Source organism: Pinus tabuliformis, chromosome 6, assembly GCF_031772625.1.
Source record: "Pinus tabuliformis cultivar Carrire ecotype Pingquan chromosome 6, CPIR1, whole genome shotgun sequence".
In the NCBI taxonomy this organism is placed as follows: domain Eukaryota; kingdom Viridiplantae; phylum Streptophyta; class Pinopsida; order Pinales; family Pinaceae; genus Pinus; species Pinus tabuliformis.
In genome coordinates this window covers 1,080,517,254-1,080,805,611 of record NC_142292.1, presented here as the reverse complement: position 1 = coordinate 1,080,805,611, position 288,358 = coordinate 1,080,517,254, and the positions used below count along the sequence as shown (strand labels likewise).

The window sequence follows — 288,358 nt, the reverse complement described above, 5'->3', positions numbered from 1 at the left end:
TTGAGATTTTCTGCTAATTAAATTTGGAAAAAATCTCATGAATGTGACAACAATAGGATTTGTTGTTAAATTAGCTCCATTTATTCATGATGAGGAGTTATTGCATCTTATATTTGTTGTGAGTAAATTTATGATTCAGTTTTCTACTCTCACCTATAAAAATGTAAGCGCGTAAAGGATATGTGTGATGAGAAGGTGTGAGGAATTTTGTTGTTGTAATCTTCTATTTTGGTGGACTTAGCCCAGATTGATTGGGTGAACCATGTTAAAATCTCTGTATTTTTCATGATTGAATGTTGTGTGTCTTATTTGTTTTAAATTTCCGCTGTGTTATCTCTAACACTTGGTATCAGAGCACGTTGAGCTGCCTGTTGCAGTGATTCAATCTGACAGCGTTTTCAAAGATAGTCGATGGTGCAATCCAAGGGACTCTGAACGTTCTGAAATCGTGCAAGAGAGCACAAAGCGTGCGGCGTGTCGTGTTCACTTATTGATGAATCCTGCTGGACTTCACTGGACATCATCAGGCACACAAAGGACAATGGTCGGTTCTACGCAGAGGCAAAAACACTTGCAGAGAAAGCTGCGTTGCAGTTTGGAAATGAAAACCCTCCTCTTGCTGTGTTGAGCATTGTGCTGTCGATTGTTGCGGGTCCTTACATGACTAGCACAGCCCCTTTAAGCATACATATGGCGTTGTTGAGCATTGTGCTGTCGATTGTTGCGGGTCCTTACATGACTAGCACAGCCCCTTTAAGCATACATATGGCGTTGTGTATGATTACAAGCTGAAGTGAGATATGCGTATGGAAGACCAGAGTTATGAAATGCGGAGTTTGGAGAAGCTATTAATTGGTTTTGAAGACCAGAGTTATGAAATGCGGAGTTTGGAGAAGCTATTAATTGGTGTTGAACTAAAGCAGCGGTGAAAGGTGAACTGGACGGTGATTTCACGGTGATCTCTGGCTGGTTAAGGCTGCGTTAAAAGCAGCGTTGACTGATGAATTTGCAGCGGTGAAAGGTAGTTGCACGGTGTCTTCAATTTTTTTTTTCTTTTACATCGATTATTAAAATGCCGTTGAACCGTTGAAAACAAACGATATTTGATTTGGAACGTTTTGAAATGGGTCTTTAAAAAAAACTATTTCAAATGGGTCTTCAAAAAAAAAAAAATTCAAAAAAAGAAGGTCATTTGAAGTTTTTTATAAAGCTATTACGAAATGCCTTTTTCACAAAACAAAAAGAAACGATTTGTATTATATATGATATTATATTTATATCATATTTCATTTTTTAAATGGTAATATAAGGCAAAGGCATTTTATTGGTGAAGAGCATTTTTTAAATAAAAACCTCATTTATTAAAAGTTGTAATTGGAGATTTTGTGTGACACAACATGGCAAAAACTCAAAGTGCTTGATTTGAGATCGAGAAGTTCAATGGCAAAAACAACTTCGAGATCTGGAAAGTAAATATGTATGATCTACTCGTGCAACAGGGCGTGGCGAAGGTGCTATTGGGAAAAGCCAAACAGCCTTACACCATGACAGATGTGTTGGAAATAATACTGAGAGGGGGGGGTGAATCAGTATTATAAAATTAGATACTTTTCAATTTCATACCCAGATTCATATACGCGCTTCAGTTCAGTATACCAGCGTATATACGCGACTGTGTTAAATGCAACTAGCGTATATGCAGTAATCTTATGATTCAGTTAGCTTATCTTCAGTAAACTCATCAGAACATTATTAACCATAATAACCGTAATCAGGTGCAGTAAAACAGAACAGATCATCACACATAAGAAGCACACATGAACACAAGATATAAGGTGGAAACCCAATGTGGGTGAAAACCACCTGCTGCAATTCGTCTCTTTCTTCCTTTAATAAGAAACTTATTTTACAATGTACTGGTGAAGTCCTTTACCAGCACGCAGGCTTCAACCTCCAGAGGGCTACAACCCTCTTAGCTCTTGTACTAGCTAATATACTAGTACGTAGGTGCTGACCTACAGAAGGCTACAACCTTCTTTTCTTCAGGGACCACGTTTCATTAATTTTCAGACTAGATCCATGAGTACAAAACAATCACTGTTGCAATACAATCATCAACTTATACTTGCATCATAAAACTCTAAATCACCCAATACTGAATCACTGAAACCCTGTCATCAAAACACAGAACACATACCAGAGCCCAAAACTCTGCAACAACCACTAGAATCAACAGCAACCTGAAACACCAAATCTCAAAATGCATACGCTACTTGACTATATCAAAACCGCGTGTGTACGCGCTTTCACCAGAGACAACCCGCATACAGATCTAAAGATAATTACTTATACCTTCGCTGTCAGATCCAACCTTAGCCAAGCGTCACAAACAGATAACCAGCAATACTAGATCTTCCCACTTCTTCAGACATCCATTCCTTTCCACATATCCTTTGCTTAATGATCTTCTCCTTATATAGGTTAGGCTTCTTTCAATACCACGGTCCAAAACCATAATAAATCAATACCAAGAGCCCAATACTTGGGTTCAACACACTTGTCGAAATACCATGGTCCAAACCATAGGTTCAAATACCGAGGACTAACTACCACGGACCAAGTCATAAGTTTTCCCACCTGTACGCGCTTTTCCTTGCGTGAAAGTGCATGTATACGCATACGCGTCTTCGGCACGTCCTACCCGCGTGTATACGCTGATTTTTCACAATGAACCTGCGTATACTATATCTGCCATATGATTAAGTTGCCATCACCTGTATCATGCTTCTGAGTGAGTTGCCATCAAGGACAACACCTGTATCATAATGCCAACAATCTCCCCCTTTGGACTTGATGGCAACCACCACACCAAGTCACTCTCCCCCTTTGACATCAAGGGCAAAGGGCGGACCAAGATATTCTCTTCTTGATCTCCATCTGCTGTCCATACTCCCCCTGAGTACCTGCTGGAATCTCTGATTGAGCTCCCCCTTTGTACATGCCAAGATGTATCAATCCGTCCATGCTCCCCCTGATCACATGCCAGTTCTAAGACCAACAATCCATTCAAGACCATGACTATCATTCATTATATATGATCTGCACCATAAGCATCAGCATCCAAACCTGCAATACCATTCCTTTGATCAAACAACAAGATGTATCATTTAGCTTCATAGATTTTATCCACCACTGCTAACCATAATGCCAACAATGCATTATTTGAAGTATATGCTCCCCCTGAGCCTGAGCCAACCATGGCCGAACCATTTCCTGGGTCTGTTCTGCTGCCCTTTCTTCTGATCTCCATATACGCGACTCTGTAGCCTGAAACTCGCATATATACGCGACTTATCTTCATTATATCAGGGTATGCAAGATGGAATATTGAATTTCTTCACTTTCAGATTCCCCTGTGTCTGTTATGTCAGCTAACTGAGTTATGTCACACCTTTCTGTCTCTAATTCTGTCTTCTTCTTCAATTCCTGGAACTGTGATGATGTATGGTCCTCTTGTTTTGAATTTTTGAACTTTGCTCCTGCATTCCCTTGCTTTATGTCCAAGTTTGTTGCATGTATAACATCTTACATATTTCATGTTCCTTCTATTGCAATCAATTGCTTTGTGTCCATATGTATTGCAGGCAAAGCAATAACCTCTGAAATACCTGGGATGCGATGATCTTTTGTGATGGTCTTGAACCATTCTACTTCTACATCTGGCTGCAACATGTCCAAGATTATGACATACATAACATTCAACATTATTCAGTGGAGGAAATAATCGTCTATCACTTCCATAGTTAGGAGTAAAGGATTTTCCTTGAGGAATTTCTTTCCTTGGTTGTTCCTTGTTGAGCATTTCAGATTTCTCATTAGAGTTTCTTGCCTCACCTTGTGAGCTAGATTCACCTTCAACGGATTCATAAAAACCAAGACCAGTTTTGATAATAGGGGATCTTTGACTACCAAGAATGTCATCCAAAATCTTAGAACTATCTTGAAATTGCAACTATTTATCCTTTTCTTCTAATTTACCTTTTAAGATATTTACCTCAACCTGATGTTGTTCTTCCTTTTCCAGATACTGATTGCTTAGATCTTCTTCAGCTTTTCTTCCTTCTTCCACTTGTTGCTTTAATTTGATCACTTCATGTTCTTGATCTTCAAGAGCTTCTCTGTTCTGCTCTCTTGATTTTTCAAGATCTTCTTTTAGAGAGAGGATCTTTGATTCAAGTCTCTGAATTGTTATGCTCTGATCATTTACTATATCCTGCAATTTCTCCCTCACCCTGGTTACTGTCTCCAATTGTTCGTTTAATTTGGTAACTTCCTCAGTTTCTGCATTCTTCTTTTCATATGCCATGAGACTTCTAATGTCTTCACTACCATTGAAAGAGTCATTACTTTTAACATGGGTATAATAGCTTCTATTACCTTCTTCAGACATCTTTCCTTTATTATGAGGGCATCTAGCAGCATAGTGACCAACTCTACCACATGAAAAACATTTGAAAGGTAGCTTACCTTTGAACCGTCCAGTTCCCCGTTCAAGATTCTTGACAAAATTTACCTCATCTTCTTCCTCTGACATGTATCCTGATGCTTCAAATGCAGCTTCTGATGGTCCCCCTTTTCGCATTTCAAAAGCAGTTAAGATTCCATGAAGCTGTGACATGGTGATTTTCTGCAGATTCTCCTTTTCTTCTATGGCAGACACTTTGGAATCAAATTTAGCAGACAGAGATCTCAAAACCTTTTCAACTAAGACAGCTTCCTTAAATTCTTCACCCAGATCCCTCATACAATTTACAATTTCATCCATATGTAGGAAATAATTAGCTATGCTTTCATTACTATGCATCTTAAGATTTTCATACCGGATTCTGAGGGTTTGAAGCTTTGCTCTTTTTACCTGATCATCTCCTTCGTAGCTCAGAATGATTTTGTCCCATATTTCCTTAGCTGATTTGAAATGCATGACCTTCATAAATTCTGATTGTGTCAAACTTCCCAATAAGACAGTAACAGCTTTGGCATTGAGCTCATATTGCTTTTTCTCTGCTGCATCTGTAGGAGTTGCTGATGGGAATTTGTATCCTCCTTCTACGATTCCCCAAACTTCTGCTCCAAGAGATTGTAGATATGCAGTGGTTCTTATCTTCCAGTGGGTAAAATTGTTCCCGTCAAAGATTGGTGGCCTGATGTGTGCCTCTCTTTCTGGATTAGTCATTCTGATGGATCTTTTCCTTCAAGCGATCAAGCTACCTCTGAAGGACCTGCTCTGATACCAATTGTTGGAAATAATACTGAGAGGGGAGGGTGAATCAGTATTATCAAATCAGATACTTTTCAATTTCATACCCAGATTCATATACACGGCTTCAGTTCAGTATACCAGCGTATATACGCGACTGTGTTAAATGCAACTAGCGTATATGCAGTAATCTTATGATTCAGTTAGCTTATCTTCAGTAAACTCATCAGAACATTATTAACCATAATAACCGTAATCAGATGCAGTAAAATAGAACAGATCATCACACATAAGAAGCACACATGAACACAAGATATAAGGTGGAAACCCAATGTGGGTGAAAACCACCTGCTGCAATTCGTCTCTTTCTTCCTTTAATAAGAAACTTCTTTTACAATGTACTGGTGCAGTCCTTTACCAGCACGCAGGCTTCAACCTCCAGAGGGCTACAACCCTCTTAGCTCTTGTTCTAGCTAATATACTAGTACGTAGGTGCTAACCTACAGAAGGCTACAACCTTCTTTTCTTCAGGGACCACGTTTCATTAATTTTCAGACTGGATCCATGAGTACAAAACAATCATTGCTGCAATACAATCATCAACTTATACTTGCATCATAAAACTCTAAATCACCCAATACTGAATCACTGAAACCCTGTCATCAAAACACAGAACACAAACCAGAGCCCAGAACTCTGCAACAACCACTAGAATCAACAGCAACCTGAAACACCAAATCTCAAAATGCATACGCTACTTGACTATATCAAAACCGCGTGTGTACGCGCTTTCACCAGAGACAACCCGCGTACAGATCTAAAGATAATTACTTATACTTTCCCTGTCATATCCAACCTTAGCCAAGCATCACAAACAGATAACCAGCAATACTAGATCTTCCCACTTCTTCAGACATCCATTCCTTTCCACATATCCTTTGCTTAATGATCTTCTTCTTATATAGGTTAGGCTTCTTTCAATACCACGGTCCAAAACCATAATAAATCAATACCAAGAGCCCAATACTTGGGTTCAACACACTTGTCGAGATACCATGGTCCAAACCATAGGTTCAAATACCGAGGACTAACTACCACGGACCAAGTCATAAGTTTTCCCACCTATACGTGCTTTTCCTTGCGTGAAAGTGCGTGTATACGCATACGCGTCTTCGGCACGTCCTACCCGCGTGTATACGCTGATTTGTCACAATGAACCTGCGTATACTAGATCTGCCATCTGATGAAGTTGCCATCACCTGTATCATGCTTCTGAGTGAGTTGCCATCAAGGACAACACCTGTATCATAATGCCAACAAGATGATGAATGGAGTGACTTGGATGAAAGAGCACTGAGCGGCATTCGACTGTGTTTGGCGGATGATGTTTTGTTTAACATCGTGTCAGAAAAAACTGCTGCTGGTTTGTGGACAAAGCTTGAAAAGCTGTACATGACAAAATCCTTAACCAATAGGATTCTTCTGAAGCGACAGTTATACAGCTTGTGCATGAAGGAAGGTACGACGATAACTGATCATCTGAATACCTTTAATACTCTCCTGGTGCAGTTAGAAAGTATAGAAGTAAAATTTGAATCAGAAGATAAAGCTGTAACTTTATTATGCTCGTTGCCCGAGTCATGGGATCATTTTGTTACTTCTATAAGTCTTAGTTCATCAGAAACCCTTGAATTTGATGATGTTGTTGGAGCTCTGTTGTCCGAAGAAACAAGGAAGAGGTCAAATTCAGAAACCTCTACATCAGAAGCAATGATGGTCAGAGGTCGTTCTAAAGAAAGACGCTTCAGTAAGCACAACAACTCGCGTTCAAAATCGAAAGGGAAGAAGAGTAAGGTAAAGTGTTGGTTTTGTGGCAAATCGGGACATTTGAAGAAGGACTGTTGGAAGAGACAGCAAACATCCAAAGAAGACTCTTCGACAGAGAAGAAAGAAGCAAACACGACAGATACAGGTTTGGCATCCATTTCAGGTATGAGTGATGAAGTGTTATTAGTTAGTTTGTCTAATCATGATCAACATTGGCTATTAGATTCTGGTGCGTCAAATCACATGTGCATTCATAGAGAATGGTTTAAAACTTATAAATCAATCAATGATGGAGTAGTTTACATGGGAAATAATGTCACATGTAACATTGTGGGAATTGGTAGTATCCAGATTAAAATGTTTGATGGGACAAATAAAATTCTAACTGATGTAAGACATGTACCTAAACTAAGAAAAAACCTCATTTCACTAGGAGTACTAGACACTAATGGATATAAAACCTTTATTCAAGGTGGAGTAATGAAAGTTTATAAAGGAATTTTACTAGTAATGAAAGCAAAGAAGGTTGGAAATCTTTTTCAGTTAGAAGGAAGAACAGAATCAGATCATGCTTCTACAGTATCTGAAAACGACAATAATTCTATTCGTTTATGGCATCAAAGGTTGGGCCATATGAGCGAAAGAGGTTTAAATATTTTATCTGATCGTAAGTTACTTCCTAGTTTAAAGTCTGTTAAGTTAGATTTATGCAAACATTGTATATATGGGAAACAAAGCAAGAAGAAGTTTAAAACTGGAAAACATACTAGTAGGGAATCCTTGATTATATCCATTCTGAAGTTTGGGGTCCTTCTCCTACAACCTCATATGGAGGATCATCATATTTTGTATCTTTTATTGATGATTTCTCTAGAAAAGTGTGGGTCTACATGTTAAAGAAGAAGTTTGATGCATTCACAGTTTTCAAACAGTTTAGAGCATTAGTTGAAAACATCACTAGAAGAACCATTAAATGTTTAAGAATTGAAAATGGTGGTGAGTTTATTTCAAAATAATTTGATCATTATTGCAAGGACGCTGGGATCGAAAGACATAAAACCACTGTATATACTCCTCAGCAAAATGGAGTTGCTGAACGCATGAACAGGACTCTTTTAGAGAGAGCAAGAAGTATGCTTAGTAACGCCAATTTGCAGAAGGAATTGTGGACAGAAGCTGTTTCTACAGCTTTTTATTTGATAAATCGATCACCATCAATTGCAATAGGATGCAAAATTCTTCAAGAGGTATGGAAAGGTCATCCTTGTGATTATTCTAAACTAAAAATTTTTTGTTGTGATGCATATGCTCTAGTTCCGAAACATCAACGTTCTAAATTAGATCCTAAATCAAAAAGATATATCTTTGTTGGATATGGTGATGGGACTAAGGGATACAGATTGTGGGATCCTACTACTCACAAGATCATCATTAACAGAGATGTTAAATTTAATGAATCTTCACTTGAAAATCTAGATGTAGATGATAAATTGAAACAGGATAATGTATATAAACTTCAACATATTCAGTTTGAAACCAATTTAAATATTGATGATAGTCAAGATGAACAAGTTTCAGATGCAGATCATGAACATGTTTCAGATGCATATCATGAAGAAGTTCCTACAAATAATAATCAGCAAATTGTGGAAGTACCAGAAACATCTTTAAGGAGGTCCACAAGAATCAAACGTCCTCCTAAAAGGTATGATGATTATGTTACTTCAATTTCTTTAACCACTAATGATGATGAACCTGTGTGTTATCAGGAAGCTATAGAAGGTTCTAAAAGTGAAAAGTGGAAAGAAGCAATGAAGGACGAGATGATGGCATTAGTCAAGAATGCCACATGGGATCTGGTAGAACTTCCTAAAGACAGAAAAACTGTGGGATGTAAATGGGTTTACAAATTGAAAAGGGGTGTTGATGATACAGAGGACAGGTACAAAGCAACGCTGGTCACAAAAGGTTTTTCTCATAAAGCAGGCATTGATTTCCATGAGATATTTTCACCAGTTGTAAAAATTGTTTCAATTCAAATTGTGTTAGCATTAGTTGCTTTACTTGATTTAGAATTACAGCAACTAGATGTTAAAACTACATTTTTACATGGATATTTAGATGAGGAGATTTACATGGAACAACCGGAAGGGTTTGTTCAAAATCGCAACAAGAAATTTGTCTGCAAACTCAAGAAATCATTGTATGGTCTGAAGCAGTGGCCTCGACAATGGTACAAGAAATTTGATTCTTTCATGATGAGTCAAAACTATATAAGAAGTGAATATGATCCAGGTGGATGTTGGTGGCCACCCACCTATCCCATTTGGACCCCCACAACTGTCTCTTTCAGTTTTTCAGTTTCCTTAATTATAGCGCAGTTTACTATTTTTAGCAGTTTTTCGGGTCCTAAACTTCCGGAGTCGTTTTGAGGCCCTAAACGACGTTTTTTGGGAAATCTACCTTTCGCGATTTATAAAGCAAAATCGTCTTTTCCGTCGTAGTCCTCGGAGAGATCTTTCCAACGAGCTATCATGCGCGTCAAACGGAGATCGTATGTCAAAGTTACGACCCCGGGAAGTTGATGTACCAATTTACCTAAACGGGGCCTAAAGTTTGGCGTTTCATCTTCTAGGGTTAGGTTTTGGAATGTTAAGGGTTTTTCATTGTTTCTCAATAATAAATAGGCCTTCGAGCCTCATTGTAAACACAGTTCGGAAACAGTTCAGAGGCATGTAGCCGACACATCTCTTCTCAGAGATAAGCTACCATCACCCTAGCTGGGTTATTTCTATTTGTAAGCATATTTCAGTATTCTCCATTAATGAAATGAAGTATTATTTCCACTGCATCTCTGTTTTTATGGTTATCGCATCTATGTATTTATGGTTCTCTGTAATCTATTGCGTTCCTGCTTAAATCCGGATCAGAATATGATCATTGTTTTTACTTTAAGAAATTAAGTAATGGCATGTTTGTTATCTTAGTGTTGTATGTTGACGATATGCTTTTAGCAAGAAAAAGCATAACAAAGATCAACAGGTTAAAGGCTCAGATGGCTAGGACATTTGATATGAAAGATCTGGGAGCAGCAAGACAGATTTTGGGCATGGAGATTTTCAGAGACAGGAGCAATGGTAAGCTGTGGCTATCACAACAAAAGTATATTGAGAAAATACTCTTGAGGTTTGGTATGAACAATGTGAAGCCTGTTTCAGTCCCTTTAGCTTCCCATTTTAAGCTTTCTTCAAGTTTATGTCCTAATACAAATGAAGAAAAAGAATATATGTCTCAAATTCCATATGCCAATGTAGTAGGTTGTTTGATGTATGCGATGGTTTGTACTCGACCAGATATTTCACATGCAGTTGGGGTTGTCAGCAGGTATATGGCAAATCCAGGAAAAGAACATTGGTCAGCAGTGAAATGGGTGCTTCGGTATCTGAGAGACACAAGTGATTATTGTACCACTTATAATAGGAGTAGTGAATTTGTTTGCAGATACGTTGATTCCAATTTTACAGGTGATTTGGATAAGAGAAGGTCAACACCAGGGTATGTCTTTACTCTTGCAGGTGGAGCTATTAGCTGGATGTCAAAGCTACAAAACATTGTTGCTTTATCCACTACTGAAGCAGAATACATAGTTGCTTCACATGCTTGCAAAGAAGCGATTTGGTTGAAAGGTTTGTTTGGTGAGTTTGGTAGGTTACAGGACAACATCAAGTTATTTTGTGATAGTCAAAGTGCAATTCATTTGGCTAAGAATCCGGCCTATCATAGTAAATCAAAGCATATACCTATCAAGTACCATTTTGTAAGGCAGGTTATCACTGAAAGGGGATTCTCTCTTGAAAAAGTGCATACATAGGAAAACAGTGCAAACATGTTCACGAAACCAGTTTTGTTAGAGAAGCTACGTTGGTGTCTAGCTTCTCTTGGCTTGCAGAAAAGATAAAATAATAATGGAACAGAGTATCAGGGTAATTGTTGTCAAAGTGGAGATTGTTGAGATTTTCTGTTAATTAAATTTGGAAAAAATCTCATGAATGTGACAACAATAGGATTTGTTGCGAAATTAGCTCCATTTATTCCTAATGAGGAGTTATTGCATCTTATATTTGTTGTGAGTGAATTTATGATTCAATTTTCTACTCCCAGCTATAAAAATGTAAGCCCGTAGAGGATATGTGTGATGAAAAGGTGTGAGGAATCATGTTGTTGTAATCTCCTATTGAGTAATAAGATTGTCGATGCCTCTATTTGGTGGACGTAGCCTAGATTAGTTGGGTGAACCACATTAAAATCTTTGTGTTTTTCATGGTTGAATGTTGTGTGTCTTATTTGTTTTAAATTTCTGCGGTGTTATCTCTGACCTGAATTACTTCTCCGATCCTGCATACTAATACGCCAATAACGTAATGAATGTATCATGATTTTCATCTTTATTGTATATAACACCCTACATTTATCTAGGGTTTTAGCATATGTTTGGCATAGTACTTCAAAGTTATTGGTTGTCATTTTCATGACTTGTACTCCGAGTTCTGAATCATAATGTCGCGAACTATATAGAATTCTTTCGCCTCTTCACTCACCCGTTTTCAAGATTGTGTTTTGGCCTTTGGTCATGTTTATGGATAAAATTCCATTCCATGTCGACTAGACATCTTTAGTTACTTGGCACCTTATTGACGATTAAAATTTTAAAAATTATGTTGGGCTATGTCAAACTACATATTATTTATTATGGGATGTTAATAATATATGTATATATTAATGAAAACTAATAAGTGGTATTGATTTATTTTATACAATTCATTAAGAATATATATAACATCAATTTTGTAATTCCATTTATTTATATGAATGAGTTGATTTATTAAAAATGTTTATGTAATTTGAGAAATTGAATTTCTGTGGAGATAATAACCATGTTTAATTTTTATTAATTATATAAATTATTATAAATATTTTTAACACATTTGATATATAATAATTCTTATTATATATAATAAAATTTAATTGGAATAGCAATTAATTTTGTTTAAATAATTGTATTATTATATTAATCCTATAATTTAATAAAATTATATATAGAAAGTCAATATTTAAATTTATGTTTTTATAAAATCAATTTATTACTTTTAGAAATTTATTTTTGTGTATCAATAATATAAAATAGAGTATATATTCTTTAAATTATAACATATTATTCAAGTTGGTGTAACATTTAAGTAGTATTTATATTTTTGTAAAAACAAATATATATATATGTATAATTTTTTTATTATATATTATAGATATTTAATAGATTAATGAATAATTATTTTATAAGAAAATTTTAGGATTATATTTAATTAAATTTTTTGATAATATCAAATTTAGCAAAGTTTTTAATTTTAAAAAAAATAGATATTTATGAATAAATATGGGACACGAAACACGACAAAGTTCTATTTGAAATTTCAATTATTTACAACTTCTATTAACTTTTTTGCCTCCTATTTTTTGTATTTGAGTGCCTCATGGTCAAGGTATAACCTCAAAAAATGATAATTTAAGGGGGATTATGGTATTGAAGTGGAATAAGAGAATTTAAGTAATTCTCTAGGAAAAACACTATTTTCTCTTTTGTAAAATCGTTGCCACTTTTTCCTTTCGATGGTTTGTTGCAATATTTTCCCCATTGCAACTATTTATTAGCAATTGTAGTTTTAAACAATTAATTGAGGCATGCATTAATTGTATTGAAATAAACTATTGTACAAGAAGAAGAAAATCTTGAAACTCTAGTGCCCTAATAAATTCTAGGAAAACATTACTCTAGTCCATTCTTGTTGAAACTCTAATGCGTTAATAAATACTAGAAGCCTTCTTGGTTAGAAACATGGCATTTGTTGGGAATGTACAATGGGTTGATCAGAAACTGTCATTGATCAGAGGAATCTGAATTATTTTTAATATATTGTTGATTTCGTTCAATTATAGAATTGAGAGTTTGAAACCATGGTATAAAAAAAAATATCAGATGCATGATATGGATTTCACTTATTTCGATGAGCCTTCCACAACTATATAGCTTCAATTTAATATTTATTAGCCTTATAAGACTATCATTTACCGATATCATTATCTTTGAATTGTGATTTAACATTGCTATAGTCATTCATTATGTTGATATTTTAAATTCTTCTGTCTTTCTTTTTCTTCCTTTTTTATTTTTTCCAAAGACAGGGCTTGATTCTTTTCCTTTTGTTGTCGTTCAGTGTATACTATCCCTTGGCCTTGGAAGTCGTGTGATAGGGGATGTTTGATTCAAAACTAGACAAGGAGGCAATGAAGAGGGATTGGCTGGACTTATAAGAGGAAACAAATTCACATACACAACGATTTGTACGTGGAAAATTGAGGTTGGCGAGGTTAGCTTCTTTTCTCTATCTATGTTGGAATTTATGTAATTTTTTTCTAGGGGTATCTATCATTTTAGGTTTACATGCTAGCACTACTTGTTCTATTGATGAACTTTTCATAGCCATGTGATCTTTCTAGTTTAGTAATAAAATTAATTTTGCTATTTTGTCTTCAAAATAATATGTTATATTGAATTGATACATGGACTTTTGAAACTCATTTTAATTTTATTTCCTTTGCAATTTTGACATACCTTAATCTAATTTTGAAATAACTTTAATCTTCCATTGGAATTTGTTGTTGAATAGATGAAATTTTGTTTTCATGAAATTTTTCTATATACATTTTTTTAGTTGAACTATGATAGATGTCCCTATTAACAAATTTGTGGTAAGTGTGCAGATACCTGCTTCCAAATTCCTCCACTTGCACATTCTATAAGGAAAGTACAAAATCTTACTATCACCTCAATGTGCGAAATCTTCCTATCAACTCAATGTGGAATGCACATTGGAAACACATGATGGCGAAATAGACTGCATACTGAAAATGTCACAACTTCAAGAATATTGTCCAAAAATTGTTGAAACAAGTTTTCAACAATATCTTGAGAAAATTTCATCTATATTATTTTCCCTCATAAAGCTTTTTGTCTAAGGCATTTTCACCTTGACACTTGATAACATCATCCCTAGAATCAAGTCATTGTAAACAACCATTGCAACATCATCAATTGTTCCAGTTTATGTATTATCAATGTATTTGTCTTGATAAAACACTTTGTCTCATAGTACATTTTAATTTCTTGTAAAACATTTTGAAACACATTATTATTGCACTAAGATTACTTTTATTTCACTGGTATTTCTTTTGTTTCTTATTATCACATATTTTGTTCCAGTTACATGTGAGCATATTGTTTCAATTACACTTCAAGTCTATCAATCCAACTGCCAATGTTGTGCATATTTAGTATGCAATTTTGATTTTTGCAAAATCTTGTAGCTAATGTGCTTCTATTTATGAAAAAAACTTAAGCAATAAAAAATGCAACATTTAAAAAAGTTGCTAGTTTTTTTGTATAAGTTGAATAACACATACAATTTGGCTACATGTCTTTGCTTGTATTTTTTCTAATGAGTATGTCATTTTATTTTAGCAAAGCTGAACTTTGAACTCTTGTAATACCATAAATTTAAAAAACTATTAAGAAAAAGAATTTATTTTTCTATATGTCCTATGGCTTTTGCAAAAACAATATTTTTTTTCTTGGACTTAGCTCCACGTGTCTAGTGCTTGTGTAAATCAATATGTCAAGTTTGTTTGTTTGTTTTTTTGTTTGTTGTTGTTTTGTTTTTTGTGAAGTGTTATTGTCTAAATTCCATTAAATATACATAAAAATACAATCATAGAGTCTGATAGACTTCATGGAGGGCGACTGTGGTGCAACCAATCTCCCCTGTCTATATCAAAATCATATATCAAAACTAGTGCAGACCTTCCCAACAGAGGGAAATCAACTTTGCACCTTATAAAACTAGTATCAATGTTTTTACATTTGACAAAAACTATCTTGAAATTATTTATCAAAGTCCGATAATACTTAAAATTTATAACAAAATAATAGTGGAGACCAGTAAGAGAAGTCATAGCTTGTATTTCCACGATCCAAATGTTGAGGAGAAGACTCTTTCACTATCCAATAGCCGCAAGGTGACGGACGATCTGCCCAGGGGTCCACAATCTCGTCATCCTGCACAAATTTTGCCTCCCCTTCATCGTTTCCAATTTGATTGCTTGAAGAAGAGTCCTCAGGAATCTTAACAGGGTGACTTTCATATTTGAAGGAAATGGCGCTATTTCGTTCTACATAACAAGTGGATTTGCGCTTTTTGGATTTGGGCTCCACAATCTCCCCAATTTCCTCTCTCGACCTTTTCACATAAATGGGCACGGTGGTTGGTCTGATGATGTCCGCTTCTAGCCGAACCCCAAAAAGGAGAGCCATCTCACAGTCATGAAAAATGTCATCCATGGTCTCTCGGGCCAGGTGAAGCCCATGGTATCCTCTTAGAATTAAGAGGTTCAACTGCTTTGTCACTTGTTGATGTCAAGCGAAAGAATTCTTCATTAACTAGTATCGATTGACTACAGTATCATGGAGAACCCTAGAGGAATGAGGGCTTCATTCTCCAAATTGTCCACATATTGTCTAATGTGGACAAGGATGCTCTCATCAAAATCTCTAATTTCTTTAGCCACCACTTTGCTATTCCTGAAATCTTCACGATTGTCGCTAGCGCCCCTGGCACTACGCTCGATTCCGAGACTTCTTTGATTCTCCCTTGGCATCTTGTAGACAATAGACCAAATTCTGAAGCAAAACCCCCACTTACCTAAGAAAAATTGTTGGTCCATCTGAAGAATGACATGAAAACAACAATGAGGACGAATTTTTAACCTCCAAGGCTCCTAGTGGGGGTCGGCAAGTCTCCTCAAAGAACCAGTATGCACATTAACTCCCTTTCCCATCCCAACTATGGTTCCTGTACCTTGCAAAGTAGCCATTTTTCTCCTCCCCAAGTTGGTGCACTGGTGGAATGTGGTTGGCCTTGTCAATTTAAGATCCATTAAATTCCAGATGATGTGTGTTTGTCGACATGGGATCCTTTTCCAGGTGGCTGGCATCGACCTCCCTCTCTCTCTTTATCACCCACATCCGAGTTGGAGTATGTCAAGTTTCTTTACTTATTACTATTTTTATCATTTTATAATTTAATGATATTCATTTTACAAGTGAATCAATAATAGATATTAAATTTATATATTTATTAATTTCATTGTAGTATTTATTGCAACATTGTACAAAAAGAACAAGGGCAATGACATTCCCACCACGTGGCTCGTGTTTTAAAAATTCCATGAGAAATTGGATAGTGAAGCTCATCAAATTTGAGAGTAATAAGTTTCATAAATTTCACAATAATAGTAACTACTCAAAGGATACAACAAATCCAACACAAAAATTGAATATGAAAACATTTAAAGTATGATGAATGCTAATTTTGAAATGGAGTTGTTAGCTTTGAAACTCCAATGTAAAAGGAAGTAAGTAGATATGTAGGAAAATATTTCATTATTTATCACCCACTTCCATGGTAGCATAGCTATTGCACCTTACAAACTACTTAATTATGTGACAACATTGGGATTCAAAAATAGCATCCAAACTCATACAAAGAGGGTAGGAAATTTTGTTCTCAAGCAATTATCGATCTAACTTTCTAAACCATTAGACAACTTCAACTATTTAACTAACGAAGAAAGAGAGCTTGCTTCAGTCTAGACTATGATAGGTGCAATTTTTGTTCACTTATATATCGTAGAAATGGAGGATTTGTTCTACCCTAGACCCACATTCTTGTCAGTGCCCTATTCTAGTATTGGGGTGGGGGGCTAGATAATTGTATCACAAGTAGGGACTGAGGTCAATTGATGGAATTCCTATGAAGGATGAGAGGAAAACTTGCATGAAAAAATTAATATAATTTTATGAAAATTATTAACCAGCACAAATACTTTCAAGTTGCTATGTCACCCTTTCCTAGAGAGGGTTAGAGAGAGTTTAGTCGTATTTGACAGGAAAAATACTTTTAAAGCTAATGGAAGGAGCTAGAAGCTATGCAGATTCAGATCCATCCCCGAACAAAGTTATTATCCTCACTGCATCTATCTAGGATATATGCATGCACTTAACCATTGTTTCCCTCCATCTTCCACCTGAACCAACTCGCAAGATAATGAGTGAACGAATAGCCAATACAAATAATGGGTGACACATAGATCCACTGCATCTTCTACTTGAAACTTCCTTGTAGGATAATGGGTGAAGGGATAGTTACTACAAATCACAAGTGACATGTACAAGACAGGTACCTAGGGGATTAATCCATGAAAAATTGTTCCGATAAATTTTATAATCCGTGAATGACTTGTAAATCACCAGTTACCTGGATCAGTAATGACAAAATCTCATATGTTGGATGCGGTTGAGATGATGAAAATAACTTGACATCCTTAATCATGTTTGCACAATCATGATTATTAATTAAAAAGTAAAATGACGAGAATTTATTGGCATTTATTAACCCTACCTGAACAATCATGATGTTTGATTAAAAGTAAGATGAATAGAATGCATGTCAATAGATCCCCTACTTGAGTAATTAAGGTGTATGTGCAATAATAATTATTTAAACTAATAATACAATCGGTTGCCTAATAGAGTAGCTTTTTTTTCAGAGAGAAAATCAACATGGATTATATTAAGAGAATATAAAGTTTTGAATACACTAATAGAGTAGCTTTATCATCGTCGACAACGAACAAATAAATGTCTTGTGAAATATTGATTAGATGTGAATGCAATTCATGATTCTAACATCGATTTATAATCTTCACCATAACTCTAGCTTTCCACAAAATAAATGCTGACATAGGTTAGGATGTGATAGATGACGACACTGCAATACCAACATGTGTCAAATCAAATTGGATACTTAATTCTTTCGTACACTTGGTAATGTGAGTAATTTTTTTAAAACAATTTTTATTTATGACAATTTAATTTAAAACCACGTAAAATTAACACATTCAAATACATCCACCAATCAAAAATAAAAAAATTTAAAATGATAAATTTAATATTAAATTTTAGTTTATAAATTGTTTTTAAAAATTAAATGACCATAAATAAAAACAAGATACCAACCCATTTTCATATATTACAACGTTGTGATTGGAAAAGTGCATGTAACTACCACGACGCAGGACACACAACTTCATAATTAGCAAAGATCGCCTCATGCGTTTTAATTGGGATTATAACGTATCAATGTGATTCACGTGCATATGCCATGTCTAAGGTTGGTTATGAATACATAATTATGTAACTTATATATGAATTGAGTTGTGCTATGCATTGTAATGTTTAAACATTACATATATTTTTATATTTAGTTTTGATTAATAAACGTGAATTCAAAAGGTCACATTTTGTAATGTGTATATTGTTTATATAAATTTATGTTTATTTGTTTATATGGAGTGGTTGTTTATATATGCTACTCTTATATGTTTGGGTTTATATATATATGATAGGATTTACATATATATTTGAGTTTATGTATATAAAACGTTTATATATATAGGATAGGATTTACATATATATATTTGAGTGTATGTATATTGTTTTATATTATATAGATGTTTATTTATATTATGTTTAAATAATTGTGTTTATATATTTATTTATATAATATATTTACATATTTGTTTAAGGATATAGTTTATATATATATAATAAGTTTTATCTCACAAGACTGTTGATTCACTAAACAACCTCATTTAGAAAGGAAAAGAGAGACTACCTAAGAGCCAAATGGAATACTAGTATTAGCATGGTTAACAATAATAATATAGTTTTTTTTTTAAACAATACTTTTAATCGGGATCTCGAACCAATGAAATACTTACATCGTCAGGGGAGCTCTCTTATCGAGTTGAGCCAATGGTTACATTAATCTCTAATTTCACAATTTTTTCAAAAAAAGGTATTTCTATAAATCGTCACTTTTATAGAGATGGAGAAATTGTCAACAAACATCAATATCATCATCCACATCCTATAATAAATTTAAGAGCATGGTAGGAAGTGTTACAAAATATCCCTACCTTATCCCCAATTTCTTTTAGAATTTATTCCTCCCAAAAATCCATCAAAAGCCCAGGCAGAATAACCGAAACCTTTTTTTTTTCAATGACTCTCAAGCCAAGTTGAAATGAACTGATCACGCTAGGATGATAAGACATTAAGGTCCCATGGATCATTGCTTCTCAAGTATTTGCAATACATCTTTCAAGTGATTCATCATAAAAGCATCCATCCTCAAGATAAAAGATGGAAAGAGGAAGAATAACCCAAAAGAGGCTCCCAATTATCATTCAACCACCCTACAATATAATCAACACCATCCACCTTCCCACAAAAGCACCCCACCAGTGTCTTCTCTATGTAAACTAGGATTTCTTCTAGCGATATACCATCATCGACCATGAGTTTTCCTTTTGGTTTTGTTGTTTGATCCCTATCTTATTTCCAAGTTGTCTAGTTTTTGTTCAAGATTGTAAGTTTTAACCTTGTGTGAATAATACTTGCAAACTAATTCTTAAAAATAACAACAAATATACAATGAAAATCACATAAAATACACAGAGATTTTGTCTTGGAACCCAAAACAGGTAAAACTTAATTGATTTTTCATTATGTTCCTTTACAATGTTAGAAATCATTATATACATGTTGCAACATTCATAAACCCCCAACCCATTAAACTTATATTAGAATATAATTGTAGTTCCTTTAACCAGATATACAAAACCATGGGAAAAACCACCATGTGGTTGAAAAACACTAACAATGAAAATCGTTTGTCATAAACAACCGAAAATGAATGCAAAAAATAGTCCTACAAAGAATATAACACACACCAAAGATTCTCTCACTTATCGTTTTCTTTGCACATAGGGGGTCGTAGGAGTACACAATCACCAATATAGGGTAGTAACACCCATTGTTTCTCTACACCAAGAGAACTTCTCAGTGCTCACAGACTTTTTCAATGCATCTGCAACATTTTTTAAAGTGTCTATCTTTACCAACAACACCTTTTTGTCTTCAACCAATCTTTCACAAAGTGATACTTAACATCAATATGTTATATCTTTGAATGATAAGTAGGGTTATTTTGTTGAAAATGTAGCAAGGAATGGCTTCTTTGACTTGTGCCTTAGTCAAATATGCTAATTCGAATTCAGTCTCAAAAATATTTGAGTCACCTGTCAGTTAACATCTTTGATGTGGTCTATCACTGAGTTATTTTCAGTTAATTCAAGTTATATGGCTCTCATTGAGTTGTGTACTAGTTGATAGCTAAAATTTAGCTATCTAGTGGAGTTAAACTACTAGTGTATGTCAATTAACTGATCTCTAGTTCTAGAATAGAGATATACTTGAGTTCTTGAGTTTAGTTTAGTTTATACTCGAGTCCTATTGAGACTGGATGGAGGCACATATCTATTTATTCATTGTTTTCTTTCTGTAGAATTTTGCTAGAGAAATCTTGTGTCTTTTGTTATCAATTTGATCTCGTTAGAAGTTGCGATGTTTCAAGGATTTTCTACATGGTATCAAAGTAGAAAACAAGATAGATACCAAGTTCCTTAATCATATTCAAAGTGAGTTGAAGAGGAGATCAGTTTGTGCGGGAATTCTACAAGTGTGGCAATCATGTCATCCTTGGTTTGGGGACAGTGCATGCACTGGAAGGGACTTCGAATTTCTATGAATGGGTTTTGGAATACAAGAAGGTTGGTATTCCAAAGCATCCTGCATCATATGCACAAAAACTAACTCATGGAGGAAGGATACTGCCAAAGATATACATCAAGATTGATATTCCTAAACCTCCTACATCAGATGCACAACAACTAACTCAATGGAGCAAGGATACTACCAAAGTGAGGAGGATGATCCTAGAAGGAGTTAGAGACCATATTAATCAAAAGTTGCATGGAAATGACATACCATTCCATATCTGGAAGGCCCTTATTGATATATTTGAAAGCAATAGTGATGCCATAAAAATTGCTTTGATGAACGAATTGAGGATGCAAGGCAAAGGGTATGATGCAGTATTCAGCAATGGGAAGGCCTACCTCAAGCATTTTGCTTCAATTCAGGTCAAGCAGATTGGTGTCAAGATTGAGAGCCTCTACAAATTGGAGTTAGATGCATGTGCAACCTTGAGGAGCAAGGCAAATATTTCTCAGAGTAGAGATGTGGTGGTTGAGTGAGAGCAAGATAAATTTCTCAAGATGGAGCCTCATCGAGTATCTTAGTTTCAGTCTAAGCTAGTCAGTAGTTGGGATGACCGACATGATGATGATGAGGACCAGTCAAAGGCTTCCAGTATAAGGAGATCTTGATCCAAGTGGGAAGATGATTTGGTTAAGGGAGATCAAAAGAGAGTTGAGTTTCCCAGCATCAAGAAGCAGATACTTAGGTACACAGAGTACATGGCACTTTCTAGTTCAGAGGGAGAAACTACAGCATCATAGAAATTGGGAGAGTTGAAGACACATCCAAATGGACGAGGTTCTTCCAAGAATCCCTTCCTTACTAAGAAGGAGTGTTGAAATTGTAGCAAGAAATGGCTTCTTTGACTTGTGCCTTAATCTAAGATGCTAATCCAAATTCAGTCTCATAGATATTTGAGTTAGCTTTCAGTTAACATGTGTGATGTGACCTATCAATGAGTCATTGTCAGTTAATTCGAGTTAGATGGATTTTGTTAGCACTTAGGATTGTACCTTAAGGCTGAGAAAAGGCAATCCCAAGGTAACCACAGACCAGACTTTCGATCTGGCATCTAGCCCTGCCAGACCAGAGAGGGCTCTCTCTTTGCCAACGAAGGGTGGCTGCAATAAATGAATCTTAGGCTAGCTATGAAGTGTGGGGATTTGTTTGAAATTTTTGGGTCGAAAATAGCAAGAGAAAGGACCATTGGGCTATGGATTCGATGCCGGTTTCTGCCAACAAACTTGGGGCAAAGTAGGCACAATGCTCAACCAGATAAAAGATGTAAATGAGAGAAGAAAAGAGGACAAATCCCACTACCCTGCATGCATCAATCAGGGGATGGATCTACAGTGGCAGCATTAGAAGAAAGAGAAACATAGGGTTACTCAACAGAGCATCTAATAGAGGATGGATTCTGCAAAGATAACCACTACATTTAACAACAAAATCATTGCGAAAGGAGCATCATGCGTGGATGGATTCCTAACACTTCCCTTAGATAATGTTGTAACAAGAATTAGTAGAAAAAACAAAGTATGTAAGTGATTTTACAAGGAACACATGTTGGACATTAAACATCATGATGGATCCCAATTATAAAGGGCAGAAACTGCTCCATTAAAAATAATATTAAGAAGCTTTACACCGTCCAAAGCAGCCTCACTCTGCTGCAAAAACCGAACCCTTACATCTTCAAAAATTTTCCTACATATACCCAATTACATCTTAATTTTGATTTCCTAAACATAGGAATCAAAATAATTAAAATAGAAAAAACAAACAACTAAATATGTTTTTATGCGATCAAATAAAATAAATAAAACTTATAACTAAGGAATTAAATCACATCAAAACAGAACAATAGGTTTGCTACCACAAGTTGTCATCGCTGGAAATCTGGGATTTTTTGAGATGCTGATTGATCATCTTCCACCTGCACCCTATAGATGCCTTGGATTCCTGAAATATTTTCCATTTGTTCGTTGAATGTTTTGAACATTGCCACCTCTCCTTCAAAAACTCAATGTTGTTGATTTCATGGCTAAAATACTTGCCATCGGTTCCTAGAAGTCTTGGAAGGAGCATCCTTGATTGCAAAGCCAAACTTTAATGTCTTTCGTTGATCCTGCACTGCAAGAGATGTTGCAGTTCTTACTGTGGCAGAGGTTGGGACAGAACGAGAGTCCTCTTGCTGTTGTTGTGACCTTTGGGCATTCGCAATCTGAACAAATTTAACCATTTCCCTTTCCATCCCATTTTCTGCAATAGCCTGAATCCAATATTTAAGGATGTTAACTATGTGTCTACAGATGCCTGCTCCAAATTGTCAATATCTATATTTTCAATCTCTTGAATTAAGAGCAGAGGAAGAAAGAAGGAACAGCAAGAAACAGAATGAGAGAAGACCAAAGACCAAGAAAGATAAACTGAATATGTGAATCTGTTTTATTCGATGATCAATATCCTCTACATGACATTCGATATATTCATGTATTTACCGTTACATAACTAAAAACTATTCGTTACAAAGAAAACTGTACATAACTAAAAAACTAAACTACGTTTGAAGTTCGTTGTCAAACTAACAAACTCCACCTTGACAACAACTTTCCCATTCATCATCTTTCCTGCAAGCCAAGAGAAGTTAAACACCACCGCAACTTCTCTACTGTAACTGGCTTTGTGAATATGTCTGCACAATTTTCTCGTGTGTGGACCTTTTTAAGAGCTACTTTTCCACCATCGATCACATGTCTCAGAAAATGATATCTCACATCAATGTGCTTGGTTCTGCTGTGATAGGCAGGGTTTGTGGCCAAGTGAATAGCACTTTGACTGTCACAAAGCACACTCACTTTCTCCTGCGTTCTTCCAATTTCATCGAGCAAACCCTTTAACCAGATTGCTTCTTTACTGGGATCTGAAGCAGCTATATATTCAGCTTCAGTAGTGGACAATGCAACCGTGTCTTGAAGCTTTGACATCCAACTAATTGCTCCACCTGCAAGAGTAAAGACGTAACCTGTAGTAGATCTTCTTTTGTCCAAATCACCAACATAGTCAGCATCTACATATCCACAGACTGATCCTTCACTACCATCAAAGATGATGCAATGATCTCTTGTGCCTCTTAGATATCGAAGCACCCATTTCACTGCTTGCCAATGTTCTTTACCTGGATTTGCCATGAATCTGCTGACAACTCCAACTGCATGTGAAATGTCAGGTCTTGTAGATACCATCGCATACATTAAGTTGCCTACCGCATTTGCATATGGTACATGAGACATATACTGCTTTTCTTCATCAGCTCTAGGACTCAAAACCGAAGAAAGCTTAAAATGGGAAGCTAAAGGAACATTAACAGGTTTCACATTATTCATAGAGAACTTTTCAAGTACCTTCTCCACATACTTCTGCTGTGATAACCAAAGCTTACCATTTTTCCTGTCTCTGTGTATCTCCATGCCCAAGATATGTTTTGCTGCTCCAAGATCCTTCATATCAAACGCCCTAGAGAGTTGAGCCTTTAACCTGTTGATCTCTTCCATGCTTTTGCTTGCAATAAGCATATCGTCAACATACAAAGCTAAGATAATGAATATGCCATTGAAACTTTTGAAGTACACACAATGATCATACTCACTTCTTATAAAGTTCTGGCTCACCATGAAGGAATCAAACTTCTTGTACCATTGTCTGGGAGACTGCCTCAGACCATACAATGATTTCCTGAGCTTGCAAACTAATCTTCTGCTGCGACCTCGTACAAAACCTTCTGGTTGTTCCATATATATCTCTTCGTTCAAATCACCATGTAGAAAAGTTGTTTTGACATCTAACTGTTCTAACTCAAGATTAAGCAACGCAGTTAGTGCCAACACAGTACGTATAGAAACAAGTTTTACAACTGGAGAAAAAATCTCATGAAAGTCTATACCTTCAACCTGAGAATACCCTTTTGCTACCAGTCTCGCCTTATATCTCTCAATACTACCATCAACTTTCCGTTTCAGCTTGAAGACCCATTTACATCCAACAACACTTCTCCCTTCAGGAAGCTCTACAAGATCCCAGGTATTGTTCTTGGCTAAGGAGTCCATTTCTTCTTCCATAGCCTTTTTCCATTTCTCGCTATCTGTATCATCTATCGCTTCCTGATAACAAGACGGTTCCCCATCTTCAGTAACCAAAGCAAAAGATGAAGCAGCAGAATCTTCATACCTTTTGGGAGTTTTCATTTCCCTTGTAGACCTTCTCAGAGCGACTGGTTGCTGAACTGGCTCAGAAACTTGCTCTGGTTCAGAAGCTTCAACGGCTTCCTTTGTGTCTTCAACACCTTTATCTCCAGAAGTCTCTCCTTCCTTTCGACTACCACCGAAAGATCTAGCATCCAACTGAACTCGTTGACTCGGCGATACCTGTTCCTGTTCAATTCTTTCAACATTTGATTTTAACAAAGATGATTCATCAAATGTTACATCTCTACTAATAACTATCTTCCGCAATGTAGGATCCCACAACCTATATCCTTTCACTGCATAGTCATACCCAACAAAGACATAACATTTCGACTTTGGATCTAACTTTGAACGCTGATTTTTCGGAATCAGAGAATAAGCATCACAGCCAAATATCCTCAAATGAGAATAGTCACAAGACTGACCTGTCCAGACTTCTTCAGGAATTTTACAATCAATTGCTACTGAGGGTGATCTGTTAACTAAATAACAAGCAGTAGATACTGCTTCTGCCCACAACTCCTTTTGCAAGTTAGCATTGCTAATCATGCTTCTGGCTCTTTCCATAAGAGTCCGATTCATACGCTCAGCAACACCATTTTGCTGAGGAGTATAAACAGCAGTTTTGTGTCTAACAATGCCCTCATCCTTACAGTATTGTTCAAATTCAACAGAAGTGAACTCACCACCATTGTCAGTTCTTAGACATTTAATAGATTTGCCTGTTCTTTTCTCTACCATTACTTTAAATTGTTTAAACACATTGAATACATCAGCTTTCCTTTTTAGCAGATAGACCCAAACTTTACGAGAATAATCATCAATGAACGTTAAAAAATACAATGCACCTCCATATGACATAACAGGGGAAGGCCCCCATAGATTAGAATGAATGTAGTCTAAAACATCTTTACTATTATGATTGCCAACTTTAAATCTCTGTTTACACTGCTTCCCATATACACAATGTTTACAGAAATCTAAATTCAAGGATTTCAGACCGGGAAGAGATTTACGTTTCATCAGTATGTGAAGACCTTTCTCGCTCATATGACCCAAACACTGATGCCACAGACGAGTACCTGCTTCTTCCTTTTCTGACGCAACCGCTGCTTCACCGACCTGAGTACTTCCTTTTAACCTGTAAAGATTCCCGACCTTCTCTACCTTCATAACCACAAGGGAACCTTTGAAGACTTTCAAAACGCCATCCTGACCTGTAAACTTATAACCATCTGAATCCAACACTCCCAAAGAGATTAAATTTTTCTTCAAATCAGGCACATGTCTAACACTAGTTAATGTCCTAACTGTGTTATCATACATCTTAATCCTGATATCTCCCATCCCAACAGTCTAACATGACATATTGTTACCCATAAACACAGAACTACCGTTTACATTTTCATACGAAGTAAACTAGTTTCTATGTGGGCACATATGATGCGAAGCACCAGAGTCTAACAGCCAGCTATCAAAACTCTGAGAGACATTACATTCAGGTGAAGTTTCATCTACCGTACACAAATCTTCAGCAGATAAAACTTCGTCTACAATACCTGAATCAGCCTAATTCGCTTCGTTCTTCAGGTTTTCGGATTCCTTCCGTTTCCAACAGTCCTTCCTCAAGTGTCCAACTTTACCGCAGCTCCAACATTTTGCCTTACACTTTTTGCCCTTCGATTTCGACCTGGAAGTTCCCCTTGGTTTGTCTCCTCTTTCCTTTGAGCGTCCTCTAGCAACCATAGCTTCTGATGCAGTTGTATCAGTGCTGGATTTCCTTCGTACCTCTTCAGACAGAAGAGCTCCCACGACTAATTCAAACTTCAAAGAATCAGCAGAGCTGAAGCTGATCGAGGTTATGAAGTGATCCCATGATTCAGGCAGAGAACACAGCAAGGTTATGGCTTTATCTTCTTCCTGTATTTTTACTTCCATATATGTTAATTGACAAATTAGTGTATTAAAGACATTCAAATGTTCTGCAACGCTTGAACCTTCTTTCATTCGAAGACTGTATAATTGTCGTTTCAGATAAATTCTGTTAGTTAATGATTTTGTCATATAAAGGTTTTTAAGTTTTTCCCACAAACCTGACGTCGTAGTCTCTTCAACGAAGAGAACTTCATCCGCTAGACATAGCCGGATGGTACTGAGAGCTCGGGCATCCAAATCCTCCCAGTCTGAAGTAGTCATGGTTGTGGGTTTCTTAGTAACCCCATCCAATGCCTTATGCAACCCTTGTTGCACAAGCAGATCCTTAACCTTCAGTTTCCAAAGAGCAAAATTGCTCTTTCCGGTGAATTTCTCCACCTCGAATCTTGCATTCGACATCTTGGCCATTTTCCCTCCTTCCTAGGATTTCAGGCTTTTAAAAAAAAATAACTTCCCCTTTGCAAACCCTTTTGTTTTTCTAGTTTCACAACCTTCGTGCAAAACCCTTGCAAACTTGTTCTTCTAATATTTAAAAAAAACTACAACACCCTTTTTAATCTCAGCTGTGCTATCTTTAAAAACTGAACAACCTCTGCTGCTATTTTAAAAAATTCAGCTCTGCTGCTATCCTAAAAAAAAATAATTCTGCAAACAAATTCTGCTCTGCTGCTATCTTAAAAAACAAATTCTGCAAACCCTTCTTTTTTTTCTCAATAATTTTATTAAAAAACCACAACAATAACCTTTTTTTCTGCAATCAACAACCTCTGCTATCTTTACAAATTCTGCAAACCCTTCTTTTTTCTTTAAAAAAAAAAAAAAAAAATCTGCAAAAAAAAACGATACCCGGATTCAGGGATCGATTCTGCTACCGTTTGCAGAAGATCATGTTGTCACGCTGCCTACCGGATTCTTCAAGCCAAAACACATACAGCCAAAAAATTATGCCGCGGATTCTTCAAGCAGTCACACCGCCCACGATTCTGCTACCATCCACAGGTTTACACGTCCACAGGTTTACACGCTGCACACAGGGATCCGCCTTCAGCTACAGCCAAAAAATTATGCCGCGGATTCTTCAAGCAGTCACACCGCCCACGATTCTGCTACCGTCCACAGGTTTACACGTCCACAGGTTTACACGCTGCACACAGGGATCCGCCTTCAGCGTATTCTTCAAGCCTCACAACGCTCCACAGGGCCGTCCACGCTGTCCACAGGTTTTAGCTCCAGCCGTCCTCAGGAATAAATCACGGGTTTGATCACAGGATTTTTGTCCAGACTTTGATACCACTTCTTGAATTAAGAGCAGAGGAAGAAAGAAGGAACAGCAAGAAACAGAATGAGAATGAGAGAAGACCAAAGACCAAGAAAGATAAACTGAATATGTGAATCTGTTTTATTCGATGATCAATATCCTCTACATGAAATTCGATATATTCATATATTTACCGTTACATAACTAAAAACTATTCGTTACAAAGAAAACTGTACATAACTAGTTGTCAAACTAACACAATCGGTCTACGATTGATAGGAAAACGGAAATCTTCACCCAGATCCTCAACAAGAGATGCTTCATATGCCTCTTCATGCTTTCGCTAACGTTTTTCCCGAGCACTCATTCCATTTTGACTATTATACCACTAGTTCTCCTTTTTGACAAATCAACTTTGCTACACGACTCTTCTCATCAAGATCTCCATGTTTTCTTTTTGGTTATCCTTCACATGTAGCTGCTAAATGATCAATCTGACCATAAAGGAAGCATTTGTCTTGTTTCCCAGGTGTAAACACAATCTCTCTCAAAATATAATGGCTTTCACTGTAATGTCTCTTACACTGTAATGGGTTTCATAGGATGTCTTTGGCACACTGTAATGGCTCTTGCTCATTGTAAAGACTCTCACATCATGGAAATGATTCTCACAGATGATGGTCACATAAGCATTGCCCCAAGACTAGCTCCACAAGGACAAATTCCTCCAATTAATATTGAGAAAATGGGTTGCATATACCAAGCTTGCTCTAGAATTTGCCTGGGTATTTTATTGGTCTTCACTGGATCCTCAACTGCAGGTTTCGTGTAGCCAAAAGCACTAACAAGGACCAATAGCACAGAAATTCCAAACCATAAAAGGACCAAGGCAAACATACTCCCAAAAGGAACTGCACCAGATGATTTCTCACCCTATATCAGTGCATTGAGTATATAAAAAAAATGCAAAAGGTAATGCCTGGAAACGAAAATGTTGTCTTCAGTGTGTTGTTCCTCCATTCTGTGCCCATAATATATAGACATGACGAAGCATATGCATACCTAGAAAACAAACCCATAAACACCCATTGCAAAAAGAACAGAAAGTCTCAGTCCAAGTTGCTTTATTAAGTATCCTTTTCTGAGGAAGTATGCAAATGGAACTGCAAAGACAACACCTAGTCCCCTTCTCCACATGCAGTGAGCATAATCCATCCAATAGATAAATTGAAATATTCAAGGTTTATACCCTTGTTTACATGTTCTCACTGATCTTGTTTACTCTACACGTTCTCACTGATCTTATTTACTCGACTTCCCACTGATCTTTTGCAGATTACCTATGAATTAATCAGTCATTGATAAGCCAGACCTTGTAAGGTGCGTTAACCCACCAAGCATTACCATACTGAATACCTAAGCTCCAGAACCAAATAGCCATGCTGCTATCTTCATCCGTGCCGCTTTATCTCTTACAGCAATCAAACCCGATGCTGCAAATCTTGTAGCCATAAGCTTGTTTGCTAATGACAAAGCCACACTGGTTGACATATGCTGCAATGTACAAAAAGTATAGCCCATATTCAATAGACTGTGGTAAAACAAATAGCATTGGGGCCGAAACCCTTCAAAGGCACCCTATAGCTCGTTTCTGCAATTGCAACCTCGGTCCAATTCCAGCTTAAATGATTCAAGGGTCTCCAGAGAGCGCGACAGAGTCTTAGTGTTGATAAGAAGTGGATCATAATACATTCTATTGCGACAAATATCCATCCATCTTAGTCAAAACATTTACATGGGGCAATTCAAGTTGCATCATTGCAGAAAGAGATGCCATACAACCATTGAGGTATTTAGTTATATCTGACACAGACGGGGATCAAGCAAATACACAACACAAACATTATAATTCCAACGCCGGAGTTGGTCAACAAATGTTCGGAGTAGAGCTTTATCTGACTCAGGCAATAAAAAACAAGATAGTTTTTATCCAAATAATCCTCTAATTGTTCTGCAAGCCTTAAATTCCTCTGTAGCCGGATCAAGTTTCACAATATGAACAAAACGACCAATACTCTCATAGTGTTGTTGCAATTTGTAGCAGTACCACTGCTTGCATTATGGTAAATGTGTGCTTCTCGTCTCTCCACAGGCGTATCTCAGCAACTCTTCCAGCTCCGGGAAATTTGTAAACCTTGGATGTTTCATCACTGTCTTCACACATTACACCAAGCGCTCCAGATATTAAATGTTGGAAAGACTCAAGTGTCAACCTAATACCTTCCTTGAGAGATACTACAGGCGAATAATTGATATAGTTTTGGGCTCTTGAACAATTGAACGTTCTTTTATAAGAAAGCAATCTGATCATTGAACGTGTCGACCTTGGCACTACCATCCCATATGAAGCCAACTTTTTTATAGTCTAAACCTTTTCTATCTGATTAGACACACTTTCTTATCCTAACCTTGCAAGAGTTAAGGGACCTTTGTGAGCATCATGCAGACCAAGGAAACTAATGGAATGAATGTTTGCAACTTTTGGGAAGTGTTTTCAGGTGATTCTTCGTGTACAAAAAGAAACCCCCAAAAAAAATTGTGCAAACTCTTCAAATAAAATGGTAGTGCAGTACTTTACAAAGTGACTAATGCGATTATCAACACTCCAAGCCACAAATAGAAAAAATCACTTGCACTGCAGCAACTATACCAGCTGATTGTTATCCATTTAGTAGCAAAGAGAAGACACTGCTCCTTCATTTTTCCAGTCACACTACTCATTATTTCTTGATGAGATAAAAAATGTTTATGATAGCCTTTATGATTGATAAACATTCAAATGTTGTGCAACATAATTACTTTCATTAAATTGACATAATTCTCATCCACTGGTAACCCTGCAACACTGAAGCAACCTTGATCATCTTCTTTGCACCGCAAGCCCTTCTATATACAGTTTCAAAAGCATTTCTAGGCGAGATGTTATCACTGCAGACAAGTACTTTGTTGCTGCCCAATTTAAACAACAGCTGGTTGGGACAGCAGTCGTCCCATCAAACGAGCAACAATCTTCATTTGACCATATCTTCTGATCTGGGAGTCGGTTTTGGGAGTGTGATATACCATTGGAAATCTCTTTCCGAGCTTCTTCTGATGGACATGTTTATGTAACGTTTTGCACTGAAGATCATGTACAAAACATCTAACAAAACCAAACATATTAAGAGGCCCATTTTGATCACTGAAGGAAGGCCAAAGGACTGACTCTAACAGATTTCAATGAGTTGTGTACTAGTTGATAGCTAAAATTTATCTATCTAGTGGAGTTAAAATACTAGTGTCTGTCAATGAATTGATCTCTAGTTATAGAATAGAGATAAACTTGTTCTTGAGTTTAGTTGAGTAGTTTGAATTTTTTTAACTCAACTAACTCTCAATTAACTAGTTGCAAATACTAAATTTATCCCTAGTAGGTCATGCAATTTGAATTGCCTATTGAGACTGTATGAAGGCACAAATCTATTTATTCATTGTACATAGGTTTTTGTGCGAGGAAATTGAGAAACAAGCAAAGCAAGAGAGCTTGAGAAGAAAGAAGAGAAATTTTCTTGGGAATTATGCAAGGAAATAGGAGAAATTCCTATTTTTTATGGAGGATTTGCACTAGACAATAGGAGCTCCTAGTAAGCCTTATTTGCCTAAGTGTTGGGTAAGTCTTGTGAGGAGTTGATCAATATTGCAAGGGCTTCAAGCTTGAAGTAGATTCTTAATAGATCAGATTTCTCAGTTGATAATACAAGCAAGAAGGGGGTTTTCCCAGTTGGGTTCCCCAGATATATTATGTGATCTATGTGTGATTATGTTTCTATTCATTGTTTTATTTCCACAAAATTTTGGTAGAGAAATCTTGTGTATTTTCTTATCAGTTTGATCTCATTAGGTGTTGCAAGGTTTAAATGATTTTCTACATCTTTTCCAAGAAAATTTCACTTTGGTGATACAATCTATCCTTATACCTTGTTGTACAACCCCATACTTGAACACAGTCTTTGTAACCAAACTACCTCCTTTGCTTGCATGAGCATTTGGCATATATTTAGCTACTCGTAGTTGAAAGTGCCACTACAAATTGTATCTTACTCATGTAACTTATTTATCTTCTAAATATGTTAAATACATACCCACTTCTAGATCTTCGGTGATCTAAATCGTTATCCCAATCTACATCAAAAAATTCGCATATGTCCAACACTCTATCCAATTCTAATCTTCCTTGGTAGCATAAACCATAATCACTAGTGCCACACAGATACCTAAAAACTCTCTTTATTGTTGTCCAATGATACTTCCTTGTTTTGACATACGCCTGTTCAATAATCCCATTAGATATGCAATGTGTGGTCTGGTATAGACCATTGCATACATGAAACTTCCAACTGCAACCACATTCAAAACATGAGACATATCCTTTTCATCTTCCTATGTCTTGGGACACTATTTTACAGATAAATTTACACCTACAAGAATAGGAACCTTCAATTCTTTTATCCTTGCGCATGGAGTTAGTCATGCAAAAAATATAACACATGCCCAACAATGGGTAACTTGCCATGTGCCACATGCTAATTGGTCCACTTGTCCTTCTACATCATTTGATCATACTACCACATGGCACCCCTGCCGACTTTTTCCCCGCCTCCCAAAAAATTTAGAACATGATAATTTCTTCATATAGACTTTGTTCAACATGTTCAAGTAGTTGGAAAGCTCTCGCCGAGCTCTTTGACATGGCACAAATGCAATGAGTTTTCAAACCTTTGAATTTTGAGGTAATCTGTATTCTTCCAGATCAGGTGGGAATTCCACATCTTGATTTTGTTGGTAGCAGGTCTCCCTACTACTCCATATTTACATTTACATTTTTATGAATTCCATGTAATCATGTTATGCATCATGCAAGACACTAAAGGGTACCTTTAGGTATGCCTTGTATACTTTCCTGCACACACACACACACACATGTGCATCACTTTACCCATGATTATTTCAACTCAAATTTCAAAGATAACCTAATCTATAGGACTTTACCTTCCTGCTCATCGATCCTTGGCCATACTTTTCAACAATATGACTCTCTTTTACCACGATATTATTCTCTTTAACACTTATTTCTATTAGCACTACGTGTCACGTAGCCTCCCACTGAAGCACAAGGAAGTGTTAGATTTTCCCTAAATCAAGTCAAGTAAACCTTATGCTTTACTTATTAGTTCAGATGATGAATTCATTCATCCTAACGCAATTCAATTATCTTAAACAAGCACACCCCTTGTTCATCAACACACTTCATAATCCATGCTCTACATCATCCCTTATCTTTTCTATTCAAGACACCAATCCTTATCTATCCAATTCACTTATCCTAGAACTAAAATCAAGGCCTTCTAACTCGAGACTTTCCATCTTGTAAATCTCATGCAAGGACTATTTGTCATCCCTAGCATAACCAACTTTAGCCAATTAGGCCCTTTTACCATTTACCAAACATCCCATCCTCCAAGGAATATTTATCATAGCTACATCATCCATCCAAGGATGTGATCTTTCAAGGATATTCAGGCATGGCTAATGCCACCCCATTGTCTCATAGAAATATATTCCTTAACCATTTTAAGGCATCCACAATATTCGAAATAATATTGATAGGAAATATCCACATTGCCTAAGATTCCTCCAAGTCATAACTCTCGCTCATTTAACTAAAACATCCCAAATGGGATCTATTCATGCATAACTACATCTCAACAATCCATTTCATTATTGTTTAAATCATTTCTTCAAATCATGGCAATATACCTTCTAGCAATGTACTTCCAACATTGATTTCAATAAGATCCTAACTCTTGCATACACGCATATTCATATGTGTTTATCATGTATGCAAGTGTACTCGCTACACATTTTCATGATTTTATTCTTCCTTTCTTATTACATTATTAGTACCAATCACAAGAGGCATACCCTTTTACACTACATTCCTTAAGGCACCACTTCCAAAACATGACTCTCCTTTCCAAGGAAGCACACTTTTACACATAGTTGTTCCATTCTGAGCAACATATGCCTCTATCCAATGTTAACTCCAAACAATACTACTACTGCGAAACATAACCAACAAGCTCTTAGTTTTGCTTCAAAATCATCTATGTGGTGTATATCTAACCCTCCAGGCCTAGTGTTTGAACCACAACTCTAACACAAATTTGAAACTCACTCATATATTAAGATTTAAAATTTTATAAAAATGACCAAATATATAATGAGGAATGGTAATCAACAAAACTTGATGTGTACTTTTATGATAATGTATCATTGTTTTGTTTAAATTCCATCCCTTTAATCTACTATAAGAAGATGCGTTATAAAAATTTCTCTTATTCCAATCACTTTAAACATCCTAACTGATATAACCATCATATTCTACTCATATAAATCTTTCCAACGTTGTCAATTTCATCAAAATATGGGTTTTGGACACAAGTTATGGCCCTCAAAAGTTTCATTGAATTATGTTGTGTTAGCAATTGACATGTGGTTGACATGTGACGATTGTCGAAGTGTCACCACCACATCTTCCCATCATCTTCCCATGCCACATGATATGTGCTTGAAACATGGTGTTCCTTCATCTGTGTATCTTAACCGCACTTTTCCACCACCCAAGGTGGATAACCACACTTGAATCTGCAAAAACCCCAAAAGGCCTCTTCTTGAGAAAGATGGATCTATGGATTAACAACAAAAGGTAGATTTGATTTCCAAAAAAACGACTAGAATATCTGATAGAATGGAAATTAAAATATATGGTTCCGAGAAAAATATAATGACACAATTCTTCAAAAAAGGTCATATTTTCAATTTGATGGAAATTGGATATGATTTGAAATAAATGACTAGAATTATTAAATGATAACTGTATTTAGCATAGCTACATCATCCATCCAAGGATGTGATATTTCAAGGATATTCAGGCATGGCTAATGCCACACCATTGTCTCATGGAAATATATTCCTTAACCATTCTAAGGCATCCACAATATTCGAAATAATGTTGATAGGAAATATCCACATTGCCTAAGATTCCTACAAGTCATAACTCTCGCTCCTTTAACTAAAACATCCCAAATGGGATCTATTCATGCATAACTACATCTCAACGATGCATTTCATTATTGTTTAAATAATTTCTTCAAATGATGGCAATATACCTTCTAGCAATGTGCTTCCAACATTGATTTCAATAAGATCCTAACTCTTGCATACACACATATTCATATGTGTTTATCATGTATGCAAGTGTCCTCGCTACACGTTTTCATGATTTTATTCTTCCTTTGTTATTACATTATTAGTATCAATCACAAGAGTCATACCCTTTTACACTACATTCCTTAAGGCACCACTTCCAAAACATGACTCTCCTTTCCAAGGAAGCACACTTTTACACATAGTTGTTCCATTCTGAGCAACATATCCCTCTATCCAATATTAACTCCAGACATTACTACTACTATGAAACATAACCAACAAGCTCTTTGTTTTGCTTCAAAATCATCTATGTGGTGTATATCTAACCCTCCAGACCTAGTGTTTGAACCACAACTCTAACACAAATTTGCAACTCACTCATATTTTAAGATTTAAAATTTTATAAAAATGACCAAATATATAACGAGGAATGGTAATCAACAAAACTTGATATGTACTTTTATGATAATGTATCATTGTTTTGTTTAAATTCCATCCCTTTAATCTACTATAAGAAGATGTGTTATAAAAAATTCTCTTATTCCAATCACTTTAAACTTCCTAATTGATATAACCATCATATTCTACTCATAGAAATCTTTCCAACGATGTCAATTTCATCAAAATATGGGTTTTGGACACAAGTTATGGCCCTCAAAAGTTTCATTGAATTATGTCGTGTTAGCAATTGACATGTGGCTGACATGTGACGATTGTCGAAGTGTCACCACCACATCTTCCCATCATCTTCCCATGCCACATGATATGTGCTTGAAACATGGTGTTCCTTCATCTGTGTATCTTAACCACACTTTTCCACCACCCAAGGTGGATAACCACATTTGAATCTGCAAAAACCCCAAAAAGGCCTCTTCTTGAGAAAGATGGATCTATGGATTAACAACAAAAGGTAGATTTGATTTCCAAAAAAACGACTAGAATATCTGATAGAATGGAAATTAACATATATGGTTCCGAGAAAAATCTAATGACACGATTCTTCAAAAAAAGGTCATTTTTTCAATTTGATGGAAATTGGATATGATTTCAAATAAATGACGAGAATTATTAAACGATAACTATATTTAGCGTAGCTACATCATCCATCAAAGGATGCGATCTTTCAAGGATATTCAGGCATGGCTAATGCTACACCATTGTCTCATAGAAATATATTCCTTAACCATTCTAAGGCATCCACAATATTCGAAATAATGTTGATAGGAAATATCCACATTGCCTAAGATTCCTACAAGTCATAACTCTCGCTCCTTTAACTAAAACATCCCAAATGGGATCTATTCATGCATAACTACATCTCAATGATACATTTCATTATTGTTTAAATAATTTCTTCAAATCATGGCAATATACCTTCTAGCAATGTACTTCCAACATTGATTTCAATAAGATCCTAACTCTTGCATACACCCATATTCATATGTGTTTATCATGTATGCAAGTGTACTCGCTACATGTTTTCATGATTTTATTCTTCCTTTATTATTACATTATTAGTATCAATCACAAGAGTCATACCCTTTTACACTACATTCCTTAAGGCACCACTTCCAAAACATGATAGTTGTTCCATTCTAAGAAACATATCCCTCTATCCAATATTAACTCCAGACAATACTACTACTGCGAAACATAACCAACAAGCTATTTGTTTTGCTTCAAAATCATCTATATGGTGTATATCTAACCCTCCAGGCCTAGTGTTTGAACCACAACTCTAACACAAATTTGCAACTCATATATTAAGATTTTAAATTTTATAAAAATGACCAAATATATAACAAGGAATGGTAATCAACAAAACTTGATATGTACTTTTATGATAATGTATCATTGTTTTGTTTAAATTCCATCCCTTTAATCTACTATAAGAAGATGCGTTGTAAAAAATTCTCTTATTCCAATCACTTTAAACTTCCTAATTGATATAACCATCATATTCTACTCATAGAAATCTTTCCAACGATGTCAATTTCATCAAAATATGGGCTTTGGACACAAGTTACGGCCCTCAAAAGTTTCATTGAATTATGTCATGTTAGCAATTGACATGTGGCTGACATGTGATGATTGTCGAATTGTCACCACCACATCTTCCATCATCTTCCCATGCCACATGATATGTGCTTGAAACATGGTGTTCCTTCATCTGTGTATCTTAACCGCACTTTTCCACCACCCAAGGTGGATCCACATTTGAATCTGCAAAAACCCAAAAAAGGCCTCTTCTTGAGAAAGATGGATCTATGGATTAACAACAAAAGGTAGATTTGATTTCCAAAAAAATGACTAGAATATCTGATAGAATGGAAATTAACATATATGGTTCCGAGAAAAATCTAATGACACGATTCTTCAAAAAAAGGTCCATTTTTCAATTTGATGGAAATTGGATACGATTTCAAATAAATGACAAGAATTATTAAATGATAATTGTATTTAGCATAGCTACATAATCCACCCAAGGATGCGATCTTTCAAGGATATTCAGGCATGGCTAATGCCACACCATTGTCTCATAGAAATATATTCCTTAACCATTCTAAGGCATCCACAATCTTCGAAATAATGTTGGTAGGAAATATCCACATTGCCTAAGATTCCTACAAGTCATAACTCTCGCTTCTTTAACTAAAACATCCCAAATGGGATCTATTCATGCATAACTACATCTCAACGATGCATTTCATTATTGTTTAAATCATTTCTTCAAATCATGGCAATATACCTTCTAGCAATGTACTTCCAACATTTATTTCAATAAGATCCTAACTCTTGCATACACCCATATTCATATGTGTTTATCATGTATGCAAGTGTACTTGTTACACATTTTCATGATTTTATTCTTCCTTCCTTATTGCATTATTATTATCAATCACAAGAGTCATACCCTTTTACACAACATCCCTTAAGTCACGACTTCCAAAACATGACTCTCCTTTCCAAGGAAGCACACTTATACACATAGTTGTTCCATTCTGAGCAACATATCCCTCTATCCAATATTAACTCCAGACAATACTACTACTGCAAAACATAACCAACAAGCTCTTTGTTTTGCTTCAAAATCATCTATGTGGTGTATATCTAACCCTCTAGGCCTAGTGTTTGAAGCACAACTCTAACACAAATTTGCAACTCACTCATATATTAAGATTTAAAATTTTATAAAAATGACCAAATATATAACGAGGAATGGTAATCAACAAAACTTGATATGTACTTTTATGATAATGTATCATTGTTTTGTTTAAATTCCATCCCTTTAATCTACTATAAGAAGATGCGTTATAAAAAAATATCTTATTCCAATCACTTTAAACTTCCTAATTGATATAACCATCATATTCTACTCTTAGAAATCTTTCTGACGATGTCAATTTCATCAAACTATGGGTTTTGGACACAAGTTACAGCTCTCAAAAGTTTCATTGAATTATGTCATGTTAGCAATTGACATGTGGCTGGCATGTAACGATTGTTGAAGTCTCACCACCACATCTTCCCTTCATCTTCCCATGCCACATGGTATGTGCTTGAAACATGGTGTTCCTTCATCTGTGTATCTTAACCGAACTTTTCCACCACCACAAGGTGGATAACCACATTTGAATCTGCAAAACCCCCAAAAAGGCCTCTTCTTGATAAAGATGGATCTATGGATTAACAACAAAAGAATAGATTTGATTTCCAAAAAAATGACTAGAATATCTGATGGAATGGAAATTAACATATATAGTTCCGAGAAAAATCTAATGACACGATTCTTCAAAAAAAAAAGCCATTTTTTCAATTTGATGGAAATCGCATATGATTTCAAATAAATGACGAGAATTATTAAACGATAACTGTAGTTTGTCTACAAAATCTGATCTGGATACTCTCAAAGACATCCAGATTCAGGAAAATAGTTAAAGGGGCACTTTTTGGAAAAGCCAAATTTCCAAATTCTGAATTTTTTTAGAAGACGAGAACCATTCATGGTAATGGAAATTAATAGAATCTGATCCAGATTCAGTCAAACACATCCGGATCCAAGGACATCCAAAAAGTCAAATTTCCAGATTCCACTTTATCAATTTCATGTCATATCCAACATGTAGGATCAATATTATCTTCTTGTTTATTAAGTTCATGACAGGTATCTGATATCTCATAGCACATTATCGGCAAATTCATGGCGCACAATACCAAGGAAAACCAAACTCCAATATCTGATATTGGGCGGTGCTAAGGTATTGACCCCACCCTGCACAACCTAGAATCCATGATCCCTCCTCCCTTACTCTCCTTTTTCCATTCAAGGGGTCTTTTTACCTGGGATAAGCTCATTCTCACTTGGTCCTCACAGGAGCCTATATGGGAAAACGACCTCCAATTGGCCTTACCCCCCCCCCCCCCCTCCGCCCCCTATGGCTCTCTTTTACCACCCGATTCACTCACAGCGGGATCACTCAAATGGGGACAATGGATGCATTGATTTGGTCTTTTGGGAAATCAATCCACCCCATCTCTGTCAGGTACCTCTACTCAGCCCTATCCCCCCTCTCTCCGCCTTCCTCCCCTACCTTCCCAGCCAAGCTTTGGAAAGCCCACTGCCCTCTCAAGTCCATCCTTTTCTCATGGCTTCTTTTCTCCAACAAGAACCTCACCTGGGAGGTCCTACAAAAAAAAGGTTGGCACGGTCCTAGCAGGTGTCAGCTTTGCTCAGCCGCGGCAGAATCAAATTATCATATGTTCTTCGACTGTACCGCCTCCACTGCAATCTGGTATGAACTCTCTATGACTTATGGTTTTCCTCACCGATCTTTTGCTTCTGTACAGGATGGTTTTTTATGGTGGAGCGCCCAATGTCCCTCCTGGCATGCTCTCTTCATACTCTCCTGCTGGCATCTCTGGAAGTGGCGGAATGGTCGTATTTTCCAAGGCTGCTCTCTGCCTCTTAACTCCATCCTGACTGTTATTTCTGGGTTCATGCCTTCGGACTAGTGGGCTCTCCCATAAGCTCTATCATCTTTTTATGTTTCAGCAATGCGCTCCAATATGTAAAATCTTTGCGCTCTATCTGAACGAGCTCCCACAGTTCTTTATATGTCGTTACATCTCTGGACAATTTTTCTACAGTTTTCTACAGAACCTATTAGTGGGAATCAGTTATTCCCTCTTCAAAATGTTTTGTCTAATATGGCCGAGGTTTTTGCGGGAATCAGTTATTCCCTCTGCAAAATGTTTTGTCTATTATGGCTGAGATTTTGAACTCATATGTATATCCTGATCTTTATATATCCTTAATATAATCTATACTGCTTTTTCTCTCTGAAAAAAAGGTCTTCGTCATATGTTGTAAACATAATCGATAATGAGACTCGGGTAATTTGACGGGAATGCAATATCGGTATCAGGCTTGTGATTTATAAATTGTGTGGAAAACAAAGCCCTATATACAATATAATGCAAAAGGGGAATTCAAGGTTTTGTTTTGTAAGGGAAAATGAAAATGAATATAAACGCATTTATTTTTGGGGTTCTACTTAAAATAATATTAATTTTGAAAAAAAAAATTATACAATAGGAAAACTATATTAAAAATTTAAATGAAAGGGGTTGTCAATGTTTAGTCCATATTTACAATAATAAGGAATTGTCGTCACACCACAACATACGTCAACATGCCACTTTGGCACACCATGAAAACATGTCATGTCACCTTGCTCTATCCTTTGTGCCATGTCATTATAATATATCACCATGCCACATCATACTACAAATTATGTGGCTTCACATGTCTCTGCATGTTATGCCCCGCTAGCATCCAAATCTAATTTTTTTGTAAAAACATAGTTTAAATAATTTTCGAACCTTAAAATTCTAAATTTGTCCACCAGCAATCTCTGATTATCTAAACCCTATGAATAAACATTATTGTTAATCGACCATCGACCACCAGGCTACATGATACACCACTTTTCTAATTAAATCTTGTATGATTAACAGTCTCTAACTAATGAAAATAGGAATAACCTCTTTAAATTTATGGATTTGTTGATCAAGCCACCAAGGAAAAAAACTTGGGGCCACCGAGGTAACCAAAAAAATAAACTTTGTACCTTTAACGAGTTCAATTGATGGACTTCAATTGACATGAATTGAAAAAGAAATCGTCAACTGATGGTTTTTTTAACTGGCCACCAGCCACCAAGGAAAACAAGGAATTGTGTTTGCTAAGTTAACGATAGTCCAGTTAAGAACTTCTACATTTAAGTCCCTTGTGCATAAGCTCTTGGCCAAATCCCACCAACCCACGTGGCTTGAGCTAAACACCTCCAATTCCTGAACTTTTTAAAGTTAATTTATAGACTATGAAAAACATATATTCATCCAACTTGACATGGTTCTAAGGGCTTTGAGTGTACATATTTATGAAAATCTTTCCACATTTAGAGCTTTGGATTGAAAAGAAAAGGCTTAAATTTATTCAAGAGTGTACTCATACAGGGACAAAGTCCACCAAGAACTTATATTCAATACATTTCTAAATAGAAAATTAACTACACAAAATAACATAAACCCAAAATATATTGTTAGTGTAACTATCCCATGGTGCTATGCAACATATGTGATTCCTATGTGAGGCATAGTGACCAGTCTGATCGTGTCATCGGAACCTTCATGGGATCTATCTTTGTGGATGGCACCATGGGCATTCACAATTCCTACTCTATTTCTTACAATGAGTCCTCTAATCAGGAAGATCAATTGGAGGGGAAATTAAATTTGAAACCCTCATCTCTAGTGGTAGTCGTTTCAGCCTCTAGAATTCACACACAACACTGGCCACTAGCATTCTCAAGGGTTCTCAAGCTAAGTGGATTTATCATTCTTCAAAACCATAATTTTGAGAATCATGATGTTAAAAAAATCCTTGCATCCCTATACCGTGATATTATGTTAGTGGAGTCTGTAATTTCATAGGGCATTGTTGGCAATATTAATTAGCCCACTAGTGATGAAGGCTCAAAAACCTGTGTGGGAGACTGGATCTTCGTTTAAGCTTAATAAAAATTTCATGGAGAAGATGGCTAAGGTTCAATTAGGGGATTCCCTCAACAATCTCATCAATGAGGACAATTTTCTTACAGAGGAGGATTTGAAGTAATTTGACCCATTTTCCCCATCGCAGGGTTCTTCCTGCATTCAAGTTGAGGTCATCGCCCCATATCTTGGGAACTTTACGGTCTTTTTGAGGCCAATCCCAGGGCTTATTTTTGTATGTAGTTCAAAGAAATAGATCATGTCTCTTCACTCACAGCCAAAATTCAAGATCAAACAAGAATCCCCTCTAGCTATATTCAACTCCTACATGGAGGTAGAAAACTTCAAGGATGGAATTTACATAGAAAATATGGCATAGCCAAGGATGCCTCAATCTATTTAGTCTCAAGATTAAATAGTGGAGCTAAAGGTTGGGGTGTGTCCTCCTCCTCCTAGTCCAAATCCTTTAAGGATGCCCTAAAGCCAAGGATTTCACTCTCAAATCCTAAAGATCACTCAAGACCGACATTTGTTGTGGATCAAACAATCACGTTCCATCTCTTAAAGCGGATACTATTGTATCCAACATGGCTTACACATAATTATGCATGATAGGAAATTATCTATAGTTTTAATGGATTATAGTCATCAACATCTGCACTTCAGGAATGGGTACATCAGAATTGGTCCTTGAATATGCATCTAGTTTCTTCTTGAAATGGTTCTTCGTGGTTCTCTTCAAAAAATTAAAGGACTGCCAAATGGTATTTAATCAGGGACCCTAGTTTTGGGGTCAATCTAGTCTCTCATTTCAACCATGGTTTCATGATTCTAATCTTCTTTCCATGACGTCTCTAGCCACTCCAATCTGAGTAAGGCTTCCTAACTTTCCCATTCATTTGATACACCCAACCATATTAGCCAATGTGGAAAAATTACTATGCCACTTCATTAAAATAGACAATGAGAGGCTTGAGAAGGGTATTGCCACATTTTCTCGTATATGTGTTGAAATATTTCTAAGCAAAGAGCTACCAGATAAAATCCTCCTCGAGTGGGTGTGAAAAAATTATTTGCAACTAGTGGAATATAAAAACATTTCTTTCAACTATAGGAGATGCCAACAACCTGATCATCTTTAGAATGCCTACCCTTTTTCTCAAGGACCCTATCCCCACCCAGATGATATGAAAAAGAGTCATGGACGGAAAAAACCAAAAATACAAAAGGATCTAAGAATTCTTCGGCTCGCAAGTTGGACAAAATGCAACAATAGAAAACTCCTGCCACCACATCAACTCCTTCAGACTAGTCACATGTAGATTCATCTCATCCCTCAGCTAAGGGGGTCCATCACTCAACTAAAATGAAAGAGACTTAGCTATAATCTCAACTTCGTCAATGAGTGGGCATAAATGATTCCATGAATTATATCACTCAAATACTAACAAGGAAACATCAAATATTGCAGAACCCCAGTAATGGAACTGTCTCAAAGAAATGCAATCATTGTCTCCTATATATATGTTCTTGATAACTCCTTGGAATGGATTGATGTCCGGAAGAAAACAAGAAAAATCCATTATCAATCCTAGGCTCTAAGACCAAGATTGTAATAAATGTATTGTGATCATTTGTGATGGATGAAATGATGTAATTTTTTATTTGGAGATAACACATTAACCTACAAGAAAAAACACAAACCCAAAATATGCATTATACAATATTTGTTGATTATTCGAAGGGAAACATATATAAGTTAATGATAGATTTATAAATAAAAATAACATTAACATAATTTCATATTAGAATTGTAGCAATTACACAAACATCATTTAAACTTCAAAAACTTAGAATTATTTTTTCATCAACTAGAAAATACCATAAACAAATGTAAATAAATAATAAGTTTGCAAAACATAAATAAAAAACTATTTGAGGACACAATAGATGAATAGACAAAACCAATGTACCGAGTGATTTTCACCCAACTGTAGGTAGTTCAGTGAAGAACTCTACCTCCTAGCCAGGATATGGTACCACCAACACGAAGTAGGAATAATGGCTCTAGGTCCAGTTTATAGGAAATTCAATTGAGATAACTTCCATTGCTAAGTTTTACAAAGGAAATTCAACTAAAAATGCCCACCTTATTTGCCTCTCGCAGCACATGAAAACTTCATTCTCTGCTTCTCAATCCCTCAGAAGTTTATGTATCTTGTACTTTTCAGAGAAGGCATAGAAAGTTCCAGGTGATGTCACAAAATTTGTATATTTTCCTAGTTTTCTAGCTCTTTCCACAAGTATATCCACTTATTTTTATGGTTGGTCTGGTCTATATGTTCATCGCATTTTATTTTTTCTCTCCTCTCTAGAATTTCTCCTTCCTTCCTTTTGTTTCCCAATGAATTCTATCCCATTCAAATTCCCCATGCATAGTTTATTGACGATAATTTTTCCCCACTACTTATGGTTCCAATGTGTAGGGGAGATGCCTTGCTAAAGTATAGGAGCAATGACTTAACTCTAGGAATTATTTTTCTTCACTACTCATAGTTTAAATAAAGTGAAACTGATAGGTAGGATAGGTAGAGGAATACTGAAGAAACCTGTTAGACCCCCTTACATTTCCCCACTTACAGTATCATATCCCCTTTAGTCGCTTATAGTCTGCTAGTTTTGGTCATCATAATTTTATTAACTACAAAAGTAAAGATATTTACAATGTTTACAATATCATGGTATATCTAAACCATGGTAATTAGTATAGTAGAAAATAAAAATGATCCAAGCATAGTTTTAAATAAGTTTAATTACATTTTTTTTCTAATGGGATAAATTGGGATGTCACATCATATACCTTGCACAAGTTCATATACCCATGTGAGAAAGAACTTATCTGCAATTATGCAATGTAAAGAAAATAAGACTATTAGAATAAAAACCTATAATAAAGTGCTAGTGAAAGATAGAAACAAATACAAAAGAAAAGAGGAGGAAACACAAAATAAATCCAAAAAATATAGGATTGAATTTGAGACCCCAAGCTCACATAAAATGTATAGTGGTATATCCCCATCCCCCCATGCTAGTGGATTCTCACATGTATTCGAGGCATAAAACAATATTAAATTTCCTTGATTAAGGTTATAGGGATGATGTGCATGCAAAAGTGTCTAAGATTCTTTGTGCATATGACATACCATTCAACATTCTTTGTTCACCCTATTGGCATGAAATGGTATAAGGCATCAACAATGTCCACCAAGGATATGGAGCCCTAGGTATAAAAAAGACCCATGTGGCTTGATAAGAAAAGAGCCAAAATACATAATGCTATAGGATAATTTACAGATTATTGGACCAAGTGTGGGGTATCCATTATATTTGATGCATGGACAAATGTTAAAGGCATTACACTAACAAATATTGTTGGTGTGTATGCTAGTAGTGTGGCCTTCCTTATTGTTGGAATTATGGCTAATGTGTTGGCCTTGATGTAAACCTACATGTTGACTTGTCAACTTGGATGTCAAATTGTCACATCATATCATCATGATTTTGTCACACTATGACATTGTGGTTAAGTATGAATATTTGATGTTCCTAGCTAGGTCATGGATGGATGATGCATTTTCATGATTGCAGAGAAATTGCAGAAGTCTTGATGGTTGCACAGGAGGTGCAAAAGGTTGCACAAGGTCTGGAGCAGTCGCAGGAGGATGGACAAGCTTTTTCTAGGCAAACAATTGAGGATACATATGTGATTGATTGAAGAAGGTATACTAAGGTTGCTAAGGTGATATTTGAGCCTTATCAAGGCTTGACAAGTCCCATAAGTGTTGAAGAAGGCATGTTATAAGTTGGAGGAAGTTTGAGTGAAGTTTGACTGAGGGTTGACTAGGTTTTTGGCCTATATACATGGTAACACATGTTTGTTGTGCAGGAGGAGTGTTATCGCCTAGGGTAATGAAAATACCTAGTTTGGGAGGTGTGTTATAATGCTCTTCCTAGAAGGAGAGGCAATGTTACCACCTGTAATTGTTGAAAATTAAAAATATTCCAGTTAAACCATGGATTTTCCCATGGTATTTGTGTGCGGAAGGTCCAGTAACATCTATTTTATTATATCAAAGTTTCTCATCAACATATCCAACAGATTTTCCTATGGTATTGGCAAGGAACAGAGGTTATAAAAGGACAAGGAGATGGATCAATTTGGGTTGCATATGATGAGCTATTCATTGTGGTTTGTTTTGGAGTAGGTGTACGCTAGGGTGCAATGAGGAGGCTTAGATCTATCTATCATCGACAAATCTGAAAGTATGGAGCTAATGTAAGAGGGTACATTGGTAGATTTACTTGTATTCTAACTGGTTTAATTGTAAGTTATGTGAATGCCTAGATCTAATTCAATAAAATTGATTTAATAATAGAGAAGTAGTGTAGGGTAGAACTTGTATGATGACTTGTATTTTTGTAGTGATTAATGAATGAGTTGCAGGTGCCAGAGATATGATCTAGTGTAGGGCAAAGAATTATGTCATTTGGATTAAATGGGAGATTTTCTATAGATTATAGGTGCATTGTGATATGCTTTGAGAATATTTGTTCTTAATGTTTGTAGATATGATACATAAGTTACACATAAGTGTTGAATATAACGAGGGTTTATGTAGAATTTATTGATTATGTTATTGATCCTGATAACTTGTCTAATTGCACCTATATTTGAGAAGGATCTATATTATCCCAGGGGTTCATTGTCTGATATTATGATTTTATTTAGGGTATTGCAGATATAATCATATACACTTGCTTGCTATAGTGACAGAGAGATCCATTTACATGTTTGGGTTTGTTTTCTTGATGACAACCACTTAGTTTTCTAAGCATAGTAAATAAATGAATATGTTAGCAGTGACTCGAATGGTATATGCAAAGTCCAGTGCACAGAGACCTATGGTAGATATTGTATGTAGGAGTTGAATGACATTGACTTGTTGTAGAAGGTGAATATGCATGGATGATTTTTTATTGCTTAATGACATTATGAATGTTAATATCTATATGCAATGGTCCTATGACTAAGTGTGCTTGACTTTTCGGGACTTGTATGTTGGATTGATGTTTGTGATTCTTATTGTGATAGAGGTTTGGCAGTAGTATGCAAAGATGAATGATATGGGTTATTGAGTAGCTTAAATCGTTGTTGTTTGTTGATGCAATGAACAAATTTTTTTTTACGGTTTGGATTATAAGACTTATATCTGATTTATTCTCATTGAAGTAGAAACTTAGCATTGAAATGAAGATAGAATTTTGAGTATGAAAAAGGTTGTATGCAAGATGTAGGGTAGAGGAAAAAGACTTATAATGTTGTTGCTTGTATTTTATGTAACCTTGTTGCTTGTCTTTTATGAGAATTTTTTCATGGTATCCTGTTATAGAGATCAAGATTTGTTAGTATTGTAAATACCTTTAATGATGAGTTAGCTACTTATATGAATAATGATCTATTATGAGAAAGGCTTGATGATATTGTATATTATTTTGTGATTAAGAATAGTATTGTGATGGTTGCATTAAGTTAATTGTAGAGTTATGAGAGATCTTCATAAAAGGTTTTGATATTACTGCGAGTTGAATGGCTTGATGAGTATGATGATGATAGATTTGTATTGGCTTGGTTTTTTACAATGCTTTTGAAAAAAGGGTTTTGACTTGTTCAATGTTGTTGAGATTTCGATTGGTATTGACAATGATGATAAGAAAAGAGATTGACTTGGTATTTGATAGGATTGATGAATTTGGTTTGATGGTATATTGATTATATTTGGTTGATCAGTTATTTGTTTCAGAAAGGTTATTGGTATTCAATTATTTAGTGATTGAGCATAATGGTTGATGTGGGTCTAGTTTTAAAATTGGATGAAACATGGCTTGTAAGTTTTGTGTTGTGCTTGGGTTAGGTGGATCTAGTGTGAAATATTCTGAAACGTGGTCCAAAAAGGTATTGAGGGTTGAAGTCTTCAAAGAGGGAGTGGTAGATTCCTTCTGGTAGGAGCTGAAAATCTTGAAAAGAGAGTAACAAATTCCTTCCAATCAAAGTTGGGGAAAAGAGGAGGTGGTAGCCTCTGACAGGCACGACTCTGTGCACTCATAAGATTTTGTGCCAGCGCAAGCTGTAATGAAATATTTTCTTTATAAAAAGAAAGAAGACAAAGACGACAAAATTGGTGGTTTTGTCCCAACTAGGTTTTCACCCAAAAAACAATGTCCCTATGTGTTGATTTCTTGATGATGTGTTGTATTATTATGATTTACACGATTTGCATTATTATGTTTAATATGCTCTGATATATAACACATTATTCTACTAATAAAGTTATGGATTAGATAAATATGAAAATAAAAGCATAAACTAGGCAAAAAAAAATTGGGCATGAAATACTAATTCACCCCCCCCCCTTCCCCCACCCCCTTCAGTTTTTCTAACGATTATAATCAAAGCCAAATTTCTCCATTAAAGCCTAACCAGCTTGAGAGTAGATCAAGGACCATGTGAAGGAAGCACAAGAAAAAGGAAGTTAAAAGGAAGAATTATGTTCAAGAAAAATGTGACAATGATAGCAATATATCACTTGTAGTAGTAGTATATGAAATTATCGATCAAGGACAATAAGTAACAGAACAAGCCAAGTTAGAAACCATGGATAATAAAGGTATGTGCATACTTAATTATGCTAATAATCGGGATTGGAGAGAAAGGATGAATTCTAAGTTAATGGCTCTTGGATCTGATGTTTGGCATTTAGTATGTAATGGTTGCACTAAAAACTCCCCATCAAGACAAGAATTGAAAAATAATGGTCAAACATGAAATTAGATCTATGGTAGCCTATCCAAGTCAAAATTTGAGAAATTTATGCTCTATGAAACCGCAAATGAGGTATGGGATAATCTGCATGCCATCCATGAAGGAAAGGGAAAAATAGTAATGAAGGAAGTTTGTTCATCAAGTAAACCAATAGGTAATCTTGTTTCTAAAACATTAACGAGTCTGAAGGAAATTGTAGTCTATCAGAAGATGAGTGTGACCATGAAACAACCTTTACCATATCAAATGGAGTTATTGATTCAGAAGAAGAGAGGTTAGAGGAAGTATTTAAACTTAGAAGAAAACTTATTTATGCTTTGAAAAGGATTAACCGTCTTGAAATTAAGTTGCATGGATATGAAAACAGAGACCATGATGAATTTGTAACCATTGCAGTAGTAACAGAACAACTTAACAAAAAGAAACAATATTGTGAAGGACTTGAAGTGAAGATCATCTCTCTCAAATCTGATATGGAAAAGTCAAACAAATGAAATGAGGAGTTACTTCAAGTATTTGAAGAATAAGAAAATGGGCTTAAAGAAGAAATTATTGAGTTAAGAACACAATTGGAAGAGACAAAAAGAGAAAAGGAGGATGAGATAAGCATATTAAAAGGTAAATTAGTAGAAAAGGACAAACATTTGAGATTTCAAGATAGTACCAAGATATTAGATAACCTTCTTAACAGTAAAAGGTATCCCTCCATCAAATCAAGCCTTGGTTTTCATGAAATTGTGAAGGGAGAATCTAACTCACAAGCTTGTGTAGGAAATTTTGAGGATAACAAAGCAAATATTGAAATCTTGGTAAAGAATTAAGAAGTCAACCAAACCAGCAACCAAGAAAAGTGAATTTTCAAAGGAAATCATTTGCTCCCAATAATATGAATCGCAATCCATTCTCCCCTTTGATCAATGATATTAAGTTTTTTATTTGTCATTGCATAAGCAGATTGTTCAGACCTCAAGCAAACAATCTCTCCATAGGAAGATCATCATTTCTCAAGTACTCAAGTTTCTTTAAATGGTATTATTTTACATGCAATTTATTTGGTCATAAAGATATTGATTGTAGAAAAGCGAAGAAGAAATATTATGATTCTCTTTCCCCCTTATATGGTCACATAAGGTGTTATAAATACAATAAATTCATACATGTAACAAAAGAATGCAGGACCAAGTCAATGAATTCATTTAGAAATTTCAGACAACAAGTAGAACATATCCAAAACAAGCAACCAGACACGAATAGAATTATTGAAAGACCGAAAGAAAACGGATCCATCAACATCCCTCATATCAAGAAATAGGAAGAACAACAAGTGAAGTGTGGCCTTGCTTTATGCGCAATAGGAAAATAAAATCATCGGTACATAGAAAGTGGATGCTCCCATCACATTTCTACAAATAATAGTATATGTATGTCTCTCAATAAATCAAAAGGTAATGCAGTAATTCTTCGAAATAGTGCACTAGCAAAGGTACTCAGGAAAGGTAGATTTGATCCTTATGTTAAAAATACAAGAGCAAATAATGTATTGTTGGTGGATAGGCTAAAGTAGAATATTCTAAGCGTAGGTCAAATGACTAATAAAGGGCATGTAGTCATATTTACCTCAACATGGTGCAAAGCTATAGAAGAAGACACTGGAAAGGTAATCACAAAAGGAATCGAAAATGCAAATAAAGAATATGTACTAAAGAAAAATCCGAGCATAAATAAGAGGTCAATCTCCTCTTTTTTAGATCCAGAGTAAGGGAATATAGTCCCCATTGCATTCTATTATACCTGATACATATTTCTAAAAGGACTACAGAAGCGCACGTGGAACAGATGATCTCAGGGGGAGCTATGCATGTGTTTTATTTCACTAGTTCAACTTTCATGATGACCCCCATATTATTCTTTTGATGCAGATGATTTATGGTACTAATGTTACATCTAATGAAGTTATTGTGATCAGGATTAGTGATGAAGGGTTCACACAGGTTCAAGGGGGGCATCTTATATGCTTCTAATAGTTCATTGTTGGCATTATGGTTCCTTGGCTTATTGCATAATGTTGATGATGCCTACATAGTGTTTGGGATTTTATGAGAGTGTGTTGATCTATGATGAATTCATATTGTTGATTTAATTTTATAGATCAATCTTCTTACATTGCTTCTTAGATGCATTGCTTGATTAGCATATTCATTAATGAGGAGGATATACATATACTACTATCACTATGCTACACTATTTGGGTTTCTCCTATGGAGTGTTCATTGTTGGTGTTGGTTGGTATGTGACATGTTGCTGATCGGTCTTATTTTTCTGCTATACTTAATGGCTTGAGATGTTGCAAAAGGTCTTCATTGAGATTACATCTATATGTTGATGAGAGCTACACATATGTTGTTGCTGAAATTCTTGTTTATGGTTGGGGTGTTATCATGTATTGTACTTCTATTGTTGATGGATGTCATGTATTTGTTACAATTTAGTATATTGATCATATGTAAAGGAGAACACGTGTGTGTACTTGAACAACCATTGTCTCATTTATTAGTGCATTGGTCATGAAGAGACCCATGATTCAGTGATGTATGGGTTATTAGATGTCAAAGTCATGTATTGCCATGTATATCACTGATATAGCCCTATTGTTTTGGGTAATTGATATAAAATTCACTTCATAGAGTCATTAGTTGGTGATGGCCATTCTTATAGGAGAAGTCATATGCGCTTATGTATATCCATGTATTGGCTACATAAAGCCTTGTAGTTGTATTACATATCTCTAGGATGTCCAGTGTATGCTCGGGGGCGGGCATGGTTAGTATAAGAGGTTATGAAGTTCCTTCTTTGACATCAACTTCTATCAAAAGATCAAATTTATAGTATTGTTCATTTCATGGGGAGTACTTCTCTCAACTTGGTTTTTCCCTTTTTTTCCTTGATATCATAAGGGTAGAGAAAGACTTAGTGTTTTACAGGAGGTTGACATCAAGTCCAAAGGGGGAGATTGTTGGAATTATGGCTAATGTGTTGGCCTTGATGTCAACCTGGATGCCAAATTGTCACATCATATCATCAAGGTTTTCACACTATGACATTGTTGGTAAGTGTACAAATTTGATGTTCCTAGCTAGGTCATGGATGGATGATGACTTTTCATGATTGCAGAGAAGTTGTAGACGCCTTGATGGTTGCATAGGAGGTGCAAAAGTTTGCATAGGGTCTAGATCAGTTACAGAATAATGGATAAGGTTTTTATGGGCAGACAATTGAGGAGACACTGGTGATTGATTGAAAACGGCTTACTGATGTTGTTGAGGTGTTATTGAAGCCTTGTCAAGGCTTAACAACACCTATAGGTATTGAAGAAGGAATTTTAGAAGTTGGAGGAAGTTTGAGTGGAGTTTGATTGATGATTGAATGGGTTTTTGGCCTGTAGACAGGGTAACACAGGTTTATTGTGCAGGGGGAGTGTTAGTGCCTAGGGTAACACATGTTCCTAGTTCAGGAGGTGGGTTATAACACTCTTCTCAAAAGGAGAGGCAACATTATTGCTTGTAAGTCTTGAAAATTAAAAATCCTTTGGTTAAACCATGGATTTTGCCATGATATTTGTGTGCAGAAGGTCCAGTAACTTCTATTTGATTCCGTCAAAGTTTCCCATCGACATATCCAAGGGGTTTTCCTTTGTTATTGGCAAGGCACAGAGGTTATAAAAGAACAAGGAGATGGATCAATTTGGTGTGCATTTGATGAGCTATTCATTGTGATTTGTTTTAGAATAGGTGCGCACCAGGGCATAATGAGGAGGCTCATATTTGTCCATCATCGAGAGATCTGGAAGTATGGAGATGACACAAGAGGGTACGTTGGTAGATTTACTTGTATGTTAACTGGTTTAATTGCAGGTTGTGTGAATGCCTAGATCTGATGCAGATCGAATTGATTTAAGAATAGAGAAGTAGTGCAAGGTAGAGCTTGTATGAAGACTTGTATTTTTGCAGTGATTAATGAATGAGTTGCAGGTGCCAGAGATATGATTTAGTGCAGAGCATCGACTTATGTGATTTGGATTGGGAGAATGTTTATAGATCATAGGTGCATTGTTATATTCTTTGAGAAGATTTGTTCTTAATGTTTGCATATATGATGCAAACGTTATGCACAAACGTTGAATATAATGAGGGTTTATGTAGAATTTATTGACTATGTTATTGATCTTGATAACTTGTCTCATTGCACCTATATTAGAGAAGGATCTAAATTGTTTCGGGGGTTCATTGTCTTGTATTGTGATTGTCTTGAGGGTATTGGAGAGATCTTCATATACACTTTCTATAGTGACAGAGAGATCCATTTACATGTTTGGGATTGTTTGTTTGATGATTACTAGTTAGTTTTTTTAGCACAGTAAATGAATGAATATGTTAGCAGTGACTTGAATGGTGTATGCAAAGACCTATGGTAGATGTTGTATGCAGGATTTGATTGACATTGACTTGTTGCAAAAGTTGAGTATGCAAGGTTGAGTTTTTATTGCTTGATCACATTATGAACGTTGAGATCTATATGCAAAGCTCCTATGACTAAGTTTTCCTGTCCCTTCAGGGCTTGTATGTTGGATTATGTTTGTGATTCTTATTGTGACAGAGGTTTGGCAGTAATGTGCAGAGATGAATGATATGGGTTATTAAGTAACTTAACTTCTTGTTGTTTGTTGATGCAATGAGCAAATGTTTTGGCTAGTTTGGATTATAAGACTTATATCCGATTTATTCTCACTAAAGTAGATACTTAGTATTGAAATGAAGACAAAATTTTGAATATGGAAAAGGTTGTATGCAGGATCCAGGATAGAGGAAAGAAACTTATAATGTTGTTTCTTGTCTTTTATTTAACCCCATTGCTTGTCCTTTGAGATTGTTTTCATGGTAGCCTGTTACAGAGATCGAGAGTTGTCAGTGTTGTAAATGCCTTTGATGATGAGTTAGCTACTTGTATGAATATTGATCTATTATGAGAAAGGCTTGATGATGTTTCATATTGTTTTGTGATTGAGAATAATATCATGATGGTTGCATTAAATTAATTGCAAAATTATGAGGGATCTTCAGAGAAGGTTTTGAGTTTGAATGGCTTGATGAGTATGATGATGATAAATGTGTATTGGCTTGGTTTTTTATAGTTCTTTTGAGCAAAGAGTTTTGACTTGTTCAGTGTTGTTGATATTTGGCTTGGTATTGGCAGTGTTGATAAGCAAAGAGATTGACTTGATATTTGATAGGATTTAGGAACTTGGTTTAATGGTATATTGAGTATATTTGATTGATCAGTGGTTTGTTTTAGAAAGGTTATTGGTATTCATTTATCCAGTGATTGAGCATAATGGTTAATGTGGGTCCAATTTGAAAATTGGATGAAACGTGGCCTGCAGGTTTTGTGTTGTGGTTGAGTCAGGTGGATCCAGTGTGAAAGATTCTAAAACATGGTCCACAAAGTTACTAAGCGTTGGAGCCTTCAAAGAGGGAGTGGTAGCTTCTAGGAGTTGGTAAACTTGATCAGGGAATAGTAGCTTCCTTCTAGTCGAAGTTTGAGAAAAGAGGTGGTAGCCTCTAGTAGGTAGGAGCCTACGCATTGGTAAGAGTCTGCACCAGTGTTAGATGTAATGAATATTTTCTTTATAATAAGAAAGAAGGCAAAGACGACAACAATGGTGGTTTTCTCCCAATTGGGTTTCCACCTAAAAAGTTGGTGGCCCTATGTGTTGTTGCACTGATGATGTGTTGCACTATTATTATTTACATTTTCTTATGTTTAATATGCTCAGATCGATAACACATTGTCCTACTAATAAAATTATGGATCAGATAAATCTGAAAATGAAAGCATAAACTAAATAAAAAATTTATTGGGCATGAAATAAGATTCATCCCCTCCCCCACCGAACCCCCCAATATTTTTAAAACTTCCTTTCAATCCACAACTCCTCAAATCATTACACACCAATATAAATAGCATAGAACTCTTAATTAAATCCACTCAGGAGATTGGGTTGTACAATGTCATTTAGCTCATCACTTTTAATGTTGCTAATTGTAAGGCAATGGGAGTACTCATTAAGTATATGTACCATAACATATCTTGGTCAAGGTGTTTTGTTCACATTGAACCTCTTGATACATAATACTATTAGGATGAAGGACCATAATTATAAATGGATTTGTGCATTGTACAAAAAAGGGAAGAGAATGATCAAATTTATCAGCAGTCATAGGTTCCATACCCACTACATTGTCCACAATCACTCTATGTTGGAGCTACCTAAGATTCCAAAGGTCAAATTTGTTAGATATTACCGCACCTTAGTTACCTTTTGAAGGTAAGGGAGGCGTTGACTAGTATGATCTATGTTAATTTTTGTAGCATCGGATGTGTTTTAGCGATGAAATTTTGTGGAGAGGCTAGAATACAGGAGATCTCCAAAACCCAAAAATCGTTTTTGGAAATTCCGCCTAGAAGTGACTTAATTAGATAATTAGTTGGTTTTTAAATATTTCCTAGGTCTAAACTTAGGGAATATGGTTAATTATTCAAAATTAATTAAGTCTTGGCGTGAATGATCTAGAAATTCACACGCACTGACTTCGAGTTAATCGTAGCCATTGATTAAGATTTAATCTTAGCCGTTGGAGTCCCAACAAAAGGATTATAAGAAGAAGTTGAAGGGCACTTAGAGAACACACTTGAACAATTTGAGTTATGAGCAGATCAATTTTGAGAGTAGCACCAATTAGTTGCCGGAGAGAGAGCTAAATATCAAAGCAGTAAGTGAGGGGCAGAAATAGTGAAGACAAAGGAAGGATTCCAGATCCAGTGAGTGCATTTGCAGAGAGGCAGAAGAACCATAGAGAAGTTGACGTTGGGGCAGCGTAGTAGTCTCTAGAGGAAGTTTCGATTTTGCTGGGGAAAGACGAATTTTAGTGCCAGAAGCTGGATAGAGGTTCCGGAGGCTAGGAGAGACATTTTCCCAGACAACAACAGACCAAACGGTTTGAGGAGAAGTTGGTTCGAACTGAGTGCAGAAAGGATTGCACTAGCGTGATGCAGTAGCTACGGAGAGCTAGTTTGGACGACTCACCTGGAGCTGAGGTCAGAGCCCAATTTTGCCTGTGGAGTGAGGAAATTTCCTCACTAGATTTTTACTAGTATTTCTCTTTAGGATTTCCAATTTTGGCATCTAGTTGTACTCAGATTATTTCATTGTTGCTTAATATTAAAACCCTCAACTGCTACACCGGTTTTCCCAAGTTGGGTTTTTCCGGGGACTTTTGTCCAAATATAATTGTGTTATTTTATGTGTGTGCTAGAATTTCTTCTAGATTTTATTCTTTCGCAACTTTATTTGTGTAGGTTTCAATGTGATTTATTCAATATTTGTTGTAGCAAACAACAAAAAATTGTTAAATTAAATTAACAATTAGGATAATAATTTTCAGTTGTTGCAATAGGATTTCGGTTGTGGCATTTTCACATGGTATCATAGCGTAGTTGATCAGTGGAACATCTCAGTAGCGAAAACAGGGGTTTCGTTGTTCAATGTGGACAGCAAATCGAAACCCCAAAAGAAACATAGTCACTTTGCCGAGAGACCGAGTTTCTTGAAGTGAGGGACAGAAAAATTTGATCTCTCCAAATCGAGGGATTCTAAAGGCAAATGGAGCAACCTAGTATTTTTGCAGAGCATATCTCTAACTGGACATAGTAGTTTTGCAATAGTTTTCTAGAGCAAAGCTAGCGTCGAGTGGAAGAAAGAAGAGCACATACTGAGGGAAAAATTTGCTCAGGGAACTTCTAGTCTTAAGAAGTTCGATTTCCCTTGCAGCTTAGCAATCGTTGTGAGCTGAGTTTCTCACTCCAGAAGGGAGTGCAAATAACCTAGCAGAAGTTGAGCAAAAGGGAAGAGGAGATTTTCGACATTTGTTGAGATGACCACTGCTAGACTTCGTGATCAGGATAGGTTAGATGGTGTTTCCAACTATGTCATCTGGAAGGCGAGGATATCCTTCCTTCTGGATGAATACGGCCTGAACCCATATATTGATGCAGTGGTAGAAGTGCCCCAGGCTGTAGATCCTAGATGGACTCTGGGATCACATTGTTTCACATATAGTTGGCAAAGGAACTACCAGAGAGATGTGGGAGACTCCCTCCACATTGTATCAGGGCACTTCCGAGAAGTAGAAGATGTACTTAGAAGAGAAGCTTAGATGCAGCAGGATGCAAAAGGGGAAAGGCATAGACCCCTTCCTCACCAAGATTCAGGAGGTCTGAGACCAATTGTTAGTTGTTGGGGTGGCATCTCAACCCACAAAGCTAGTTTGATTGACACTAAATAGTGTCTCTAAAGTGGCAGGGATTCGTCCAAAGTATTTTGGGCAGAGATACCTTGCCAATTTGGGACAGGATGTGGGCCCATTTGCGGTGGGGGGAGTTGAGGCGAGCTCTTTTAAAGAGCTGCATCAGTGGCAGTAGTAGTGGACAAAAACAGGTGAAGGAGGAAGAAAATGTGGCCCTCGCATCGAAGGGTCCCAGTCAGGGACAGGGAAACAACGGAAGAAGAAGAAGGACATGTCAAAGGTCAAGTGCTTCAAGGGTGGCGAGTTTCGTCACTACATTACTCGATGTACTCTCAAGAAGAAGGACAAAGAGGAGAAGCAAGACCAAGCAACAACTCATGCTGAAATTGATAGGTTGTCCTTCGGGTTGGAGGAAGACTTCGCTATGATCATCGATATACCTCTAGGAGTGAGGTAGGGTGATTTGAGTTGTAGCCCCAAAGCGCTACAAATGGGCAGGATCCTTGAGGAGTCCACCTCATGGATCAATGCCTTGCTACAGGGGTCCACAATTTTCAGTAGTAGGATGGATAAGTGGTAGTTGATGCAATCAGATGTCAGAGTGACAATTGCAAGACTAGTAGCAGTCAGACGCTGGGGAGCACAGTGTAGAGTAAAAAACAATGCAGATTCTTTAGTGATTATGCAGATGCTAGTAGCAGTCAGAGACTCGGGAGACAGGTGCATCATACTTATCATAGTTGATTCAATATTTAAGATGCTTCTCAATTGCAATTGTTGAAATTGCAGCAACAACAAATGAGAGGGAGTTGCAATGTAGATGCAGTGTTGGCAATAGTATAGCAGGGTCAACAACAACACAATGCAACAGATATCAGCGTTGCGCAGTGGTTGGTGGGCAGCGGCGGCCAGACATCAACAACGTGACAAGAGATGATGCAAAGACAAGGTGTTGCTATAGGATGGGCAGTAGAGCACTAGAACACATTCCTCGCTAAAAGGGAGTGTTATTTTTTATAGCATCAAATGTGTTCTAGCCATGAAATTTTGTGGAGAGGCTAGAATACACGAGATTTCGAAAACCTAGAAATTGTTTATGGAAATTATGGCTAGAAGTCACTTAATTAGATAGTTATCCAATTTTTAAATATTTCCTAAGTCTAAACTTAAGGAATATGGTTAATTAATCATAATTAATTAAGTCAATGCATGAATGATCTAGAAACTCACACGGATCGACTTTAAGTTAACCCTAGCCATCGATTAAGATGTAATCTTGGCTGTTGGAGTCCCAACAGAGGATTATAAGAAGTAGTCGACGGGCACTTGGAGAACACACTTGAGCAATTCAATTTCTGAGCATATCGATTTCCAAAGTAGTAGCAATCAGTTGCCAGAGGGAAAGCTAGAGATCGAAGCAATAAGTGGGGCAAAGACAGTGAAGTCGGAGGAAGGATTTCAGATCCGGTGAGTCATTTGCAAAGAGGCAAAAGAACCACAGAGAGGTTGATGTTAGGGCAGTGCAGTAGCCTCTAGAGGCAATTTTGATTCTGTTGGGAAAAGACGAGTTTCAGTGCCAGAAGTTGGACAGAGATTCCAGAGGCCAGGGGAGACATTTTCCCAGGTAGCAATAGACCAGACGGCTTGAGGAGAATCTAGTTCGAACCGAGTGCAGAAAGGATTCTGCTAGTGTGATGCAGTAGCTGCATAGAGCCAGTTTGGATGACTCACCTGGAGCTGAGGTCAGAGCTCGGATTTGCCTGTGGAGTGAGGAAATTTCCACGCTAGATTTTTGCCAATATTTCTCCGTAGGATTGCCAGTTTCGACATCCAGTTGTACTCAGATTATTTCACTGCTGCTTAATATTAAAACCCTCAATTGTTGCACTGGTTTTCCCAAGTTGGGTTTTTCCATGGATTTTTGTCCAAAAATAACTGTGTTATTTTGTGTGTATGTGCTAGCATTTCTTCCAGCATTTATTCTTCCACAGTTTTATTTGTGTAGGTTGGAGTGTGATTTATTTAGTATTTGTTGTAGAAAACAGTAAATAAATTGTTAAATTAAATTAACAATTAGAAGAATAATGTCCAAGTGTTGCAATAGGATTTCGGTCGTGGAATTTTCGCAGTCTCTAGTGAATCATGGGAGAGTTTGAAAAACAAGGCTACATCTACATTTGATAGACATGAATTTCAAAAGGTGGGGAATTACCCTTTTGTATGGCTTATTTTGGACACAAGTTAGGTATGTTCTACAATTCACCAAATTCATTTATAATATGATTCAATTTACACATATAGATCAACTAGTGATAAGGGAGGTGTATGAGTAGATGAACAATGAAATTGTTGAGCCAAGAGATGTGATATTATATGATCATATTCAAAAATATGTTGTTAAAAGGTGAAATAATTTGAATGTTCCACTCCATGCATTGACATATGTCCTTACAAGCAAATATTATTCTCCATCTTGGTTGGCCCAACCAACGCAAAAACCATACAATCCAAAGTTAAAAGTGGCTATATGCATGCATTAAACAAGCTAGTCCCTAGTGAAGAGGAGTGTACTTAAGTACAAAGCAAATTAAGCAAGTACATTGGTGAACATGAAGCATTTGTTAGTCTATATGCAACTAAATCTTGATAGAGGTTGCACCCTATCAAATATGGCTTCTCTATCACACACATGTTTTAATGGCAATCTACAACTTGAATTTGTCGACCCATTATTGTGAAGAGGAAGAATAACAAAACATATACAACTTGGAACAACAATCTAGATGAGGCTAATTTGGAGGATGGAGCCATAGTTTTAGAGCACTTAGACATTGAACTTTTGGGTGATCATGCAACCAAGATACCACACCCATCTATTGTTAAGTTTCTAGATGTAAAAGCTTTTCCTTTTGCTTCACAACCTCTGGCATAGTGTGGTGGCTATGTAACTCTTGGTCATGTTCTGTAATCATTTCCACCTAATCCTACTTTGGTTCATAGATCACAAGAAAGAAATTATAATTTTTTTGTGGCAAGAGGAAAACTTGGTAGATATTAGATTTATTTGCCTTTTTCCTATTTAGATTTAGTTTCTAGAACTTCCTTTGTTGATATCATGGCCTATTTAGTAAAAATTATATGATAGTTTAAGTTTGAAATTTGAACCTATCTTTGCATTGTTTGTTGTATTGTACAACCCATTTGTGATGCATATAATGCTCTCTTTCGTTTCATGGTTGATGTTATATGTCATGGTTTGTTCATAACAAATGTTGTATGTTGAAACTTGAATATTGATGTTATGATTGACAATTAATCATTTGATGACAATGTTACAAGTTATGACTACCATGTTGAATATGTGTCATAATTTTTGCATGACTAACTAGTCCACACGTTATTCATGTGTTGGATTCAGTGGGTTCATATGGGGGTTGCAAGGAAGGCTAGTAAGGCCCCACCTATTTGGAGGTTCAAGTGCAGAGTTCCTTGCACAAATTTATAGTCCACAATTTTCTAATTTTGATTAAAGAATTAAGGTTGTAATCTAATCTAAATCAACATATTATAGTTTGGATAACCATGGGATCCAATGTATTGGATTCTAAATGATGATGAAAGTTAGAGGTGTGGCTCTAAACCTTTTGCCATTTTTCCTAGTTATTGTTTACTTTTCTATTTATAAAGAATCTATGTATACATTACTCACTATAAAAATTTAAAACTTCCACATTAAATTAATTTTGTATGTGTACTAAATGGTTGATGCTTTAATAATATATATATATATATATATATATATATATATGGGATGATATTCTCCAAAAATTTACCAATTTTAATAGTAAATTACATGTTTTTCTATACATTCTATACATATGATTTTTCAAAATAGAATAGTCTCCTACAACTACAACTATATATGAAAAAATTATTATATCCTTAAAAAATACCTGCTTCTAGCTCTTGCACTTGCTCCCAGTAATGTGGGTTCTAACCAATAAACAAACTAGTGATTCTTTGAGTATCATAAAAATAAGGGAGATAGACAAGATGTTGGCTCCAACAGATGAAACAAGGACTGATTGGGTAACAGCCGAGAACCAACAAGTTTCTTAGCGAGGAATATGCATCAACCACGGATTTTCTTTTCATTATTGTGTTTATATTCAGACTCTAAAGCTCAAAGCGACTCGCGCAGCCTAGGCGACATCGAGAGATAAAAATATTCAACAAAGAAACTGAAGTGTCCTACCAAGACTCTCGTAACCAAAACCAGATAGCATCCATAGGTTAAATGGCTGATGGGTATTTGTGTGGTGTGATGCTAGTTAATATTGCAAGCAATCAAATGTAGAATGGCGAGTCAAAAATAAAGAATATGCAGTAAGAACATATGCTCAGGTAATTATCGAAACAAACTACAGATTATCATGGACAACCTTTAAGATTTTCTCTTTTTAATTCAGCAAGAGAGACTGCCGCTGTTATATGGCTTTCACCCACACTTCCTAAAGGTGGAGCTCACTACTTATCAACACAGTGTCTACAATTTCTTACACCAATTACAATTAAAATAGTCACGAGTAAGATCCATGCAGACTACTACAAGCTGATATAAATTTATAAATAATCACATGATTCAGGGATATCCATTCTCCTGTATGCGAGATCGAGCTGTCTCTGGGAAGGACACGTGGCAAAATTAGCACTTAAACGAAATCAACCCATACTGTCACTGTTTACAGATTACAATCCTAGAACACACTATCTGTAGCTCCATGATGTATGTGATATTCAATATGTTTCTGCTTTCATTATTTGACTGCCATGTCAACAACTGCCAATAGTCGCACTTTTAAAAGTTGTTTCTCTCGTGCACCAGGACTTGCAGAAAGTTAGTGGAAAAGTCATTGGACCTTTAGAACATGATTCATCTTCGAATCAACTGATAATTGGAACCCCGAGGAAGCAGCAATTAAGTTACACTCCTCATCAGTCCAGCCCTCAAAACGATAGCGTATCTTTGTTTCTATCGCATAGTCAAACACCTCGTTACCTTTATCAAGTTGGGAGTATGTTAACCGCACTTCAGCTATCAGATTAATAAAGACCGTGAGAACAATTTACACTACACTCAACAGAAAACAATGCCAAAGAAAGCTTTTCACTTCTGGAGCACAACATCATCTCCGACTGATCATGCAACATTTACACAACTGGCCAAAAAGTTGTCTATAAACTAAGAAAAATAATAAGAGCACATATATGCCTTTGTTAAACAGAGAGAGAATTGTATCATATTGCTTCGCACACATGCTAAACTAGTGTCAAATTACACTGTGCATTCTAAACACTCAAAAGTTTCTTCAAGGACAAGTTAAGTTACTCTGGTGCACCTGCACCAAAATGCTGTTCCTCCACCCCTCCCTTGAGCGACGGCAATCTCTTCATCAATGTAAAACCAAATGAAGAATGGATCTTTGGTCGTCGGTGTTCGACCCTTGTCTTTATCTTTTGCCAGATTAATTTTCAGAGGACCAAGTGGACCAATTTTTAACTTCATGTATTCAAAAATAAAGGCCAATATTCGTTTTTTCCAGGTAAGCCTTCCCTCAAACGTTAAGTATCCTATTGGGCCCAGGTATATTCCGTTTTCAATCCTCATTGCCTGCAAATCACATCAAATATATTATTTTGGAATGCTGCAAGATTTCAGAAAGACCTGTCAAATCTGTAAATCATAACATGCAAGTCATAATGAAATAATGTTCAGCTGATTATATGCAGTTTTGCAGAGGGCAATATTTATAGCATGTCTGTGATGAACTTTTCTTAAAACCAAATTCATCAACAACATACATAGGTTCAATGCTCATTAGCCCCAGGGGTTAGCTCTGTCTAGAGCCAGATGTGAAGTTCTTTGATATTGTTGCTCATCACGGGTTCGACTCTCTTTGATTCCCTTGGGGCAAGACTTCGTAATCAGGGCTGACGGTTTACCCAGTTTACCATCTACAAAATACGGAAGCACTCGGGAATTTACAGTGCTTTCATTTCAAGTAAAAAACCAATAATTTCAAGTAAAAAACAAAAAAAGTCTGATGCTCATTAGCACAACCACCATTTATAATTACAATACTGCCTTATAGATTTCAAAACAACGAGCATGGCATCAGACACTGGTATGCAAGTTTAACCATTCGGATAGATATGGATATTTCAAGAGAGTTGTATTTTACATCATTCGCCTCACCAACACCAGACATTAGTATGCAAGTTTAACCATTCGGATAGATATGGATATTTCAAGAGAGTTGTATTTTACATCATTCGCCTCACCAACACCACTCGCACATGCACCAATTGTTATGAAATAGTGGTATTAGGATTAAGAGCTCATCCAAATGGGAAATTTTGCATGCAATGACTGGGCTTACTTCGAAATATTATAAATGGAGAATGCTTGCCTATTGCAATATTTTGTAATTTTTCTATTTAGTGCAGGAATTTATATTTCCCAATTAAAAGGAAGAGTTCGAAACCATATCTGCCATTCAAAACATAGACTAGGTCACATGGAAAGGCAGGTACTTGACAACAGTTGGATTCTAATATCTTGTCTGATGCATTTACAACAACAGAATAGAGTTCCTTTTCACGTCATAAACTGCCTGAAAAGAAGAGAAGCAAAGTAAGTGAAAGGTTATCGCCCACCACTATGAACTTTCGTAAAACACCATGTGGCAGCAGTAAATATTGTCACAGATATTGATAGGAAATACATGGATTTAGTCATATGAAAGAAGAGAAGCAAAGCAAGTGAAAGCTTATGGTCCACCACTGGAGCTTTGGTAAAACACCAAGTGGCAGCAGTAAATATTGTCACAGGTAATGTTAGGAAATACATGGATTTAGTCATATGATCAGAAATGAACAATAATAGCTTAGCTATTGAGGTAGCCTGCAAAAACCACTTTGGTTCATGCTTTTGTATAATTTTTCTAAAAATTATCTTATAAAAGTAACTAAATAGAAATTTGTTCACATAACACAAGAATGAGATGGTTCAACTTGGTCTAATGCGTATATTAGGTAAAAGCATGTCTTTTAGTGTGTTTCTTTAGTGTACATTAGTATGCTTTTGTAGTTATGTAATCTCATTGGTACGGTCTAGATAGAGTAATTCAATAGCTCATATTCTCCTCTATACTAATGGCTATTGATCTCTAGCTTAACACTTGACTGATCCATGATCTTTATTTAAAAAACATAAGAGGACCATTTGTTTAAGATCAATTGTGAGAAGCACCCTTATATACAAATTTTCCTTTTGCATTAGTTGTTAAAATTAATCACTAAAGAGACACAAAATATTTACCAAGAAAAACATTAACACGACAACAAAACTCAAACATGCAAACATAACACCATATTTACCTTGGGAAAACCCCAACTCCGGGGAAAAACCCAGCTAACTGAATTCCATTAGATCCTTGGCCAAATCCCCAGCCAAGTGAGCCTTACATCCCCTAGCTGTTAGGATACTCCGACACAGGAAATAGTTAAGTATAACTTGGTCTAGTATAGAGTTAGGTAAAGTGTGTTTCTTTACTATGTACATTTTGTAACTTACAATCCGACAGTCACGATATGTAGTGATCTGACGGTTCATTCTCTCCTCGGTATTACCGACACTTGATCCGTGACTTAACACCCGATTGGTCCATGATCTCTATTTAAAGAGGATGGAGGGTCATTTGTAGGTTAATCGTCCATGAGAGAAGCTTATGTAAATTTTCATTCTTTTATTAATAAATTGCCTGAAGTGGCCGTGTTGGCTCAGGCCGTGGACTGTTTCCCTCTTTGAGGGTTTTAACCACGTCAAAAGTACTGGTGTATTGATCTGTGATCTGTTTGTGAGCGGTATCCTTTGGTGTTCTGTCTGAGGAACTTACCCTGTAAATTCCTACATGGTATCAGAGCTATTTGAGGGCCGCGTCCGTTGGTAATCCAAATCTGAAGCCGGTAGAACTGCATTCGACTACTGTTTCCTAGATCTACTGTTTCTGACTGCTTTCGGGCCGAGAGGACTGCTCTGTTGTGTTGGGAGCATCTGTTCCAGTGAGGAACCCCTTTCGTTTCACGCGAAAAGGTTTCCAGTAACCCTAGCTGCATCATTTTTAAGATCTGGAGGTATACAGTGTTTATTTGCAGCTTACAGTTATTTTCTCTCTGTTTATTTCGATTTCAGTTTATTTAGTTTTTTTTTTATTACCGAATCTATACCTTTCATTTCTGCGTATGCTCTTTGCCCCGCGACTCTGTGCAATCTGGGCAAATCAGAAACAGAGAGGAATGATTTTTCTCATGCTTATGCTCTTTTCCGTTGCGCCTTAGTGTGATCTTGGAAAATCAGAAACATTGAGGAAAATATTTAGTTTCCGGCTAAAGCTAACTTCGAGCCGTAAGGTTCGTTTTTTTTTTTGTATGTCTGTGTTGGGTTTTGTGTTTTTTGTTTTGTAGGGAAAAAAAACTTTCTCAAAGCAAGCATGCAACCCAAAGCTTCAACCCCCCCCTCTCTTTCTCTCTCTCTCAAACTTTTTGTATAGCTCACTTGGTCCAAAGCTAATTTATGAGAGTAGAGGTCTTGAGTTCAAGTCTCCTTTTTGTGGGGGCGGATTTTTCATTTCCGCACATTCCCGCACTTCGTCGGCGACTTCATCAAATTTTCTTCAAAAAACCATAACTTCTTCATTCGGAAACCGTTTTCAGAACCGTTTTTTTTTAAACAGCCTAATTTTTCGAGATCTTTCCATTGGAACACTTAGTTTCAGCATCTACAGCTTCAGTTTCTGTTAAAATGGAAAGTCCATGCCAAGTTATTCTTGACAGCACCAACTACTTCCAATGGTGGTCCTACATTGTGGATTTACTTAGAAGTAAAGATCTCTACAAAATAGCCACAGGCCAAGAAACCAAACCGAAAGATGAAGATAAGGCAGCTAAATGGGAAAATAGGCAAGATCAAGCACGTGGGTTGATAGGGATCTCTATTTCTCCAGATCTTAGATTCCATATTGCAGAACTTGATACTCCTGATGAAGCATTGAAACAAATTACTAAAGTTTTTGGAATAAAAAATGAAGTTAGAGCCCATCAACTTGAAAATGAGTTGCTTACATTGGACCCCAATAATTTTTCTTGCATTGAAGATTTTTTGTCCAAGTTCAAGACCCTTAGACTTCTCTTGGAAGGTGTTAAGGTTAAGAAAGAAGATAGTAACCTTATCTATTCCATTCTTACTAAGTTGGGACCAGCCTACTCTGTGTTTGTTTCCACCTTCCATTCTACAAGAGAAGCCTTCATTTCTCAAGGACAAGACTACAAGTCCCCTTCCTTTGATTCTTTTTGTGATTCTTTAATAAGAGAACAAGAAAAACTATTACACCTTGGTCTTCTTAATCTTGGAAACTCTTCTAAGAAAGCGTTAGCCGCCCAGCAGCAACCAAATCCAAAGAATCCTAAGAAGTTGTATCCTAAAAGGAATGGTCCTAAACCAAACAAGGGTCCTAAGCAATCTCAGCCTCAAAATGAAAAATCATTTCAACAAAATGATAAGACAAATAAAAACAAAGGGAAGAAGACTGATAGACATTGCAACTTTTGTAATCGAGATGGCCACTTAGAATCCAAATGCTTTAAGAAGATGGAAGCCTTGGACGTAGCAATGAAGAAGCATAACATCCATTTGGAGCACTCTTCAACTTCAACTTCATCTCCAGGAATGGCACTTTCTGCATGTGGTTGTCAAGCATCTCGGTCTGGCTATGCACTAAATGTATCTTCTTCTTCTCATTCTCATGAGTGGCTCATTGATTCTGGAGCTTCTTATCACATGGCCAAAAACAAAGCCATGTTTTCTTCTTTAAATGATTGTAACACCAAAAATATATATGTTGGTGATGATAGATCTCTTAGTGTTGTAGGGACTGGAACTGTTCATATAGACAATGGTCAGTTTAATGATGTATTATGTGTTCCAACCTTATCCTGCAACCTTCTATCTGTATATCAAATAACTCATTCAGGGGAAGGTAAAATCGTTGAATTTTCACCTCACGATGTTGTAATTAAAGACCTAAGAGATCCTAGACAAGTTTTAGCTACTGGCATTGATGATGATTCTACAAGGTTGTATAAGTTTCACAACTTTGGGTCATCAAATCTTCCCTCTGTATTTGTTGCTCATAACGATGAAGTGAGCAAACTTTGGCATGAGCGATTTGGTCACTTAAACTATCGCTCTCTTCAGAATCTATGTAAAGAAAATATGGTGACAGGTCTTTCAATGGTATCTTGCAGAGATGGTGTTTGTTTCGGATGTGTACTCGGAAAACATCATCGGGACAGTTTTGAAAAATGTGCCCTTGGCACGCATCAGCCCCTTTACAGCTCGTGCATAGTGATTTATGTGGTCCACTGCCAGTTGTTTCATTCTCTGGCTGCAAGTATTTCTTAACTTTCATTAATGATTTCTCCAGACGCACTTGGGTATACTTCCTAAAACTCAAGGGTGAAGTATTTAACATGTTCTTGGCCTTTAAGGCCTTTGTTGAAAAACAATCTGGACATCAAATTCTTAAGCTAAGATCTGATAATGGCGGAGAATATGTTAACAACAAATTCATCAACTTTTGCACTGAGAATGGAAATCAAATGCAACATACTGTTCCATATACTCCACAACAAAATGGTGTAGCTGAAAGGAAGAATCGCACCTTAAAGGAAATGGCTAATTGTATGCTTCAATTTAAAGGACTTAGTCTTCATTATTGGGCAGAAGCAATTAACTGTGCAAATTACATAATAAATCGCACTCCTACTAAGGTTTTAAAGAATATCACTCCAGAAGAAGCATGGAGCTCAATTAAACCAGATGTAAGTCACTTTCGTGTTTTTGGAAGTGAAGCATGGGCCCATATTCTAGATGAGAAACATAAAGCTTTAGAACCTAAGAGTGAAAAATGTATTTTTGTTGGATATTCTGAAGATGTCAAAGGATATAGACTTATTCCACTTAAGTCCAAAAATGTTATCATTCGAAGAGATGTAAAGTTTGCTGAAAATATATCGGCCTACGAGCCTAGTTCGGCGGATGTGCCAACTCTCCCTATCTCTTCTACTTTTGAAAATATTTCTTCTTCAGATGATGAAAGCGAGGATGAAAATCCTCCCCCACCTTCTCAGGATCCTCCTTCAGCTCAGCTTCCAAAATGGGTCCGTGCTACTCGGGATGCAGCAGGTGATCTTGCCGGTGATCCTACAGAGCAGCAACGTACACGTTCTCAGTTTGATAGAGCCTCTTCTTTACTGGCTCAAGCTTCAGTGAATTATGATCCTGACACCTTTGCAGAAGCTTCAGGCCATCCAGATTGGGAAGCAGCTATGAATGAAGAATATCATTCATTATTGGCAAATGATACATGGGATCTTGTTCCTCTACCAAAGGGAAGAAAACTTGTTAGATGCAAATGGGTTTACAGAACCAAGTATGGACCAGAGGGGAAAGTTGATAAACAAAAAGCTCGTCTTGTTGCTAAGGGTTTTTCAAAAGTTGAAGGCATTGACTACACTGAAACCTTCTCCCCTGTTGCCATAATGAACTCTATCCGCCTTGTTCTTTCCCTTGCTGCCTCTTTCAAATGGGAAGTCCATCAGATGGATGTTAAATCCGCCTTCTTGCATGGGGACTTGCATGAAGAAATCTATATGGAACAACCTATTGGCTTTATACAAACAGACTCCAGCCTTGTATGTCGGCTTAAGAAATCCCTTTATGGTCTCAAGCAAGCTCCTCGAGCTTGGTATGCCAAAATGGATAACTTTCTTTTAGAAAATGGCTTTTCTAGGTGTCATTCTGACAATACTGTCTACACCAAGAAAGTGGGCAAGTCTCTTTCGTTCTTGTTCTTTATGTTGATGATCTTATCCTGACTGGTAGTGATCCCAACCTTATAAACCATGTGAAGACTAGCCTTAAAAGGAAGTTTGAAATGACAGACTTAGGACACTTACATTATTTTCTTGGTCTTCAAGTCTTGCAATCCAAGGAAGGTATTTCCCATTCCCAGTCCAAGTATGCCTGTGATATTCTACGCCATTTTCACATGGAAGACTGTAAGCCAGCCCCTTCTCCCTTTCAGTCTGGAGTCAAACTTTCAGTCACTTGTACTTCTCCTGAAGTTGATGCTACCTTATACCGTCAACTTGTAGGAAAACTTTTGTATCTAACCCATACTCATCCTGACCTTTCATTTGTTGTTGGCCTTGTTGCTCGATTTATGCAAAACCCACGTGAAAGTCATTGGAAAGCAGCTAAAAGAATACTTCGTTATGTTCGAGGTACAGTTCAGTTTGGGATTCATTACAGTGCCGAAGCATCTCCTCTATTGGTTGGTTTCACTGATTCCGATTGGGCTAGTGACCCTGATGATCGGAAGTCTACTACAGGTTATGTGTTCACTCTTGGTTCAGGACCTATTACATGGGCTTGCAAGAAACAAGGTGCCATTTCTCTTTCTTCAGCAAAAGCAGAGTATCGTGGTGCTGTAGAAGCCAGTAAGGAAGCCTTGTGGCTTCGTCAGATCCTATCAGAGTTTGGCTTTCAGCAGCAGCATCCGACTACACTTTGGTGTGATAATCAAAGTGCCATTCAACTATGCAAAGATCCAGTCCAACATCAGCGCAGCAAACACATTGAACTGCACATGCACTTCATCGGAAAGCTCATCCACGACCATGTTCTTGAAATGCAATATTGTTCAACAGATGATCAAGTTGCAGACATCTTTACAAAGGCTCTCACAGGGGCGAAGTTCACTAAACTTCGATTTATGGTTGGAGTTCAGGAAGTTGTCACTAAGGGGGAATAGGCTCTAGTGCCTCCTTCCTTCTCCTATTGTGTCATATTTGTAAATCCTTCAATCCTATCCCAAGTTGTTCTTAACGGGGGATGTTAGGATATTCCGACACATAGGAAATAGTTAAGTATAACTTGGTCTAGTATAGAGTTAGGTAAAGTGTGTTTCTTTACTATGTACATTTTGTAACTTACAATCCGACGGTCACGATATGTAGTGATCCGACGATTCATTCTCTCCTCGGTATTACCAACACTTAATCCGTGGCTTAACACCCGATTGGTCCATGATCTCTATTTAAAGAGGATGGAGGGTCATTTGTAGGTTAAACGTCCATGAGAGAAGCTTATGTAAATTTTCATTTTTTTATTAATAAATTGCCTGAAGTGGCCACGTTGGCTCAGGCCGTGGACTGTTTCCCTCTTTGAGGGTTTTAACCACGTCAAAAGTACTAGTGTATTGATCTGTGATCTGTTTGTGAGCGGTGTCCTTTGGTGTTCTGTCTGAGGAACTTACCCTATAAATTCCTACACTAGCCCATTACAATAGAGTTCCTCCCAGCCTTTTTTTAAAGGCTCCGTTACTAGTCAAACTGGCAGGGGACCTAAAGGGCAAATTTTAGACCAAGGGAAACAAATGGAGACTTAGCCCACTGTCACCTTAGCTAAGGCGTCCTACTCTTTATGGACTTTCAACGATGGAAAGAGACCTGATATATTATGGAGTCACCAATGAAGGATAAATCAATAATGGATACAGAGTGCCCCAGATAATCCTTTTCCAGAAGAATTTGAAGGATAGAATGTTGATTTGGGGTAGCATTGGATGTGCTCTAGCCATGAAAATTGGTGGAGGGTAAAGCACATGAAATCTCCAAGACCCAAAAATGTTTTGGGCAGATTCTAACCGGTTTGGGAGATATTAAAATAATTAATATTCTTAATAGAGTTCCTAAGTCTAAACTTAGGAAAAATAAAATATTAATGGGCATTAATATAAAATTGTTTTAGAAGGGTCCCAAAGTCATGGATCAAGCCAAATCTAATCTTAGTCGTTGATTAGAGATTTAATCTCAGTGGTTGATGGACCAATGAGAAAAGTATAAGAAGAGGTTTGAGGGTCAGTTGGACAACACACCAAGAGAGATCAAGAATTCGATTTTCTGGGGTAGGGTTGCTGAGGAAATTGAGTGAGTGATCTGAGTTGCAGCTGAGGGGCAGTGAATACATAGCAGAGAGGCAGATTTGGTACCAGAGAAGCAGCGCAAAGCCCAATGAGGTTGACGCAGAGGCAGTTGGAGGCTACGCAGAGGCAGCCAGGAGCTACGCAGAGCTAGAGAGGCCAGCGTGTGAGATGCAAAGGGTCTAGGGGCTGACGCAGAGGCTCCAAAAGCTGACGTAGAGGCTAGCAGAGTTGACGCAGTGCCTAGAGCTGGAAGATTTCGTGGGACAGACTGGGCGCTGGTGAGCCAGATAGGGTAACGTACTCCCTATTAGAATGATGCAAAGCCGCAGAAGCTGCAAGTGTTGTTGTGGGATCGTTCATCCAGTGATTAGCCAGCCAGAATATCTGTCTCGGAGGAGAGGTACTACTGCCGAGGGCATTCTCTCTTGGGTGAACCATTTCTGACACCCTAGTTGTATTCTGAAAACTGCATAATAATAAAACTCTCCGAATAGCTGCACCGGTTTTCCCACATTGGGTTTTTTCGGGGACATTGGTCCAAAAATAACGATGTCAATTATGTGCATGTTTACTTTCAGTTGATGATCTGTAGATTTTGATATTGTACTTGTATTTATTTTCAGTATTTACATAGTAAATAACTTGTTAAGTAATTGAACAAGTAGGAAGAAATAAATCAGATAGTACATGGAGAATTTCTAACGGGTTAAACTTAGAAATTCCAACATGGTATCAGAGTGTGGTTGCAGATCACAGATAACTGAAGGCATCAGTCGAGCAGAGTAGTAGCAGCAGAAACAACTATCCGAAGTGACAGAAGTTGTTCCTAGCAGAAAGAAGCAGGGAAGGGGTGATGTAGAGGGTCTGCGTCATCAGTTCGAGCCAGGAGGAGGATTAGCGTAAAGGCAGAGAGGAGCAGACCTAACATACGCAGTGCCCATCATCTTTCTCCGTTAGGAAGGATCGACGTTGGGGCCAGGAGGTGCAGATTTTGCCGGTGCCGGGATTGCGGAGAGCCTAGAGGCTTAGTCCTTCAAGTTGTTGGGGTATAGGAGGCTGCATATAATTTGCGGAGCGACGCTGGTGTGGTCAAAGCAGTACCTAACAGGGAAAAACCGAGGAGGGATTTCCGAAAGGGAAATCGAGACTCAAAGGGAGTTGAACCGAGGACTTCCAGGAGGGAAGTAGAGAGACTTGGAGGAGTCGAAAGAAGAGCAACATAATGGTCGTGAATGGACTAAGAAATCAGGATAGGTTAGACGAAGCATCCAACTTCGTGGTCTGGAAGGCCAAGATCTTGTCCATTCTAGACAGATATTGCATCAAGGACTTCGCCTTGAAAACAATAGCGATCCCAGTTGACCTAGCTAAAAATGAGAAGTACGAGGAGGCAATCGCCAAGGCGAAGTGCATCATCCCTGATGGGGTCAAGGATCATGTAGTGTTGCATATTGCTGAGAAGGACACGGCAAATGAGATGTTAGATGCCCTAAAGAAATTGTACCAGCATACTTCCATGCAGAGGAAGATGTTACTTAAAAATCAGCTACGATCATACCAGATGCAAAAGGGAGAGCAGATAGATGTCTTCCTCGGTGGATTGAAGGAGATCCGTGACCAGTTAACTTCCATAGGGGCCACGCTGGAACAAGAACTGATGGTGAGGACTGCATTGAACACAGTCTCAGAGGATTGGGAAGTATTTGTCCAAAGCATATTGGGCAGGTCGAGCCTTCCAGATTGGGAGGAACTGTGGGCAGCGCTTCGTCAAGAAGAGATCAGACGGGTGACCAAGGCGGGGAGTAGCGGAAAAAGGGTCAGAATCAAGAAGGAGGTAGAAGAAGATGCGGCTCTCGCATCTGCGGGAAAGCAGGAGAAGAGAAAGAATAAGGACCTCTCCAAGGTCAAGTGCTTCCATTGTGGGGAACTAGGTCATTTTGCGAACCAGTGTCCTAGGAAGAAGAGCAAGGGAGAGGCTTCTGAGATCAAGGCAGTGCCAGCTAGGGCAGAAAAAAAAAGTCTAGGATGACGACGACTATGCCATGAGTGCTCATGCGCCACTTGAGAGGAAGTGGGGTGACATCGAGTTGTAGTCAGACGAACTACAGGCGATGTGGGGCAGGATTCATGAGGTACCCAACCTCTTGGATTATACCTTACTACAGGAGCTCCGAAGAGTAGCAGGACTAGCAAATGTTGAGAGAGACGGATGCGGATGGAGTGACAGAGAGTGCTATAGTGCAGGAGTCCCGGGATAGCACGCTGCAATAGTAAGAGAAGCACAGGAGTGTTGCACCAGTGCAGGATGGCACAAAGAAGTGTGCAATGGTGCGAGATGCATGGAGTTGCTGCAGCTGCACAGAAGTCAATACAGGGAGCACTTGTTAGCGGCAGAGAGAACTTCAGCATTAGGAATTTCTCTAGCCTGATAGGGATGTCAGAGTTGGGTGGATCAGTTACTTACTTCTCGGTAACTGAGTTGCAGTGCAGTAGTTAGCAATGGCAGTGCTATGGGCAGCACGATGCAGTGTGAGAAGAAGGGGATGCAATGCAGATGTAGTGTTGGGTATATGGACCAACAGCAGCACAGATGCAGAGGGAGCTGCCGTACAGATGCAGCAATGGCAATGGCAGGTCCATGGGCAGCAGTATAGGATGCAGCAGTGCAGAAGATGTTGGGCTTGGAGGCCCACATCAGCACAGGGACCGATGTTGGATGATCAAGGTGATACTCAGTGAGGAGTATTACTAGAGCAAAGTCCTCGCTAAGAGGGAGTGTTGATTTAGAGTAGCATCGAATGTGCTCTAGCCATGAAAATTGGTGGAGAGGCTAAAGCACATGAGATCTCCAAGACCCAGAAATGGTTTGGATAGATTCTAACTGGTTTGGGAGATACTAAAATAATTAATATTTTTAATGCAGTTTCTAAATCTAAACTTGGGAAAAATAAAATATTAATGGGTGTTAATATAAAACTAGGTTAGAAGGATCCAAAAGTCATGGATCAAGCCAAATCTAATCTTAGCCGTTGATTAGAGATTTAATCTCGGTCATTGATGGACCAACGAGAAAAGTATAAGAAGAGGCTTGAGGGTCAGTTGGAGAACACACCAGGAGAGATCAAGAATTCTATTTTCTGGGGCAGGGTTTGCTGAGGAAATCGAGTGAGTGATCTGAGTTGCAGCTGAGGACCAGTGAATACATAGCAGAGAGGCAAAGTTGGTACCAGAGAGGCAGTGCAGAGCCCAGTGAGATTGACGCAGAGGCAGCCAAGAGCTGCGCGGAGCCAAAGAGGTCAGCGTGTGAGACGCAGAGGGTCTAGGGGCCGACACAGAGGCTCCAGAAGCTGACGCAGAGGCTAGCAGAGCTGATGCAAGGCCTAGAGGCAGTGCTGGAGGATTTCGTGGGACAGACTGGGAGCTGGTGAGCCAGATAGGGTGATGCAGTCCCTATCAGAGTGACACAAAGCAACAAAAGTTGCAAGTGTTGTTGTAAGATCGTTTATCCGTTGATTAATCAGCCAGAATATCTGTGTCAGAGGAGAGGTACTACTGCCGAGGGCATGCTCTTTTGGGTGAGCCATTTCTGGCACCCTAGTTGTATTTTGAAAACTGCATAATAATAAAACCCTCTAAATAGTTGCACCGGTTTTCTTGCATTGGGTTTTTCTGGGGACATTGGTCTAAAAATAACGGTGTCACTTGTGTGCTTGTTTACTTTCAGTGGATGATCTGTAGATGTTGATATTGTATTTGTATTTATTTTCAGTATTTACATAGTAAATAACTTGTTAAGTAATTGAACAAGTAGGAAGCAATCAATCCAATAGTACAAGAAGAAATTTTAACGGGTTAAACTTAGAAATTCCAACATAGAACTTGTTTGCTTCCTAAGCAAGGTACAATGTCTTCTAGGAGAAGGATGGGAGGATTTGAGGGTTAAGTTTAGGGAATATGACTTGTGAAAGAGTTTCACAATTCCTAAAATCCTTGTTGAAATTGGTATCCCAGATGGTTCTTGAAGAATTGTCTTTTCAAAGGAATGGGACCTCATCGGACCAAGTGGACCCAACATAGGTTAAGAGGTAGGAGTGTAGCAACCAATGATGATCTTAACCCAAACAAAGAAGGGAAAAGGATCAAAGAAAGAATATTCACTTAAAGGTGTTGAATTGATCCTATGAGGCACCAGCCTTGGGAATACTAGGGCAAAGTTTGATCTTGGAGCTAGGGCTTGGCTTTTCTCACAACTCCACCATTGGAATTGCTTCAAAATTGGAGGCCTTGAGGAGACACCAGCGCAGGAGAGGTTAGGAGATCGAACTTTTTCGAGGGCAAATTCATCGGGAAAATGATGCCCTAGGTGACCCAACTTGGCTAGACCAAAGAAAAGGTGAATTGATTTTATGTGACCACCTCTTGGTAGATCAATGCCTTAGTCTTGGGAGAATGGAGTCTATGATAAATATGAATGGGGACCTTTGGTTCTTAGTCAAAGAGGCCTCAAGAGTACTTCGCTAGCCTTCTAGGTCAAAAAGAAGTAATCTTGCAACTTTTATACTTCGATGTGCAAAAGGTGATGGCTTATCAAGATGAATTCGTTGATAGAATTATCCATAGGAGATTTCATTCAAATTACATGGCCCATACATTGAGAGATGCTATATAAAGACAAAATTCCACAATTTAAGCAGTAAATGCATGCAGCAATTAGCCCTAAAAATAGCGAAAATCCCAATCCAATGTATATGACAAAGTAAAACAAGAATAGCATTAAAAGCATGTAATTACATGTAATAGAACATATCCAACCATCCACAATTTGACCATAGAGAAGCTCCAAGATAAGATAAACCAAATCCACACATCAAAATTCATCTATAAAACTCCAATTCATCTTCCAAGAAAAAGTGTGAAATTCTCAAGAGAGAGAAGAGATTCAATCTAAAGTGATGATGAGAAAATGAACTCATCTCACTTGTATTTATAGTTATACACTAATGATAAGTTCGAATTAGTCTCTTTGGCCTACATAAGCCCCAAAAATAAAATAATGTGCTAATATTCTAACTTATGGTGGCAAACCCACCAAACTAGCTCACAAATGAAAGAATATGCTTCTTAAGAGGTCAAATGATGAATAATACATGTCGTAGAGCCCTCTAAGAGGCCTAATGAGGTCTATGGGCGCCATAATGAAAAGTAGGACCCTCGAAAATAATGGACAAGGGTTGGCCCCTTGTTCTCCAAACAATAAACCTATGGTGCTCCTAATGGGTGTGGGGGCACTATAATAACCTCATGGGTCTCCAAATGGGTCTAAGATCCCTGTAGATCGTCTGCAAGGGCTCTGATGATGGTGTAGAGGATGCCACATCGTCCTACAAATCCTGGGTCATCTGCCAAGTGCATGGTACATTTGTGGGGCCGACTGGGCAAAGGTGAAGCAAGTGCATCTTCCTCATCCAATGAGAGTATCTCGCACATATGTGACCATCCTCGGGGATCCATGGAAATATATCTACTGCTATGGAGGACCATGGCTCTCAACACACACCCTACATGTGCCAATGTAGCCCTCTGGAGGATTAGGACCCCATATAGGGAAACCAAACCCAAAATGGAGACCATCTGCAATCTTGCATAAGATCCAATGCGTCCACTACCCTTCCAGTACAACAAGCCATTCGAGAAATAGAGTAAATGAGCTTACCAACCATGGGCCACAGGTGGTGAATTCATAATGGTCTTCCCTTCCATAATGGTCTTCAAGATGTGCCAATGTCTCCTAACTCCAAATGGGGTTAACCAAGTATCCTATTAGGTGATTTCTACTTCTAAAGGGGATAATATGTTCAAGGTACATCTTTCAAAAAGTGGTGCCATGTGACAGGTAGTTGAATGAAGTAGGGGATGAGAAGGGGGATTCCTGGGCCACATGCTGGGGTACAAGGATAGTGAATAAAAGGGAAGCCCACACTTGGGTTTATAATGTATAGGAGGGAGCAATCATAATACATGAGGTGCCCCGACCTTGATTTTTCCACCCTTCTTTATATGTCTTTTTCATTTTTATGATTTTCTTTAATTAACTGCTCGAGGTCAAGGGATAAGAGCATGGTGTATAAGATATAAAAGTGAATACCCGCTTTTAAAGTAGGACGGTTCATTGCCCAACAAGGGTTGGGACAATCATGGGTTCCTATATGATGAAGGATACTCATAGAACTTGTAGGAACCAAGGTGATGGCCATGATGATGGGGTAGAGCTCATGTATTGGATTTTCCCCACATGCTAAATGTGTTTGTCCAGGCCATTTTTTTGCATTTTGTGGTACATTTTCTTGTTGAATATGGTCAAATATGCATTTGTCTTTGTCTTTAGCTGCATCAACCTCCAAGCATCATTCTAGGCTTGACCCAAGGTGTGGGCAAGGGGAAGGGGCGAGCTAACCCTATGTGGACCCAAGGGGGAGAAATGATGAATGGGGTAATAATGCGTGGAAAGGGGGTAATATAAGCAGATAAGGGAGCAAGATCACACAACCAAAATCGGGGTTTTCCATGAAATAACATTCTTTAAGCCAAACGGTCAGTAAAAGAGATCCCACGGGACTAGAAGCTAAGGTTTATATCCAAAAAGGGTCTAAGGAACAAGAGAACAAACCTAACCCATTCTTTCTGCCGAATCCCCCCATTAATCCATGCCCAGAAGTGTCCATGATAAATAAACTACAATACTCAATTACCAAATGACAAGGCATACCTTTAGGTTCAGGAAGCCCACCTTCAAACATATGATCATGGCAGATGGGCGAGGGACCACATGGCTAGCTCAGGTGACAGAGAAATGACACAATGAGCTAGCTAGTGGCTTCAAGGGAGTGTTAGCTGCTGGCTAACGACCATCTTGGAGAAAAAAAATTCTCCTAGGGATATCACCCACAAAATGGTGGGTAACATCTAGCTCCAACTGGGATGTGATCTCTCGAATAAGTGGGTGAAGCTACTCGAACGGGAGGTCATGAGAACTCCAACAATCTCTTGGTTACCGTAGACCTGTTATCTGCCAATATCATAGATGGAAAAACACAGGGCAACATGCTCTCGTGGCGTCTCATGATCGCACATGCTATATGTTAGGCCATAAAATCAACAAAAAATAAAATATGCAAAGATGCATCTATCTACCATGAGAAATATCATATGACATTAACTCTAATGCAAAAATGAGAATGCAAAACATCCTACCCTAACATGCATATGACGAAGCTATTATTAAGTGTAATCATAAAGCTAGTGCAACCAACATATCATCAAGTCAATATAAATATGTCTGCCATATCACTTCCACCATTGTCTTTATTATTTACATAATGGATTATGGCCTTCATCAGGTTATGATTAGTAGGAAAGGGAGGTTGACGAGATGGACAAACACAAGTAGGTTGCACATGATGATTACACTAGAGAGGGGAGACTATGGAATGATCAAAACGTTGAGGGTGCATCCAAGGAGGAAGAGTATAACAAATTAAGGGCTTTTCCTTAACACTAGGGGGGAGGGCTCATAGTTACTTGAGATCATATGACCAGGGGTGAGGGAATCAGTGGATGAAGACTCAAGATAATGACCAATACGAAAAAGGGAGGAAGAAGTATTGTATTCAACAGGTTTTGCTTTCCCAAAATCATAATCTAAAGGATCAAGTGATTTGAACACAAAATCATACTCAGGGGAAGTGGGAGCCTTATCAATTTCCTTAGTATCAAATGTTGGGTCTCTCCTAAGAGGAAAATTGATCACTTCCAACTACCCCTCTTTATGCAAAGGAAAATGAAGATTCTCCTTCCCAAGATTATCAATGGGTACATCATCATAAATAACACCTGAGGGGAAGGGAGGACCAATCTCATCCTCATCCTCCTTGTCAATGTCGTAAATGAGAGCACAGTAAAATTAAGGATCAACAATTTCTCATTTCTCCTTTTCAATGTGGAAATAATCTTCAATGTCACCTTTCAAGGGGTTAATGGGGTCAACTTCCTCAAGGTTCTCAAAAGGAAAATCATTAGAAGTAATATCTTTGAGAAAGGTAAGGTTAGTCTCAACTTCACCTTCCATAGAATCATTCGTCCCAACACGTGTTCTCAAAATCATTCTTCTCATCATGTGGACTTGACGATGACTCATCTTCCTGCTCATTAATTAGATTCTCAATGTCTTGATGATGCTCGATGAAGACTTCCTCATGGATGCTTAATGCAGGGTATACTTGAAAGTGACTAAGAAAGCCATAAACGAACTCCTCAATAAATGAGATGTTTTTAGGTTCATGATCATGCAGCCATGAGTTATGACTGCCGAGAGATCCCATGAATAATAACATAAGGACATCTTGGTGAACCACTTTCTCCTTTGAAGTATGTGCATTGAATCTTTCTACATGGTCAATTGCAGGGAGTGGATCACCATCATGTTAGAAAATAAAAAAAGCAGAAAGATTTTCTTATACTTGATAATTACTTGTGAGATTCTTATGTTCTTCTTTTATCTTAGTTCATCAAGCAATTACAAAAACAATAGCACAAAGATCAAGGACACCAGATGTAGGCAGACAACCAGGGAAAAACCCAAATCTTGGGGAAAACCTAGTCAGCAACTCTTCCTTCAATAGTTCTCCTGAGATAATCCAAGACTCTTGACTTAGACACAGACTTCCTCCACACCAAGTTAGACCTTTCCTTTTTCAGTAGATGATCACTTTCCAATACTGTCTTCGACCTAGATGCAACAGTAGCAGCACTTCGATGCAGTAGTATCCTTAACCTAGCAATTTCAATCTTAATGCAACAACTTCGACCTTGAAGCAACACTTCTACCTTGAAGCATTTCGACGTTGATGTCGTACTTTGACCTTAATACCGTACTAGAACTTATTGATGCCATAACAAAACTTCTTGATGTTGTAGCCCAGAAAGTCACACATTTGAGAGAGAGAGAGAGAACCCAAAACCTTTGATCCTGCAATTCTCCTTCTTTCACTGCAACTTCGCACTTTTCCACAGCTTCTAGGAGATCGAACTTGTGTGAGTGATTGTCCTCCAAATGAATCGAACTGCTTCAATATATAGGCTTCTCGTACCCTTCTTGACGCTGACTTGCTGTGGAGGTGACAAAATTCATTTTTGACTCAAAACTAATTCTTTTTACATGATTCAAAAGCCCAAGAAGGGTCTTATTAAATGTACAGTGACTTTAATGACTCAGTATAAATCCTAGAAGTCTCCAATCGGAACTTTGACCTAAAACTTGATGACCCAAGCATGAAACCCATGCTTTAATAAGTCATAATAATAATAATAAAATTTTATTTTCATTCTTTTTCATAAGTAAATTACATAATGACTCAAATACATTTATGAAGACCGAACCTAGTTAAATTCTTCAACACTCCCTCTTAACTAGGGAGGTATTCATAACAAGTACAAGTAAGATCTCAAACTATATGAACTATTAAGAGTTTAGGCACCACAATGCCATGGGCTAGATTCCTGACCACGGCAATCTATCCAAGGTCCAACAGTTTAGGCACTCGCAGTGCCACGGACTAGATTCCTAACCAGGGCAATCTATCTGAGTGGGACTAAGATGGACTAGAGCTTTCAGCCTCTCTAGGTACCATCAGGGTTACTTGCTAACCATCAACCGATGGATCTAGGTGTGTATTCGAGGTCAGAGCTCTATGACCAACGTCACCTATCTTACTTCAAGATCTAGACATCAACAACAAAGTGTCAGCCAGATGTCCTCCCAGGTAATGTGTATTACCCACAAAGCCTCCAATTATTTCAATTGGTAGCAAATCCTCCCCAATCAAACAAATCAGCAACAAATCTCTCCCGATCAAAGTGATCGGTAACCATCATGTAAAACATGCTATCAAACCTCTGAGAGATTTACTTGTACAAACACAACCCCAACCAATAACAAACTTTCACATGTACATAAGTAAACACAAACCTTTGGGGTTTTTTAAACAACTAGATGTTGCTTCTCAATTTATTACAGTAGGACTTTCAAACAAATATTGACAGAAGATTCCTCAATCATTCAACTTCCTTTCCTACTTCAAAATCAGCTTTCCTTCTGTTAGTAACACCTTAATATGTTTTCCCCAATTACTTCAAGGTATCCGTCATGACTATAGTATGCCATCCCTCTCAACTCGAGACTTCAAGTGATGTGTCCTTCTCTCACTTATGGCCTTCACTAAGATTTACGGCTGTTAGTCCTAGTCTAGTGCATAACACATGAAGCAAAGAACCATATCCATCACTCCTTAACCAAGGAGGATCTAATCATTCCTACACAAGGAATATACCCAAGCTCCCTCTTAACCCAGGGAGATCAACTTCTTTTCTACTACATCAGAGAATCTTTCATGGCTTCCATCCTTCTTATCAGAGTTATCATGACCATCATCATCCATATAATTTTCTTCATCATGCTTATCAAATGAACATCTTCACTATCTTGAAGATTATGTACCTGCATAACTTAGATAGCAAGTACAACCAAATCTATAGAAGCATGAAGTTAACCATTTCATAATCATATAATAATGGAAGCATTAGACTTTATAAACATGATCAACAAGAGACTTTACTTCTATACTTCAACTTCTTGCCCAGGTTTTGTTACAAACCCTAAATCACATCAACAACTCAATCAAGTTATCAATCTCATTATATCAAAAGCTTCAATATTTCTTTCAAAGATAAGACAAACTCTTTTATAACATATAGAAAACCCTCGAATCAATTCAAACAAGTATAATTTCAACAAAGTATCTAACAACTTTCAGAATTCATATGTTAGACTTCCTACTAGGATTTTGTGCAAACCCTAGATTTCAAACATGAGCCATTAAGCTTCAACAATCAAAACCAATCACAACTCAATTTCAAATTTCAACAATCTTTCATAAATCTCAGATTGTCACATTAGTCATCACATATTAGAGAATTGAGCTTCTACTAAGGTTTAGTTACAAAACCCTAGAATTCACAAATACTATCATCCTAGAGAATCAAACTTCGACTAGGGCTTAGTTCCAAACCCTAGGACTCATGACCATCAATAATTAGGTCAACTCATATATCTAGGATTTTATCATCATGCACAAGCATATAATAACATGTGTTAGTCAAACCCAATGACACAAATATCAATATATTAAAGTTAGACATATAACAAACTTGATCAGACTAGGGTTTGATTGGACAAACACACATATACCAAGGATTTCATTTCTAGGACATTATAAGGGTCTTGCTTATACACCCTACTAAACCTAATGATCTAGGGTTTCAATACAAAACATAACAAACCTTAATTTACCAATACTTCAAAAGTTTGGGATTTCAAACATCACCATTCAACCCTAACAAGTTAGGGTTTTTCATAACCATACCAAAACCCAAACATGACATCATCAAAGCATCAAACATTTCTTTAGACTTCATCAATAACCCTAAGTAGGCTAGGGTTTCACAAACTATCATCGACATACCCTTAAGTTAGGGTTTTTACAAAGAACCTTTCTAGGGTTCCACAAGAATAATCAAAGATATAAGGAGGGTAGATTTATCTAATGATGAATCACCCAATCAAAAATCTTTATGATTCAAGAGTGCTAAACACAACAATGTTAGTAATGAAGAATAGATTACCAAAAAGAATGAATATACCTTTATCATGAAGATAACAAAGCTTATGGTCTAAGGCATACCATTGTTTCTTAACAAACCTTGTAATCCCAATGCTTTGTCTTGTGAGGCCTTCTTTCATAATCCTTGAGTATTCAATAAGCCTTTCCTAAACAAGTAAAATATGAATAGAAATGTGATTAGTATTTAATATAAACAGACTTAGATAAGTAAGGGAAACCAAATATAAGAGATAATACAAGGAGTACGATACCTATCTTTGGAAAGTGGTGAGGGCTCCCTCTTAATCCAAACTTGAGGGATAAGTAAGGGATAGAGTCCCTAACAAATAGGTATTTGACTTCAGATCCTTCCATCTTGTTCTTCTTTGGTGAAACTTCTTCGGCAAAGTTTGCTTGATCCTTGCTCCTCCTTTTATTCCCTGGATTCTCAGGACAATCCCTTTTATAGTGACACATCTTGTGACAACTGTAGCATTGGCCCTTTGGACTTCTTGAAGGTTCCTTTATTCTTGTGATGAGCAGAATAGTCATTCGAATTTTTCTCTTCTTCACTCTCCTTGTTGATTACTAAAGATATTCTGACTCCTTGACTAGATGCATTCCATCCATTATTAGGCTCATGGCCAAAATCTTTATTTTTCTAAACTTTGCTTTCTTTGCTTCACTTGATTTATCTATAGGCTTCTTTACTTTTCCTTTGACTAGATCAAAACTTTATTCTTTTTGAGGATTAGATCTATCCTCTTTTTCCATGATCTGTAATTTGATTCTCCTTCTAATTGTTCTCTCCCATTAAGCAGTTAGACATTGTCCTTGAAGGTAGTAAACTTCTTTCCTTGTAAGGTCCCCTTATATGATCCCTTGTTCAACTTCTTGAGATTCCTTAGTCTTCTTTCAATAGATCTTCAACCTGCATTTTTCTTTCTTCATCACCTTAGCTCCAACACCATGTTAGAAAATCTGAAAGGAAAAAAGATTTTCTTATACTTGATAATTACTTGTGAGATTCTTGTGTTCTTATTAATTTTCTTATGTTCTTCTTTTATCTTAGTTCATCAAGCAATTACCAAAACAATAGCACAAAAATCAAGGACACCAGATGTAGGCGGACAGCCAGAGCAAAATCCCAATCTTCAGGAAAACCCAGTCAACAACTATTCCTTCAATAGTTTTCCTGAGATAATCCAAGACTCTTGACTTAGACACAGACTTCCTCCACACCAAGTTAGCCCTTTCCTCTTTCAGCAGATGATCACTTTCCAATACTATCTTCGACCTAGATGTAGCAGTAGCAACAACAACACTTTGATGCAGTAGTATATTTTACTCAACAACTTCGATCTTAATGCAACAACTTCAACCTTGAAGCAACACTTCTACCTTGAAGCATTTCGACCTTGATGACATACTTTGACCTTGATGTCGCACTTCAACCTGATACCATACTAGAACTTCTTGATGTCGTAACAAAACTTCTTGATGTTGTAGCAAAACTTTTTGATGTCGTAACAGAGCTTCTTGATGTTGTAGCCCAGAAAGTCACACGTTTGAGAGAGAGAGAGAACCAAAAACCTTTGATCCTGCAATTCTCCTTCTTCCACTGCAACTTCGCACTTTTTCACAACTTTTTCTAGGAGATCGAACTTGTGTGAGTGATTGTGCTCCAAATGAATTGAACTTCTTCAATATATAGGCTTCTGGTGAGATCAAATTACCCTTCTTGAGGTCGTCTTGATCTTCTTGAGGTCGTCTTGATCTTCTTGAGGCCGACTTGGTGTGGAGGTGACAAAATTCATTTTTGACTCAACTAATTATTTTTACATGATTCAAAAGCCCAAGAAGGATCTTATTAAATATACAATGACTCTAATGACTGAGTATAAATCCTAGAAGTCCTCAATGGGGACTTTGACCTAAAAAATGACGACCCAAGCATGAAACCCATGGTTTAATAAGTCATAATAATAATAATAATAATAGAATTTTATTTTCATTCTTTTTCATAAGTACATTACATAATGACACAAATACATTTATGAACACTGAACCTAGTTACATTCTTCAACACATCAAACATGGGCACCCCACATACCATCCTTCCCGTGACATGATTAGGATTCCCATGGATGCTAGCAATGTCCAAAGCAGGAAATTTATCAAAGAAAGACAACCTATTTGAGATATGCATGAAAAATATGTAGGAGTCGCCACGGTGAATTTAAAGATGCCTAGACAAATGCTTGCTTCACCCTACAAGCATTGACCTTAAAGTTCAATGAAGAACTACGGTTTCGTTCTTCCAATGTCATCGCCAATAATGATATGTCAATGTATCGTATGGGGAACCAAACACACATTTCGTGTCCCTAACAACAACGCCAAAATGTTACCACCCAAACTAGCACGAGACCTAAAGGGCATATGCTAGACCAAGGGCAACAAACAGAGACTTAGCCCACTATCACCTCAGTGAAGGCTCCCTACTCTTTACAGACCTTCACCGATGGGAGGAGACCTGGAATATTATGGAGTCACCAATGAAGGATAAATCAATAAATGGATATGGAGTGACCAAATAATCCCTTTTCAGAAGAGTTTGAAGGATAGAACTTGCTTGCTTACTAAGCAAGGTAAAATGTCTTCTAGGAGAAGGATGAGAGGATTTGAGGGTTAGGTTTAGGGAATATGACTTGTGAAAGAGTTTCCCAATCCCTAAAATCCTTGTTGAAATTGGTAGCCCAGATGGTTCTTGAAGAAATTGTTTTTTCAAAGGAATGGGACCAAGTGGAAACCCAGACAACGAAGGGGAAAGGATCAAAGAAAGAATATTCACTTAAAGGTGTTGAATTGATCCTATGAGGCACTAGCCTTGGAGATACTAGGGCAAAGTTTGATCTCGGAGCTAGGTCTTGGCTTTTCTCACAGCTCTGACGTCAGAATGGCATCAAAATTGGAGGAGGCCTTAAGGAGACACCAGCGCAGGAGAGGCTAGGAGATCAAACATTTTGGAGGGCTCATTCGTCGATAAAATGATTTCCTAGGTGATCCAACTTGGCTAGACCTAGGAAAAGGTGAAAAAGAGTTTGATTTTAGGTGACCACATCTTGGTAGATCAGTGCTTTAGTCTTGGGAGAATCAAGTCTATGACAAATATGAATGAGGACCTTTGGTTCTTAGTCAAGGAGGCCTCAAGCCTACTTCGCTAGCCTTCTAGGTCAAAGAGAGGCAATCTTGCAGCTTTTATACTTCGATGTGAAAAAGGTGATGGCTTATCAAGATGAATTTGTTCATGGAATTATCCATAGGAGATTTCATTCAAATTACATGGCCCATACATTGAGAGATGTTATATAGAGAAAAAATTCCACAATTTAAGTAGAGTAAACACATGCAGCAATTACCCTAAAAATAGCGAAAATCCCAATCCAATGTATATGACAAAGTAAAACAAGAATAACATTAAAAGCATGTACTTACATGTAATAGAACATATCCAGTCGTCAACAATTTGACAATCCAAAGGCTCCAAGATAAGATCAACTAAATCCACACATCAAAATTCATCTATAAAGCTCCAATTCATCCTCCAAGAAAAAGTGTGAAATTCTCAAGAGAGAGAAGAGATCCAATCCAGAGTGATGATGAGAAAATGAACTCATCTCACTTGTATTTATACACTACTGAGGAGTTTGAATTAATCTCCTTCGCCTACATAAGCCTCAAAAATAAAATAATGTGCTAATATTCTAACTTTTTATGACAAGCCCACCAAACTACCTCACAAATGAAAGAATATGCCTCTTAAGAGGTCAAATGATGAATAATACATGTCGTAGAGCCCTCTAGGAGGCCTGATGAGGTCCATGTGCGCCAAAATGAAGAATAAGACCCTCAAAAGTAATGGGCAAGGGGTTGGCCCTTTGTTCTCCAAACAATAAACCGGTGATGCTCCCAGTGGGTGTGGGGGTACAACAATAACCTCATGGGTCTCCAAATGGGTCGAAGATGCCTGTAGATCGTCTGCAAGGCCTTTGACGATGGTGTAGGGGATGCCACATCGTCCTACAAGTCCTAGGTCATCTACAAAGTGCATGGTACATCTATGGGGTCAGTTGGGCAAAGATGAATCAGGTGCATCTTTCTCGTCCAATGGGAGTATCTCGCACATATCTAACCATCCTCGGGGATCCATGGAAATATGTTTACTGTTGTGAAGGCCCATGGCTCTCAACACACACCCTACATGTGCCAATGTAGCCCTCTGGAGGATTAGGACCCCGTATAGGGAGACCATACCCAAGATGGACACCATCTGCAATCCTACATAAGATCCAATGCGTCCCCTAGCCTTCTTGTACAACAAGTCATTAGAGAAATCAAGTAAATGAGCTTACCAACCATGAACCACAGGTGGGGACTTGATAATGGCATGCCCTTCCATAACGGGCTTCGGGACGTGCCAATGTCTCCTAACTCCAAATGGGGTCAACCAAGTATCCTATTAGGTGGTTTCTACTTCTAAAGGGGATAATATGTTCAAGGTACATCCTTCAAAAGGTGGTGGCATGTGACAGATAGGTGAATGAAGTAGGGAATGAGAAGGGGCATCCCTGGGCCACATGCTAAGGTACAAGGGTAGCTAATAAAAGGGAAGCCTACACTTGGGTTTATAATGTATAGAAGGGAGAAATCATGGTACATGAGGTGCCCCGGCCTTGATTTTTCCACCCTTCTTTATATACTTTTTGCCTTTTTATGATTTTCTTTGCTTAACTGCTCGGGGCTCAAGTGGTAAGAGCATGATGCATAAGATATAGCAGTGAATACCTCCTTTTAAGGTAGGGCAGTTCATTGCCCACCAGGGGTTCGGACAATCATGGGTTCCTATATGATGAAGGATGCTCATAGAACCTGTAGGAACTAGGGTGATGGCCAATATGATGGGGTAGAGGTCATGTATTGGTTTTTGCCCACGTGCTAAATGTGTTTGTCCTGGCCATCTTTTTGCATTTTGTGCTATATTTTCCTGTTGAATGTGGCCAAATATGCTTTTGTCTTTCTTTTTAGCTACATCAACCTCTAGTCATCATTCCAAATCTGACCCAAGGAGTGCGCAAGGAGAAGGGGCAAGCTAACAATATGTCGATCCAGTGGAGGAACGTGGACCCAAGGAGGAGAAATAATGAATGGGTTAATAATGCGTGGAAAGGGGGGTAATATAAGCGGATAAGGGAGCGAGACCATGCAACCAAAATTGGGGTTTTCCATGAAATACCATCACTAAAGCCAAATGGTCAGTAAAATAGATCCCATGGGACTAGAATCCAAGTTTAATATCCAAAAGGGGTCTAGGGTACAAGAGCACAGGCCTAAGCCATTCCTTCTGTTGAATCCCCCCATTAATCCATGCCCAGAAGTGTCCATGATAAGCAAACTACAATACTCAATTACCAAATGACAAGGCATACCTTTAGGTTCGGGAGGCCCACCTTCAAACATACGACCATGGCAGATGGGCGAAGGACCACATGGCTGGTCAGGGGGCGGAGAAATGGCACAATGAGCTAGCTAGTGGTTGCAAGGGGTTACTGACTGTCAGATGATGACCATCTTGATGAAAAACAATTCTCCTAGGGATATCACCCACAAAATGGTAGGTAACAGGGTCCATTACATGAATTCCACGAGCACAAAGCCATAGGCCCAAAACCACTATTGTTGACACGGTCAACTTTGACTCTTTCCCCGAGTCAAGTTTACCTAACATTAATAAATAGCCTCAAGTGGCCACATTCACTGGGGCAATGAACTATTTTCCTCTTAGAAGGTTTTAACCACGTAAAAACATTAGCGTTATGATCTTTGATCTAGTTGTCTAAGTGGTTATTTAAAGCATTCATCCTATGTGAAATACAATACTTTGTTTTCCCAAGCATTGTATCAAAGCCCATTTGAAGAAATACTCCCATTGTTGATCAAGATCTTGAGCTCATGGTGCCACATTTTTGGGATCTATTATTCTGTGCATGTTGGGCTTTTGCAAACTTTCTCATTGCATCTAGAGCACTCCAATTAGAGACATTTTTCCTTTCACTCAAAAAGGTTCTCATTTGTCGAAGAAACAACCTTTTTTCCATATCTGGATATATACAATTTCAATATGCCTTTAAAAAAAACTTACACGGTTAATATTTTTATTTTCTATTTTTATTCCTAGTTGCTACTCTTTCTGATCTACATACACTCTTTGTTGTGCGCCCTGTGCAATCTCAACCAATCAAAAACATAGTAGAAAATGTTTTTTTTCCTTCATATGCTCTTTGCCATGTGTTCTATGCAATCTCAACAAATCAAAAACAGAGAGAAAACATGCAGTTTCCAAGTAAACCAACTGAGATCTAACCCCATTATTGTTGAGATTCAAAAAATTTATTTTCGAAATTTCATTTATTTCTGTATGCGGCCATGTTGAAGTTTTTTGCAAGGAAAAACAAGGGACTTTGAGATAAATACACAAAACAAATAGTTAAATAATGATAATAATAAATAAGTAAATAAATAAAGAGCCTGTCAATTGGATTTATTCGGGTGCTTGGGAGGAATGATTGGGATCCTCCCCACACAAGTTCAATTCTCGCATGTGACATGATGAGCTTTGATATAATGGCTTTGAGCCTTGCATTAGCAAACTTGGTCAAAAGTTACTTTGTTTATTAAAGGGCCTTGAGTTCAAGTCTCTCTTTTTTCAATTATCTTTTGAAAAAGTTTATACAATCTTGAGTTATATCATAACTTTATTGAAAATTTTGTTTCACTTAAATTATAAAAGTGAATCACTATAAAGTGACGTTAACATTCTTTTTTTAAATTAATTTTTGCATGCAACTTTAATTTATAAAGTAACTTTATCATAAAACTAATTCTTGCTTATTCTATAAAAGTGGATCACTTCACAAGTAATTTATTTGCAAAAGTGAACTTTACTCACAATGTGGACAAACCTCTCCATGCGACATTGTGCTTTGGTCACATTTTATGCCTCCTTAAAAAAGGGCATAACTTTCATGTCCAAAGTCCATTTTCAGTGCCATTTTCTTCTTAAACATCATGTTTTCTTCGAAGATTTTCCATCCAAATAGTTAGTTTTAGCTTTTAGTTCATATTATCTACATATTTTAATATGACTACTCCCAACAATCTTTCTCTTGCTAGTGCCAACTACTTATGGAAATCCCATATGGATTGTAATTTCTCTTACTAAGAGGGATTGTACTGGATTACCTTGGGAAAAGAAAAAGCCCCCACTAACATTGAAAAGAAAACCAAATGGGATAATAAGAATGATGAAACATGTTGATTAATTAGAATGTCGATTTCCCTTGATATATGGTTTCATCTTCAAGGAATAGATGACAGATGAAACCTAAGTAAAGCTAAATAAAGTATTTGATCAACAAAATGTAATTCCTGCCCATCGACTTGAAAATCGAATAATGGCTTTAAGTCCTAAACTTCCATTGCATTAATAATTCCCATTGCATTGAAAATTATATATCCAAGTTCAAAACACTTCAACTTTTAGTTTAAAGATTGTAAATCAATATGGAAGATGACTGAAGGATATATGTTATTCTTGCTAAGCTTGGTATTGCATATTATGATTTTGTATTTATCTTTTATACCACTAGAAAAGCTCTAGAGGCTACATATGAAGATCCCACTCTTGAATCTTTTTGTGATTCTTTCATTAGAATGCAAGAAAAGATCTCCCATATTGGAATGATCAATTCATTAGGTACATCCAACAAAGCCTTAGTGGCCCGACAAAAATATAAAACCAAGCATCCCAAGGGACAACATCCTCGCACAACAAGTAAAACAAGGGTCTCAAACTCTTTTAGCCAACTATTATTCCCAATAGTGACAAATGATCGAAATGAAAGAGTAAGAAAAGTGATAGGTGTTGCAATTTTTGTGTTCAAGAAGGTCATCTAGAGTCTAAATTTTTAAAAAGTTGGAGCCCTTAGAAGCAACAATGAAGACATACAACTTCGATCTCGATTCTTCTTCTTCTAACACCTACATTCTAAGGGTAGGGGAATGGGCTAGGGATGTCCCCTACTATCCACAAAACATAAGGGGCACCTTGGGGATATCCTGAATTGTCCATTGTACAAAGTTGATGCCCTCTATCATAGGACATGTCATGATATCCCTCAACCTCAACAAGGGATGTCTACATATCTCATATGACAAAGATGGTATAGAAAAGAAATAGTGAAAGCATCCCTGTTTTCCCATTTTAATTTCTATTAAGGGGCCTCACTAGTCATTCTAAAGCTCCTATGTCATTTTTGTATTTTTGAAAGTTGTTGCAAGAACAATGCTCTGAGGCTGACAATTACACTACATAACATGGACTTTTGTTGGCTTGCAATTATGAGGGAAAATTATCCCACCAAATCGTTTTGGTATTTGCATCTAACCTTATCCCTTTTTTGAGACATACCATTTGGGTGGGGTTTGTTGTCGCCCGGATTGTATAGAGACTGCGACAACCGCTTAGGGCGGGGGCTGTCACTTTGATCCCTGCGCACTCTGTTCAAACCATCTGCCAATAGTAAGCTAGCGGGGGTAGTCCCTATGGAATGAGGTGAAGAAAACCAAGTTGGGAAACACGGATGAGTGGCCTAGTTACTTGGTTAAATATAACAAGATTAATGATTAGATTAGATTTTAAGTATTGAGACCAGTGCTTTAATGGATCACGATTATTGCTTATGATATATTAAAACCAAATGACCGGGTGGACACCCGCTGCTTGAATGATTGACTAACCTATATGATGTGCAAGTCCTAGGATCCATGTGAGATGCAATGATTTTGGTATATTTTAATTATATGTCTAGTCTAAGTATGGTCTTCCCTTAACTATTTTGAAATTGGGTCCAAGGTAGGTTGTGGGAAGGAGGCCAACAGGAAACGGGCTAGGGCTTGATTAACAATACCTTATGTTGTGCTCCTATCACCCGATGCCTCTGGCGCTGCAGAGACTGTGGCTCTGACGACTGCAAGGTCACCGTGTTAACCACTGAAGAGTTGCCAAGCCCCTCAAGCTAGGTGAGAAGGGTTGCCCTAGATTTCTATCAACCTAACTTATGCTAGGAGGTAAGTTTTAATGCAAGCTAGATCTAGGATGCTTATGCAAGAGATTATGAGTGAGATTATCTTGAGTTAAGATTGTTTAAGATACTTAAGAACTTAGTGTGAATTAGCTTATAGCGAGAGTACTTAAAAAATGATGAGATGACAACCTTGAACAAAATAAATTGCCTTAGAGACACAAGTGAAAAACTTCAACAAATTCTCACAAGATGTAAAATGCCAATTTTTCAACAATGTTTGGTACCACTTTAAGATAAACCAATCACCATTCAAGATAGCCAAATGAAAACTTAGATGTCAAGACTTAGAGTGATTACCAAATATAAAGATGCCAATTAGATTCCAATTTATCACAAGATCAGATCTAGAGCTTAAATGTAGGAGCGATTCTAGGTGCCAAATTCCGGGAAATTTACAAACTTAGAGTAAACCACACAAGTGTTAGATCTCAACAGTCAAATCAGCAGCAGTACTTCAGAAAATTTTCAGCGTTTATTAGTGTTATGACAGCAGTAGAAAAATCACTCTAAATTATAAAATCTGCCCAACACATGAAATACAAAACTTTCCATGACCAGCAGAAATAAATTTATGTGTCTAGGTTAGTTTATGATAATGTATTCAATAATATTTCAGATCTGTAATAAGTTATTACAGCAGTAAATTGACCCACAGATCAACAAGCTAAGGATGTCAGAACCAATGCCCAATGTACCCAAAAAATAGTAAAATTCACCCAACTTGAAAAAATCAATTTTTACAATTTTTAGGGGGTGTGATTCTGAAAATTTCAGATCTGGTCTATTTACTACAACAATGAATAATTGACAGACCAGCAAGCTAATGAAACTATAATCAATGCTCAAAATGCTCAAAAATAGCAAGAATTTACTGAAACTGAAAAATTTTAGTTTTTTATCCAATTTAGGTGTATGCTTCAGAAATTTCAGATCTGAAAACTTCAGTTATGTAGTAAATTCCAACAAGCATAAAATTAGATCTAGGCTAGATCTAAGGTGGCCAAGTGGCCAAAATTCAAGAAAATGAAAATTTTGCAATTTTAAACAATTTTGACCATGTAGCATGTGATTTTAGGGGTTAATTGTTGTTGATTTAACTATTGTAATAAAACATAGATAAAACTAGGGTTTAGAGGTCAAACTCTAGGCCTCAAGCCTTGTAGAAGCAGTTGCCCAAGTGGCCCAAATTTTTTGGATGAAGATGTCACTTGAAAATTAGAATTTTGGAGACCTTAACCTGCAAAACCACCAAGAAATCAGTCCTAAAAAATGCAGATGAGGGTTTAGGGCAAATTAGGGCAGAAAGACCAAGGAAGAGCAACGCTAGGCCAAGGAAGGCCAGTGTTGGGGGATAAAAAGGCTAGAGCCTAGGAAGGCAAATCGGGGGCTGAAACGACTAGAGGAGGCTCAAAAGGGCTAACGCTGGAGGAGGACAAGGCCCAAGGGCTTGACATTGAGGCAAAGGAGGCACAACAAGGAGGACGTTGAGGGTTTAAGGGGCTAAAATCCCACGGGAAGCCTAGAAGGCTGCCGTATAGGGTGAAGGAGGCAGGGCGAGGCCTCTTAGGCCCATGACAAGGCCTAAAAATGCCTAATACCCTTGACGCAGGGCCAAATAGGGAAGGTCGAGGCCCCTAAAGGCCACAGCCAGCCGTAGAAATATGAAGTTGGGGGCTCTAGGGTTGACGTTGGCCAAGAGAAGGTTGACGCTGGGCTTGGAGGGGATGGATCTAGTCCCGGGGAGGCCAAAAACTGAAACCCTTGTATCAAAAAATCTTCTTCTTCTTTGGATCTGAATTTTGCCGCAAAATCTTTAGTGAACAACCCTACAAAATTGTCTAGAGACTAGATCATACCCTCAAGGGCCTAGATCTAGCTCTTCTTCCACTTGATCCCTTGATCCAACCTGCAAAAATGAAAATAAAACACCCAAACCCCAAATAGATATACAAAATACTAAATATCCCCAAAACCCAACTTAGAAAAAATAATTTACAAGTTAGATCTACGAAATTATTTACAAGATTTACAAATATACAAGGGTTTTGAAAATTTTAAAATTTTGAAAAAATATTTTTATGGAGTTTTTTTTTAAGAATGGCTAAAAATACTTTAGAAACCCCAATGTATACTATAGCCTTAGCGAAGATTTAATCCACCATATAAATATTTGGAATCCAAGCAACATTGATTCTTGCCCAAGATTGTGAACTGGGAGGCCAAGAACTGAAGTACCTGCAAACAGTATGAATTTATCTCAAAAATAATTTGTTAGATCACATGGGCAATCAAACCACGTGAGATTAGCCCAAAACTATCAATAGTATGGTTTTATCTCCATCTAATGAAAAAACAAATCTTACCAATATTCAGCGCAACATAGAGATGTCTATAGTCAGCGCATACCACAAATCAATAAGAATGAACACTTTGAATTGCACCCCAAAGTCTTTATTATGATTGAAAAAATAGTTCTCAACGGGACAATAGTTACAAAGTTGCTTTAGCAACAATTTTCTAGACAGAGATCAAAATGCTAGAGACTTAAATGACTCTCTAATTTATAGATTTATCCTCCAAGTGGAAAAATAATGGCTAGTTTCTTTGATCCTTGTCAAAATGATCTTGGTCATTGATAAACACTTCAAGATCTTTTAATCTTAGCCCTTTATTTTTTACTTTTGAGGAATTTTCGAATTTATCATTTAATTCCATTTTTATTAGCTCAAAATTAATTATTTTGAGTTAATTTACTCAAAACTTTGACTTTGACTTAACTACCAAGGTCTAAGGGTCCAAATTTTCTTGAAATATACAATATTCCTTTGGTGGAGGACTTCCTATAAGACCCACGAATTTTTCCACTTGGAGCATTATTTTTCCTAAGACAATTTAATTTTTACTCTATAAATTAATTTTCTGGCTTAGGATTTTATTTTATTTTACTAAAAAATTTAATTAGTTTACATATGAGGGGATTTAATTATTTTTTAACTCTCTAATACATAAGATTTTACATTTACAACCCTCAAAGGAAGAATACACATTTGACTTAGACCCTCAAGACACATAACTCATCTACGACACAATATGATCTAGTAGACCAAGTGATTTGTAATAAAATAATTAAGCCAACTAGCCTAAATTATGTGGAAAAATGTAATTAGGTTCGGTCTTCATTATTGTACTTGAGTCAAATGTAATATATTTGTCAAAAGAAAGTGAAAAGAATTTATATTATTAATTTGATTTGACTTATTAAAGCCTAGGTCTCATGCTTGGGTCAAATGTATACGTCAAGCCTCCATTGTAGGCTTTAGGTTATTGTCAAAATAAATTCGTAAAGACTCCTCCATCCATCTAAGTCTCCTTGTTGTTGAAAGTGTTGATTTCTAGTAGCATCAGATGTGCTTTAAGCATCAAAATTTGCAGGGAGGCTAGGACACATGTATTCCAGAATAACCAAAAATCGTTTTGGGAAATTCCACCCAGAGACAGTTTTATTAAAATAATTAATTATTTTTAATGGATGCCTAAGTATAAACTTAGGAAATTAAAATAATTAAAGAGTATTAATAAAACTGGGTGTGAATCTTCTAGAAGAAGATAGAGATTGAGAAAATATGATCTGAGTCATTGATTAGAATTTAATTTGGATCATTGATTACTCAACGATAAGATTATAAGAAGGACTTCGATGGGCATTTGGAAGACACATCGAGTGGGATCAAGAGATCGATTTCTCAAGAAAGCAACGCAAAGCAGCTGGAGAGATCATTGAGGAGATTCTTGCAGTGAGGGGCTGGGATAGTCTTCTAGAGGAAGTTTTTCTGATCCAGAGAGTGCAAGGTAGAGAGGGCAGAGAGTAGTCTGGAGAGGCAATGCAGTGCCACACAGAGCTACGTTTTCGCAGTGCAGAGCTTCAGAGGGAGTCCGTATTTATGTTGGGGAACAGTCTGGATCTAGTGCCAAAGTTGGGGTGTGAGACTGGGAGGCCAAAGGACCGAAGTTTCCTGCTAGCAGGAGATCAAGAGGAGGTGCAACGCAGTCCCAATAGCAATGACGCAATAACTACGTAGGTGTGACGCAGTATTGAGCAGAGACAACATAGAGGTTCGAGGTGCAGCGCAGTCCCAGCAACAGTGACGCATTAACTGCGTAGGTGTGACACAGTGCTGCACAGAGACAGTGCAAAGGCTCATCTCCAGTGCAGATCAGTGCCAGATTTTCCAGTGACAGGGTGAGATCATCTCACTATCTTTTGTCCAATTAGATCTTTGTATAGGATTGCCAATTTGGGCATCCGAAGAATTGTATTCAGAAACTACTACATAATAATACAAACCCTCAATTGCTGCACCGATTTTCTGGCATTGGGTTTTTTCGAGGGCATTTGTCCAAAAACAACAGTGTCACTTGTGAGTGTTTTATTTCTTCTTGCTCAATTCTTGTTTCCCCATATAATTTAATTAGTGAAGGTTTCAGTCGTATTCACTTCAATATTTACAGTGTAACACAGTAAATAACTTGCATGAATTAGCAAGTAGGAGAAGTAATATCAGTTTGTTGCAGTAGGGGATTTGGGTCTCCAAATTCTCACATGGTTTCAGAGCGCAGGTGAAGCAAGAGAGCAGACCAGAAGAGCCCAACATTGAAGAGAAGGCAGGAAATAGAAGTGTTGCATAGGCAGCAGATCGAACCCCCAGAGGGATTGTGTAGTCCAAGCCAGGAGGGCAAGATTCTTGAGTGAGTTGACAGAGAGGTAAGATTTCCAATTCATGATTTGTTTGTGGCAGAGGGAGCAGCATAGCAGCATATTCAGCGCAGAGCAGTCTTCAAGTGGGATGCCGTTTTCTGTAGCGTTTGTTGGGTCAAAAAAGCGGCAAAAGAAGGAAGAAGACACTTTTTGAGGGAATTTATTCCTAAGTGAATTATGGCCAAGGAATTATATTTCGCAGTCGTTGAGCAACAGTAGTGAGGAGAAGATCTACTAACTCCAGCAAGGAGTGTGTAGGCCAGCCTAGCAACTGCACAAAGGAGAGAGAGAGTAGTTCGACTTTTTGTTGGCAGAGATGGCAACTAATGGGCTGAGAGATCAAGATCGATTGGACGGAGCATCCAACTATGTGATCTGGAAGGCTACGATTTCCAGCCTTCTAAATGAGCATTATCTCAAATCCTATGTCGATAGTGTGGTAGTTGTACCCGTTGACGCAGATCTTCTCAAGAAGTACAACGCTGAGATGGCGAAGGCTAATCGCCAAGCGGTTGATCCTCGACGGAGTGAGGGATCACATTGTTGGCAAAGGGACAGCGAAAGAGATGTGGGATGCCTTGGCTACGTTGTATCAAGGATCTTCCAAGCAGCGGAAGATGTGCTTGGAGGAGAAAATGAGATCCGCGAGGATGCAGAAGGGGGAAAGCATTGATTTGTTCCTATTGAAGCTTCAGGAAGTCTGAGATTAGTTGGCAGTTGTAGGATCATCACCTCGGCCTACAAAGATGGTGAGGTTGGCCCTGAATTCAGTCTTAGAAGAATGGCAAGTATTTGTCCAAAGTATCTTCAGCAGAGAGAAATTGCCAAATTGAGAAGGGATGTGGGCCGCTCTTCAACGAGAAGAGATGAGGCAAGACTTAGTCAAGCGCAAAGTTGATGGCAGCAACAGCAGTGGGACGAAGCCCAAGGAGGAGGAGGAGAATACAGCCCTTACATCAAAGGTACAGCAGGAGCAGTGGAGGAAGGACGTTTCTAAGATCAAATGTTTCCAGTGTGGTGAATTTGGTCACTACGCTACGCAGTGTCCTCTCAAGAAGAAGGACAAGGATGAGAAACATGATCCGCAAGCTGCAACTGCAAGGATCGAGGAGGAGTTTGCCATGATTACCTAGATGCCTCCAAGGGAGAGGTGGGGTGATCTAGTACTATAGTTCGAAAGAACTGCAGATGCGCAGGATCCATTGAGGAGTCCACCTAATGGATCAATACCTTGTTACGAGAGTCCATATCAGAAGTAGCAGGATGGACCAGAGTTAGCAGCAACGTAGAGACTTCAAAGGGTCAGCCCAGAGACTAGTAGCAGTCAAAACTCCAGCAACTGATGCATCACGCTGAACACCTTTGGTTCAGTATTTTGGATGTTTTTTTGTTGCAACAGCAGCAGAGTTGCAGTGCAAATGCAATTGGTAGCAACATGCAAAGTCAGCAGTAGCACAGATGCAGCGTTTGCACAGTAGTTGGTGGTCAGTGATGTCAGACATCGACAGCACAGAGGGAGATGTTACAGAGTTAGGGTGATGCTTCAGCATGTTGCATTACTAAAGCAAATTCCTCGCTAAGAGAGAGTGTTGATTTCTGGTAGCATGATATGTGCTCTAAGTCTCAAAATTTGCACGGAGGATAGGACACATGTATTCCAGAATACCCAGAAATCGTTTTGGGAAATTCCACACGAAGACAGTTTTATTAAAATAATTAATTATTTTTAATGGGGATGCCTAAGTATAAACTTAGGAGATTAAAATAATTAAGGGTATTAATAAAACTGGGTGTCAATCTTCTAGAAGAAGATGAAGGTCGAATAAATATGATCTGAGCCATTGATTAGAATTTAATCTGGGTCGTTGATTACTCAATGAGAAGATTATAAGAAGGACTTCGATGGGCATTTGGAAGACACATCGAGTGGGACCAAGAGATCGATTTCTCAAGAGAGAAACGCAGAGAAGCCGGAGAGATCATCGAGGAGATTCTTGCAGTGAGGGGTAGAGATAGTTTTCCAGAGGAAGTTTTTCTAATCCAGAGAGTGCAGGGCAGAGACAGCAGAGATTAGTCTGGAGAGGCAGCGCAGAGCTATGTTGTGGCAACGCAGAGCTATGCTATGGCAACGCAGAGCTTTAGAGGGAATTCGTACTTTTGTTGGGGAACAACCGGGATCTAGTGCCAAAGCCGTGGTGTGAGACCGAGAGGCTAGAGGGCCGAAGTTTCCAGCTAGCAGGGGATCAAGAGGAGGTGCAACGCAGTCCCAACAACTGTGATGCAGGAACTACGTAGGTGTGACGCAAAGATAGTGCAGAGGCTCGAGGTGCAACGCAATCCTATACTAGTGACGCAGTAACTGCGTAGGTGTGACACAGTGTTGCGCAGAGACAGTGCAGAGGCTCATCTCCAGTGCAGATCAGTGCCAGATTTTCCAGTGACAGGGTGAGATCATCTCACTATCTTTTGTCCAGTTAGATCTCTATATAGGATTGCTAGTTTGGGCATCCGAAGAATTGTATTCAGAAATTACTACATAATAATACAAACCCTCAGTTGTTGCACCGGTTTTCCCGCATTGGGTTTTTCCAGGGACATTTGTCCAAAAACAATAGTGTCACTTGTGTGTGTGTTATTTCTTCTTTCTCAGTTCTTGTTTCCGCATATAATTTAATTAGTGAAGGTTGCAGTCGTATTTACTTCGATATTTACAGTGTAACACAGTAAATATCTTGCATGAATTAAAAAGTAGGAGAAGTAATATCAATTTGCTGCAGTAGGGCATTTGGGTCTCCAAATTTTCACAAAAAGAATCTCCATCAAGTCGAATTTCATAAGGAGATCACATATCGGTCGACACAAATAAAAGAATATGCATGTCGTCTCAATAATTAAGATTCACTACTCACAATGTTATGTCGGCATATTTACATGGGGGCAACCACTATATATACCCGCTTGGGATCTTCGCATAACACCAATCTCAGAGCTCGCAAATTTTCAAAGATACATTTTCGATGATCACACAGAAGCTCGCATAGAATCATAAATTACAAGTTCGGATTTCAGAAGGGTTTCTATTCAATGATCACAAAGAAGTTCATATGAATGTTTCTAGGTCTTTGCAGAGAGAAGTTCGGATATCACAATCTGTTGTGTTCGGAGGACTTCAAGGAAAAGATCTCGGTACCATTGCTAAAGAAAGAGGTTCATTGTCATCTCAGACGAACTCTCATTACAAGATTCAGAGTTATCACGATGATATCATCTCAGTGCTCAGTGCTTGGATTGGTTGGATTGCTTAAAGTGGTATTACAGTAATACATGAAGGAGCTCGGATTGATTGCAGAAGGTGATCTCTTCGAGGTCAAGTATGAAGAAGATTGATTGCTAAAGGAGCAATGGAATTGAAGCATAACAAAGTTCACTTGATGGATGGAAGTTGTCTCAAGTCTAAGTTGTGAGGGTCTTGGTCATCTCATCTTGAATCTAATGAAGGCAGAATTTGTGACTGGGTTTTCCCCTCGAGGGGGGTTTTTCCCTGGCAACGTGCCTATATCTTGTGTTCTTCTATTTGCTGCTTGGCATTAATCTTGATGATAATTAAAAGACATAACACTAATAATGAAAAACATTACAAGTTAAAGTCGTGGACAAGGAAAATCATTTAACTGCCATCTATATCAATTTTCCAACATGGAATCAGAGTTATGGTCATTGTCAAGGCAGTTTGAAGAAGGGCAATTCTAGGCTAATAAGATTACAGTGAGCATATTAAAGAATGAAGGAGAAAGAAGTTGGATCATTTTCTGAGAATACTCAAAGGAGTGACTTCACTATAAACTGTATATAAGTAACAATGAAAAACAAGAGAGACAGTTTCGATGATATAACAAGTTCAGATCTTTTCAGAATGGATTCGTAGCATTTTCGTTGAAGACAGTCTTGAAGGATCAATATTGACATTTTAGTGAAGTCACAATAAAGATATAACTTCACTATGTATTTCAGAAATGGCTTAGGTAATACCACAGTGACAGGATCTCGGTATAGTAACACAGTCTCAATGCATTCACTACTTCGGTACAATCACATGATAAAGGGTTCATCACTGTAAGAAGATCTCGGTGCTACTTCAGAAAGAAGATCTCAGTGATACACCTCAGTAAGGAAGTTCGGTGCTTGTGCAAAGTGCTTGGTGACAAAACATCTTCAAAGATAGGGTGAAGTCACAATCATGAAGAAGAATTCAAGCTCATTATGGTTGAAACATGATAATATTGAAGCAGTGATATATACAGTGAAGTAGTTCATCCGATCTACAATTCATTGAAGAAAAGGGGTCTCAGAATAGCTGCCTTTGGAAATCCACCAATGATATAAGGTATCTACAAGAAGTATTCAATTTGAAGGGAATCTGAAGTCTGTCCTATAAAGAGCACAAGGTACCAACTTAAGAAAATCAAGTACCTCGTACTCAACAAGATACACCTGTAACAAGTCTAATAAAATCAGAGGTATGTAAACACAAGGTACGTATGCTCATGAGTTCTTAGATTTTCAATATATCTAATGATTAATGGTTCATATAATCCTTGTTGATATCTAGTCTAGGCTAAAGAGTGTACTCTCTAGATAACATATTAGAATCTCAGTCCTCTCCCTCTAGGATCTACAAGTAATCTAGGATTCCAAGCAAAAATCCTTGATTAAAAGAAGGAATAACTTTTCATAAGATTTTGTCCTCCATGGTTACGTAAGAGATCTAACTTGAGAAATGAAGTCATGTTCTTGGTATCACATGTTTTGCTTGAAAGCATGCATTACAAGTATAGAGGATCATGGCTTACACTTCAAGAAATACCTACAAGGTTTGTCAAGAAACATCTCCAAGTATGTCTATATATCTTATAAAATTCTCTTTATCTTATTTTTGAAGTTTGCATTACATTACTAACATCATTATGTCTAGCTATCTTGAATCATAGAGATTTTTGTTTAGGGTGATTCATCTCTCGATAAGTCTACCCCCCCTCATATTCTTAATCGAACCCTAGGCTGGTTCTCTGGAAAACCCTAACCTAAGGGTATGCTGACAATGTGTGAAACCCTAGCCCGCTTAGGGTTATTGTGAAATGCTATTTGAAGTCCTTGTTGATGATGTCATGTTTGGCATTTCGGTATGATCATGAAATCTTAACTTGTTAAGGTTGGATGATGTTTGTCTGAGATTTCGAACCTTTGAAGTTTTGGTATTGTAGAGTTTGCTTTGCTATGTTATGAAACCCTAGATTCTTAGGGTTTGGCTGGGTCTATAAGAAAAACCCTTGTTATAGAGTCCTAAGAATGAAACCCTAGGTATGTGTCCATTTGGTTAAAATCCTAGACAGTTCTAGGACAAGATATGTCTAATATATTAATGTTGTCTGACATATGATGTACCTACGCACGATGATGAAGTCCTAGATGTATGAGTTGACGTTTTTGTCGGTGGTCATGATTCCTAGGGTTTGGAACTAAACCCTAGTCAAAGTTTGTCTTTCTGGGATGATAGTATTCTAGGGTTTTGGAGTTAAACCTTAGTAAAAGTAAAAGTTTCTAATATTTTGAGATTTGTATCTGAGTTTTGGTTGGGATTGATGTTTGATTGAAAAATCTAGGGTTTGCAACTAACCCTAGTGGAAGCTGGTCATGTTAATGACTAAGTTGTGATTGGTTTTGATTGATTCTTTTGTATGAAATCTAGGATTTGTATGAAACCCTAGTGAGAAGTCTTACATATGAATTTGAAAGGTTGTTAGATGTTGTGTAGATCTATATTTTGAATTGTTTCTAGGGTTTGCTATATGTTGTATTAAGGTATGTCATACCTTTGGAAGAAACATTGAAACCCTAGAAGTAATGAAAGTTGTTATGATGTAGTCTAGGGTTTATGACAAAGTCCCTACCAAGATGTTGAAGAGTATATGTCTCTTGGTTATAATTAAGTTTGGGTATCTGATATATATAAAGTCTAAATGCTTCCGTTGTTATAAGTTTTTGATATGGCTAACTTCATGCTCCTATAATTTTTTGTTGTACTTGCTATCTAAGTTTTGCAGGTACATCATCTTCAAGTTGGTAAAGATGATCGTAAGTAAAATTGATGTAATAAGCATGATATATGAATGACTCTGATAAGAATGATGGAAGCAATGAAAGATTCTCTAATGACATAAAGAAGAAGTAAATCTCCCTAAAAGTTAAGAGGGAGTTTGGATGAATTCACCCTAGGATAAGGTTGAGAATATTCTTTGTATAGGAATGATTTGATCCTCTCTGATTAAGAGGGAGTGACAGACACAGTTCTCTACTTCATGTGGCATGTACTAGACTAGGACTAACAGTCGTAAGAGTGAAGGCCATGATTAGGAGAAGGAAATTGGAGAATGCATTTTTGAGGTGCTGCTGAAAGAAGGAAAACGAGATCCGATTGAAGAATATGTTGTTGCATATGAAGTAGGAAAGAAAAGTGTATGATTAAGGAATCTTCTGTCAAAGATTCGGTTGGTAGTCCTACCATGGAAAGTTGAGAAGCAACATCAAGTTGTCTCGAAGACCCCAAAGGTTTGTATTTGATTATGTACATGTGAAAATATATAATTGATTGGGTTTGTGTTTGTACAGGTGAATCTCTCAAAGGTTTTGATAGCATGTTGGTTACTGATTAGTTTGATCAGGAGAGATTTGTTATCCTTGATCTGTTTGATCAAGGGGTGTTGAGACTTTGTGAGTGAAGCATTGCCTAGGAGGACATCTAGTCAGCACTTTGTGTTGATGTCTCGGTGCCAAAGTTGGAAAGATGACGTTGGTCATTGGGCTCTGACACACACCTAGATTTCTGGGTTGATGGTTAGCAAACCTGATGGTACCTAGAGAGGCTAAAAGCTTGAGTCCATCTTATTCCCACCCAGATAGATTTCCCTAGTCAGGAATCTAGTTCGTGGCATTGCGGTGCCTAAATTGTTGAAAGACCAAAGGATAGATTGCAATGGTAAGGAATCTAGTCCATGGCATTGCGGTGCCTAAACTTCTACATAGATGATGTGTTGAGATCTTCCATTATATGTAAATATGAATACCTCCCTAGTTAAGAGGGAGTGTTGGAAAATGTAACTAGGTTCGGTCTTCATTATTGTACTTGAGTCAAATGTAATATATTTGTCAAAAGAAAGTGAAAAGAATTTTTATTATTAATTTGATTTGACTTATTAAAGCATGGGTTTCATGCTTGGGTCAAATGTATAGGTCAAGCCTCCATTGTAGGCTTTAGGTTATTGTCAAAATAAATTTGTAAAGACTCCTCCATCCATCGAAGTCTCCTTGCTATTGAAAGAATCTCCATCAAGTCGAATTTCATAAGGAGATCACATGTCAGCCTACACAAATAAAAGAATATGCATGTCGGCTCAATAATTAAGACGCAATTGTTCACAATGTTATGTCGGCCTATTTACATGGGGAAACCACTATATATACCCGCTTGGGATCTTGGCATAACACCAATCGAGCTCGCAAAATTTTAGAGATACATTTTCGATGATCACATAGATGCTCACATAGAATCACAGATTACTGTTAGTTTTTGGTAGCATCGGAAGTGCTCTAGCCTTGAAAATTGGTGGAGAGGTTAAGGCACATGAGTTCTAAAGAACCCAGAAACCGTTTGGTGAAATTCCACCCGGATTGTATTTTATTAAAATAATTAATATTTTTAATGGGGTTCTAAGTCTAAACTTAGGGAAATTAAAATATTAATGGGTTTTAATCAAAATATGGGTGAGAATGATCTAGAAGGCAGATAAAGTCATGTTTTAATCTTAGCCGTTGGTTAGAGACTTAATCTCGATCTTTGAAGACTCAACAAGAAAAGTATAAAATGGAGGCTTGGGGTTCATTTGGAAAGACACACAGAGGGAGAGAATTGATCTGGAGTTTGATTTTTGGGGCTAGGCAGCTGAGAAATTTGAACTAAGTGATCATTCTGCAGTAGAGGGGCAATGAGAATCCGGGAGAAGGGCTTTCCGGAGAATACCGATAGAGAGGCGGAGAGAGCTTTCAGAGAGGCAGCACAGTAGCCGGGAGAGCTGACGCAGAAAAGTTGCCTGTCACGCAGGATCCAGAACTACCGAAATAGTCGGGAAAGTTGACGTAGAGGGCAAAAGCCGAAACTGCCGGGACTGCCAAAATAGCCAGGAGAACTGACGCAGAGCCAGCACAGAAATAGTCGAGGTTAGCTAGTCTTGTGCCGGATCAGCCAAAATTCCGCCGAGTGAAGGCAAAACTCACTCAGATTTTCCACCAGTATTTTCTCTATAAAGGATTGCTAGATGAGCATCCTAGATTTGTATTCAGATATTTCTCCTGCATAATAATAAAATCCTTAGAGTTACTGCACTGGTTTTCCCGCGTTGGGTTTTTCCAGGGACTACTGTGTCCAAAAATAAGTGTCCCCTATGTATCTTGTTCATTGCTTTGTTTTCTGTTTCATGAGATCAAATATTTAATTAGTGTAGGCTGCAGAAGTAATTTGCTTCAGTATTAAGAAGAATAACTTGATGAATGCAACTTAAAAATCAAGTAGGTGTAGTAGATTCAGATTTGTTGCAGTAGGGGTTCCTAGAGTCTAGGAATTTTCACATGGTATCAAGCGTTGATTTTGAAACAGGAAGAGCAGATCCAGTGCTGAGCAGTGAGGCTGAAAGCTGCATTTAGCAACAATTCGAATCCCCTTGAAGGAATTGTGCAGTCCTTGCCAGGAAGCAAATCCGAGGAAATCTCTCTCAGAGTGAGACGACAGAGAGGTATGATTTCCAATTCATGAGTTTGCAGAGGCAGAGGGAGTGACGCAGAGCCTCAGTGCAGTGCTTGAAGGGCGCAGTTTCTACCGGAGCAAAAATCCGCTCGAAAAGAACGATGACACGTAGAAGGGGAATTTTCTCCTCGGAGAACTTTCCGCCTGAAAGTTCGAATTTCTCACTTGCTGAGCAGCTGAGCAGTGCTAAGCAGTGACTAGAGGGGTCAGTTCGACAGTTGGGTGAGATGGCATCGCATTGGCTCAGAGGTCAGGACAAGTTGGACAGAGCCTCCAACTATGTCATATGGAAGACCAAAATCTTAGCTGTTCTGGAGGAATATGATCTCGAGGCCTACGTCAAAACTGTTGTAGTTGTTCCTGTTGACAACGATCAAAAGAAGAAGTACAAGGCCGAGCAGGGGAAGGCAAAGAGGCTCATTCTCGATGGAGTTCAAGATCATATGGTCTCACACTTGCACAACACAAATATAGCCTGAGAGATGTGGGAAGCTTTGTCTTCTCTGTATGAAGGCTCTTCCGAACAGCAAAAGATGTACCTAGAATAGAAGTTGCAGCAGATATTGATGCAGAAGGGAGGAGTGAACCTCTATCTTTAGCGTCTTCAGGACACTAGAGACCAGCTTGCTGCAGTGGGGTCCACTCCTCAGCCAATCGCGATGATGAGGATAGCCCTGAATGGAGTCTCGGATGAATGGCAAGTTTTCGTCCAAAGCATATTGGGCAAAGAAAAACTACCTTCATGGGAGGAGATGTGGGCGGCTCTTCAACAAGAGGAGTTAAGGAGGGAGCTAGTAAAGGTCAACCTGAGTGGCAGCAGTGGGAGTAGCTCAAAGATGAAGGAGAAGGAGGAAAATGCAGCTCTAGCATCGAAGGGACAGCAGAAGTTGAAGCGAAAGGACATTTCGAAGGTGAAATGTTTCAGTTGTGGCGAGTTGGGCCACTATGCATCTCAGTGTCCTATGAAGAAAAAAGACAAGGACGACAAACATGATCCTGAGGCTGCTTCAGCAAATATTGATGAGGATGAGTTTGTCACGAGTGCCCACGTATCTCCAGGAGGGAGATGGGGCAATATTGAGCTGTAGTCGAGAAGACTACATGTGGGCAAGATCCTTGAGGAGTCCACCTCTTGGATCAATTCCTTGCTACGGGAGCCCAAGATTTAGCAGTAGCGAGATGGACTTAGTGTCAGATAATGCAGTGGAGTATTTGGAGGACAGATGTAGTAGCTTGAGACCAAAGACTGATCAGCGCAGAGCAAGGTTGCCAGCAGTGCAGCTGGCACAGTGCAAAAGTCAGCAATAGCGCAAAAGATTCAGAGGGTCAAAGACTAGTAGCAGTCAGATTCCAACATTCATTGTATTATGTTGAACACAGTTAAGTTCAACTAATTTTGGATGTTTTTCAGTTACTTCTCTCAACAACTGAGTTGTAGTACGGATGCAGTGTTAGCAGTGGCAGTGCTAGCAGCATAGTAGATGCAGTGTTTGAGAGGAGTTGTAGTACAGATGCAGCAATGGCAGTGTCATGGGCAGCAGTACAATAGCAGCAGCAGCACAATGTTGGTGGCAACAACAGTGCGGAAAGAGATGCTTTAGAGACAGAGCAGCATGCAGTTGGACATTGTTGCTAGAGCACTTTCCTCGCTAAGAGGGAGTGTTAGTTTTTGGTAGCATCAGAAGTTCTCTTGCCTTGAAAATTGGTGGAGAGGCTAAGGCACATGAGTTCTAAAGAACCCAGAAACCATTTGGTGAAATTCCACCCAAATTGTATTTTATTAAAATAATTAATATTTTTAATGGGGTTCCTAAAGTCTAAACTTATGGAAATTAAAATATTAATGGGTTTTAATCAAAATATGGTGAGAATGATCTAGAAGGCAGATCAAGTCATGTTTTAATCTTAGCCGTTGATTAGAGACTTAATCTCGGTCATTGAAGACTCAATAGGAAAAGTATAAAATGGAGGCTTGGGGTTCATTTGGAAAGACACACAGAGGGAGAGAATTGATCTGGAGTTTGATTTCTGGGGCTAAGAAGCTGAGAAATTCAAACTAAGTGATCATTTTGCAGCAAAGGGGCAGTGAGAATCCGGAGGGCTTTCTAGAGAATACTGACAGAGAGGCGGAGAGAGCTTGCCGAGAGGAGTGTAATAGTCGGGAGAGTTGGCGTAGAAACGTTGCCTGTCACGCAGAATCCAGAACTACCGGAACAGCTGACGCAGAGGGCGAAAGCCAAAATTGTTGGGAACTGCTAGAATTGTCAGGAACTTCCAAGAGAGCTGACGCAGAGCGAGCGTAGAAATCGTCGGGGTTAGCCAGTCTTGTGCCAAATCAACCAGAATTCTGCCGGGTGAAGTAAGGCAAAACTCACTCAGATTTTCCACCGGTATTTTCTCTGTGAAGGATTGCTAGATGAGCACCCTAGATTTGTATTCAGATATTCTACTGCATAATAATAAAATCCTCAGAGCTGTTGCACCGGTTTTCCAGCATTGGGGTTTTCCGGGGACTATTGTGTCCAAAAATAAGTGTCCTATGTATCTTGTTCTTTGCTCTATTTTTTGTTTCATGAGATCAAATATTTAATTAGTGTAGGCTGCGGAAGTAATTTGCTTTAGTATTTAGAAGAATAACTAGATGAATGTAACTTAAAAAGCAAGTAGATGAAGTAGATTCAAATTTGTTGCAGTAGGGGTTCCTAGAGTCTAGGAATTTTCACAAATACAAGTTCAAATTTCAGAAGGGTTTCTATTCAGTGATTACAAAGAAGTTCGGATGAATGTTTCTGGGTCTTTGCAGAGAGAAGTTCGAATATCACAATCTGTTGTGTTCAAAAGACTTCAAGGAAAAGATCTCGGTGCCATTGCAAAAGAAAAAGGTTCGTTTTCATCTCAGATGAACTCGCACTACAGGATTCAGAGTTATCACAGTGATATCATCTCAGTGCTCGGTGCTCGGATTGGTTGGATTGGTTACAGTGGTATCACAGTTATACATGAAGGAACTCGGATTGATTGCAGAAGGTGATCTCTCTAAGGTCAAGTATGAAGAAGATTGACTGCTACAAGAGCAATGGAATTGAAGCATAACAAAGTTGACTTGATGGATGGAGGTTGTCTTGAGTCTGAGTTGTAAAGGTCTTGGTCATTTCATCTTGAATTTAATGAAGGAAGAATTTGTGACTGAGTTTTTCCCTCGAGGGGGGTTTTGCCCTGACAGCATGCCTATATCTTGTGTTCTTCTATTTGTTGCTTGGCATTAACATTGATGATAATTAAAAGACATAACACTAATAATGAAAAACATCACAAGTTAATGTCGTGGATAAGGAAAATCATTTAACTGCCATCTATATTGATTTTCCAACAAATTATTCCCAAATCACTTTTACATTAGAATCGACTAAAAACACTAGGACTCACCTAACCATTCGACAATAAATTTCCCCCTAGATTTGGGGTTTAAGCTGAAGGGAAAAAAAGTATTATGATTAGTCGTGTCTAGAAACACAGGTAATAAGCGAGGTTAAAAACCTTCTAGGATGAAATTCGTCATCAAAATCGTAGATTTACCTAGGTTGTTACATATATCAAGGTCTTACTAGGATCATTTACATTACATAACTTGCGAAATGGATTTACAATGACATGTAAACTGCTGGTAGATAACCCGACCCTGTTGAAAAAGTGTGGCACTTCTGCGTCCCACTTTGGCACTTTGACAAATTGTTTGCAACATATGGCTCCATATGGGGACACGTTGCTTCATTAAAGTAACGTGAGAACCCCAGAATCCTGCATCAAGGAAAACAGAAGTCCATAAAATTGATATCCATTCAAAATCGAAATCATCATGGATACATAATATACTCACTGGAATAGAAAAATCTACTTTAACAAACTGAAATATAAGAGATATAACATAATGTGTAAAAAAGAACTATTCAAAGACATGAAATAGAGGGGAATAGGGTTAGAGATACTATACAAAACGATGCCATATGGCATCAGATGGCTTCAACATAGTGCATACTGAACATCTGCCGACTTTCCACCATGTGGGCTGCGTCTCGGATGTGCCATGCTGAATTCCAAAAATGCTTGGACTTTGACTCATCCGAATATTGAGCTGCAATCTGCCATCAAATGCATCAAATTTCTTTCTTCTTTTCTTTTGCTTTTTACGCTTGCTTTCGGCAAGATGCGATGTTGATGTTGATGCAATCGGTGTGCAACTTTCTACTTGATTTGGACAATGCTTGTCCAGGAGATTTGGAATTTCCATGATTTTTATAACCTCTTTTTTAATTTTCATGACCCTGCTTTGTCGAAACCACTGGATCAGTGTTGCAAACATTGATCTGATTCCCTTCAGTTTTCGTCCTGCTTAGATCATCTTTGTTCAACCATTTCTCAATGGAATCAATGACTTCTTCATAATAAGATGAAGGTTACTTTGGCAAGCTGGGAGGTTCTTGTACTGGATCCTTCAGTCTTGGCTGGAGTTCCGGAACTTGTGATTTTTCCATCTTTTGTAGCTTACTTTGAAGAGTGATTTGTTCCATTCTTATGGCATTCATTTCGTCAGCATGTATCGATTCCATAATTTTCATTTGTTGTATGTGATCAACCTCTATGTTCTTAATCAAGCTCTGCAGCCTATCCTCAATGGCATTCATTTGGTCGGAATGTTCATCCTTAATAGCACTGATTTCCCTGGCATGATTTTTCTCCATGGCGATCATTTGATTAGAATGATTAGTCTCTATGTCTTTTATCATTCTATTATGATTTTCTTGAATAGAATTTATTTCTTTCTCAAGATTTGCTTTTATGGAACTTAGCTCCTCAAGATGTTCTTCTTCTATGGTATCCATCATGCTCTGAAAGTTGATCTTTTGGTTATACTGAGTAACTTCCATTTCCTGCAACTTGTTCTTCATGGAACTCATTTCTCTAGCGTGATCTACTATTAATTTTGTTTGGCTAGACTACATGTCTTTGATCATCTGAGTTAATTCCTTAACAAGATGCTTATCATTTTCCTTTTCATCGTCCAAATGATTAACCTAGTTATTGGTCCCTGCCTTTCCACTATCGCGGATTCTTCTTGCAACCACACAAGTGGATTCATCATGAAACTGGTCACAAGATCTACAATATGGTGCTTCTTGATCACTGTAATGTTGTAACTCATTCTCTAGCAGCTTCTTTATGTAATTTTGCATATCATTGAATTGATTTCTTTGCTCATCATGCGTAGTTTTAATGATTTCTATTAATTCTTTAACCCCATATTCATCTTCTAGAAATAAATGAGGATAACCTTGAGTGTTAGTAAAACGACAAGGGGTGGATAAGTCATCCATGATGACTTGCTTAAGGGGAAAGGGAAGCTAATGGATGTCAGAGAGATATCCTTGTTCAAGACAATCAAGAAATCCACAAGAAGCGAGCCTCTAGCAGGAATTCTTGTAAAAAATGAAAGAAGTGGAGTTGCCACTTGAACATGAATCTATCTCCAAAATCCAAAAGGAAAAAACCGAAAAGTTAGTTAAGGAGAAGCAGGTGGATATCAAGGAAGGCTTCCTGTCTGAGAAAATTGAATACTTACTAGAATGTAATTTGTTTAACCGAGCTCAGAGAGCGGGGTTAACCAAGCTACCAGTAAGCTTTTATGAATGGATGAATCAGTGGAGTCGCCACCCAAACAGGAAACTAACCCAAATGTCCAGGTGTTAAAGTGCAAACAAAAGAGTGAACAAGGCGATAAGAAGATTAGTGAGATATCAAAGCGCCAGCAAACGTGGTGTTTGACAGATCAAGAAGATGAAAATGGATTAGAGGATTATGAAGATTAACGAGAATGTCGTCAATGCCAAGGTCCAATAAAATGGTCCCTGGCAACGGCGCCAAAAATGTTGTCACTCGAATTGTACAAGCCAGTGTTTTAAAAACTGGCCGGCTTGAACTAAAACAAGTCAAACCTGTCGGTTCACTAGCCAATCGGTCAAACCGGCAGAAAAACCCAGTTGGACCCCTCCCTTCGCCCAAAATTTATAAAAACTAGTCCTAACCGACCGGTTTAGGACGGAACCGGCTAGTTTGTGGTCAAACCGATCGGTTAGCTACCAAGACCAATGCAAGTTAGAAATGCAATTAGAGAAATAAACACTTTTTTATTAATGATATTACCCTCTAGACAAAGGAGGAAGGCTCATTTTCAAGGAACTTCTCTACAAAGTGATAACCTGTCAAAAATAGATCCACTTAAGATGGTCCAAAACTGCTTCAAGGGTCAGACTATGAATGACTTACAACCTTCCAGCGAGATGATGACAGCAGGAAATTTCTTGGCCTAAGGAGCAAGATCTTCAAATGCAACAAACGATAAGAATGTCAGCTCTTCGCTGCAAGAGGAGCTTGAAATCCAGGGATGAAAGTGATGCAATTAAAGCTAGACAGTCACCTTATACCAGTGATTGGAATGCCAACGGATTTTCTGAGTGGAAAAATGCAACAGACCAACAATTCTCCTCCAAAGGTTCTGCTCAAAAGTATTAGTAGTTTAATTCTGCAAGATGATGAAATCACAATTCTGGGAACAAAATAGATCACTCTAATAGGCAAATGAGCAATGTTGAATGACTTGTACTTGCAACACGGGATAGGTCACTGAAACATTACAAGATCATGTACCTTTGGCTAAAGTATTCTTTTACTCTAGGAAACAATGTCTAGGAACCAGTGAGATAACTCAAATAATTGAAATTTGCTAACAAGGAAGAAATGAATACCACCACTCAGATTAGCCAATTGTACCCACTTATTTCATTTTTTTGGACTTTATAGGCCATTTAGAGCCTCATTGCTTTATGTATTTTTTCGATGATATGTATTGCACACAATGCCATTTTGATACATTCACCTTTACATGGTATATAAATGAGCAAATTTTGCATATTTATCTCTATTGGCTTGGAATCATAGTTTTAAATCTTAAAAATAGTTTTTTTTCATTAAAATTTAATTATTTAATGTATTTTTTTTAATCGGTTCATTTAGACATGCCCAATCTCGGTTTGACTGGTTCCGATTTGAAACCCGATTTATTAGGTGGACTGGTCCGGTCACCAGTTCCCGTTTTTAAAACTATGGTACAGGCACCACGACAACCGCTCGAGGCAGGGGCTGTCCCTTTGATCCCCGCCCAGTCCATTCTAGTTGTCTCCCAACAACAGGGTATGGTGGATAGTCCCTATGGAATGAGGTGAAGGAAAACAAGCAGGGAACCAACTTGTTTGGGAGACACGCATGAGTGACCTAATTACTTGGTTAAATATAGCAAGATTGATGATTAGATTTTAAGTATTGAGACTAGTGCCTTAATGGAGTCACGATTCTTGCTTATGATATATTAAAACTAAGGCGTTGGAGCAATGAAAGCATCTTTCTGGCTGTCTGTACCACCTTTCAGAGCTATTTAAGTCACTTGGACGTCGTATATTTTGCTGTTGAGGTCTTAATTTATGGATTCGACCTTGGAGACAAGTGTACTACATATTTTGAGGTATGATGGTGATCCCGAGGAGTTTTTGTTTCATTGACACATCACCTCCTAGAGCGCCCTCTCTTGGCACCCGGATGGACACCCGTTGCTTGAATGATTGACTAACTTATATGATGTGCAAGTCTTAAGATCTATGTGAGATGCAGTGATCTTGGTTTATTTTAATTATATGCCTAGTCTAAGTATGGCCTTCCCTTAACTATTTCGAAGTTGTACTCTAAGGTAGGTTGTCGAAAGGAGGCCAACAAGAAGCAGGCTAGGACCTGATTAGCGATACCTTCTGTTTGCTCCTATCACCCGATGTTTCCGACGTTGCAGAGACTATGGCTCTAACAACTGCAAGGTCACCGTGTTAACCACCGAAGAGTTGCCAACCCCTCAAGCTAGGTGAGAAGGGTTGCCCTAGATTTCTATCAACCTAGTTTATGCTAGGAGGTAAGTTTTAATACAAGCTAAATCTAGGACGCTTATGCAAGAGATTGTAAGTGAGATTATTTTGAGTTAGGTGTAGGAATTTACAGGGTAAGTTCCTTAAACAAAACACCAAAGGACACCGCTCACACACAGATCACAGATCAATACACCAGTTTTTTGACGTGGTTAAAACCCTCAAAGAGGGAAACAGTCCATGGCCTGAGCCAACGCGGCCACTTCAGGCAATTTATTAATAAAAGAATGAAAATTTACATAAGCTTCTCTCATGGACGGTTAACCTACAAATGACCCTCCATCCTCTTTAAATAGAGATCATGGACCAATCGGGTGTTAAGCCACGGATCAAGTGTCGGTAACACCGAGGAGAGAATGAACCGTCGGATTGTAAGTTACAAAATGTACATAGTAAAGAAACACACTTTACCTAACTCTATACTAGACCAAGTTATACTTAACTATTTCCTATGTGTCGGAATATCCTAACATCCCCCCTTAAGAACAACTTGGGATAGGATTGAAGGATTTACAAATATGACACAATAGGAGAAGGAAGGAGGCACTAGAGCCTATCCCCCCTTAGTGACAACTTCCTGAACTCCAACCATAAATCGAAGTTTAGTGAACTTCGCCTCTGTGAGAGCCTTTGTAAAGATGTTTACAACTTGATCATCTGTTGAACAATATTTCACTTCAAGAACATGGTCGTGAATGAGCTTTCTGATAAAGTGCATGTGCAGTTCAATGTGTTTGTTGCGCTGATGTTGGACTGGATCTTTGCATAGTTGAGTGGCACTTTGATTATCACACCAAAGTGTAGTCGGATGTTGCTGCTGAAAGCCAAACTCTGACAGGATCTGATGAAGCCACAAGGCTTCCTTACTAGCTTCTACGGCACCACGATACTCTGCTTCTGCTGAAGAAAGAGAGATGGCACCTTGTTTCTTGCAAGCCCATGTAATAGCTCCTGAACCAAGAGTGAACACATAACCTGCAGTAGACTTCCGATCATCAGGGTCACCAGCCCAATCGGAATCAGTGAAACCAACCAATAGAGGAGCTGCTTCGGCATTGTAATGAATCCCAAACTGAACTGTACCTCGAACATAACGAAGTATTCTTTTAGCTGCTTTCCAATGACTTTCACGTGGGTTTTGCATAAACCAAGCAACAAGGCCAACAGCAAAGGAAAGGTCAGGACGAGTATGGGTTAGATATAAAAAATTCCTACAAGATGACGGTATAAGGTAGCATCAACTTCAGGAGAAGTACAAGTGGCTGAAAGTTTGACTCCAGACTGAGAGGGAGAAGGGGCTGGCTTACAGTCTTCCATGTGAAAATGGTGTAGAATATCACAGGCATACTTGGACTGGGAAAGGGAAATACCTTCCTTGGATTGCAAGACTTAAAGACCAAGAAAATAATATAAGTGTCCTAAGTCTGTCATTTCAAACTTCCTTTTAAAGCTAGACTTCACATGGTTTATAAGGTTTGGATCACTACCAGTCAGGATAAGATCATCAACATAAAGAACAAGAATGATAAGAGACTTGCCCACTTTCTTGGTGTAGACAGTATTTTCAGAATGACACCTAGAAAAGCCATTTTCTAGAAGAAATTTATCCATTTTGGCATACCAAGCTCAAGGAGCTTGCTTGAGACCATAAAGGGATTTCTTAAGCGAACATACAAGGCTGGAGTCTGTTTGTATAAAGCCAATAGGTTGTTCCATATAGATTTCTTCATGCAAGTCCCCAAGCAAGAAGGCAGATTTAACATCCATCTGATGGACTTCCCATTTGAAAGAGGCAGCAAGGGAAAGAACAGGGTGGATAGAGTTCATTTTGGCAACAGGGGAGAAGGTTTCAGTGTAGTCAATGCCTTCAACTTGTGAAAAAACCCTTAGCAACAAGACGAGCTTTATGTTTATCAACTTTCCCATCTGGTCCAGTTCTGTAAACCCATTTGCATCTAACAAGTTTTCGTCCCTTTGGTAGAGGAACAAGATCCCATGTATCATTTGCCAATAATGAATGATATTCTTCATTCACAACTGCTTCCCAATCTGGATGACCTGAAGCTTCTGCAAAGGTGTCAGGATCATAATTCACTGAAGCTTGAGCCAGTAAAGAAGAGGCTCTATCGAATTGAGAACGTGTACGTCGCTGATCTGTAGGATCACCGGCAAGATCACCTGCTGCATCCCGAGTAGCACGGACCCATTTTGGAAGCTGAGGAGCTGAAGGACGATCTTGAGAAGGTGGGGAAGGATTTTCATCCTCGCTTTCATCATATGAAGAAGAAATATTTTCAAAAGTAGAAGAGATAGGGAGAGGTGGCACATTCGCCGAACTAGGCTCGTAGGCCAATATATTTTCAACAAACTTTACATCTCTTCTAATGATAACATTTTTGGACTTAAGTGGAATAAGTCTATATCCTTTGACATCTTCAGAATATCCAACAAAAATACATTTTTCACTCTTAGGTTCTAAAGCTTTATGTTTCTCATCTGGAATATGGGCCCATGCTTCACTTCCAAAAACACGAAAGTGACTTACATCTGGTTTAATTGAGCTCCATGCTTCTTCTGGAATGATATTCTTTAAAACCTTAGTAGGAGTGCGATTTATTATGTAATTTTCACAGTTAATTGCTTTTGCCCAATAATTAAGACTAAGTCCTTTAGATTGAAGCATACAATTAGCCATTTCCTTTAAGGTGCGATTCTTCCTTTCAGCTACACCATTTTGTTGTGGAGTATATGGAACAGTATGTTGCATTTGAATTCCATTCTCAGTGCAAAAGTTGATGAATTTGTTGTTAACATATTCTCCGCCATTATCAGATCTTAGCTTAAGAATTTGATGTCCAGATTGTTTTTCAACAAAGGCCTTAAAGGCCAAGAACATGTTAAATATTTCACTCTTGAGTTCTAAGAAGTATACCCAAGTGTGTCTGGAGAAATCATCAATGAAAGTTAAGAAATACTTGTAGCCAGAGAATGAAACAACTGGAAGTGGACCACATAAATCACTATGCACAAGCTGTAAAGGGGCTGAGGCGTGCCAAGAGGCACGTTTTTCAAAACTGTCCCAATGATGTTTTCCGAGTACACATCCGGAACAAACACCATCTCTGCAAGATACCATTGGAAGACCTGTCACCATATTTTCTTTAAATAGATTCTGAAGAGAGCGATAGTTTAAGTGACCAAATCGCTCATGCCAAAGTTTGCTCACTTCATCATTATGAGCAACAAATACCGAGGGAAGATTTGATGACCCAAAGTTGTGAAACTTATACAACCTTGTAGAATCATCAACAATGCCAGTAGCTAAAATCTGTCTAGGATCTCTTAAGTCCTTAATTACAACATCGTGAGGTGAAAATTCAACGATTTTACCTTCACCTGAATGAGTTATCTGATATACAGATAGAAGGTTACAGGATAAGGTTGGAACACATAATACATCATTAAATTGACCATTGTCTATATGAACAGTTCCAGTCCCTACAACACTAAGAGATCTATCATCACCAACATATATATTTTTGGTGTTACAATCATTTAAAGAAGAAAACATGGCTTTGTTTTTTGCCATGTGATAAGAAGCTCCAGAATCAATGAGCCACTCATGAGAATGAGAAGAAGAAGATACATTTAGTGCATAGCCAGACCGAGATGCTTGACAACCACATGCAGAAAGTGCCATTCCTGAAGATGAAGTTGAAGTTGAAGAGTGCTCCAAATGGATATTATGCTTCTTCATTGCTGCTTCCAAGGCTTCCATCTTCTTAAAGCATTTGGATTCTAAGTGGCCATCTCGATTACAAAAGTTGCAATGTCTATCAATCTTCTTCCCTTTGTTTTTATTTGTCTTATCATCTTGTTGAAATGATTTTTCATTTTGAGGCTGAAATTGCTTAAGACCCTTGTTTGGTTTAGGACCATTCCTTTTAAGATACAACTTCTTAGGATTCTTTGAATTTGGTTGCTGCTGGGCGGGCAACGCTTTCTTAGAAGAGTTTCCAAGATGAAGAAGACCAAGGTGTAAGAGTTTTTCTTGTTCTCTTATTAAAGAATCACAAAAGGAATCAAAGGAAGGGGACTTGTAGGCTTGTCCTTGAGAAATGAAGGCTTCTCTTGTAGAATGGAAGGTGGAAACAAACACAGAATAGGTTGGTCCCAACTTAGTAAGAATGGAGTAGATAAGGCTACTATCTTCCTTCTTAACCTTAACACCTTCCAAGAGAAGTCTAAGGGTCTTGAACTTGGACAAAAAATCTTCAATGTAAGAAAAATTATTGGAGTCCAATGTAAGAAACTCATTTTCAAGTTGATGGGCTTTAAGTTCATTTTTAATTCCAAAAACTTTAGTGATCTGTTTCATTGCTTCTTCAGGAGTATCAAGTTCTGCAATATGGAATCTAAGATCTGGTGAAATAGACATCCCTATCAACCCACGTGCTTGATCTTGCCTATTTTCCCATTCCGCTGCCTTATCTTCATCTTTCGGTTTGGTTTTTTGGCCTGAGGCTATTCTGTAGAGACCTTTACTTCTAAGTAAATCCACAATGTAGGACCACCATTGGATGTAGTTGCTGCTGTCAAGAATAACTTGGCATAGACTTTCCATTTTAACAGAAACTAAAGCTATAGATGTTGAAACTAAGTGTTCCAATGGAAAGATCTCGAAAAATTAGGCTGGTTCAAAAAAAACAGCTCTGAAAACGGCTTCCGGATGAAGAAGTTATGGCTTTTTGAAGAAAATTTGATGAAGATGTCGACGAAATGCGGGAATGAAAAATCCGCCCCCACAAAAAGGAGACTTGAACTCAAGACCTCTACTCTCATAAATTAGCTTTGGACCAAGTGAGCTAAACAAAAAGTTTGAGAGAGAGAGAGGGGGGCTGAAGCTTTGGGTTGTGTGCTTGCTTTGAGAAAGCTCTTTTTCCCTACAAAACAAAAAACACAAAACCCAACATGGACATACAAAAAAAACGAACCTTATGGCTTGTTAGCTTTAGCCGGAAACTAAATATTTTCCTCAATGTTTCTGATTTTCCGAAATCACACTAAGGCGCAGCGGAAAAGAGCATACGCATGAGAAAAATCCTTCCTTTCTGTTTCTGATTTGCCCAGATCGCACAGAGTCGCGGGGCAAAGAGCATACACAGAAATGAAAGGTATAGATCTGGTAATAAAAAAGGCTAAATAAACCGAAACCGAAATAAACAGAGAGAAAATAACTGTAAACTGCAAATAAACACTGTATACCTCCAGATCTTAAAAATGACGTAGCTAGGGCTACCGGAAACCTTTTCGCATGAAACAAAAGGGGTTCCTCACTGGAACAGATGCTCCCAACACAACAGAGCAGTCCTCTCGGCCCGAAAGTAGTCAGAAACAGTAGATCTAGGAAACGACAGTCGGATGCAGTTCTACCGGCTACAGATTTGGATCACCAACGGACGCGGCCCTCAAATAGCTCTGATACCATGTAGGAATTTACAGGGTAAGTTCTTCAGACAGAACACCAAAGGACACCGCTCACACACAGATCACAGATCAGTACACCAGTATTTTGACGTGGTTAAAACCCTCAAAGAGCGAAACAGTCCACGGCCTGAGCCAACACAGCCACTTCAGGCAATTTATTAATAAAAGAATGAAAATTTACATAAGCTTCTCTCATGGACGGTTAACCTACAAATGACCCTCCATGCTCTTTAAATAGAGATCATGGACTAATCGGGTGTTAAGCCACGGATCAAGTGTCGGTAATACCAATGAGAGAATGAACCATCGGATCACTACATATCGTGACCATCGGATTGTAAGTTACAAAATGTACATAGTAAAGAAACACACTTTACCTAACTCTATACTAAACCAAGTTATACTTAACTATTTCCTATGTGTCGTTATATCCTAACAAGCAGAACGAATAGTTAGTTTTTTCCCAGTTCGCAAATCTGAAGCAGAACGAATAGTTAGTTTTTTCCCAGTTCGCAAATCTGAAGCAGTAACTTCATTTCTAGTTATTGGACCTATTTGTCGGAGGAAGTGTGAATAGCTTCAGAGGACAGAGGGAGACAGTATATTCACCGAAACGAATTTCGAGAAGCATTTCTCAGTTGCCGGTACAAGTAGCAGGATCCAATGCGAGCTACAACATCTAGTGCGAGTCTATAGAGGAAACTTAGTGTTTCTAGGTTGATTTCCAGTTGGAGGAGTGAGAGGTTCTCCAGAGTATTGAGTTTCGCAAAATTTTCCAGAAATGGCCACAGCAGGATTGAAAGATCAGGACAGGTTGGATGGAGCCTCAAACTTTGGCATTTGGAAGGCCAAGAGGTTGTTCCTTTCCAATGAGCACGACCTGAAGAAGTTTGCTATCGCAGTGATAGCTATACCAATAGATCCCATCTAGTTCCATGGATACAAGAGGGATAATGCCAAGGCGAAGAGGATGATCCTCGATGGTGTTCAAGATCATATAGTTTTGCACATCACAGAAAAGACTACAGCGAAGGAGATGTGGGATGCCATAGTCAAGTTGTACCAAGATCCTTCCGAGAATCGGAAGATGATTCTCAAGGAGAAGTTGAGGGCGGTCAAAATGAACAAGGGAGAGAACATAACGTCCTATCTCACCAAGATTCAGGGTGTGAAAAATGAACTTGAAGCAGTTAGAGAGAAGCCAGTAGATGATGAGCTTGTGTGGATAGATCTCAACGAGTTTTTCGAGGAATGGCGAAAGTTTGTCTAGTGATCTCTTGACCTGACAAGCTTCCATATTGGGAATGTTTGTGCAGTGACTTCCCTCAGGAGGAGTTGAGGCACAGCCTTGTCAATGGTACTACCAGCAACAGTAGCAAGGGACCAAAGGTATAGAAGGAAGAGGAAAATGTCACTCTCGTAGGGAAGGAAAAAGCGAAGAAGGGTCCTAGCCAAGGTCAAGACTCTAAATGAGAGAAGAAGAAGAAATATATGTTGAAGTTCAAGTGCTTTGGATGTGGTGAGCTTGGTCACTATGTCACCCAATATCCAAAGAGGAAAAAGGACAAGATTTGACCGTAGAAATTATAGTTGTGTTTTCTCTCCTTTGACTAGTTTGACCGATCTGTTTGGGCTAACTTTGACACTCTTGGAAGGTCAAATTTATCTGTTGTTGACTGAGTTGCTTGGAGGACATTTTGGAGCTGCTTTGACAACCGTTGACTTTTTGGTTAGGGTTGTAGTTGACTCCTATTGGCTGTTGATTTGATAGGATTGTTTTGGGCAAGCTAATTTGATATTTGTACTCTCTCTGCTGAACTATTGAAGAATAATAAGAAAATTTGATCAAAGGTTTTCCCCACATTAGGGTTTGTCCCTGGCATCCGCCATATCTTGTGTCCTCTTGTCTTGTCTTGTCTTCTACACATGTTTTTATGTTCTATTTGCATTTACTATGAATGTGTTTAAGTTAATGTGATTGTTACTGGAAATAATTGGAAATTATCATTGGGCTGATAAGGAACATTGAAGTAAATTGTGCTAAAACATAGAACATACCAATGTTACCTAAAATTAACATGGTATCAAAGCTCAGGGGAAGACAAAGCCCAAGCAAGAGTGAGGAAAAGCAATCACTAAGGGAAGTTGTTGGACAAGGACTTGGAACTAGTCCCAATGACGACTACATCTTACTTCAAATCTGAGGACAAGCTTAAGGACAAATCTGAATCTCATGCATGGAAGATGTCTTTAGATCTAACAATGGAAGAAAATGATGTTATGGACTACGTCAAAGGAAGAGTAGCAGAGCCTCCTTCAAATGCATCCACAGCTACACAAATGAAGTACAAGAAAGGTGAGGTTAAAGCTAAGAAAATTATTGTTGATTCTATTCACAAGCCTTTGGTTGCCTACAATTTTGATTTGGAAACATCTAAGGAGATGTATGACAAGCTAGTTGGGATGTTCAAAGTAAATAATGCAAATCAAGTTATCTTTCTCAAGAACAAGTTGAAAGACATCAAGATGGATAGAGGAAAATCCATCCAATCCTACTTCATGAGGATTACCAAGATCAAGAATGATCTCCTATCTATTGGAGAAGTCATTGGTTACAAGGAGCTTACTCTTATTGCTCTTGGAGGCCTTACAAGAGAATGGGATGTGTTCAACACTACCATCCTCAACAATGACAGGATTTCGCGATTTGATGAATTAGTGGCTAGATGCACTCAAGAAGATACAAGGATGATGGAAAGATACAAGCCCTCAAACAGAAACAATCCTACCGCCTTCTTCGCTCATTCTAAGAGGAGGAACAATGTTGGTCCAAGAAGACAAGGTCAAGGGGTCAAGTCGGGATTCAAAGAAGGAATAAAAGGAAGATGCTTCAATTGTAACAAGTTTAGCCACTTCGCTAGAGAGTGTCCTCACAAGAAGGATACTCCAAGAGATGATGACAACCATAACAACAACTTCAAGGGAAATGGCAATCAAAAGAACAATAGGTTCAACAACAAACGAAAGAGGATGCTCCCATTGCTCAAAATGGAAATGGTCGTCCTCACAAGAAGTCAAGAAACTCCAGGTATAAAGAAGTTAATGTTGTAAAGCAAAAATAATTTTATCTTATGTCTGCCCCCACCACTGCCTCTTCTCTAGATACATTAGATCATTGGCTGATTTATAGTGGTGCCTCAAGGCACTTCACTGGGTACAAAGGAGCACTCTCTAACTTGATTGAAAAGAAGACGAATATGGAGATTATACTTGGGGATAATACCACTTATCCCATGAAAGGAATTGGGATTGTTACTCTTCACTTAAATCAATGTCAAACTCTTCATTTACAAGAAGTATTATAGTCCCTGATCTGAAAAAGAACTTGGTCTCTATTTTTTCCATGGAAGACAAAGGTTTCAAGGTGACATTCACTGATGGGAAGGTTCATGTTTGGCATATGAACCCAAGAGATACATTCACTCTTGGATTCGGGGTTGAAGGTCTTTATCAAGTTGGAGGAAGTCCTTTGGGAGCAATGACTTGTGATACTTCTCTCCAATCTGAATTATGGCACCAGAGATTTTCTCACCTTCATTTCAAAGCCTTACCTGATGTAAGGAAGATGGTCATAGGTATGCCCGAATTAAACTTAGATCATGAAGGTGTTTGTCAAGGTTGTGAAGCTGGAAAACATACAAGGGGACCATTCCCCTAAAGTGAAACTCAAACCACCGATTTTCTTCAATTGGTCCATTCTGATCTATCAAGTATGTTGCCCGTAACATCTTTGGGTGGATATTTGTACTATGCTATTTTTGTGGATGATTTCTCTCGCAAAACATGGATCTATTTCTTAAAGAAGAAGGACAAAGTGTTCAAATGGTTCCGCTCTTTCAAAGCCTTGGTCGAGAATCAAACAGGGAAGAAGATCAAAATATTGAGGACCAATAATGGGACCGAATATGAGTCAAATGAATTCATTGACTATTGTAGAGAAGTTGGGATTAAGAGGGAGACCACTACTATATATACTCCCGAGCAAAATGGAGTTGTTTGAAGATTTCTGTGGTGAGAATGTTGAGAATGATTATTCGAAATATTAACCACAGTAGTCATTTTTATGTCGACGTTTCAAGTCTATAACAAGACTCATCGTCAGGACAAATCCACGGAGAAGAGAGAGGGAGAAGGAAAAAGGAGAGATGAGAAGAGAGAAAAATGGCCGACCAGAAAGAACCCTAATTAATTAATTAATAAAACAGAAAAGGTGTTTTTTTTTAGGAAATAGTTAGAAATGGACATATTTAATAATAAGTATTAATAAAGCTTATAATGGTGAATTAATAAAGATAGGAATAAATGATTATTGAGAGAATTAATTAAAATTCATTAATGGTAATAATTATTACTTAATAATGAAGTTTGATTAATAATATAATAATTACATCACTAACTAGATAAAGCTTCATCTTAATTTGGGCCTCTATTACTAATAATTATTAAGTTATGAATTATGAATATTAATAATATAATAAGTATATTAATGATTATTAAGTTATGAATTATGAATATTGATAATATAATAATTATATTAACTAGATTAATAAAATATTTTCTTGATTTCAGCCTGTATTAATAATAATTATTAAGTTATGAATTATAAATATTAATGATAATGATTTTTAGAGTGATGAGAGAGGCTAATAATTATTAGGGGAAGTTATTAAAGGAATAGAGTTAATAGTTAAAATTAAGATTAAGAAAATAATGTAATCTTTAATCAGGAATTAGTATATTATAATCAGGGGGCTTGCTAGTTTTTTATATAAGATAGGAAAATAGGAATGGAAGGATGAGGGAAGGGAGGTACAGTAAAGAGAAAGGTGGGGAAGGGAGGTACGGTAACCACGAAATCAAGCAATGGAGACAAGAATACAAACCTAGCCCACTCTTTCCATCGAATCCCCCCACCATTTCATGCCCAAAAGTGCCCATAACAAGTAAGGAAAACTACTCAACTATACCAATGAAAAGTCATACCTTTGGGGTCGGGAGGCCCACCTTCAAACATACATTCATAACGAATGGGCAAGAGACCACATGGTTGGCTCGGGTGGTGGAGAAAATGGCACATCGAGCTATCTAGGGGCTGCAAGGGACTGTTGGCTGCCAGCTAAGGACCATCTAGGAGAAACAAATTCTCCCATGCATACTACCCACGGGTGATGAGTAACAGGTACCATCAAGGTACAACCCTGGTATCAATCCAACTGGATATAGACACCATATAGGCCTTCATGCCAAGACACCAACCCTCACAAGGATCTAGGTATCATCAAGGTCAAACACTAAAATGGAACTCCATAAGACCAAGATCCCCTCCCACTCCAGGATCTAGACATCATCAAGGCCAAATTATAACTGAGTTCTCAACACCAACCACGCCAAGATGTCCTCCCAAATACCATCATATGGGCAGGTTAGGGTACTCATCTCTCCCTCTCAACCAAATCAGAGATATCCACCAATCCAAGCATGCTTCTAAAATATACAAACTTCTCAGGGAGAGATCAACACATCAACTACTTGTTCATCCATTTGAACATATTGTAGCCTCACAACCCCAATCACTTCCAATATATTGGTTCTTATTATCGATATGCTAGCACAATCTCCAGGGTCCTCAACCATTCTAATGTTGCTTAGGTCATCACAATATCCAAACAAATCTCGACGACAACTTCCTTCTCCAACTTTACCAGCAATACCAAACTCGGCTTCAATACTTCTTAAAACAACTAAATCTTATTCTCAACACATCAATACCAACAGTGCCTTAGCTATTCTCCGATCTCATTTTCTCCTTACTATACATATCGCTGATACATGTCGTCCCTCTCAATTATGGAGGATATACACTTTCCTTCATCCAAGCTCTTTCTTAACTTGGGGAGATCAACAACTTTATTCTTCCAGCTACACAGGCTCTTTCTTTTGCATCATCATATCATCGGAGAACTTCAACCTTCCAAAACTTCATTCCTTCATATGGCAACAAGGTCATCATTCAATCATTAATGTAAACTTCAAAGTCATCAAGGTTCTTGTAGCTCCCTCTTTCCATCATGCTCATCATCATCATAAGGTCATCATCAAGTATGAGGTAGGCATACCTCTTTACAACTTCTTGCAAACTATGTGCCTACAAATCTCAACAACAAGTACAACCAGGCACACAAATATATATGTACAAGAGCATGAAATTAACTTTATCAATAGCATGTTATCACAATGAGAGCATCTAGGGTTATCAAAACTTCAAACAAGAAAATAAACCTTAGATATTCAAAACCTAAACCTTGTTAGGGTTTCAATTTTACGAAAGCATTTACACCTAGGGTTACACTTTTATGCCCTAGACTTTTACAACAACCTTTGCTAGGGTTTTGTCACGAACTTTAGATATTATTATCAAAACTTAGATAACCAATAATTAAATCATGTTAGGATTTCAACCATAGTAGAAGCATCTAGCATTTCTCTTTTAAATCCTAGAAACTTATTTCAACTATTACTAGGATTTTCATCATAAACCCTCGATAATATCATCAAACCCTAAAAAGATTGGGTTTTATCACGTGCCCTAGATACCAGCGACAAACCCTAAAAGTCAAAAGGCTAAGGTTTCACCAAAGTGAATAAATAGCAAAAGATAGTTATTACAAGGGTTGATTTAATCTAGAGATCAAACACCCTATCAATATAAGAATCTTTATGATTCTATGGCAAAACCTTCGAGATGAAAGAGTCATTACCATAGATAGATTTTAAAGACAAAAAGATCATACATGCTCATATGATGGGGACCTGCTACAAATCTTAGAATTTTAAACATACCTTGAGTTGCTTCTTCTACAAACTTTGAAAGGGCTCCCCCTTGAAGGGCTTACTCTTATCATGATAACATCATCATGGTCCATCTCCATGAGTCTCCTTTTATCAGAGTGCCCAAGGATTTAATTTGATTGCCAAGTTACTATTCTCTTCATTCATTATGCTTTTCATGGCATAAGATCAACATTTCTTTTTATGTACCTGCAACATTCACTAACAAGTACCACCAAAAGTATACAAGTACAAGAGCATGATTTCCACAATCTATGGAATTCATGGAATCTTTAGAGAGGGAGAATTCCTAGATCCAAACCCTAAGTTTCTTGATGTTACCTTTCAAAACATCAACCCTAGGGTTTGAATTGCAAATCTAATTCTACCATCACTAGGGCTAGAAATTTCTCCCTAGACTATCTACAAACCAAAAGCGAGGTTTTCTACGAGGGAACAAAATAGAATAGCGTTAGTGTTTCTTTACCAACTAGGGATTACAAGAATTTTGATGCCAATAACCTCCAACAATATGAAGGCTACAAACTCTAGAACCAAAAAGGAGATCTAGAACCCCTAATTCAATTTGAGTTAGACCTTATATAAATGAAAATAATTATACGTACCTCAAGAACTACCTACCAAGAAGTCTACTACAAAGGTCATGATCTTCTTGTTGCTTTCAAGAATGAACACTCAAAGATGTTGAGGCTAAGGATTGCCTTTAAAGTACTTGACTTCAAGGTGCTTGACATTCTTCTTAAAGAGTTGCCTTCAAACAATGTCAAATAGGACTGTTCTTCCAAGATGCTTCTTTCTACTTAAATTTCATCCTTGAGGTATTTGTTCCAATCTTGACTTTGATAAGATTTTCAAGGCTCCTTCCACACGTTGGTTCAAGGCGCTTAATGCTTCTATCACTATTTTTAGTAGTGATAAAATTACAAGCTCTTCTTACTGTTGATGATTAGTTCTTCTTTTGAGATAGAGATAATAGGCTTGCTCAACGATAGACTATGGACAAAGAACTTCTTTCAGTATCTTTGAGATTCTTGTAGTCTTCTTTTACAAACTCGTCCCTTAAACTAGGGCTTCCAATAAGCACAAAAGTTGTTTCTTACACAAATCTAGTTCTCCTTCGATAGATTCAAACTAGATTTTCCTTCAAGGTGACACAACTCGTGTGATGGAGAAGGTTGTTACAAGTCTTGTCAAAGACTACTATATAATTTTGAGATTACTGTAACTCTAGATTAGATTCCTCAAATAGGGTTAACATGCCTTTTATCTATTTCGGTCTTGGGTATTTTAATAAATAAATTCTTGGCAGGTTATTAGGGCTATCTCTAGTCCACAAAAGACACTTTATGATTATGATTCAGTCACCCTCACAGAACCTTAATAATTTCAAATCTCTGAGATGATTTTAGACGCTAAGTTTTATGCACAAAACTTTGAGCTTCCTTTCAAGATTCTCGGCCTTATCTAGGCTTATAGTCTAACCTTTTGGATCTCTCAAAAAGATGCTTCTCGGTGCCTTCAACTTCTTCATCCTACCAACCCAAACAAAGGTTCAAAATCCTTTCTTCAATCCTTCTTAGAGAGTAGATGATCTTCAAGATGCCTTTTTCTCTTCTTCACCTTAGCTTTGATACCATGTTAGAAAATCATAAAGGCAAAAAGATTTTCTTATCTTGATAATTACTTGTGATATATAGTTATCTTCTTAAGGTCTTCTTTAATTTCTTTATGTCTTCTTTTGTCTTCTTATCATCAAGCAACTACCAAAACATGAACATGAAGATCAAGGACACAGGATGTAGGCTCTCAACCAGGGAAAAACCCCTCTCCTAGGGGAAAACCCAAAATTCTCTTCTCTTCCTTTAGAACCAAATCAAATGAGACAACCAAGACCCTTTGACCAAGACAAAGACCTCCTCCAATCCACCAAGTCAACCTCCCAACTATTCTTTCTTAATCAAGATGAAGATGCCCAAATCAACAAGCCTTTTAGCCATGCAAAGTCAACACAAGTCAAGGTAATTCTGCTTCAAAACAAAGTCTCGACCTTCTTTGCAACATTTGAAATCTCAGCCTGCACCTTCGCACTTCTACTTCAGATCAATTCGCACGTGTGACAGAAAATGAGCAGATTTCGGTCTTTCTTTTCTTGATTAGCCTTCTCCTCTTCATACAATGGATAGCCCTTTTTTTAAGCTTCTTCACCCCTTCTTTATCAATGGAAATCGCAAATGTATGTATGTATCCACGATAGGTCAAATGTTGGCCTATATATAGTCTCCCAGTGAGGTTGAATCTCTTCATTAACGCAGACATGAAGGATGGACAGGCTGACTTGATGGTGGAGGAGTACATGACCAAACTACATCAAAATAATTTTATTTCTTCGACATAATAAGCCCAAGAAATTTATTTTACATGATGACTATGACAATGACCCATAACTCAACCCTATAAGCACACAATGGGTGCTTAGACCTAGAAACAAAATAAATAAAGCATGAAACCCATGCTTATAAATATTTTTCTTTGACAATAATTCTTCTTTTTCTTTTCTTTTTAACAAATACATCATATCGTGAGCTAGACAATAATTATGAAAACCGATGCTAGTTACATTTTCAACATAAGGAACGATCTGCAAGCCGTTACCCCGGCTATGGGGTATGTGGTGAGTGAAAAACCTAGAAAATTATTTGTCGCTAAAAAGTGAGAATAATTAACCAAGTAAAAAAAAACACTCCAAGGTGTACTCGCTTGTTGATCAAGTCTCAACATCCTAGGTCTGTTAAGCTTTATTCATCATGTTAGTATCATGTTTACAATATCCCCGTAGGGCTACGAAATCTAAGTACAATGAAGAAAGAGAGAAGAAAGGCACTTAGAATCCTTGATCACATCTGGAACTCTGAAAGGTCTGATAGTGCAGGAATGTTCTTAAATATCCTTGGGCATGGAGTCTTAAAAAAAATTCACGTGCAACTTCAGTGGTCAATAGGTAGGAGAAAAAATTTCTCTTATGGGGTCGCCCACTTTTGGTGGGTAACAGGAGGCAAAGATTGATGTTGCACGTCCATGGCAATCCATACTTAACACTTTCCATCACTCCCTCATATCCATGTCCTATCTTTGGATTGATTGTTCTTTGTCACCAATATTGGTTCCCTAGCTTCCTTATCCTTGAGTAGGGGCCTGAAAATTTTTCCTTAAGAGGTTGATGCGACAGAAAGAAAAGAAAGAACACGAGCCATAATGATTAAATGAAAAAGATTGGTTGAGATATAATAAAGTGTGTGGACAAAAGCCTAGCTTGAGCTCAACCCGCCTCATTTCCCTCACCCAATTCCTACCTAACGCATGAGTTATCAAAATGAAAGGAACTGTGAAATCCCAACCCTGATTAACAATAAAGTTATAAACCACTTCATCTCTAAGGGGTCAATGATGCATAAATGAAAGCTTGTAACCCAAGCTATGCAAGAAAAAGAAAATCGATGAAGAAAAAGACGCACAAAAGTGCTAAAAATAGGTTGATGAAAGGGGTAACTCAAGTCCCATGATTTCTCCCTCTTTGCATTATAACACTCAAGGATCATAGAATTTCATAGCTAGTACAAAGACTTTGGCATCCTCCGTGAAGTAAACCCTTACCATATCACCAACCATTTGCACCTCTTGATTGATGGGTTGGCCCAAGAATTGTTCCTCCGCTTAGGGTTGGAAACACCTAATAGGGCTTTTTGATAATCCTCCCATATCTAGGAAAAGTAACCTATTTACCAATCATAAGCTAGGAAGACATTTGAAGATGATACTTGTGTGAAGTACTTTGACTTCTTTTGCATTAGATATGGCCAACTATGATACTCGTATGGTTATTTTACCTATGATGATGGTCTCACATGATTTTGAGGGTATGTTTTAGGTGCTTACTCCCAAGTACAGTCGTTGTCCCTTTAGGGTTGTATGAGGCTTCTTCAACACTTCAAAAAGGGCATCCAACCCTATTTCATGACCATTCTAAGCACCAAAGTAAGGACGTTGACCACCTATTGAGGAGCATTGACCTTGGGATGTATCAAGCAATGACAATGACTTTCTCTTCTCCCTCTAGAACCTAAAATGTTGTACAATTGAGCCAAGATGTTACCCAGAGAGTTGATGTACCCCAGAGACAACAAGATGACCCCAAGCTAGTATCATACCTTCCTGATGGGCGTTGCCTTGAATCTGAGTTGATATAACGATGATGATGACTTAAGACCCCCCTAGAGGGGATGGTACACTTCTCTAGATGATGACATCATGCCCTAGCCTTGGGACGTGCCATTCATGTAGCTTGGAGTGATGGTGTGGGCTTGGTTGATGATGACGTACCAATGAGGATGGTTTTTCTAGATAATTGGACACCTTATTGATGAGGAGATGAGCTATTGAGTGATGAGCACCTTTCTAACACGTCCATAGCATATTTTGATGGAGACATGCATTTTGACAGGATGACATCACCCATGGAGGCATTTTTTCTCACGTGTGGGTTAAAATGAGGGTTATTCTTATGTTTTACCATTGAGTTAGTTATCTTTGAGGTGAGCTTGTAACCTGCTGAACTTGTAATCAAATATTTTATATTTTTAGGGCTTTTACTTTTTACTCGAATTTAAAGCTAAATTGATTTGGTTGCCCTCCTATAAATAGAGAGAAATCAATTTAGCACAGGGTCATTATAACAAATCCATTCATTCATTAAAGAGTGTGCACTAGTGTCTCTTTTCTCTTGGACGCAATGGAGCATTGATTAAGAAAATTGTCTTGAGCAGGATATTATGATTGGAAGGAATTTTCTCTTGAATGATAAAGTGATTCAAAGGTGATTTTGTGCAAGTTTATTATGAGTATATTCTCCCATTTTGTAAGTGTTGTAGAATTAAGGTTTCACTAAAATTTTCATCAAAAGTGTTGAATCTTTTATGGGTCTAACATCTTTTACAAAAAAACCATCGATTTTCCATCAAGGAACCTTATAATAGCTTCCTTGCCCTTTTATATCCAATTGATTGAAATTTGTTATGGTTTTGATGGAAAGAGAAACCTCATTGAAGCATTTTCTCTCTCATAACCCTTGCTCCATAGGTCCTCTGCCATAGACCTCACCTTTGACTCCATTGGCCTAGGATTATGAAAGGCACTAGTCTATTAGTGTGTCAATCCTATTAAAAAATTAAAACCCTAATTTTTTATTCTTTATGTTTTCAAGGGAAAATTAAGGTTAGGTTACAACAAAATCTACATTTCATAGCATAAAATACCTTGGACATTGTAGTCCTATGGTTAGGATTTGCATATACTAAATTGGAATATATCAGCCACTTTTTAGGGCTGACGTCTAGGGTTTTATTATTGTTTTATGTGTTTTCAGCCAATAAAAAATTGTTGCAACATATTTCTTAGTTTACTCATTAAATAGCATTTGTTTATTTCTTGCTTATCATCAATTTTAGGCTATTTTGTTATTGTTGTCATAAATTTTGCATGTTGTAAATTGTGTTGCTTAAAAACCCTAATTTATAACAACAATTGGTAATTTAAAGGTAGCATGTGTTTGGGAACCTATTTGAGCCTCTCCAATACTAATTAAGCCCTCTAGTTTTAGCCATCTTTTGAACTTGTTACTTTGGAATTACATCTCATCTCACCCAAAGCCCTACTTTATTGAACATTATCCTTGGGCATTTTATTTAGTGGAACACTTTGAGATTATTCAACATGCGAGTACTTGGGTTATCTAATCTCCAAGATCTATTAGGAAAGCCTCCCTTATGGGTGTTAAAAATGTAAATAGGTTTGGTCTTCATAGTTATCATTGTACTTGTATCAATATTTATTTCATGTCAAAGCAAAAAAAAAATATTAGTCTTATTTTTCATTAGTTAAAGCATGTTCTTCATGCTTGTAGGGATATTTGAGTCAAAAGAAAATTTGTCACGAGTAAAACAAATGTAATTGAGTCAGAGTCCCATTTGGACTATTTGTAAGAAAAAAATCATTTTATTTGAGTCAAAAAGTCAAGTTTTGTCACCACAAGACCAAGTCGGCCCTAGGGACAGCCATTCGAGCTCCTGGATGTGTATATATAGAGAGCAATTCGACCTCATTTGATCACTCACACACACACACTTCGATTTTTGTGCAAGAATAAAGAGAATTTCAGCATAAGTCAAAGGAGAGAGAGAGGAAAGTCAAAGGAAAGAGAAATTTGGAGTTTTACGCCCTAGCTCTGCTCACACGTGCCAATTTTTCCAAAGAATTGCAGGCCCAAAATTTCTGGAGGGCCGAAATTACAAGGGCGAAATTTCAGGAGGTGACGAGATTTCAAATGTTTGACCAGTGTTGAGTTTGTTGACTTCGACTTGGTGGAGAAGCTTTGAAGGAGGGTTGACTTGGGTTTGTGTCACAGTGTTTGATTTGGTCTTGGGTCTTGTATATCTCACTTTGATCTAATTCTATAAGAAGAGAATTTATTTGGGCTTTCCCCCTTATGGAGTTTTGCCCTGGCTTGGAGCCTAATTTCTTGTGTTCTTTGTCCCTTGTGATCTTCATGATTTGTATTTTGGTAATTGCTTGATGAAGAAGAAAAACATAAAATTTAATAAAAAGCCAACAACATTCACAAGTAATTATCAAGTATGAGAAATCTACTCTAATCTACAAGCCTATTGATTTCTCAACATGGTATCAGAGCTAAGGTGAATGAAAGGCAGCCTGAAGATCACAACTTGTTGGCATACCTGACATTTCTAATGCAACAATTATCTCTTCCTCCATCGAAACAATAACAAGCAAACTTGAAGATCATCTTCATAACAACTATTGTTCTCTAAAGAACATTACTAAAAGTTCTCCCTCTTTGAAAAACTCCTAAAGCAGATGTACAAATCATCTTGAGGCATATATACTAGTTCTCTAAGATACTATTGATGGCACACATCCGATTTTTTGTGAACCATTTGTCCTATAATTACAAGCTACCTAAGACATCATCAAAATCCAGGTGTGACACGGAAATCTAGACCAAGGCCTATAATACAATTCGTTAGGCAGTGACAAACCACTTATGACATGAAACACTCTATGTATGTGTTATAGGCCATTTTGTCACATCTGGTCAATAGGCCTGAAAACCGGATCAATCAACAACCGTGAACACGTTGTCATCATCCCTTCACAAAGTCCTAAGCATGACCTTTCCAAAAAGTCTAAGTTTCTAGGATTAATTGCTCAAAATCAATGTTTTTATCCCGAGCGCACCCAGTCCCTTTAGCCACCTGCATTCACCATTGGTTACTCCCTTTTGCACCAGCGTCGGTCAGCACTGGTTGTTCCCTTCAACGAGTGCATTGATTCTAGAAATTCGGTAAAATTAAAAATAATTCCAAAGCTTCCTCTTTCAGAAGCTTCTAAGGGTTGTTTTAGCCATTTACCATGGATAAAAAGCTTGAATCCTATCTGATCCTCCTTTGGAAACTTCACCTCTTATCCCTTGAGCTCATCCTCCCGTCATAAGTGGATCTCAAGCTCATTATGGTAAATCCTAAACTACCATCCCTCTCCTATAAATCCACTGCCATCCATAACATCAAGGTTGTCTTTTGGAGATTGATAGTGCCCTTATGTTGCTACCTTGAACCTAATGGAGTCATCATCTTCATGCATTAGGGTTGATATTGAGGTGTGCTTTGTGACAAGGAAGGACAAGTCAACTTGGGGAGATATCTACAAGATCAGCTACTATTTATGGTTGTAAACTCTCTCCTATTTCTATTAATACAAAGAGTATCTTGTTTTCCTATATTTGTTGTGTCATGTTTGCACTCATGTATTTCAATGACTTGCTGGTTCATTGAATAGAGATGCTAGATTATTCTACTTGGTTGTTGTGGATCCTTTGCTTGTTTTAGTCGTGTGCGCATGTTTTAATTATAGCACTTGGAGCTACAATTGGAGCTTACAAGCGAGGAGGAAAAGAAAGCTTGCTACAGATTCGAGGTAGGCATCTTTCCCATTCTCTAACTTCTCTAAGGAAAACTCTATGCTTTTTGTCTTCTATTGTTCTAGACCATTCCACTCGGTCTAAGGAATTAACCTTTGTCCACAATCGTGAATTCCGCATAATAAATTGGCGACCATATTGGGGATTGTTTTTTCCCTTAGTGGTTTCCTTGACCAACCGACCTTAATTGATTCACTCAAATCTTGATTGACCCTAGGAAAACCCTTCTCTGAGCTTATTTTCATTTTTTGTGTCGTATTTTCGCTGAATCTGCCTCAGCACACCCACTGGTCTAGAGACGGAGCGCTTCAGTGCACCCTCTCCTTCTCTCCACCTGTGTTGATCCCTATAAGATGCAAAAAATTGCATTCCCCTACCTTGTTCTCTGATTTGCTTTGGTCCAGCGAGTTTTCCTTGTGTCTTAGAGTTTGTCTTTACCTCTAAAAAGCCAATCCCTTGTATGAAATTGCTTATTTTTGCTTGTATTTTTGCGAAAAAAATCCCCCTTAATCGGGCTAAAACTGTGTATGAGTGTTAATCACCTCCGATTGTCATCACCTTTTTGATAAGATTTTGTTTCATTCTTTCTTTCTTCTTTTCAATTCGGATTTGTATGCATAGATTGATTGTTGAATTTGAAAAATAACTTTTACATTACAGTGAAAGTCTATGTGGTTTCTTTTCGTTAACGATCCAGTTTCATTCATATGTTTCTTTGCATTTGAAACACTAAAAGAAAAGAAAAGAAAAATAATTATTTACATTGAATATAGGCCTTTGAATTTGATTGGAATAGTGAAATTGAGGAGATCGATTGTTGCATTGTTGATTGATTTCTTCTTCCCCTACTTAGTTAGTCCTTTCATTGTTAAAAGAAAAATGAAAAGAGTTCTTTTTGTCATCTTAGTTGCATCATAGGTGTGTTTAGGTGACATCGAGTTTTGAGCCCTGAAATCAAAACATAATTCAAGATAAACTTATAAAATTCACTCAATCAATCTTAAGGAGCATTTAAAACATTAACACAAACACATAGAGGTCTAGTCCGACATCTTTAAAAGTAGGAACTATCGCTCTTTGTCAGCGTTACATTCCGAGGGTGATATCCCATTCCACGTACGTAAGTGTATCAAATCGTTCTCCATGTACCTTCGGGTATATCGGATGGCGCTCCACACATGATATGTATTTGGGAATGCTCTCATCTAATGGTTACGCATTAGACAACACTACTACGGACTGCGCTTCCACATAGTTAAGGGTATATTTTGGAGGTCCCCACTAGGTTGCTATCCTCACCTTAGGTAACCGAGTCGATCGCATTATACACTGTGATACACCGAACACAACATTCGAGAAGATTGCCTGCCCATACGTAAATCCTTGATTTCCAAGGTGGTATATTGCAGTTCAAAGTTGCTTGGTAAACCCTTTTGCCTAGTTACCCCTTTGTTTTATTTTGTGTCTTTAATTTCTAAAATCAATTAATTGACCATGGAACAACATCCTCAATGTGAAACAACTCCTTAGTGGATCTTAGGTTGCGAATAATGGCGACAGCTCCCGAGTCTACCAGTGAAGGAAACCCCTATGATGGGAATCCTGGTCCTTTTCCTTCTTTTGAAAATATTGGTACTCCTTATATGGTGACGTTGTCCCTTCCCGGATTTACCATTGGTTTGCCAATTTGGTTGTTTTTGACCTCCTTGATTCCGAATGTCCAAACTGCTCCTCAACCAAGTTCTCCTCCACCTGAACAACATCAACCTCAAGTTGATCCTAAAGTTGACACTTTGCCTTCTTCACCTGTTGTTTCTTCATCCCTTTCTTCCTCCTCACCTGGTGAAAGTCTTGATTCTAGTAACCAAAAAGCTAAGAAGAAGAAAAAAAGGATGAAGAAGAAGAAGCAACAAAATAAGCAAGGGGGCAACAAAGCAAACATCGCTATGGATGCAACTAGTATGGAGAAACCTTCCAATCCGTCCCGCAAAGTTAAATTCCCTTGCAACTTATGTAAAGGTGATCACCTTTTTAGAGATTTCCCTGGTATTCCACAGGTATTAGAAGTGTGGTCCACAAGCTCACATCAACCCTTATCATCAACCTCTGGAGATCATGTTGGTGATAAACCATCAACTACTGATAGTAAGGTCTACAGGAAAAAGGGTAAAGTTAAGTTTCCATGTAGGTTATATGAAGGGAATCATCATGTTCATCGTTTTCCTTATATGGATGAAGCCTCAAAAGTGTTGTATAAACTTACAGCTTCTCAGCCTCATCTTCCGGCTGGTTATCAAAAGCTTTCCCCTAATCCTCCACTAGTTGATGAGTGTTGATCAGAATCCATCTCCAGTCAATCCCACTCTCTCTGAACATGAATCCCATGAGTTCGTTCCCGACCAACCATTGGTTAAGAAAATGGTTGACTCGATTCCACCTTCCATTGATCGTACTTTTCCAGTAGAGAGTGGGTCTCATATCGCTCAGGTTCTTCTCGTTTCTTCAGATTCCAATGAATAAGGGGCGATCCCCCCGTTCCCACAACCGAAGGGAGCAGTTCTCCCATTCCAACGGCACAAAGGGGCAGTTCTCCCATTCCCACGGCATAGGAGGGTAATCCTCTCGTTCTCACGGCACAGGGGGGTAATCCTCCTGTTACAATAGCACAAGGGAGCAGTTCTCCTATTCCCATAGCGCAAGGGGGCATTTCTCTTATTCCCACAGCACCCCCTCCAAATAGTATGGTCGCTTCCTTTGATTAGATTCGACTGACAGGATATTGTCTTCCTCCTTATGTGCCCTTCCAGATCATAGTACATGCTTATAATATGGTCATACGCAACACAATTATAGACGAAGGCGCGTCTGTTAGTATTTTATCCTCAACTGCTTAGCAAGCTTTAGGTTCTCCGCAGCTTGTGCCCTTTACCTAGAATCTGTAGGCTTTTAATAAAGGAACCAGTCAACCGTTAGGGATCCTTCCTCAGTTGCCTATTACATTGGGAGGAAAGACTGTCTATATCAATGTGATGGTATTCCAAGGCCCATTGGATTTTGATTTACTCCTTGGGAGTGACTATGTTTATGACATGGGAGCTCTTGCCTCTTCACTCTTTCATGTGATGTGTTTCCCGCATGAAGGAAGAATCGTGACCACTGACCTGCTTTCATTCATTGGTCCTAATTTGACTCCCAATCAACCTGCTTCCCTAAATGGTCCTTATATGCAAGTGGTATCCCCCCCCATAGATTAATTATGTGGCAACCTGTGGTATATAGATTAATTATGTGGCAACCTGTGGTATCCCCCCCCCCCCATGCCCGTGTCTACTGATGATCCAGTAGGTGATGTACTGCATCATGTACTAGGAGCACTGGCATCTGATCTTTCCCTTGGATCCTTTGATATGTATTCCTTCTAGAACATTCTTCTCCCATCTGATGAGAGCTTGGAAGCCATGGTCTCTAGGGAGCCATGATTAATATAACCAGAGGTCCCGGAGCAGAGTTCCTTTTCTTGTGTCAAGCTCCTTAAAAAATGAAACAAGGTTCCCAGAGCAAAGTTCCTTTTCTTGTGTCAAGCTCCTTAAAAAATGAAACAAGGTCCCATGAGCAGAGTTCCTTTTCCTGTGTTAAGCTTGTTAAAAGACGGAACAGATCCCCTTCCAATTCGAGTCATTGATTAGATCTCGCAAATTCTCAATCAAGTCTTTCACTTGATCTCGTAAATGAACCTTCATTCCATCTGCCTATTAGTAACTATTAGTCTACTTAGGTGAATGAAATGAAGCTTGAGGGGCATGTGCCTAGAATTGAGTCATTACGCTAGGGGCATGCAAACTTATTTCAAACATACCTTTTCTCTGTTTCAAGCTTGTGTAAAAATGAAACCACTCTCAAGCATAGTTTCCCATGTTTCAAGCTTGAGTAAAAATGAAACCATTCTCATCCTATTGTCGTGATTGCCATTTTTATCAGCCTGTTTTTACTAAATGAGCCTTGGTTTTCTCACTCCATCGTCGCCATTTGCTTGATCAATCATACGCTTTCATTAGGAACCATTGCAATGAGTGGTCTTATTAGCCAGCGTCTTGACCTCTACGTGTTTTGAGCAGTTCCATCATGACCGGAACCACTTGCTACCCTTTATACCACTCGTTACTCCAGGAGGAGTCCTCTTTTAGCTCTTTTCAAACTCCCTAAACATGAAAAGATTGTCGAGCACTTGCCTTTTCGAACTCATTAAAGTAAATGAAAATACATCTACTCAGTATAAGTTTAACCCTTTTCCGGATTGAGATAGACTATTTACGAAAAAGGAATACCTTAGTCGAACATGGCTAAGAGGTTCTCCTGAGTATCGTTTTCTGCCTTTTCGAACTCGAGATTATTTACGAAAACTAACCTTTGGAGTATTCTTTTTTACCTCTTTTTAAAACCCGCTGAACATGAAAAAGGAGCCGAGTTAGACCCTCACTGGACTCGTAAAAACCTCAAACAGCGATGGACTCGTCAAACATGACAGGACCGAACCACTCCTTCTCAAGATTTGTTAAAAATACTCAGAGCGATTCATCCGAAGAATGAACTTACAAATCAAGCATATGTTATCCTCCTCAAGCTTGTCAAAAATAAAGAGGTACTAGCCAAAAATGGTTGGGGAAATTGGGAAAACAGGGTACTTGACCTATTTAAGGCAATGAATCGCTATTGAACATGACACTCTTTCACTTCATCTCCATGACTGTTGGGTTGGGAAATCTGCTTGTCCCTTTGGTTCATCACACCATATAAAAAGCCTCCATAATTGGTTTTGGGTCAATGTTGCCAACCCCATAAAGTGTCATTGATATGTTCAAGAGACGTCCTTTAGTTAATATCTACTACGATACTCTTAAGCCTTCATTTCATGTTTGTCGTTCTTGAATCAATTCCACATCAACATCATTCTATCTCAAATCTTGATACTCATTTCGTGTCGTTGACGGGGGATACATCAAGGGCCTCCTGCAATGGTTTGTTTCCTATCGACATCAACTCATTATCCAGGAAGTTAACTTAGAAACTCCCTTTCGTACCTTGGGGCTTGCATACATCAATGGCAAGTTTCCTCACTCTCGGCGACAGGTTTCATCATTGGCCTTCGACCGAAAGATTCTGTGTGGTGTTCGACTTCAACTCATTCATTCACACCATACGGATTGTACTATGGTACCTTGAGAGCCATTAACATCATTATGTCAAAATTTCATCTATTGCAGCAACTGGATATTATTCTCCTAACTGTAAATTTAATTATGCAGTTTATTTGCTATGGCAAACAATGAATAAAATCACAACTGCAATTTTCACCATAAAAATACTGCGAAAAGTAAACCACTAGAAATGGAGAAATTCTAGCACACACAAGACTTGTGACACCGTTATTTTTGGACAATTGTCCCCAAAAAAACCCAATGTGGGAAAACCGATGCAGTAGTTGAGGGTTTTATTATTTATGCAGCAGCAGAAATTCCGAGTACAATAAAATGATAACAAAATTGTGTTTCTATCTGAGAAAAAGTAATAGCAAAAATATCTGAGGGAATTTACCTTCCTCCTTAAGCAATCCCACAACAAACTAAGCCTCAGAACCGGCTCTGGAACTCCCTGCATCAGCGTTCTGCGTTGCTTTTGCGCAGGCCCACTCATATTGCCCAGAAACTGCTTCTGATGTGACATCTAACCCGTTGTTGCCCCTGGAAGCGATTATTTCAGCCTCCTATAACTTTTCCTAGCCTTTGGAAGCTAAATCGACCCTCCTCCTTACTTAATAGAGTTGCCTATCTTGAGGCACTGCGTAGTCCCTGTGTTGCCTCCTAAGGAATATTTTCAGCCTTCTCTTTTGACTCTTTCGAAACTGGAGACTCCTTTGGAAATCTGCTACTCTACCCCTCTACCACCCGCAACTTGACCTCTGACTCGATTTCTTCTGCTGAATCACCTGCACTGGAAAATCGAACTGTCTAGATCACTAAGTATCTACCTGGTGTATTCTCCATCTACCCATCGACTTCTTCTTATATCCTTTGTTGGAGCACCAACGGCCAAGATTAGATCTTAATCAAAGGCCCAGAATAATCTTTTGTAGATCCATGTGTGTTTCTAGAGAATTCTCACCTTGACTGATTAATTACTTGTTTTCCTAAGTTTAGACTTAAGAAACAAACAAAAAAAGGTTAATAATCTAATTAAGTCATCTCTAGGTGGAATTTCCAGAAACGATATCTGGGTTTTGGAGATCTCATGGATTCTAGCCTCTCCACCAAGTTTCATGACTAGAACACATCTAATGCTACAAAAACTAACACGCCCTCTTAGCGAGGACTGTGTTCTAGTACTGCACACCCTGCTACAACACTGTCTCTGTATCATTCTTTGTCACATTGTTGATGTCTTGCTGCTGCTACGTATCAACTATTGCGTAACTCTGATGTTGCATCTGTGTTGCTGCTAACACTGCCATACTGCTGCGAACTTTGCATCTGCACTGCGACTCCCTCTCATTTGGCTTTGTTGCAACTGTAACTACAGCAACAGAGAAGCATCCAAAATAATTTGCCCCCGCTACTGAAACAGGTTCTCCACCATACCCATTTGTTCTCTAAAATAGACGAACTTAGCTCTCCCTAGAGCTTTCATGAGTATATCTGCAACCTGCTCTTCTGTGGGAACATACTGTAGTTGGACTGCTCCACGCTACACACAATCTCTAATGAAATGACACCTAATATCTATGTGTTTCGACCTGTCATGAAACACTGGATTCTCAGAGCTTGATGCAACTCTGATTATCATAGTAGACACTTGTTGCCTCCATCCTCTGCCTGAACAAGCTTACCAACAGCTTTTGAAGCCATATAGCTTCACACGTAGTTGTGCTTGCTGCCATACACTCTACTTCTGTAGAGATCAGTGCTACTAACTTCTGCTTCCTTCTACACCAAGAAACCATAACTGATCCAACACTGAAGCAGTACCTAGAGGTACTTTTCCTATCCACTGAACTGCCTGCCCAATTTGCATCTGTGAATTTGTTACCGCTCAAACTAGCAGGGGGCATAAAAGGGGCTCCTAAAGGGAAACTGCTAGATCAAAGGGCAACAATGGAGGTTTAGCCCACTGTCACCTCAGCTAAGACTCCCTACTATTTACGGACTTTCACCGATGGGCAACAACCCTATATATAGAAGGTCACTTGTGAACGATGAATCAATCAATGGATGTGAAGTGACCCTAATAATCGTCTTCATAGAAGGGTTTTAAGAATAGAGCTTACTTGGTTGTTAAGCAAGCTACAAAGATTTCTAGGATAAGGAGGTGAGGATTTGAGGGTTAGATTAGAAGAATATGCCTTATGAAGGGGTTTCCCAATCCTAAAATCTTTATTGGACTTGAATTCCTGAATGGTTCTTGAAGATTTGACTTTTCACAGGTGTGGGACCACATGGGACCAAGTGGACCCAACCTAGGTTAAGGAGGAAGAATCTAGCAACCAATGATGTTCTTAACCCAGACAAGGAGGGGGAAAGGATCAAAGCAATAATTTTCACTTAAAGGTGTCAAATTGATCCTATGAGGTACTAGCCTTGGAAACACTAGGGCAAAGTTTGATCTCGGAGCTAGGGCTTGGGTTATCTCACAACTCCATAGTCAGAATTACTTCAAAATTGGAGGAGACCTTCTGGACACACCAGCGCAGGAGAGGCTAGGAGATCAAACTTTTTCTTGGGCTATTGTGCCGGAAAAAGATGCCCTAGGTGACCCAACTTGGCTAGACCTAGAAGAGAGAGGGAAAGGTGAAGAAAAGTATTTGTTAAGTGACCACCTATTGGATCATCAGTGCCTTGATCCTTGGGGAGAATGGAGTCTAGGATACTGATGAGAAAGGATGTTGTATTTCGGTCAAGGAGGCCTTAAGGACTTCTTCGTTCGACCTTTAGGGCAAGAGGAAGAGACCTCAAAACTTTTATACTTCGCTTGGCAATGGAGATGGCTTATCAAGATCAATTCCCCGATGGAATTATCCCTAGGAGATTTCATTCAAATACATGGCCCAAACATTGAGAGATGTTATATAGAAACAATAATTCCACAAATTTGCAATTATGCAATACAGCAATTAGCCCTATTATAGCGAAAATCCCATTCAATGCAATAGCATTAAAAGTGTGTACTTAGATGTAATAGAACATATCCAACCATCAACATTTGACAATAAAGAAGCTCCAAGATAAAACTACTCCAATCCAAACATCAAAATTCATCCATTCTCCAATTCTTCATCCCAGAAAAAAGTGTGAAATTTTCTAAAGGGAAGAGAGATCCAACCCAAAGTGATGATGAGCAAATGAACTCATCTCACTTGCATTTATACGCTAATGAGGAGTTTGAATTAGTCTACTAGGCCTACATCAACCCCAAAAATAAAATAATGTGCTAATAACCTAACTTTTGGTGACAAACCCACCAAACTAGCTCACAAATGAAATAATAAGCCTCTTAAGAGGTCAAATGATGAATAATACATGTCTTAGGGCCCTCCAAGAGGCCTGATGAAGTCCATATATGCCATAATGAAGAATAGGACCCTCAAAAGTGATGGACAAGGGGTTGGCCCCTTGTTCTCCACAAAATAAACCTGTTGTGCTCCTAGTGTGTGTGGGGGCACAATAATAACCTCATAGGTCTCCAAATGAGTCGAAGATGACTGTAGATTATCTGCAAGGGCTCTGATGATGGTGTAGGTGATGCCACATCATCCTACAAGTCTTGGGTCAGCTTGCCAAGTGCATCGTACATCTGTGGGTCCATCTAGGCAAAGGTGAACCAGGTGCATCTTCCTCGTCCAATAGGTGAATCTCGGGCAATCTATGAACATCCTCGAGGATCCATGGAGTATTGTCTACTGTTGTGGAGGCTCTTAACTCTCAATACACACCCTACATGTGCCAATATAGCCCTCTAGAGGAATAGGACCCCGTATAGGGAGACCAAACCCAAGATGGAGACCATCTGCAATCCTACATAAGATCCAATGTTTCCCTATCCTTCCAGCACAAGTCATTAGAGAAATAGAGTAAATGAGCTTACCAACCATGGACCACAGATGGGGACTTCAAGTTCATAATGGTCTGCCCATCCATAATGGGCTTCGAGATGTGCCAATGTCTCCCAAACTCCAAATGGGGTTAACCAAGTATCATATTAGGTTGTTTCTACTTCTAAAGGGGATAATATGTTCAAGGTACATCCTTTAAAAGGTGGTGGTATGTGATAGATAGGTGAATGAAGTAGGGGGTGAGAAGGGGCAGCCCTAGGCCACATGCTAGGGTGCAAAGGTAGCTAATAAAAGGGAAGCCCACACTAGAGTACATAATGTATAGGAGGGAGCAATCGTGGTACATGAGGTGCTCCGACCTTGATTTTTCCACCCTTTTTTATATGCCTTTTTCCTTTTTATGATTTTTCTTTAATTAACCGCTCGAGGCTCAAAGGGTAAGAGCATGATGTGTGAGATATAGCAGTGGATACCCGCTTTAAAGGTAGGGCGGTTCATTGCCCACCAGGGGTTGAGACAATCATGGGTTCCTATATGATGAAGAACATTCATAAAACCTGTAGGAACCAAGGTGATGTCCATGATGACAGGGTAGAGCTCATGTATTGGCTTTTTCCCATGTGCTAAATGTGTTTGTCCTAGCCATCCTTTGCATTTTGTGGTACAATTTCATGTTGAATGTGGCCAATTAGGCTTTTACTTTTCTTTTTCGCTGCATCAACCTCCGGAGCATCGTTCCAGGCCTGATTCAAGGTGTGGGCAAGAGGAAGAGGAGAACTAGCCCTATGTGGACCCAATGGAGGAATGTGGACCCAGTTGGGAGAAATGATGAATGGGATAATAATGAGTGGAGAGGGGGGTAATATATGCAGATGAGAGAGCGGGAGCACACAACCAAAATCAGGGTTTCTCATGAAATATCATCCCTAAAGCCAAATGGTCAGTAAAAGAGATCCCATAAGACTAGAATCCAAGGTTAATATCGGAAAGGGTTCTACGGGAGAAGAGCACAGACCTAACCCATTATTTTCGCTGAATACCCCCATTAATCCATGCCCAAAAGTGTCCATGATAAGCAAACTATAATACTCAATTACCAAATGACAAGGCATACCTTTAGGTTCGGGAGGCCCACCTTCAAACATACGATCATGGAAAATGGGTGAGGGGCCACATTGTTGCCTTAGGTCTCGAAGAAATGGCACAATGAGCTAGTTGGTGGTTGCAAGGGGCTGCTGGATGCCAGTTGAGGACCATCTTGGAGAAAAACATTTCTCCTAGGGATATCACCCACAAAATGGTGGGTAACATCTGGCTCCAATTGGGATATGATCCCTCAAAGAAGTGGACGACGCTACTCAAACAGGAGGACACAAGAATTCCAGCAATCTTTTGGTTACCGTAGACCTGTTACTTGCACATATGATAGAAGAAGAGTACAGGGCAGCATGCTTTCAAGGTGTCTCATGATCGTACATGCCTAATATTAGGCCATAAAATCAATTGAAAGTAAATACAATGCAAATTTAATCTAAATGCATCTAATCTACCATGAGAAATATCATATGATGTTAGTTCTAATAAGAAAAGGGGCATGCAATGCGTCCTATCCTAGCATGCATATAGTAAGGTAATACTAAGTGTAATCATAAAGCCAATGCAACCAACATATCATCACATCAATATACATATGCCTGCTAATATGATTACTCATGTAGCAACTCCCAAATCGAATGTGGACATAGTCACATGGCGGATGCAGTGGGTGGGAGGCGGAAAAATATGATCTCCTTCTGAGTTAAAGGGAGTCCTAGGAGAAATAAAATAGGTCAATCTAGAGGTCTCGAGCTTTCCTTCTAAGTACACTATGGTGGAATGAAAGATCACTCTCAAGAACTCCTCATCACAATCACTACATGTAATATCATGCTTTGAGGATGTCACACGGTTGTGATGAGAGGGAAACGAAGGGTGAGAGAAAGGAGTGCAACAATGGGTTGCTCAATGTGATGGTCACATCGAAGAGGGGAGGTGATGGAGTGATCAAAACCCAGCAGGTGAGTCAAAGGAGGTAAAGTATAATCAATGAGGGGCTCTTCCTTGACACTATACTCAGGCTCATGGCTACTTCAGGTCATATGGCAAGGGGCGAGGAGATCACTTGATGAAGACTCAAGATGATGAACAATAGAAAAGTGCAAAGAGGAATGTGAAGTCTCAACGAGATCCTTTTCCTGAAATCCAACTCTAGAGGCTCAAGTGATTTGAATTATACTCCCAGAATCATACGGAAGGTAGGTATGAGCAAGGGCCTTATCAATCCTATAATTGTTGGTACCAAAGATAGGGTCTTCCCAAAAAATCAATCATCCCCAATTGCTCCTTTTCATGCAAGGGAAAATGATAATTCTCCTTCCCAAAGGTATCGATGGATATGTCCTCATAAATAATGCCTGGGAGAAAGGGAGGATCAATCTCAACCTCATCCTCCTTGCCGCTGTCATAAACGGGAGCACGGGGAAATTGAGGACCGACAATTTCCCACTTCCCTTTTTCAATATGGAAATGATCTTCAATGTCATCCTCTAAGGGGCTAATGGGACCACATTCCTCAAGGTTCTCAAAAGGAGAATCATCAAGAGTATTATCCTTGAGACAGGTAAGGGTAGTCTCAACTTCACTTTCCATAGACTCATTTTTCTCGACACACATGTTCTCAAAGTCATTCGGTTCGTCATGTGGACCTGACGAAGATTGATCATCACCTAGATTACCAAAGCTTTCACCAACCCCCCTTTCCAAGGTCTTGTCACATGTAACGGGAGGAGGGTTCTCTTTAGACACTAAAGGGGAACCCAAGGCGTCTTCCACACCTTTACCAAAACTCTTTTCAAGATTATTCCTTTCATCACGTAACTTTGCCTCAAAGGGGTATCTATGAGCCATCCATTCTTCATGAGGGGTGTTACAGATCCATTTGGGCACATCAACCCCGACTTACAGATCAGTACTATTAGGGCCCATCAAACCCTAATTCAGTTGTTACACTCCCTAATGAAGTCAACCATCAGAATGCCTCCTTCCCAAGAGATTCCATGATTGAAATCATCCAAAAACTGCCTCTAAGAAGATCAACGCAGGCAGGCCTTTATCAAGGTGCACTGCAGTGCAACCTAATACACTGCCAGGGTGCATTGCAGCGCACTTGAGCCCTCTTTGGCCTGCGCTGGATGAATTTGAGCGAAATATGCATTGGAGTTTGGAAAATTCTTATCCATAGGATGCTTCTAGAAGTTTCCCAAGGCTATCCACTCCTTTGGGCTCGAAATTGGATGAGGGAGGAAGTTAAGGAACATCAATCCCTTTATCTCTTCCTCCATGGAACTAAATCCTAAGTTTGGGAGGGCATTCATTGTCACCATTTGTGGCATAACTTCCTTCATTCACCTATAAAAAGACCACTCATCTAAGTGATCAAGGGCTGGAAATCATTGAATTATAGGGAGATGTTGTTAGTATGAAACTTGAGTCGGTTTCAAGTGTTGTAATGATGTCAAAATGTCTTGCTTGTTATGAGGAGAGGATGAGATTGAACTGGAGGAGTGACACTAAATCAAGCAAATTGGGTTGTAACTCTTCTTTTTACTAATAAAGTGTTCAAAGCTTTTTCCATATGTTTGTATTGTTTATTGATGCTTTCATATGTGTATTATGTACTTGATTCCATTTTATGTTTAATCAATAGATCATTATCATATGTTTTGATCAGTTTTTGTCTTCTGTCTGTGTGCAGGTACTTTTCAAGCGGATTAAGTACGGGAAGGAGCGACAGAATTGGTCAAGGGAGATAAGAAGTAAGCGAAAGCTTCAGGTAGGCTTCTTTACTGTCTTATTTAATCTATTGGTTATAGAAAAAGTAGAGAATGCTTTGCACTGTTGTTCTAGACTTAGCTACTAGTCTATGGGTTTAGGCATTTATCCAAAGACACTAAAACTTCCCAAAAAAAATTGGCGACTCCGCTGGGGATCGATTATCCATCTTAGTAGCTTATCAGCCTCTTAAGACATTTTTACATACTGTACTTGTGGTCATTGATTGAATTTCAGTCTTATTTCATTGAAAATTGAGTCAAAACTGTGTCAAATTGCCTTCAAAAATGGCTTACTGTCACCAGCGCAACCCAGTGAAGGACACAGTGCGCTGCAATGCACTTCCCGCATAGAGCCAGTGCACTGAAGCGCACTGTCTCTCACTGCAGCCTGCGCTAATCCCTTGAGGGTCAGTTTCCCATCTAGGAGCTGAAGTTTTTTGCCAATTTTCTCCTGTTTGAATGATTTGTTGAATGTCAATGATGTCTTGTCTCTGAAAATAGTTTTTCATCTCCTTAACTGGCCTACTTAGACTAGGATTGATAAATGTTTCTTATGTATTTACTTTGTCATTTTCAATCTATAGTCGAAAGTTAGTTTTTTGGTCGATTGATCTTTGTCGAAAGAAAGTGTCGTAAAATCGTCTTTTCCTTCGAAAATTGAATTGTCGTAAAGTCTTCATTCATGAAAGATCGATTGATTGATGTGTGCATATGATTAGTCTTTTCATTGAAAGTGTCGTAATTCCTCATTTCTTTGAAAACGAAAGTGTCGTAAAGTCTTCCTTTCCTTGAAAAGAAATTGTCGCAAAATCATCATTTTTATGAAAAAAGTTTATTGATCGATTGTGCATTAGTTTTCCTTTTTGTTCATTCACATTAAGGGAAATCGAAAAGAAATACATGCATGTTGCATTGAAAAAGTTTGTGAATGCTTGAAAGGAATAGCTAGGGAAATTGCATTAGATGTGCTCTTTGCTCTTTGTCAAAAATCTGATTGCTCTATCCCTACTAGCTAAGGATTTTCATTGTTAAATTGAATGGAAATAATGCTTATCATATTAGTTGCATTTTAGGAATTGCAAAAATACATCACGTGGTGAACCTTGAAAGGCAAATTCTAAAGAAGATCAACTTAAAACTTATCTGAATTTATCTAATGGAGCATTGTCATCTAACGAAAAATATTTAGAGGTCTAGGCTAGAGACGTGTTCCGGCGTCGTAAAACAAAGCAGCTGTCGCTAACTTGTCTACAATACATCCCGAATGTGATACCTTATTCCACATACGTGAGTATATCGTAGCTCGTCCACGTACCTTCGAGTATATAGGGCAGTGTTACAGTACGTAAAGTATATAGGAATGCTCTCACTGTGGGAGGACAACTCTAGGTTGCTATCCATCCTTAGGTAACTGAGTCAGCCACCTTGTACACTGTGATACACCGAACACAGCATTCGGGGTGATTGTCTACCCATACTTCTTGGTTCGCCAGGGGGTATTATGCAGTTCACAGTTACTTGGTAATCATTTTGCCTAGATCATCCCTCTTTTGTTTTTGTTATGTTACTTTGATTAAAATAAAATTAATTGACTGCGGATAACATCCTCCACGCTCGCTCCGTAGTTGATCTTAGGTTGAAACATATGGCGACGAATCCGGAATCCACTGATCAAGGAATTTCTTTTGATGGGAATCCTAGTCCTTTTCCTTATTTTGGAAATATTGGTGCTCCTTATATGGCTACATTGTCCCTTCCAGGATTTACCATTGGCTTGCCAATACGGTTGTTTTCAACCTCCTTGGTTCAAAATGTCGTGATTTCTCCGCAATCGACTACACCTCCAACTAGACAAAATCAACCACCATTTGGTCCAAAAGTTGACCCTTTGCCTTCTTCCTCGGTTGTTTCTTCCTCCCCTTCTTCCTCTTCGCCTGGTGAAAGTATTGGTACTAGTAACCAGGTGGCTAAGAAGAAAAAGAAAGGGAAGAAGAAGAAGAAGAAGCAAATTCAGCAGAGGGGCAACCAAGCAACCATTTCTTTGAATGCAACATATGATGAGAAACCATCCATCAAGCCTCACAAAGTTCGATATCCATGCAAACTTTGTGCGGGAGACCATCTTCTTCGAAATTGTCTTGATATTCCTCGGATCTCAGAAGAATGGTCTTCTTGTTCACATCATCCCGTGTCATCAACTTCTGGAGATCATGCTGGTGACACACCATCAACTAGTGGTAGTAAAGTTCATGGAACCAAGGGTAAAGTTAAGTTTCCCTGTAGGTTATGTGAAGGGAATCACCCCATTCACCTTTGTCCCTATCTGGATGAAGCCCAAAGAGTGTTGGATAACATCCTGCTTCACCGCGGCGACTTCCATCTAGTTAAAGGGAACTCTCCCTAAATCCTTCACTAGTTGATGAATTGACTAACCAAAATCAACCGTCGGTCAAACCCACTCTCTTTGAAAGTGAATCCTATGAGTATACCTGACCCAAATCAACAGGTCGAGGTAACAGTTGACCTGATTTCACCTTCAGCGAATCGTACCTTTCCCGAAGAGAGTGAATATGATACCACTCGAGTTCTTTTTGTTTCTTCAAATTCTAATGAGCTTGTAGGCAGTCCTCCTGTTCCATCAAGACAGGAGGAAAATCCTCCCACTCCCGTAACTCAAGGGGTTAATTCTCTCGTTTCTACGGTACCCCCTCCAAGTAGTCGGGTCACTTCCTTTGATTGGAATTGACTAGCAGGATTTCGTCTTCCTTCTTATGTGCCCTTCCAGATCATAGTACAGGTTTGTAATATGATTGTATCTGGCACTATTATAGATGAAGGTGCATCTGTGAGTATCATTTCCTCAAATGCTTGGCAAGCGCTCGGTTCATAGCCACTTGTGCCAGTTACCCAGAATCTGTTGGCTTTTAACAGAGGAACCAGTGGACCATTAGGGATCCTCCCTCAGTTACCTATTACTTTAGGAGGAAAAATCGTTTATCTGAAAATGATGGTAGTCCCAGTCCCTTTAGATTACAATTTACTTCTTGGGCACAACTATGTTTATAACATGGGAGCTATTGTTTCAACACTCTTTCGAGTGATTTGTTTCCCGCATGAAGGTAGAATTGTCACCGTTGACCAGCTTTCATTTCCCGGTCCAAATATGGCTTCCAGTGAACCATCTTCCCTAAATGGTCCTTTTGTACCAATGGTATCATCCCCGCCACGGGTTAATTATGTGGCAACCCGTTCCATACCTACATCAACTGACGATCAATTCAGTGATGTTGTACATCATGTACTGGGGGCATTGGAACCAGATCTCTCCTTCATGACCACTTATGAGATGTGATCGAAGGATATGAGGATAGTTCTTTGTCTTGTGTCAACCTCGTTAAAAAATGAAACAGGCCCATGAGGATAATTCCTTGTCTTGTGTCAACCTCGTTAAAAAATGAAACAGGCCCATGAGGATAGTTCCTTGTCTTGTGTCAACCTCATTTAAAAATGAAACCAAGGAATATGAGGAAGCTCCTGGTCTTGTGTCAACCTCGTTAACAAATGAAACAAGGAATCTGAGCAGAGTTCTTTGTCTTGTGTCAAGCTCATTAAAAAATGAAACAAACTCCCCTGGAGCAAAGTTCCAAGTCGAGTCTTCGAGTAGATCTCATAAAATCCCAATCGAGTCTTTCACTTGATCTCGTAAACGAACCTTCATTCCATCCACCTAATAGCCACGAGTAGTCTACTTAGGTGAATGTAATGAAGCTTGGGGGGCATGCACCTAATGGTAAAGTTAAGTAATGGTAAAGTTAAGCTTCCCTATAGGTTATGTGAAGGGAATCACCCCATTCACCTTTGTCCCTATCTGGACGAAGCCAAAAAGGTGTTGGATAACCGTCCTACTTCACCGCAGTGACTTCCATCTGGTTACAGGAGACTCTCCCTTTCCCCATGCTGGGGGCATGTAAACTAAATCCAAGCATAGTTTTTTCGTTTCGAGCTTGTGTAAACATGAAACTGAATTCAAGCATAGTTCTTCGTTTCAAGCTTGTCTAAAAATGAAATTGGATCCAAGCATAGTTCCCTATGGTTAAAGCTTGTGTAAAAATGAACCCATTTCCATTTTTAACCCTCGTGATTTCCATTCTATCAGCGTTTTTCATCATCAGATGAGCCTTGGTTGTTTTCATCCCATTGCCACCATCCCCTTGGCCGATCATATGCTTTCACTTGGTTGTTTTATCCTTTTTTGAGGAACAGTTGCAATGAGTGGTCTTATTAGCCAGCCTCTTCACATAAATCAATATGTTTTGAGAAGTTCCAACATCAACGGAACCAGTTGCTACCCTAGACACCACTCGTTCCTCAAAGTGGAGTCCTCTTTAAGCTATTTTCAGACTCTCTAAATATGAAAAGATTGTCGAGCGCTTATCCTTTCCAGCTCGTTAACGGATTGGAATTGATATCTCTCGTATTGTTTTATGCTTTTTTCGGACTTAAGAGACAAATCTACGAAAAAGAACTTTTGGAGTTTCCTTTTCGTCCCTTTTCAAACTCTCTAAACATGAAAAGGACCGAGTTATCTTTGTCGTTAAACTCGTTAAAAACATCAAATAGCGACAAACTTGTCCATCTAGACAAGACCGAGTTTCACCTTCGCTAGACTCGTTAAAGCATCAAATAGCGATGGATTCACCCGAAGGGTGGAATTATACAACAAGCATATGTTATCCTCCTCAAGCTTGATAAAAATAAAGAGGTATTGGTCAGCAATGACTGGGGAAAATGGGAAAAAGGGGAGAACACTTTATGGTAGCAAGTCGCTCTTGAACATGACACTTTCACCTCATCACCGTGACTATGTGGGTTGGGTCATTCAGCTTGATGGTTATCACACCATTGGTCTATCATACCATCCATTACTTTGTTTTGGGTCAATGATACCAATTCATTTTAGTGTCGCCGACATGTTCAAGAGAAGTCATTCAGTTCAAACTTCATCCTTTGCAATACCGTAAACCTTCATTTTCCTGACCACATTCCTGGACTTTCTGTGGTCAATCGATTTTCATCTCCAAAATCATTTACCTCGTTTCGTGTCGTTGATGTGAGAGACATCAAGGCCCTCCTGCGACGAGTCGCTTCTTGTCGACATCAACACATTATCCAAGAAGTTGACTTAGAAACACCCCTTCAGTACCTTGAGGCTTGCATACATCAATGGCAGGTTTCTCGCTTTCGGCGATAGGTTGACATCGCTGGCCTTCGACCGAAAGACTTTGTATGGTGTTCAACATCAAATCATTTATTCACACCACGCGAAATGTACTATAGTACCTTGAGGGTCATTATCATTATCGGTGATTCCTCTCGCGTCTGTTAACAGCTTACATCATCGGCTGGTAATCAGGCGATGTCTTCCCATGTTCAAGTTCAGATCATCTATTCACATGGTTAGACTTGTACTTGAGCGAAAGATTGAATGAGATTGAAGACCCCGTATCTAGTTTCATCCATCCGGGCTGCGATATTTTCAGGAGTACTAAATCAAATGTACAATGGTCTTACATTCATGGTCATCCATTCATGGGTCTATATCTGTAGACAACTATATTTGTACATGTAATGAAAGTTTATAAGTTGAGCATGGGTATGCCTTCCCTCAGCAAGTTCATGAGAAAAAATCAAATTATCATGATATATGTATTGTAATTGATGCAGGTCACCTTCCACTTCGAAACCTCCTCTCCACATAGTAAAGTATTTCACTCGACATACATATTTACGACTTCATGCTTTAGGGGGAAACTATTACAGATCCATTTGGGCACATCAACCCCGACTTACAGATCAGTACTATTAGGGCCCATCAAACCCTAATTCAGTTGTTACATGCCCTAATGAAGTCAACCATCAAAATGCCTCCTTCCCAAGAGATTCCATGATTGAAATCATCCAAAAACTGCCTCTAAGAAGATCAGCGCAGGCAGGCCTTTATCAAGGTGCACTACAGTGCAGCCCAGTACACTACCAGGGTGCATTGCAACACACTTGAGCCCTCTTTGGCCTGTGCTGGGCAAATTTGAGTGAAATATGCATTGGGGTTTGGAATATTCTTATCCATAGGATGCTTCTAGAAGTTTCCCAAGGCTATCCACTCCTTTGGGCTCGAAATTGGATGAGGGAGGAAGTTAAGGAACATCAATCCCTTTATCCCTTCTTCCATGGAACTAAATCCTAAGTTTGGGAAGGCATTCATTGTCACCATTTATGGCATAACTTTCTTCATTCACCTATAAAAAACCACTCATCTAAGTGATCAGGGGTTGGAAATCATTGAATTATAGGGAGATGTTGTTAGTATGAGACTTGAGTTGGTTTCAAGTATTGTAATGATGTCAAAATGTCTTGCTTGTTATGAGGAGAGGATGGGATTGAACTGGAGGAGTGACACTAAATCAAGCAAATTGGGTTGTAACTCTTCCTTTTACTAATAAAGTGTTCAAAGCTTTTTCCATATGTTTGTATTGTTTATTAACGCTTTCATATGTGTATTATGTACTTGATTCCATTTTATGGTTAATCGATAGATCATTATGTTAATCAATAGATCATTATCATATGCTTTAATCGGTTTTTGTCTTCTGTCCGTGTGAAGGTACTTTTCAAGCGGATTAAGTACAGGAAGTAGCGACATAATTGGTCAAGGGAGATAAGGAATACGCGAAAGCTTCATCTAGGCTTCTTTACTGTCTTATTTAATCTATTGGTTATAGAAAAAGTAGAGAATGCTTTGCACTGTTGTTCTAGACTTAGCTATTAGTCTAGGGGTTTAGGCGTTTATCCAAAGACACTAAAACTTCCCAAAACAAGGGGTGCCACCCAATCTTTCTAAGAAAACATCTTCAAAATATTCATAATCAATGGCAATCGCATGGGGGAGGCTATTATACCAATCTTTAACTTGGCCGACAAATGATATGGCCAACAATCTCATGATTGTGTCCTCATTTTCAATCCCTGTCAGGGCTAAAGCCCAAGAGAATGCGTCCAAATGGACATCGGGATCTTGATTATAACTTCCTTTCAATTTAGGCATCCAACCTCTCACCCATTTCTTTATTTCAGGGTGCTCTAAAGTTTCTTCAGGACTAAGGTCATCATAGAGAGAAGGAGGGAGATTGAAATGGTCCATTTCTCAGGATTTTTACACATTAGAATTGAAAATGGAGTCACCAGGGTGAATGTAGGTGCCTTGATAGATGCTTGCTTCACCCTACAAGCATTAACTTTGAAGTTGAATGAAGAACTAGGGCTTCATTCTTCCAATGGAGTTGCCAATAATAATATGTCAATATGTGTATGGGAAACAAAACACACGTTTCGTGTCCTCGACAACAGCACCAAAATGTTACCATTCAAACTAGCAGGGAGCATAAAAGGGGCTCATAAAGGGAAACTACTAGATTAAAGGGAAACTACTAGATTAAAGGGCAACGATTGAGGTTGAGCCCACTGTCACCTTGTTGACCACTACGTTTCAACGACCCATAGCAGTACACCCCCTTTTTCGCAAAAGGGATAGCGCCTGATTGACGTGTTCTTGCGATCCAGCTATCATTGTCAGCCTGAGGATCAACTTATAATGTAAACCCAGTCTGCATGTGTATAATGTAAATAATTTCAGCAGATCTGTGTCGTGTATGTAATCACCTAGGTAAACCTAGTTTTCTAGTAACGATCTACATTCCGAGAGGTTTTTTGTCTCACCGATCCATTCTCGGATGGTCAGCAGAGTTTTCCTTCAGCCTACCCCAAAGCCGGAATGGATTTTGTCACTAGAATCTTAGGGGAGTCCTAGTGTTCTAGATCGAGTCTATGTAAAAGTGATTTGGGAATAGGATTTGGTTAGGTTATTTTATTACAAATTGCTTGATCTGCTATATTATATTTGTGTCGCAGAACTGGGTTTTCTGTGAGGGTCCTTTTCAAATGGGTTTTACCCCCTTAAGATGTAAAAATCTGAAGTGTCTTGAGGGTTAGAAAAATAATTTATCCCCTCATAGGTCCTAGGTCCTAGGTAAATTTAGGTTTTCTAGAGGTAAAATTCGTGGATCCTTTAAAAAATTAAATCTTAACGGGTCCAGGGACTAAGGTTAATGGATTATTTTGATAAATTTTATGCCTTGGGTCCTTGGGGTTAAGTCAAAGTCAAAATTTTGAAGAAATAAATGCAAAATTTTAATTTTTGAATTTATTAAAATGCATTTAATTGAAAAATTCGAAATTTCCTCAATATTTAAAATTTCGACGGATGAGATTAAAAGAAATTTTGATCCTCATCAACGGTCGAGATCACTTTGACAAGGATCACTCGAACTAGCTATTGGAGGATTTATCTTTAAATAGGAGGTCACTTGTCAGTCAGTATCATCCGATCTTTTGATCGTGTACTAAGCGAAAAGCTCTCTTGTAATCCTTTTTATGAGCAATAAAGAAAGACTTTGGGGTTAATTTCTGCTGGTGTTACTCTTCATGGAAACGCTATAAGATGTATTATTTTCATGCGTAATTTCTTTTTTGCCATTAATAATAGCTTCTGAAGAGCGATTTGAGTACAGGTATCTTGCTCAGTCGCTGGGGTTTGAATAATAATTTAAGTTTTGAATATAATAGCAGGTATCTCTATTAGATCTGAATTTTATTATTGTTTTCTCGCTCTATGTTGACAGCCAAATTGAGTTTTGCAGGAAAATCCTTGATTATTAGATCATAGGGCATTCGGGGAAGTTCTCGGCTGAACCAGCCAACTCCCGATCCATGTTTTCTGAAGAGCCCAGTTTGAATTTGATCTCGGGCTTATCATAAGATTTTTATGGGTGATGCATGAGGGTTTTGAACTTAGTACCTCCTCTAAAATTCAAAAAAAATTAATTTTTCTATGCTAAATCGTTAGATCTGGCTGTTAAGAGCCTCAGATCATTAGATCTGGGAGCGGAGTCGAACTCACACTCCCTAGATCTGATAGATCTGCCATTTATGTAAATAGATCTTTAATTAATTTTAGTTTTTTGACTTTGGTTTTCAGGGTTTTAGTGTTTTTTGGGTCATTATGTATATCGGCTGGGTGTTTTTTGTTGTATTGCAACTACATATCTGAAGCTGAAAGCTGTACAGAGTCCAGATCTAGGCCCTGGAGGGTCTGGATCTCTTGAGGTCCATCATCATAATTCTGCAGGGAGATTATTTAATTAATTTTACAGTCTAAGGGTTTCAAGAGCTTCAAATTTGAAAAATTTTATAAGATCTGGGAATTCCGTAGCATGTGAATTCAAAATTTTATGAAGTTTCCAAAAAGACTTCAAAGGGTTTCTGGGATTTGTTCCCTAGTTCTTTGGGTTTCATTGTGCAAATTTGAAAATTTTTTAAAACCCTCTCAGCCATTGAACTCCTGTCTGCTTTATCTCTTGGTTATTTGTTGGCCATTCACGCTATCTACTCCATTTCTTTGCTAACTCTTCTCATTGTTTTTCGCCGCTGCCCAAAAGCGACCTCACGCTTCTCCCTCATACAGATCTCTCCTCACGCGCAGCTTTTCCTCTTCCTCCGTCCAAACCTGCAACAAACCCTCGCTCCTTTTCTCCATTGCTCTCACCAACCTATCCATCTTCCCTTCCACGCTGCCCACCATTAAACTTTCCGCTACATCCTCCTTTTCTGTTCATATACACTCCCTGCAGCTATCCTTTCCTTCCTTCGAAATACACAGCGATCGCCTCTCAAATCCGCTACCACCTGCGTGCTGCCCTTTGCATCTACGTGAAGCCTTCAACGAAGTCCGTTGTTTGTCGCCTTTCCGAGCTTCCCCGTTGTCCTGTAAAACCCTTCCACGCAGCCTTCCCTTCTCCTGCTTTGCGCGCTGCCTCCAGAACCCTCTCACGTGATTTCTCATCCTGTTGGACCTGCGTTGAAACCCTCTCCCCTCCGCGCAGCTGTATCCACCCTCTCATCGCAGCCTCCTTCCTTGTCGACCTGCACACCTGCACTACAAGCAACAAACATAATACGCACAAGATTTTTTCATTTCATTTGCATTTTTGAATAGTTAGGGTTAGCGTATTATTTCTGACTTGGTGCGTTTTTGTCTTTTTATTATTTGTTTGTTTCATTTTTTTTTTGTTACATATTGTTATGAATTAGATTTATCTTTTAATTTTTTTTTAGTTTGGTTAGATTTCATTTCATTTTTATTTAATTTTTGTTAAAAATCCTAAAAACATCTAAAATATTTAAAATCCTAAACGTTAAAAAAATTTCTATCTAAAAAAAATATAAAATTTCAAAGGTCTAAAAACATCTAAAATATTTAAAACCCAAAAACATTTAAAAAATATAAAATTAAAAGACTTTAAATCATAAATATAAATTTGGTGACTAAGGATTTAAAATAAAATTCAAGGGTTTTTATTTCGCTTAAACTCTAGAATTTTTAATGTGGCCTATGGCCCATTAAAAATTTTGATTTTTTAACCCTTCGATTAAATTAAATTCCTAAGGAATAATTTAAAAAATTTAACCTAAAGTTCCTTAGTGTCATTTGGTCATTAAATGCATTTTTTATGATTTTCATATGGTCAAAGTGCGATAAATATTTTTAGTCATATTTGGCTGTTGAAGAAAATTTATTAAATCTAGATTTGGGCAGTTAATGAAACCATTCAAAATCTAGAATATCTTGCGTGATAAAGTGTTTGGCATTTATATGGATTATTTATGATTGTCACTTTTCGTCACATATTGAAAATCGTTCTAGGTAACTTGTTTTATTGATGGTTAATTCAAATATCAAAGGCACTAGTCTATAATTGTTTCTATCTTGTGGTCGTGTCTTGTTTACGTTGGCATTTAATCTATCAATCTAATTTAATCATTTAGATTCATCAAGTTGTCCATCATTAAAATCTCCTAGAGCCCATGATCCACAGGCTTTCTCATCCATTTACCTTAGGGACTACCCCCCTTGACTTGCCTAGAAGAGAGTCTAAACGGAGTAAGGATTAAGAGTGACAGCCCTTACTCTGAGCGTTGTCGCGCTGCCTAGACACTTTGTGCGACAACATTTTTTGGCGTCGTTGCCGAGGATCATTTTATTCTCGGCGTTTCAACGACATTTCCTCATCGTTTTTAATCATCTCATTTTTTCCGCCATTCATTAGCCTATCAAGCGGCACAGCTTTTCCTGGCATCATTTGATCTTTTCATTGCCCTATCTTTCGCCATCTCGTTAATCGTTTCATCTGCACCTTTAGCACCTGGACATCTCGGTTCGTTTCTTGTTTGGGTGGCAACTCCATTTATTTTCATTTATTTTTTCTCAGACAAGAAGCCCTCCCTTATATTCGGTTGTTTGTTGTCGTTTGGATCCTAGAGTTAGATTCATGTTCAAATGGCGACTCCACTTCTTTCATTTCTACAAGAATTTCTACTCGAAGCTCGCTTCTTATGGATCTCTTGATTTTCTTGAGCAGAGGTCTCTCTCTATCATCCATTTGGTCCCTCATTATTCATCATGGATTATTTGTTCACCCCGTGTCATTTTACTGATGTTCTCCATGACATTCCGAAAGTGGTCATTCATAAATTGTCTTTGTTCTCGGGTGGTGATTCAATCGCTGTTAGAAAGCATGTATGCAGGTTTTCTCGTATAATGCTCATATATTGTAGTTCTCCCCAGTATGATCATGAATATGTCAAAATACGTCTATTTGCCTTTTCTTTAGAAGGTGATGCTTTGAATTGGTTTAATAATTGTCCTGAAGATTCTTTCGCTTCTTTACAAGACATCGTCAATGCTTTAAAAGATAGATATGGTTATCAAGATAGCTCGCCTTGTGCCCCTAAAATTATGCAACAAAAGGAAAGTGATCTTGTGAATGATCGAGTTGTCGATGAAAGATTTCAAGACAATTCTCCATATCAGAATGTGTCATCCACCTGTACCATTGCAGATCAAATCCATGATAGTGGAAAAGCGGGAAAAAGTTATCAAATCATTGTCGACAATGAAAGGGATAATGAGAAGCAAATTATAGAAGAACTAATGCGGCTGGTAAAAAATATGGAGCTTAATCAAGAAAAATTTGTAACTGATTACGTCAAGGATATGAGAACTTTATACACCCACCTGGACAAGCGAGATAAGGAGATGGAAACCATGAAAGCTAATCATCACAGGGAAATTAATTCTATGCAAAACAAGTTATTAACTATGGATGAAGAAATGACCATCATGACATTCGATTATAATAATCAGTTGGCTACCATGCAAGCAAATCATAAGAAAGAGATAAACCATATGCAAAATTGTTTCATGGGCATGAAAGCAAAGAATGACAAAGCAATAAAAGATATGGAAGCTAGTCAGATATGTCTTCAGAATAAGTTATTGAGCCTGGAGGAAGACTATGCCAAGGAAGTCAGTGCTATAAAGGTTGAACACTCTAGCCAGATTGATGCCATAACAATACAGGTATAGAAATTTCAACAGCGGTCAGAGAATGAAAGAGATAAGGAGACGTCGACAAATCAGAAGCCTCCTTATCTGCTGCAACAAGCTCCATCTTATTATGAGGAGGTCATTTGTTCCATTGAAAAGTGGTTAATTGAAGGTGACCCGGATAAAATTGAAAACGATAAAAATCAGATGCAAAATGAAGAAAGACATGTCACGCATATCTTACATACTTCATCTGAGAGTTTTGAAGCAGAATGTTCCACGTCATCAGTGATACAGCCTGCCACAAAGAAAAAACGCAAGAGAAAGAGAATGAGAAAGCAATTTGATGCATCAGATGGCCATAAGCAGCTTGATTTTCGGATAGGAAAAAGTCCTACTATATGCATTGGACATGACACATCCGAGAAACAACAGACAGATTTGCCTGAAAGCAAGCAAATGCTCATTATGCACTATATTGAACGCATCTGATGCCATGGGGCATCTTTGTATTGTATTTCTAACCTTATGCCCTGTTATTTCAGTGTTACATTTTGTAGTTAGATTTGGTTTTTCATGTTGTTAGACTAGTTAATAAATGAAGAGCTTATATATTTCTTGTGCTTAACGTTATATGATGATTTTTGGATGGACGCTACTTATGTTTTGTTGTGTTGCTTGGATGCAGATTCTGGATTCTCACATTCCTCCAGTGCAGCAACGTGTCCCCAAGTAGAGCCAGATGTTGACCACTACGTGTCAACGACCCATAGCAGTACACCCCCTTTTTCGCAAAAGGGATAGCGCTTGATCGACATGTTCCTGCCATCCAGCTATCATTGTCAGCCTGAGGATCATCTTATAATGTAAACCTAGTCTGCATGTGTATAATGTAAATAATCTCAGCGAATCCGTGTCGTGTATGTAATCACCTAGGCAAACCTAGTTTTCGGGTAACGATCTACATTCCGGGAAGTTTTTTGTCTCACTGATCCATTCTCGGATGGTCGACAGAGTTTTCCTTCAGCCTACCCCAAAGCCGGAATGGATTTTGTCACTGGAATTGTTATCACCCCAAAAAACTCTCCTAGGTTGTATCTCGGAGATGCTCGGGAACATTACAAACTCAACAAAATGTTGGAAATGGATGAATGGAAGGAATGATGCTTGTCCAAGTCAGATAACCACTTCTACTATGCTTAACTCCAGACATGGGTGAACACCCCCAAACTAAAAGACTTTAGACCACCAATTACTCACAGTTTGAGGATTCGGTGAACATGGAGAATACTGACCACACCAGCAGATGCACAAGACCATGTGATGGTTGGCTACAACCAGTAAAGAGGTCTGCAAATCTATTTCCTAATGCACAGACAGGATGACAGCTCTTTGGCACTAAATAAACAGAAACCTGCATAACACATTCAATGATACATACTAGACTTCAACACAGAGGTGGAATGACAGCCCCTCTAATGCTAAATATCAAGAGCACATGAACAAATGCATAACAGGCACAGCCTAGAACAGAGTAGAAATGGAAAGTGTGCAATTCACAGCAAAAGAAGCTTGTATTAGCTGAAAATGAAGACCAGACGCTACAAGTATCAAAGTCGTTACAGTCTCCAAAAGTTGAACCTTACATCAAAACAACAACCATCAACCCATTTCCCATATTACATCTGTTTTATGGGTATATATAGAGTTTCTTTACAAAATGTTCTGCTATTCTAAGCGGGGAGGGGTCATAACGGACCACCAACCGCTTTAACTCTCTGATGGCGTCTCTGCTACAATCTGCTTGCTTTAATGAATGAATTTGATCTTTTTTGTTGCTCGGTTGTCCTTCTTGAGCGGGTGGAGTGTTGTATGAAAGAAGCCCCATAACTGATAAATGCTCTGATCTGCTCGAGGTTGGTCCTTCTCGTTCTCGGCCATTCTATTTCTTGAATGCAGTGGTTGGAGATGAAATGAGTCGAGTACTAACACTGGCCCCCTTTGTCCTTCGGAAGCATGATACAGGTCGAGGACACGAAGACTACATGGCGGACAAATGAGCACGACGGGAACAAATATCAGCCGCTGGATCAAGTGAATGGACGGCAGCGATCTCTTGGCGGGAGGAATCGGGCGGAAGTGGGAGCAAACAAACATGAGCCGTTGGATCTCGGGCGGACAGATCCAACGGTCGTCGGGCGGAGAAGATACACAGAAGATAACGAGCGGGGACGGGTGAGTGGGCGGTAAACGGTATGTATCGCACCGCTTTTGGAGGGTGAGTGGTAATCATTCAAGGGCGAGCGATGCGAGTTATCGGGCAACGCATGGCGGATGTGACGGGAGGAAAACCGCTATGATCGCGAGTTAACGCACGGGTGGCTTGCAGAAGTGGGAGGAGCGAATATAGTTGGATCGAATGAATGGACGGCGGAGATCTGTTGGCAGGAGGTATCGGGAGATTTGCGATAGCGATATGGGCGTGGGCCGTTGGATCTTGTCGGGACTGATCGGACGGCGGAGGAGCGATCGCAATATCACATCGGCAGAAGTCAGGGGCGTAGCCTTTATACACATGCGATTTGCGATAGCGATTAGATCGCATCGGTGGAATTCAAGGGAGAAGCCTTTATACACATGCGATTTGCGATAGCGATTAGAACCGGACCCAATAAAGGAATTAGTTGTTTTTTTAAGACTGATAAAGGGAGACAGGTGGGCATGTTATTTGCGGCGGGGACCGTTGGATCGGAACGATCAACGGCTGCTATCGAAGGACGACGACGGGTTACGGAAGCGCGGGGTTTTAAGAACAGAGGTTTATGCCGGGTATGAAGGAAAAAGCGGAGGCAACAGGGTGAAAGGGAGTAAGCGAGGTGAAGGAGAAGGAGGACAATAACCGGTGCAGACCTCTTCTGAGCAAGAAACCAAGGACCGAGCTTACTTCCACTCTTTGAAAATCAGAAACATGTAGCAGAGCTAACACTGGCTCCTTCTGGGGATGATATCCTCCCTATGAGGTCTCAAGAACTACAGAGCAATGCCTTCAGACAAAACAAGCTTAAAAACATTGCCTAGTATTCCATTATGCATGGAGTCTAGTTAAGTCTACGCTAAAACCTGTTAAAGAACATGCTTACAATCATTAAGGCTCGAAAACCTTAAACAACATAATTCTTCAAAAACTGGCCATCTACTGGACCATCAAAACTGTTTCTCCTCCTCTCGGCCAGCCTATCAGCCGGCTCATCAAAGATTTGCAAAATTGGGTTGACTTGATCCTCTACCTCAAAGAGTTTAAAGCATTTGATCTTATCAACTAGAGAGTTTATACTTCAACCCCTCTTTGTGTGTTCTCATCTGGACTGTGTGGGATGCTATCTTTGGACTAAGATCCAAATGGGAACTAAACGAATAAGGAGCTTTATGAATCTCTGCAGCTGATTCTTCACTAGCAGTCCTAGGTCGTATATCTTCAAATTGTATATTCTCAACTATAACCTTCTCTTGCAGAGATTCATAAGACTTCTTGGGCTTACCTGATCCTGATGCTCCTTTCTGCGATGTTTTCTTCGATTTAACAATCTTCTCAGGGTCAGGCACTGGGTCAGCTGGTGATTTCTAAGGATTTCTTCGAGTATGCCTCACAAACTGAGCCAGGACTGCGATGTGGAGTCGCCAAAGGTTGGTCTTCCTCCAGTGGAGTCGCCAGATAGATGATTACAACCAGAAATGTGTCCAGACCTTGTCTATCATCAAAATCTAGAACTGTGTCGTCTCCCAGGGAGGCTGAGCTTCAATCTCCTCTCCCCGGCAACGGCGCCAATTAATGTTATCACCCCAAGAAACTCTCCTAGGTTGTATCTCGGAGATGCTCAGGAACATTACAAACTCAACAAAATGTTGGAAATGGATGAATGGAAGGAATGATGCTTGTCCAAGCCAGATAACCACTTCTACTATGCTTAACTCCAGACATGGGTGAACAACCCCAGACTATAAGGCTTTAGACCACCAATTACTCATAGTTTGAGGATTAGGTGTACATGGAGAATACTGACCACACCAGCAAAGATGCACAAGACCATGTGATGGTCAGCTGCAACCAGTAAAGAGGTCTGCAAATCTATTTCCTAATGCACAGACAGGATGACAACTATTTGGCACTAAGTAAACAGAAACCTGCATAACACATTCAATGATACATACTAGACTTCAACACAGAGGTGGGATGACAGCCCCTCTAATGCTAAATATCAAAAGCACATGAACAAATGCATAACAGGCACAGCCTAGAACAGAGTAGAAATGGAAAGTGAGCAATTAACAGCAAATGAAGCTTGTATTAGCTGAAAATTAAGACCAGACGCTGCAAGTATCAAAGTAGTTACAATCTCCAGAAGTTGAACCTTACATCAAAACAACAACCATCCACCCATTTCCCATATTACATCTGTTTTCTAGGTATATATAGAGTTTCTTTAAAAAATGTTCTGCTATTCTAAGCGGGGAGGGGTCATAACGGACCACCAACCGCTTTAACTCTCTGATGGCATCTCTGCTACAATCTGCTTGCTTTAATGAATGAATTTGATCTTTTCTGCTGCTCGGTTGTCCTTCTTGAGCGGGTGGAGTGTTGTATGAAAGAAGCCCCATAACTGATAAATGCTCTGATCTACTCGAGGCTGGTCCTTCTCGTTCTCAGCCATTCTGTTTCTTGAATGCAGTGGTTGGAGATGAAATGCGTCGGGTACTAACACTGGCCCCCTTTGTCCTTCGGAAGCATGATACAGGTCGAGGACACGAAGACTACATGGCGGACGAATGAGCACGACGGGAATAGATATCAGCTGCTGGATCAAGTGAATGGACGGCAGCGATCTCTTGGCGGGAGGAATCGGGCAAAAGCGGGAGCAAACAAACATAAGTTGTTGGATCTCAGGCGAACAGATCCAACGGTCGTCGGGCGGAGAAGATACACGGAAGATAACGAGCGGGGACGAGCGAGTGGGCGGTAAACGGTATGTATCGCACCGCTTTTGGAGGGTGAGCGGTAATCGTTCAAGGGTGAGCGATGCGAGTTATCAGGCGACGCGTGGCGGATGTGACGGGAGGAAAACCACTGTGATCGCGAGTTAACGCGCGGGCGGCTTGCGGAAGTGGGAGGAGCGAATATCGTTGGATCAAATGAATGGACGGCGAAGATCTGTCGGCAGGAGGTATCGGGAGATTTGCGATAGCGATATGGGCGTGGGCCGTTGGATCTTGTTGGGACTGATCGGACGGCGAAGGAGCGATCGCAATATCGCATCGGCAGAAGTTAGGGGCGTAGCCTTTATACACAATGCGATTTGCGATAGCGATTAGATCACATCGCAATATCTCATCGGCGGAAGTTAAGGGGGAAGCCTTTATACACATGCGATTTGCGATAGCGATTAGAACCGGACCCGATAAAGGAATTAGCTATTTTTTTAAGACTGATAAAGGGAGACAGGTGGGCATGTTATTTGCGGTGGGGACCATTGGATCGGAACGATCAACGGCTGTTATCGAAGAACAACGACGGGTTACGAATGCGCGGGGTTTTAAGAACAGAGGTTTATGCCGGGTATGAAGAAAAAAGCGGAGGCAGCAAGGTGAAAGGGAGTAAGCGAGGTGAAGGAGAAGGAGGACGGTAACCGGTGCAGACCTCTTCTGAGCAAGAAACCAAGAACCGAGCTTACTTCCACTCTTTGAAAAATCAGCAACATGTAGTAGAGCTAACAGGAATCTTAGGGGAGTCCTAGTGTTCTAGATCGAGTCTATGTAAAAGTGATTTGGAAATATTCCTAACTATTTGGTTAGGTTATTTTATTACAAATTGCTTGATCTGCTAGATTATATTTGTGTCACAGAACTAGGTAGTCTGTGAAGCTCTTTTTCAAATGGGGTTTTCCCCCTTAAGATGTAAAAATCATGATGTAAAATGTCTTGAGGGTTAGAAAAATAATTTATCCCCTCATAGGTCCTAGGTCCTAAGTAAATTTAAGTTTTCCAGGGGTAAAATTCGTGGATCCTTTAAAAAATTAAATCTTAACAGGTCCAGGGACTAAGGTTAATTGATTATTTTGCTAAATTTTATACCTTGGGTCCCTTGGGTTAAGTCAAAGTCAAAATTTTGAAGAAATAAATGCAAAATTCTAATTTTTGAATTTATTAAAATACATTTAATTGAACATTTTGAAATTTCCTCAATATTTAAAATTTCGACGAATGAGATTAAAAGAAATTTTGATCCTCATCAACGGTCGAGATCACTTTGACAAGGATCATTCGAACTAGTCGTTGGAGGCTTTATCTTTAAATAGGAGGTCATTTGTCAGTCAGTATCATCCAATCCTTTGATCATGTACTAAGCGAAAAGCTCTCTTGTAATCTTTTTTATGAGCAATAAATAAAGACTTTGGGGTTAATTTCTGCTGGTGTTACTCTTCATGGAAATGTTGTAAAATGTATTATTTTCATGCGTAATTTCCTTTTTGCCATTAATAATAGCTTATGAAGAGCGATTTGAGTACAGGTATCTTGCTCAGTCACTGGGGTTTGAATAATAATTTAAGTTTTGAATATAATAGCAAGTATCTCTATTAGACCTGAATTTTATTATTGTTTTCTCACTCTATGTTGACGGTTGAATTGAGTTTTGCAGAAAAATCCTTGATTATTAGATCATCAAGCGTTCGAGAAGTTCTCGGCTGAACCAGCCAACTCCCGATCCGTGTTTTCTGAAGAGCCTAGTTTGAATTTGATCTCGGGCTTATCATAAGATATTTTTATGGGTGATGCATGAGGGTTTTGAGCTTAGTACCTCTTCTACAATTCAAAAAAAAAAATTTCCTATGCTAAATCGTTAGATCTAGTTGTTAAGAGCCTCAGATCATCAGATCTGGGAGCGAAGTCGGACTCACACTCCCTAGATCTGATAGATTTGCCATTTATGTACATAGATCTGTAATTAATTTTAGTTTTTTGACTTTGGTTTTCAGGGTTTTAGTGTTTTTTGGGTCATTGTGTATATTGTCTGGGTGTTTTTTGTTGTATTGCAGCTGCAGATCTGAAGCTGAAAGCTGTACAGAGTCCAGATCTAGGCCTTGGAGGGTAAGATCTGGATCTTTGGAGGTCCATCAGCATAATTCTGCAGGGAGATTATTTAATTAATTTTACAGTGTAAGGGTTTCAAGAGCTTCAAATCTGAAAAAATTTACAAGATCTAGGAATTTCGTAGCAGGTGAATTCAAAATTTTATTAAGTTTCCAGAAAGACTTCAAAGGGTTTCTGGGATTTGTTCCCTGGTTCTTTGGGTTTCATTGTGCAAATTCAAAAAAAATTTAAAACCCTCTCAGCCATTGAACTCCTGTCTGCTTTATCTCTTGGCTATTCGCTGGCCATTTCACGCTATCTGCTCCATTTCTCTACTAACTCTTCTCACTGTTTTTCGCAGCTGCCCAAAAGCGACCTCATGCTTCTCCCTCATACAAATCTCTCTTCACGCGCAGCTTTTCCTCTTCCTTCGTCCAAACCTGCAACAAACCCTTGCTCCTTTTCTCCATTGCTCTCACCAACCTATCCATCTTCCCTTCCACGCTGCCCACCATTAAACTTTCCGCTACGTCCACCTTTTCTGTTCATATACACTCCCTGCGGCTATCCTTTTCTTCCTTCGAAATACACAGCCATCGCCTCTCAAATTCGCTACCACCTGCGTGCTGCCCTTTGCATCTACGTGAAGCCTTCAACGAAGTTCGTTGTTTGTCGCCTTTCCGAGCTTCCCCATTGTCCTGTAAACCCCTTCCACACAGCCTTCCCTTCTCCTGCTTTGCGTGCTGCCTCCAGAACCCTCTCACATGATTTCTCATCCTGTTGGACCTATGTTGAAACCCTCTCCCCTCCGCGCAGCTGTATCCACCCTCTCATCGCAGCCTCCTTCCTCATCGACCTGCACACCTGCACTACAAGCAACAAACATAATACGCACAAGACTTTTTCATTTCATTTGCATTTTTGAATAGTTAGGGTTAGCGTATTATTTCTGACTTAATGCGTTTTTATCTTTTTATTATTTGTTTGTTTCATTTTTTTTTGTTACATATTGCTATGAATTAGATTTATCTTTTATTTTTTTCTAGTTTGGTTAGATTTCATTTCATTTTGATTTAATTTTTGTTAAAAATCCTAAAAACATCTAAAAGATTTAATATCCTAAACATTAAAAAAAATTCTATCTAAAAAAAATATAAAATTTCAAAGGTCTAAAAACATCTAAAATATTTAAAACCCAAAAACATTTAAAAAATATAAAATTAAAAAACTTTAAATCATAAATCTAAATTTGGTGACTAAGGATTTAAAATAAAATTCAAGGTTTTTTTTTTTTTTTGCTTAATATTTTAACCCTTCGATTAAATTAAATTCCTAAGGCATAATTAAAAAATTTTAACCTAAAGTTCTTTAGTGTCATTTGGTCATTAAATGCATTTTTTATGATTTTCCTATGGTCAAAGTGCGATAAATATTTTTAATCATATTTGGCTGTTGAAGAAAATTTATTAAATCTAGATTTGGGCAGTGAATGAAAACCATTTAAAATCTAGAATATCTTGCATGATAAAGTGTTTGGTATTTATATGGATTATTTATGATTGTCACTTTTCGTCACATATTGAAAATCGTTCTAGGTAACTTGTTTTATTGATGGTTAATTCAAATATCAAAGGCACTGGTCTATAATTGTTTCTATCTTGTGGTCGTGTCTTGTTTACGTTCGCGTTTAATCTATCAATCTGATTTAATCATTTAGATTCATCAAGTTGTCCATCATTAAAATCTCCTAGAGCCCGTGATCCACAGGTTTTCCCATCCATTTACCTTAGGGAATACCCCCCTTGACTTGCCTAGGAGAGAGTCTAAACAGAGTGAGTAAGGATTAAGAGTGACAGCCCTTACTCTGAGCGTTGTCGCACTTCCTAAACACTTTGTGCGACAACACAAAGAATCCCTACTATTTACAGACTTTCACCGATGGGAGGAGACCCGATATATAGAAGGTCACTTGTGAAGGATGAATCAATCAATGGATGTGAAGTGACCCTAATAATCCTCTTCCTAGAAGGGTTTTAAGAATAGAGCTTATTTTCCTGTTAAGCAAGGTACAAAGATTTCTAAGATGAGGAGGTGACGATTTGAGGGTTAGGTTAGAGGAATATGCCTTATGATGGGGTTTCCCAATCCTAAAATCCTTATTGGACTTGACTTCCCGAATGGTTCTTGAAGATTTGACTTTTCAAAGGTGTGGGACCACACAAGACCAAGTGGACCCAGCCTAGGTTAAGGAGGAAGAATCTAGTAACCAATGATGTTCTTAACTCAGATAAGGAGGGGGAAAGGATCAAAGCAAAAATTCTCACTTAAAGGTGTCAAATTAATCCTGTGAAGTACCAACCTTGGGAACACTAGGGCAAAGTTTGATCTCAGAGCTAGGGCTTGGGTTATCTCACAACTCCACATTCAAAATTACTTCAAAATTGGAGGAGACATTGAGGACACACCAGCGCAGGAGAGGCTAGGAGATCGAACTTTTTCTTCGGCTATTGTGTCGAGAAAATGATGCCCTAAGTGACCCAACTTGGCTAGACCTAGAAGAGAGAGGAGAAGATGAAGAAAAGTATTTGTTAAGTGACCACCTATTAGATCATCAGTGCCTTAATCCTTGGGGAGAATGGAGTCTAGGATACTGATGAGAAAGGATGTTGTATTTTTGTATTTCGGTCAAGGAGGCTTTAAGGACTTCTTCGTTCAACCTTTAGGGCAAGAGGAAGAGACCTCAAAACTTTTATACTTCGCTTGGCAAAAGAGATGGCTTATATAGAAACAATAATTCCACAAATTTGCAATTATGTAATGCAACAATTAGCCCTATTATAGCGAAAATCCCATTCAATGCATATGACAAAAGTAAAACAAGAATAGCATTAAAAGTGTGTACTTAGATGTAAAGAACGTATCCAACCATCAACATTTGACAATAAAGAAGCTCCAAGATAAAAATACTCCAATCCAAACATCAAAATTCATCCATGCTCCAATTCTTCATCCCAAAAAAAGTGTGAAATTCTCTAAAGAGAGAGATCCAATCCAAAGTGATGATGAGAAAATGAACTCATCTCACTTGTATTTATACACTAATGAGGAGTTCGAATTAGTCTCCTAGGCCTACATAAGCCCCAAAAATAAAATAATGTGCTAATAACCTAACTTTTGGTGACAAGCCCACCAAACTAGCTCACAAATGAAATAATAAGCCTCTTAAGAGGTCAAATGATGAATAATACATGTCGTAGGGACCTCCATGAGGCCTGATGAGTTCCATAGGTGCCATAATAAAAAACAGGACCCTCAAAAGTGATGGACAAGGGGTTGGCCCCTTGTTCTCCAAACAATAAACCTGTGGTGCTCCCAGTGGGTGTGGGGGCACAATAATAACCTCATGGGTCTCCAAATGAGTCGAAGATGCCTGTAGATTATCTGCAAGGGCTCTGATGATGGTGTAGGTGATGTCACATCATCCTACAAGTCGTGGGTCAGCTTGCCAAGTGCATGGTACATTTGTGGGGCTAGATGGACAAAGGTGAACCAAGTGCATCTTCGTCGTCCAATAGGTGAATCTCGAGCAATCTTTGAACGCCCTCGGGGATCCATGGAGTGTTTTCTACTGCTGTGGAGGCCCTTGGCTCTCAACACACACCCTACATGTGCCAATATAGCCCTCTAGAGGATTAGAACCTCGTATAAGGAGACCAAACCCAAGATGGATACGATCTGCAATCCTGCATAAGATACAATGCGTCCCCTAGCCTTCCAACACAACAAGTCATTAGAGAAATCGAATAAATGAGCTTACCAACCATGGACCACAGATGGGGACTTCATAATGGCCTTCCCTTCCATAATGGGCTTCGAAATGTGCCAATGTCTCCCAAACTCCAAATGGGGTTAAACAAGTACCATATTAGGTGGTTTCTACTTCTAAAGAGGATAATATGTTCAAGGTACATCCTTTAAAAGGTGGTGGTATGTAATAGATACTTGAATGAAGTAGGGGATGAGAAGGGGCAGCCCTGGGCCACATGCTGGGGTGCAAGGGTAGCTAATAAAAGGGAAGCCCACACTTGAGTACATAATGTATAGCAGGGGGAAATCGTGATATATGAGGTGCCTCGACCTTGATTTTTCCACCCTTCTTTATATGTCTTTTGCCTTTTTATGATTTTTCTTTAATTCACTGCTTAGGGCTCAAAGGGTAAGAGCATGATGTGTGAGATATAGCAGCAGATACCCCCTTTTAAGGTAGGGTGGTTCATTGCCCACCAGGGGTTGGGACAATCATGGTTTCCTATATGATGAAAAAGGTTCATAGAACCTGTAAGAACCAAGGTGATGGCCATGATGACGGGATAGAGCTCATGTATTGGGTTTTGCCCACATGCTAAATGTGTTTGTCCCTGCCATCTTTTGCATTTTGTGGTACAATTTCCTGTTGAATGTGGCCAATTATGCTTTTACTTTTCTTTTTAGCTGCATCAACCTCCGGAGCATCATTCCAGGCTTGGTCCAAGGTGTGGGCAAGGGGAAGAGGAGAACTAGCCTATGTGGACCCAGTGGAGGAATGTGGACCCAGGTGGGAGAAACAATGAATGGGGTAATAATGAGTGGAGAGGGGCATAATATATGTGGATGAGGGAGAGGGACCATGCAACCAAAATCAAAGTTTCTCGTGAAATATCATCCTTAAAGCCAAATGGTCAGTAAAAGAGATCCCACAGGACTGGAACCCAAGGTTAATATCCAAAAGGGGTCTAGGGGACAAGAGCACAAACCTAATCCATTCTTTCCACTGAATCGCCCCATTAATCCATGCCCAGAAGTGTCCATGATAAGCAAACTACAATAACTCAATTACCAAATGACAAGGCATACCTTTAGGTTCGAGAGGGCCACCTTCAAACATACGATCATGGCAGATGGGTGAAGGACCACATCGCTAGCTTAGGTGGCCGAGAAATGGTACAATGAGCTAATTGGTGGCTACAAGAGGTTGTTGGCTGTCAGTTGAGGACCAACTTGGAGAAAAACATTTCTCCTAGGGATATCACCCACAAAATGGTGGGTAACATAAGCCACATAGTCTGACGTCATCCCCTCGGGTATATCTCAAGCCATACTCGATTGTGCCACGCACATACCTCAAAATATGTCTCTCTACTGCCCAATGTACCCTCTTTGGTTGTACCATAAACTAACTGATGATATTAACTGCAAAGCAGATATCTAGCCTAGTGTTGACTAGATACATGAGAGAATCAATAAGTTGTCTATACAAGGTGGGATCGACATGCTTGTCATCTGATGCATCTATCTTCTTCCAGTTGGTGATCATAGGCGTAGACATGGGTCTATAATCCTGTATTCTGAACCTCTTTAGAATATCTATAGCGTATCTTCCCTTCCCAAGGAATATCTCCCCATCCTTCTGTCGCACTTCCAATCCAAGTAAATAGTGCATCAACCCCAAATCCTTCATATCAAACTTTGCTGTCAGGTTCCTCTTACAGTCCTCTATGAGCCCTGATGATCCTGTCAAGAAGAGATCATCCACATACAATACTAGGATGAGTGGCTCACCCTCTACCATCAAATAGTAAAGGTTGGGATCTGCATCACTCTTGACAAATCCCATCTGCTGCAAATAGTTGTCAATCCGACCATACCATTGTTGGAAACATTGGGGGGGTGAATCAATATTCCTTAGCAATTAGCACTTTTAAATCTTTTCAAAGCATTAGTTAATCTTCAATTATTATTAATGTTTAAGCAGTAATAACAGTAAATAAAAGAACACAATAGACACAAGAATTTTAAGTGGAAAACCCCCTTCGGGTCAAAAACCACCAAACGTTTTTCTAATAAATTCTTTAATCTTCAACCCCAACTGAAATGAAAGCAACAACTTCCTAGAATTCTAGAAAAGCATTCTTCTCCAGCTCCCACTGGAAAGACGCCCCAACACCCTGGTTTCTTCAATAATCAACTAAATGGATGCCCCAACATCCTAGACCAACCTACCACCCTGAAGTGTTCACAAGATCCAATGTGTAGGCGACTTCATGCACCACCCTAGCACCTCCCTGCCACCCTATAATGACTGAAATGAGACAAGAGTGTGGATTCCCGTACCAGGGACAACGATCCATGATACAATATGATTTACAATGATTTTGACCGAACACCCAATCACACTATGACCTGCAACCCAACCATGACATCATCCCAACAGAGATTCCTATACCTCCCAGTAATGCCTTTTCGACTCTAGGCAGATTGACTCTTTGACAATAATGACTCGTCCAATGATGACACTTTTACAAATGACTCTTTTACAACTTTACAATGATGACTCTTGGCCTTGACACTTCTTCACAATATATGGATGGTTGTCATGTCTTCAAAGGATGTCCCGCTACAATGCTTCCTTTGATTTGATACTTACGCTCTTGAATTCTTGCTTGAAGTTGTACTTGAATCTTCTTCTACCTGCATGCAAAATTTGCCCGACGAAACCAATCCCAAAACAAAACAAAATACCCTTCAACTTACGTCTGCCTGCAAAACAAATGTAAGTGCATAATAATGAATAAATACAAATTAAAATTACAATGCGTACCTGAAGTGTGCTTGTCACTTTTGTTGTTTACTTGTTACAGCAGTAGACAAAGACTCCCACTCTTGATATGGGCCTGGACTCTATGCAAGACCATATCCAAAACTGACCTAAAGATATATACAATAAAAACTTATGACAAATCCTAGACTTGTGATGGACCAAGTTCTAAGTACAACAACAGAGACCATTGCATCAACTATGAAAAGACAAGTAACATGAACTTACAACATCATATAGATTTAGCAGACTTGGTGTAGCATCAAGAATATGTAGCATCAAATGTGTAGTATCAAGAATAGGACATCCGAAATGTGGTATCAAAACTAACTGTGACATATAGAGACATAGAGATATAACCGAGACCCTGTATATACTTACGTTGTCCTGCAAAAACATATGTCAAAGATGATACTCATATTTCAAATGTAAAAACTAATCATACATACCTTGTTGTAGGAAACTTACCCTTGACTGTTGATGTGTGGTCCTTACTGTAGTGATCCTTGAATGCATGCTTTTTCTTGCCTTCTAGGAGCTCGATATTGAATCTGTTGTATCTATGTAATTTCGGATCTCCAGGGTCTGAAATTTCGTCCTGTGGTAGCCCTCTAAGTCCTCTTTCCAACCCCACAAGTCTGATCAAGATTGGATTCTTCAAGAAAGAGTTATGCCCAATCTCCCACGATGACCTTATTATAGACTGCTTCAGTAGAGCGAACTTGTACTATGTGCCACGTGTCACTATTAAGACCTTCGACCCTAAAAACGCTACTCAACAAACTACAATCCGTCCTCTTTCTGTGACTATTTACGAAATTTGAATCCAATGCTCAAAGAGAAAGTTATGACGATTTTCCCAACATCACCTGTTTCACATGGAATTCGGGAACCTGCAAAAACCCTAACTTCCTTAGATCATATCTTCGAAAATATAGCAAACCAAGATTTGAAATTTGATCATGAGGTTCATCAATATTTCGACTCAAATGAGTTTTAATTTCAGCTTTTGAAGCTTCGCAGAAAAAAAAAGTTAGAGCGAAAATGCCACGATGACCTGTTTGAAGCCACAAAATCCCTACTAGAGGAGGATATGAGGGTCATTATTTATATGAATGTCTTGAGTTGAGAGGGTCCTCAACAAGTGAACGTTGGAGGGATTTTAGGAGCAAAAATAAATTTATTAATTACTGACTATTCAATGACCACAACCAATTATGAGTGCCATGCCACAACCCCATAGGGTTTTAGCCTACTAACTGGGGTTATTAACTTCAAACATGAATATCTCTCAAACCGTGAAGAATTACTTGGTGTGCCATATATCAATGGAAACATCTCGACGAATAGAATCCATCTAGAATATCCTTGACTCAGAATAGAGTAAGTTGTCAAGTCAAAATGCCCATGCAAGATCAGGGGAGCCCCTGGTACTGCTTGGGTTGACATCAATGACAAACCATTGATCAACAACCATGCCTTGGGAGCCTGCTTGAGCCCATATAGAGCTTTCTTTAGTCTGCACACATGAGTGGGGCTCTCATGAGTCTTGAAACCCTCTTGTTGTTCAATGTACACCTCTTCTTCTATCAACCCATTCAAGAATGTTGACTTGACATCCATCTGGTGAATCTTCCATCCCATATGAGCTGCTAGGGATATAACTAACCAAATAGAAGTGTATCTAGCAATTGGGGCGAAGGTCTCCTCATAATTTATCCCTTCTTTCTGTGCATACCCCTTTGCCACGAGCCTAGCCTTGTACTTCTCCACGTTGACGTCTGCAACATACTTGATCTTGTAGATCCATCGAGAACCTACAACTGACCTGTCTTCAGGCCTTTGCACTACCTCCCAAACATAGTTCGTCATGATAGAGTTGTATTCTTCTACCATGCCACCTACCCACACCTGATGTTGTGTGGCTTCCTGAAAGCTGGAAGGTTCCGCACCCTGAGCTACCAATGCTTGATATCTTTCAAGATGTTTGTGCTCTCTTGTTCGTCCTAGGAGCGCCAATAAACTCCTCTGCATCCCTCAATGTTTGACAAACCTCTCTGCTAGCTCGACCACTAGTAGTGGGAGGTTCAACCTGCTCCTCCTCAACCTACCTCTACTACTCTGTCTCTTGAGTTCTCACTAGATTCCTTGCTCCTAAGGAAACACTAGTACTAGTTACTATATTGGATCCCTGTGACTGTCCCACTGGTGGTCCTACTGGTTGCCCTTGTTGCTAGACCAATGGAGCTTCATCTAGCTGATTCTAATCACCTGCAGGCATCTCACAAGATCTCTTGAGAGCTCGATCTTCCATGAATTTTATGTCCCGTCTCACTACAATCTTCCTATTGCTAGGAATGTAGATCCTATATGCCTTGGAGGCCTCGCTATACCCAACAAGAAACCCCTTCTTTGTAGTCTAATCCAATTTGGTGCGCTTCTCATCTCACACGTGGCAATAAGCAAAATTGCCAAAGATTCTGAAGTGACTAACTGTGGGCTTCTTCCCTGTGAAGACCCCTTTCTGGCGTTTTCTTCCCTAATGCTCTATGAGGAGTCTTGTTTTGAATATATATTGTCATGTTACATGCCTCTGCCCATAGAAACCTAGGCAAATCCTGGTCATATAACATTGCTTTTGTAGCCCCAACTATGGTTCTGTTTTTTCCGCTCCGCTACCCCATTTTGTTGTGTATTATACAAAGTTGTCCACTCCCTTATGATGCCTTCCTTCACACAAAAACCTATGAAGTCTTTATCGATGTACTCTCCACCATTATCTGAGCGAAACAACCTGATCTTCTTTCTTGTCGTATTCTCCACAAGAGCCTTAAACTCCCTGAAACGATCAAAGACCTCATCCTTGGTATTCAAAAAGTAGATCCAGGTTTTCCTAGAATGGTCATCAATAAAGGTGACGAAGTATTCAGCACCACCGAAAGCTCTAGTGGACATCGGGCCACAAATATTTGAATGTATAAGTCCTAACACGCCATCTGCTCTGCTACCACTTTTCGAGAATGCTGCCTTAGCATACTTCCCAAGTACGCATCCTCTGCACACATCATCGTGTTCCATCCCAAGTTCTGGAACCCCAGTTATTGTTTCCCTAAGCATCTTGAGTGCTCCATGGTGCAGGTGTCCCATTCTCCTATGCCATAACTCGTTGAATTCCTTCCCACTACTACTGTCACTGCATATTAGTGCCATTGGAGAGTTGAGTTGCAACCTGTACAATCTGTTGCTTCGAACTCCAACTTGTCTTACCTTCTTCTAGCTTAAGTGTTTGACAAACATTTTCTTCCCTACGAAATGGATATCATATCCTTTATCCTGTAATTGGGATACTGAAATCAGGTTCATACCCAAACTTGGAACATGTAATACATCTGTAGCACTAGTGCTTGCTCCTGACTCCCTCTGAAAATCAATGGTACCTCTCCCTATTGGAGTACACTTCGTTCTGTTCCCCATCATAATCTGGAAGTCCATCTGCTCCTCCTTGTAGCTAGAGAAATACTCTCTAACCCCTATCATGTGAATTGATGCTCCACTATCTATATACTAGACACCCTGTGAAGTTGATCCTAACAAGCAAGCAAGTTCATTCTCTAACCTAGAAGACAAATCTAAGGCCCCCTGAATGTCAATTTTGTCCATGGTCATAGAAACGACAATTTTGTGTGTTATTCCTATTCCACCCGACGTTGATTTTGCAATCGAAAACTATTGCAAAACCCTCTACGTCCAACTAGAAATCTGCTCAGTGAAAATCTAAGTTGTTGCTGCTTCCTCTTACTGTTGGAATCACTCTTCTAGGCAAATCGACTTTTTTGCAACCCTGCAATTGAAAATCGAATTTTTGCCCAGCAATTCAACTTCCCTGTCAATGAACTACATAGCCTCTAGGAATTTCAACCTACTGCTCCCTTTGAATAGCGAAATTCTCACCTCTACTTATGAGCTTCTCGGCTAATCACTTAAGCTCTAATGCCATGTGAAAATTTCATCTATTGCAGCAACTGGAAATTATTCTCCTAACTTTAAATTTAATTATGCAGTTTATTTGCTACGACAAACAATGAATAAAATCACAACTGCAATTTTCACCATAAAAATACTGCAGAAAGTAAAATACTGGAAACTAAGAAATTCTCGCACACACACAAGAATTGTTACACCATTATTTTTGGACAATAGTCCCCCGAAAAACCCAATGTGGGAAACCTGGTGCAGCAGTTGGGGGTTTTATTATTTATGCAGCAGCAAAAATTCCGAGTACAATAAAATGATGCCAAACTTGCGTTTCTATCTGAGAAAAAGTACTAGCAAAAATATATGAGGGAATTTACCCTCCTTAAGCAATCTCGCAACAAACTGAGCCTCAGAACTGGCTTTGGAACCCCTTGCGTTAGCGTTCTACGCAAGCCCCACTCACACTGCCCAGACACTGCCTCTAATGTGACACCTAGCATGTTGCTGCCACTAGAAGTGATTTGTCTGGCCTCTTGGAAATTTTCCCGGCCTCTAGACGCTGAATCAACCCTCCTTGCTGAATCGAGCTGCCTATCTTGAGGCACTACGCAGTCCCTACGCTGCCTCCTGAGGAATATTTTCGGCCTTCTCTTCTGCTCTTTCGAAACTCGAGACTCCTCTGGAAATCTACTACTCTACCCCTTTGCCACCTGAAACTCAGCCTCTAACTCGATTTATCCTGTTGATTCACCTGCACTGGAAGATCGAACTGTCTAGATCACTGAGTATCTGTCTTGTGTATTCTCCATCTATCCATCGACTTCTTCTTATAATCCTCTGTTGAAGTACCAACGACCAAGATTAGAATTTAATCAAGGGCCCAAGTTAATCTTTTGTCGATCCATGTGAATTTCTACAGAATTCTCACCTTCACTTAATTAATTTTGATTAATTAACCAGTTTTCCTAAGTTTAGACTTAGGAAACAAACAAAAAATAGGTTAGTATCTAATTAAGTCATCTTTAGGTGGAATTTCCATAAACGATTTTTGGGTTTTGGAGATCTCATGTATTCTAGCCTCTCCACCAAGTCCCATGACTAGAACACATCCGATGCTACAAAAAATAACACATCGGAGGTTTCTCTCGCGTCTATTAATGGCTTACATCATTGGCCAGTAATTAGATGGTGTCTACCATGTCCGACTTCAGCTCATTTATTCGCATGGTTAGACTTGTACATTGAACGATCGAATGAACAAGATAGAAGACCCCAGATCTCGTTCCATCCATCCGGGTTGTGATTTCAGGATTAATACAAGATTACAACGTATGAGGGCTATGATCATACAGACAGTCATCCAAGCATGGGTCCACTCATTGTCATCAATGGACACGACTTCTTGATTATTGTACATGTAATGTTAGCTTATGTTTTGAGCATGAGTATGCCTCCCTCGACAAAGATATCATGATGAAAATGTATTGTAATAGATGATGATCTCAACCAGTTGTTCTTGATCCGGACTTGTCACAAAGTAAAGCACTTCAATCATCAGCTATCGTTTCAGGCTTTGTACTTTAGGGGGCAATCTGTTACAGCCATTTTGTCACATCTGGTCAATAGGCTTGAAAACCAGATCAACCAACATCTGTGAACATGTTGTCATCATCCCTTCACAAATTCCTAAGCATGACCTTTCCAAAAAGTCTGAGTTTCTGGGATTAATTGCTCAAAATCAATGATTTTAGCCCTAGAGCACCATGTCCCTTTAGCCCCTTACGTTCAACATTGGTTGCTCCCTTCTGCACCAACACTAGTCAGCATTGGTCACTCCCTTTAGCAGGTTCGTTGATTCTAGAAATTCGGGAAAATTAAAAATAATTTTGAAGCTTCCTCTTCCAGAAGCTTTTAAAGGTTGTTTTAACCATTTATCATGGATAAGAAGCTTGAATCCTATCTGATCCTACCTTGGAGACTTCACCTCTTATCCCTTGAGCTCATCCTCCCATCATAAGTGGATCTCAAGCTCATTATGGTAAATCCTAAACTACCATCCCTCTCCTATAAATTTACTGCCATCCATAGCATCAGGGTTGGCTTTTGGAGATTGATAGTGCCCTTATGTTGTTGCCTTGAACCTAAAGGAGTCATCATCTTCATGCATTAGGGTTGATATTGAGGTGTGCTTTGTGACAAGGAAGGACAAGTCAACTTGGGGAGACATCTACAAGATCAGCTACTATTTATGGTTGTAAACTCTCTCCTATTTCTATTAATACAAAGAGTATCTTGTTTTCCTATATTTGTTGTGTTATGTTTGCACTCATATATTTCAATGCCTTGTTGATTCATTGAATAGAGATGTTAGATTATGCTACTTGGTTGTTGTGGATCCTTTGCTTGTTTTAGTCGTGTGTGCAGGTTCTAATTATAGCACTTGGAGCTACAATTGGAGCTTACAAGTGAGGAGGAAAAGAAAGTTTTCTACAGATTCGAGGTAGGCCTCTTTCCCATTCTCTAACTTCTCTAAGGAAAACTCTATGTCTTTTGTCTTCTGTTGTTCTAGACTAGTCCACTAGGTCTAGGGAATTCACCTTTCTCCACAATCATAAATTCTGCATAACAGTATGAAACCTTGCAAAAGAACTACACCATATTGGATAGTCTATTAATAGGGACAAAGACCAAGGTATAGAAAGTTGAGAAGATTGAGAAAATCAATCCAAATTATGGAACATTTCTTATGGCACCTAGAACAAAGTACTATGCGAAATTTTGTGGCACTGTTGGAGATCAAGCGATCTACAAAACCTTAACCTTTGTGGTATTTGATCTTTGTTACATCCACTAGAAGACATTGTGAAGGAATATCATAATCCTGTAGCAGCTTTCAATGTATATCAAGATCACCTGTAAGATAGCGAAATTGTTGAAGAGCGTTCAAGTCACATGTCTAAGATCGAAATTCTAAGGGTACTTCAAAAAATTTCATAAGGCATCAAAAGGTATCAAAGTTATTAGATCAGTATAATCCAAGTCTATTAATGAATGGAAGTAATTGCTAAGCCAAATCCTAAAAGGAGTCTCAGTTAAATCCAAATCCATCTCTGTTCTGGAGATATATGTCTGTAAGGACTGAACTAATTCATCTCTGCAATTTACAAAACACAAGAAAGAATGAAGGCCGAAATCTAGAAGAAACGAAAATATATATCTCACTCAAACAAGAATAGAAGTGATGTAAGCCTTTGTGACACATCTACAGTAATCTGAGTATGTGTAGCATATCTCTTAACACTAATACAAATTCCAGTGGTACCTACCTCCATTAATAAGACATACTTCATTTGGCACGTACATCTTTGTGACGTATACACATAAACAGATTGGGTAATTGTCTCTGTAGACAAGTTCATAATACAAAACCATCAGAAGTCTATGCAAAATATTGGAGCTCGTATCTCTGAATCCAATCTTCTGTGGTGGCTCCCAAATCTTCTATGACACTATGGCTTGCAAAATTCATTGTGGCAACATTGTGGAAGAATGCGTATTATGTAACATGATATGCAAAGTCCTCAGGTCGTGAGAGACATTACAGAGTTTGTCATATTGTTGAACTGAGTTTATATGCGAAGGACAGTTGTGTAACACATGGAACAATAAAGGACTGCAATGAGAATATATTTAAGGATCATCTATGGGACATGAGTATATGAGAAGGACTGACTACAATACCAACCATTCTGAAGATTGTGAGGCATATAAAGTTGTTAAAATTGTGATGTTCTATGCTATAACAATTAGTTATTCCAAAACTTCTCTTTGCTGCAATATTAGTTAAACAATTGTCGATAGAACATAAACCAAATGCACAATTGAAGACAGCCAATAACAAGATAAGACACAAAGAATTTAGGTCCAATGACCAGGGGAAAACCCGACCAGATTCTTCTTCTATTAGATATCAATTGTTCAGCAGAGATACGAAGTACAATGAGAGAACAAGAGAATGAGTAAATTCACCCAAATCTGAACAAGTTGTAACATGAAGATCACTGGTAGCAGCCGCTGATGCAAACACTGAATCAACTTTCAAGTTCTGCTCTTACTCTCCAAGTCTCTCTCTCTCACAATCTTCTTCAAGTCTCTTTAACTCTCTCTCTCAAGTTCGGATCCTTCTTTCACAATGCACAAGTAGTAGTAAGGTGAAAAGACATGAGACACATATATAAGAGGAGCAACGAATTCTTGTCATAAAGGAGGAGAAATACATATGACTTGAAGAAGAGTAACATGTGCCATTTAGGGGAGTGTAACTCATGCCATTAAGGAGAGAAATTCATGCCTTAGTAACTTATGCCATTACAAGAGGAACGCGTGCCTTAGTAACTTATGCCATTAAGAGAGGAACACATGTCTTAGTTTAAAAGAGTGTAACATATGCATTAAAGAGAGTGTAACAAGAATATTTTATGACATGCCTTTAATGAGTGTAAGAGGAACATATTGTTAGTTTTTGTAGCATCATATGGTGTTCTAGTCTCGACAGTTGTCAAAGAGGCTAAGAAACACTAGGACTCCAAAACCCAAAAAAGGTTTCAGGAAAATCCCCCTAGAAACGTCTTAATTAAATTAATTAATCAGTAATTGAATTTTTCCTAAGTCTAACTTAGGAAAAATGATTAATTAACATGAATTAATTGAGGAAGGTGAGATTTCTCTAGAAACATGGATCGATTAGGAAATAATCTCAACCATTGATTAAGATTTAATCTTGGTCCTTGGAGTCCCATAGTGAGATTATAAAAAGTCGATGGGTAAATGGAGGAACACACTCATTGTGCGAATTCCTTGGCCCAAATTGAGCTACCCAGTTGCAAATATCAGGCAAGGGAGAGAAGTTCAAACCAGAAGGACACATGAGTGAAACACCAGATACAGATATTCAGTGAGCAAGGCAGATCGATTTTCCAGTTGCAGGTGATTCAGCAATGAGATCGAGCTACTGATCGAGTAGCAGGTGTCAGAGGGGTAGAGTAGCAGATTTTCGGAGGAGTTTCCAGTTCCGGAAGACTCAGGAGAGAGGAGGGTGAATATTTCTACAAAAATGGGCCACATTGGAGGAATTTGTGTGTGATTGTAGGAATTCACACGTGATTGCAGGAATTCGTGATTACAGGAATTCGTGTGTGACTGCAAGAATTCGCGCATGATCGCAAGAATTCACGATTACAGGAATTCACGCATGACTGCAGGAATTCACGCATGATCGCAGGAAATTTGTGATTATAGGAATTCGCAATTACATGAATTCGCGCATGATTACAAGAATTCCAAGTTACAGGAATTCGCTATAGATTTGCAGAAGGGAGAAAAATTCTCTAGACTATTTTTTGTCAGTATTTCTCTCAAATTGGATTGTCAGTTGGGCATCCATAGATTGTACTCAGAATTTCTATTGTTGCATAATAATAATAAAACCCTCATCTGCTGCATCGATTTTCCCATATTGGGTTTTTCCGACATTTGTCCAAAAATAAGTGTCAATTTTTATGTGTGGGTGCTAGCATTTCTCAATTCCTATTTTTAGCTTCCGCAATATTTTATTTGGTGGAGAAATTGCAATGTGAATAATTCGTTATTTTGCCACAAACAAAATAAACTGCATAATTAATTTTTCAGTTAGAAGAATTATTTCCAGTTACTGCATTTCAAGGAATTTTCAGATGGTTGCAGAGCATTGTTGATCAGATCAAAGGCTCAGAGACAAAGAGGGAGAAAATTTCGCAGTTCAGAGCGAGATCTAAGTGAATTTTTCCAAGATCTACGTGAAGTGCGAATTGTATAGGCAAGGATTCGACTTTCAGTTTGCAAGCAACACAAAATTCGATCAGCCTCAGTAGTGAGAGGGTTGCACTGCAGGGATTCATGCGTAATTGCAGGAATTCGCGTAATTGCAGGAATTCGCGCGTAATTGCAAGAATTCGCAATTACAATAATTCGTGATTATAGGAATTCACGCATAATTGCAGGAATTCGTAGTGTGATTGCAGGAACTCACAGGAATTTACAGTAGATTTTCTGGATAGAGGGTTCCGATGAGCAAATCAAAAATTTCATTGAGCAGATTTGGGCGCATTTGGTTTGCAGCTAGACCAACAATAGCAAATCAGCATTGAGGAAGAGAAATTACACACACACAGGGAGGAAACTTCCAGTTTCCTCAGAGGGTTTCCAGATCCATTTTTTGGGAGGGAATTCTAGATTTCTAGTTGCAGCAGGCCATACGATTTTGCCAGAGTAGCCAGTTTGAGTTGCAGAGATTGCATTTCGTGTGCCAGTGTCCGGAGAAGGACATCCGGAAGGTTGAGCGAGTAGTCTCAGTGAGCAGCTGAAGGAAATACATTGGTCGAAGAAGGACATCTAAAGGCAAACTGGAGTGGATCTGCACATTCCTCAAGGAGTGGGAGTAGCAGCAACAAGGCCGCAAGGAAGAGGGGGAGCTTCCTGTTTATTTCTCTAGTTATTTGAGTTTCCCAAATTTGCAGCTTTCTTGAGATGAACGTACGAGATTGTAAGAGGAGATCATATGAGTTAGCCAGAATGGAGAGCTGGGCAATAGATCGACTTCTAGACAAGTTATCTAATGCGAGTTTCAAAGTGAATAAGGGTCCTAGTAAGGGCCAAGGCTCGATAGGAGAAAGTGGGGCACCAAATCCGCGTGGAGAGTATGAGACTCCAGTGTGCCAAATGGGCAGGATCCAATGCAGAAGCAGCAAGGAGATCAGTGAGATCAGTGCTAGTTGTTGCAGCAAGATCATCACCCTTGCTATAGGGGCCCACAGTATTCAGTAACAGGATGGATCAGTGTCAGTGATGCAGTCAGATTCCAGAGTGACAGTTGCAGACTAGTTGCAATCAGGTGCTGAGGAGCACAGAAGCAGTGTTGACAGCAGAGTAGGAGGCTCAGTGGCAAAATCAGCAACAATGCAAATTCCCAATGGACAGTGCAGAGGCTGGTAGCAGTCATATGCTCAAGAGAAAGATGCAGCACAGAGACAGTTGATTTAGTATTTTGGATGCTCCTCAATTGCAGTAGCAGCAACGACATTTGAGAGGGAGTTACAGTGCAGATGCAAAGTTGGCAGTAGTACAGGTTGTACAATGCAGCGTCAACATCAACACAGATGAAGCATCAGAGTTGCGCAGTTGTTGGTGGGCAGTGGCAGGAAGTCACAGTGGCCAAACATCAACAATGTATGGAGGATGATGCAAGGACAGGGTGTTGGAGCAGTTCAGCACTAGAACACCTTCCTTGCTAAGCGAGAGTATTAGTTTTTGTAGCATCGGATGGTGTTCTAGTCTCAACAGTTGTCAGAGAGGCTAAGAAAATCTACGACTCCAAACCCAGAAAAGGTTTCAGGAAAACCCACCTAGAAATGCCTTAATTAAGTTGATAAATCAGTAATTAAATTTTTCCCCAAGTCTAACTTAGGAAAAATGATTAATTAACCGGGATTAAATGAGGAAGATGAGATTTCTCTAGAAACTCACACGGATCGACTAAGAAATAATCTTAGCCATTGATTAAGATTTAATCTTGGTCATTGGAGTCTCACAAAGAGATTATAAGAAGAAGTCAATGGGTAGATGGAGGAACACACTCAGTGTGTGAGTTCCTTGGCAGATTGGGCTACCCAATTTCAAATATCAACCAAGAGAGAGTAGTTCGAGCCAAAAGGACGCATGAGTGAGACACCATAAGCAGATACTCAATGATCAAGGCAGATTGATTTTCTAGTTGCAGGTGATTCAGTAGTGAGATCGAGTCAATGATCGAGTAACAAGTGTCAGAGGGGGGAGTAGCAAATTTCCGGAGGAGTTTCCAATTCCAAAAGAGTCAGGAGAGAGGAAGCTAAATATTTCTGCAGAAAAGGGACACACTGCAGGAATTCGCGCGTGACTGCAGGAATTCGCGCGTGACTGCAGGAATTCGCGATTACAGAATTCGCACGGGACTGTAGGAATTCGCGTGTGATCATAGGAATTCGCAGTTACAAGAATTCGCGCGTGATTACAGGAATTCACAATTATAGGAATTCATGTGGATTTGCAGAAGGGGGAAAAATTCTCTAGACTATTTTTGCCAGAATTTCTCTTAGATTGGATATTTAGTTGGGCATCCATAGATTGTACTCAGAATTCCTGTTGCATAATAATGATAATAAAATCCTGATCTGCTGCACCGGTTTTCCTACATTGGGTTTTTCCAGAGACATTTGTCCAAAAATAAGTGTCAATCTTTATGTGTGTGTGCTAGCATTTCTCGGTTCCTATTTTTAGCTTCCACAGTATTTTATTTGGTGAAGAAATTGCACTGTGAATAATTCCTTATTTTGCCGCAAACAAAATAAACTGCATAATTAATTTTTCAATTAGAAGAATTATTTCCAGTTGTTGCATTTCAAGGAATTTTCAAATATACCATGTCTTTGATGAATGCGTAAGAGAGAGAGTAAGCTATCATTAAGAGAGAGAGAGAGAGAGTTACGTAGTGCCCATGTGAGTCATCAAGGAGAGAAGTGCAAAGTGATTGAGGTGATGAAGGTAAGGTGACTTGTAATTCCTTTTAATAATAAAATCGTAGTATCACAAAGGATAATAATAATAAAATTATTAATATTAATAATATTGATGATTAAGTCAAGATTGAACTATTAGGATTGATTAATGATAAGTTAAGTGATTTTCCTTCAACTATACTTGATTACCAATTGATGCAAGATGATTTACTCTTTTTGGAAGGTCATACTTGAGATGCTAATCATGACTTTCTATTTTTAGAAAGTCACTCCAGAATTGTCAAAAATGAGATTTTATTTAAGGAAATTCATCCTTGAGCTTTCCATTTTCAACACTCCCTCTCAGCTAGGTAGGAATTTCTTTCTGCAACAAAGATCTTTGCTTTCTCTGCTCATCTTCGTTCATCTTTGTTCTAGAACAATGATGTCTCAATCTAATGAAGAAGAATCATCATAGGGGAGATTCATCTATCACCCTATATCCATTGATCTTCCCATCTTGACACAGGCTTGGGGGGATTACCACTTGTCAACACATGACAAGGATCATGCACAACCAAGTCTCACCTCTGCTTGGGGGGATTACCACTTGTCAACACATGACAAGGATCGCGCTCAACCAAGCTTTACCATAAGAGTCAAGTGGTAGAACACCTGCATCCACAGACTTTGGGGGGATTACCACTTGTCAACACATGACAAGGATCGCACACAACCAAGTCTCATCTCTGCTTGGGGGGATTACCACTTGACAAGGATCGCACACAACCAAGTCTCACCTCTGCTTGGGGGGATTACCACTTGTTAAGGATCACACACAACCAAGCTTTACCACACCCATTGGTCAGATGGGTGGTACTCCCGAGTCCCAACAAGCCCAACTTATGTGTAGGATGCATAATGGGGTATACTCTTAGCAAGTCCCAGACTTGATGGTAGGGGGCATTACCACTAGTGAACACAAGACAAGGATCGAGCACAACCTACAGTCAAGAGTTCCCTCAACCCCGAGAGCTCTCATGGCTCCATTCTCAACTTGGGAGCTCAAACAAGAGGGAAGAGCATAGCTCAGTGTTCTCAATCATCCATGACCGCCTCCACCCAGAAGAGTCACATCTATCAGTCCAAGTTGCTCTCTGAATACCAAGAACTTCCTTTTCGGCAAAGGCTTGGTAAGTATGTCAACTATCTGATCATCAGTTGCAATATGATGGAGTCTTACTACTCCTCTGCACCATGTCTCGGAAATAGTGATATTTAATCTCAATGTGCTTGGACTTGTCATGGAACACAGGATTTTCTACAAGTCGAATCTCACTCTTATTTTCACAGTAAATTATTGTTGTATCTAGTACATGCTCAAACAACTTTCCAAAGAGCTTCCTCAACCATATTGCCTCACAGCTAGCCATGCTAGCAGCAATGTACTCAGCTTCAGTCGTGTTAAGGGCTACAGACTTTTGTTTTCTGCTCATCCAATATATCATGGCAGATTCCAAGTTAAAGCAGCATCCAGATGTGCTCTTTCTGTCAGCGAAGTTACCAACGCAATCAGCATCAGAGTACCCATGTAGTCTCACATCTCCGACAATATATCTTAATCCAAGATTGATGGTCCCATACAAGTATCTCAGCACATGCTTTGCAACAATCCAGTGTGCATGTGATGGCTTAATCATATATTGGCTCGGAGTATTGACCGAAAAACATATGTCGGTCTAGTGTTTATTAAGAGCATTAGTGCCCCAATCAGTTGTCAATACTCAGAAGGATTTGTCAAATCAGGACCTATAGTTTCACCACATAACTTCTTGAAATTCATTTCCATTGGTGTATTCAAGGACTTACATTCCGTCATACCAAATCTTTCCAGTAGCTTGACAACATATTTTCCTTGAGAAAAAAAAACCTCACCGGGCCTTTGCCATACTTCTAGGCCTAGAAAGTAGTGCATCGAACGAAGATCTTTCATTTCAAACTCAAAAGCTAACTCCCTCTTATACTGGAGGATAAGAGGTTCTCCACCTGCCAAGAATAAGTCATCAACATATAATACCAAAATCAAAGGCATACCTTGGGTCGTTTTGTAGTAGAGATTTGGATTAACATTGCTTCTAGTAAAACCAAGCTTCATCAAAAAGTTATCAATGCGGGCATACCAAGCTCTTGGGGCTTGCTTCAATCCATAGAGAGCTTTCTTCAATCTACACATGAGTTTTCCTGTCATGCACTTCAAAGCCTTGTGGTTGCTCCACAAATACTTCTTCCTTGAGGAAGCCATGCAGAAAAACAGTTTTCACATCCATTTGGTGAAGAGTCCATCCTTGGCTAGCAGTTAGAGCCACAATGGATCGAATGGTAGAAGTGTTGATAATATCGATATCAGCAAAATATCGGCGAGGGTCCTGAAAACATCTTTTCGGCAATTATAGCGAAAATATCAACAAAATATCGGAAAATATCGGCAAACATAAAAAATGCATAATATATTATTTTTTTCAAATTTTTAAACATATAAAGAAACAACAACAAAAAATAAACACATTGGCACACAAATATGAAGAAAGCACTAATATATATGATGGAGTGGATGTCAAATAAAAATAATATATCAAAGGTGATACCAAACCCTGTTGATCCCTGATAATTGTCCAATCAAGGACTCAAATGTGGAGAGCCAATATAAAGTAACATCACATATATAATAGTATCTCATCATCATGAGTTATATGTAGCAAAACAAATAAAGCTAGCAACTACCTATCTCAGATCAGTGCCCCCTCCTCCTTTTATGGGAAAACATGATGGGTTGTTTGCCAGGCTTACCCCTAGCAGTGGAAGGCCCTGGCCCACACCTAATGTCAAATAATGATTGTTGGGTATGGAGTTGTGCTCTCCTATATCTATAGCAAATGGTGTTGACACTGATGCTCCCACTGTGTCCTCCTCCTCCTCCTCCTGTTGCTATTTGTTGATTTGGGGTAGCATCGGATGTGCTCTAGCCACGAAAATTGGTGGAGCAGCTAAGGCACATGAGATCTCCAATACCAGAAAGGGTTTGGGCAGATTCTAAACAGTTTGGGAGATATTAAAATAATTAATATTTTTAATAAAATCCCTAAGTCTAAACTTAGGGAAAATAAAATATTAACGTGAATTAATATAAAACTGTGTTAGAATGGTCCAAAAGTCATGGATCAAACCAGATCTAATCTTAGTCGTTGATTAGGGACTTAATCTCGGCCATTGATTTTTCAACGAGAAAAGTATAAAAGGACGCTTGAGGGAAACTTGGAGAACACACCAAGAGATCAAGATTTCAACTTTTTGGGGCTAGGTTAGCTGAGAAAGTTGAGGAGAGTGATCTGGAGTTGCAGCTGCGGGGCAGTGAATACAGAAGCAGAGAGGCACAGATAGTGTCGGGAGGATCAGTGCAGCAACCGAGAAAGCTAACACAGAGGGCAGAAGCCGAAACTGCCGGAACTGTCGGGAACTGCCAGAACTGTCGGGAACTGTGGGGAACTGCCGGAACAGTCGAGAAAGCTGACGTAGAGGGCAGAAGCCGAAACTGTCGAGAACAGCCGAGAACTACCGGAACAGCCGGGAAAGTTGACGCAAAGGGCAGAAGCCGGAACTGTCGAGAACTGCCGGGAAAGCTGACGCAGAGGGCAGAAGCCAGAACTGCCGAGAAAGCTGACGTAGAAGGCAGAAGCCAGAACTACCGGGAACAACCGAAACTGCCGGGAAAGCTAACGCAAAGGGCAAAAGAGGCTAACACAGTCCCTAGAGGCTGACGTTGGGGTTTTTCGTGGGGCAGATTGGAGCTGAGGAGCTACCGAAGTGTTTATCCAGGGTTTCAGCCGAGCATCTGTCTCCGAATGAGAGGTACTACTACCGAGATTTTTCTCTATTGGGTGAGTCGGATTTGGCACCCAGATTGTATTCTGAAACTGCTTAATAAATCAAACCCTCATATAGTTGCACCGTTTTTCCCGCATTGGGTTTTTCCGAGGACATTAGTCCAAAAATAACATTTGTGTGCTTGTTTTTGTTTCCTTAAGTTGATGATCTGTAATGTGTTGAGCATGTACTTGTGTTTATTTTCAATATTTACATGGTAAATAACTTGTTAATTAATCAAAACAAGTAGGAAGGAATAAATCAGAAAGTACATGGAGGGTTTCTAACGAATAGACTTAGAAATTCCAACACTACTCATCCCCTGAGTCCTCCTCCTCTTGTTGCCCATGTCTTAATGGCTCCTCCTCTAACCATGTAGGTGACTCCTCCATGATGGACACCTCAAACTCCACACTCCACTTAAACAATACATCAATATTGTCTAAGGAAATGGCATCCGAATCCATTGGTTTCTCTATTTGCTTCACTCGTAGTCAGAGATTGTAATGCACATACACTAAATCATTGAGGCGTGAGAAGTCCAACATATAAGAATGTCAAAAAAACTAATGAGTCTTGACACTTGAGGATCATAAATTACAATAAATGTAATTGCTCAGTTGAAGGTTGATGCTCAAAGTTATACTGTTGCACTTCTTTAAGTGTAGTTTCTCAAATACACTCCAATTGCGCTCACACCCTGAAGAGCCACAAGTTTGACTCAGGATTCCTATGGCCAATTTCTGCAAATTTGGTGCCCTTGCATAATAGCTCCACCAACAAACATCCATAACAAAATAAAGAACAACAAAAAAAAAAACTTAAAACACAATTAAACTTTCAAAGAAAACATAATTGAATTTAAAAAATCTAGAATTATAAATTATTAGATTGAAAATTCTAATGAGTCGTGACTTGTCACTTCCGTGGCATGAAGAGGGTCATTTCCCAAATAGCATCATCAAAGCCAAATAGGCCAACACATTCTTGATACAATTGTATCTTACAATTGATTTTGCTGCGAAGTTCGAGATCAGATACCATCCTATGAATACAAGAATGAAGCCCTTCCATCACCTTGCCATCAAAATCAAAGTCGCATTTATACGAAAATGCAGGGTTGAGGAAGAGTGTCGTTGCATGAATGGGTCAATGGAGCATCCCTGTCCACCAACTATAATCGCATCCCATAACATCATCTGTCTATTAAGCCCAGCGGAACCCTTGTCTACATAATAAGCACAAATGGTCTCCTTGGCCCTATCCATGGCCTCATACAAATAAGCCATTGCAGGCTTCTCTCCATCTACCAATCTCATAACCTTTACTATAGGTTCACTAATTGAGCACACTTTTTCTACTCCTTGCCAAAATGTGTCAGTGTACACCATTTTTGCAATGGCTCTCTCATCTTGTCTCTTGTTGTATCTACAGTCACGCCTCATCAAAAACAAGCATTTGTTTCAACTCAAACTGGCATTGAAGCAAAAGACTAAAGAGTAATAAAGTTGGTGGCAAAACGTGTGATTGCAGGACACCGCAACTCCCTGTTTCTAGTGTATCTCCTCATAAGGCTAAGAACAAAAGCATGGTTATATATAAACTTGGGGATGCTCCTAGCCATATCAATCACCTCCTTGATGAAGGAGAGTTTCCCCATATCCTCAAGCTCGATATAATGTGTTGCACATGGAGTCCAGAACAATGTGTGGTAGCTTTCCATAAGCATCCTGTCGACAGCCACATAATTAGTTGCATTATATATCATGATTGCAAGACGTCGCAACTCCCTGTTTCTAGTGTATCTTCTCATGAGGCTAAGAACAAAAGCATGGTTATATATAAACTTGGGGATGCTCCTAGCCATATCAATCACCTCCTTGATGAAGAAGAGTTTCCCCATATCCTCAAGCAGCAAATTGATACAATGTGTTGCACATGGAGTCCAGAACAATGTGCGGTGCCTCTCCATAAGCATCTTGTCGGCAACCACATAATTAGCTGCATTATCTATTATGACTTGCACCACATTCTACACACCAATCTCTCAAATGAACCCATCTAACAACTCACATATCAATGTTGCATCTGTTATATGTATTGATGTATCCACGGATTTAATAAACATGGTACCTTTAGGTCAATGTACCAAGAAATTTAGAAGGGTCCTACCCTTCCTATCTGTCCAACCATCAGACATCACTATGCATCCAGACACCTCCCATGTCTGCTTCAACTCCACCAATCTATAGTTGATGCCCTGCTTTTTTGCTTGAAGGATTGGCTCACACAACTCCTCATATGTAGCACTTTTGTACCCTGGGCCCACAATAGCAATAGCATAACATTGGCTACCAAAATGGATTGTTTTTGGTGATGATGAGAGGTAAGTCACTCCAAAAAAGACACCTCCCCATAACTCTATCTATTTCGTGCTTCTCTCTTTTTTTAACAACTGACTTTATGGAAGTTAGTGCTCTATGTCCGGTTCCTCGAACAAAAATGATGACCTCCCACCCCCAATAACATCAGCGGGTGATGTTGTGGAGCCCCTCCCACTACCCTCAGCCTCAAACTAGGAAGCAGATATCCTTGAAGATATGTTTGCACGTTCAGCCTTGTTTTTTTTTACCTCTTCTTTCTTTTTGTCTTTTTCATCAATTGCTTCAAGAGCTTTTTTTATAAGCTCCGCACTAGAAACCGTACAAAGCCCAACATCATGTCCAGGGAGTCTAGCCAGATGGTATTTCAATCATGTAACCCCTCCTGTCATCTTGGTCCCACACAATTTGCATGACAGATATGCCCTATTTGTCCCACCATCAGGTTCCCCATACTCCCAAAATGGGTCCAAGGGCTTTGGCATATTTGTAGTGGATTAATGGATAGCGTCAAAATTCAAACCTAGGGCACCAAAAAGACAAAAAAATGGCATTAAACCCCTATAGACAAAAAATAACAGTCACCTCATTTTAAAAAATCAATTTTTTACTACATTATTTGCAATGAAAAATGGCAATAAAAGGGTGCATAAGAAAGTTTGAAAAAAATAAAGTTTGTTGTCCAAAATTCTAAATATGGAGAAAACCCTCGAATTGGTTCATGGGCATGAAAATCATAGCAAATGACAAATAAACAAAGAAGCAAAATGTTGGTAGGCAAAGAGGCAAGCAAGCATAAGCCTAAATTTATGAAAAAAACCATTAACATAGGGGTTTTTAAGAACATACATGTTAGTGTAAGAAATTAAGTTTGTCTCACTAATCTTGAATCTTTGATCCACAAAAAAAATTTGGTTGGTGATGATAATGATTGTTTAACCCTCAATCCCTCCTTGAAAACCACCAGAAAGTTCTTCCCCTTCTTTCTCCAAGACCAACAAAGCAAAATGACCAAATAAAGGTCAAAAAATTGGTTTTGTAGTTGCAGCCCCATGCTCCTAGCAATATTTTAAGTCGTCCCGCGATTTTTTGTCGAAATATCAGAGGTATTTCGTAAATATCGCCAAGAAAATATCGCAAAACATTAGCGATATTATCAACATTGGATGGTAGTATATCAAGCAACATGTGCAAAAATCTCATCATAGTTCTCTCCCTCTTTCTGAGAAAAGCCTCTAGCCACAAATCTAGCTTTATATTTTTCAATACTACCATCCACACCAAGTTTGAGTTTATACAACCATTTATAAGTCACAACAGACTTACCATTGGGTCTTGGAACTACTTCCCATACATCATTATGTATGATGGACTCCTATTCTTCGAACATTGCATCTTTACATACTTGATCTTTCACTGCTTTTTCAAAAATGCACGATTCAACCTGACTAATGTTGTTCATGGCTACAATGTATCCCTCGAACCAGCATGGTTTCTTGCTTTCTCCGACGGTTCCTTTGGGGACAACATGTCTATCAGCATCTTTTAGCGTGTCACGAAGTCATAATGGTCTCTTTCTAGCAAAAGGATCACATGGAGGAGGATCCAAGGGGTTCATGGGCTTCATGGGTTCATCAACAAGATCAGGCTTAGGCTTAGGATCTTCTTGAATTTCAAAGGCATCATCTTGTCTATCAACATTAGCAAGAGGAAGAGGAGTGTCTCTTACCTTTCCAAGACTTGCATCTTCATCAAATGTTACATCCCTACTAAACTCTATAGTTCTTTGACCAAGTACGTATATTCTGTAAGCTTTAGAATTTTCACAATAACCAACAAACGTACCTTTCTTACCTGAAGCTTCTAGCTTGTTCCTCTTTTCCTTTGGCACATGAAAATAGACAGGGCAGCCAAAAATCCTCAAGTGCCCAACCTCGGGCTTTTCACCAGTGAAAACTTCTTCAGAAGTCTTGTTGTTTAAGGCTCGGTGTGGAGAACTATTTGGGACATAGACAATTGTGTTAGCAACTTCTCCCCATAGAAACTTTGTTAGTTTTTTATCATGCAACATAGCTTTGACTACTTCCATGATAGTTTTGTTCTTTCTTTCAGCCACACCATTTTGTTCTGGGTTATATGGTACGGTGGTCTCTTTCCTGATTCCAACTTCTTTGCAAAAGTCAATGAAATCATTTGAAGTGAACTCTCCTCCATTGTCAGATCTGAAGATTTTGATTTGCTTTCCAATTTGTTTTTCTACCAAAGCTTTGAAGTCTTTGAACATGTTAAATGTTTGACATTTGTTTTTTTCAAAAAGAAAATCCATGTCTTGCGAGAAAAATCATCCACAAAGATTATATAATACAAGTAGCCACCAAGAGAAGTTATAGGTCCACATAAATCAAAATGTATAAGATGAAGTACCTGACTGGTTTTGCTTTTGCTTGAAGGGAATGGTCCCTTTACATGCTTTCCACTTGCACACCCTTGGCAGACTCCATCATGATCCACTCTAATCTCTGGCATTCTAGAAACCATCTTTCTCACATGAGGCAATGCTTTATAGTGCAAATGAGTGAACCTTTGGTGCCAAAGTTCACATTGATGATTGTTGTCATGAATTAGCACATGGATTGGTCTTCCATTGACTTTATAAAGACCTTCAAATCTTGATCCAAGGCATCTCTGATGCTAGATCTCATTGGCCAAGTGAGAACTTTTCCATTTATGAAAGCAACTTTCATTCCTTTGTCTTCTAACGCAAATATAGATACAAGATTCTTTTTCAAACTAGATACATACAAAACTTCTTGAAGATAAATAGTTTTACCTTGATCCAGATGAAAAGAAATAGAACCAGATCCCTTTCATTAAAGAAATTTTGAGGTCTAAATTAGGCCTCCTAAGGAATATTATAAAATAACAGTGGAAATAACAAAATAAGATTAGATTACCTCATCAAGTTTTGGAGGGAAAAAAAAAAAAGAAAAAACTACTTTTCAACTCATATTTTCAACTATTGAAATTGGCAACTAGGGCCAAACTCCATGTGGGTCATCTTATTTATGGCAGTTGATATTTTTCTTGGATCCCTCTCATCGAGAGGTGTAGGATTGATCTAAAGATCATCTGGTTCCGATAAGTATTCATGGAGTTATGAATTTATTTGTGTTATAAGACAATTCGTCAAGGTCGGCCAGCAACCAAATAAACCCCACATGTGCTCAACGTTTTAGTATAAAAGGAGATGACTTGAGAGTCATTTCTACTCACACTTCTATCTTGATTTCTCTCCACTTGTCTTGGGTTTTTAGTGGAAGAGAAATCTAGGAGTGGAAGCCCTAGAGGCAAATGGAAGGCAGCCCTAGACACAGATAGAAGGCTGCCCTAACGCAGACCTAAAGGCTGCCCTAACACAATCCTAAAGGTTGCCCTAACGCAGAGCTAAAGGCTGCCCTAACACAGTCCTAAAGGCGCCCTAACACAAACCTAAAGGCTGCCCTAACACAGTCCTAAAGGTTTCCCTAACGCAGACCTAAAGCAACCCTAACGCAGGATGCCCTAACATAATCCTCAAGTACACTCTGAAATATAGTGCGAGTTTGGAGCAAGGAAGGCTGAGGCAGGTCCAAGATTGTGCACTGTTTTGGGTGCGGATTTTAGAGAACAAGAGTCACAGCTCTTAGCCATTGTAGGAGGTAAGAAGGATGGCTTGAGGTGACACGTTGGATCAGTCTTACCGTGCAAATCAGGCCGCAGACTAGAGGTGAGTTTCATGATTTTTTTTATGCATGATTTTGGGGCGCATATCTCTATTTATAGGGCCACAGTGAGGGACTATTACAGTGGTTGTTGGGAGATGAAGTTTAGGTGGCCAAGAGGCCTAGAAAGGACCTCCTAACTAGGCCGCAGTCATCTCTAAGGACAGCGAGGCAAAAAAGGGTATTCTCCCTATACGTTAGGCTTGTTGGTGTGCCCTAACCAGACTAGTACATGCACAAAACCATAGGCAGAAATCAGTAGTAGCATGCAACAGAATTGAGGTTTGTTTGAGGATTGATATATAGATGCATGGGACAGCAAGACAAGTAGTACAACGATGCTAATAAGTGGGACAACTGGGCTACATGGTGCTGCCAAGATGCATGGGACAGCAAGGCACATAGTGTTGTATAGATGCATGGGACAGCAAGGTACATAGTGCTGTATAGATACATGGGACAGTTGTGACATGGTAGCAAAGGCATATGGGACAGCAGCAAGCATGACGAATCATGGACAGCATGGTGCAGCATGGCAAGCATGGTGCAGGATGGCAAGCATGGATAGCATGGCAAAAATGGTGCAGCATGGCAAGCATGGACAACATGGATAGCAGTGGCAAGCATGGTGCTGCAAGCACATGAGACACGTTGTATGACAACATGGTTATGACACATGGGACAGCAGTGCAGCATAAGGTGTAGCAGTATGATGTGTACAGCATGGTCATAAGGTCCAGCATTGTGATGATGGGTGCAGCATGGCGCAGCACGGTGAGGTGCAACATGATGACGAGATGCAACACAATGATAGGTGAAGGAGTCACCTTGGAGAATCAGTTGAAGCAACATGGCTTCAACTGATCTCATGTATCATCTTCTTAGAGATGATCTATGCTCTTATCTAGATAAGTCAAAGTGTTGACTTCTATTTTAAATGTACTATCTCTCTCTCTCTCTCTCTCTCTCTCTCTCTCTCTCTCTTTGTTGAACTATTGAAGAACATATAAGAAGAATTGATCAAGGGTTTCCCCACATTGGGGTTTGTCCCTGGCTAGTGCCACATCTTGTGTCCTCTTGTCTTGGCTTGTCTTCTGCGATTTATGCTTATGTTCTATCTGTAGTTTATTTTAATGCTGATGTGATTCCTAATCTGAAAAGATATTGAGCTAACTGTGAAAATTGAAATAAATTGCTCTAAGCATAGAACATACCTAAAATTAACATGGTATCAGAGCTGAGGTGAAGACAAAGCCCAAGCAAGAGTGAAAGAGGAATCACCGAAGACAGTTGGGAAAGGATAAAAGGATCAGTGGATTCCTCATCCCTCTTCAAATTCACCAAGGGTGAAATCGAAGCAGAGAATATTATCAGAATGGTGCAGCGGAAGCTTCTGATGGCCTACCTAAAGACCACTTCATTGGGAAGTCCGGATCTAAGGGTGGAAAGAAAGGCAAATGCCTTGTTTGTAATAAGTTCAGCCATTATGCAAAGGAGTGTCTGAATGGTAGGGACACATCACTTTATGATGATAACAATTATTCCAGGGACATCTTCAATGATTAGAGGAATGACAGGTAACACATGTCATCAAGGAAACGACCAACTCTTCAAAGAAAGCAAGGAACCCCAGGTATGAAGAATCAAATGTTGGTTTTAGATAAGATAAAGAAGCGTTATCTTGTATTGGCCCTCTCCTTCATATTCTGTGGGAATCTGGCTTATTGATTATAGTGCTTCAAGGCACTTCATCGGATAGATGGGTGATCTCTCTAATTTAGTAGAGATGGAAACAATCGTGGTATTATACTTGGAGCCGATGCCACCTATCCCGGAAAGGGTGTAGGGAATATTACCCCTCAACTGAATGAGGGTAACCCGATTCATTTACAAAATCTCTTTTATGTACCTTATCGCAAGAAGAACTTGGTTTCCATTTCGGCAATGGAAGTCAAAGGTTTCAGGGTGGCATTCATCGATGAAAAGGTACATGTTTGAAAATAGAATTTTCTAAGATGCTTTTACTCATGGGTTCAGGGTTGGCAATTTGTATCAAGTTGCAGGATGGTCCATTGGGGACCATGTCAGTGGTCACATCTCATCTATAGCATTGGAGGTCAACTTATTATGGGGCCCTATCCGATGTGAGTCAGATAGTGACAGGGCTGCCTGAATTCAAGAAGAGCATGACGGTACATGTCCGAGATGTACCGAAAGAAAATCTTACAAGGGGACCATTCCCCTCATGTAGCAGGTCCACAGGCTCGGAACAAACCAAGGGGTTTGAGATTCATGATCGGGAATCTCATGTGCGCAAGTGGAAGAAAGCCCTCTATGGCTTCAAGCATATCTCCTCGGGCTTAGTATGAGAGGACTGATAGTTGTCTGATGAAGCTGAGATTCACTAGGAGTGAAGCCGATCCAAACCATAGCTTGAAGGTTGTGGATAATAGACCTCTCATACCGACACCTTCTGAGGACGACCTATTTCTGACAGGTGCATACCCTCTCATTTGCAGAAGTAAGAGGGAGTTGAATTCCGGATGTGGAATGATAAACTGCAAGCCCGTGACTACCTCAAGGATCTTAACTTTCAGAAGTTATATGGTAGTGATGTCGGACCAGATTTGGGAAATGCCTCTGAGTTTCATAAACTCATTCACGTTGATGTTCTTGGTGAACTTCCGTCCGGACATATGTTTTGCAGTTAGCATGATGAGCTCATATATAGTTGAGCCTCACTGGATTGGTGCCAAGAATATTCTGAGATATCTTCGAGGCACAATCTATCGTGAATTGAGATACACAGCCGGAAATGTGAAGCTGCATGATTATTCGAATGCTCACTGGGCAAGCAGTGTGGAGGATCGCAAGGGCACTTCTGAGTGCTGGTTCTCTTTGGATTTTTCTTCGATATCATGGATAAGCAGGAAGCAGAAGTCGGTTGCTATAAGCACCGCTGAGACCGAATACATAGCTACAAGTATGATATCGTGTGAAGCTGCCTAGTTGTGGAAGCTCTTCAACGAGCTGTTTGTACACATGATGGATACCATCGTGATCCTCTGTGTCAACCAGAGGGGGATTCGATTGTTGAGGAATCCTGTATTCTATGATTGCTCCAGCATATAGACATCAGATACTAACTTATCTGGGACATGGTACGTCGATGAGCGAGGAGGCTCCATCGCATTGAGACTGATGTACAGGTCACAAATATTCTGTCAAAGCCCCGGAGAGAGGTCAAATTTGTGACTTTCCTGAACGACTTGGAGTCATTGAGAGACCCTCTTATGAGGGTCCCACTTATTACATGCATTGAGCTCTGGGAGCTTAGAGGGGCTTGGGGTACTTACTAAAGCAACACGCGACCATAGGGTGACTCACCCTCCCCTAATGATGCGCTATGTACAGGGTGAATGGCTCAGCCTTCCCTTGTGATACCCCATGGCGACTTAGGGATAGGATGAGTGGTTCTCCTGTCGAGGCATTCTACCCATGCAGTCTGGGACTCATGGGAAGTACCTCTCATCTGGCCAATGTGCAGCAAAATGGGGTTAGGGACCATAGTAGTACTATCAATGGACGCATCGTTGTATCTACCGTACTCCCTATGCTAGAATGACCTCCATTGATCTAGGATCAATATGAGTGGTTTGAGACACTCTCATGTGATATTGATCTGGGATCAATAAAACTGACTTCGGGTCAGTAAAGAATGGTATGAGACATTCTCGATCAATTCTTCTTCATGGTTCAGCAGAGCAGTGCAGGGCACTGATGGTAGAGATAGTACAGTCAGACATATGGATCAGCAGATGGAGTTCTCCCTAGTTGAGAGGGAGTGTTGAAATTGGTAACTAAGGCCAAACTCCATGTGGGTCATCTTATTTATGGCAGCTGATATTTTTCTTGGATCCCTCTCATCAAGAGGTGTAGGATTGATCTAAAGATCATCCGATTCCGATAAGTATTCATGGAGTTATGAATTTATTTGTGTTATAAGACAATTCGTCAAAGTCGGCCAGCAACCAAATAAACCCCACATCTGCTCAATGTTTTAGTATAAAAGGAGATGACTTGAGAGTCATTTCTCACTCACACTTCTATCTTGATTTCTCTCCACTTGTCTTGGGTTTTTAGTGGAAGATAAACCTAGGAGTGGAAGCCCTAGACGCAGATGGAAGGCAGCCCTACACGCAGATAGAAGGTTGCCCTAACGTAGACCTAAAGGTTGCCCTAACGCAGTCCTAAAGGCTGCCCTAACACAATCCTAAAGGTTGCCCTAACGTAGACCTAAAGGCTTCCTTAACACAGACCTAAAGCAACCCTAACGCAGGATGCCCTAACGTAATCCTAAGGTACGCTCTGAAATATAGTGCGAGTTTGGAGCAAGGAAGGCTGAGGCAGGTCCGAGTTTGTGGATTGTTTTGGGTGCAAACTTTAGAGAAGAAGAGCAGCAGCTCTTAGCCATTGTAGGAGGTAAGAAGGATGGCTTGAGGTGACACGTTGGAGCAGTCTTACCATGCAAATCAAGCCGCAGACTAAAGGTGAGTTTCATGATTGTTTTATGCATGATTTTGGGGCGCATATCTCTGTTTATAGGGCCGCAGTGAGGGACTATTACAGCAGTTATTGGGAGATGAAGTTTAGGTGGCCAAGAGGCCTAGCAAGGACCTCCTAACTAGGCCGCAATCATCTCCAAGGACAGTGAGGCAAACAAGGGTATTCTCCCTATACGTTAGGCTTGTTGGTGTGCCCTAACCAAACTAGTACATGCACAGAACCCTAGGCAAAAATCAGCAGTAGCATGCAGCAGAATTGAGGGTTGTTTGTGGATTGATAGATAGATGCATGGGACAGCAAGACAACTAGTACAGCAGTGCTAATAAATGGGACAGTTGGACTACATGGTGTTGCCAAGATGCATGGGACAGCAAGGTACATAGTGTTGTATGGATACATAGGACAATTGTGACATGGCAACAAAGGCACATGTGACAGCAGCAAACATGATGAAGCATGGACAGCATGGCAAGCATGGTGCAGCATGGACAGCATGGATAGCAGTGGCAAGCATGGTGCTGCAAGCACATGAGACATGTTGTATGACAACATGGTTATGACACATGGGACAGTAGTGCAGCATAAGGTGCAGCAGTATGATGTGTACAGCGTGATCATAAGGTCCAGCGTTGTGATGATGGATGCATCATGGTGCAGCATGATGACGAGATGCAGCACAATGATAGGTGAAGAAGTCACCTTGGAGAATCAGTTGACGCAGCATGTCTTCAACTGATCTCGTGTATCATCTTCTTAGAGATGATCTATGCTCTTATCTAGGTAAGTCAAAGTGTTGACTTTTGTTGTAAATGTACTATCTCTCTCTCTCTCTGTTGAACTATTGAAGAACATATAAGATGAATTGATCAAAGGTTTCCCCACATTGGGGTTTGTCCCTAGCTAGCACCACATCTTGTGTCCTCTTGTCTTGGCTTGTCTTTTGCGATTTATGTTTATGTTCTATCTGCAGTTTATTTTAAAGTTGATGTGATTGCTAATCTGAAAAGATATTGAGCTAATTGTGAAAATTGAAATAAATTGCTCTAAGCATAGAACATACCTAAAATTAACATCAACTTATCTCCCTATGATTTTGCTCAAATTTCAAGCGAGGACACTCGTTGGACGCAGAATTTAATTTTGCATTCAAGAAGTACCCATGTTCCATACTTTTGATGTACCCTACTACATGAAAAAAACGTTTTTCATGTATTTCACATTTTTCATGTAGTAGGGTCCATCGAAAGTATGCAACATGGGTATTCCTTGGATGCAAATTGAAATTTTGCATCCAACGAGTGCTCCCACTCGAAATTTGAGTACAATTGTAGGGAGATAAGTTGAAAATACAAGTTTAAAAAGTAGTTTTTTTTTTTACCTTTTTACTCCAAAACTGGTGAATCATCCCCCCATGGTTGACATCATCATATTGAATCCTATTAGTTCTTGTAAAGTTGATTTTTGTTGTATATTTTTGTTTTGATGCCCATTTTAGACCTCAAAATTTCTCTAATGATAGGATATGTAGAGTTATCTCCAAGAATGATTTTTAGATCCCTCTCAACCAAATTTGAGAGAACTTCTTTATAGCCAGTCAAGTGTCTTGAGGCACCACTATCAACCAACCATCTATCACAAGAATCGATAGGAGAGCAACTAGAAAGAGCAGAAACAAGAAAGTACTCTAACTGTGTCTCAGTTGCATTATTATCATACCTTGGGTTCCTTGAAGTCTTGGAAGAACGGTGGCTTTTTTGACGAATGGCAAGAGCTTCTCCTCTTCTCCTATAATTAGATCTGAAGTTGTTGCTACAATTGTTGAAGTTGGATCTTAGTGCTCTTCTATTTTTAGGACAGTTATGGGCATAGTGGCCATGCTTATGGCAGTGGTAGCATTGAACTTCTGATAAGTCCTTATTCCATTTATAGGAAGTGTTGGATCTAGGAGCAGGTTTTCTTGAAACATGTTGACCTTTTTTTCCTTTCTACTTCTTGCCTTGCATAGTAAAGGCAGTAGGTTCTCCCTCTTCATGCCTGGGACTTCTTCCTCTGAAAATCATTCTGGCCTCTACTTGATTGCACCTTCCCAAGACCTCATCAAATGTGGGAAACTTATGATGGTAGTAATAAAATTTTCGCAAGTTGGAGAAAGACCTCCAAGCATAATCAGGACAAGCTCGTTATCAAATACAATTTCACCAATAGTTGACAGTTGATCCTTGATTTTTGATTTCCTCACGAGGTATGCTTGAATGGTCTCTCCTATATTCATATTAATGTCCTTGAGTTGATTCTTCAAAGCAAGGATTTGACTCAAGTTGTTTACTTGATATACTCCAATCAACTTGTTATACGTTTCCTTAGATTTCTTCAACTTGGAGACATAGGTGATGAGATGGTCTCAAAGAGAATCAAGGATAATCTTCTTGGCCTTGACTTCTCCCTTATTGAATCTGGCCTTGGCAATAGCATTCGAATTTTCTGGTGGTTTTGCTACCTCGCCTTCCACTTATTCCAGTACATCATGTTCTTCAAGAGTAATATCCAATCTTGTCTTCCATGGACCAAAATTCAAAGCATCATTCAGCTTCTCTTCATTCTTGAAGTAAGAAAAAGACATCTTGATCAAGTCAAACAAATTTCAACAGTAAGTAAGATCTCTTTGAAGTAACATTTTTGCAAAATGAGTGATAGCTCTCATCTTCTTGGGCTTGTCTTCACCAAAGCTCGGATGCCATGTTAAAATTATGATGTTCTATATTGTAACAATTACTTATTCCAAAACTTCTTTTTGTTGCAATATTAGTTAAGCAATTGTAGATAGAACATAAACCAAATGCACAATTAAAGACAGCCAAGAACAAGATAAGGCACAGAGAATTTAGGTCCAATAACTAGGGCAAAACCCACAAGGGGAAATCCAACCAAATTCTTCTTCTATTAGATATCAATTGTTCAGAAGCGATATAAAGTACAATGAGAGATCAAGAGAATGAATAAGTTCACCCAAATCTGAACAAGTCGTAGCATGAAGATCACCGGTAGCAGCAGTTGATGCAAACACTGAATCAACCTTCAAGTTTGTTCTTACTCTCCAAGTCTCTCTCTCTCACAATATTCTTCAATTCTCTCCAACTCTCTCTCTCTCAAGTTTGAATCCTTCTTTCATAATGCACAAGTAGTAGTAACATGAGAAAACATGAGACACATATATAGAAGGAGCAACAAATTCTTGTCATAAAGGAGGAGCAAGATGCATGCCTTGAGAAAGAGTAACATATGCCATTTAGGGGAGTGTAACTCATGCCATTAAGGAAATAAACGCATGCTTTAGTAACTTATGCCATTAAGGAGAGGTACGCATGCGTTAGTAACTTATGCCATTAAGAGAGGAACGTGTGCCTTAGTAACTTATGCCATTAAGATAGGAACGCATGCCTTAGTTAAGGAGTGTAAGATATGCATTAAAGAGAGCGTAAGAGGAATCTTTTATGACATGCCTTTAATGAGTGTAAGAGGAATATGCCATGTCTTTAATGAGTATGTACGAGAGAGTGTAATGTATCATTAAGAGAGAGAGAGAGAGAGACAGAGACAAAGTTGTGTAGTGCCATGTGAGTCATCAAGGAGAGAGGTGCGAAGTGATGAAGGTAAGGTGACCTTAATTCCTTTTAACAATAATATCATAGTATCATAAAGGATGATGATAATAATATTAATAATATTGATGATTAAGTGGAGATTGAACTATTAGGATTGATTAATGATAAGTTAAGTGATTTTCCTTCAACTATACATTATCTCCAATTGATGCAAGGTGATTTACTAGTCATACTTGAGAGGCTAGACATGACATTTTAATTTTAAAAAGGCATCCAAAATTATCATAAATGAGATTTTATTTAAGGAAATTCATCCATGAGCTGCCAATTTTCAACAAAGGCTTTGTTACACCAATATATATAGCAACTGTGCCAATGAAAACTATACCTGAAAGAAGGATGAAGTACAACATAAAGTTGACCTGTGTATGAACCTTAAAAGGAACTAGGACAAAGCTAGCAGCCCAAAGAAATATAGATCAAGATGTTGGAGATCTTTGGAAGAACTGTGACATTAACATTTGAATCCTATCCATGCGATATCAGTACATAAAGGAGTCTCGAATTACATCAACAAAACCGATTTGAACATTGATCTACAGTTTCTCTGTTAGAAGAAAAGGACACATGTCAAAGAGAAGGTCAAAGGATCAGATCTTTCCAAGGATGGTTGGGTAATGTTAATAAGAGGTACATATAATCTTTAATGACCTATGCTAACAATAGTACTAAGTCTTTAGGTCATGGTTAAAGCGAACAACTTCTCGAAAGATAAAGATGTTTTAGAATAAGGGTTGCATAGATTGTTGATATGTTAGCACACCAAATATTTGAAGACTAAGTCTTGTAATCAAGAAATGAAATGGATAAAAGGCATCATTAGGGTTTTGCAGCTAACCCGCTAGCATGCTTGAAGAGTCATGCAATTATTAAGTGACAAGTCCTGAAGACTTTGTCATCTAGGATTTGTAAACCCTAGCACAGTTTGAAATAAAAGGAACCCTAGGAACAAAAACCCTTTCTAATCATTTCTGTTGTAAGAGGAAGATATAACCCTTGATGATAATGACATTGTGAGAACGAGGTTGGTGAACAGGTCCAAGATTAAGAGGGACCTAACCTTCTTCAAAAGGATAAGTACCCTACATTTCCTTGATTACTACTATTGCTATTTTATCTTTGTACTTTGCCTTTTTGTTCTTTCATAGTTTTTCTAATAAAGGTTGCAGGTCAAGTCAAGATCTATCTAAGCTTGATCAACAGATGAAAGAATTGAGAGAATGTGGCAAAGCATGAAGATTAAGAAGGAGAAAAGAAAAGTCAATTAGATGGCAAGAAGTTCACCTACCTCAACTGGAAAGAGGAAAATTTGCTTTGTACAATTGACAGGTACTAATGCTACTAGAGATATTATTGATGTTTGGGAGCTAATATGTTGTGAAGCTAGATAATAAGAAGGAAGTAATATCAACTTCAGAGGGAACCAGAGGTAGTAATTGACTCTATAAGATCTTGGATGGATATAATATTGAAGATTGACAGAAAACCTAGAGAAACTTGTAATCAAAAGGAAAAGATGACAGATCATTGACAAGATCCTTTGGCAGGAAGTTAAAGAGTTTTGATATCATTGTACTGGCAATTGATTGCAATATATTGATTGAGTTGATAGTATTGATGTTGATAGAAATACCATTGATGATTGAAAGTCGATATGATTTTGTTAGAAAGAAAGAAGTGGTGAAGGCTTGTGCAATCAGTTGAGAAGAAGCTTGGCTCCATAAGATGCTTGATGAAGTACTTAATGACATGTTGAAGCTACGAGAAGATTGACAAAAATCCAGAAAGGTCGAAACTCATTATGATGTCATACAGATAGGAGCCAAGCAGCTGCAATAGATCTCCCATGAAGAACATGTAGCCAATGCTTTGATGAGTATTATGGTTGTTCCTCCCTGCTTGAGAAGGAGTGAGGATTACCTACCTAGTTGAGAGGGAGTGATGAGGGGCACTGTATTCTCCATGTGTCATACACTATGGCCAGGACTAACAGTCGTAAGTGTAGTGAAGGCACTAGTAGAGAGAATGGAGGATTGGATAAGCATCTGGGACCGATACTCCTTGAGGAATGGTATCCAAGATAGGAGTAGTCCTGAGGACCGATACTCTGAGGATTGGGAATCCAAAATAAGAGTAGTCTTGAGGATAGATCCTCTTTGAGGATAAGGGACATATCCAAGATAAGAATAGTCCTATAAGGACATACTTGGTGAACATTTGGATGGGGTATGTGCCTTGAGAGGCAGTGATGGTGTCCAAATATATGCCTCCCAGCATTGTGCTCTGATCTAGTGGAGAGATAAAGCTTGTCAAGTCAAGGCCTTGTTATTTTTGAAATTGACAATGCTAGTTATGATGATGCTTATCAATCTGAACTCTTCTTATCAGAATATTTCAATTTGAGAGTCTCCCTATATCCTGTTGTGTAGTTATGAATATCTCCCTAGTTAAGAGGGAGTGTTGAAAAATGTAATTAGGTTTGGTCTTCATAATTATCATTGTACTTGTATCAATATGTATTTCATGTAAAAGAAAGAAAAAGAAAACAATATATATATATATATATATATTTTTTTCATTAGTCAATGCATGTTCTTCATGCTTGTAGGGATATTTGAGTCAAAAGAAAATTTGTCATGAGTCAAACAAATGTACTCGAGTCAAAGTATTGTTACCCACCACTAGTCGATGACCCCATAGGAGAAATTTTCTCCTAGATTTGTCTTTAGCAGGCAGCCAGCAACCCCCTAATGGCCACCTAATAGCTTTGATGTGTTACTTCTCTCCGCCACTTCAGCCAGCCATTGTGTACCCTCACTCATCTGTCATGATCATATGTTTGAAGGTGGGCCATCCAATCCTAAAGGTATGATTTTTCATTATGTAATTGGGTGTTTATGCTTGTTTTTCTTGGGCACACTTGTGCATGGATTACTGGGAGACTTGGAAGAAGGAAGGGCTTTGACTATACTCTTGTTCCTTTACCTTAACTAGGGGGTTAAACCCAAATCCTAGTCCCGTGGGATCTCCTTTATGGGCTATTAGCTTTAGGAACAGCGCTACGTGGGAAACCTTGATTTTGGTTGCCTAGTCCCCTTTCCCAATACCATATATCTCACTCCCCTCTGCTCATTACAAACCCTTTTCACATTTTCCTATCTAGGTCCACATTTGTCCATTGGGTCCACAAGGTGTTAACATCCCCTTCCCCTTCGTCCACACCTTGGGTTGGGCCTGGAACAATGCCCCGAAGGTTGATGCAGCTAAAAAAGGATAAAAACATAATATGGCCACATAAAATAGGAAATGTACCACAAAATGCAAAAGATGGTCGGGACAATAAAATTTAGCACGTGGGAAAAAGCCAAACATGAGCTCTACCCCCTATCATTATGGCCATCACCCTGGTTCCTAGGGCCCCTATGAGTGCCCCCTGCATCATTAAGGAACCCATGAATGTCCCAACCCCTGGTGGGCAATGAACTGCCCCACCTTAAGGAGGTGATCATTGTTATATCTTACACATCATGCTCTCATCCCTTGAAGCCCCGAACAACAAAATAAAGAAAAATCAATAAAGGCAAAAGGAATATGAAGAAGGGTGGAAAAACAAAGGCCGAGGTGACTCATTTACCACGATTTCTCCCTCTTACATTCATATGCCCAAGGTGTGGGCACTCCTTATCATAGCTACCCCTGTACCATGGCATGTGGCTTACAGCCTCCCCTTTGTCCCCACTTTGTTCCATCATTATTTCACATGACACCTGCCATTTGAAGGATGTACCTTAGACCTATCATTCCCTTAAAGGTTGAAACCACCTAATAGGGTCCTTCATTAACCACCCCTACCCAGGGAGGTAACACTATTACATGTTCAAAGCCCCAAATTTGGAAGGGAAACCTAGTATGAAGTCTCACTTTTGCCCTTGATTAACAAGCTTATTTACTCAATTGTACTAATGAATCATTGTATTTGAAGGCGAGGAGACGCGTTGGATCTTATACAGGATTGCAAGTGGGTTTTCATCTTGGACTTAGCCTCCCTATACAGGATCCAAGCCCTCCAAGGAATCACAATGGCATTTGTAGGGTGAGCATTGAGAGACATGGACCTCCATTCATGTAGAGAACTGATTATCACACCATGGGCTTCTTCAGCACCACCATTTGCTTGTTCGTACCCTAGTTATTCGAGATGATGATACTCTTGGACCAAGATGCCCTAGTCGTCTACACATTGCACTTGACACTTGGCAGTTGATCTAAGGTCCAGAGGAGGTTATGTCTTTCCTGGGGAGACATGGGAGGGCATGCGTCATCTTGAAGCCCTCATTAATGGAGCATCGACTTGATTCTGAGCCGTTGGAGACCCATTTTGGATCCCCAAACCCAAAATAGGGGTCCCAGGGATGTTTTGCAACATATGGAGGGCATCACCCTCTTCTTCATGATTTTTGAGGCCCTCTCCCACATTTCTAGCACAAGAGGCCTTAACATTGCCTCTCTAAGCCTCCACGCATGCATGACATTAGCCTTGTGTGGGCTTAGAAGAGAGATAAAATATTTTTTAAAGCTATCATGGTTGGCTTGCAACCACAGGTGGGTTACTTAGGACATTAGACATGTAGAGGGTCTTTGTCATTTGTAATTTGAACTCATAGCACTTGTATCAATAGATGAGACCTATTCTCATCTCAAACCATCACATTTGGGATTTTTGCATACCTCTTTAGAGATTTCAGACCTACAATTTGGAGAGGATTTGGATGTTTATGGATGAATTTTGATGTTTGGATCATTTTCACTATCGCTCTTAGAGCCTCTAATGTCTTGTTGATGGATGGATATAATGAACATTGTCTTGTAAGTGCTCCTTAATGATGTATTTTTTATTTTCGCTAATGTCTAATGCATGGAATGTTGTCTCTTGATAACATTTTTGCCCTAATTATTGAATAATTGTTCTAGAATTGTAATCTTGAGAAATTTTGCCAACTCGAAGGACAATTTCATCAAATCGAAGTTCCCATGACTCCAACCTCCTAATGGTCTAGGCACTAGTCTTGTCCCTTGGGGATCACTCTTAAATTTTCTCCACAAATTCTCTTTCTTTTCTTCGTCCCTTCAAGGATAAGGAGGCTCATCTAGGGCTTGGTGTGAATTCCAATAGAGGAGGCATTTTTTAGTTTGGCTTGGATAGAAATCTTCCTTTGTGCCTCCTCTAAAGGTGCTCAAGTTTTGGTGGAATTCCCACAGTGGATTTTCCACAAACTTTGATGCCCTAGTTGTCACATCAAGAGGGAACCCTAAAGGCTAATTCTTCAACTTAGGGACTCTTTGAAGGCAATCCCTTTAGTACTTGGTGAAGTAAATCATTCATTACCTTTCTCTCTCCTACCTTGACCTTGGATGTACATATATATCATGTCAAATTTCAACTCTAGGTCTCGTGTAGTTTCTTTTCCAAGGGGTCTTCATGGAATGTCTTAGTAGCTCCTCCCAAAGCTTGCACTTCGTTGAACCTTTCCATTTTGAATGAGCTACCTTGCTTCACTTCAAGCTTATCATAGAGATATTTATCACAAGTGAGTAATATTGGGACTCCTCCCGTCAGTGAAAATCTGAGAAAAGTAGGGGACTTAGGTTGTGGTGACAGTGGGCCTCTGTTCTAAGTGTTGTTGTGCCCTCTAGCTTTTGCCTCTTACAAGGCCTGCTAGTTTGTGCAGCAACAAGTCTCATTTAGACTATTTGTAAGAAAAATAAAAATCATTTTATTTGAGTCAAAAAGTCAAGTTTTGTCACCACAAGACCAAGTCGACCCTAGGGGCATCCATTCAACCTCCTAGATGTGTATGTATAGAGAGCAATTTGACCTCGTTTGATCACTCACACACACTTCGATTTATGTGCAAGAAGAAAGAGAATTTTAGCGAAAGTCAAAGGACAGAGAGAGGAAAGTCAAAGGAAAAATAAATTTGGAGTTTTTTGCTCTCGATCTACTCACACGTGCGAATTTTTTTGAAGAATTGCATGCTCGAAATTTCAGGAGGTGACCAAATTTTAGATGTTTGACCAGTGTTGACTTTGACTTTGACTTGGTGGAGAAGCTTTGAAGGAGGGTTGACTTGGGTCTATGTGGCAGTCTTTGCTTTCGTCTTTGGTCTTGGATATCTCACTTTGATCTGATTCTATAAAAAGAGAATTTGTTTGGGTTTTCCCCCTTGTGGGGTTTTGCCCTAGCTTGGAGCCTAATTTCTTATGTTCTTTGTCTCTTGTGATTTTAATGATTTGAATTTTGGTAATTGCTTGATGAAGAAGAAAAACATAAAATTTATTAAGAAGCCAACAACATTCACAAGTAATTATCAAGTATGAGAAATCTACCCTAATCTACAAGCCTATTGATTTCTCAACAATGGGAATAGTATCCGACCAAAAAACAACAGGGGAGTAATCATTGATGTGACAATGGAAATTGATCCTATTGTTACCCTTAATCTAGAGTGCTTAGTGAGACTTTGAACAAAGGTACTAGATTTTGCAGTAACAAAGCCCTCCATGGCTTTTGATCTGTTTCTAAAATAGGTTGCTCCTGGACTTCTAAATTAAATTTTGAGGTATGATAAAAAAATATGATATGAAGAGCGTGTAAACGCATCTAGAAGACCAACCTTTGGAAGAGGCAAAAAGGGTGCAATTAGTTCCTCCTAGAGGATATGAAAGGGGCCTTCTTCAACCTTATCATCTGATTTTTCCCTGTTTCTTACATGTGTATCAGTTAGAAAAGAAACATAATCAATTTAGGAATGAAATGAGAGAAGATATGCAACCTGGAATGATGATCTGCCTCCCTAACCGCAACTATGGAACCATCTTCTACTTCTAAAACTATCACTAAATCCAAAGTGAACTCAACCTACTTGCTTATACCTAAGTGTGTAATCTGGTAGTTAGCGAGGAGATTCATGGAGAGCTTCAAAACATGTAACACATTTTGAAAGCTTCCATAATCAAGGTCCACACTCCCTTCTCCACACACTCTCATAAGTGTTTTGTCTCCCAACAACATCGGAGGTCTAGAGCAAGGTACCAAGAAAGAAAAACACTACTTCGATACAGACATATGATTAGAGGCACCTGAGTCTAAGACCCATCTATCAAATGATGAAGCAATAGTAGCCAAAACATGACCCTTACCTTGATTCTCTAGTGGCTTGTCTTTAGTATTCTTCTTGACACCGTTTGGTATGTAATCTGCAAGATTTCGTTGTTGAATTACTTGTGCCATAAGATGAATTGTCTTCACCATGCAAGAACTCTCTAAATGGAATCATGTGTTAAAGTAGCTACACTTTGTCCTCTCCTTCTCATACTTTCCTTCCTTGGAGTTTGAAGTCTGAATTCAATGCTCTCTCCATCTATATGATCAAGATCCTTTGATTTTTTCTTGTTCTTCTTACTATCATCCTGCACTACAAGAGCATGGGCCTTGGATGTCTTGATATCCCCAATGTAAATAAGCTTATCTTACTCATGATAAGTAAACCTATGAAGTCAACCATAAAGGGCACTTCCAAGTTTTTCCCATAGAAAGTATAGAAGTGTGGAAAGAAGAAACAAATATTAAATACTCAGGTCTTAGCTTTGAAAGAACAAGAAGAATAAGTTTTTCCCCCTTTCTATCAATGCCACAAGCTTTTATGTGATGAAGTAGCCTTGAACCTGGAGAAGAAGTCTCGTAGGGTCTCAAAGCTATGACCTCATTCTCTAGTTGATGTTCTCTCAACTCATCAATCTTGCCAAATAAACCCTCCAACTTGGTTTGTACTTCGTTGAGAGTTGTGCAAAGATCAAGATGAAAGTGTAAGTTTGGGAAATGGACAAGCACAAAATCCCATAGGCTTCATCAATTCTATTGAAGTACTTTTCCTTCTTTATGGCTAAATGGGGTTTAGTTTTATTCCCCATAGCGATTTTGTCAAGTCCCTTTCTATGTAATAGAAGTAGGCCATTGGGCTTCCAATTAAAGTAATTGAATGGAGTAAGAATTGCAGTAATAGCAAGTTGAACCATCCTCTTTTGTTGTTCAATCCTTGCTGACCTACAATTTATGAGTATATTCCTCACAAACTCCTTGAATGCTCTAATACCATGTTAGATTTTAGGCACAAGTACAAGATCTAGTTATGTCAAATAAACTACACTAGCCAATTGCAAGATAAAAGAGAAAAGAGAGAATAAAATAACACTCAAATAGACTAAGTAGCTAAAAGACCAATTTGAGTTCACTTATATTACTTTGCTTGACTTGAGCGCAATTAAATAAGACTCTCATAGAGAGGATCAATGCGCACACTATGTGGTTCCTTGAGCATGCACAACAGGTACATAGTGAACTCTCCCTTAGTTCCAAATTCCAATTAACTAGCCCAAAAATGGAGTTTTATCGTCTAAAATAGAGTTAGGGTCAATAATAAGGTTGGATAAGGATAGGCTGAGCCATAAATAAGTAAGAACTCACACAGGCAACTGATAACTCCAGATATATAGAGAAACTCCAATAATAGGATTAAAAGTCAAAGGATAAGGTTTCCTGCAATAGAGGGATAAGTGGATAAGGTCTTGTTGAAATTTCTAAGTCTATCCATTAGAAATTTAATCTGTATTCTTCTGGTTTATTTCTTCTATTTGTTAAATTCGAACAAGTTATTTAAAACATATAAATAATGAAATAAACACAATACAGTCTCAACATCTACAAATCATCAGCTGAAAGAAAACAAACACACGAGTGACACCGTTATTTTTGGACAAATGTCCCTGAAAAAACCCAATGCAAGAAAACCGATGCAACTATTCTGAGGGTTTATTATTATGTAGTATTTCCTTGAGTACAACTGGGTGCCAAACTAGCTCACCCGACAGAGAAAAAACAACCGGCAGTAATACCTCTCTATTTAGAAACAGGTATTCAGAAAACCTGTCCCACAAAACCCTCTCCAACAGCTCTAAAGCACTGCACTAGCCCTGCTGGCCTCTGTGTCAGCGTCAAACTCCTCTGCGTCAGCCCTCTGAGGCACTGCACAGCCTCTGGGACCCTCTGCATCACTCCAATTGCCCTCTGTGTGGAAGACGCAGTCCCTCTGACCTTTGCGTTATCTCTTATGGGCTCTGCATAGCCTGCTCTAGCCACTGCTTCTCCCTCTCTGCCTCTGCGTTGGTCTCTCGGCACTATCTCTACCTCTCTGCCCAGTACTCACTACCCCTCGTTGTTGATCACTAATTCGACTTTACTTAGCAAACCCCGCTCTAGTAAATCAAATGACTGATCACTCTAGTCTGTTCTCCAACTAACCCTCAAGCCTCCTCTTATACTTTTCCTGTTGGTCCTTCAATGGCCGAGATTAAATCTCTAATCAACGGCTAAAATTAAATTTGGCTTGATCCATGACTTTTGGAACCTTCTAACCCAATTTTATATTAATACCCATTAATATTTTATTTTTTCTAAGTTTAGACTTAGGAACTCCATTAAAAATATTTATTATTTTAATATCTCCCAAACCGGGTACAATCTGTCTAAACCATTTCTGGGTCTTGGAGATCTCATGTGCTTTAGCCTCTCCACCAATTTTCATGGCTAGAGCACATCCGATGCTACCCCAAATCAACACTCCCTCTTAACAAGGACTGTGCTCTAGTAATACTCCTCACTGAGCATCACTCTGATTATACGGCACCGGTACCTGTGCTGATGCTAGGCCTCCCTGCCCAACATCCTCTGCACTATTGCATCTTGTACTGTTGCCCATGGCCCTGCCACTGCCACTGCTGCATCTGTACATCTCCCTCTGCATCCGTGCTGCTGCTGGTCCTTTCTCCCAACACTGCATCTGCACTGCAACCCCCTATCATCATGCTGCATCGTGCTACTGCATACTGCTACTACACTGCAACTCAGTCACTGAAAAGTAAGTAACTGATCCACCCAACTTTTGACATCCTTGTCAGGCTAGAAACACTTCCGATGCTAAAGCTCTCTCTGCTGCTAACAAGTGCTCCCTCTACTGACCTTGGCGTTGTTGCAACAACTCCCTGCATCCCGCACCGTTGCACACCTCTTTATGTTATCCTGCACTGGTGAAACACTCTCCATGCCTCTCGCACTGTTGCAGCCTGCTAGCCTTGCGCTGCCTGGGGACTCCTGCACTGTAACACTCTCCGCCACTTCATCCGCATCCATCTCTACCAACATCCGCTAGTCCTGCTACTCACTCTTCGGGGCTCCCATAGCAAGGTATAATCCAAGAGGTTGGGTACCTCAAGGATCTTGCCCCTCATTGCATGTAGTCCTCCTGACTACAGCTCGATGTCTCCCCACCTCTTCTCTAGAGGTACATGAGCACTCGTGGCACAATCGTCATCCTCCTTGACTTCCTTCTTCGCCTTCACTGGCGTTGCCTTAGAGTCAGACGCCTCTCCCTTGTTCTTCTTCCTCGGACACTGGTTCGCATAATGACCCAGTTCCCCACAGTGGAATCACTTGACCTTAGAGAGGTCCTTCTACTTCCTCTTCTCCTGCTTTCCCGCAGATGCCAAAGCTACATCCTCTTCCTCTTCCTTCTTGATCTGAACTCCTTTACTTCTACTTCCCGTCTTGCTCAACCGCCTGATCTCCTCTTGGCGAAGAGCCGCCCACAATTCTTCCTAGTCTAGAAGATCCGCCCTCCCCAGTATGCTCTGAACAAATGTCTCCCACTCCTCAGAGACTGCGTTAAGTGCAGTTCTCACCATCATCTCTTCATATGGCATGGCTCCTATGGAAGTCAATTGGTTCTAAATCTCCTTCAACCGACTGAGGAAGTGATCTATCTACTCCCCCTTCTACATCTGGTATGACCGTAGCTGATTCTCAAGTAATATTTTCCTCTGCACGGAAGTATGCTAGTACAACGTCTTCAAGGTGTCCCACATTTCCTTTGTCGTCTCCTTCTCGGCAATATGTTGGACCACATGATCCTTGACCCCATCAAAGATGATGGATTTTGCCTTGGCCATTGCCTGCTCATACTTCTCATTAGCTGTCGGGTCAACTGGGATAGCCATTGTTCTCAAGGCGAAGCCCTTGATGCAATGTCTATCTAGAATGAACAAGACCCTGGCCTTCTAGACCACAAAGTTGGATGCTCCATCCAGCCTGTCCTGATCCCTCATTCCATTCACGGCCATCTCTCTACTCTTCTTGCCGAATCCTCCAAGTCTCTCTACTTCCCTCCTGGAAGTCTTCTCTTCGACTCCTGCTTAGTCTCTCTACTTCCCGCCTAGAAGTTCTCTACAGGACTCCCTCTCAGTCCCGATTTCCCTTCTGGAAATCCTTATGTCAATCGTCAAGTTGCACCTCTCCAATCTTTTGTGCACCTGCAACTCTAATCTGGATTCCTTGGCTAGAAATCTGCCTCGGTAGCAACCAATGTTGAACGAAGCCCCCCCCCCCCCGGTTCCAAGCCCCGAAGTACGTCCCGTACAAAAGCGCCTAGGAAGCTTGGCCGGAAGCGCTGCTTCCGAATTTTTTGCCGCTTCCTGGAAATTCGAAAGCGTGGTACGGAAGCGCCGCTTCCAAAGCGCTGAAGCGTGCTTCGTACAGCGCTTCGAGTGTCGGAAGCATGGCGCTTCGGAGTCGGAAGCGTACGCTTCCGAAAAAGCTTCCAGAAAAGCATTTAGAAAATCGTTTTTTTTTTTTCAATTTTTTTTTTAATTTTAGGTGAGTTTGCTTGTTGGGGGTGGGTCCACCTTAGGTTAGGGTGACGAATGAAGGCAAAAAAACTATAAATATAGCAGATGCTCCCTCATGGTAATGTTAAATTCTTAAAGTAAAAGTGACATTCTCCTTTATTTTTCATTTTAATCCTTTTACTTAAATTTTTAACATTACCATGAAATGGCTCAGGATGTTTGAGAGTGGTTCCAGCCTCATTGGACTTCATATGGAGAAAATAGAATTTCATATCCTATTCAAAAATCAGCAGACTTAACAGTTTTGAGGAATTCATGATCAATGGGATTGTGGCATTTCATTAGATTATATCAAGTATGAAGTTATGCGATTAGCATTTAATCAAGAGCACCAAGCCCTATATGTACCCTAATGTTCGTGGTGTTAATTGTTGAACTCCTTTGTCACGCGGCACACCCTTAGCAAAAAATTACCTTTCAATCAAGTCAAAATCATCGATAAGCTTTTTCTACCATATTTTAAGTCTTGAATTAGGTAGTTTGATCAAAATTGGGCAATGTCGACTAATATCCCTAGACAATCGAGGTAGAGGCAAAGGCTAGACAAGAAGAGAAGAATCTAGATTCTAGATGGTTGATGCATCTAAATGGTTGATGCTCGAATAATTAATCATTAATGTACAATGGATGTTATATCTATCTTGATTTATGCAAAAATATGTATGTTTTCATGTCTTCTACAACTAATTTGGTATTTGGGATGTTTATTTTGAGTATAAATGCAAAAAAATATAAAAATATATATATATATAGCAGACGCTTCGCTTCCTAAATTTTTGGAAAATGACGCTTCCGCGTCCCCGCTTCCAAAAAACGTCCCTGCTTCGTGCAACACTGGTAGCAACTCCCTCTACCTTGGTTTTGCCCTGTTAGGTACTGTTCTGCCCACAGTACCCCACCAGCTTCGCTCCCGCAAACTACCCACAACTTCCTATGCCCCAGCAACTGAAGGACTGAGCCTCTAGGCTCTGCGCAATCCCAGCACTGGCAAAACAGCTCCCTCAGCCAACTACGTCAACCCTCCTGGTCTCTGCGTGGCTCTGCGTGAGCCTCTTTCTGCCCTCCTTAGCCTTTGCGTTGGTCTCTCTCTGGCCCGCACTAATGACGCAGTCTCTCTGCGTCAACCCTTCTTCTGTCGCTTCTGCAAGGATCACCTTCTGTCACTCGAGGTAGCTGATTCTGCTGCAAATGCTTTGCTTAGTTGATGCCTTCAGCTCTCCTATGATCTGCAACCATGCTCTGATACCATGTTGAAATTTATAAGTCTATCCGTTAAAAATTTAATCTGTATTCTTCTAGTTTATTTCTTCTACTTGTTAAATTCAAACAAGTTATTTAAAAAATATAACTAACGAAATAAACACAATACAGTCTCAACATCTACAGATCATCAGCTGAAAGAAAACAAACACACAAGTGACACCGTTATTTTTGGACAAATGTCCCCGGAAAAACCCAATGCAGGAAAACCGGTGCAGCTATTCAGAGGGTTTATTATTATGCAGTGTTTCCTTAAGTACAACTGGGTGCCAAACTAGCTCACCCGACAGAGAAAAACAACCAACAGTAATACCTCTCTATTAGAAAACGGGTATTCAGAAAACTTGTCCCACGAAACCCTCTCCAGCAACTCTGAAGCACTGCGCTGACCCTGCTGACCTCTGCGTCAGCGTCAAACTCCTTTGCGTCAGCCCTCTAAGGCACTGCGTAGCCTTTGGGACCCTCTGCGTCACTTCAACTACCCTCTGCGTGGATGACGCAGTCCCTCTGGCCTCTACGTTGTCTCTTCTGGGCTCTGCGTGCCCTGCTCTGGCTGCTACTTCTCGCTATCTGCCTCTGCGTTGGTCTCTCGGCATTATCTCTGCCCAGTACTCACTGCCCCTCGTTGTTGATCACTGATTCAACTTTACTTCGAAAACCCTGCTCTAGTAAATCGAATGATTGATCACTCTGGTGTGTTCTCCAACTGACCCTCAAGCCTCCTCTTATATTTTTCCTGTTGGTCCTTCAACGGCCGAAATTAAATCTCTAATCAACGGCTAAGATTAGATTTGGCTTGATCCATGACTTTTAGAACCTTCTAACCCAATTTTATATTAATACCCATTAATATTTTATTTTTCCTAAGTTTAGACTTAGTAACTCCATTAAAAATATTAATTATTTTAATATCTCCCAAACTAGGTACAATTTGTCCAAACCATTTCTGGGTCTTGCAGATCTCATGTGCTTTAGCCTCTCCACCAATTTTCATGGCTAGAGCACATCCGACGCTAACCCAAATCAACAGGTTTTGGATAAGGTTTGTCCCCAAAAATAGGAAATAAGTACGCACTTGGGGATAAGGTGGCTAGGGATAAGAAGTGTGCATTAATGGATAAGAAATAGCTATGTCAGTCTCTAATGTATGCCTAATCACTACCACATGTCATCCTATATGGCAGCCCTTGCTAAAAATAGACACTATAAATAATAACTGCTAAGAATAGTAGGATCACCTAAAGGGTAGGAAATGTAAGGTAGGTTATGTTAGGTAATGTGCATGTTACACCAACAAGGCATGCCCAAATGCCAAAGAAATATCCCATGGAACATATCTAAAACCACATAAAGTGAAGCTAATTTTGCACCATAACCCACAATGTAAAACTTAGAAGACCTATTGAACTTAAGATGTGAATGGAGGAAAATATGTTATAGTAGCAGAGGCTCAAATTCCACAATTCATGAGATAGTTGCATAAGAGAGTCACTAATAAACTACAAACAGCAAACTTCCCAACAGTCTAACATAAATAGCACAGCAAGCCTCAATATAATGCAATTGTACTAGCAAGAATCATCAAACAATTTGTGAGGAAAGTACTTCAATCTTTCAATAGCATATGAAAAGTGGAATTTCGATATTTCAACCAAAGCATAGCATCCCAATGAAAATAGTTGGTCATTCCAACTGCAGTGTCTTATTATAGTTTTACCATATTTGAATCATGTCAGCTCTGGGAGTTGTGTTTCAGACAAGGAAAATGCAATAAGGGGAAAATCAAATATATAAACCAAATAGAAATGATGAGTAAAAGATAAAGACAAAGGTACCTTGTACCAAATGCAGAATGAGTAAATTCATGACACAAATATTGAAGTGTTAAACACTTACAGATGCATCAAATCGCTGAACCGCAGTAACAGGAAAATAAAACCCTTTTCCCGATCTAGCCTAAAACCATGAAGTATAAAGTTTAAACATCAATTAGAAGAAACAAACATATAAAAAACCTCAAATCTGAAATATTGACAAATAAAGAAAAGCGCTTCAAAAGATGCCAGAAAATATACTTGCCTGTACTGTGAAAATCAGCATCCATGTTCGTCCAGGAGATTCTTTTCCTCCAAGTGTGTTAAAGAAATTTGAAGGATCAAGTTTAGCTTTTTTGAGAACCTCAAGAGCATATACAACCTCAGATGATGGAACTTTCTTCGTCTTTGCTGCATTCTTAAGTAGTTTTACACTATTAATGACTTCCTCCGTCACCTTGGTGTCAACAATTTCTCTGCTTTCGGTATTTGAAGCAGCATCCACTCCTTCCTTTCCTGCTCCAATCACGTCCTTCACTAGGAACATCAGGCCATCCCTTCAAAGTCAGTGACGCCGCACATTCATTGAGCATATTGCATTTATATAATTATTTTGAAAAGAACCTATAAAAAGAATCCTGATTTTCAAACTTCAAAGGACGTTTTTGCAGGTCCCCATTTCCCATTGCAGCCCGGATTCCAGAATTCAGTCAAATTCAGGAACATATATAAAACTTATTAGCAGCACCACACTGCATTCCGTTATCGTTAAGAGAATTTCGATCTAAGGTTCACTATCTACTGGCGGATAAGTTCAAAACTAGATTCCAGTACTGTTTGATATATTCATTGATTTGGACTCGTTGTAGTACTCTGCTATACAATTCTATTATAAGAAATTGACTAAATTGGACTGAAAATTGTCTATTCCTACAAGACCTTAGCCTTTTAGAGAAACTTATAACAGTAGGGTTTTGTTGGTTGGTTTTACCTGTTGTTCATCATCCTCCACAACGACATTAGTTTGTGCTTGCTCAGCGCGCACCTTCAAACTATGTTTTCTGCGGTTCACGTAGCGTGTAGAGTTAGTGTGGCTGTTGACATTTCCTGACAGAACAACGGAAGCGGTTTTTCTTTGCAGAGCATTGAAAGGTCTGATCGGTGGCGCCCAGAGAGAGAATTGGCAACCTCGAAAGCACAGGGTCCCCATTTCGTATTAATTATTATTAAATGGCTCTGGACATTGGGTGATAGTCACGAGGAATTTCTCGACTTTAATGCACTCATTACTTTAGCGCTAAGAGTGGAAAGCGGAAAATGGAATGGAGGGGATTTGCTTTTCGATATTTCTTACTGACAATTATGTGGGCCTTAAGCGACGAAGTAGAGCCTCACGTTCAGTTCGGATCATACTTGGTGATGGTCTGAACATGTCACAATTTCGCTTTCGAAAATATAGAAATTTTGGTATGATTTGAAGAAAATTACTTAGAAATTTTTTAAAATCTAAGTTGAGTTTTTAAGCTTTAAGATTGTGGGTTCTTTAGATGTTTTTGATGGTATTGAATTTATTTTTACCATAAAAAAATAATTTAAATACTTGCATAATTGAATTTTTCGAAGAGTTTTTGCTAAATTTTTGTGAAAATTTCATCGTCTAGAAAAGCGATGTTTATGTTGTTTATCAGTGTGGCTCAACGTAACTAGTCCAGCATTTATGTGTATGTGGTTTACTTAAGTTTGATGTCCTTTCAATACCTCTTTCTTCTTTTTGGGGGCGAAACAATCTTATTTAGGTATATTGGACGGTAGTCCCTTGGAAGTTACTTTCACAAAGGTTATATAAAGATTAGTCATCGTGTTATGTTTTTCAAATTTGTTATTTTAGTTTATAAAGAAAATATAACTCATATATTTCTATATATTAGGTTTTTGTGAGAAGAGTAATTATGAGGCATTTCTGAATTACTCATATTAAATTTTTTCATTGTGCATGTTTTGAGCCAACAAGTGTGGTTCATTTCAGGACAAGATATGATCAAGCGTCAAGAGATAAATAGGTGAGAGATGCAGAGTCACATAGAAGAGTAGACATTATGTTAATTAAAAAGTAAATGTAAAAAATATTTAACAAAAGATCATAAGATTAAAACTTTCAAAATAATAAAATTTTAATATATATATAAATGAGTAATTTTATAATATATATATATATGAGAGTAACTATTAGATAATATAAGAAAATATAAAATAAATTAACGGTCCAATAATTTAATTAAAAATTTTATAACCAATTTTAGGTATAAAAATATTTTTAAAAAAAGATAAGAATTAAAAAAAATGCTAATGTAACGGAATAATATATATATATATAAACTAAAATTTTTAACTTTAAATATATTAATTGAATGTTATAAAATTAATAAAAGACTAATATAACACACATATATATAATGTTATATATATATATGTTAAGATGTTATATTATATATATATATATATATATATATATATGTTATGTATATGTTATGTTATATATATATATGTTATATGTTATGTTATATATATATATGATATATAATATATATAAAATATATGTTATGTTATATATATATATATATATATATATATATATATATATGTTATGTTATATATATATGTTATATAACATAACATATAACATGTTTTTTTTTTTTTTTTTGTAAGTCAGGAGATTATATTATATAACAGAATATAGTACAAAAAAACCGCGATGGCGGATCGAGAGCAGGAAATTACAGTGAACCATGACTAAACATCTGCTCAGAGTTTTCATCAAAACAGGACTGTAAACAGCATACCTCGCAGGGCAGCTTGACCTTAACTTGTTCCTATCAGCCGACACAACTAAGACAGAACATAGTATGACAAACACATAGACAAACTGAAACAGAGACATAGACAAACTGTAACAGAGACATATATAAAGCCGAAGAGAGCCACACCGGGAATGAAGCTAGATATATTTTCCCATCTGGCTGATGGTATCCAGTCCCATCTGCCGCATATGGGTGTCCATCCTGGCTTGCATTGCTTCAATAGTTTCATTTTCCTCTGCCCCTGTTTTGGCAGGTTGCGAGGTTCCGGGAGCTGCATTGACCGTGTCTCTCAGAATCTGGATGAGGAGGGTGAGCTTCCTGTTGACAACTTGAACTGCTTCATGAACTTTGTTAATCCGCCCTTCCAGAGTATTGTTATAGTTTATTATCTTCCCCATCTGCTCCTCCGTAACAATCACTTCAGTAACTATGTTCTGCTTCTCATTCTCCACAGTTTCCAGGGCTTTGGCAATTAGCATTTTGGTTCGCCAACTTTCGGCCTTCGTCCTCACGAATTGCGTGGCCCTTTTCGACGGTGTGCCAGGGTCCCTTAACCAATCAACCTCCGCGGCAATCTCCTCAACAGTGCGCCCATCCTCCGCTTGCTTCACCTTCGCTTCCAGCTCCTCAACCTTGCGCTTGTTCCTCGCGGCAGCCCGGGTTTCATATCCTTGCCTCGCCTCCAACAGGTCCTGATTTGCTGCATCACTCCGGCAACCGCTGGCTTCCATCCTGACCTCGCTATGTTTCCTCCAACCAGAATTCCTCTCGCTCCCTGAAGGTAAGTCTGCACTATGAAAAGACACAGTAATGAGAACAGAGTAAAGACCCTTAGCTTTATAGCCTTTGCGGGTGTTGATCCTTCTGAAGTCGGTCTGGATCTTGCTGAAGATAAGAGTACTGTTACCATCAAATCGATTGAGGTTCACACACGCGAGGCTGATGCCGGTCGATTTAAAATGAATGTGGTGGCGTGTGAACCATTGATCAATTTGCCAAGTGTAATGTACCTCTGATCGATCGTTATGGAAACTGATGGAGTCGGACAGACCCTGTTTGCCCTCCTTCCGATTCCCCATGCTGTGTACCTTGAGCCTTCCTGACTGAATCACCGCGAGCATAAATGTTACTGATTTCTTTTGATACGGTTTTCTTCCAGGTGATCTGGTATTAATTCTCTTGGTGCTTTGAAACTTGTGGCACGATCTGTAGTGATCGCTAGGTTGGCTGGTCTGCCGCCGCCATTTAACCCCTCTCCCTTTGCGATCAATCATACCTTTAACTCTGTCGCAGGTGTGCTCTTCCCCGCTGTTATCCTCCTTCCGGTGCCGGATATCTAAGCCATTATCGGCTATAACATGTTAGCATATATATAACAATATATATATATATATGTATATATGTATATATGTTATATTAGTCTTTTATTAATTTTATAACATTCAATTAATATATTTAAAGTTAAAAATTTTAGTTTATGTATATATATATATATATAATTTAGTCATCAGGGAATATATATATATATATATATATGAGTTATAAGATAAAATAATAAGAAGCTAACATCAGTAAACATCAAAATTGCTATCACGGATATGGAAATTGCAAGGATAAATTACAAGCTTGAGTTGTGACATGAAGCTATGAGTTTTGATCTATGGACTTGGTCAATGGCTATGAGATTCGATGAGGTTCGTAGAACCTCAAAAAAAAATTAAAGTTTGCCAAAATTCAAATCTCAAGATTAAAGTTCGACGAACCTTATGACATGGTATATATTATTAAAGATAGATCAAAGATTTTTAACTACTAATATAATAATCCATAATATAATAGTATTCTAATACAACACACACACACACATATAGAGGGGTTAATCGATTATTTTTAAGAATATATAAAGACATATATAAAAATACCAGCATAAATTCATCTTAACTCCGGATCTACCAAGCGCTGAGAGGGATCAAATCTCTTATTATGCAAGCCTCTCAACATTTTAGTTTTGTAAGTATTCCAATTCCAATTTTGTGCAACATAACACACAACATTTTAGTTCTATAAGTATTCCAATCTCATGAAACATTTTACACAAAATAGGAGCTTACATTTTAGTTTTGTAATTATTCCAATTTCATGTAGCATTTTACATGTAATAAGAGTTGACTTATGATTTATTAGTTTCACATTTTGGCAAATAATCTTATATGATTTTTTGCATTACAGAGAAAACTTAATCTAACTAGAATGAGGAATGGGGTGTTGGTAAGATTTACAGTCTGTTGAGTTTGTTGTCTCAATGTGAAGCAAGGCAGAATTTATAAACAAATAATCTCATTTCATTACAGGTTAAGAATTTTTGAAGATGAAACATACCTTAACTAAAGTTTGAGTAACGAACTAAACAAACCTTATATTCTTTTTGTTTTCTTGATTTGTCCACAATTTCCTTTTTGTGATTAGCAATATTATTGTATATATGTGTTTTTAGTTAAAAAATTTAATTGAGCAACATATTCAATATTTTTTTTTATTTTAAATTAATTAGCTGACATATATTTGTAAAAAAAAATTAACATAACGTTACATGACAACATCTCCCATATTCTATATTTTTCATTAATTACCCGACATATATTTAATTTTTCTTTAACATAATGTATATCTCCCTCATATTTTTTATTTTTTATTAATTATGTGACATATATTTAAAAAATAAATAAATAATATAACATTACATGACAACATCTCCCTCATATACTAAGTTGTAGAGCGTCACTTGGCACAATAATAAAAGAAGAAACATAAATACCAAGTACCACATAGTACTGCCGCTTAGTTTTGTTGAAAATGGCAACAAGAAAATCCTGATTTAATTTTCCCTTGAATTAAATTAGGAGAAAATTGTAATTCCACATCACAAGACAACAAGAATGAGTTAACTAAGTTAATTTCACTTAGTTGACTCAGTTAATTTGAGTTGAGGGCCTAACTTGAGTCATGTAGAGTGGTTCCTAAATTTTAGGAGCCTAGGTTGAGTTTAATTTGAGTTGTAATAGTTTAATTCAGTTAAATTGAGTTAATGTCAATTAAACTAGTTCCAACTGTTGGAGGAACTAGTAGGAGGGTCTAACAGTGGGATGTAGCTTCATGTGTTCAACCAATTAATTAATAAATCAGACATAATTAACTCATGCATAAATTCGAGTTACTCATTTGAGATTGGAGTTCAAGGGCGGTGTACTATCAGTTGTATGATTTATGAGTTGTACAAGTGGTGCACGCAGTCAAAAAAGGACCTATAGGGGTTGCGCAATTCTGGATGAAGAATTTCCTATTTAATAGGGGGTTAATACCTTGAGAAACAGTGCAAGGAAATAGAAGCTTGGAAGGCGGCATAATTGGCTAAGTATTGGCAAGAGTCAACTTGTGAGGCAATGAGATAGATTATACTTGTGCAGAGATTGTTCAGGCTTGAACAAGCATTGTATTTTTTCTCTATTTTCTTACTAATGCAATACAGATAGGAAGGGGTTTTGAGAAGTTTATTTCCCCTTAGATAAATCTTTGAGCATATGTGATTTAATCTTGTTTCATATTTATGTTGTGATATCTCGATCGATTAATTGTTTCTGTTGATGAGTAGAGTAGATTCAAGTCTTTTGTTTTAGCATATTACATAAGCAGTTTGAATCTACAAGGAATTTATACATGGTATCAGAGCTTGAATCATAATAGAAGAGAAGAGAATTTGAAGTTTGTGCAGGAGGTTCGAATTACAAGATCAGTGTTGTAGGTTTTCTACAAGACTGAGGCTCAAGTATGCTCTGGAAGGAACCACAAATTTTATGGCATAGAAGATCTGTATGGAGGTGATATTAGATGAAAATGGGCTACTAGATTATATCAAGACAAGTGTAGCTAAACCCCCGGCAATTGATGCCCAGGATCTCGCTCAATGGAAGAAGGATGTGGTTGAAGCAAAGAGAATCATATTGGAGGGATTTTGAGATCCAATATTCTTGAATCTCCATGGGAAAGAAACTCCATTCGCGATGTGGAAAACACTGGCCGTATTGTTTGAGAACAATAGTGACCACAGGTAGCTGGCACTTAAGGACAAGCTTAGTAGCATCAAGATGCAAAGGAATGACACAATTACATGGTACATGAGCAAGTTTACATAATGTCATGATGAACTTGGCGGGGTCGGTGTGACTATCCTTGAAGAAGATTTGGTAGCTCTAGCTTTGTTGGGTCTTCCCAAGAGATGGCACAGTTATCAGGATTCCGTGAATGGTAGAGACAAACTACTGAGTTAGGAGCGGTTATGGTATGATCTAGTACAGGAAGAAATAAGGCGGGACAACCAAGATGGGACCTCATCCAAAGAAGAGGAAGAGGACCTTGCATTAGTCAGCAAAGGAAAGAAAGCCAAGGGAAAGAAGTCCCAAGGTGAGGAGGGCAAGAAGAAATACTTTTCCAACGTCAAGTTCTTTCACTGTCATGAATTCAAGCAATATGCCACGAAATATCCATAGAAGAAGGTAAGCAAGAAGGAGCCTTCAATAGCAACAGCATGTGAAGCTCTGGCTTCAGAGTTCAAGCTTGATTTTACTCTCATTGCATGCATGACAAGCACAGTAATGGGAAGCATGTGGCATATTGATAGTGGTGCCTCATTCCATATGACAGGGAATAAATATCTCTTGAGTGACTTGGACCTCGAGCAGAACATTGAGTTTGGAGACGACGGAAGGTATAGCGTGATTGACATTGGTATTGTTACTTTTTATAGGGATTTTGGTTCCCCTCTGAAGCTCAAGGATGTGATGTATGTACCATGTCTAAAGAAGAATATTGTTGTCGCCGCGGTATTAGAAGACCGTGGCTACATTGTGATATTTAGCAAAGGAAAGGTTTTCCTTAGACACATCGCCATGGGACAGGTGAAGCAGATCAGTGTGCGAGTCAATAACTTGTATGCACTTGAGGTCGAAGATGCATGCAAAGCCTTGAGGAGCAAGGGAAAGGTTAGAGACTTGGTGGTTGAGAGGGAGAATAATTTACCTCTCAAAATGGAGCCTCAAAAGCAGCCTCAGCAAGTTGTAGAGCAACCACAATTGGAGAAGCAAAGAGGAGACAGAGTGGAAACATCCACGCAAGCAAAGACCTCTAGTAGGGGGGAATTTCAAGCTAAGTGGGAAGAGGAAGCACATGTAGCCATACCTCTAGGTGTGAGATGGGGCAATGTGAAGCAATAGTCCCAGGAGTGCAGAAAATTGGGTAGGGTCCATTGAGGCATTTTTCTCATGAATCATTACCTTGCTACAGGGGCCCACAATATTTAGTAGCAGGATGATTAATGTAAATCAAATACTGAGGAGTCTAGAGCAGTGTTGATAGCAGAGTAGGAGCCTCAATAGCAGAGTCAACAACAACACAGTTTTCCCAGTAGACAATTGAAAATTGATTCAGCGATTATTTTTTATTTATTTTTGGATGTTTTTCAGTTGCAGATGTTGCAGTAGCAACAATAACTGTGAGAAGTGTTTCATGCAATACTTTCAAAAGGTGTTGGATCAGAATAGATGTGAATCTCTTTCTTGTTGAGAGGGAGTGTTGAAAATAACAACAAGAAAATCCTAATTTAATTTTCCCTTGAATTAAATTAGGAGAAAAATGTATTTCCACATCACAAGTGTTATTGCCCATTTTGTCACATCCAATCAGTGAGCCTCCTAATGAGATCAATTAAAATCCTATTCCCCCTTGTCACCATCTTTCACAAATCTCTAAGCATGTTCCTTTCATCCCCCAGAATTTCAACCCTAAACTACTTCATTTGAGCCAGTTTGAGGACCAACACCCCCTGTGAGCCTACTAGTGTGCGTTCACCAATAGGTTACTCCACTTTGGCTTGCGTTGGTCACCAAAAGGTTGCTCCCCTTTGCACTTGCGTTGGTTCTAGAAACCCGAGAGAATGATTATGATTTCATAAGCTTACCCTTCTAGGAGTTTCCACAATTTTTTTCAGCTACTTACCTTGGATAAAACATGTGGATCCTATCCTTCCCTACTTTGGAATTTTCACCACTTATCCTTTGATCCTATCCCTCCATAAAAGGTGGATTTACTACCCTAGATTGGTAATTGGATAAGAACTCCCAACTTACCCTACTTCTTTATATATTCTCATCTTTTATGTGGTCAGGGGTTGGCTTTTGGAGAATGATTATGCCCTTATGTTGTTGTAGTGAGTGGTCATCATCTCATGCATTTAGGGTGATTGGAGGTGTATATTGTGACAAGGAAAGGACAAGTCAACAACTTGGAGGAGTTCTTCTACAAGATAAACTACTACTTATGGTTGTAATCTCCTTCCATTTATATTAATGCAAAGAATTCATTGTTTTCCTATATGTTATGTTTTTATTTCACTTATTTCAATACCATGTTGATATATTGAATGAAGTACTTAGATGATACTACATAGATCTCGTAGTTTCTTGGCTTGTGTTATCTGACTGTGCAAGTTCTAATTTTGGAATTTGGAGCTAGAATTGGAGCTTCCAAGCTAAAGAAGGAGCGAAGTGTGCGAAGGATTCTAGGTAGGACTCACTCCGTCATCTATTTAGTTTAAGGAAAAGCATTGTGTTCCTTGCCTCTCTGTTGTTCTAGGTTATCCACCGACCTCGGGGAGATACTTTAGTTCGCAATCATAAATCATGTATAACAAATTGGCGACTCCATTGGGGAATGAAGTATTGCCTTAGTGGTTTCCTTGTCCCTTGTGTTTGATTACCTCCTTGATAGACCTTTGTTGTATCATCCAACCAAGAACAAACCTAGGAATTGATTTCATTGAGTATTTTTACAATTTTTATGTCGGAATTCTCTTTCCCAGGCCCAACGCACCTCTTGTACCTTTGAAAGAGTGTTGCACCTCACCCTAGCCCACTTTGCACCAAAGTTGCAACACACTAGTGCCTCTTCTACACCAGTGTTGCAATGCACTAGTGCCTCTTCTGTATCAGCATTGGCCCATGTTTTTGCATGAATTTTGCCTTGGTTCTTGAGATTATCTTTGGTAAGCCTACTTCTAGTTGAACTTCCTTGAGTCTTCAGTGTCTTGTGGCCTCTCTAAAGCCTCCATTTGGTTTGCATTTTTTTTACTTGCCTTTGGTAAGAATTGGTTTTGATTTTTCTTTGTTCTTATCATTTGGTCGCTTAGATGAATTGTTGTTCTAGTCCTCATTTTGAAAAGTGTAACTGAATCAGTAATTGAAAATTTGCATCTTAGTTTTCTTCATTTCGAAAATTAAGTGTGGTGAAAAGAAAATATCTTGCATTTGCATCTAGGGTTTTGTGTGTGAAATTGAAAGTCCCTAGTGTGAAATTGCATATTTTTGCTTTCATTTTTGCAAACAAAATTCCCCCTCAATCGCTGGGGGGGGAGGGGGAGGCTGAATTTTTTATGGGTGTTAATCGCCTTTGAGTGTCATCTATTTTGATTTTTGTAATTTTCACCCAATTTTAGTTTGGGTCCTCTGTTCATGAAATCCAAGATTATGTTTGATTTCATTGGAATCCTCTTGTGTTTGTTTTGAAGGATTCTCTTGCATAGTTAGAATTCTCATTTTCACAGCTAGAAAGGAAACTGTGCATAGATTACATTGGCATAGTTTTCAGGGGAATCGTGCATAGATTACATTGCATGGCTTGGCATATTTTAATCCTTTGAATTGAATTGGAATAGTGAAATTGAAAGATCTAGTTAGGAAGCTCTTGTTTGTTGCATGTTTGAGTGTTACATCATTGTTTGCACCTCTTCCCTACAGTAGATAGCTTTCATCAAAATTGAAAAGTGTTATTTTTCTCATATTAGTTGCATCATAGGTGTGTTTAGGTGACATCAAGTTTTGAGCCTTAAAACTGAAACATAATCAAAGATAAACAGTAAAATTTATTGAATCAACCTAAGGAGAATTTGTGACATTAACGCAAACATTTATAGGTCTCAGTTAGAGATCTGTTCCGACGTCATTAAACATAGGAGTTGTCGTTTTTTTTCAGCATTGCATCCCGGGGATGAAATCTCGTTCCACATATATGGGTGTATAGGATCGTACTCCATGCACATTTGGGTATATTGGTGGCGCTCCACGCACGTAAAGTATATGAGAACACTCTCATCAAATGATTACACATTAGACAACACTACTACAGACTGCACTCCCACGTATCGCCGAGTATATTTTGGGAGTCCCCAATAGGTTTCTATCCATCTATAGCTAACTGAGTTTGCCACCTTGCATACCGTGATACACTGAACACAACATTCGGGGAGATTTATTGTGGTATGTTAAGTTCTTGGTTCGCCAAGGTGTATATTGTAGTTCACGGTTGCTTGGTAAACCTTTATGCCTAGTTACCCCTTTGTTTTGTTTGTGTATTTAATTTCCAAAATAAATTAATTGACCGCGAAACAACATCCTTCCCGTGGAACAACTCCTTAGTAGATCTTAGGTTGAGACTAATGGCAACATAACCCGATTCCACCAGTCAAGAAAACCCCTCTGACGAGAATCTAGGTCCTTTTACTTCTTTTGGAAATATTGGTGCTCCTTATATGGAAATTTTGTCCCTTCCCGGATTTTCCATTGGTTTTCCAGTTTGGTTATTTTCGACCCCAATGGTTCCGAATTTGAAAACTGCTTCTCAACCGAGTTCTCCTTCACTTGAACAACATCAACCTCATGTTGATCCTAAAGTTGACCCTTTTCCTTCCAACTTATTGTTTCTTCATCCCTTTCTTCCTCTTCGTTTGGTGAAAGTCTTGATCCTAGTAACTAGGAAGCTATGAAGAAGAAGAAAAAAAATAAGCAGGGGGGCAACCAAGTAACCATTGCTACGGACACAACTAGTATGGACAAATTTTCCAATTAGCCTTGTAAATTTAAATTCCCTTGCATGTTATGTAAGGGTGACCACCTTCTTAGAGATTGTCCTATTATTCCCAAGATATTAGAAGTGTGGTCCATAGGCTCACATTGGCCTTTGTCGTCAGCTTCTGAAGATCATGTTGGTGACAAACCTTCAACTAGTGATAGTAAGGTCCATGGGAAAAAGGGTAAATCTAACTTTCCCTATAAGATATGTGAAGGTAATCATCCTATTCACCTTTGTTCTTATATGGATAAAGCCTCAAAGGTGTTGGAAAACCTTATAGCTTCTCAGCCATGACTTCCAACTGGTTACTGGAATATTTCTCCCAATCCTCCACTAGTTTATGAAGTGATTGATTAGAATCTGAACCCCATCAATCCTACTCTCTATGAAAATGAATCCCATGACTTTGTTCCCGACCAACCATTAGTTGAGAAAATGGTTGACCCGATTCCACCTTCATTTGATCATACTTTTCTCGTAGAGAGTAAGGATCATACTGCTCAGGTTCTTCTTGTTTCTTCTGATTCTACCGAACAAGGGGGCGTTTCTCTTGTCCTTGCGAAACCCCCTCCAAGGAAATGGGTCATTTCCTTTGATTGGAGTCGATTGACAGAACCTCGTCTCCCTTCTTACATGCCTTTTAAGATCATGGTAAAGGCTTATAATAAGGACATCCATCACATTGTTATAGATGAGGGAGCTTCTATTAGTATTCTATCCTCCTATGCTTGGAAAGCTTTGGGTTCCCCACAGCTTGTGTCTACCTCTCTGAATCTATTAGCTTTTAACAGAAGAACCATTCAACCCTTAGGGATCCTTCCTCAGTTTCGTGTTACCTTGGGAGGAAAAACGATATGTATTGATGTTATGGTTGTCATAGACCCTTTGGACTTCAATTTTCTCCTTGGTCATGACTATTTTTATGCTATGAATGTTGTTGTATCCACACTCTTTTGAGCGATGTGATTTTTGCATGATGAACGGATTATGGCTATCGAACAACTTTCATTTGTTGATCATGAATTGACCACCAATCATCCTACTTCCCTAAGTGTTTTGAATGTGCAAGTGGTATATTTCTTGACACAGGTTAATTGTGTGGCAACCTATCCCATTCATGTACCTACTGGTGAAGATGAGCCTTCCACTGTCTACTAAACTTCTTTCAACCTAGATCCAATAGGTGATATGGTGAATCATTTACTGGGGGCATTTGATTCTAATCTTTCCATTGGATTGTTTGATCCCTTCCAAAGCGTTGTTCTCCCATCTGATGAGAACCTCTTGGAAGCCATGGTATTTTAGAGGCCATGATCAAGATTGGTGCAAAAATCCTTTTCTTGTGTAAAGCTCCTTAAAAAATGAAACAAAGTCCTCGAGTAGAGTTCCTTTTCTTGTGCCAACTCCTTAAAAAATGAAACAAGGTCCTCGGAGCATAGTTCCTTTTCTTGTGTCAAGCTCATTAAAAAATGAAACAAGATCTTATGAGCATAGTTCTTTTACGATGTCAACCTTGTTAAAAAATGAAATAGGTAAGCATATTTCTTTTCCTATGTCAAGCTCATTAAAAAAATGAAACAAATTCCCTTTCAATTATAGTCTTTTATTAGATCTCATAAATTCCCAGTCGAGTCTTTCACTTGATCTCATAAATGAGCCTTCATTCCATCCAGCTGTTAGTACCCAATAGTCTACTTAGGTGCACGAAATGAAGCTTGGGGGGCATGTACCTTGAGTTAAGTCATTATGTTGGGGGCATGCAGACTTATTTCAAGCATATTTTTCCTCTGTTTCAAGCTTGTGTAAAAATGAAACCACTCTTAAGCATAGTTTTTATCATGTTTCAAGATTATGAAAAAATGAAACCAATTTCAAGCATAGTTTCCCATGTTTCTAGCTTCTATAAAAATGAAACCATTCCCATTTTATCCCTCGTGATTTCCATTTTTATTAGATTGTTTTCTATCAGATGAGCCTTGGTTTACTCATTCCATTTTCACCATTTGCTTGGTTGATCATATGCTTTCACTTGGTTATTTTACCCTTTCCTGAGGAACCGTTGCGATGAGTGGTCTTATTAGCCAACCTCTTGACCTTTATGTTTTTGAGAAGTTCCATCATGACCGGAACCCGTTTCTGCCTTTTATAACATTAGTTCCTCCAGGAGGAGTCCTCTTTCAACTCTTTTCAGACTCCAAAAATATGAAAAGATTGTCGAGCACTTGTCTTTTTGAACTCGTTAAAGTAAATGAAAATATGTCTACTCAATATAAGTTTAACCCTTTTTCGGACTGAGATAGACTAACTACGAAAAATGAATACCTTAGTTGAACATGGCTAAGAGGTTCTCTTGAGCATTATTTTTTACCTTTTCGGACTTAAGAGACTATCTACGAAAAGGGACATTTGGAGTTTTCTTTTTCACCTCTTTTTCAAACTCTCTAAACATGAAAAAGATGTCAAGTTTTACCTTCATTGGACTTGTTAAAACATCAAACAATGATGGACTTGTCGAACATGACGAGGTCGAACCACTCCTTCTCAGGGTTCGTTAAATATACTTAGAGGGATTCATCCGAAGGATGAAATTACAGATCGAGCATATGCTATCATCCTCAAGCTTGTTAAAAAATAAAGAGGTACTGACCAATATGGTTGAGGAAATCAGGAAACAAGGGATTCCATTTTGCTAATGGTAGCGAGTCACTCTTGAACACGACACTCTTCCACTTCATATTCATGGATGTTGAGTTGGGTAATCTGCTTGTCTTTTGGTTATCATACCATTTTCAGAGCCTCCATTTTGGTTTTGGGTCAATGCTGCCAACTCCATTCAGTGTCGTCGGTGTGTTCAAGAGAAGCATTCGGTTGATCTCTGCTACAATAATCTTAAGCCTACATTTCATGTCTTCCTTTCCTGATCTAGTTCCATGTCAACCTCATTATGATCATTCTGTCTCGGTCGTCATACCTGTTTCGTGTTGTTTATGGGGGATACATCAAGGCCATCTTGCGAAGGGTCGCTTCCTATCAACATCAACACATCATTTAGGACGTTGACTTAGATACACACCTTTGGTACCTTTGTGCTTGCATACATCAATGAAATGTTTCCTCGCTCTTGGTGACATGTTTACATCAATATAATTTGACCGAAAGATTCAGTGTGGTGTTCGACATGAACTTGGTTACTCACACCATACAGATTGTACTATAGTACCTTAAGAGCCATTAACATCATCGGCGGTTTCTCTCACATTTGTTAACGACTTACATCATTGGTCAATAATCAGATGGTTTCAACCATGTTCGACTCCAGCTCATTGATTCACATGGTTAAACTCATACATTTGTTGGTCGTGTGAACGAGATAGAAGACCCAGATCTAGTTTCATCCATTTGGGCTACGATTTCAGGAGTTATACAAAGTTCACAATGTATGATGGTTGTGATCATATAGATAGTCATCCAGTCTTGGGTCCACTAGTTGCATCTCTAGAAGCCTCTTTTGATCATTATACATGTTATGTTAGTTTATGAGTTGAGTATGGGTATACCTCCCTCAACAAACAAATATTTCATGTTGTACATTTATTATAACAGATGAAGCTCATCGGTTGTCCTTGATCCCAACTTGTCACAAGGTAAATCACTTCAGTCATCAATCATCATCTCTGACTTTTCGCTTTAGGGGGAAATTCTATTATTTTCCATTTTGTCACAATAAATTAGTGAGCCTCCTAATGGGATCAACCAACATCCTATTCCCTCTTGTCACCATCTTGAACAAATCCCTAAGCGTGTTCCCTTCATCCCCCAGAGTTTCAACCCTAAATTGCTTCACCTTAGCCAATTTGGGGATCAACGCTCCCTATAAGCCTACTGGGGTGTGTCCACTGGCAGGTTTCTCCACTATGGCCTACGTTGGTCACCAACAGGTTTCTCCCCCTTGCATCTGCACTGGTTCTAGAAATCCGGGAGAATGATTGAGATTCTAGAAGCTTCCCCTTCTAGGAGTTTTCAGAAGTTGTTTCAACTACTTACCTTGGATAAAACATTCGGATCCTATGCTTCCCTACTTTGGAGTTTTCACCACTTATCCTTTGATCCTATCCCTCCATCAAAGGTGGACCTCTTACCCTACATTGGCAATTGGATAAGAACTCCCAACTTACCCTATTTCTCTATATATTCCCAACTTTCTATGGTTGGGGGTTGGATTTTGGAGAGTGATTTTTCCCTTATGCTGATGTAGTGAGTGGTCATCATCTCATGCATTTAGGGTGATTGGAGGTGTATATTGTGACAAGGAAAGGACAAGTCAACAACTTGGAGGAGCTCTTCTACAAGATCAACTACTACTTATGGTTGTAATCTCCTTCTATTTATATTAATGCAAATAATTCACTATTTTCCTATATGTGATGTTGTTATTTCACTTATTTCGATACCATATTGATCTATTTAATGAAGTACTTAGATGATACTGCATAGATCTCGTAGTTTCTTGGCTTGTGTTATCTGACTGTGCAAGTTCTAATTTTGGCATTCAAAGCTGGAATTGGAGCTTCCAAGCTAAAGAAGGAGCGAAGTGTACAAAGGATTCCAGGTAGGCCTCACTCCGTCATCTATTTACTTTAAGGAAAAACATTGTGTTCCTTGTCTCTTTGTTGTTCTAGGTTAGCCACCAACCTAGGGGAGATACTTTTGTCTGCAATCGTAAATCTCGTATAACAACAAGACAACAAGAATCAGTTAACTAAGTTAATTTCACTTAGTTGACTCAATTAATTCGAGTTGAGGGCCTAACTTGAGTCATGTAGAGTGGTTCTTAAATTTTAGGAGCCCGGGTTGAGTTTAAGTTGAGTTGTAATATTTAATTCGGTTAAACTGAGTTAATGTCAGTTAAACTAGTTCCAACTATTGGAGGAACTAGAGGAGGTCTAGCAGTGGGGTGCAGCGTCATGTGTTCAACTAGTTAACTAATAAATGAACCATAATTAATTCATGCATGCATGAAATTTGAGTTACCCAGTCAAGATTGGAGTTCAAGAGCAGTGTACTATTAGTTGTATAATTTCTGAGTTGTACAGGTGGTGCATGCAGTCAGAGAAAGACCTATAGTTTTGGATGAGGATTTCCTATTTAATAGGGAGCTAATTCCTTGAGACACAATGCAAGGAAATAGGAGCTTGGCAGGCAAAAAAATTGGCTAAGTATTGGCCAAAGTCAATTTGTGAGGTAGTGAGATAGATTATAATTGTGCAGAGATTGTTCAGGCTTGAACAATCATTGTATTTCTTCTCTATTTCTGACTAATGCAATACAGATAGGAAGGGGTTTTGAGCAGTTGTTTTCCCCTTAGATAAATCTCTGAGCATATGTGATTGAATCTTGTCTCATGTTTATGTTGTGATTTATCAATCGATTAATTGTTTCCGCTGATGAGTAGAGTAGATTCAAGTCTTTTGTTTTAGCATATTACATAAGCAATTTGAATCTATAAGGAATTTCTACAAGTTTAAATATAAATAAAACTATGCGTATACTTTATGTTATAATATGATAATAAATATAGCTAAAATTATGTGTATACCCTATGTAATAATATGATGATATTTTTAAAACAAAAAGACATGAAATAAAACCAAAAACACATTGAATAATATATATATATATATATATATATATATATATATATATATATATATATATTAATAAAAATAAATCAATAAATATTGATAAGGTAACCGATAAAATAAAACAAAAAACATAGTGAGTACGGTAAATAGATGGAAAAAATTAATAAAAATAAATGAGTAAATATTAATAAAATATTTAGTTTCAAAATAAATTGATTGTTTATATGTCTAAGAATTGAATCCATATTTAAATTTAATGTAGCTTTAAGTTCACCATTTGTCATGGTTGTGAGATGAAATAACAAGGTCGCAAGGGTTTTCGAAGCAAACAACGTACATTCATAAGCCTTTAGTTGGAAATTGGTAAGTTGTGGATGTGTAGAATTTGTAATTTTCCAAAATGCTTGGTAAAATTGACCATAGTGAGGATATCGGTAATGATGTCTCCACAGGTTGGATGAAAGAGCATGGATCATGGACATGTGACACTTACCTCATGATCCACATTAATGTCTCACAAATATATCATAGTTTCTTAATTTGGGAGTGTATATGACACTTTTTCAAGGAGTAACTTAATGGGAGGATATTTTTTTTCTTTATTATAAATATATATTTCAAAGAAAATTATTTTATTTTTATTTTTTAAAATTTTAATTATTTACAACATTTGAAAAATGGAATAAATAATTGTAGAGAATCAATCTCTTTCGTGCTCAAAACCTTCCCTAAATTTAATAGAAATGTCACCAAAAACTATAATGGTATCTAATTATAAGAACTTTTATCCTAAAATTTGTGGTTTTGAACTTTTTGTCTTATTTTAAGATAATCAAATTCTAGAGAATAAATAAATAAAAAACTTACTTCATATAAAAATTAAAATATAAAATAATAATAATAATAAAATATATTTATTTATCAACTCAATTCATTTAAACATTACATTAGTATTTAAATTCATTTAAAAATTATATTAGTATCTAAACTATTTTAGTAATAAAAAAAATCTATAATTTTAAATAAAACTAAAAAATTATGAACACAAAAAAATAAAAATAAAAATAAATTTATTTGCTTACGAGTCTAATTCCATCGTCATGACTTACATGAATCTGACCTATATTTTGTCTTGGAAAATAAGATGTTCATGCACACTAGTTTAATTGACTTTTTAAAATCCCATGGTGGGGGTTTTGGAGAGGAATTATGGAATTCCTTTTGAGCCTTCATTTGTCACTACCAGTGGATTGATGCAGTAACTCCTCGCCACGTTACAATCTCCATCTATCGATCCCATTACTTTATTCTTGGTCGAGGACGTTGGATGCATTACTTGCATTGATCTCATTTTAGCAGCACAGTCACATCAGATTGATTTGATATATAAAAGCTTTATATGACATTTCTTAGATTTCTACTCAACTAGAGTTATAAAAAAATTCTTAATCTCGAAACATTTTGATCCAAGAGTCCCCCCTAGTCAAGAAAGGTGGGTATAATAGCGAAGAATAGTTTCTTAATGTGTCAAAAATTCTTAATCTCGAAACATTTTGATCCAAGAGTCCCCCCTAGTCAAGAAAGGTGGGTATAATAGCGAAGAATAGTTTCTTAATGTGTCACGTCAATTGGGGTGAATATTAATGTTTTGAGTCTGGTACAATCTGACATCAATTTTTGTGTTTTTTATGTTTTTACTTTTGTTTTTGGGTTGTTTGTGTGATGAGACCCTTATACTTTATATAAGACTAGGGTCCATTAATCGAGGCATTGGCCAATAACATCTGCAAATTGGCTGCCAATAGCATGAGAGATAAATGTCAATACATAATTTGCAGAAAATAGAAAAATAACTTTTAAAGTTACACTTTGTTAAATTGAAAAATATTTCACATGTTTGACTGAGTTAATATAAAGTCAACCTAATACCCAATGCATAATACTTGTTTGGTGGTAGGGATAAATACAAAGTTAGCCTAATACCCAATGCATAATACATGTTTGGCGGCAGGGATGATAATAACACTAAATATAAAAATATACCAATAATAAAATAGAGAAAAAAGAAAGAGAAGGAAGGGGTGAGCGAGGATTCAGGAGGAAGCAAAATCTGAAGAGAGGGCAGGAATCCAGTTCCTGCTAATCTCCCAACCGTCATCTCTATTTAGATTTCTATAGTGTTTTTCAATCTCAATGGCTTCTCTAAACTTCTTGTGATGATAGAGATCAATCTTAGCTAAGATCCTAAAGTCCTTAATGCAAATATGGTGTTTTTTTTATCTGCATGCTCAACAAGAGCAGAGGAACGTGACTGACAATGCTTAATGTTAGCCATGTGCTCTTATATCCTTTGCTTAACAGATTGACTTGTTTCGCCAACATAAGGAGCACCACATGAACAGGGAATTAAATAGATGCCTTTCATGCTAGAAGGGTCAATAGGATCCTTGATCGATTTCAAAATCAAGTTTTTGCCTCCTTCAAGTCGTTGAATACCATTTGGGGTATGTTAAAGTAGGTCAAGGATCCTATTGACCCTTTTAACATGAAATATGTCTATCTAATTCTTTTATGATGTGGTGCTCCTTATGTTGGTGAAATAGGTCGATCTGTTAAGCAAATGATACAAGAGCACATGGATGACATTTAACATTGTCGGTCTCGTTCCTCTGCTCTTGTTGAGCATGCAGAGAAAACAAAGCACCATATTTGCATTAAGGACTTTAGGATCCTAGCTAAGATTGATCTCTATCATCATAGGAAGTTCAGAGAAGCCATTGATATTGAAAAACACTCTGAAAATATGAATTGAGATGGCAGTTGGAAGATTAGCTAGAACCATATTAATGCCCTCTCTTCAGGTTTAGCTTCCTCTTGAATCCTCGCTTCCCCTTCCTTCTCTTTCTTTTTCCTATTTTTTATTATTGGTATATTTTTATATTTAGTTTTATTATTATTTATGGTTCTTCCTTTATTATATTTTTATATTTACCTTTATATATTCTTAATAATAATATATTAAAATATATTAGTTTTTATTAAGTTATAATGTTTATAAATTCTTGACTATTATATTTAAAGTTATTTAAGTTTTTATTGACTTATCTTTAATAATTATATAGATATATGTTCAATTATATTATCATTTTTTTTTAATTCTCATTCCTCTTTTAATATATTTAAAGTTAAAATGGTCAGTTTTTATTGATTTATTTTTAACAAGTGTTACATAGTAGCTAGTATCTGCCACTTAGTTTAAATATAGCAATATTGTAATTTGATAGAATATTGTTCTGCAATGCATTTAAATTATCCACTAGAGATGCATATATTGTTGTGCAATGCATTAATAATGCATTTGGGATTATTTTATGATGATGTAATAACCATATACACCAGAGATGTGGGAACTAAATTACATTCAACATTTAAATTTCAAACTGATATTTTCAAAGAATTTGTCATAAGTTTAATACGTGATCAATAATATTTAAATTTTAAATTGAAGTTTTATGCGAATTAACTATAGGTTAATCGTGGTTTTTCTCATTGCTATATTTAAACTAAACGACAAGTATTAAATACTATGTAACATTTGTTTTAAAATAAAAACATATCTATAATGTTTATTATGTGATGGTTTTTTAAACTTATTTTGAAATAATTAAAAATTGCAATCATATTTCTAAAAAAAAACAAAAACAAAACAAAACAAAACAAAAATACAACAACAACGTCAAAGAATGCACCTATTTAGTGTGAATTCATGATATGCCTAGTCTATGGTTTTCGAGTTTACACGTGTTCTTATAAATGGGATCATAGTGAAAAGGTGATATATTGGTATTTTATTAAAATATTTATCGAACAATTAGTTTTGATATTTTATGGTCGCATTTAATGACACGTAATTACATCTAGATTTGTCTTTTGGATTAAATGTTAAATTGACATGTTTTTTTACAATGTTTGGTAAGTGAAACATAGACAAAGCACGATATAGAGCCCAATCTAGCTATCTCTTGATGCAATGATGATGAGATGCCCGTGACTTAGCAAAATCTTGCTTGGGCTTTCCTAATTTTTGCAACTAATTAACATATCATTTAACATAGCCGGAAATTTTCACATTATTGAGAAGGGAGAGGAGTAGGTTCTAATAAATTTGCATGTGAAATCAAACAAAAAAATAAAAATGTATGGATGTCATTTAAGAGTATAATCAATCAAAGAATGAGAGACGTGCGACCTACCAAATCTAAAGCAAATCCTTGTACACATAAATCAATGAGAAGTTGAAGTGACACAATATTAATGCCAATTGATTTAGTGCAATAGTCGAGTTTCTCTACCAACCATCAATAAATATAAACTCGCTAGGTGTTATAAATGGTCAACTCAAACAAAATATAATATTAGGTCTCTAGATTTTGAGAATAACCATTAGCTAGCTCGAATGCAGTTAGTACCATGGGCTGTAATTGCCTCCCGAAAGTACGTCAGAGCCTATAATCAATTACATAATAAGATGTTATAGAATGGAGCCAATAGGATGATAGAAAAATAAATTTAATTGTTAATAAACAATAATGAAAATTTGTTTATAAAGTTAAATTATGGACTAGTTTCAAAATAATTTGGTCCAAGATAGCTTATTAAACATTCAATGCCATACCTGATGTGTTATACCTGCAACAACATATATATATATATATATATCTTTTTTGTTTGTTGAGTTATATTAGCATTCCTCTTTTCTAACTCTTCTCCATTTTTTAATATATTTTTATGCCTAAAATTTGTTACAATATTTCAAATTAAATTATTGGACCGTTAATCTATTTTATTTTATTTTTCTTATATTTTTTTCCCATAAGAAAAATCGTAATTTCATTAGAGAGAGAAATTACATTTTGTAGATGCATATGCATATGCTGAACATGTCTATGACCTATTGTCATCATCAAGAAACCATTGTTCAAAAATGTTGTTACCTTGATCAACGCAGGGAGGTAACAATCCAATATATACTGAAAGATAAACATATGATATAAAAACCTGATCTGTCCAAATATATATGTACATAATCAAAAAACCATATGCCCTGTAAATTTATGCATTAATGTCCATAAAAGGCCGATGGTAATACTGATAGTGTGCTCCATCGAGCAGTTCCCAGATCATCAGAGTGCTCGGCTCCCGGAGCGCAGCTTCTTTGGAAAGGCCGTCAGTTGCTGCGTTCCGCTCCCTGAAAATGTGTTTGCAAGTAAATGAGTCAAAAAATGAAATCAGTCTCAGAGTCTCTTCCAGAATATGACTCAATGAGTAAGTAGAGCATCTAGCAGTCCTATTCAACCAATCACAAACAATTTTGGAATCCCCAAATAATTGTAAGTCTCTACAATTTTTCTCCAATGCAAAATGAATAAGATGTTTTGCTGCTGATAATTCTGCAAAATTATTTGTGCCTCTTCTGAATCCCATGAGCATGCTAAAAGAGTGTTGTGGAGAGATGTGTAGAATGGCCCCCCTCCCCCCCACAACCATTCTCCTGTGCGGCCCCATCGAAGTATGCCCAAGGCATGCTCTAGTCAATGTGTTCGGGGATGATATTTCTGGGTCTCTGGGGAGGAGGGTCTTCCGAGATAAGAGCACAATCAGCCAGCACCTTGGTCGCAATGATAGAACAACAAGGAGGTAAGTTCTTAAAAATAAGGGTATTGTGGGCAATCCAAATAGCCCAACAAATCAATGCTGGGAGGTTACGCTGTTTGGGGGAGGTAACAGTGGTAAACCAGATATTCCAAGCCTCAGCGACAGATGTAACAGCCTAGTTGCAAGGGGGGGGCAACATCAGGGATGACCAATTCCCACAGCCTAGGGCTTCCACACAGTAAAGGAATAGGTGATTTACTGATTCATTTTCGCGTTTACAGAGGTAGCACCAGTGAGGCCCGTATTGTGCTCGTTTGAGGAGATTATCCCCAGTAGGGATCTTATTTTTCAAGATGCACCACATGAGCAATCTGGTTCTAGGGGGAGCCTTCAGCTTCCAGAGATGTTTCCACCATGCTTCAATGATCTGTGGCTTCCTTGTCTCAGACAGCACCAAATATCCATCTTTTGGAGAGAATCTTCTAGATTTTGAGAGGGCCCAAATAATCTCATCATCTTCATCAGATATGAAAATATGAGCTTCAGATAGTGCCTGAGTGTAATCCTCCCAAAGTTGGTGCCATTGTGGGGGAATGTTTAGTTGATGAGCTGATTTCCAGGCCTGATGTAGGAAGGTGGAGTTTTCTCCATCAACAATATGAGCAATATGAGTGATATTATGTTCGTGTAGCTGCTGTAGAAGGTCCACAGGAAGTCTGTGTGTGTTCCCGCACCTGATCCACAGGTCAATTCCAACCTGTACTCTTTGTCATGAGTGGATTCTCCAAGTGAGTCCTGCCCTGATAGGTTCCAGTGCCTTAATGACAACTTTCCATATAGTCAAAATCCCAGATGTGCTTCTAATAGGTCTCCTAATCCAGTCCAGGATCTGTAGGGGGCGATGTATTTTGATTTTGTCACTCTCATCCAAAGGCTTTCAGCTGTGAGCAGATGCCACCCGAGCTTTGCAGCAAGAGCAATGGAGAAATCATCAAGTTTTTTAAGTCCCCATCCTCCCCACTTTTTAGGCAGAATCAGAGCATCCCATTTAACCCAAGCAAATATCTTGCCCGACTGGCTACCCTTCCATAAAAATCTGCAGCAAAGGGCTTGAATCCTGGTAAGGATCCCTCTAGGGATCTAGGCCAGGGACATCCAGTACACAGGTGTGGCTTCCAAAACACTCTTTATGAGAGTGAGACGGCCGACACGAGAAAGATATTTGAGATACCAGATGTTGAGTCTTTTCTCCATCTTAGCTATTAGCCAAGTCCAGTCTGCAATCTTATAGCCCAAGGGCTTTAACTTGTACCCCAGATATTTCAATCCTTCTGCAAGACCCAACTGTGTGAACCGGAAGCGATGAAGTGAAAATTGTATTTCATGCTGAGTGCATGCTGTCGCTGTCAACATTGATTTATTTTCATTTAATAACATACATGTAGCCGACATGAATAAAGAAAAATGGATCTGATATTGGTCAAATCACCAATGCTCCCATTCAGAAAGATCAGGACATAATCCACAAAAAATAGATGTGTGAGCCTGCAATCATTAATTATCTTGATGCCTTGAAGTCTACCTCTTCTGTGTTCATCCTTTATCATGCTGTTGAGTCCCTTCATGACAAGGAGGAAAAGTAATGGAGAAAGAGGACAACCCTGCCTTAGTCCTCTTTCTGAGAGAAAGAAAGGGGATGCACTTCCGTTGACCAGGACGTTGTAGGGAATGTTAGTGATACAACTCATAATCCATTTTATGTAATTGAAGGGAAACCCCAGATGGGTTAAAATCATTCTGATGTATAACCAATTTACTCTGTTAAAGGACTTAGATAAATCTACTTTCAGAATCATACCTTTGCATTTCCTGGTATGAAGAGTGTGTAGTACTTCCTAAGCAGTGCCGACAGCTTCATAGATCTGTCTGTCTTGTAGGAAGACAAATTGTTTTGAGGAGATGTGCTTAGAGAGAACGGGTCTCATCCGATTTGCTATGATTTTAGCAATAATCTTGTATATGCAATTGCAGAGAGAGATAGGGCGATACTCATCAAAAGAGGATGGATTATTAGCTTTAGGGATAAGTGCAATAAAAGTAGATGTGATGGATGGCTCAATACGACCACTTATTCTGGAGTCCTCAATAACATGCAGCAGATCTGTACCAATGACATCAAAGAAAGCCAGATAAAACTCGATGGTCCAGCCATCCGACCCAGGGCTTTTGTCTTTCTTGAACCATTTCAATGTGGCCTCCAATTCTTCTAGGGTGACTTCCTTTATTAGTTCTCTTTCCTCTTCTTGCTCCACATATCGTGGGAAGAGTTGGGCAACCCTTGATGATATCTGCCAGATTTGCTTCCCAAGGGGCAGTGTACGCTCTTTTAAAATGAGAGGTAGCCAGAGAGGCTAATTGCGGGGATGTGTTTGCTATTTGTCCATCTTCATTCTGGAGCTACCAAATAGTGTTAATCGCCTTTCTACCATTGGCGAACTTATGATAGAATTTTGTGTTAACATCCCCTTCCCTCATCCAAATCGCCCTGCTTCTTAGCCTCCAGACTTCTTCACGGTCTTTAAGGATTTTCCCTCTTGCAGAGTAAAGAGATGTTATCCTCTCCTTATGTTCAGCTGTATTGAACAGTCCCCCTTGATCATTTTCAAATTTTGACAGTTCAGATTCAATTTGTCTCAGAGAGAGATCGTCATGTGTCCTCTTATTATGTGCCCTTTGCTTGGACATTTTCTTCAGCATTTTGAGGTTTTGTAGAAAGCCATTTTTGAAGTTCCCCCCTGCCCCAGGTGGGTTCGCTTTCCAGAAGTCTGTAACCATGCTGACATAAGAGGCTTCCTTGAGCCATGCTGAGCAGAATTTATATGGTCCTTTCGGTTTTGCTCTCCCTCCATCAATTTCCATATATATAGGGAGGTGGTCAGAGATCCCCCCAGATCCGACCCATTGTCTAATGCAAAACCTCAAGTCAAGTATACTCTCTTTAACTAAGAATTAGTCCCATCTGCGAGCTAGACCATCTTCCCCAGTCCGATTATTTCTCCAGGTGGCTTGAATCTTGGCTGAGGGAATGTCTATCAGTTGGTGATGATCCAGGATGGAAGAGAAGTAGTCCGAGAGTGAATCTCTCTGTGCACGATGGCCCCACGACTCCGAGTGACCAATGGAGAAATTTAAGTCTCCACCAAGAATCAGATGATCAACAGAGAAAGTATCCGACCCCAGGAGGTTTTCCCAAAATTCTGGTCTATTTTGGCATGGCCCATAAATGTTAAATATTCTAAGATTCATGCCTATGTCCGCAGAAAAAATATCCGCTCCAATATGTCCGACCCCTCCCCAATAGTTGATCAGTTTAATAGAGCGGGCATTATCTCGCAAGGATATGCCCCCTAGATCTCCCTTGAGCATCTAGACCAATGAATTTCCACCCCGGTAGCATGTGCTCAAGGGACTGGGAAATGTCAGCAGCGGGGCCAAGAGTCTCTTGTAAAAAAATGATGTCAAGCGGGTTGGATTGAACTATCCGGCGAAATGCTAGTTTTTTTTTTCAGGCCTAGTGAGCCCTCGACAATTGAAAGAGAAAATCTTCATGGAGGGGGTTCTGAGGGGGTTTCTCTAGCTATAAGGACCCCAGGGATAGTGGACTGTTTATCCGATGCGATATTCTCTCCCGCTTGAGATTGTGCTTTAGTGATAGAGGAGGGTCGACTTCAGTGGAGTTTGTGCAGGGGGGTGGGGATAATGTCGAGGCCAACGTGATCCACCGCTTATCGCTTGGCTTTCGAATGGGTCAGATACCTCTGTGTTGCAGGGGTAAAAATGGAGGAAGTATGTGGGGGGGGGGGAATCGACTGAGAGGGAGGGGTGGGGTAGAAAAGGAGGAAGAAAGTGGGGGAGGGGGGGAATCGACAAAGAGGGAGGAGTGGGGGTAATGATAGGTTGAGAGGGGGCAATGTCACAACTGATCTGAGCAGAGGCAGCAGAGGAAGATGCCGAACCCATACCCAAAGCCAAAGAAAAACCAGATGACAAGAAATCATGAATATATGAGCAGCATAGAAAGGAAAAAGGAAGAGGGATGCTCATGCCCGAGGCATTGGAGTCTTCGGAGGCAGACATGGCACAATCAGGTGGTGGGGGAGGAGGATGAAGGGGAGGCCTTCCTCGCTTCTTCTGAGTAAACTTTGCAAGAGCTGAAGCCGAATCCACCGGGGCTGTCTGTGCTTCAGTCCTCCTAACTGGGGATGCAGTATGCCGAGGCAGATCCTCCGGAATCCGAGGCTATTCCTCTTGTTCAGATGCCTCTCGAGTCAATGGCTCCTGTCTCAGAATTTTTTTGGATGATCCTCCATTAAGAGGGCAATCTTTGTACATATGCCCTACTTTGTGGCATCTCCTGCACCTAAATGGGACGCCCTCATAGTCCAAAATTTGTCACCTTGTTGTATTTCTCCATTGTATATTAATATTTTCCAGTAGTCCATTAGTAAGGTCCATGTGAACCAGGATCCTGGCATAGGCCATATGCCCCGAAGTCTGAAAGGAGGTGTCAAAAGTGAGGTAGTTACCAATTGCATTCCCAATTCTCTTGAAAATGTCCTCCGTCTAGAAGTGAAATGGAAGCCCTGGGAGACGAACCCAGATAGGTCCTGCATCCACCCTTTCTTGTTCAAGATCGAACATCGACGTCCACCTCCGAAGAAGTATAGGGGCTTGGTCGATGTTCCAAACAGTCGACAGAACCCAGTTGGTGTGAGCCAAACAACTGAAACACAACGCGAACCATCCTTTAACAAAAGTTTGAACCCTGGGGGGTCCTTTATATGATGGCCCCAAACCTCCATCGTCCATTGCTGTAGTCGCTCCACACTATAGTGTCTGCCTCGAACCCAACCCACAAGAACTTTCTCCGCAAACTCCATAGTCTCTAGCGACGGTGTATCCTCTGTAAGCTTGAGGAAAACTTCCCAATTTTGAAGCTTACGGCTTTGTTTTCTCTCAGACCCCTCGTTGAACCTGGTGGTCGAGGCTTCAGGTACATCAATAGTCTGTGCAGTCGCCAGTGAGGTGGAAACCCTAGCTGCGATTGTTGGGATGGAAGCAAAGAACCCCGGCATGGAGCCAATTCCTGTGTAGTTACCTTGCAGAGGAGCCACTGGGGAGTGAATGGTAGATGTGGCGGATGCCTGAGAAGCGGCTGCCGAAAGGTGGTCTGCCAAGGGTTTGTTGATGCCAGACGAGGAGGGATTCGAACCAGCGACCGCACCTAGGGTTTGTTGGCCTAGGGTATTCTGAGGCTCAACAAAAGCCAAGGAGTTTGGTGAGAGCGGCTGAGAGATATAGTCAGGGTTTACAGGGGCGTCTTCAGGTAGCGAGACCGACGTGATGCGAGAGCTGGAGATGGAGGGAAGGGCACCTATTTCTTCAGAGAGCTCATTGTTGAAAGTGTAGAAACCCTCCAAAGTGGTCCTGGGTTTCGTCCAAATGGGCGCTCCTTCCAAAGGGTCCACAGAATAGTCTAGGAGGTCGTCCATAACTATCGAAACCGCCAGTTCTTTTTTCTATTTTCTTATATTATCAAATGGTTACTTATGTTTATTTTTCTCTTTTTTAATCTTTCATGCATTTAAACCTTTTTAATATTATTTACTATTTTGAACATTTTAATCTTATGAATCATTTGTTAAATATTTTTCGCATTTTACCTCCTAACTAACCTAACATCGATTTTCCTTTCTGACCTTGCATCTCTCACCTATTTATCTCTCAATGCCTGATTAGATTTCATATTTTTGTCATGAGCCACACTTGTTGGCTCGAAACGTCGACAATGAAAAAGCTTAATGTGAGTAATCCATAAATGCCTGACAATAAATTAAATGGTTGGTGAATTTTGATAGGCATTTAAGCATTTATCTTATCATACATATCATATTGCCAGGATTAAAAAATATAAAAATTAATTCAATTATAACTTTAAACCATCATAGATCCATATTAACCCCTTATTTACTATGTGTCGAGAATGATTAAATCTCTTAAGATGCAAACTTCTTTTTGAGGGAAAAACTTGAGAAAGGTTTTCACCTAAAGAGATTTGATTCATCTTGACACTTGGTAAATTTCAGAGGCATGGTGATTGATGTCGAAGCTCGTGAGTTTTGAATCTTAGGCGACCATCTATGGGCCCTCCACAACGTCCTAAGATGACAATATCGAACCAAAATACATTAATGTGTTGCTCAAGGGACATGTTTTGGATCTAGAATGTCACCTCCATCATGCGATGACTACATACCGCCAAGTTGCATGTCTTTTAGGCATGGATCTTCGGGGTTATATTCACCATCGAATGGTACGGTGCACGACTCTTCCCTTTCTCTAGAAGACACAGGTGCTCCTCACACCAAGACTCACAACCCCTCTCCACGTCGTCGCTAACTTTGCAACGAATCGAAGCTAAATCCATAGGGTTCAAGTCCTTCCCATGGCACAGGTGGCATACCCAACTTCTAGGTCAACAAACTCGACAACCAATTCAACGACTCCATAGGATGGCCTGTTGAATTTTGTGCTTCTACCAATCACCCAAATTCCTCGGGGTTCCCTTTTCCCGAAAACCTAGACTTCTACAAGTTGTGCCTACTGGTCAAGGAGGATCCCCCAGAGCGTTAAGTTGGAATATGTGATCTCTCAAGGTATCGTGGCTTCTTATTTTTCCTTATGCTCTCGCCATTGGTTTGTTATGATAACATGGCTAGTTCTCCTATTCTTTTGGCTTCTTGTTTTTAGTTGTCATCCTCTCAATGTGGTAGTGCCTATCTTTCATGATTTTGCTATTTTTGTTGGATTATAAACGAAAGGAGGCTTTCTGGTTTATCCCCCGGGAGCAGAAGCCTCCCCACTTATGTATGCATCATATGTTTTCTTTCTCTAAATCCCATGTTCATGGTCAATATATGTTGAGCTTCAAAGCCTCGATGATTGTATTTTTGGTAATATTAATGTAATGGAAATGCCCTTTACTTACAATATATATTATTATTATTATTATTATTATTTTAAATAAATCTCAACCCTCTATCATAACTGGTGCTAAAAAAATTCCATTTTGTGAAAGTTAAATCCCTACCATCCACCTAATAATTATTGATAATTGAATTAAAATTGTGAAAACTCTATTCCAAAATAAACATGCCTATTAATTTACTGATTTATCATTATATTTTATTTTTTTTTAATTTGTAATATATATATAATTTTTATTTTTAAACACTCATACGGAAAATATGTATATAAAAATTGTAAAATGTGTAAATATATATATGAGATATATATTTACACATTTTACAATTTTTATATACATATTTTCCGTATGAGTGTTTAAAAATAAAAATTATATATATATATATATATATATATATATATATATATATATATATATATATATATATATATATATATATATATAAAATGGTATGAGAACCGTTATCATTTTATTCTCACTTTGCTATTTGTGTAGTATCTTTTAGTTAGCAAATTGGGTTTCAAATTTGTTTATTTGGAGGGTATATGTGACACTTGGTCATTAAGACGTCTTGTCCACTCATTGAATTCTTTTAACTACATTTAAAGTCATGCTTATTTTACTTGATTCTTTAGTCAAGGTTTTGCATAATTCATGTCACTTATCCTATCTCCACCTTGTGGTTTTAGTTATAGAATATTTGATTTTCCTCTGGTTAAGAACTAAGTCTTATCTCCATGTGGAATGTACAATTTAATGTGTTTATTAATAAGGTTGGAATGTACAATTTAATGAGTTTATTAATAAGGTTGCATAATACAAATGAGACAAAGGTCTCCCATTCGTTGTCTATAAATGAACTTCCACATTTATAAACATTAAGTCCTAACCTATGTATCATCAATGTTGTACATTTACACTCTCATGAGGGCATGTTACAGGTAAACCCATAAATGTTAGTTTAATCCTCATTTTATTGCATAAATCTATTTTGAAATGAAATTTCAATATTGTTGTCTCCTCAGATGTACACATAAGTGTGGGCAAAATTTCCAACCACACAAGTTATAAACTTTAAGGCGCAACGCTCAGAGAAGGGGTCTTCACCTATTCCCTACTCATTTCGTTTAAGCTCTCTCCTAGGTAAGCTAAGGGGTCTAGTACATAAATATGGGTGGAAAAAAAAAGCTCATTGAAAACAATTATTAAGGGTAAGGAAATTACTACTCAATGTAACTTGAATTAATGTTTAATTAGCTCAAGTAAGATTATTATTGAGCAATGTGGATATTAAAAGATAGACTTGATTAAATCAATATAACACTTAACAAGATAGATAAGGTGATAGACCAGTGCCTTATAACAACGCTCAAAGATAAATTATAATACTTGCAAAGTAGGAAATAATACTTCAAGCTACACAATTGATAATGTTGCAAGACAAGTATTAATACAAGAGATCAAGTAATTAGAAATATGAGCAATAATACTCAAATACAATTTGCAAGGAAGGAAAGATTGTACTTGAAGTAAATATGTTTTAATTATGATATGATGTTCAAAAGACAATAGGCATGAAATAAGCGAGTGCAATAATATAAAGTAGAGCTTGCAACTAAATAATTAACCCACAATTACAATAACCAATTGAAATGGAAAATGACAATGTTAGATGAATGAATGCAAGGCTAAACTATGTGATATGCAAGGATCTTGGTTGATTTTAATTTATATGCCTATATTGTGGTGAATTCCTTCTCCTTAATTGTCAAAAATTGTCTTAGAACAAGGTTGTTGGAAGAAGTGTTGAGGAAGAGGGTTATGGCCTCATTAATGATACCTACCTATTGCTTCTAGCAACCCAAGTGCCTTTGTTCCTACAAGGGACTGGGCCACAAGAGAATCACAAGGTCACCAATTTTAACTGTTGTTTAAGGGTCAAGCGTCTTAAATTGAATAGTGGAGAAGGTTGTCCTAAACTTTATATCAACCAAGCTTATGCTTGGAGGTAAATTTTAAGGATGTAAGCCTAGCTCTAATATGAAAGATAAGATGCAAAAAAGTCAATGCAAATGCTTAAATGAGATAAAGTGATGACAATATGCTTCAATAAATGATATCTTAATCTACTTATAATCAAGATTTATGATGAGCACTTGAAACACAAGATTATAACTAGAGTAGCTTATGCCAATGATTCAATGAAGCAAGTAAAAAATATCTCTTCAATGAAATAAAATGAATTAGAGAAATAACACAAGTGATTTGAGTAGAAATTTCCCTTTATGTGTGAGTGAATTATTGATTAGATTCATCTTTGTCACTTCACTTATAAGGTGTTTTAAGAATGTTTAGGATCAAGTAGGGCAAGTGTAAATTGTGAATTATAAAGCACAAGTAGTTACTTCAAAATGGCAAATGAGATTGCTAAAGAATATAATTACTAGAGATATAATACTTCAATCTAAAACACAAATGAGATGAGACAAGAATTTCTCAAGTGTAAATTAGACCAAGTAGTTAATAAAAATGAAATAACAATTAGATTCAAGCAATGACCAAATGAAAGAGATTAGATCCAAGATGTAATGAAAATGAAAACTAAGTTGATCCAATGAGAGCAATGAAAATCAGTTAGTAATCAGATCAAGAGACCAAGATGAGAAATGATATAAGAGGTTAATCACTAAGACAATCAATACTCCCTTTTAAATAAGGAGGGGGATATCGTGGGATTAAATCACAACCTTTCTCAAGCAAAAATACCCTTTATTTATGATGTTACATAGATAGAAACCTTTTAGACAAAGAGTAGGGCTCTAAAATCTTGAAGAGCTTCACAAATAATAGATATTTATAACAAAAAGAAAGTACCTCTTCAAATTACAATATGAATGAGGAAATTCGACAAAGCTATTTAGTAAGATAAAACGAGGCTTTCCTCAATCAAAATAAGTCAATACTCCACCAAGTGTATCGATCTAAAACACAAGTGCGTAAGGTGCAAGATGACTACAAAAGAGAGCAAGAAATAAAATTTCCTTTTTCTCTACCAAAAAATTTTAATTTTAAACTTCAAAGATTTGGTATAGGATCTCCTTCACAAACAAGCTTGAAACGCAAAACTGAGTGCAACCCTTTAAAAGGGAAAAATAGCTCACGACCTGATAAGAGAAGGCTAAATTTTTTTATGATTCTTTTCCTTAGATCTGCAGCCTTAAACCTTAAAAAGAAATCACTTTGTTTGCAAATATTTCAAACCTAGAAAAGCCCTTGCACATGTAAATATGAAAGTATCTTATGAGGTTTCAATCAAGGGAGTAAATGACCACCAAAAAATTGTGGCTTTCACAAAAATTTGAGAATAGTTTCGAGCCTTAAGTTGTTTGATTTCCTGCCAAAACTTTGATTAGAAAAACCCTTAAAAAATCTATTTTTCTCTGCAAAATGTGTCCGAGGGTTAGCACAAAGAACAAAAAAAACTCAATCCTTTTAGGCTTACGACTCCTCATTCAAAAATTCCTTGTGACATACAAAAAAGATTAGAAATCTACAATTTTAAAACCACAAAAACTTAAATTTAGAATCTCTTGAAATCCTTCTTTCAAAAAAATGCTTGTAGCCCAACTAAAGCTTGTGCCCAAAAATTGTTTACAGCCTTTGATAACTTCCTCCCATATCTGCTTGTGGCCTTCAAAAAATTGTATTAGAGCTGCAATAAAATTCATTAAAACCCCAAGCGAATATGCTAATAGATATGAAATTAAAACCCTTAAAAAAATTATAATTTTTTGTAAAAAAAAAAAAACCCTGAGATTTTCACTTTAGGGAGGAGAGAGAAGTTTTTCAAGCCCTTAGCCTAGGAAAAAAGGCTGAAAGGGCTTGTTGACGGTGTTGGACCCACTAACATGTTAGGGGATCTCCTTGGTAAGAAGTCCCAACTAGACCTCAGACCGTTTGGAGTAGGATTCCCAACAGTGGGTAGTGGTATCACCTTGACTACGGTTGCGCAGAGGTAAGTAAGATGTCCTTGTTGGAAGAAAGGGTGTGACCTTGCAGCAAGTTAATGGAGATGCATGAAAGGCTCTAACACACAGAATGGGAGAGGAGTGCGCCCATTAGAAGCCTATGATAGCACATAGCTTGGAAGGGAACACATGAGCTGAAAGACATCACAAGATGGAAAGCAGAATAGTCGAAAATCCAAAGTGATGAGTTAAACCAACAACATGCTTTGATAAGATTCATACAAACATATATGGAATAGTCCATACATACATGCGTAAGTTACAGCTACATATATTGTTAGAGTAACCAAAATAGTCGAACTGCAGTACAATACATGCACGAAACGTGTTGCATGTTATATTAAAAGAGTGAAAGATCCAATGATACATACAACCATAACAACCAGTAGCCCTAATAGTGGAATGTTGCAGTCACTGCCACCCGCTCCTCCTAAGATATGTACTCACTCTGCACTATGGAGAAGCCAAGGTTTGTTACAATACCCTCCAAGCTTTCTCTAAGTTATACCTATCAGAAGCTTGGCTCCTAAAAGCCTGTACAATGAGTTATGAGGTTCTATATAAAAGGGTGGGGTGACCCTTGAAATTCCCCTTTGTGACTCTTGAGCTACCCTCATGACTCTTCAACTTACACATGACTGTTTACATTCTAATATTGACACTTGGCCTTTCACTTTACAACATGTTTACAATATGTACATGTACCAATGTGAGACAAAAATGGGCTTGAGTAAGCCATACAAGACATCACTGGGACTCAGACAGTTGTGGGAAGACTAACTCGTTGACATCCTCTTGGCGATCGATGGTGGCAAACTGATGCCAAGCTTGATAGTCTTCTATGGTGTTTGCGTACTCCGTGGTGACATCCTTTTGAAAGGGAACTCTTACCTCCGTTGCATCCGAGTACACTGATTTGGCACCTCTGTCCAGCTCGTCATATAGCATGCGCATCATGGTCTTGAGTGTAGCAGGACCAATGACATACTGGTGCATCGTTTCTACGCTCATCTACAAATTTGCACTAGTGGCTATGCACATCAACTGCTCGAAGTACATGTCTAGCTCTAGTCAGACTTGGTTCTTTGCTTTCACCTTAGTGAGTGTGCCAATGGATGGGATCACATGCATGCACACAATGACATCCATGCTCCTGAACACTCATGCATGTGAAGCCTATAAGCTGGTGATGAGCTGTGGGAGTTCCTCATAGTTCCAGATCTGACTCCGGATGCGTGCCTTCAACTCCACTGCCTTTGGCTTCATCATCTTTGGCAAGTACAACAGGGCTCCCTTGTACCTCATTGTCCATATCTGCATGTGATCGACAATAGTGTGTATGTCTATCAAGATGCGTGCTCTCCTAGCACAACGCTATTGCCAACCATTAATATGGAAAACTGACTTATGCATGGTGACGAACCTAAAGTACAACTTCTGCATGACTATCTCTAGAGATGATACTTCATAAAGTATTTTTCTTCAATTATATTTTGGCGGATGTTGTAGCTTTATCTTCTCTTTGCTTGGTCGCTTGCAACTCCTTAGCCATGCGCTCGTTCTCAGCTATCAAGAATCTCACACTTGAGCTGACAGCTTCGACATATGCCTTTGTAGCATCGTCCAATGCAGCTGGATATTTGCGCACATTGGACATGATCACTTGTTCTTGAAAATGCGCAGGAGATGCATGGACATCTGGAGTGGGCACTCTACGCAACTGCATAACCCTGTGTTGTGACTCGTCAAAGGAAATGTTGTGCACATCTGCTTCTGGATTGTCCTCAAGGATTTCAGTGTCTCCTTGATCACTTAGGAATTTCTCTATTCCAAGATCTAGTGAAGTTGATGGAGTGACCTCTAGGTCCTTGGGCATGAGTTCTGTATCCTGATCTTGCTTTGGCTGAACCACATCCATGTCCATCTGCTCCAACATATGTTCAATCTCCTAAGAAAAGTCCTGCTCCTGCGACTGCTCACCCTGTTTTCTATTTGCCAGTTGTGATGAGTCAATAACCTATATTTGTGTAGTTTCATCAATGTGTGCACACTGCGCTTCCTACTGTTCCTATTCCTATTGCACTTCCTTCTCCCTTCTACACAGCTCTTGTTCTTTCCTTAGTTGTTGCTTCACCTCCTACAACTTCTTCTTTGCCTCCTCTAATTTCTTCTTCTCCCTCCATCTTTGCACAATCCTTTTGTTGTGATGTCACTTCTTTACCTCAATCTCCAAAGCTGCCCTCATTACAAGTGGATTTGCCTTGAACTTGCATCTTTGCTATGCCTCTGCATTGTCGACAACCTTTCTCTTGCCTTTGTCATGCGCAGGTCTGTTGCCCTCTATTGCTGCTGATGTTGCTGCTCTCTGAGATGTTGTTGCCTTGTGCACTGCTAACCATTCTACAACCACTCTGACTAGTTCATTGAGCCTTGAGGAGTTGTAGCAATATCTCCATGGGTTTTCCTTAGGCTAATGATGTTCGTTGTGGATCCAAGGATGATACACTGTCCCACAATGGTCCTTCACCAAGCAATGTGGATCATATGGATTGAAACTTCTAGTGTTGAAGGTGAACCTCTCGAATTCCTCTGTCTCGGCCTCAACATGCTTGACACTATGGATCTCATACAACTCGATCCACAAAGGAAGAGCGGGCCAAGGTATCTTCTTCTTCCTGTGTAGTCTCGCTGACAACCCTGTCAAGATGTGGTATGCAACCTCTTGCATGACCATCTTGTCCATGGCAAACTTCGGTAACACATGCAGAGCCTTCTCCACGTTGTACATCCGAATGAAGGTGCCAAGGGGTGAGGCATACCAATCTGTTATGTTAATCAATGCCTCCATCGCTGCCCGTGACATGCAAGGTGGATCCTGATCAAAGATCATCCTGTACACCGGGGTGACAAAGTGGTCTGATAGATGTAGTATAAATCCACGAAAACTGCACTTAGAGAAAAACCTGCAATAGATGTGCACAGAGGTTTCTGAAGGTGTCCATGCCCAACCCGAGCTAGGGAATTATTGGCGGGCACATATATCATCAAGCATGTAGGAAGACATGAATAAATTTGCTTGCTAACCCTTGGGTGGATGCCAGGAATTTGTTACTTGCCCCTTTAGCTAGAGAGCCAACAAGTCAGACCAATTGAACGATCTTCCTTCGTTTGCCAGCTGATCCAACACAATCACCCAACTCTGTGGGAAGGTTTCTGTACTCTCTTGGTCATATAAGTGGCATTCGAAGATCACCAAGAACTAATAAGCCTTCCACAATGTCTTTGTTGTATACCTAGTTGGGTGTCATCCTGAACTTAGATGACTCTTTCACCCAACTCTTCAAGATGTCTCTTGAGTTCACACTGCTGTTGGGATGGGTGAAGAGTGCATCCATTTTGTTCACTGGCTATGGGAAGTGATACATCTCCTGAAATTTCTTTGCCCCGAAGTTAGCAAGTTCTATTCCATTGACACTGCTCAATACCATTGTATTTGGATTAGTATGCGAGACAATCCAGTGGATCATGTCTACGCATGGAAACGTGGGATACCTGCATGCAACTTGGTACAAGCTTTACATGTCTATGTTGACATAGACTCCGCAGTCCTACAAATTCTCCTCAAAGGTGCCTGAAAATATGTCATCAATGTCCTGCCATGTAATCTTGATCTCCTTGTATATGAACAATTTAGTGTATTCATAGATGGGCAAGCTCACAAACACTTGCTCGACCACATCTCTAGTTGTGCTCTCAATGGTGTCCTTTGACCCTACTCCCTTGGAAGCCATTATACATGTACTGCTGAGAGATTGATGAACACCTGTGATACCTGGAGACAAAGCAACACTCATGGCAAGCACACCATTAGTTTAAAACCAAAAGCAACTTGAGGACTAACATGCAACACACTTGGGCAATTGATTGGAAAAATTGCGCAATTTTCTCTAGGAGAGGCTGGGAGACTGACTACTAGAACTATGTAGAACATAGTCCAGGCTACTAGTGAGCTGACTGACTGCTGAAACTGCACAAAGCACAGTCCATGTTGGCCTATTGATGACTGGAACTACACAATGCGCAGCTTCAGTCAACATGACTGCTACCCACGAAATTGCACTGCATAATCCCAGGGGCCAATTGAGGCACTATCTCTAAGAATTGTGCAGATCACATCCTAGGAGATCAGTGTGAGGCAAGTTCTGTACAATTCCTGGGAGCAAGTCAAGGCCTTCCATCCCAGAAATGTGTAGTGCAATCCGGGTAAGGCAAAGTTTGGGCCAAGGTAGCTTAGACCTGTCGGCGGGTGACTAAAAACAATAAGGATTGAATGCATGTGAAAAGTTGGGTGCAGACATGAGTGAATGGATATGCATGCAATCAGTAAGTGTGATATTTCAGTGATGGGAAAAAAACGAGGTGTGTGAAGCGAGTCGTCGCAATGACAACTATTATTGTAGAACAATGTCATGCATGAGACAGTAAGGAAATGCAATGCAAAACTTGAAACAACGCTTCTACTAGCTAACATGCATTAAAACGACAACAAGTGTTCAATGAAACCAAGAAAACAACATTCACACAAATCGAAATACAAAAAATGACAGTAAAACAACAAAAGACATGAAAAGGGGACTTACTCGGAAAAAGTTGTGATGAGTGTGCTGAAGGTTCCTAGATGCGTTGGGAATGCCATAGCTCCAAGATCCAAGTGAAGAATGAGTTTTGAGGTGTCAAATAAATAGTTTTGACAAGATCGAGGCTTATGATACGCATGCCACAATTCTAGGAAAAAGTGACACTTGGCAGGAGGTTTCTAAAACGACTTTTGCATGTAACCCCTAGCTGCTAAAAATATATCCCTAAAATCTAGGGATGTTTTTTTCTTTTTTCTTTTTGCCTTTTTAGGCAAAATTTTCCCATGCATGCAAGGAAATATTACACAGTACTGGAGGGAACCGATCAACTTGTGAGCACATGCAACTATCATCAAGCCTTGGGATGACTTCTCCATAGTTTCTGGGCTGAGTGGCTCTGGCTGCCCCTCAAGCTTTGCACAATTTCTAGACTGAAGCCAAGACTTCTAGTCAGAATTGCGCAAATTCTGAGAGTAAGCCTGGTGATGGGCTGCTCTGCGCAATTTTCTTGGGGAAGGCAATCTACCTACTTTATGCAATTTTGGAGAGCAAGCTGGCTGCTAGGATGCACCGCACAATTCTGGAGAGCAAGGCTGGTTTTCCTTCAATGTTGTGCATTTCTTCAAGTCAACACAAGAACCAGTTTGAGACCAAGTCATGGGAGGTCAACTTACGGATGAAAGACAAACAAGTTAGCGATCACAAGTTGATAAGCCAAAGAAACTCAATTGAAAGCATAAGTACCTGGGCAGTGCAAGACATGCTGCTAAGGATGGTTGGTAGGGACGCTAAAAAACGAAGCTAAGGAAAAATTTTGGAGGATGGTTGTAGCCGTTACAACATGGCTTTCGACCCTCTGAGAAAAATATCGAAATTTAATTCCCAAGGCCTCCAAATTTGTAGAACCCCGCAAAAATTTAGATTTTTAGCCCTTCAAAATGCTAGATCTGCTGCAAAATAAGGTCTAAACCAAACCCTTGCCCTGTCCTCAGATATGCAAGAAAATTAATAAAGAAAAAACCAAAATATACATAAGATGAACAAAAGTATATCACAAGGGTTAGATCTCTATACAAAATTTAATTACAATTTTACAATAGCTAGATCAAAGGAATATGAGTACAACTCCATTGCTTTGATTAGCAAAAGATAACTCTTCAATAACGGATCTATTGAATAAAAGCACTTTAGAATAGGAGAAATTTGAAGATAAATCATTTTTTGTGGAGAAAATGGCAAGAAAAATTCATTAAATTTTTGAATGATAAGTCTTTGAAAAATCCCACTATGGGTTCTTAACTCTTATGTCTTGAGTAGTTGGTTTATTCAAACAAGAATGTCCCCAAGTGCCCAAGATTTGATCAAATAAAATGATTTCTACACACTTTCACAAGAAATTTGTTAGATCCACGAGGATTGGATGACATAGTGAGAAGAAAGTCTAGTGGTTCAAAGAAGAACCCACTAGATATGCCCAATCTAAAGTGTTTCCCCAATCCAAATACCACTGTAAGAGAACTATACACCCATAAATATACAAGAGAAAATGGAAATAAAAATTAAATTATTACTAGTAGAATATTAAGCACAATAGATCATAATGATATTACCATAAAAGATTGAATAATACACCATAGCTTTTCCCCCAAAGGCTTTCTTTATTACTGAAGAAAAAATTGCAAATCCAACAAAGATTCCTTATCCAAGAGCTTAATTACAAATGTGGAGCTTAGAGCTCAATTTATAGAAATAATGAGAGATCTAAATCCTTCTCTAAGGGAAAACAACTAGGTCAAATCAGTTGCACAAATTTGATTTGATCCTAGAATAAAACGACTTGTTGAAGGCTTGATCCACGTCAAAATAATCTCGCCCATTGATTTCCTGTGTTGATCTTGAGAAATAATTTGATCCCTTAATTAATGTTATGGATGGACCACACAAATATTTTCTAATTTTCTTTCTCGAAAATTTCCCATTCAACTTAGCCAACTTGGCCTAAAAATTTGATTTTCTTTGAAAATAATTCCTTTTTTGGACCAAGAATTTTTTTGTGGGATTTTTCCTTACTTAAATCATGGAGATTCTTGGGAAAATCCCATAACGTTTTTCATGGGAAAGTCCATAACCTTTTTTAATTATTTTTCACTTGGAGATAATTTTATTTTCTACCAATTTCCGACTGATTATTTACCATTTTTACCGCAAAATGAAAATAATAAAAATTTGAGGGGATAGACATATTTTTCAAGCCTCAAAATGTGTCTAAATAGAAAGTTGAGGTGTTGAGGTCTAATTTTAATGACTCATACCCTATTCAACTTCTATAGACATTACATTATACAATTTACATCAAAATAATTATTAAAATTCAGACGAGTGGGAAATTTTAATAATTAAAATTAGACACTTAAACACAACCAAATTTTGCAAAGCTTTATACGTGACCCAGTAAGGCATTTTACATCGACTCTATACACTACGACTCACTTAATACTTCACCATCAAGCCCCACTTTAGCTTTGGGGTATATTTGGGAGAAAAACTTAACCAATTATTTGTAGTTGAAAAACACAAATAATTAGCTAAGGAAACAAAACTCCCTAGAGTGAAACTATCTAGAAAAAATCATAAGCTTACCTATATGTGTTAGATGGCTTTATAAACATACTAGAATTATTTTTCCATCATGACCCTGTACGGTTGCATTATTTGGATCACATAATTTTGACATTTTTTTGAAAGATTATGATGATTTTCTAGCTTTCTGATTGTTCTAACCACGAAAAAATGTACTTTTCATATATGGTCTTCGACAATCTTCAAGTTGACATTTGAGTGGTCAAAATATGGCTCCACATGGGGATGTGTACTTTCATGAAAGCATGCGAGAATCCAAAATCTGCATCCAAGCCACACGAGTTACATTAGCAATATCCATTCATGTGTAAATCCAAAAATCATCATATGAAATCAAGTACTAAAATAGAAGCTCCATTAAAATATACTAAAAAGAGAAACTACTCTAGTAACATGAAATAAAAATATATTCTAAGAACATAAACGAAAGCTAATCTATGAAATAAAAATGCTGAAATGAAACCTAATCCGGGGGAGTGAGTTTAGAGATATAATACAAACTATGCCCTATGGCACCAAATGTATTTGATGAAGTTCATGCTGAGAGCCTGCCGACTCATTGGCATATCCATGGGTTGTTTTTTAGATGTGCCATGCCCAATTCTGAATATCTTAGGACATTGACTCGTTCGAATGTCGTGTTGTTCCTGACCATCAGATGTATCTAGCTTTTTCATTCTTCTTTTCTACTTTTCTTTTTGGTAGGTTGTGATGTTGATGATGATGTAATTAATGTAGACCTCTCTACCTGATCTTGGAAATGCTCAGATGGAAAATTTGAAGTATCCAAGACTTTTGTGACCTACCTTTATTCATTCTACATCTGTTTTGTCAAGGGTGGTGCGCCAATATCAGGCATTAAGACTTTGATTTTCCTTAGCTTCCTTTTTAAACATCCCACTTTCAATTAACCATCTTTCAATGGGATAAGTTACCTCATGATACTTAAAATAGGATGGAACTTGCTTTAGCATATTGGGAGCCTCATGATATGTTGAAAGTTCTTTTCTCTTCTGCCATTCATCATCTGACCTAGGTTGGAACTTCTGTACCTTTGATTCTTCCATTTCCACCTAGGCAGTCACTTGATTAGAATGCTCAATCTCCATGGCACTAATTTCCTTGGCATGATTTTCTATTAATTTCGCTTAATTGAGCTCCATCTTCTGAGTTACATGTCCATGATTTGTTTCCATGGCCTCTATCCTGTTCTAAAGAATGATCATATGGTTTGAATAATTAACTTCCACGACCTTCATTTCCCATGTGTGATACATTTCCATGGTCTTATTGAGTTGAGCTTTACTAAGTTGCATATCCTTAACCATTTGATCCAATTCCTTAATGAGATCAACTTCATTTTCCTTCACTTAATCTTTAGGTTGGACTTCTATTTTATCCCCATATTTTTCGTTAAAGGCATCAATGATTGATTCTATAGAATTGAAAGTGTTAGAGGGTAACTCTAAGAACCAATCCAAAGCATACTCATCTAATAAGAGAAAAAAATTTCTCATCTTAGCATCCTCATGGTTAATATAATGGCACCACTTGCTCACATAAAGGTTGAAATTCCTATGTTGAGTTTCGACATTGTTACCTAGAAAAATAGGCAACTCTTCAATGGCTTCATCAGGAATAAAATGTAGATAACCAATAACGTTAGTAAAATCACAAGCGGCGAACAAGTCATTCATGATGTCTTGCTCACTTTACCTTAGAATATAAAATGGATATCCACGAGAGCCTCTTGTCCAACAACAAGAAATCTACAAGAAGAAGGCTTTAAGTAGAAATCCTTGCAAAAAATAAACCAAGTGAAGCTACCACTTCAACATGATTCTAACTCTAAAAATCCAAAATGCAAGAACTAAAATGTTAGTCAAAAATATGAGTGAAAGAAAACTTGTCCTCGACAACGATGCCAAAAAATGTTGTTGCCTAAGATGTACCCCTGAGTTTGGGAAACATTTCCAACCTCGCAAGGTATAAACTTTAAGGTGCAATGCTTAGAGAAGGGGATGTCACCTATTCCCTACTCACTTTGTTTAAGCGCTCTCCTAAGAAATATAAGAGGGGTAGTCCTTAAATATGGTTAGTAAAAGAAAACTTGTTGAAGACAACAAGTTCTAGGAGACTAAGGGCAAGGCACTTACCACTTAATGTAACTTGAACTAATGATTAATTATCAAGTAAAATTATTATTGAGCAATCTAGATATTAAAAGATAGATTCAATAAAGTCAATATAACACTTAACAAGATAGATAAGATGATAGACCAATGCCTTATAACAATGCTCAAAGTTAGATTATAATACTTTCAAATGAGGAAATAATAATTCAAGCTACATAATTGGCATTGCTACAAGACAAGCGTTAGTACAAGAGATCAAGTAATTAGAAATAGGAGCAATAATACTCAAATACAACTTGCAAGGAAGCAAAACTTGTACTTCAATTTAAGATGCTTTAATTATGATATGACGCTCAAAAGACAATGAGCATGAAATAGGTGAGTACAAGAATATAAAGTAGAGCTTGCAAGTAAATAATTAGCCCACAATTCCAATTAAAACAACCAATTGAAGTGCAAAATGACACTTTTAGATGAATGAATGCAAGGCTAAACTATGTGAGATCCAAGGATCTTGGTCGTTTTTAATTTATATGCCTAGGCTATGGTAAATGACTTCTCCTCAATTGTCAAAACTTGTCTTAGAACAAGGTTGTTGGAAGAAGTGTTGTTGAAAGAGGCTATGGCCTCATTAACGATACCTACCCAGGGCTTCTGTGAACCCAAGTGCTTTTGTTCCTACAAGGGACTGGGCCACAAGAGAACTGCAAGGTAACCTATTTTAACCCTTGTTTAAGGGTCAAGCTTCTTAAATTTAATAGTGGAGAATGTTGTTCTAAACTTTCTACCTACCAAGCTTATACTTGGAGGTGAATTTTAAGGATGCAAGCCTAGCTCTAATATGCAAGATGAGATGCAAAAAATTTAATGCAAATGCTTCAATGAGATACAACGATGACATGATGCTTCAACAAATGATATTCCAATCTACTTATAATATGATTTATGATGAGAACTTGAAACACAAGATTATAACTAGACTAGCTTATGGAAATGATTCAATGAAGCAAGTAAAAAAAAGACACTCAATGAAATAAAATGAAACAAGGGCTTTGAGTAGAAATTGCTCTTTATGTGTGAGTGAATTATTGATTAGATTCAGATTTGTCACTTAACTTATAAGCCGTTTTAATAATGTTTAGGATCAAGTAGAGAAAATAAAAATTGTGAATTATGAAGCACAAGTAGTTACTCCAAAATGGTAGATGAGATTGTTGAAGAATCTAATTACTAGAGATATAATAATTCTCATCTAAAACACAAATGAGATGAGATAAGAATTTCTCAGTGTAAATTAGACCAAGTAGCTAATAAAAATGCAATAACAATTAGATTCAAGCAATGACCAAATGAAAGAGATTAGGTCCAAGATGTAATGAAAATGAAACCTAAGTTGATCCAAAATCAGTTAGTAATTAAATCTAGAGACCAAGATGAGAACTTATCTAAGAGGTTAGTCACCAAGACAAGCAATCCTCCCTTTTGAATAAGGAGGGGGATACCATGGGATTAAATCCCAAGCTTCCTCAAGCAAAACGATATTTGATTAATGATATTACAAAGATATAAACCCTTTAGACAGAGAGAAGGGCTCTAAAACCTTGAAAAGGTTCACAAGTAATAGATCTTTATAACAACAAGAAAGGACCTCTTCAAATTACAAGATGAATGAGGAAATTTCACAAGGTTATTGAATAAGATATAATGAGACTTTCCTCAATCAAAATAAGTCAATTCTCCACCAAGTGTATCAATCTAAAGAAAAATTGCTCAAGGTTCAAGATGACTTCAAAAGAGAGAAATAAACTTGTCATGTTCTCTGCCAAAACAATTTAATTTTAAACTTCAAATATTTGGTGTAGGATATCCTTCCCAAACAAGCTTAAAATGCATAATTGAGTGCGACCCTTTCAAAGGGAAAAATATCTCACGACCTGATAAGAGAAGGCTCATAAATTTTACTAATTTTTATGAAAAAATTATGATTATTTTCCTTAGATCTGGAGGCTTAAAGTTAAAAAAAAAATCACTTTGTTTACAAATATTTCAAACCTAGAAAATTCATTGCATGGGTGAATATGATAATCCCTTATGACGTTTTGATCAAGGGAGAAAATGATCGCCAAAAACTTGTGGCTTTCACTAAAAATTGAGAATAATTCTAATCCTTAAGCTATTCGATTTTCTGTCAAAAATTTGATTAGAAAAGCCCATAAAAAAATTATTTTTCTCTGTAAAACAAGTCCAAGGGTTAGTGTAAAGCACTATAATTAAAATCAATCCTTTTAGGCTTACTTCTCCTTCTCCCAAAATTACTCCTGACCTACACAATAGATTAAAAATCTACAATTTTAAGCCCACAAAAATTTAAATTTAGAAACCCTTGAAATTCCTTTCAAAAAATGCTTGGGGCCCAGTGAAAGCTTGTGCCTGGAAATTGTTTGCGGCCTTTGACAACTTCTTTCTAGATCTGCTTGCGGCCTTCAAAAAAATTGTATTTGAGCTGCAAGAAAATTCATTAAAACCCTAAGTGAATTTGCCAATAGTTCTAAAAATAAAAACCTTTAAATTTTTTATAATTTTCCATAAAAAAAATTAAACCATGATATTTTCGCTATGGGGGAAGAAAGAGAAGGTTTTGAAGTCCTCAACTTAGGAAAAAAGGCTAAAAGGGCTTGCGGCCCTGTGAGAAATTTTTCAAAATTTAATACCCAATACCTCCAAATTTCTAGATCCCTGTAAAAATGAATTTTGAGCCCTTCAAAATGCTAGATCTCTTGCAAAATAAGATCTAAACAAAACCATTTCCCTTGTCCTCAGATCTACAAGAAAATTAATGAAGAAAAAACCAAAATATACACAAGATGAACAAAATTATATCACAAGGGTTAAATCTCTATACAAAATTTAATTACAAATTTACAATAGCTAGATCAAAGGAATATGAGTACAACTCCATTCCTTTGATTAGCAAGAGATAAATCTTTAATACCGGATCTATTCAATAAAATCAATTTAGAATAAGAGAAATTTGAAGATAAATAATTTTTTGCGGAGCAAATCGCAAGAGAACTCCCTTAAAATTCTAAATGTCAAGTCTTTGAAAAATCCCACTATGGGTTCTAACTTCTTAGCTCGTATATATCAAGTAGTTGGTCGATTCAATCAAGAACATCCCCAAGTGCCCAAGACCTGATCAAATGAAATGATTTCAACACACTTTCACAAGAAATTTGTTGGATCCACAAGGATTGGATGGCACATTGAGAAGGAAGTTTAATGGTTCAAACAAGAACCCACTATATCTTCCCAATCTAAAGTGTTTCCCCAATCCAAATACAAGTGCAAGATAACTATACATTAATAAATCTACAAGAGCAAATGGAAATAACAATTAAATTATTACTAGTAGAATATTAATCACAATAGCTCATTACCATAAAAGATTGAAGAATAACACCATAGCTTTTCCACCAAAGGCTCATTTATTACTGAAGAAAACATTACAAATCCAACAAAGCTTCCTTATCCAAGAGTTTCCTTAGCCAAGAGTTCAATTTATAGAAACAATGGGAGATTTATATCCCTCTCCAAGTGAAAACGACTAGGTCCAATGCGTCACACAAATTTGACTTGATTTGAGAATAAAACGACTAGTTGAAGGCTTGATCCACATCAAAATAATATCATCCATTGATTTCCTGTGTTGAACTTGAGAAAATAATTTGTTCCCCTTAATTGATGATCTGGATGGACCACAAAAATACTTTTATAATCTTCTTTCTTGAAAAATTCCCATTCAACCTAACAATCTTGGCCCAAAAATTAGATTTTCCTTAAAAATAGTCCCTTTTGTGGACCAACAAATTTTTTGTGGGATTTTTCCTTGCTTAAATCATGGAGACTCGGGAAATTCCACGACATTTTTGAATTATTTTTCACTTGGAGAGAATTTTTATTTTCTCTTATTTTATTTTCTGACCAATTTTCGGCTCATTATTTGCCATTTTTTGCCGGAAAATGAAAATAATAGAAATTTGAGGGGATAGACATATTTTTAAATCCTAAAAATGTGTCTCAATATAAATTTGAGGTGTCAAGGTCTAATTTTGATTACTCATACCCCCTTCAACTTCTATAGACATTACATTTTACAATTTACATCAAAATAATAATTAAAATCCCGACCAGTGGGAAAGTTTAATCATTAAAATTAGACACTTAGAAACAACCAAATTCTACAAGAATTTAGACATGACTTAGTATGGTATTTTACATCGAATCTATACACTAGGACACACTTAAGACTTCACCATCAAGCCCTACTCTAGCTTTAGGGTATATTTGGGACAAAATCTTAACAAATTATTTGCAATTGAAAAACACAAATAATTAGCTAAGGAAAACAAAATCCCTAGAGTGAAACTCTCTAGGAAAAATCATAAGCTTACCTAGATGTGTTACATGGCTTTATAAAAATATTAAAAACATTTTTACATCATGACCCTGTAGGGTTGTATAATTTGGATTAGATAATTTTAACAAATTGCTGAAAGACGATGATGATCTTCTGGCTCTCTGACTGCTCTGACCATGAAAAAATTTACTCTGCATATAGGTCTTCGACAATATGCTAGTTGACACTTGAGTGGTTAAGGTATGGCTCCACATGGGGACATGTACTTTCATGAAATCATGCAAAAATGTAGAATCCACATCCAAGCCACATGAGTTACATTAACAATATCTATTCAAGTGTAAATACAAAATTCATCATATGAAATCAAGTATTGAAATAGAAGCTCCATTCCAATATATTGAAAAGAGAAACTACTATAATAACATGAAATAAAAATATATTCTAAGAACATAAATAAAATATAATATGTGAAACAAAAATGCTGAAATGAAACTTAATCTAGGAGAGTAGGGTTAGAGATACAATACAAAGGATGCCCTATGGCATTAGATGTCTTTGATGAAGTTCATGCTGAGAACCTTCCAACTCATTGGAAGATCCATGGGTTGTTTTTTTGTTGTGCCATGCCCAATTCTAAATATCTTAGGACTTTGACTCGTTTGAATGCCGTGTTGTTCCCAACCATAAGATGGATCAATCTTTTCCCTTTTTCTTTTCTGCCTTTTACTTTTATTTTTGGTAGGATGTGATGTTGATTATGATGCAATCAATGTAGATCACTCTGCCTGATCTTGGAAATGCTTAGATGGAAAATTTGAAGTATCCAATACTTCTGTAATCTGCTTTCATTCTGCATTTGTTTTGTTAAGGGTGGTGCCCCAAAGTCATAAGAATTAACAATTCTGTTTCCTTTCTAAACACGCCACTTAAAATTAACCATTTTTCAATGGTATAGGTGACCTCTTCATGATATTTACAATAACATGGAACTTTCTTCAACGAATTGGGAGGCTCATGATCTATTGACAGTTCTTTTCTCTTATGTCATTCATCATCAGATCTCGGCTGGAACTTTTGTACCTATTATTCTTCCATTTCCTTCAATAGATTTTGTAAGGCAGTCACTTGATTAGAATGCTTAACCTCCATGACATTTATTTCCATGACATGATTTGTTATTAATTTCGCTTGATTGAGGTCCATGTTCTGAATTACTTGTGCATGATTTGTTTCCATGACCTATATCATGTTTTGAAGAATGATCATCTGGTTTGAATAATTAACTTCCATGGTATTCATTTCTTGTGTGTGGTACATTTCCATGGTCTTAATTAGTTGAGCTTGACTGAGTTGCATATTCTTAAACATTTGAGTCAATTCCTTGATGAGGTCAGCTTCATTTCCTTCACTTCAACTTTTTCTTGGACTTCTCTTTTTTCATTAAAGGCACAAATGATTGATTCTAGAGAATCTGAAGTGTTAGCAGGTAACTTTGACAACCAATCCAGAGCATAATTATCTAATGAGAGGACAAAAAGTATCATATTAATGTCCTCATGGCTAGTATAATGGCACCACTTTCTCATAGAAAGGTTGAGTTTCCTAAGGTGAGTTTCGACATTGTTACCTAGAAAAAAAAGGCAACTCTTCAATGGCTTCATTAGGAATAAAATTCGGATAACCAACAATTTTAGTAAAATCACAAAGGGCAAACAAGTCATTCATGATGTCTTTCTCACTTAGCCTTAGAAGAGAAAATGGATATCGGAGAGAGCCTCTTGTCCAATATTAGCAAGAAATCTACAAGAAGAAGGCTTCAAGAAGAAATCCTTGCAAAAAAAAACCAAGTGGAGTCGCCACTTGAACAAGAATCTAACTCTAAAAATCCAAAATGCAAGAACCAAAATGTTAGTCGGAAAGTCGAGTCAAAGAACACTCATCCCTGGTAATGGTGCTAAAAAATGTTGTCACCTAATATTACACCTAATTGTGGGAAAAGTTTCCAACCCCAAAAGGTATAAACTTTAAGGCACATCAAAGCAGTGGTTGTCACCTATTCCCTACTAACTTCGTTTAAGCTCTCGCCTAAACAATCTAAAGGGGCTAGTCCCCAAAGATAGTTAGTAAAAGAAAACTCGTTGAAAACAACAAGTTATGGAGACTAAGGGCAAGGAAATTACCAATCAATGTAACTTGAATAAATGATTAATTATCAAGTAAGATTATTATTGAGCAATGTGGATATTCAAAGATAGATTCGATTAAATCAATATAACACTTAACAAGATAGATAAGATGATAGACCAATTCCTTATAACAATGCTCAAAGATAATTTGCAATACTTGCAAATAAGGAAATAATACTTCAAGCTACACAATTGGCAATGTTGCAAGACAAGCGTTAGTGTAAGAGATCAAGTAATTAGAAATATGAGCAATAATACTCAATATAACTTGTAAGGAAGGAAATCTTGTACATCAATTAAGGATGCTTTAATTATGATATGATGTTCGCAATGAGTACAAGAATATAAAGTAGATCTCGCAAGTAAATAATTAGCACAAAATTCCAATTACAATAACCAATTGAAATGTAAAATGTTAATTTTAGGTAAATGAATGCAAGGCTAGACTATGTGAGATGCAAGGATCTTGGTTGGTTTTAATTCATATTCCTAGACTTCAGTGAATGCCTTCTCCTAAATTTCCAAAACTTGTCTTAAAACAAGGTTGTTGGAATAAGTGTTAGGGAAGGAGGCTATGGCATCATTAATGATACCTACCCAAGGCTTCTAGCCACCCAAGTGCCTTTGTTCCTACAAAGGACTTGGCCACAAGAGAACTGCAAGGTCCCCTGCTTTAACCATTATTTAAGGGTCAAGCTTCTTAAATTGAATAGTGGATAATGTTGTCCTAAACTTTCTCTCAACCAAGATTATGCTTAGAGGTAAATTTTTAAAGATGCAAGCCTAGCTCTAATATGCAAGATGAGATTCAAAAAAGTTAATACAAATTCTTCAATGAGATACAATGATGAAAATATGCTTCAGTAAATGATATTCCAATCTACTTATAATCAAGATTTATGATGAGCACTTAAAACACAAGATTATAACTAGACTAGCTTATGACAATGATTCAACGAAGCAAGTAAAAAAAGCCACTCAATGAAATAAAATGAAACAAGTGCTTTGAGTAGAAATTGCTCTTTATGTGTGAGTGAATTTTTGTTTAGATTCAGATTTGTCACTTAACTTATAAGGTGTTTTAGTAATGTTTAAGAGCAAGTAGAGCAAGTGAAAATTGTGAATTATAAAGCACAAGTAGTTACTTCAAATTAGTAGATGAGATTGTTGAAGAATCTAATTACTAGAGATATAATACCTCTCATCTAAAACGCAAATGAGATGAGATAATAATTTCTCAAGTGTAAATTAGACCAAGTAGCTAATAAAAATGAAATAACAATTATATTCAAGAAACGACCAAATGAAAGAGATTATATCCAAGATGTAATGAAAATGAAACCTAAGTTGACACAATAAGAGCAATGAAAATTAGTCAGTGATCAAATCTAGAGACCAAGATGAGAACTTATCTAAGAGATTAGTCACCAAGACAAGCAATCCTCCCTTTTGAATAAGGAGGGGGATACATGGGACTAAATCCCAAGCTCCCTCAAGAAAAAATATCTTTTGTTAATGATATTAGAGAGACAGAAACCCTTTAGACAAAGAGAATGGCTCTAAAACCTTGAAAAGGTTCACAAATAATAGCTAATTATAACAACAAGAAAGGACATCTTCAAATTACAAGATGAATGAGGAAATTTCACAAGGTTATTGAATAAAATACAATGAGACTTTCCTCAATCAAAGTAAGTTAATCCTCCACCAAGTGCATCAATCTAAAACACAATTTCTCAAGGTGCAAGATGACTGCAAAAGAGAACAAGAAATAACCTTATCCCGTTCTCTACTAAAAAAAAATATTTTAAAGCTTCAAATATTTGGTATAGGATCTTCTTCACAAATAATATTGAAATTTAAAACTGAGTGTCGCCCTTTCAAAGGGAAAAACAGCTCACGACCTCATAAGAGAAGGCTCATAAATTTTATTAATTTTTGTGATTATTTTCCTTAGATATGGAGCCTAAACCTTAAAAAAAAAATCACTTTGTTTGCAGATCTTTCAAACCTAGAAAATCCCTCGTACAAGTGAATATGACAGTATTTTATGAGGTCTCGATCAATGGAGAAAATGACCACCAAAAACCTGTGAATTTCACCAAAATTTGAGAATAATTCTGAGCCTTAAGCTCTTCGATTTTGTTATAGACATTTTTGGGCACTACAACCCCAATCATAAATGTCCATAAACTAAGGGCTCCTAAGTCCCTAAAGGTGTTGTTCCAACCCCTAAAAGAACAAGGTCAACTGATTACAGCATCTCCCAGAAGTTCTCCATGAAAAACTACTCAGAACTGGACCATTTCACTTGCCCCATGGTCAAAGTGCGTTGCATCCCACCTGAATACACACAGTAGGTGCGATGCATGTTGAAAAACCCTTCTATGGGGTGCGATGGGCGAGAGTGGACAAATGGCAGGTCAATCCGCAAGGTGGAGGAGCATGGAATCTTCTAGAAACTTCTCTTGTGACACTTGCCTCTCTGCATTCGACCAAGGAGGAGTAAGAGATCATCAATCTCCAAGTGGAATCAAGAACTATCAGAGAGAGGACACTAATCAAATCTCAAAAGCTGACTCATTCCCCTTGCAAACATCTATATATGGATCCCTCTCCTAGAGATCCAGAGGCTGGAATTTTGTATCTTGGAAGGAAGTGCTGTTGGTTTCTTGGTGCAATATCATAGTGTTGGGTGATCTAAGCTTTTCATGATGTGAAGAAGGGCTTTCTTGCTGAGAGGATGATGCTGGGTCAGAACAATTGGTTGTAATCCTCTTTGCTCTTTCTTGATTACCAATAAAGCTATTCAAGTTTTCCTCCACATTCTTGTATGGTTGATGTTATATGCATTTGTGTGGTCAATATACATCTGGTCCTATATTGTTTATGATAATAGATCTATGTTCTTGGATAGTGTTATGCTGCTTTGATTCTACAAGTGCTCTTTGAAGTTGGGTAGACAAGGAAGCGAGTGGCGAAGACCTATCAGAAGGGAGAGGAATCGAACAAGGAACCAAGTGCAAGACAGAGGTTGGTCTCCTTATTCCCCTCTCATCTATTTCTCATAAAGGAAAACGAAAGTAGTTTTTAGTTTGTTTGTTTCTAAGGTAGCTACCAGCCTTAGTGGGACTAGCAGCTCTACATAGACACTAGTTTTCCCGATAACAAAATGGCGACTCCGCTGGGGAGCGAATAGATTGTTTGTTTATCTACATTTGTTTACTTTATAAACTTACAGACGGAGCCTGAAGTCAAGCCAGCTAGCCTTCGAACTGCATTTGCTATGCAAGTGCAAAGTAGATCAATGCTGCTTCAATCTATCTCCGGGTTTTGTTTATGAATTAAACGATTGATTTACAAGCTCTCTAATTGCCCTTGTGGTGGCTCTAGTAACCTCTTTAGATCTACCCCTGTGATTGATTTACTGATTACCACTTACTCGGCCTAAATCCTTAAACTAAGCTGCAAACTGTGACCCAGACCTAGCTAAAGTCTCGTCCCTGGTCCATCGCATTGTGTCTTCTCTGAAACCTGAATGCATCGCACTTCCCGAGTGTAGTAGGTGCGTTGCATTTCAGTTTCCCTGTGCTATAGGTGCGCTGATCAGACCTCCTCTGCTCTTATATTTTGGCTTCTGTGTTCATACTTTTCAGCTCTATTCAGGAGTTTTGCTGCCTGTAGTTAGTACACCTCTGTTTGAAACTCCTTTCCTTGCTATTATTCCACCTCCATTGTGTAAAGAACTGTAAATGTTTTTATGTATTTTTGAGTCATTTTCAGTTCTCTTTTACAAAGAAGTAGCGTAATTGTACTGTCGTTTCTTGATTTGAAAGTGTCGCAAGTGTCGTTTTCAGTCATAGAAGAGAATCTGATTGTTCTTGATAGTCGATTACACCGTTACTCTTGTATTTGATTTGAATTAGTAGTTTTTCAAGTGTCGAAAGCAAGTTTCAATTCCAAATAACAAAGTGTCGTCATTGTCCTCATTTTGTTTCGAAAAGAAGCTTGTTAGTAATTGTCGCTTTGAAAAATAATTCAGATTTGTGCTTAGCTTTCTTTTTATCATTCACACATTAAGAAGTCTGAAAACAAATACATGCATGTGCATTTTCATTTAGACTGTTTGTTGGTTTGATTTAGGACAGTGCATATAGTGTGTGCTCTCTGCTCTTTGTTGAAAGAAAATCGTCTCTCTTTCCTTAGTAGCTAGGATTTTCATTGCAAAAAGAAGATTAAACGACTGTTTATCATCTTAGATTGCATTTTAGGAATTGTACATCTACATCATGCGGTGAACCTGAAAGGCAAATTTATTAAGCAAGATCAACTATAAAATAAATTTAATGAATCTAAAAACGCTTTGGAACCTAATGCACAACATCTAGAAGTCTAGGCTAGAGACGTATTCCGGCGTCGTAAAGCCTGGTAACTGTTGTTTTCACTGTTGGTTGGGTGATTCCTCCACTTTGAGACGATAAGTGCCAGTACGGACTTGTGCTCCCACATACCGTCGAGTATATTTTGGGGGACCACAATAGGCTTAATCCTTTATCCATAGGAAGCCGTGTCTGCCGCCCTATCGATCGCAATGCACTGAACACAGCATTCAGGAAGATTGATTGCCGTACCGTAAAAATTATTCTGCAGTTTTGCGATTGGTTTGGTAATCCCTCTGTCTAGATTTCCAAAGCAGTCCCTTTCATTCCTTTTCAGACTCCTTAACGGAAAAGGTCCATCTGAGCACTTGTCACTTCAGGCTCATTAAAAATCGAAGGTGACTAGAGTCATCTTTTGTTTTTTCTCGACTCTTAAAAATTGAAAAAACAAGTTGTGTCAAAGCGTCTAAAATTTATTTTAAACGGAATAAACATCACCTTTCCTACGTTGGTCTTAGGTTGAGAAAAATGGAGTCCACCAACCAAGGAGTTCCAATTGGAGGAAATCCTAGTCCCTTCTCCTCTTGGGGAGATGTTGGTGCACCCCATATGGCCACATTGTCTCTTCCAGGATTGACAATCGACTTGCCCATATGGCTCTTCTCAACTTCTGTCGTTCAGAACACCGTGATTCCTGAACAATCAAGTCAACAACTAAACGATACCAGAGTTACCCCCCAACCCTCTACTTCGTCCAATTCTTCCTCTCCTCCTTCCTCTTCGCTTGATGAAGCTGGTAAAGCCCAAAATCAAGTAACTGAGAAGAAGAAGGAGAAGAAGAAGAAAGAGAAGAAGAAGAAGGAGCCAAAGGCGAAAAGGGGCAACCAAGCATCGTCTAGAGAAAATCCACACACTGCACCGACCAGGCCTAAATCGCCATGTGTCATTTGCAAAGGAGACCACTATCATCGAGATTGCCCTTGCATCCCTCGGATCTTAAGGGACTGGTCTCCTTGTTTGCACAATCCGGTGTCATCAACCTCTGACAATCATGTTGAGCATACACTGTCAACTAGTGAAACTGAAGCCCTTGGACAAAAAGGAAAATATAAATTTCCTTGTAAGTTGCGTGAAGGCGATCACGCCGTCCACCATTGTCCCTTCTTAGACGAAGCTAAAAGAGTTTTGGACGACCGTCTGGTTTCATCGTTACGGCTTCCTCCTAGATATAAGAAACTCTTGCCGAGTCTGTCACTAGTTGAAAATACGGCTGACACGCCCTTGTGGTTGGACGAAGCGTCTATCATTGAAGATAAACCATTTGAATCCACACCAGACGAAAGTCAAAAGGTCGAGGCGGCAGTTGACACGGTTGTGCCTTCAGAGGATCAATCTTCAGATGATACAGTCACCAAAGAGAACAAGAACGACACCGTTCAAATTCTCTTCGTAAGCACAGACTCCGATGAACATGGGGGCAGTCTACCCATTCCTTTACCACAGGAGGGAAGTTCATCAGAGTCATATCCGGCCGTCTATTCGGTCCGACCTCCAAGCAACCTGGTTGTTTCCTTTGACTGGAATCTACTAGGCAGACCCCGTTTACCGGCTAGTGTACCATTTCAAATCATTGCTCAAATATATAGAATGGTCATGGCTGGTACCATCATAGATGAAGGGGCTTCTGTGAGTATCCTTTCCTCAACTGCTTGGAAAGCGCTTGGTTCGCCATCGCTTTTGCCTGAGATGAGAAATCTAACAGGCTTTGACAAAGGAACCAGTCTACGTTTAGGGATCCTTCCCGATGTGCCAATAACATTGAGAAGGAAAACCGTTCACATGAACGTAATGGTAGTCCAAGGGCCCCTGGATTATAATCTACTCCTTGGACGGGACTATATTTATTGCATGGGAGTCGTCGTCTCCTCACTCTTTAGAGTAATGTGTTTTCCGCACGAAGGAAGAGTGGTCAAGCTCGTAGACCAGCTTTCGTTCCCTGGTTCACACATAGCAAATAGTCATATACCAACCCTGAATAGTCTTTTCATGCAAGGAATGTCTCATCAATCCCCAGTCCATCCTCCTGATGAGGGCGAGTGATTCGGAGGACAAGACTGAAACCCAGGGGGCATGCACCCTGGTCTGCTTCGGCAGGAAAACCTTGGGTATAGTGTAGGTTTCTGCGGAGGATATATGACTATTCTGACACACCCGTCCGTTTAGGAAAATGGGATTAGGCTGGAATAAGATTCCCTCGTCAAAGTTATGTGAGTGGAGGCGTTTGTGCCACTCACCTTTGTCTATTTCGGTAGACATTGCTGAGGAAGTGTTTTGTCTGTGACACGGATGGAACAATCTTTGGTAACTTGGAAATTTTTCGCTATACCTGGGGGCATGCAAACCTTTTGGCATGCAAGCGAAGAGCGACCATTTATTTTTTAAATTTGTAGGTCCTCTAACCCTTTAAACTCGTAGGATTGGTCGTTTCCTAACTTGCATAAAGAAAGGATGCGGAGCAAAGCTTTGTAAGGTGCAAGCTTCTTAAAAATGGCATCTTAGATGAGACATCCTTATTATACGACTGGATCAAGCAGTTTTAACGCGGAACTCAAGCTCGTTAAAAAATAAACATAAGAAATGAGCAAGTGTTTCCCCCAGCGTTTAATCTCATTAAAAAATGAACCATTTTCCGGTAAATAACCGTCGTGAATGTATTATAATCAGCCTTTGAAGCCTTGGTCGTGTTCTCATCATCACCTCCACTCTGTATTGGCCGATCATTCACCTCCACTTGATTGTTTACCCCTTTTGAGGAACAGCTGCGAAGAGTGATCCTGTTAGCCATCCTTGTGACACTGCCGTGATTGGAAAATTCCAAACCTTACCTGGAATCAGCTGCTACCCGCATCTATCACTCGTTCCTCAAAGACGAGTCTCCTTTAAGCTCTTTTCAACTGACACGTAAAATATGAAAAGATTGCCGAGCCATTGGCCTCTCCAGCTTGTTAAAGGGACTGGAAGTGCTATCCCTCCTTTAGATTTTAAACTTTTTGGACCTGAGGGATTATTACACAAAAATATCGAGCGCTTGTTTTGTTCGGCTCGTTAAAATTACCGAAAATTCATCCCTTTTGTATTATTTTATACTTTTTTGGACTTAAGGGATTAGATGAAAAAAAAAGGATTTTTGGAGTTTCCTTTACGTCCCTTTTCAGAATCTCTAAAATTCAAAAGGACCGAGTTATCTTTGTCGTTAAACTCGTTAAAACTGAATAGCGACAAACTTGTCCATAACAGACAAGAACGAGTTTCACTATCGCTAGGCTCGTTAAAACATAGCGATAGGTTTGCCCGAAGGGAAAATTATAGAACAAGCATATGTTATCCTCCTCAAGCTTGACAAAAATAAAGAGGTACTGGTCAGCAATTACTGGGGAAAAATTGGGAAGAAAACTTGAAGAAGCTTTGTTGGTAGCAAGTCGCTCTTGAACATGACACTTTCACTCCGCATCCGAGTCGGGTTGGGTTGTTCCATTCACTGGTCACATCACCATGGTTCCGTCACACCATCCACATTTGGGGTTAATGCTACCAATCCATCATGTCAGTGTCGCCGATATGTTCAAGAGAAGTCGCTCAAAGAATTCACCTGTGTCTCACCCACTGCAATACATTTACGCTCCATTCTTTCATGACCGCCACCCTGAACCTTATATCACGAGATTGCTTTCACCTCCATTAAAATCATTTGCTCCGTTCCGTGTCATTGATGTGGGATTCACTAAGACCCTCCTATGACGGATCGCTTCTTGTCGACGTCAGCTCATTACCCAAGAAGTTGGTCTAGGAACAACCCTTTCAGTACTTTGAAGCTTGCATGCCTCAATGGCAAGTTTCTCACTTCCGGTGACAGGTTGACATCAATGGCCTTCGACCGAAAGATTTTGCATGGTGTTCGATGCCAAGTCCCTTATTCACACCACGTGAATTGTACTGTAGTACCTTGAGGGTCATCATCATTATCAGTGATTCCTCTCGCGCCTGTTAATAGCTTACATCATTGGCTGGTAATCAGGTGATGTCTTTCCATGTTCGACTCCAGAACATCTCTCACATGGATCGACTTGTACTTTGAGTGAAGATCGAACAAGATTGAAGACCCCGGATCTAATTCATCCATCCAGGCTGGGATATATATTCAGGAAAATAAAGACATCAAATGTACATCATTGTTGCACAGATAATCATCCAATCTAAGGGATGATGGCTCTACCAGAATCATCAGTCTACACTCAGACGATTGTCTGTCCTATGTACATGAAAATGAATTTATAAAGCTGAGCATGGAAATGCCCGCCTTAGCTAGATCATGAAAATATTATGAAGATAATGTATTGTGTTGTATCTTATTACAGGTCGTCTTCCATCTTGAAAAAACTTCAGATCCTCATGATAAAGCATTTCACCCGACATCAAAATATTAACGACCTCATGCTTTAGGGGGCAACTGTTATAGAAATTTTTGGGCACTACAACCCCAATCATAAATGTCCATAAACTAAGGGCTCCTAAGTCCCTAAAGGTGTTGTTCCAACCCCTAAAAGAACAAGGTCAACTGATTACAACATCTCCCAGAAGTTCTCCATGAAAAACTACTCAAAACTGGTCAAAACTGGACCATTTCACCTGCCCCATGGTCAAAGTACGTTGCATCCCACCTGAATACACACAGTAGGTGCGATGCATGTTGAAAAACCCTTCTATGGGGTGCGATGGGTGAGAGTGGACAAATGGCAGGGTCAATCCGCAAGGTGGAGGAGCATGGAATCTTCCAGAAACTTCTCCTGTGACACTTGCCTCTCTGCATTCGACCAGGGATGAGTAAGAGATCATCAATCTCCAAGTGGAATCAAGAACTATCAGAGAAAGGACACTAATCAAATCTCAAAAGCTGACTCATTCCCTTTGCAAACATCTATATATGGATCCCTCTCCCAGAGATCCAGAGGCTGGAATTTTGTATCTTGTAAGGAAGTGCTGTTGGTTTCTTCGTGCAATATCATAGTGTTGGGTGATCTAAGCTTTTCATGAGGTGAAGAAGGGCTTTCTTGCTGAGAGGATGATGCTGGGTCAGAACAATTGGTTGCAATCCTCTTTGCTCTTTCTTGATTATCAATAAAGCTATTCAAGTTTTCCTCCACATTCTTGTATGGTTGATGTTATATGCATTTGTGTGGTCAATATACATCTGGTCCTATATTATTTATGATAATAGCTCTATGTTCTTGGATAGTGTTATGCTGCTTTGATTCTACATGTGCTCTTTGAAACTGGGTAGACAAGGAAGCGAGTGGTGAAGACCTATCAGAAGGGAGAGGAATCGAACAAGGAACCAACCGCAAGACAGAGGTTGGTCTCCTTATTCCCCTCTCATCTATTTCTCATAAAGGAAAACGAAAGTAGTTTTTAGTTTGTTTGTTTCTAAGGTAGCTACCAACCTTAGTGGGACTAGCAGCTCTGCATAGACACTAGTTTTCCCGATAACAGATTTCCTTCCAAAACTTTGATTAGAAAATCCATTTAAATCTTTATTTTTCACTTCAAAATGAGTCCAAGGGTTAGTGTCAAGCACTAAAAAAAAGATCAATCCTTTTAGGCTTACGACTCCGCCAAAAATGCCTTGTGGCCTACACAAAAGATTAGAAATCTACAATTTTAAAACAATAAAAATTAAAATTTAGAAACCCTTCACATTCTTCTTTCAAAAAAATGGTTGTGCCCGAGCTAAGGTTGGTGGCCTAAAATTGTTTGCGGCCTTTGACAACTTCCTCCCATATCTGCTTACAACCTCAAAAAAATTTGTATTAGAGCTGCAAGAAAATTCATTAAAACCCCATGTGAATTTGCCAATAGATCTAAAAGTAAAACCCTTTAAAGAATTTATAAATTTTTGTAAAAAAAATTAACAGTGAGATTTTCACTGTAGGGAATAAAGAGAAGGTTTTGAAGCCCCCGACCTTAGAAAAAAGGCTAAAAGGGCTTGTGGCCGTGTGAGAAAAATTTCGAAATTTAATTTCCAAGTCCTCCAAAATTGTAGGTCCCTACAAAAATTCAAATTTTTAGCCCTTCAAAATGCTAGATATCCTACAAAATAATATCTAAACCAAACCTTTGCCCCTGTCCTAAGATCTTCAAGAAAATTAATGAAACAAAAACTCAAAATATGCACAAGATGAACAAAATTATATCACAAGGGTTAGATATCTATACCAAATTTAATTACAAATTTACAATATCTAGATCAAAGGAATATGAGTGCAACTCCATTCCTTTCATTAGCAAAAGATAGCTCTTTAATAGGTGACTATTCAATAAAAGCACTAGAATAAAATAAATTCGAAGATAGATAATTTTTTATGGAGAAAATGGCAAGAAAACTCCCTAAAATTCTAAATGAGAAGCCTATGAAAAATCCCACTATGGGTTCTTAGCTCTTATGTCTTGATTAGTTGGTTGATTCAAACAAGAATTTCCCCAAGCGCCCAATATCTTATCAAGTGAAATGATTTCTACACACTTTCATAAGAAATTTGTTAGATCCACGGGGATTGGATGACATAGCGAGAAGGAAGTCTATTGGTTCAAACAAGAACCCACTAGATCTACCCAATCTAAAGTGTTTTCCCAATCCAAATACCAGTTGAAGATAAATATACACCAATAAATATACAAGATCAATTGGAAATAACAATTAAATTACTACTGGTAGAATATTAAGCACAATAGATTAGAAGGATATTACCATAAAAGACTAAAGAATAACACCATAGCTTTTCCCCCAAAGAATTTATTTTATTACTGGAGAAAATGTTACCAATCTTGCAGAGCTTCCTTCACCAAGATCTTCATTATAAATGTGGAGCTTAGAGATCAATTTATAGAAAGAATGAGAGATCTAGATCCCTCTCCAAGTGAAAACAGCTAGGTCCAACGAGTTGCACAAATTTGAGTTGATCCCAAATAAAACGGTTAGTTGAAGGCTTAATCCACGTCAAAATAATCTCGTCCATTGATTTCCTATGTTGATTTTGAGAAAATAATTCAATCCTCTTAATAGATGAATTGGATGGAATACACAAATCTTTTTCTAATTTTCTTTCTAAAAAAATTCCCATTCAGTTGAACCAACTTTCCCCAAAATTCAATTTTACCTGAAAATAATTCCTTTTGTGGACCAACGGATTTTTTGTGGGATTTTTTCTTGCTTAAATCATGGAGATTCCCCAACTTTTTCCTTGATTTCTTCCTTAGGAAATTCCACAACCTTTTTTAATTAACTTTTAGTTTGAGAGAATTTGTATTTTCTCTCATTTTATTTTCTCACCAATTTCTGGCTAGTTATTTGCCATTTTTTGCTAAAAATTTGAGGGGATAGACAAAATTTTCAACCCTCAAAATGTGTCTAAATAGAAAGTTGAGGTGTTGAGGTCTAATTTTGATTACTTATACCCCCTTCAACATCTATAGACATTATAGTTTACAATTTACATCAAAATAATTATTAAAACCCCGACCAGTGGGAAATTTTAATAATTAAAATTAGACGCTTAGACACAATCAAATTCTGCGAGGCTTTAGACACCACCTAGTATGGAATTTTGCATCGAATCCATAAAATAGGACTAACTTAAGACTTCACCATCAAGCCAAACTCTAGATTTGGGGTATATTTGAGAGAAAAACTTAAGCAATTATTTGCAGTTAAATGTTGAAGAATGCAGCAAGAAGGTCTCAATTTGACTTTGCCTTGGTCAAATTGAGAAAATTTGAATTTACACATCAACAGACAACTTGGATGTAGTTAAGTTGTATGACATGGGTTGTGAGACTCAGTTTACTCATTAAATTTTAGTTAGAGGAGTTGGAGTTCAGTTAAGCATGTGTGATTGCTAATTTTTAGCAATAAAGGCCAGTTATTTCAAGTTGTTTTCAGTTAAACTACTTCTAATTGTTGGAGGAACTAGTGGAAGGCTAGTTGTGCAGTGTGACTTCAATCTAACTCAGTGATCATTTAATTAACTGATCAGTCAACCCAAAATAGCTAGTGCATGTAGAGAATTTGAGTTCCCCAGTTGTGGTGGAGATTCCAAGGTAGTGTAACATCAGTTGTAGACTAGTCTTGAGTGTACAAGTGTTGCATGTAGTTAGATGATCAACCTTGGTAATTGCACAATCATTTTGGAGGAATTTCCTAAATAATAGGGGCCTAATTTCCTCAGGAATTGCATAAGGAAATATGGGGTTCAAGGAGAGGCAAAATTGACTAAGTCTAGGTAAGAGATTCTTATTGAGCAGAGAGATAGGTTATTCACTTGCAGGTTGTGCTTAGTTGAGAAAATCAATTGTAATACATCTTTATTCATTAGATTAACGTAAGCATGCAAAGGGGTTTTTAGTAGATTACTTTCCCTTGGAAAAATATTGTGTGCATGTGCATTATTTCTCATTGCATGCTTGTGATTGATGTTCTAAATTGTGAATTGAATTCTGTAGAGCAGTAGAGTAGGTTTGTGTCTTGTGATTTTGATTAAAATTTCATGAGCAGTTGAAAATATACACCATAATTTCTACATGGTATCAGAGCAGGATTCAGGTTACAACAAGAATTTCGAAGTTGTTTCTTAGGAGGTTTGAATTTGTAGTTCAGTGTAGTAGGATCTCTTCAGAGTTGGGAAGATGATCTTCAACAAGATGAGACTTCAGTATGCCTTGGAAGGAAGTTTGAATTTCATTGCATGGAAGGATCACATGGAGACAATATTAGATGACAATGGATTGCTAGAATACATCAAGGCAGATGTTGTAAAACCACATCAAGACAGATGTTGCAAAACCACAGGCACACGATGTACATAACCTAGCCCATTGGAAGAAAGATGTAGCCAAGAATAATATTGGAGTGAGTAAGGGATCACATTGTCTCATTCATGGAAAAAAAATTCCATTCACAATGTGGAAAGCACTGAAATAATTGTTTGAGAATAGTAGTGACCACAGAAAGCTGACACTCAAGGATAAACTTCGAAATATCAAGATGTAGAAGAAGGACACTATTCCACAATATCTAAGTAGATTTACATAAGTTCATGATGACTTGGTGGAGTTGGTGTTAATGTTGCAAAAGATGACTTGGTAAGCCGAACCCTTATAGGCCTTACAAAGAGCTGGCATAGCTACTAAGATTTGGTGAATGGGAGGGAGAAGTTACCGAATTGAGAATGCTTATGGTTCAATTTGGTACAAGAGGAAATAAGGCAGAATACCAGAGATGGGACTTCATCCAAGGGTGAGGATGAAGAAAAATTTGCATTGGTTGGAAAGGGAAAGAAGGGAAAAGGAAAGAAATCTCAAACCAAATTAGAATTCAACCAAGGGGGCAAGAAGAACGGCTTGTCCACAATTAAATGCTTCAATTGTCATGAATTCAGGCACTATGCCACGAAGTGTCCACACAAAAAGTCGAGCAAGAAGAACTTAGGAGGAGCAATAGGTGAAGCCTTGGCTTCATAGTTTGAGCTTGATTTCACCCTGATCGCATGCATGGCCAACACCGTGATGGGGAGCGTGTGGTACTTGGACTCAAGTGCATCGTTCCACATGACAGGGTGTACAGATTTTTTCAGTGACCTCAAGGAGAAAGATCTCCATATGCACATCGAGCTGGGGGATAAGGAAAGGTACAATACGATTGGTATTGGTACAGTCACCTTTCAAAGGAAGTCGGGCTCCCCTCTCAGACTTAAGGATGTCATGTTCATTCAAAGCCTAAAGAAAAATCTCATCTTTGTTGTAGTTTTGGAAGACCTTGGTTATGATGTGATCTTTAGTAAAGGGAAAGAATTCCTGAGACACATAACCACGGGACAGGCGAAGCAGATCGAAGTTCATGTGAAGAACATGTATAAGCTAGATGTGGAATATTGTGTCACATTAAGCAGCAAGGTAGAGAAAGTGCAGAGTCGTGATGTTGGTGAAATTTGGCACAAAAGACTTGGCCATTTGCATCATGTCACCTTGAAGATTATGTAGTAAATAACCATTGGCCCCCCTAAATGAGCACTTGAGTAGCAGGATGTATGAAAAGGATGTACCCTGGGGAAGTATGAAAAATCCATATTCCATGATTGAGACAAAAAAGCACATGCAATCTTGGAAAGGATCCACTCTAATGTTTGTGGACCTTTCTTGACAACCTCCATTGCCAGACAAATTTTTGTTTGTTTGTTTTTATTAATGACTTCTTAAAGAAGTGTTGGATATTCTTCATATGTAAGAAATATGAGACATTCTCCAAGTTCTTAGAATTTAAGGCACTAGTTGAGAAAGAAACCAACAATAAGGTGAAGGCTCTCAGGAGCGATAATGGAGGTGAGTATGTTTCGAATGAATTCAAAAAATTATGTGTGAAAGAAGGCATTCGACGAGAGCTGACAACACCCTGCAACCCACAACATAACGAGGTTGTTGAGAGAAAGAATCGTAGCATTGTGGGAGCTGCGAGGGATATGCTACATGACCAAGGCCTTCCTCTGCATTTTTGGGTTGAGGCATGCAAGACAACAATCTATTTGTGTAACAACCCCGGGTTAAAAATTCATGTAATAAAAGTTAATAAAGGAAAAAATAATACCAATGTCAAGGGACACTTATTCCAAGCTGAATGTTGGGAAAAATACCCTAGTGGGCATCACTTGTTATGTTTATGGCTAAGGGGAAATTGGCAAAGGCAAAGGATTTGAAAAGGAAAAAATTTAATATTGGCATTTTATTTATGAAAATAAAGGAAATCAGGAGAAAAGGGAGGTGAAAGGTCACATGTTGCATGTGAGGAGGAAATTGAAGGAAAATAGAGGAAAAATCAAGAAATTAGAGGCATTAATAATAAAAAGACATCAAAGCATTAGTTGGTAGCATTTTGTAAGTTCATTTTTGGAATTAGTCTCAGAGAGGAGAAGAGCACCAAGAGGAGAAGGAAAGCACGCAAGCAAGCAAAGGAAGGACAAGGAAAGCAAGGATCAAGCAAGGAAAGGTTGGATCAAGAAGCTTTAGCATGAATACTTGTAGGTAACATATTGCATGTATGGTTTCCTAACTGGTTTTTGCATGCATGGCATATCCATGTGTGTATTTTTGTTTCTTTGTTGTCGGTGGCATGGATTTTTTTTCAGGTTTTTTTACATTGGTTTCAACCTTGCTTTGACATTTACCGATATCCATGGTGTGATGGGATTCTTTCACAGTTGAGCTATGGATTATCAGAAGGTTTTGGATCCAGGTTAGGTGGTCTCAAGAAAATCCCAAGGGATTGGGGTGGATATGGTTTTCTTCGAAAAGCCCTCAACATGTGGGTGGAGACAAGAAAAATTCCTCAAGGGACGGTGAAGGAATGTTGAGGCATCCAAGCTCAGTTTGGTTTTGTGATCTTGGGACTGGTTTAGGTGAGATCATGGCATGTTGAGGGTGGAGGTGGTTTAACATCTGGATTCCCTTGGTTGTTTAAGGATGGTTTTATCCCATGAGATCCCACATTCATGCTTGGAATATGGCACGAGGGTGATTAGCTGAAAGAAAGATTTGGTTCAACCCAATATATAGTCAGGTGGTACGTGGAAGTCCTTGATGTGGTTGGAATTTGCATATGGTTAATAAGAGCTAAGTTCCTCTTTTTTTGATGAGTAAATGTATGTTTTATTATGTGGCTTTAATGGTTGTTCTCTCATTGTTATTTATCTCACTATATGTTGGTTATAAGCATGGTTAATTGACAGATCTAAGTATGGATCTTAACACATTTCCATTAATGAATGTATGGTTACTGAATGCATGAACTAATTGGTGTTATGGAAACTATTGTGAGAAGGCATTGGCCCTTCTTGTTTATCTTCATATAAGTTTTCAGATCCTTATGTTCAAATATCCATGCATGACTTGTAGGTTGCATGTTCACCAAGTGTTTGATGGAATGTCAGTCCCGGTTGGGAGGGGTCACGTTAAGTCCTGGTTCAAGTTTTGGTTCATAGTATTTGTTTCTATGTCATTTATCATTTGTGGAAGTTTCACTGAGTTTTGGGGAGAGGCCTGGGTCCTCGCCCTGAAAAAGTGGCTCAAAATTCGGGGCGCTAGCACATAATTGACTGGAAAAGTCCATAATTTCATGGAGGCTGGCCTATTAATGTGACTAGAGGGGTACAATCACTTGCATGCCTTGGCAAGGGAGCAACTAGGGCTCTAGGTAAGTTAAAAAGAGAGTTATCTCAGGGGTTGGACACCTAGAGGCTTTGGGTTGCTCTTGGAGGTACTGTAGGACCTAAGAGAAGTCAGTAAGGTCTCAATTTGTCAACTCCATTTCCTTAAGGTCATATAGGAGGTTGAGTCTTATCATAGTGACCCTCAACTCTTGTTTACTCCAGGAAAGCCAGTGAAGGTGGATAAATTTGGGAGGAGACGGGTTATAGGGTGGTATTAGAGCGGGTTACGCTCTCTTTGGGTAAATTCTGATGTTTTCATGGTTATGGTTGTCATGCATGGGGTCATGGTGTATAGTTTGTATGGTCATGCATGATGTTGTTATATTGATATGGTTATAATTATATATGTATTACACTAATGTGGACTGATCTCACAGATGAGATAAGCCTCCGCTGAACATCAATGAGATATGGATTTGATTTTGGTATCTATTTGGTTTATCTGACATGGTACACTTGTAGGAAGAAGATAATAAAAGATGATGAGGAAAATGGTAGACTATAGTTCTCATGAATCTCTCTACAGATCAATTGGACAAGAAGGAGGAGAGAATTCTTCCGATATAGTAGATACATTAAGGAGTTTGAGGGTGGAGATTAGAAGTTGCAAAGTGGACAATGACAGGTTGGTTGAGGCTCAAGAAAGACTTGCAAGGGCTTAGGAAAAGTAGGTAGAGGTCAATGCAACAATTATTCAGAGATTGTTAGAGTTGCAGAGACAGGGACAATTGAGGATTAATCAAGAGCAGGAAGAGAAAACTAATGGAGCCTATGGTATCATGTCTCAGTCCGGATACAGGATGGATAGAGGGGATACGGTTAGAGGTGGAAGATCACTGGATACGCCTGACAAGAGGACTTGTATGTATGGGCATCATTCTAGTTCCTCATCCTGGAGACATCATCATAATCATCACCAACATCATCCTTATAGGAGGGGTGAGTACTTACCTAAGGAGCTCAAGAAAATTAAGCCACCTACATTTGATGGAGAGATGAAGAAGTCAGTTGTGCAGTGTGATTTCAGTCTAACTCAATGATAATCTAGTTAACTGATCAATCATCCCAAAATAGCTAGTGCATGCATAGAATTTGAGTTCCCTAGTTGTGGTGGAGATTCCAAGGCAGTGTAACATCATTTGTAGACTAGTATTGAGTGTATAGGTGTTGCATGCAATAAGATGATCAACCTTGGGAATTGCATAATCATTTTGGTGGAAATTCCTAAATAATAGGGGCCTAATTTCCTCAGGAATTGTGCAAGGATATGGGGGCTCAAGCAGAGGAAAAATTTGACTAAGTATGGGTCATAACTTCTTAGTGAGTAGAAAGATAGGTTATTCACGTGGTGGTTGTGCTCAGTTGAGCAAAGAAATTGTAATACATATTTATTCATTAGATTAATGTAAGCAGGCAAAGGGGTTTTTAGCATATTGCTTTCCCCTTGAAAAATATTGTGTGCGCGTGTTATTTCTCATT

At 38.4% G+C, this 288,358-nt stretch overlaps 1 protein-coding gene across 2 annotated transcripts; it reads right to left on the bottom strand.

Moving 5' to 3' along the window:
- Positions 1 to 63,176: 63,176 nt before the first annotated feature.
- LOC149262659 (microbial collagenase) lies at positions 63,177 to 221,328 on the bottom strand. Of its 2 annotated transcripts, XR_016259186.1 has the most exons (5): positions 220,983 to 221,328; positions 220,257 to 220,523; positions 220,074 to 220,133; positions 63,819 to 63,971; positions 63,451 to 63,627 (listed from the first exon to the last, which is right to left on the bottom strand). XR_016259186.1 is itself a non-coding variant. In XM_089425023.1 (4 exons), exons 1-4 carry the CDS (start codon positions 221,199 to 221,201, stop codon positions 63,337 to 63,339), a joined length of 837 nt encoding a protein of 278 aa, XP_089281149.1. In that variant the 5' UTR covers positions 221,202 to 221,328; the 3' UTR covers positions 63,177 to 63,336. The 2 variants fall into 2 exon arrangements, 1 of the variants encoding a protein (XP_089281149.1); XM_089425023.1 differs by lacking the exon at positions 63,819 to 63,971 and having other exon boundaries at positions 63,177 to 63,627.
- Positions 221,329 to 288,358: the final 67,030 nt, after the last annotated feature.

Excerpts from the sequence above, each read along its gene's own strand:
- LOC149262659 (XM_089425023.1), bottom strand. The coding sequence starts at position 221,201 with ATGGGGACCCTGTGCTTTCGAGGTTGCCAATTCTCTCTCTGGGCGCCA. Across the intron at positions 220,524-220,982 it reads TGGAGGATGATGAACAACAG|GACGTGATTGGAGCAGGAAA; the intron begins GTAAAACCAACC and ends TTCCTAGTGAAG. Across the intron at positions 220,134-220,256 it reads TGCTGATTTTCACAGTACAG|GCTAGATCGGGAAAAGGGTT; the intron begins GCAAGTATATTT and ends TCATGGTTTTAG.